This window comes from Tachysurus fulvidraco, chromosome 10, assembly GCF_022655615.1.
Source record: "Tachysurus fulvidraco isolate hzauxx_2018 chromosome 10, HZAU_PFXX_2.0, whole genome shotgun sequence".
In the NCBI taxonomy this organism is placed as follows: Eukaryota; Metazoa; Chordata; class Actinopteri; order Siluriformes; family Bagridae; genus Tachysurus; species Tachysurus fulvidraco.
In genome coordinates this window covers 5,701,504-5,949,310 of record NC_062527.1, presented here as the reverse complement: position 1 = coordinate 5,949,310, position 247,807 = coordinate 5,701,504, and the positions used below count along the sequence as shown (strand labels likewise).

The 247,807-nt window shown below is 38.5% G+C and overlaps 13 protein-coding genes, 1 long non-coding RNA gene and 38 other non-coding genes across 81 annotated transcripts; 11 read left to right on the top strand and 41 right to left on the bottom strand.

Annotated features, from left to right (window-relative positions):
* Positions 1-29,641: 29,641 nt before the first annotated feature.
* Positions 29,642-37,761, top strand: pthlha (parathyroid hormone-like hormone a). Its single transcript, XM_027163985.2, has 4 exons — positions 29,642-30,083; positions 30,576-30,691; positions 35,311-35,841; positions 37,012-37,761. The coding sequence occupies exons 2-3, from the start codon at positions 30,585-30,587 to the stop codon at positions 35,816-35,818; spliced, it is 615 nt and encodes a 204-aa protein (XP_027019786.1). The 5' UTR covers positions 29,642-30,083; positions 30,576-30,584; the 3' UTR covers positions 35,819-35,841; positions 37,012-37,761.
* A 6,308-nt stretch (positions 37,762-44,069) lies between these two features.
* xpot (exportin, tRNA (nuclear export receptor for tRNAs)) lies at positions 44,070-60,151 on the top strand. 4 transcript variants are annotated; one of them, XM_027163944.2, is made up of 26 exons: positions 45,017-45,148; positions 45,671-45,799; positions 48,092-48,248; positions 49,432-49,514; positions 50,775-50,831; positions 50,971-51,040; positions 51,730-51,948; positions 52,292-52,500; positions 52,644-52,812; positions 52,926-53,162; positions 53,549-53,587; positions 53,671-53,733; positions 53,829-53,953; positions 54,042-54,186; positions 54,681-54,800; positions 54,898-54,992; positions 55,396-55,465; positions 55,552-55,790; positions 56,288-56,573; positions 57,140-57,329; positions 57,432-57,548; positions 57,828-57,943; positions 58,028-58,075; positions 58,177-58,248; positions 58,359-58,415; positions 59,500-60,151. In XM_027163944.2, the coding sequence occupies exons 3-26, from the start codon at positions 48,159-48,161 to the stop codon at positions 59,524-59,526; spliced, it is 2,943 nt and encodes a 980-aa protein (XP_027019745.1). In that variant the 5' UTR covers positions 45,017-45,148; positions 45,671-45,799; positions 48,092-48,158; the 3' UTR covers positions 59,527-60,151. The 4 variants fall into 4 exon arrangements, with proteins under 4 accessions (XP_027019747.1, XP_027019748.1, XP_027019744.1 ...); XM_027163946.2 differs by lacking the exons at positions 45,017-45,148; positions 45,671-45,799 and adding an exon at positions 44,070-44,158; XM_027163947.2 differs by lacking the exon at positions 45,671-45,799 and having other exon boundaries at positions 44,998-45,148; positions 52,316-52,500.
* Positions 60,152-63,095: 2,944 nt separating this feature from the next.
* LOC113653900 (F-box only protein 7-like) lies at positions 63,096-69,667 on the top strand. Of its 15 annotated transcripts, XR_007144043.1 has the most exons (9): positions 63,286-63,832; positions 63,970-64,012; positions 64,213-64,291; positions 66,033-66,144; positions 66,434-66,608; positions 67,115-67,258; positions 68,774-68,899; positions 69,000-69,033; positions 69,345-69,667. XR_007144043.1 is itself a non-coding variant. In XM_047819202.1 (6 exons), the coding sequence occupies exons 2-5, from the start codon at positions 64,284-64,286 to the stop codon at positions 69,006-69,008; spliced, it is 318 nt and encodes a 105-aa protein (XP_047675158.1). In that variant the 5' UTR covers positions 63,286-64,012; positions 64,213-64,283; the 3' UTR covers positions 69,009-69,033; positions 69,345-69,667. The 15 variants fall into 15 exon arrangements, 4 of the variants coding, with proteins under 4 accessions (XP_047675158.1, XP_047675157.1, XP_047675156.1 ...); XR_007144041.1 differs by having other exon boundaries at positions 63,286-64,012; positions 64,174-64,291; XR_007144042.1 differs by having other exon boundaries at positions 63,288-64,012.
* A 4,858-nt stretch (positions 69,668-74,525) lies between these two features.
* Positions 74,526-74,607, bottom strand: trnas-gcu. The gene has a single exon. It is a non-coding gene; the product is annotated as a tRNA-Ser (tRNA).
* Positions 74,608-74,880: 273 nt separating this feature from the next.
* trnaf-gaa lies at positions 74,881-74,953 on the bottom strand. Its single transcript has one exon. It is a non-coding gene; the product is annotated as a tRNA-Phe (tRNA).
* A 1,634-nt stretch (positions 74,954-76,587) lies between these two features.
* trnal-aag lies at positions 76,588-76,669 on the bottom strand. The gene has a single exon. It is a non-coding gene; the product is annotated as a tRNA-Leu (tRNA).
* Positions 76,670-76,773: 104 nt separating this feature from the next.
* trnas-gcu lies at positions 76,774-76,855 on the bottom strand. Its single transcript has one exon. It is a non-coding gene; the product is annotated as a tRNA-Ser (tRNA).
* A 273-nt stretch (positions 76,856-77,128) lies between these two features.
* On the bottom strand, positions 77,129-77,201 carry trnaf-gaa. Its single transcript has one exon. It is a non-coding gene; the product is annotated as a tRNA-Phe (tRNA).
* A 1,633-nt stretch (positions 77,202-78,834) lies between these two features.
* trnal-aag lies at positions 78,835-78,916 on the bottom strand. The gene has a single exon. It is a non-coding gene; the product is annotated as a tRNA-Leu (tRNA).
* Positions 78,917-79,020: 104 nt separating this feature from the next.
* On the bottom strand, positions 79,021-79,102 carry trnas-gcu. Its single transcript has one exon. It is a non-coding gene; the product is annotated as a tRNA-Ser (tRNA).
* Positions 79,103-80,288: 1,186 nt separating this feature from the next.
* Positions 80,289-80,370, bottom strand: trnal-aag. Its single transcript has one exon. It is a non-coding gene; the product is annotated as a tRNA-Leu (tRNA).
* A 104-nt stretch (positions 80,371-80,474) lies between these two features.
* On the bottom strand, positions 80,475-80,556 carry trnas-gcu. Its single transcript has one exon. It is a non-coding gene; the product is annotated as a tRNA-Ser (tRNA).
* A 273-nt stretch (positions 80,557-80,829) lies between these two features.
* trnaf-gaa lies at positions 80,830-80,902 on the bottom strand. The gene has a single exon. It is a non-coding gene; the product is annotated as a tRNA-Phe (tRNA).
* A 255-nt stretch (positions 80,903-81,157) lies between these two features.
* Positions 81,158-81,239, bottom strand: trnal-uaa. Its single transcript has one exon. It is a non-coding gene; the product is annotated as a tRNA-Leu (tRNA).
* Positions 81,240-81,343: 104 nt separating this feature from the next.
* On the bottom strand, positions 81,344-81,425 carry trnas-gcu. Its single transcript has one exon. It is a non-coding gene; the product is annotated as a tRNA-Ser (tRNA).
* Positions 81,426-81,698: 273 nt separating this feature from the next.
* On the bottom strand, positions 81,699-81,771 carry trnaf-gaa. The gene has a single exon. It is a non-coding gene; the product is annotated as a tRNA-Phe (tRNA).
* A 1,633-nt stretch (positions 81,772-83,404) lies between these two features.
* trnal-aag lies at positions 83,405-83,486 on the bottom strand. Its single transcript has one exon. It is a non-coding gene; the product is annotated as a tRNA-Leu (tRNA).
* A 104-nt stretch (positions 83,487-83,590) lies between these two features.
* Positions 83,591-83,672, bottom strand: trnas-gcu. The gene has a single exon. It is a non-coding gene; the product is annotated as a tRNA-Ser (tRNA).
* Positions 83,673-83,945: 273 nt separating this feature from the next.
* Positions 83,946-84,018, bottom strand: trnaf-gaa. Its single transcript has one exon. It is a non-coding gene; the product is annotated as a tRNA-Phe (tRNA).
* A 2,862-nt stretch (positions 84,019-86,880) lies between these two features.
* trnal-aag lies at positions 86,881-86,962 on the bottom strand. Its single transcript has one exon. It is a non-coding gene; the product is annotated as a tRNA-Leu (tRNA).
* A 104-nt stretch (positions 86,963-87,066) lies between these two features.
* On the bottom strand, positions 87,067-87,148 carry trnas-gcu. The gene has a single exon. It is a non-coding gene; the product is annotated as a tRNA-Ser (tRNA).
* Positions 87,149-87,421: 273 nt separating this feature from the next.
* Positions 87,422-87,494, bottom strand: trnaf-gaa. Its single transcript has one exon. It is a non-coding gene; the product is annotated as a tRNA-Phe (tRNA).
* Positions 87,495-89,120: 1,626 nt separating this feature from the next.
* Positions 89,121-89,202, bottom strand: trnal-aag. Its single transcript has one exon. It is a non-coding gene; the product is annotated as a tRNA-Leu (tRNA).
* Positions 89,203-89,306: 104 nt separating this feature from the next.
* On the bottom strand, positions 89,307-89,388 carry trnas-gcu. The gene has a single exon. It is a non-coding gene; the product is annotated as a tRNA-Ser (tRNA).
* Positions 89,389-89,661: 273 nt separating this feature from the next.
* On the bottom strand, positions 89,662-89,734 carry trnaf-gaa. The gene has a single exon. It is a non-coding gene; the product is annotated as a tRNA-Phe (tRNA).
* Positions 89,735-91,328: 1,594 nt separating this feature from the next.
* On the bottom strand, positions 91,329-91,410 carry trnal-aag. The gene has a single exon. It is a non-coding gene; the product is annotated as a tRNA-Leu (tRNA).
* Positions 91,411-91,514: 104 nt separating this feature from the next.
* trnas-gcu lies at positions 91,515-91,596 on the bottom strand. The gene has a single exon. It is a non-coding gene; the product is annotated as a tRNA-Ser (tRNA).
* A 273-nt stretch (positions 91,597-91,869) lies between these two features.
* Positions 91,870-91,942, bottom strand: trnaf-gaa. Its single transcript has one exon. It is a non-coding gene; the product is annotated as a tRNA-Phe (tRNA).
* Positions 91,943-93,575: 1,633 nt separating this feature from the next.
* On the bottom strand, positions 93,576-93,657 carry trnal-aag. Its single transcript has one exon. It is a non-coding gene; the product is annotated as a tRNA-Leu (tRNA).
* A 104-nt stretch (positions 93,658-93,761) lies between these two features.
* trnas-gcu lies at positions 93,762-93,843 on the bottom strand. Its single transcript has one exon. It is a non-coding gene; the product is annotated as a tRNA-Ser (tRNA).
* Positions 93,844-94,116: 273 nt separating this feature from the next.
* trnaf-gaa lies at positions 94,117-94,189 on the bottom strand. Its single transcript has one exon. It is a non-coding gene; the product is annotated as a tRNA-Phe (tRNA).
* Positions 94,190-95,822: 1,633 nt separating this feature from the next.
* trnal-aag lies at positions 95,823-95,904 on the bottom strand. The gene has a single exon. It is a non-coding gene; the product is annotated as a tRNA-Leu (tRNA).
* A 104-nt stretch (positions 95,905-96,008) lies between these two features.
* trnas-gcu lies at positions 96,009-96,090 on the bottom strand. Its single transcript has one exon. It is a non-coding gene; the product is annotated as a tRNA-Ser (tRNA).
* Positions 96,091-96,363: 273 nt separating this feature from the next.
* On the bottom strand, positions 96,364-96,436 carry trnaf-gaa. Its single transcript has one exon. It is a non-coding gene; the product is annotated as a tRNA-Phe (tRNA).
* A 1,632-nt stretch (positions 96,437-98,068) lies between these two features.
* On the bottom strand, positions 98,069-98,150 carry trnal-aag. Its single transcript has one exon. It is a non-coding gene; the product is annotated as a tRNA-Leu (tRNA).
* Positions 98,151-98,254: 104 nt separating this feature from the next.
* Positions 98,255-98,336, bottom strand: trnas-gcu. Its single transcript has one exon. It is a non-coding gene; the product is annotated as a tRNA-Ser (tRNA).
* A 273-nt stretch (positions 98,337-98,609) lies between these two features.
* trnaf-gaa lies at positions 98,610-98,682 on the bottom strand. Its single transcript has one exon. It is a non-coding gene; the product is annotated as a tRNA-Phe (tRNA).
* A 1,633-nt stretch (positions 98,683-100,315) lies between these two features.
* trnal-uaa lies at positions 100,316-100,397 on the bottom strand. The gene has a single exon. It is a non-coding gene; the product is annotated as a tRNA-Leu (tRNA).
* Positions 100,398-100,501: 104 nt separating this feature from the next.
* On the bottom strand, positions 100,502-100,583 carry trnas-gcu. The gene has a single exon. It is a non-coding gene; the product is annotated as a tRNA-Ser (tRNA).
* Positions 100,584-100,856: 273 nt separating this feature from the next.
* trnaf-gaa lies at positions 100,857-100,929 on the bottom strand. Its single transcript has one exon. It is a non-coding gene; the product is annotated as a tRNA-Phe (tRNA).
* A 1,633-nt stretch (positions 100,930-102,562) lies between these two features.
* Positions 102,563-102,644, bottom strand: trnal-aag. Its single transcript has one exon. It is a non-coding gene; the product is annotated as a tRNA-Leu (tRNA).
* Positions 102,645-115,509: 12,865 nt separating this feature from the next.
* Positions 115,510-122,968, bottom strand: fbxo7 (F-box protein 7). The gene is made up of 10 exons (XM_027163922.2): positions 122,723-122,968; positions 122,166-122,291; positions 121,383-121,608; positions 120,549-120,809; positions 119,722-119,866; positions 119,543-119,626; positions 117,219-117,314; positions 116,918-117,094; positions 116,113-116,147; positions 115,510-116,024 (listed from the first exon to the last, which is right to left on the bottom strand). Exons 2-10 carry the CDS (start codon positions 122,285-122,287, stop codon positions 115,710-115,712), a joined length of 1,461 nt encoding a protein of 486 aa, XP_027019723.1. The 5' UTR covers positions 122,288-122,291; positions 122,723-122,968; the 3' UTR covers positions 115,510-115,709.
* A 1,771-nt stretch (positions 122,969-124,739) lies between these two features.
* Positions 124,740-132,943, top strand: rtcb (RNA 2',3'-cyclic phosphate and 5'-OH ligase). The gene is made up of 12 exons (XM_027163921.2): positions 124,740-124,945; positions 126,639-126,717; positions 126,789-126,856; positions 127,264-127,363; positions 127,843-127,999; positions 128,736-128,892; positions 128,979-129,138; positions 131,149-131,324; positions 131,412-131,600; positions 131,839-131,949; positions 132,079-132,198; positions 132,528-132,943. Exons 1-12 carry the CDS (start codon positions 124,853-124,855, stop codon positions 132,633-132,635), a joined length of 1,518 nt encoding a protein of 505 aa, XP_027019722.1. The 5' UTR covers positions 124,740-124,852; the 3' UTR covers positions 132,636-132,943.
* Positions 132,944-139,170: 6,227 nt separating this feature from the next.
* Positions 139,171-149,478, top strand: LOC113653944 (F-box only protein 7-like). 3 transcript variants are annotated; one of them, XM_047820058.1, is made up of 12 exons: positions 139,171-139,455; positions 139,730-139,855; positions 140,478-140,706; positions 141,352-141,612; positions 142,488-142,632; positions 142,728-142,811; positions 143,925-144,020; positions 144,132-144,308; positions 145,108-145,142; positions 145,241-146,845; positions 147,028-147,204; positions 149,269-149,478. In XM_047820058.1, the coding sequence occupies exons 1-10, from the start codon at positions 139,283-139,285 to the stop codon at positions 145,571-145,573; spliced, it is 1,659 nt and encodes a 552-aa protein (XP_047676014.1). In that variant the 5' UTR covers positions 139,171-139,282; the 3' UTR covers positions 145,574-146,845; positions 147,028-147,204; positions 149,269-149,478. The 3 variants fall into 3 exon arrangements, with proteins under 3 accessions (XP_047676014.1, XP_047676013.1, XP_027019645.2); XM_047820057.1 differs by having other exon boundaries at positions 147,028-147,937; XM_027163844.2 differs by lacking the exon at positions 147,028-147,204.
* Positions 149,479-152,056: 2,578 nt separating this feature from the next.
* On the top strand, positions 152,057-157,356 carry LOC113653945 (F-box only protein 7-like). 2 transcript variants are annotated; one of them, XM_047819246.1, is made up of 10 exons: positions 152,057-152,332; positions 152,640-152,765; positions 153,022-153,085; positions 153,295-153,537; positions 153,759-153,903; positions 153,999-154,082; positions 154,507-154,602; positions 154,727-154,903; positions 155,785-155,819; positions 155,918-157,356. In XM_047819246.1, exons 1-10 carry the CDS (start codon positions 152,160-152,162, stop codon positions 156,323-156,325), a joined length of 1,551 nt encoding a protein of 516 aa, XP_047675202.1. In that variant the 5' UTR covers positions 152,057-152,159; the 3' UTR covers positions 156,326-157,356. The 2 variants fall into 2 exon arrangements, with proteins under 2 accessions (XP_047675202.1, XP_027019647.2); XM_027163846.2 differs by having other exon boundaries at positions 152,058-152,332; positions 153,019-153,085.
* A 3,413-nt stretch (positions 157,357-160,769) lies between these two features.
* On the top strand, positions 160,770-166,929 carry LOC113653946 (F-box only protein 7-like). The gene is made up of 10 exons (XM_027163847.2): positions 160,770-161,075; positions 161,455-161,580; positions 162,951-163,014; positions 163,656-163,919; positions 164,159-164,303; positions 164,399-164,482; positions 165,097-165,192; positions 165,322-165,498; positions 166,357-166,391; positions 166,474-166,929. The coding sequence occupies exons 1-10, from the start codon at positions 160,891-160,893 to the stop codon at positions 166,750-166,752; spliced, it is 1,455 nt and encodes a 484-aa protein (XP_027019648.1). The 5' UTR covers positions 160,770-160,890; the 3' UTR covers positions 166,753-166,929.
* A 7,286-nt stretch (positions 166,930-174,215) lies between these two features.
* On the top strand, positions 174,216-182,457 carry LOC113653948 (F-box only protein 7-like). The gene is made up of 13 exons (XM_047819395.1): positions 174,216-174,401; positions 175,691-175,816; positions 176,420-176,483; positions 176,986-177,249; positions 177,430-177,574; positions 177,670-177,753; positions 178,047-178,142; positions 178,250-178,426; positions 179,167-179,195; positions 179,296-179,586; positions 181,398-181,455; positions 182,157-182,215; positions 182,316-182,457. The coding sequence occupies exons 1-10, from the start codon at positions 174,283-174,285 to the stop codon at positions 179,536-179,538; spliced, it is 1,347 nt and encodes a 448-aa protein (XP_047675351.1). The 5' UTR covers positions 174,216-174,282; the 3' UTR covers positions 179,539-179,586; positions 181,398-181,455; positions 182,157-182,215; positions 182,316-182,457.
* Positions 182,458-182,535: 78 nt separating this feature from the next.
* LOC113653950 (F-box only protein 7-like) lies at positions 182,536-205,344 on the top strand. Of its 3 annotated transcripts, none has more exons than XM_047819396.1 (9): positions 183,855-184,139; positions 185,574-185,637; positions 202,946-203,209; positions 203,425-203,569; positions 203,663-203,746; positions 204,262-204,357; positions 204,487-204,663; positions 205,043-205,077; positions 205,178-205,344. In XM_047819396.1, exons 1-9 carry the CDS (start codon positions 183,967-183,969, stop codon positions 205,328-205,330), a joined length of 1,191 nt encoding a protein of 396 aa, XP_047675352.1. In that variant the 5' UTR covers positions 183,855-183,966; the 3' UTR covers positions 205,331-205,344. The 3 variants fall into 3 exon arrangements, 2 of the variants coding, with proteins under 2 accessions (XP_047675352.1, XP_027019654.2); XM_027163853.2 differs by lacking the exons at positions 183,855-184,139; positions 185,574-185,637 and adding exons at positions 198,625-198,870; positions 202,289-202,352; XR_003443233.2 differs by lacking the exons at positions 202,946-203,209; positions 203,425-203,569; positions 203,663-203,746; ... (2 more) ...; positions 205,043-205,077; positions 205,178-205,344 and adding exons at positions 182,536-182,552; positions 186,066-186,094; positions 186,204-186,639 and having other exon boundaries at positions 184,081-184,139.
* A 13-nt stretch (positions 205,345-205,357) lies between these two features.
* On the bottom strand, positions 205,358-209,943 carry LOC113653953. Of its 4 annotated transcripts, none has more exons than XR_007144081.1 (4): positions 209,647-209,943; positions 209,485-209,543; positions 207,378-207,636; positions 205,358-206,923 (listed from the first exon to the last, which is right to left on the bottom strand). It is a non-coding gene; the product is annotated as an uncharacterized LOC113653953 (long non-coding RNA). The 4 variants fall into 4 exon arrangements; XR_007144079.1 differs by having other exon boundaries at positions 205,496-206,517; positions 206,601-207,636; XR_007144080.1 differs by having other exon boundaries at positions 205,496-206,737; positions 206,860-207,636.
* Positions 209,944-220,926: 10,983 nt separating this feature from the next.
* LOC113653949 (F-box only protein 7-like) lies at positions 220,927-226,057 on the top strand. Of its 3 annotated transcripts, XM_047819397.1 has the most exons (10): positions 220,927-221,146; positions 221,305-221,368; positions 222,033-222,296; positions 222,503-222,647; positions 222,741-222,824; positions 223,278-223,373; positions 223,510-223,686; positions 225,250-225,300; positions 225,759-225,793; positions 225,894-226,057. In XM_047819397.1, exons 1-10 carry the CDS (start codon positions 221,031-221,033, stop codon positions 225,966-225,968), a joined length of 1,107 nt encoding a protein of 368 aa, XP_047675353.1. In that variant the 5' UTR covers positions 220,927-221,030; the 3' UTR covers positions 225,969-226,057. The 3 variants fall into 3 exon arrangements, with proteins under 3 accessions (XP_047675353.1, XP_047675354.1, XP_047675355.1); XM_047819398.1 differs by lacking the exon at positions 225,250-225,300; XM_047819399.1 differs by lacking the exons at positions 225,250-225,300; positions 225,759-225,793; positions 225,894-226,057 and adding an exon at positions 225,129-225,151.
* Positions 226,058-231,873: 5,816 nt separating this feature from the next.
* LOC113653947 (F-box only protein 7-like) lies at positions 231,874-239,137 on the top strand. Of its 2 annotated transcripts, XM_027163848.2 has the most exons (11): positions 231,874-232,103; positions 232,262-232,325; positions 232,441-232,485; positions 234,737-234,997; positions 235,204-235,348; positions 235,442-235,525; positions 235,983-236,078; positions 236,205-236,381; positions 238,172-238,222; positions 238,650-238,684; positions 238,780-239,137. In XM_027163848.2, exons 1-11 carry the CDS (start codon positions 231,988-231,990, stop codon positions 238,858-238,860), a joined length of 1,155 nt encoding a protein of 384 aa, XP_027019649.2. In that variant the 5' UTR covers positions 231,874-231,987; the 3' UTR covers positions 238,861-239,137. The 2 variants fall into 2 exon arrangements, with proteins under 2 accessions (XP_027019649.2, XP_027019650.2); XM_027163849.2 differs by lacking the exon at positions 232,441-232,485 and having other exon boundaries at positions 231,876-232,103; positions 238,780-239,129.
* Positions 239,138-240,077: 940 nt separating this feature from the next.
* echdc3 (enoyl CoA hydratase domain containing 3) lies at positions 240,078-242,643 on the bottom strand. 2 transcript variants are annotated; one of them, XM_027163854.2, is made up of 6 exons: positions 242,332-242,643; positions 242,041-242,177; positions 241,402-241,523; positions 241,215-241,312; positions 240,673-240,873; positions 240,078-240,602 (listed from the first exon to the last, which is right to left on the bottom strand). In XM_027163854.2, exons 2-6 carry the CDS (start codon positions 242,148-242,150, stop codon positions 240,270-240,272), a joined length of 864 nt encoding a protein of 287 aa, XP_027019655.1. In that variant the 5' UTR covers positions 242,151-242,177; positions 242,332-242,643; the 3' UTR covers positions 240,078-240,269. The 2 variants fall into 2 exon arrangements, with proteins under 2 accessions (XP_027019655.1, XP_027019656.1); XM_027163855.2 differs by having other exon boundaries at positions 242,041-242,141.
* Positions 242,644-247,807: the final 5,164 nt, after the last annotated feature.

Here is a 247,807-nt window from a genome sequence, read left to right as displayed (position 1 = left end):
TTGATGAAATCCCTGGCAGGCTGATTTGGGTAAACAGTTGTGTCTGGAGTGTGTGAGGCAAAGCTCACATGGCCTGCACTCATTTAGCTAATTGCAGCAGCACCATATTTGCCAACAGGGCAAACAGAGCTTGCCTATACTGGTCTACAGAACATGGGCAGGGGCAAGGACTTCAGCGACTTTGACAAGGACCAAATTGTGATGCTAGACAACTGGGTCAGAATATCTCCAAGAAAGCAGGCCTTGTGGGTGTTAATGTTATGCAGTGGATCATACCTACCAAAAGTGACTCAAAGAAGGACAATTGGCGAACCAGCACCAGGGTCATGAGTGCATCAGTCATTGATGTGTGTACGCAGGCTAGCCCATCTGGTTCAAGCTTCTCTAGCACAAATTGCTAAAAAGCATTCAAACCCAGAACATCACAGCTTGCCGTGTATGGAGATGTGTAGACGTAGACCAATCAAAGTGTCATTGCTGACTCCTGTCTACCACCAAAAGCACCTACAATGGGCAGGCTAACATCAGAACGCCACCAAGGAGCAATGAACAAAGGTCACCTGGTCTGATGAATCTTTTCTTTTATGTCATGTGGACGGACAGGTGTGTGTGGTGTGTTTCACACCTGAGAGTTGTGTGGAAGAATAGATGGCACCAGTATGCACTATGGAAAGAAGGCAAGCTGGCAGAAGAAGTGTGATGCTCTTGACAGTGTTCTATTGGGAAACTCTTCAGTCCTATGAATGTTACATAACACCAAAACATTGTTGCAGACACATGAAGTATACCAACAGCAGTATAAGGTATTATACTGCTGAAAGAGAAATATATATACTGCCATTAGGGAATACTGTTAATTATACTGCTAAGCTTTGTTCAGGAATGTTTTGAGAACATGGCAAAAGCAAATTCATTATATCATAATCTGCTGCACAAACAAGTCTGATCTATGAAGGCCCCATGCAACTTGCCATTTATAATGCAACATGCTTCTGATGATGATGTCTACAAATAATTTGAATGTTAAAAGTGCATGTTAGAAATTTAGAATAGCATTTCCTGACAGCTTAACATACTGTATATGTACATGTCTGTGTGTATATGTAGGGAGTATGTGTGTGTATATATAATTTGCATTTATAGATACTTGATTGTCATTTGTGCTTGGCTTGGACCTGGCTACAAATTAAGTATTTATACTAATCTGGGGGATAATCCCAGATGATGAACCTATGACTTTTACTCATACATTTGCCATAGTGGGATACATCGCAATAAAATGATGGCCTTGCTTAAAAAGCTTTCCACAGCATATCATGTCATCTTGTGTGTGATATTCCCTTCTGACAGCTTTTGCAGAGAGTCTCCCTACAGACCTTTCATCTCGAATCCCAAAAAGCTGCATCCAATTACTTTCTTGCACACCAATATTTAAATTTCCTTGCAATTAATCATGGGCGGAGCTGCATTAGAGTTGGTGTTTTTAAAGGGTCTATTTAAAACCACAAAATTTTGCAATGTCAACACTTTCTGGAAAAATTCAATGTATATACACAAACCAGAGGAAAACAAAACAATCAAACTGCTCCTTCAAAAGTGATGGATGATTAAAGTAAAATAGACAGACTTGGTATATGTTGGAATCAGTCTATCACATGGTGACTGATTGAGAAGAAGTAAGTAATTTCTCCCTCTGATGTGAACCAAAATGTTCATTTGGGGATTTTCACGGAAAGTTGGAATTTTGTTCTGTGTAATGGACAAATCTTTCCTGAAAAAGAGTTTGTATCCTGTTTTATGAAGTGTTAGAATTCTGTAAAGGTCTTAAATGTATTTAACATCTGGGACATTCAGAAACCTGTCAACTGTGGCGCCTAAGTAGCAAGAAAAATGAATATGTATAACTGTTTGTTATTATTATTATTATTATTATTATTATTATTATTATTATTATTATTATTATTATTATTATTATTACTATTATTATTTACCTTTTAATGTAATAGTCCTCATCTAAGATTGATAATTACAGTATAATTACACAAAAGAGAAGATTGTTGTAGCAGACAAGGAAGTAATATTATTTAAGATGCATGAAGTGTTGAAATTTGGAAATAAGAGCTTTTTTGGGCTGCTGCTTTGGATAAGCATTTTCAACCTCGATAATAAGGCTACAGAGTCATTACCGTGTCAGTTCAGGAATGTTGACGGTGTGAAACAGCAAATCTTGCACGGACTGTTGTGAACACTCAATCAATGCTTACTTTCAAGCCAAACGGTAACCTTGAGCTTCCTTCCAGAACTCTGGAAAGCATTATCAGGTTGGATAGGATCAAGGTGGCTTTAATAGAACGTGACTTTTTACCAAGCTGTTAGTTAACAGAAACCCCAAGAACCCAGCAATCACCAAGATGAATAAATTATTTCAAGCCCTTTGATCACAACATATGATGCTTTTAAATTTGGCTAACCACATACATTTTGCAAACAATGAAATATCACTGAAAATGACAGAAACTTATGAGTATTGTTGCAACCTATTCTAGGTCAGGCAGCACATTTGAAAGAATCATTGTGCAGAGACAAAGATAACGGTTGAGTTTTCTCTCTTTTTATAATAGTGGTTTAAGCTTTTAAAGCCAAAAAGTCCAAAATAATACACAACATCTGTCCTAACTATACACAAAGTGAGCTATATAATCTAAGACAATAAAAAATTATAAAATAAGAAAAGTTTATTTAATTAACTTGAATTCTAACCCTCATAAAATGGATTCAACATAAACAGTAATGAATTCCTACTACCCACTGAAGGATGTAAATTCTGAAAATATATTAAATATACAAAATATATTACATATTATTCATATACACTTAATTTATTCATTTACTGAAAAAGATGCTGACGTATGGTCTCCTTTTTAAAAACAGGGGCCATCATCCCATATTTCCAGTCTTTTTCCCAGATCACCATGCAACCCTGGAGATGTGTTAACCACATAACCCAAATCTTGCCCAGTGCCTTTAACCTTATAAACCACATCTCATCACCCCCTGCAGTCTTGCCGCTTTGAAGGTTTCTACCCTACATAGTAAGCTCAGTCACTCCAAAACACCAAAGATTTCTGGCACTGTACCATGAATGTTAATAAATTGCTCAAAGTGCTCCTTCAATTACTCAACAATATGCACAGGAGAGGCCAGTCTCCAAAGCTTTTCCATGAACTCCTCCAGTGCCTGAAATTTCACTTCTGCAACTGATTCTTTTCCTGCCTTCTTGTAGCTGCCTTTATGATTGAGGAAGTGGACATGGTCCATTCAAACTCGATGAACCCAAATGCATTTTGTAGAAAAGAGAAGCTCTTTTAGAAATGGGAGTTAAATTCCTCTTTCACTAAGGTGCCACATGCTTCATACAACCTGGAAGGTTCTTCTGGGTTTACCAGGTAAATCTACCTGAAATCCTGTGTAACAAAATTGACTCATCTTGAATAGATTAGCTGTGTCTCACTCTTTATCTAATTGTCCAAAACACATGGCTTCAAGTTGATCTGTTGTTTTGCTTTGACCAAAGGTGCTCTTTTACCAAATACACTTATAAGCAACCTTGTGTTTGTTGTTAACAATCCAAGCTTGCACAAAAGCTTAATAACATTTCACAGCTCAAGTTCAGATTTGGTACATCCTACCCAAAGGTATTGGCTCCAAGGTTTCAGTACTGAGACTCTATTGAGTAAACCATTTAAAAGCAATATTACTGTTCACCAGAGCAACAAGAATAGCCTGTCTCAGCCACTGTTCCATGTGACTGAGGTGCTTCATCTGCTGTGGGTTTGTGACAACTCAGCCATTTTCCTGCGATAACCTTAAAGGATTCTTGGTAGTTGCTGAGTAATTTGATGCTAGAAGTGATGAGAATGGAGATTATTGTGACTTTATCAGTATCTCAGTACAAATTGTCTCAGGATGTGTCTATCACTGATCCGTTGTTAACTTTCCTGAGACTGGGGCAAAATTCTTCTCCCGTAAGTGTTCAGTGTTTTGATAGATTTAGATTTGGGTGTTGGACATCTAAAAACATTTCAACTGTACCTAGCACAGCCACTGGCTTCTTCATACTAACCTTTTCAAAGTGGATCTCAGCTTGTAAGTGTAAACTTTAAAGACTTGACCAATACAAATGGGCTATTAAATAGTGTAATATTGCATCTACCTCTAGGTGTCTTGGAGTTATAAATTGTAATGTGTCATGTGAAAGAGCATACTCTTGCAGGTTTTTGGAACCAACCACTGTGTCACAGAAAGAGGGAAAAGATTTGTATGATTCCAACTCAAACATTTCAACCATTAATCACAGTGACCAGGATGAAAGTGTTCTTTGCTGTTGATGTTCCTTTACAGAAAAATTATATCTGTGCAGGGGGTTAAAAATAGTAATAAGTCACATGACAGATGAGAAAAGAGAAGGGCAATCATCAAATGACAAGAGAACGGCGATAATGACAAAAGACTAACACTCACTCACTCTCACTCATTTTTTACCACTTATCCGAACTACCTCGGGTCACGGGGAGCCTGTGTCAATCTCAGGCATCATCGGGCATCAATGCAGGATACACCCTGGACGGAGTGCCAAACCATCTCAGGGCACACACTCTCATTCACTCATGCAATCACACAATACGGACAATTTTCCAGAGATGCCAATCAACCATGCATGTCTTTGGACCGGGGGAGAAAACTGGAGTACCTGGAGGAAACCCCCGAGGCACGGGGAGAACATGCAAACTCCACACACACAAGGCGGAGGTGGGAATCGAACCTCCAACCCTGGAGGCCGCTTCAACTACTAAGCCACCGTGCCCCCCCTAAAGGTGATAATGAAACAACAGTGTGATTCAGGTGCTTATGTGGACATGTGACATGCAATAACTTATGGGTGCTACAGTACACACACCGCTAACACCGCTATCATGTCAAACCTGATAATAGGGCCAGTGACAAATAAAGGAAAAAAGGAATTAAATGGAAAGTCAAAACAGACTAGCATAGGTGTACCTAATAAAAAAGATACATTTATTAAGAATGCTGTAGTTTTCTAAAAATAAGTAAAGAAAAATAAACAAAGAAAGAAAATACATTTTCGTATTTTTATACCTGCCCTCCGATGGTATTATTGTTCACTTTTCACAGTGTCTATTAGTAAATGACTCTGGGGTACCAATTTAACCCATGTGTCTTGATGCTACACTATATTTTGCGATTTGTGTGTATAAATGTGAGTTTGTACTGAATATGTGCTTCTGTATGTGGTGTTTACAGGAACTGGAAATTAAGCTATGGACTCTGTGGTAATCACATTAAAAACCAAAGTGTCTAGAGGGTGGTTAAGTGTCTGACAACATCATAACAAAACTGTACAAATAAAATGACAGTGAAGTTTAATTGAAGTTTAATTGCATTACTTTCTGTTTTATTAGGTGTGGGGGTGTTCTTTCTTTTGCACAGGACTAGGCAGAGCAGTAGCTCGAACGGAGGTGGCAGATAATGAGTACAACTCCACAATGACAGTTTAACACTAAAGGGGGAAAATGAACACAATTAGGTTAATTAAGCTCTGTGGAGAAATGTGGCTCAAGCAAAGAGGAGTCTGATTTCCTCTATTAAAGCCTGCAGAGGAAATCCTTTACTGGGCTGAATGCTCCACATGAATAAGATTGACGTCAAAATGCTAGCCCTGTAGTCTGTATTTTTAACAAGCTGATTAAAATGAAGGAGCCATTACTAGATTTTTTTTTTCCAAATACAAAAAAAAATAATTTGGCACTGAATTAAAAAAAAAGAATGAACTCAGTATCCTTTCTGTTTCACTATTTGAAATAAAAAGGAAAGAAAAATGAAACTATTCAAAAGGAAAAACAGAAAGATCAAAGATAAGGAGACCCTTAAGAATAAAATCACACATTTGACAATCTGTGAAAACATGTCAGATGTTGATACTTTGACTCTACTTTCCAAAAGCATAAAACCATTGGACCAAAACAATACGGACGTGATTTTATTTCTGTTATTTTTCTAACTGCATTGGTCACCTTCTTGAAAAATTCATAATGAGTCTGTACATTCATAAAGCTGTAGATGCAGCCTAAACATTTGGCATCACAATGTGGGGTCAAAATCATAACCCTTCAGAGCAAGGGTTCGAAAAAGCCGTGTTAACTCCGCTTCTAAATAACAAGCATGAAATGTTCCTCTACCCAGGGTTATAAGCAGGGTTTACTTACCCCCGGGTTAAAAGCCCTGAGGTGAAAGAAGCACACTGGCATATCTGGCCATTGATTCAACCCCTCAAATACCTTGATTGTAGCAAAAGACAAGGAACCCTACTTGATGCTTGTTGGATCACTTCCTTGAATGACAAGAAGATCAGAGCTTCATCCAGATTGAGATACGAGTATAGCATGCTGAAATGTTTGCTTAGACTCATGAAAAGGACAAGTCAGTGAAGTGAGATCGCACAGTACCTGGTGTCAACTAGTATCGCTTCAACTACTTGCACCTACATGAGAGAAACTTCTGTATGGCAAAAATCATGTTTCATTAATGTTGAAGACAAAGAGCTCAATGAAATGCTGCAGATTATTCCAGCATTATGAGAACTTGTCTTGTTGACTTCCACAACAGGGCAGTTCTGGTAGAGGAGCCTTGGTGGGGAATGTGGAAGAGGAACCATAGTTTTGTTAAAGACTGTACATTCATGAAATGAAATAAGAAACACTGATCTCTGTTACTTGTCTTGTGTTAAATACTTCGGTTATTTGTATGGCGCTTCTAACAATGGCCATTGTCTCAAAGCAGCTTTACAGAAGCATAGAAAATTAAATGACTATTACTAAAATCTATGCTTAAGAGCAAGGCTATGGCAGCATCTTGAGAGGAAACAGGTTTAGAAGCAAGCTCATCATCAATTGTGACACTAGACTGTTTTTTTTTTGGTTACCTCAACAGATCACACAGCCTACATATTAGATGTTACTCAGGGTTTATGCTGAATGCCCATCCAGGTAACTCTTCAGCTGCAACTTAACACCCTGCCCAGGAATCGAACCCAGGCCATGTCGATGAGAGCACAGGATTCTGCCACTGGACCACCTGGGGGCCTTGTGACACTGGACTGTAAATAATGCAAATGTACATGATGTCATTTCTATAATGGTTTATAGTCGAGCGGAATCGAGCTCCTAAGGAACTAAAAAGTCAGGGTCATTTCCGAGTTCATCACAGACCCAACTCTAATTCCATTCTTGCCGAAGTCTTCAAATGTTCGCTGCTGAAGACCCAAGCACAAAGCTTGTATAGAATATTTAATTGAATAGATGTTATGCTTACATATAATGATTGTATATTCCTATGGAACAAGTGACAACCACTTAAAGCAACATCCTTGAAAAATTAACTTCTTAGTCAATATGGAATCAGTATCTTTTTTTAGTGTTTAGGAACATTACACAAAATTGTACAAGTGATAAAACTGTTTCTGTATTTCTTTATTGTGTCTAAAATACCAATAACCAAAAGTTATTTTGGTTATTGGTAGGAGTTTTCCTATTTACAGTACTTTATGTTTTGACTGGTGTCTCTGTAGAAAAGGCTCTCAAACTCTTGATACTATACTCTTGAGTTCAACAGCATGAACATTTTTTCCTTTAAACTTTGTGGGGTCTTGTTTTGTCTTTTTTTTTTCCTTCCCTGAGCTGCAATTGAAGCCAGCTGCATTTATGCTGCTGTCTCGGGGGGTCTCTAAAAGAGAAGGGGAAAAAAATGACACTCTCTCATAAGGCAGCCTTGGATTCTAATTCGGATAATAACACAAAGTGAGTCCTGAGTTTTATAACTATTTATATCAGATGTATTCCCAATACAGAAAAGAAAAGTTTGTTTCACGTTTTCTATGTTGTTTATCCTAAACAGGATCACAGAACCTGGAGCGAACCCCCAACTCTGGAGATGCGGGGCAAATGTGTTAACCATTAAGCCAGCATGGCCCCACAAGGTGTAACATGTTATTAATAAATATGAAGTAACTCCCTTTAGTCAGCTTTAGTTATAAGACTTAAAACAATAAAGTAAAATGGAATGAATGTGTATCTGTAAAGAGTTACAGCAAACTGCAGCATTTACAGTAACAGCATGTTGTATGCATAAAACATTCACTGAATTCATAAATCCAAGCATATAGCGTTTTCATATAGTCCATGTATATAACCTTGCAGTGAAGTAGCTCTCCATCAGTTCAGTCTATATACTTTAGAAATATTAACTAACATGTTTGTAAATAGGAGTCATCAGAATTTATTACTATTAATTCCACTATCAGATGCTACACTGCCATAAACCTAAAAAAAAAAAAAAAACGAGAGAAAAAGGCAGCACTAAGAAAACCAGTGCCAAGACTAATGAGTCATATGTGATTTTTTTTTCTTCTCTCTTTGGTCTAGTAACAAGTGAAAACTACTGGTTTCAGACCGCCACCACATATACCAAACATACACACTGAGGAACAAGAGTGCCCACTACTGCTAATAATAGAGCAGACAATTGTATAGTCTCTCTCTCTCTCTCTCTCTCTCTCTCTCTCTCACACACACACACACACACACACACACACACACACACACACACACACACACACACACACACAAATACAGAAGCAAGAAAAAAGTGCAGTCTCTACAGCACACTGCATGTTTGTCGTGCAGAGAGTGAATCACAGGCCGTCACTGCGTTTTGTCTGAAATGTCCGGTTTTTGAACACAGACCTGTCATAAGCCTCCGCTTCCTCCCACTATCCTATTGGAGGCTTTATCCCTAGATGACAGAATGGTTGTGACATCAGCATCACCTCAAAAACACCACAAGTGTAACCAGTTTTAGCAGCACGTGGAATCCCGCCCTCGTCGGGCGGAGTGTCACCCCCACAGAGTTTGCAGAAATAAGGAGCAGACTGTGAGTTATGCCCTGTGTGTATTGGCACAGCGGAGACTATTTGTGGTGATGGCTGAGGTTTAGAGCACTGGAGAGTCAGAGAGAGAGAGAGAGAGAGAGAGAGAGAGAGAGAGAGAGAGAGAGAGAGAGAGAGAGAGAGAGAGAGAGGGAGCGAGAGAGAGAGAGAGAGGGAGAGAGAGAGAGGGAGAGAGAGGGAGAGAGAGAGTGTGGTCAGGGCAGTAGACTGTTGACCCCAAAAGCCTCCAGACTCACTAATATATAGTGGCATCCACAAAAAAAAACAACACACACACACAGGGTCACACACATCAGTCCTTCCTGTGGCGTCTTTAAACAACAACTTCGCCTCACTTTTGTGTGTGGATATAGACGTAATGGTTGTTACCAAGTTTTCAAATTACAATGCACCAGAATGTTTTGTTTAGATTTGATCTTACTGTCTCGCCTGTGGAGGAGCAGCATAGCAATGATTCATTCATTTAAACAGCAAGTGGAACTAGATTCCAGGTGTCCCGTGTATCCAAAAAAGCACACAATGCAGGTTAGGATGGACCAATTCATCAAAACAAACGTAATAGGTGAAAGTCTGAACAAGAGCTGTTAATGCTCTGTGTATTTATTGCCATATTTACTACACAAACAAGTGGAAATCATTCAAAACGTACAGATAAACGGAAAACTAAAGCACATATAGGTAGAAGAAAAGAAGGCTTCTAACACAGAGACACAAAACACTGTTTAATTCTTTGAGATATTTTAATGCTTTATTGCATATTATATTATAATATAATATGATATTATAATGCTATCTTATTTACTGTATAACTTTCATCTTCTGGAAGCCTGGATGGAGATGATATCAGTGTGTCTGAATCTGATCTTCTTAAAAGGAATAAATAAATGACGTTTAATGTGGAAGGGGGCACGATGGCTTAGTGGTTAGCACGTTTGCCTCACACCTACAGGGTTGGGGGTTCGATTCCCGCCTCCGCCTTGTGTGTGTGGAGTTTGCATGTTCTCCCCGTGCCTCGGGGGTTTCCTCTGGGTACTCCGGTTTCCTCCCCCGGTCCAAAGACATGCATGGAAGATTGATTGGCATCTTTGGAAAATTGTCCATAGTGTGTGAGTGTGTGAATGAATGAGAGTGTGTGCCCTGTGATGGGTTGGCACTCCGTCCAGGGTGTATCCTACCTTGATGCCCGATGACGCCTGAAATAGGCACAGGCTCCCCGTGACCCAAGGTAGTTCAGATAAGCAGTAGTGAATGAATGAATGAATAATGTGGGTGGAGTTTCATACACAACAGAAAAGTTAGCTGGAGGTTTACACACCGGAAGACAGCTTCAGACCACCGGTTAAAAACTATTTCTTCTGCCAAGAACCTTGGACGAGCAGACACTGCACTGAAGGAATCCGGTCATCTGGACCTTTTATTCTGAGGCTAACAAACACACAGATAAGAAATGTTCTCCAATTTCCAGGCTTGTTTAAAGAGTAAAGACATAACTTTAGGAATCAAATGACAAAAAAGTATTTAGTGAAAATCACATTTAATACATATGTTAATAAAAAAATAAATACATAAGTGATAAAGAATTTAAAGATGAAATACGATTATGAGCAGAAAATTAAACTTACCTCTCCCATACAATCACACGACAGAAAGGGAAAAGGTGGAGCCAAAACAGGAAATTACATAGAGCCATAACAAGTAAAGGCAAAGCAATCATTCAGACACGAGTTAAGTTCACAGGTTCAGTTAATTTTGTGTGGATTATATACATATTTATCAATATATTTTATATACCGGTTACATGCTCAGGTTACTGCACACCGCCATATTGTTGTGAGATCACGTTTGTTTATATCAGAGAGCAAGGTGGATGTTGCTCCAGTCCCTGACCTGGAATTTGGCTTTTAAATGACTGCAGGTTGATGTTGCATGTACATAAGTAGGTAAGAGTGCATATGTTAAGACAGTGATCTCGAGTCATACTGGGGATTGATATGTAATATAGCTCTGCTCTGGATGGTCAGGAACCTTCTGCAGTGCTGATGTGATAGAGACTACTGCTATTGTCTGTTGAAGCACATACTGTATGTTGGCTTGGATAGGGGGGGGGGTGTTAAAAGAGATTGGGTGGGTAAAAGATATTTCTCTTCCTTTACTGCAAACTTGCTATTTATGAGAACAATATAAGGGGGGGGGGGGATTTCATGTATAAACTTCGACCTGGATATGCTTTTTTTTCTTATTAAAAATTGGTTCCGTTTAATGGGGACAAAATGCCACTAAGATCGTTTAACTTCAGATTGAAGTTGGATGGTGAGAATTTTCATGAATGTGCCCTCATGAGCCCAGAGTGATGAGACTCTGAGGTATTACAGCATGTTTCAGCCGCCTTCGTTAAAGCGTGTTATAATCTCCAAGGGAAAATTCTGTCAAATCGATCACTTTATTCTTATCAATTCAAGGTCTCATTGTCATCAGATAAACCCACCACCCGTTAACAAACATCTTAGTGCAGATTATTTTGTATTGTATTTTGGTATTCAGTTAAACAGCCAACTAATTGCTACTCTCTGGGGAAAAAATATACAAGGTGAATGCACAATACTGTGAAGTACAGCAAAAACAATATAAAAAGTTATATAAAAAGAAAAAATTATGTTAGTTATACATATAGTAGGTTATATATGTTATATTATCTAAGTTTATAGCCTTTAATGTAAATTCATAGAAATGTATGCATTTTGATTGAGGGGGGAGCTTTAGAGCTTTTGTCTTAAAAATTTATGACATATGTCTTAATTTAAAATTATAATAAAAATTATTTTGTTGTGATGTTATTCTCTTTCACTATTAAAGGAACCAGGGCAATTTCATGACTCGGTACATCTAGTTCCTTCTCTCTAATCTGCATTCATCTGGACACTGAGAAACCTTAATGTCTACCTTTTAGCCATGTCAAACAAGCTAGTGTGGGGTTTACAAAAAAATCCAAGCTGTAGAACTAAATTTAAACTTATCTAACAGTCCGTTTTAGGAGTTGCCAGTTAAATTTGGGTGTGTGAATCATCTACTCCAGAATTTCAGCAGGGTTGACATTTACAGTAGAGAAAGTCCTCCTACAGCACTGCAGTTAAGGAGTAATCGGAGTGCTTGAGCCAGGAGGAAGGAGTTTGTGTGCGTCAGTGAGGGGGCACGCTGCCTTACTGTGGAAACACATAGCAGTGAAAAACACGACGAGCTGCGAAACATCAGCCACAACACACACAAACACATACGTGTAGATAGTGGCTGGTCTGGGCTTGGCATTTGTGGTGTTTTCTTGGCTTCATGGAGAGCTTACTCTGTCATTATGGTATTATCCAATACAGTCTGTCTGGCCCTCAGGGAATCCCCTCTTTTCTTACACGCATCATCTAAATCTCATCAGACATGCACCAGATACAGTGAAAAGATTCTCTCTCTCATTCTTGCTCACACACACACACACACACACACACACACACACACACACACACACACACACACACACACACACACACACACACACAGAGCCAGCATTAATAACTTCTTCTACACACACTGATAACCACACCCTTACCACTGTCTGCACGCCCCAACTACATTGCTCCCTTCCACACAAATAACTTCTGCACAAATTGCCATTAGCATTTCATCGACGTCACTATCGGTGCAAATCAGACAACGGCGGTTGTCCTGCATAGCAATACGATGTTGATTGTTCTTACATTGAGTTCCTTAGTTACATTGAGTTCCTTAGTTAGATACTTAGTTTGCTGTAGAGACATGCTGTATTGTGCTTATATTAGATTTTAAGATTAAGGTTAGCAATGGTGATCTATTCGTTAAATATATAACATAACATGCATTTCCTGTGCTGTTGATACAAAGTGTCACACTTGTGGTGTTTAGATGAGGATGAGGACAACAACCTCCTCATCAATACGCAATTGTCAGACTGAATATTTATAATCACACCCTCCAGTGTCACCCAAATGAGGATGAGGTTCACTTTTGAGACTGGTTCCTCTCAAGGTTTCTTCCTTTACCATCTAGGGAAGTTTTTCCTTGCCACAGTCACTTCAGTCACCTCAGGCTTGTTCATTAGGGATAAATACAAACTCATTTAAGTATATCTAATATTAATCTTGAATTTTTGTATTATATTCATCTTTGTATAATATCAATGTTTTTGTATTATGTTTCTTATGTTCTGTAAAGCTGCTGTTAGTGTGATGTCCACTGTTAAAAGCTCTATACAAATCAATTTGAATTGAATTGAAATTAAATGAATCTATTAGACTGAAAGTCTAACATTCTATACATGATTTCAATGCAGGGAATTTTTTGGGAGCAGAAAGTAAAGCTTGTGACAGGAATATGTTGATGTTGTGTGACATCCTGGGAAAACTGGGCATAAGGCAAGAGTGTGCACACACACACACACACACACACACACACACACACACACACACACACACACACACACACACACACACACACACACACACACACACACACTCACACACACACTTGCACACACACATGTTAGCAAAACACCTCATTCATAACTAGGGGTAATACAGCATAGAGAGTACGGACACAAGAAGAACGTGCAAAACTCTGTAAACATCCTTCTATCACATACGTTTAAATCTACATCGTTCAGCACATGGCTTATTAACTCCATAGTCACATGTACACTGTTTTATTTTTAATCTAGTGTTCATGTGTAGCACAACAGAAACATGTTGCTGATCATCTAAAGATTGCAAGGTCAAATCCTTTTATAGCACAGCTCTGGAAGAAAACACACACAACCTAACACACAGTATAAGCACACACATATACTCAAACACAAAACCAAGTACACACCCAAACACACATAAGAAGCACATACATTCAGACACACAACCAAACACACACCCAAACACTCACATATACTCAATACACACCCAAATACTCACATATACTCAAACACACACCCAAACACTCACATACTGTATACTCAATACACACCCATATACTCAAACACACACCCAAACACTCACATATACTCAAACACACACCCAAACACACACATATACTCAAACACACACCCAAACACACCCAAGTGCAGACTTTTATTTACAACTAACACCAGAGTGAGGCACAAACTACAGACTGTGAACGAGGCTATGGGAATGAAGCAGCTAACAAAACACAACAACCACAGAAGCTAGACAAAGAAACACTAAAATACCAAGACATACAGTAAATGAGGGTCATGTTCATGAGGGCATGTTGGAGGGATGATGTTTAATGTACAAAAATGATAATTCTGCACAACCATGGCAGCTGATTTGTGTATATTTAGATCCAAGCTCAGGATCGAAACCTTTGATCAGGTTGAAACTGAAATAATATAGAAGTAATAAAACATAACTCATGTGAAATGACATGCAATATTAAAACGTCACTGCTCAACTTGCTTTAAAGCTTGAGAAGTTGTCACAAACTGTTTAGGATTAAAAACGAAGCCAAACTCAATGGGATTAGGGTCCATACACAAGCCTCATTATTAAAGTTTGTCGTGCTTTACAGTGTAAGGTGCTGTTTTTCTTGCACTAGTTTACAGTAGTTTCCATGCATGGAGGTGTCCTAGGAGATTAGGCTCCGGCAGCGTGCTGTAATTCCAGCCTCTTTGTTCCACTCTTCGGGGGACAGCCAAGCAGGAGCTGGGCCACAGAGGAAGGCGCCAGGCACACACTGAGTTTTCCAGTCAAAACTTAAGGGGCCACTAAGAAAGCTGTGCTGCTCTGAAAAGTGAACAAGGAGAGTGTCAAAGTACAAAGCACCATACAACAGTGGGCACAACACAAAGTGGGCCAAGGGACGCATCATTTTTACCAGGGAAATCACATTTAAATAAAGAGAGGGAGAAAAGACAAGAGCGGCACAAACCGCATCTGTTTCTAATGCTTTTTCCAAAACAACAGCATGTCAAGTTGCATGTAAAACAGCTGTTGTTTTATGTTCTTGAGATTGCTATATGAGTAAAGCAATGCAGACAGACAGAAAGAGAAAGACAGAGAGAGCGATAGAGAGAGCGACAGAGAGAGTGACAGAGAGAGACAGAGAGACAGAGAGAGAGAGAGAGAGAGAGAGAGAGAGAGAGAGAGAGAGAGAGAGAGAGAGAGAGAGAGAGAGAGAGAGAGAGAGAGAACCCAATGAAATGTCTAATTTAAAGTCTGGTTTAACATGAAAAAGCTTCTTTTGGACCTCAGCTCCAAAGCCACACATAACTACTAATAGCAGAAGTTAAACCACAACTTAATTTAAGATTCATTTCCCTTTATCTTTATGTAACTGAATAGAGATGTACCTGAATAGAGATATGTGATTACTGAACAGTTAATGCATTCGAAACAGACAAAATATTTTAAATATAGATCTGAATACAACGTCTTTCTCTCAAAAACTCTTGGGAGTTTTTGCAGTGTTTTTTTTTCAAGGATTTGCCAGGACATTTTGGTAGGATCCATATAATAATAATAATAATAATAATAATAATACAGGGATAGGGGTTTCCTCCAGGTATTGTGGTTAACTCCCCAAGAACATGCATACACTGATTGCTGTCGGTAAATTGTCTATAGTATGTGAATGTGTGTGCTTCCAGGGTGTCTACCACCTTGTGACCACCATCACTCCCTGTGACCCTGTGTTAGATAAACAGTACAGATATTGGAAATCGTTTTTAAAGCCCATTCTATGTAGGCCACACCCACTCCGAATACAGCGACAGACAGATGTCTGTCTCTATCAGTGTAGGTTGTGACATTCGTGCAGTGATCATTTTAGTCCAATCTTCAAAACTGAATCTGGCATTTCAACGGTCTCCAAACTTGAAGAATACACTAAATATAGAGCGGAATTCACACACTGTGTCCAGCATTACACACTTTTCCAAAAGTGCTATGAGACTTGACAGAGAAGGATCAACTGTAAGGTTTCTCTTAATTCCACTGGCTCAGAAGGGATATAGGATACCAGGAATCAGCAAAAAACTAGGAATATTTATTTAAAAAAAACATAAAAATAAGCACACACACACACACACACACACACACACACACACACACACACACACACACACACACACACACACACACACACACACACACACACACAAGTTATACAAATTAGTCTGAGGGATTACTGAGGTATCCATGAAATGGAATATAGACGTGTTCGACTCACCAGAAAAAGAGTAAACGTACAATGTTTACTTAATGAATCACAACAGTTGGAACCTGACAAGTTTAAATGTATAAAATTAGTTCGAAACCACATGATGGCATTCTTGAATCTGATTGGTCAGAAAGCGTGCACAGTTTGTGTATAACTGCAGCTCGGACAGTAATCTCGGCTGTAACTTGGAAGACATGAACATAATATTAACATGACTTAATATCAATGCTTTTGTTACTAATGTTTAGTGTTTCTTTCTGTTGTAACAGCCCACACCCAGGGACATGTACGGCAATTTTTCCACATTACCTAAAAAGAGTGATGATAAAAATTGAATTTATTATTCATTAAATTGTTGACTGGAGATTTATTTCAAACATTTATTGAAGGAGTCTCCAGGGTCTTTGTAGCAGTCAGTATGTAAATTTACCTGCTAAGAGAGGATAAAGAACATCCTAAAGCATTCCCTGTAGGGAAAATTGCGGAGAAATTAAGAATACTCTCCTCATACACAATACATAAATACAAAGTCATTTTGAACAGATTGTAAAATAAATGTATCTTTAAGGAATAAAGTGCCAAAGCATCGCTCTTTGTGCCACACACCGAGCAGTAACTAGTTCAAAAAGGTTTTTTTTTCCTACTACACTGTAATTTGCATTTCACAGGGATTTAAACACACATGAAGTGACAACTTCCTGTTTGAAGTGGGCAGGAATAATTAGGAACATCTTGGATTTTAATTCGATTAGCAAAACCAGAATTAATTCTTGCCTTCAAACAGTCTGTTTAAAAGACCCTTATTGTATATTCGCTCAAATCTTTTCCATATCTGTCAAGTTCAACTCTAAGTCTTCCCAACAAACTATGCACACATGTGGAAGCGCTTTTTTACAGTACAATTCAGCTTTTATGATTCCTTAATAAAGGCAGGATCCTTCAAATAAAGAACAGATTGCATCTTCGCTCAGTCGTTTGTACGGCTTTGATGAGCGGCACCGGCTCTAGCTAACAACCTCCGACGTTTCGTGTCTGTCCTTGTTCGCTTGGACATGGATGCTCTTTATCTCTCACGATTTCCTTGGAGTGTGGATAGAGTTACACGTGTAGTTCTTTTATTGAATATGATCTGGAACAATTCTCTGCAGCAGGAAATGATTCATAACAATTAAAACACACACACAAAAAAATCATGGCTAGATAAAATGCACGTGAAGACACAATATGGAGTCCATTGAGTACGCTTGCAGGAAGCATGATTTTGGATGCAGCGTCCAAGAGAGTTGTTTCTGGGCTTCCTCTCCAGAACTAGGTCAATATGTTTTTATTATTGCTGTAGTTTCCCTGTCATACTCATAGATTGGCAGAGGGAGTAGACCCACCCAGCGCCTCAGCGTCGACTGAACAAGGGAACCTCAGTAACATGGAGTCTAACATTAATCTGTAGAAAAGGAAACTGGAACAACACACAGCTGCTGGCCAGCCTGAGGGGAGTCACATCCAATCGGCCCACACCAGGTGGTCTCTGCGACCCCTCCCTGCCACATGCATACGCAAAAGAATCTTCTACAATGATATCTTCATTACTTTTTTCTATACAGTCTCTTGTAAACAACTCGAGGTTACTGTGCTCACGGCACAGCAAACATCTCTCACGTCTCTGATTAATGATCTCTTCATATTATTCTGTCACTCACTCAGTCTTTCAACATGATTATGTAACGTAACGGGTCTGCTTTGTGTCTGACGGAATAGGTTACAACACTGCTGAATGCCACCGACCAAAACTCCTTAGACTTACAGGTCTCCATGGTAACCTGCACACATTTGAGATGTTGTATTTGAGTGATGGTGTTAAATTATTACAAGTGTTAAAACGAAAAAAGAAAAAAAACAAGAGGGTGCAAATAGTGCCAGATAATCCCTAAAGAAAGCTTAAATTGGGTTTCGTATGTTGGCAGCCAAGCAATCCCACAACACACACACTTTTCCTGTTACTAGATGATTTATACGGACGAGTGCAGAGTGTCCAGCGTTTCTGTTGGACAGCCAAGAAGCGGAATATGTGAGGCCAGGCACCAGGCTGACCTCATGCCATCCATCTTCTTTTTTAAGCCCTTCAAAGAGGCACAACGTGTTTGAGGTACGACGACTGGTATGAGTAGAAAAATACCTGCGCACTAGAGAAACCGCAGTCATTTACCACCGAGTAGGAAAAAAGTTCTCAGACATTCAAATGACCTGCAGGTCAAAATCGCTCTCAGGTCTTCATCTTTAACACAAACAGGTGAGTGTAGAGCACTGTATATGCCTTGGCTGCAAAAGCCATGGTCTTTTGCCAGGTGAATTTATTTACAGCAAGACTGCAAAATCATCATGAAGCAAGACTGCAAAATCATCTCTTTTTTTATAGTAGGAAACGGATGCCAGGAAGTGAAAGAAGTCGTCAAAACTTCAGATCAAAGTAGGAAGTTTTTAGAGATGGGCAGCTCCAAGCTAAAGGGAAAGCTGATGGGAAAGCAGAGGTGGAGAATGCTTGGCACAGCATGAGGACCACACAGCACTGAGCTCAAGCAGCTCTGAGCTCACACTGAGAGAGTCGCTGGCTCATGGGTACCAGAAACTTATTATCTTATATCCATTCCAGTTTTTGGTACTGACTAATAGAAAACCAGAAATATGCGAATTATTGCTTGCCAACTGATTTGCGTTCAGACTTAAGATACAAATGTTAGAGAAACATTTCCCACTTGGAGCTCTCTACTCAAATCTTGGAAATGCATCAAATATCTTAACAAATTCCAAATACTGAGAGAACCATTTGCATTTAAGCTCTTCCTTGAATAGCCTTAGGACTGTAACTGCAACAGTTCTGTTACTCGAGTCTTCACCCATGAATAGATGATAACAAATCGAACTTCGTGTTCAAACTGGATAGCTACTGTAGAGAAGCACTACACAAAATGAATGGATGGAAAGATGAACCTACAGTACAATAGAGGTTCATTGGTGGCTATATGTAGGTGATGGAGCTGCAGATTTAAATGTGCTTGAAGAAGAGGAAGAGGAAGAAGAAGAAGAAGAAGAAGAAGAAGAAGAAGAAGAAGAAGAAGAAGAAGAAGAAGAAGAAGAAGAGAGTTAGGACAAGAGAGATGAAAGTCTATTTACGTTTAATACATTTGCCTTCAGAGCAACACACTTGCTCAATTGCCCAGTGGAGGCATCTGGGATTTGAACTCACAACCATTTCAAGGAATTCCGGAAGCTAATTTGAATATTCTTTAAGCTCCTCCTGCTCCTGTTCTCCATCAGCCTGCACACAACATGCCATATTCAGGTTCTTTGTGAATCTTAAGGTGGCAAAACGTTGTGTATAAAACTCAGCATGGAAGCACAATATATTATCTGACAGAAAGTAAGAAAGTCCTATATGTAAGAAAGCTTTGATGGTATTTTTCTAGAAAATTACCTTAACTGCTAAAAAGAATGAATGATCCTTACTTCTGTTGTTTTCTGTCTGAGAGGAAGACCCTCAGTCTAACCTAAGGACACCAATTAGCCTTTTTATATTGTTTAGTAGGTTCAGTTTTTCCCCTTTGAATCAGAGCTAATCAGAAACTTACTGAAAAACGTCTGGCAACAGTTTGCATTTGCTTGTTTTTTATGTAAATGTAACATGTAATTTAATGTCTAGTTCAATCTGCTTCATTTAAATAGTTAGTCATTACAAATCAAGCATAGGTTTGCTTGTTTCTTTTAAGTTGTTTATTACAATACTGTTATGAAGACTGTAAAAAGTGTCCTTTCTCGTTCCCATGTCTCATTCTGCAAATCATTTATCATCATTAATTATAATCACTTCATGGCAATAACATCAGTACGACAGTACTGAACCCACTGGCTCTCATTCAGTGTATTTCATTCAGATGAATCCATCGGTTGAAAGAGTTACAGTAACGCTGTTTGTTTTGTTTTGTCCTGGTTACACAACTCCGCTTGACTACACAACTGCAGAAAGGACGATATTTATAATTACTCTCTCTGGTGTCACCCAGATTAGAATGAGGTTCTCTTTTGAATCCGGATCCTCTCAAGGTTACATCTTCATGTCATCTCAAGGAGTTTTTTTCTCGTTATCTTCACCTCTGCTCATTAGGGATAAATATAAATTACAGCTTTTTAGATTTTTAAAAAATCAATAAAGCTGCTTTGGGATATTGTTAAAAGCACTGTACAAATCAAATAAAACTGAACTGGTTTCTCTACGTCCAACATAAATTAAACCCTTCACATTGAGTATTAAAGCCCCAGGTGGGGCGCTGACATAGTGAGTCAGCGACGTTTAATAATGGAAATTGATTAATATCAATTAGAAACTTCTTTGAAGTGATTAAATCACGTTTTGAGGAGAAATTTAATATTTTATGTAAACTACACAAAATATGTTCTCATAACTAAATGAAGGCACATTTCTTTCTCCCTTTTATTCAGTGTATACAGGAGTTCTCAGATGATTTCTCTTTTATTACATTACTATAAAATATTATTGTGATATTGGTGGAAATCACAATCAGCATACACATCAACAGATGATTATATCTGTAGAGTTCCAAGCACAAACATCAACTCAGACCTGTGGAAAGTTCAGGAATAGAACCTTTTGATTTAACAAATCATAATTGTTGATGGAGCAAATACGAACGTTAAGGTTGATATGTTAATACTGCCATGAAGTCTGGGATTGTAATCATTTACTTTTTTTTATGGAGTAAAAAAATATTTTCTGAACTACTGATTTGTTTTTAACAGTGATATTTTTAGTCTCTGTCTTTTTCTTCTTTTTTTTTCTTTGTTTATAATTGGCCAAAACAATGGTTAATCCAGGAGATGCACATGCAGAAGGACAGAACGGTCACGGTAAAGGTCTTCGTACACACTGAGGTGGCGCTTCTGTGCACCAGTGCTGCAGCTGAGCGTAGAGCCCAAACCACTAGTATTGTCCACAGCTAAACATAGAGCAAACTCCAGGCCAGACAAATAGGAAGCCAATTTCAACTAGGAACCAGCGTGCACTCTTTCTACAAATGTAACACAGCCCCCCAGTCCTTTTACTTCAGCCTGGCAAATGTAAAAAAGAAAGAAGAATCTTTCCCATGTGGGCTTGTCTCTTAATTACCAGCAAGGCAGCACAACTGTTTCTCGTCTCCGACAGACAAAACAGAAGAACTCAGCGCTGTCTCATAGGCCTGTTTTCATATTTGGCTTTTAAATGATGATATTAATGTCCCTGAAATAGTTGTGTCTAGTATTCAAGCCCGCATAATAACAGTCATTTGTCGTGTAGAATATCAAGTCTGAGCCGCAGGGGTTCACACTATAGCACTGGAGGTGATGTGGTGGAGCTGGCATGTGTGAAAAAATGTGTGTGTGTGTGTGTGTGTGTGTGTGTGTGTGTGTGTGTGTGTGTGTGTGTGTGTGTGTGTGTGTGTGTGTGTGTGTGTGTGTGTGTGTGTATGTGTCTGTCTGTCTGTTTAAAAATAGAAAAGAGACATTTGCAAAACATCTGTCATTTAATCATATGGATATAGAATTTTCTAATATTGTTACTGAGTAATCATTTATGTCCAGAAAGCAAAAAAAGCAAACATGATTAAAATCCAAAAAGAAATTGTGATGTTTGAAATGAGGAACAGCAACAAAAACATTTTACTATTCAGAATTTTCACAATGTATTTGACAAATCATTAGATACAACTTACACTGGAAAAGTGCATTTTTTTTTTAATTATTATGCAAACAGACAATTACAATATTTACAGAAGAGAAATTAAATGCAAAATACAAATACAAAGACCAACCAAAGTGCATTTTTGCTTTTGTGTGCGCGTGTATAATATACATTGGTGTGTATGTGTGTGTGTGTGTGGGGGGGTGGGTGGGTGTCTCTATGCGTGTGGTATGAAACACATTAAAATATACCGATGCAGTTTCTGTCTGTCTGTTTTAAAAATGGGAAAAAGACACAATTTTTACAGGAAACAAGTTATCTTTGCACATGAACATATCTTGAATATCATTTACAGTATTTGCTTTTTATATGCTTATTACTATAATATTACAAACCAAGCACCAAAATTTTTTTCAATTCAATTCAATTAAAGTTTATTTGTATAGCGCTGTTTACAATAGACATTGTCTCAAAGCAGCTTTACAGAGCATAAATTTTTATATATTTATATATACAGTATATGTGTGTGTGTGTGTGTGTGTGTGTGTGTGTGTGTGTGTGTGTGTGTGTGTGTGTGTGTGTGTGTGTGTGTGTGTCTTGAGGCAAAGTAGTGTGCGTGAGTAAGAGCATCCTCTAATTGTAGTATGGCTTTTTTTTAGTATTCCTGTGACTCAGTGATTTCATAATGATGTCAGCAGTGGGGCTTAACCCTGTATATATATTCCTATATTGAAAATTCATCTTGGAAGTTCTCAGAGGAAGAATCCTCTATAGAACTTAAAACTGTCACATCTTCCTCATCTTTGAGAAGGCAACTGCGAGAAACAAGAAAATAAAAAAACTCCATCGGGGCATTTTCCCCTCTAACAAACACAGAAACTATCCGTCTGGATTGCTAAGCCATTTTTCGAGGAGAAGCATCTGTTCTTCATCACTACAGTGAGTATAAGAATCTTCCTATAATCTAGGAATCTTCCTTGAGGCTGTGAATCTTTAATATTAGATACAGTATCAGTTATGTGATGAAGGAGGAGATACAGTACCTGTGTTTATGACTGGTGTTTTGTGACTGCTGTTGTGTTTAAGGTGTGTGCAGGGTTCACAGGACTTATCTGTTTGCTTCCCAAACAAACAAAAGTTTTCAGATGTTAGATGTATTTGTTTTTCCTTTTACCATGAAAGTGAGTGTTAATACTAAATTCTTTGAACATTACAATGATTCCATCTGTGATTTTGTCTAAGAGAATCTTGTTAATCAGTGAGCTGAGGAAAGATTCTCTCTCTCTCTCTCTCTCTCTCTCTCTCTCTCTCTCTCTCTCTCTCTCTCTCTCTGCCAATTTCAATTGTTTCAGAAGATTTTGTTGTTCAGTGTTTGAACGCAGTTGCGATAGTGATGATCCTAAATCAACAGGTTTCCATGTCTGATCTGTCAGTGATGAGGCCAAGCAGGGGCTTCATATCATGTCAGTGAGCAGCAAAAAGTCATTATTCATGCTCCAGTCCAGACTGAATTCCTCTCTTATGTAGAGTGTGCTGAAAGGCAGCTCTGGTCCTCTCTAATTGAGTGCAGAGTGTGTCTACTCGCTTCAGATCCTATGTGCTGCTCTAGTCTGTTACTCAAACCACACTCAGCGAGACATTAGAAATTGAATGTAGATATTTCTTGTAGATTTTCTTTTCTACTCTTTCCCCCTTTCTTTCTCTGTCACATATAGCTATGTTAGACTAGTTCAATATGAGATTTTTTTTCTTTGTTGGGGTGAAATCTTAGCGTTGTTGTTAAGATAAACAAATGCAACCACATAAATGATAACATGATGTATCATGCGGTCATGTATCATCTACTGAAGTTCCCTGAAGGTAGACACAGCTGATCTACAGGGTTGAGATTCAGACTGGTGCTGGATTTCATATCATTTCAATTGTGGATAAATATCTTTCTGTGGTGTTGTAATGTTGTGTCATGCTTCTGGGGTTGGGGGTTCGATTACTTTGTGCATGCATTGTGGGCTGATGGGCATCACTAAATTGTCCATAGTGTTTTCACCACCTTGTGCCCCGTGTCTCCTTGGACTGACTAGAATGAATAATACAGCAAGGATACAAAACATACACCAGGGATACCAAAAAATGAATAATAAGATAATATACATAAAACTGAGTAATAGAAAAGTGCAGAGTGGAGTGGGGATTCAATACAGTACAATACAATGGGACAAACATACTGAGGTAGACATATGTGCAAGAATAAACAGATATACTAGATGGACCGCTAGACAAGATAAACGTGCTTATACTCCAGTTGTATGAAAATTCAGTGAGAATAAAGTAGCCACAAAAAAAAAAACAATAACAATAGCAAAAGCACTGGCAACATCAACAATAACAACTACAACAGCAGCAATAACAAAAACAACAGCAACTGTAACAATATCAACATCAACAATAACATACAGCAATAACAATAACAACAGCAATGGTTACAATAAAAACAATAACAACAGCAACAATAATAATTACATCAACATTAACAACTACATCAGCAACTAGAACAATAATAAAAGCAACATAAAACCAACAACAATTATAACAGCGGTAATAACAATAACAACAGAAACCACTACAACAGCAAAAAGAACAGCTACAACAGCATTAATAACACTAACAGCAATAACAAAAATAACAACAGAAACAACAATTACAACAGCGGTAATAACAATAACAACAGCAACAATAAAGACAACAGCAAAATGAACAAATATCTTGATAAAAAGCACATTTTAAATATTAAATGTAAACTAAATAATTAAAATCTTCTCTTCATTAGCAGGACACAGTGCAGCACAGTAACAATGTTTTCAAGAGAAAATATGTTGACTATAATCAGATCTACCTAGTTTTTCCAGGCTAGTTTTTTTTTCTTCTTTCTAGAAATAAAAATGCAAAATAGTCTGAATGTGACCATTTCAAGCATAAATAATAAAAAAAATATATAATTACTAAAAATATGCTTAATAATCTTATTTTTGATTAATATAAATCTTACAAAGAAATAACAAATACATTTGACTATATTTAAGAGATTTTCCAGCAGCCATGATGTTTTTGTTTTTGCTCATTTATTTTTCTTAGAAATGGATTAAAAATAGAAAATGTTGATGTGGATTAAAAGGTTTGTGGATTAAAAGCAGATCTTTAGAAACAGATTTCCTGGCTTTGTTCTAGTTTGTTGTTTTTTCCCCCCTTTTTTAATCTGTTTATTTGAAGGTAATGGAGTCTTTCGAGTGACCTCGAGTTAGTATTTTTTTTTCCTTCTAGCAAATGTGAAAAGTGTGGAACAGGTTGGAAGTAACACGATGAGTTTAAGAAGATCAAGTAGGTCAACACAAAAATATCATAAAGGAAACCTGCTACAGGAGGAAAGAGGTCATAAAATGCCAGAGACACACTAATTTGCACTCTGCTGCTTTCCTTAGGGGCAAATAGTTTATCAAGAAAACAAGAGTCTTTAATTAAAAGAGCTTCTTGGTTAGGAAGGCAGTCTGTTTGCTATTAAGCACTAATGAGTGAGTGTGTAAAAAAAAATTAGGTTGGTGCATTGAAAACTACATAAATAGATAGATAGATAGATAGATAGATAGATAGATAGATAGATAGATAGATAGATAGATAGATAGATAGATAGATAGACAGATAGATAAACAAACAAACAAACAAACAAACAAACAAATAAATAAATAAATAAATAAATAAATAAATAAATAAATAAATAAATAAATAAATAAATAAATAAACAGTGCACATGTTGTCCAGAAGCTAGTGGCTGTAATTTCGTAAAATGCATTTGTAAGGAGCTAAAAAGTGACTCCACATGGACCAGTGCACGTGAATCATAATCTTAAAAGCTGGAGCTCACAACATATTTTAACGCCTGAAGCAAGGACTTGATTAGGGAGTGTGCAATTACAAATACATCTCTTACAGCAGTAAACAAACAAAGTGTAGAGTAGAGTTTGATTAAATTACAACAGAGTAGCATAAAGTATTATAGAGCACATTAAAGTAGATTAGATGAAAATAGAGAAGATTAGAATATTTTAGAGTAAAGAAGTGTACATTAAAAGTAGAGCAGATTAGAGTATAGTGTAAAAATTAGATTTGGATGAAGTAGAGAAGATTATATTAAAAATGAATAGAATAAAAAAGATTAGAGTAAATTATTGTAGAGTACATTAAAGGAAATTAGAGTAGTAGAATTAGAATTGAATAGAAAAAATATAATTGAGTAGAGTTGATTAGAATAAATTATAGTAGAGTACGGTGAGGTGAAGTATTAGATTACATTGGATTACAGTAAAGCAGATTATATTAGATAGAGTGAATTAGATTATGGTAGATTAAAGTGAGGTACAGTGGATAAGATTAGAGTGGAGTATAATATTGTACATGAGATTGATTAGAGTACTTTGTAAATCTTGAAATTTGATGTCACAGCCATAAACAAGAGAAACAGGGAGCACAGAGAGACTTAACACAAGAGCAGCACAAGACATACGTGTACAATAAGCTCACCAAATACCACAGAGAAGAGAAATTATAAATTAAATATTTGTTATTTGGTATTACTTAAAAAAATCGACTGGCAATGACAAAGCTAAGAGTGACTGTTGGGAAGTAGATGTGGACGTGACCAACAATGTGACAAAGTTGTATGCAAATACGGAGCGTCTTGGTGCAGAGACTACCGATGAGAATGAAGACAAAAGAGCGCACCGATCGGTGACAAGGGGTGCGGGAGAACACTGCTGGATTTTATACTGTACACAAACACCAAATTTCCATCCAGAAAGTTTTATTTTAGCGACATAACCCACTGATAAACAATGTTACTATGGCAACCAGTTACCAGTAAACCAGTACTAAAATCACTGTATGTATGAACGTAGCATCAGATCTTTGCTAAAAAACAAACATCACTTCTCCCAGCACTGTAAGTGTGTGACTGAAGCCTCTCTAATGGTTTAAAGGCGCCTATGGCAGTGCTGAATGAGCATGTCTGCTGTGTGCGCTGACAAGTCCAGCTTAGAGGAATTCCTAGAATTCCCTTGATGTGTCTGTGGGTGGGATGCTCACACAAATGTGCTCCATGAAAAATCAATGGACACGGGTTTAACAATCTGTAGATCATCAAACAGTGTCTCACGTTTCTGGAAAAAATAGGACAGGACTGAATAACAGTTAGATGGGCTTAACTCAGCGACATGCAATTATCACGGAATTCATTGATTATGATAGCATTATAACAAAGTTTACATCTCGAGAAGTGTAATGAACTGGAAAGTCTTTTAAATTAAATCATTTTTTTTTAGATGTAAAAAAGGTTTGCATTGGCACAAGGGTATTGGTGCTACCCGACAATCATGAAAATCCCTGAGCAAAGGCTTTTACACTGCAGTCATGGACTTTTTTCATGGCACATCAGAGCTGTTTTGAGGACTATTTTGCTTTTGGAGAGTCCTGGATGCGCTCCAGAACATGCGCCAAACATTCATAAGGAGGCAATGCTCTAATCCTGGATGAGCGCTGAGCACTGCTGGATGATGGGCGGGTAAGATCGGTTATTTCTACCCTTCTGAGCAGAAGAGGGAAAAGAGGGAATAGAACGAAATAGAAGGATGCTGGGTATAGCCCCAGTTTTTATTTCTTTTGGGGAGTTTTTCTACGAAATGCAGGAAATGGGTGCAATCATGGGAAGAATGATTGTTGGTACCGTGAAGTACAGAAACATTTCCCTCATGCATAGCAGCATTTAGGGGCTTTGAAATGTCCCTTTTTGTATTAAAGACAGTTCAAGAGCCAGATTTCCTCAAGAGAGCACTTAGGTATCTCTCCAGCAGAGTTACAGTGAGAGGCAGGAATGTTTCCTATAAACAGGCTCCAAATTCAAAGTTGCGTGTCCAGCTCACTGTAACAATTTACTACGTGGGGGTTCAAGCCAAATGTATGAAGCTGTGTGGGTCGCTATAAATGAAGCTATCCACGGATGACTGCTCTGATGACACATTTTTTGTCTCTGCTGATTTTTACATCACAGTCCTGTAGGAAGAGGTTGTGGATTTGGGTTGTCATTTCTGACCTCTGACTAAAAAGCAAAACTCATGTTTGCTTGTTTAACATCAGAAAATGTCACCAGAATTAGTTACAAAAGACAAAAAGAGGTTTGAGATTAAAGTCTGCATAATTGAGCAGGCTAATACTCGCTGCTTATGCTAGTGGAAAGACATACTGGTTCGAAGATATCTCTAACTGCTGGGAAAGAGGCACACATGTACAAGACTTTTCTGCTACCGAAACTGAGAAAAAGATGTAAGAAGAAGGAAAAAATTGAATCTTAGCAAATGAAATGATGTTAAATGTAGTCCGTATTACATGACTGAAATAAACGCAATACGAGATTATTAAACTAATTTCTAGTTTAAGTCTTTACTCATTTCAAGTTAGTTTGGGTTCATTGTGTGTGATAGATAGATAGATAGATAGATAGATAGATAGATAGATAGATAGATAGATAGATAGATAGATAGATAGATAGATAGATAGATGGATGGATGGATGGATGGATGGATGGATGGATGGATGGATGGATGGATGGATAGATAGATAGATAGATAGATAGATAGATAGATAGATAGATAGATAGATAGATAGATAGATAGATAGATAGATAGATAGATAGATAGATAGATAGATGTTGAACATTCAAGCAGCCTCTATGTCCCGTGTCCCAGTCGAAGATTTTAAACTATAAATAATGGTAGAAAATGTTCATCTGTGTGTCTCTGGGATCCACTGTACACTGTAACAGTTCCTCCTCCAGGTCGCTAATTCATACCTCATCCTGAAATGAGGCACAAAAACGGCTTGAACATATGTGCCAAAGAAATATCACATGGTTAATAGCTCTCTGGTCCGTCGTATAAGTCACTGGCTTGCATAAAGAAATACAACCCAACAAGCCCAACACGCTAGTTTCTAATGAGCTCTGCCATGTCTCTGGGCTGCTTCCACCGTTTATCACATGCTCTTAATTGGCTCTTTGGGGTGTAAAGAATGCTGTGAATTTCCTTTGTGTGTCTTCAGAAATCCAGTGAGCACGTCTGGCTGATATGTCAGCATCTCACGCCTTCCTATTTAATCATTATTCACACACGCACTCATGTACAGATAGGGCTCTTCATCTAGCTGAAACGTTCCTTGGGCGCCACCTTCTTGCCACATCTGGCCTCTCTTTCTTCTTGTTCTGCTTCTTCTTCTTCCTACAACACACACACACACACACACACACACACACACACACACACACACACACACACACACACACACACACACACACACATATATTCATACTCACTACTACACAAGGATTGACTCTTTGTGAGGGCTCCCCGAGTCATAACCTCCCCTCCCACTCCTCCTCTCTTCCTTTCCACCCCCCCTTTTCTCTCTGTCTTTCCTCCCTCCCTCACTCTCTCTCTCTCTCTCTCCCTCTCTCTCTCTCTCTCTCTCTCTCTCTCTCTCTCTCTCTCTCTCTCTCTCTCTCTCTCCCCTCCTTCACTCCCTCAACCTGCACTCAGACAGTTGTGCTTAAACTTTCCCATCACTGCGCTGGTCCACAGCCTCCTCTATAACAGGCTGAAGCACAGCCTCAGGCAGCATAAGAAGAAGAGACGCTGCCTTGCTCAGATCACCTGGAGAACAAATACACACACCTTACATGAAGTAGAACTTTCTGGATTGCTTTTGCCTCAGTTCTGATTGATTCAGAAACTTTAAATGAGTTCGGTGGAGATCAGAAGAGAGAAGACGAATTTTTTTTATTTTTTTGTAGGGAAGAGAAACATGTTGAAGAGCTGATTTGGTGAAAGATTTAAACGAAAGGAAATCTGCATCTTGGGGGCACTGATTGTTTGGTGCTTGGTTGTTGTTTGGTTTTGTTTCATAGCAGTTTGGACACTAAAACTTTGTCAGTCTATAAGTACTGAGAGGACAGAAGCCAGTCTGAGAAAAAGACATCGTTGTTGGAGAGTAAGTTCTATGTGTATGTGTATATGTGTATATGTGTGTGTGTGTGTGTGTGTGTGTGTGTGTGTGTGTGTGTGTGTGTGTGTGTGTGTGTGTGTGTGTGTGTATTGTCTCTCAGCTGAGGGTTTTACTGTTTTGTTGTGGCCTAGAGGACTTGCTGGAATTTTTTTTCTGAAGCATGATGAACTGGTTTGAGTTAAAACACGTCCTGTAGCCTTTCAGCATTTTCTACTCAACTCATTCTCAGGAAAAGAGGACAGACATTTATTTTGTGGTTTAAAATAAATTCTTCCATTGTCTGTTTGCATTTATACACCCAATATAGCTACACAATGAACAACCATCGCCAGAACTTACATTTCCGTTTACCGTGCCAAGTTTACAGATGATTCAGATACTGAGAAATGATGTGTCTTCCAGCACGTGGACTCCAAACTTTATCTCATGTGTTTGTGTGTGTGTGTGTGTGTTTGTTTTGTGGGGTTTTTTTTGTAGATTACAACGATGTTGTGTTCACGGAGGATACTGCAGCGGTGGTGTTTGGCGGTGTTTTTATTGTGCTCTCCTGTGCCGCACTACGGCAGGCCCATGGACGCCCTCTGCAACAGAATGTAAGTCAATGCACTTTTAAAACTCGATGCAGTGTGTGCATGTGTGTGTGTATATAAAAGCTAGAGAGAGAGATAGAGAGAGAGAATCTTCCATCCATCTTTAGGTGTCCATGTGAAAGCATTTATAAATAATAAATTAGTAAAAAAAAAGTTGTTAATGCAACTTGTGCTACTTTTACTTATATCACCTGTCAAACAGTAGGAGAGTGAGGTGGGTGGCTGTACAAGGATGGAAAATGTGTTCATTTGGAGATCGTGCTAGGAAATGTTTTCATTGCTAGCGCCCACCTGTGTGTTTACTTAGAGGGGGGTGAACACTCGCTCCGATGGAGCGCTCTGACACCCTCCACCTCTCCACCTTTCCCGCCTTCTCAGATCACTCCCTTCTCAGCTTGTTGGGCCATGACTTAATTTCTTACCATGTCAGTCGCCTACTGCCATCCGTTTCTCCGGCAGGCCTACCCTCCTCTAGCCTGCGCCACAAGGGGCCCGCTGTCTGATAGAGAGGGGGCTTACAGAGAGGAAGGAGCAGCAGAGGTGAGGAGTAAAAGAGAGAGAGAGAGAGAGTTGAGAGTGCTGATGGTGGACTAGGCTGCGACCCAAGCTAAACGCACTCTCCTGCTGGAGTACATTATACCGAGCCGAAGAAATGTGCTTTCATGTCCGGCGCAACCCTGACCAGAGCCCAGGATGCAAAACATAGTTCTGGAGAGCCATTTGCTTTGGAAGGCTAATCTCCCATAATGCTTGTGCACTCCTTGGCCCTGCCTATGGTGGCTTAACCTTCCAATCAGCTTTTAATGAAGCGTTTGAGAGAAACAGAATGAGGGTGTGTGTGTGTGTGTGTGTGTGAGAGAGAGAGAGAGAGAGAGAGACAGTGTGTATAGGTCATGATTCATGTATTTGGTCGAAAATCAAATGTGTGTGCTTAACGAGTGAGAGAGCAAGAGAGAGAGAGAGAGATGTTTGTCTTTGCGTGAGTTCATCACTCATCCTGTTTTCCTGAGTTTTGCTTATACTGAAAGTATTTTAATATTAATGTAACAAACTCATTTTATAAATGATGTTACAAGACAAATACACAGACAAATTTCCTTTTTGATACGGAGTGTATTTGTTGGGATGGTACAGTCGAGTTTCTGCATGAAGGAGCATAGACTCTCAAGCAAACTGTGCAACTGCTGCTGTCTAAAATCCGCTTCGCGTACTGACTGAGCTCGTTTTCATAGTTTTAGCATTACAGGGAGGATCTGTTGGAGCTGTCGTGTTGATGCAGGATCGAGCTCTGGGCTGATTCATATGTCTGTGTGTGTGTGGTCTCTACTCTCATACAAGCAAGTTCCAAGTGTGTTTGTTTGTTACTTGTGGAAGGTGGTGACTGCTTGCTGGATAAGACGGGCTTGGCCATTCACGGCTCTCTTTAATGATGCATGTCTCGTTGCCAAAGACCACGATGCGTCATTTCACCTTTGACCTGGTAGACTAATAGTCAGACTATTCTCGTTACTCCGCCACCTACACAGACTGAAAACACACCATATACAGTTCCTGCTCTGATTCATTAATCAGCAATAATCACAGCCAGGACAATCTTTTTTTAGCAAAATGTCAGATCTTGTACCAATGCAGACTTATCCAATTTTCGTCCTGATAACAATCTCTAATAGACTAAACTCTGGCCAGAATGGAGGATATTAAAGTATCATGTAGAGGCAGCTGAATGAGAACAGAGAAGTCTTTCATCAGGATCCACTCAAGATCTTTTATCATTGTAGGGTCTCAAAAAAAACATCCAAAAGGGCGTTTACTGTATATAACAAGCTTATGCTGACAAGCAGGCAGAGTTGACAATCTGCCATTGAGCACAATGCCTCCTACTGGAGTTTAAACTGGCCTCGTCCCAAGTCAAGTCAGCCAAAGAAGATCAAACACACATGCGGCAGAAAGACTTTCGTTACAGAGCACTCCCACAAGTGCTCAATTTAAAAAAAAAAAAAACACACACAGATAAACATCGTCATATCTTAATGTGGAGCAAAAAATAAATAAATAAAATTTTGACAGCTTACAAGTGAAGACTTTTTACCCTACTGATTTTGCTGAGGCACATGATGTGAGACTCCTGTTCAAGTTTTTAAAAAATGGTAGATTAAATAGAAAAATATGTTGTGCTTAGAATATTTATTGTAACAAAGTCTATTTATTTCAATTAGCACAGCTACCCGAGTCTAAAGCTTCACAAAGCTGAACAAAGCGAAGCTCTGAGCAATTACTTTCAGACAATCAGAATGTCTCTGAATAAGGTCTGTCTGCCACATGCTGAAAATGTAAATTCGAGTGTAAAATGATGTTAGAACAGATTGTTTGTTTAAAAGCACATTTCTAATGCACTAAAGAAATAAGTGGAGCTCATTTATTTGACGTTTTCTCCTCTGAGCTCACTCACATACAGATTCACAATATCCATGGGCTAAGGGATGGCATGATAACAGTGCATGGAGAGCTGACTCTGTGCTTTTATACATTACATCCACACACACTTTCTCTCTGCACGGTCTTTAGTGCAGCCCTCAGTCTTGTCTGCTCTCGTTCCTGTTCAATATCGAGTATCCAAAATTGTGATGGATATTTTATGGTAGAGAAGAAAACGTGTCATTTCATTCATGTATCTTCATGTGTTTGTGTGTGTGTGTGTGTGTGTGTGTGTGTAGTGTGTGTGTGTATGTATGTGTGTGTGTGTGTGTGTGTGTGTGTGTGTGTGTGTGTGTGTGTGTGTGTGTGTGTGTGTGTGTGTGTGTGTGGTGTGTGCGTGTGTGGTGTGTGTGTTGTGTAGTGCTTAATGATTTCAGGAAAGTTCTCTCTCATAAACTATTTAGGACACGTGTTGAGGATGATAAACTGTTTTTTTCCAAAGAAGGGGAAACTCAGCTAAAAGACGCCTGGCGAATAATTCGCTACAAGATCCGTTTAACAGATTAGTGTGGAAATAAGCCATATTTACGCCTCTGTAATTTCTAATACATACTTCACATTTGCACTTTATTCAAAATCCTCATACTGTTTCTACCACCGATATGCATTCGTATATAATATTTTTCTATATATGTTCTAAATATTTTCCCTTTTCTGCCTGTATAGTTAAATAGCTATTTTAATTTTTAATCTGTTGTATTCTATTTTTTATGAAAAAAGCATTGTGTATGGTTGTGTATGTATGTGACAAGCCATCATTTCACAGCGGGTTTGTTGAATACACTATGTAGTGTGACCGTGTGATGGAATAAGGAGCCACTTAGGATTCATTGGCCAACTGATGGTCCGAAGTGTTAGATGTTTATGGGATAAGACCAAATAAAAAAGGCTGAACAGGTATAAAAGAGGAATGTTCCTACAGTGTTTGTTTCTTTTGGACTGTGCTAAGACATGACTGAAATTGTCCTGATATGACCAGTCCGTTTTTCCGTGTATTAGTTGAGTTGTTACTTTACCGCCACCTGCTGGTGACTCTGCTCCATGCCTGCCGCCTACAGCTGCAGGAGAGCTGCGGGTGTCAGACCCACCGCCGCTCTCTCTCTCAAACGAAAAAGTGAATATTTTGAAATAGCCCCGAATTATGCTTTACTTTGGCACATTGAAAGCACCAGCTCTGTGATATGTGTAATTGTTTCAAGACATTTGGACCGTGTGCCTAGTATCCAAAAGTGCAGACGATAGCAGAGATCTTTTTCAACTGCAAAAGCAAATGTCAAAGGTACAGGCACCTGGACTTGGGAACTGTTTTAAGTGAGACGCAATTAGAGCGTAAATTAGAATTAATGCTAAACAAGAAATTTCAGTGTGATTATTGGCTTTTGCCATTGCGCAGGAATGTGCAGCTCGAGACAGCTCTGATGTACTATGTTTAAAATTCTGAGTTTACTATGTTCATGGTGCCTCAAAACAGTTAAAAACCTCCAAACCCCCAGCAGGTCCTTATACGGGACAGCGCGTTATATGAAGGTGTTTCACATCATCACTTAGTGATTTATTATGGTTAGATGAAGGGATCTGGAACTGTTGAGTCTTTTGGGGAAAGACCGAACAAGGCCCAAGGCCAAGGACCGAGTTTCACAAGGGCCGGAACGAAGAGAGAGCCGATTTGGCACAGTGTTAGTACTCAGTGTGGGATTCGAGTTAAAATGCACCATGTTGTGGGTTGGATTTGGGGTTTGGATTATGATTATAATGATTAAAACCAGACACACACACAGACACACACATTTCATTTGCTTACATGTCATGGATCACTGCAAAATAAATCCATGTAGAATTGCAAACAAAACCACGTCGAGTCAAAATGACTCTTTAAAGCTGGATAGTAAAATGACTCTCCAACGAAATGACGTTATGAACTGCTTGGCTCAGTTTCTGTAGTGAACAGGATTGTAACATGTTTTATATATAATATATTGCATATTCTACAGAGCTGAGTGTAACAAGGTGGCATGGTATTTCCATCCTTTCATTTAAAATGCCCTCAAGAGGACGTTTATATACTGTAGTTATTACTTGAGGTGAAAGTAAGAAGTTATTTCATTTTCGCTCCTTTTCTCTCTATTTTTTCTCCTTCTCTCTCTCAGGAAACGGTCAGTGACACATGCCCAGCTGATGCACGACAAAGGCCGAACGCTGCAGGACTTTAAGCGGCGCATGTGGCTGCAGGAGTTACTGCATGAAGTGCACACAGCCGAGCTCCGTGAAGTGCAGCAGCGTGGCGGAGTCAGTGGTGGAGGTGGAACAATCAGTGTCGGAGTTCCCATAGGAGTGGGCATGGGCATCAGTCTGAGCCCAGGCACAGCTAACCCTAAGCCTGCTGGTGGCACCAAGAACCTGCCAATCAGCTTCAGCCCAGAAGACGAGGAGGGCACGAACCTACCACAGGAGACCAACAAGTCACAGATATACAAAGATGGAGCTCCCAAAGTCGGGATGAAGAAGAAGAAGAAAGGAAAAGCAGGCAAGCGAAGAGAAGGAGAGAAGAGGAAACGGAGAACCCGTTCGCTGAAAAGGCCAACGACAATCGAACCAGACAATGGCTTCCACCTTGAGCAGCGAATACACATGGTCCAGCGAGCAACGGTGCACTAGAACACTGTCAGTCTCTGACAACGGTAAGACTGAGTGTACTGTATATAGTGCCCTGTGTGTGTGTGTGTGTGTGTGTGTGTGTGTGTGTGTGTGTGTGTGTGTGTGTGTGTGTGTGTGTGTAGGTGTAAGAACTTACATCATAGTAAGTCAAAACCTCTTGAATAAAGTCAACAGCGTCTAGTATTTCCTATTACTAGATTACAGTCAACTGAATATATTACTATTTATTTCTAGAACTTTCTTATTCTTTTCACAGGTCATTTTGCTTCTCACTTAATAATAAAATTAAAACGAGCAAAATGATCTGAAACCTTGAATTCTATTTCAAGCTTGACATGAGTGCACGTGGCTAGAACTAAGTTAACTAACTCTATAAATAAATGTAAAATATATTATGATGTTTTAATTAAATGTCACAATAGTCAAGGTGTTTGACCTCACTCAGGGATCAAATAAGAGATGAGGATTACAAGGACTAAATTCATCATTTTGCTTCAGTTTCCCAAAATCATTCATATAAAAAGACAATGACAAATGTTTTGTTTCAATGCCAAGGATGTAAATGCATACATTTAATTTTATTTAGTTAATTGAATTCATTAATGGTGATAATTATAGTATAAACTGAAAATGGGTCATTTGAGTATGAATACCGCTGGTGTTTGGTTGAGGTCTACAGCTTTGGCCTCCAAGTCTATACACACACACACACACACACACACACACACACACACACACACACACACACACACACACACACAGAGAGAGAGAGAGAGAGAGAGAGAGAGAGAGAGAGAGAGAGAGAGAGAGAGAGAGAGAGAGAGAGAGAGAGAGAGAGAGAGAGAGAGAGAGAGAGAGAGAGTTTGGCAATAGTTCTACACTTTCATTTCCATGCTTCCGCATGGAGGAACTGCACACTGTTTGATGTTGACTGGAAGGTTCGGGATCACTCAGACTTTTCACGCCTCCTTTGCATAATTGCAAACACCTGTACAGATGTTGACACCCTGAGAAATCTACACAGGCTGCTTAGAAAACTTAGAACTTGTCAATATACCAATCACATATAGACATAAAACAACAAAAGACCTGCTCAAAACTGTTTGTGATCTGTATCTAGCTGAAGACTTCAATGTCTCTGAAACTCTGAAGCTCTGACACTGACCTCATTCTCTTTCTGCTCTGTCTTTCAGATTCCTAAGGACATTGTACATTATACGTGGACACCAAAATGCTCATGTTGCAGTACTCACTGTAATGGTGAGAGTCGGAAGAGTGGCTAGCAAAAAATATATATATATTTATTGTATGTAAATATTTTCAATTAGTGATAAATGAGTAATAAAGATAATGATGAACATTATCCCATTGCTCTGTGGGGCTATAGATTTTCATCTTTGTGAATACTTTGCTTTATTCTTTTTTTCTATGACTATACCAATTATCAATGTCAGATTTGCAGTAATTTATTTTGTTTGAATGGTGTATTTATTTTGTAAAGGTATCAAGGTGCTGCTGACCTTTTATATTTTTGTACCATATTGCACTTTAGATATATAAATATAAATCTAGATACAAGTAATGCCATTAATTGACTTATTTTGTGGTTATTTGAATGAAGAAAACAACAGCCTTCCTCTTTTTTAAATATTTTTTAAACAATTCTCTCTTTTTTTTAGTTGTTTTTCTTCTTGCTTTGGCATTCTGTTGTTGTTGTTTTTGTTTGTTTGTTTTTTTTTCTTTGCTGCTGACCTGGATGTCCCAACATGTCATCCACATATTCAGTCCTAAAGAACACTAATGTATATGATTTATTTTCATTTACACAGAACATGTAAAAGTTGTACATAAACAGCACACATGCTCTTCACTGAACTCATGTTCCTTGGCACTTGCACTGACTAAACAATCCTGTATTGAATGGATTAAACATCTGACAGTCACCACGCATTGCTCTGAGTCCTGTCCTCTGTTTGTGTGTGTGTGTGTGTGTGTGTGTGTGTGTGTGTGTGTGTGTGTGTGTGTGTGTGTGTGTGTGTGTGTGTAAAACCATAAAAGTTACAGGGCAATTTACAATTCTCGCCTTCAAATTTGATCATTTATCCACATAAAGCTTGGAACCAAAGACCTATTTATGTGAGAGAACTTGAAGTGTACACAAGTGGTTAAGAAATGTATACATGTGGTTAATTGACATTTAGTGCCAAAGCTAAAAATGCATAGTTTACATAATTTAATGAACATAAAGAGCTGTTATCCTACAAAACACAAAGTTTATGGGGTAAGAATTAAACAGAGATAAGAGATAAGTGACCCGAATTGAAGACCCGAGCTTGGGTTACAGTTCTTCTTCCATCCACCCTATCGCCAGACTGCTTGTCTCTACCGCTGTCTCGAGCTGCATGAAAATATGCGCTTGAGGAAGCAAAGTGGGTGTGTGTGAGAAGTGAAGTGGAAAGAAAAGTTTGTGTGAGGTGAATGGACCCCACGACCTGATAAAAACAGCGGAGGTGTATTAAGTACCATGTACGATCAACACAGAGCAGCGTTATACTGTTTTTTCTTCTGGCAGTGCTCACTCATACACACACACACACACAGACACACAGACACAGACACACACACACACACACACACACACACACACACACACACACACACACACACACACACACACACACACACACACACACACATTCCTGCAGGATTGCACAAACTATCAATATATTTACAATAACAAGGCCAAAAGTATGTGTACCCCTGATTATCATACTTAACCATATGTGCTTGTTGAATGTCTTTACACATGAATTCCCTCTTTCCGCTAGATGTTGGAGTGTGGTTGTGGGGATTAGTGATTATTCAGCTACAAGAGCATTAGTGATATCAGACTCTGATGTTGTAAGTGTTAGGAAGCCTGGGGCTCAGTTGGTGTTCCAGTTCATGTTCAAGGCTTTGTTAACAGAGGCATTGTCATGTTAGAACAGGGGTTGAGGTTGAGCCTCTTAGTTCCAGTGAAGCATAAAGTGGCCATAACATGTAGTGTAAATGCAACAACTTTATTCCTTTGACCTTCAATAGATTATTATTGGCTTTTGTTAGAACTTTGACCTTTTGATATCTGCGATATCCAAAGAAGCTTGAAATTTTTAAAAATTACAGAAGATTTTCGAGAGATCCAGACCAAGACGCATCATATGATGTCCTCACAACACATATTCAGCCTCTTCTGTTCACGTGTGTGGAATATGAGTAAAAAAACAGAGACATAGAAAGTCATAACGAATTATGTGTTTTCACTAGTATCACGTATTTGGAAAGAATCCACTGCAAAATCAAGCATTTTAATGTCTGCAACAATCAAAAAACAAAATGCGAAGCACTGAAAACCAATGATCCTGACTAATTTTATATCAGGCTTGTGGACAGAAAATAATTCATTTGTTTAAATTGATTGTAAATGCCCCATAAATTCTGTTTCCCAATGCTGGCGTTCTGGGAAAACCTGCATAACAAGGCTATCGACTCATAAGGTCTGCGCTTGGGTGATGCAACATAGCTGACTGTTTCCTCTGACCACAGATTGAAGAGAAAATATTATTAATATTAATTGAAGAGAATTAATTACAGTATATGTGGTTAACGTATACATATTTAGTTTCACATCAAAAGCAAAAGTGATTTCATTGTGTATACCAGAAGTGTCTGTGGTGTGAGACGGCATCCTCGTCGGAGGGCCTGTGGAGATCGAGGGAGATCTGTGAGACGTGGGAAATATAGTGTACACACAAAAGATAGAACAAGTCGTGTCAAAGACGTCAAAAATGATGTAAGTTGTAAATAAATCTCCTGCTAGTGCTTTACACAAGAGCCTGATATTAGCTGGCTATTAGTTTTTTTTAGCCTATGAGAATAAAGTTGACCAGAATGTTGAGTTATTATTATTATTATTATTATTATTATTATTATTATTATTATTATTATTACATCTGTATGAGCAGACACCTCCTGATGAGAAACAAGAATGATACCCAAATTTGAAGTAGATAGATTTAGAATTTGGATAACTTTTAAATAATATTAGATTATTTATTTATTTCAGATTTTTGTTTCGAAAATTGCTAAATATATAGAGACATGCTGCACTGATAATAGCAAATAATCTAGAAGATAGATAGATAGATAGATAGATAGATAGATAGATAGATAGATAGATAGATAGATAGATAGATAGATAGATAGATAGATAGATAGATAGATAGATAGGTTTTTGTCCAATAGAAAATAGGCAGACAGATAAGCAGAAAACAGTAAGCAAAGAGATCCATTGTAGACATTCAGTAAGCCCACTTCTCTTCCTTGTAGAACAAAGATTAAATTAATATCTACCAGTAAATTATTAGGAGCTACATATAACTAAAATCAGACACAGATAATGGAAATATAATTTAAAAAAAATTCATGCCACTTGACATTGACACTCAGCATGCCTAAACACACATAACACTTATTACGCACTATCCACTTCAGTAGGAACACCTGCTCATTTATCTAATCAGCCAGTCATGTAGCTGCAGCATGAATACAGTCATGTCAAAAAAAAAAAGATCAAGCATTTCATATAACGTTCACATCGATCATCAGAACAAAGAAAAGTCTGATCTCTGTGACTGTAACTGTGCCATGGTTGTTTAAAGTATTTTCAGATCTCCTGATGATCTCCTTACACACAAAAACATCTAGAGTGGTGTGAAAAACAAAAAACATTGAGTGACTGACACTTCTGTATGTGAAGATGAGAGAGATCAGAGGACGTCTATAGGAACTCAAAGAATCAGAGAAACATCTCATAACACACAAAACATCAAATCACACAGCAGGATCATATTTTATATATAAACGTGAATCACAACACAAAGGGACTCTATACAACAATGGTCGATGTATACTAATTCTATTAATCATAATATATAGAAATTGTGACAGACAAAACCATGGGAGGAAGAGAAAGAATATAAAGAGTGTAATCTTTATCTATTTATTAAGAAAGTGATAACAGATATGAAGTAATTATTGGATTGGATGAATCCAGTGTGAGATCTCTTAAATAACAGTCTCTCGCTTTTGCATCTGTGAGAAAATATTGACAGATCTGTCGTTCTGCACTCGAGCAGGTATCGTACATATTTCTCAATTTACTTTTGGTCTTTTTACATTTTAACCAGCCGTTCATTGATATCCAAATATTTTTCAGTGTGCGATATTTCCATCATGTTCACGACCGAGCCGTTTTTGTTAAGTATTGCTACGTTCTGGTTTTCAAGTGATAGGAAGCGCTTGCTGCTTGTGTTGCATCATTACGGCTGCATGCTTAACAGACGTCAACTACTGACTGTTTGTCTGTTGTTATGCATCCAGCCGTAACGTTGTAACACAATGCCGTTTTACACTGTATACCACAGTCTTGGCATCACAACACTGCAAGTGTGAAAGGTTCCTCTAACTGGGATGTTAGCAGGGTTTAGTGTGAAAAGCCATTAAGTGTATACAAATCAAATGTTTGAAGTGAATTGAAATCTAAATCTGTAGATTTACTGTAGCAATGAATAAAGAAGATAAAGCAGCACTAGTGACTAATCTTATAAGTGCTGCTGTAGTTTCTCTGCAGAGGGACTGATTCATGACTCACAGTATTAAAGAGAAATCTACTGAGAGAGATCTGTACAGGAGAGCTGGAGCAGACAATTACCTTCTCAGCAGGGAAATCGATCAGGCCACAGGCGTGGGAAACCTCTGCTCGATTTCGATGGGCGGCTACCCCCCGAGCCATGAAAATTACTGGGATTATTATTGATTCGTTGGATATTCTGCCAAGGCAGCTACTCCGCTCGCTTCTACCTGGCCCCCTGATCTCTTTAACACCCTGTGAAGCAGCACTCGCCTGCTCTGTGGGAAGTGCGGCGGTTTGGACAAAAAAATATGAGGCCGTGTGGGCAGTTTGGTTTTCAACAAGGTTCCATGGATTGTGATGAAAAAGCCAGCCATTTAAATAAACACTAACAAGCTTATACCCACAGAGGCAGGAAAGAAAAAGAAAGAAAAAAAAAACACACATGAGGTTCTGGCTTTCAGGGCAACATTTTCAAGTCCAGCTTCAAATCCTTTACAAACAAAGAGGGGCTGAGTTTGATTTTCAGCCTGGTTAAAATCACTCCAAACAGAGCAGGCACACAGCTCACCTCAGTCTGATGATTACTCTAATTACGATTAACCCTTAGAACCCGATGAACGTAATTTGCAGGCATTTCTGCACCCAGGCTTCTCGGTTTCATAACACAGGAACCATTTATTGCTCAGAAATAAGGCGCACATCATTAGAAATAGGAGGACTCACACTTTCCAATCATAGACCTGTGCTACATGATAAAGTATCGGTGAGTAAGCAGGCATTGGAAAATCTTACACGTTCAGCATTGTCTTTATATGACTCTTTATTTTACTTCATTATATGTTTCAGTTTTTCTTCACAAGCAACTGAAAATAGACAGTGTGTTTCGACGTGATTCAGTTTTGGCAAAAGATCCAGAAAAAACAGGCTCATTCATTCATCTCTTAAAATTGCTTTATTTTCACTGACATTGTTTATTTCCAGGGTTTTGATAATACATTGTCAAAACTGTGAATCAAAATGCAATTAGGGTCAGCAGGACCCTTAACAATGTAAGTTGCTCTGGATAAGGGCATCTGCTAAATGCCTTAAATGTAAGCAGGAGAAACATGCCAACTGCTGAAGAAGACCGATGTTTGTAAGCAGATGTTCAAGTTTTTCTTTATATACTGGAATTATACTAACATTTTCTATGTTTTAATACTTAGTTTCATGATTTAATTTTATCCTATATTACATTTTCTAAACAGGTGATTAGTAAATCACCTGTAACACTGAATCACGTTGAAACACACTCTCTATTTTCAGTTGTTTGTGAAGAAAAACTGAAACATATAATGAAGTAATATAAAGAGTCATATAAAGACACAATGCTGAACGTGTATGATTTTCCAATGCCAGCTTACTCACCGATACTTTATCATGAAGGTCGGGTTCAAGCCTACAAGCTGCAGAGACATCTACGTTGGTCCTTGAGCAAGGCCCTTAACCTCACCTGCTCCAGGGGCGCCGCACGATGGCTGACCCTGCGCTCTGACCCCAGGCTCATAATAGCCTGGGATATGTGACTTCCCTGGAGAAGTCGTGGCCTAATGGTTAGATCAAATCATCTAATCAAATCATCTAATCAAAATGAAGAAAATAATTATGTTTCCTTGATTTAAATTTCTTTTCACATTTGATAACAGGTTTTAATTGTTCTGCCTTCCTTTTTGTTTCCATTTGTTTCCGTTAGAGAGTCTGACTCGTAACACTAAGGTTGTGGGTTCGAGTCTCGGGCCACGACTGAGGTGCCTTTGAGCAAGGCACTGAAACCCACCCACCCACCCCCATCTGCGGGCACCGCAGCATAAATGGCTGCCCACTGCTCCGGGTGTGTGTTCACAGTGTGCGTGTTCACTGCTGTGTGTGTGCACTTTGGATGGGTTAAATGCAGGGAACAAATTCTGAGTATGGGTCACCATACTTAGCCATATGTCACGTCACTGTAACCTTAAAAAAAACCAAGAATACTGATACATGTCTAAATGAATATGATGTGAGTTCTCTCACACACACACACACACACACACACACACACACACACACACACACACACACACACACACACAGAGTTGTATGCCTGAGGCACTGATTATGCCAAACATATGCCTGAGGCACAAATGCTCACTCAGTGTTCCTCCTAAAAACAAGTGTTAAGGAATTTTGGCATGATGATGAAAACTTCTGTCTTGGTCCAGTAGAGGGCACACAAGACCAAATGCACAACTAAAAGTCTGGCACGTGCTTTGTTACACATTTCTCTATAATTCAGCTCCTCGTTTCAGCTAATTGTCATTAATCTGTTAACTGATCTAGGTCGAAACAGTATAACACGAGCATTTACGTTTAGTGTTCAAATTCAATTCAATTGTATGTATATAACACTTTTAACAATGCAGAAAATGGAGCTTTAAAAAATATGTAAATTCAGTAAGTACATTTTTAGATAGATAGATAGATATTTAATTGTCATTGCATAGTACAGGTACACATTTCTAATATATAAATGTATCAAATTATCCCTTTTGAGCAAGCTAGTGGTGACGGTGGTGAGTAAATCTCGCTGAGATCATGTGAGGAAGAAACCGTGAAAGGATTCAGACTCAAAAGGGAACCTCATCTTCATCTGGGTAACACATTTCCTACATCATTTCCTGTGAAAATGAAATAATCAAAATGAAGAAAATAATTATGTTTCCTTGATTTAAATTTCTTTTCACATTTGATAACAGGTTTTAATTGTTCTGCCTTCCTTTTTGTTTCCATTTGTCCCACTAAGCCAGTAGCTTTAGTCACAGCACAGGACTTAGACCTGAACCCCAATCTATTGCAGGGCATCAAACAGTACTTAACCTGCAAAAACATAAAGTAGGGAAAAGATCCTGGTACAAACAGACACAACAATGGTTTAAGAGAATAGAGAAATGCTCTTTCTGTTGGTGACGTGTGTTTAACCTCACAGTGTTTCACTAAGATCCTTCAGGCAATAGTCCAATTTTTTTTTCAGACAGGCTCGTTTACAAATTAAATTAATTTAGATGTCCATTTATTTATATTTGATCATTTATATGGATGGACTTTAAAGCGAAAATGTCTCTTGTGCCCTCTAGTGGCTGGCTGTGGTATTGTTTTAAACAATTTTTTTTAACCATTAAATCAATTACTGATTAAAAATCAAAACAGATGCTCTATGTATATATGATTGATTAATGATGCATCCGAACATCATGAAAAAAATGTGATCTTTAGTTATTACAAAAAAAAGATATCACAAAAACGTTTGTTGTGCTCTTCAGATAAAATAAATAAATAATCAGGGCATTAATCCATTTGTTCATATTTGTTGTTGAATGCAGCAATTCTATTAAAAAAAAAAAAAAACAGACCCGAGTTCACGTTAAAGCGTTGGAGTCAAGTAGTCTGTTTGAAACGAACCGTCACGTGGCGCTCGAGACTACTTCCTGTTGACCCGAGTGCATAGTGATGACGCAAGCAGCAATTCCGCTTCTGCTGTTTCGACACGCTGTTGCCGCACGAGCTGTAGACGTCGCGTTTGTCACTATTGCCAATTCATTCTAAATCGGCAGTTACAAAAACACAATGGAGCCCTGAAGTCGAGGGTAAGGTCAAAACTTTTTGTTTATTAAATCGGAGTTTGTGAAATGTATATCCTCTGTAATCCATTCAGAACTTTGTGGCTTTTGTTGTTTTTTTTTGTATAGAGCCACAGCCCGCGCGCGTGCGTGCGTCCGTTGACGTAACGTTTTACTAACTATTATCTAACTTATACATTTTACATTAGGTGTAAATATAAACAATAGTAGGGAGTGTGTCTGTGTCGGCGGATATGGAGCGCTCTGAGACGCCACGTTAGTGAGAGACGAGTCGCGTGTGATGTGCAGTGCTAATCGGCTAAAACCGTGGCCTCGAGCTACCACAATATAACACAATAACAATACACACTTATATAACGGTAAGGTACCGCTCCCTGTAGTGCTGTAACGTTTACACACGATGTAGGCTTGATAAACTATTGTTCGTGACCTGCTAGCTAGATGGCTGACTACTAACTTGGTGAATGTTATCATAGCGAGCTGCCATTTTGACAACCGACGTTTTAGAACTTTTTCTCCCCTGGTTAGATATCTGCAGCTAGTAAACACGAGACTGGTCGGTTATGTTGTAGCTGTGTTGCATCATGCTACAGAACGTACAGAGTCAGCTGAGCTTGCTTTCTCCGGGACCGTGACGGATCAGAGGTGTTTATTCAGGTATTTATTTATTCATAGGAATTTCTCGCATTTTACTCTGTTCGTTGGAGCAAGTCATTATTTTGTAGGTCACAAGTAAGATCTAAGTCAAGACTGAGATTATGCCAAGTCAAGTTCTGTTAAAGTCAAGACACTAACTTCAAGTTTGGAGACTTAAACAAGTCCATAATGTGCTGTCATTATTAGCATTGTAATTTTTATACAAATCTCCCATCTTTACTCATACACATTGTGTGTGTGTATCTCTCTCTCTCTCTCTCTTATTTTTTTTTTTTATTTTTTTTTTATAAAAACAGTGAAGTGACATACAGCTAAGTACGGTGACCCATACTCAGAATTTAACCCATCAAAAGTGCACACACACAGCAATGAACACACACACTGTGAACACACACCCGGAGCAGTGGGCAGCCATTTATGCTGCGGCGCCCGGGGAGCAGTTGGGGGGGTTCGGTGCCTTGCTCACGGGCACCTCAGTTGTGGCCGGCCCGAGACTCGAACCCACAACCTTCGGGTTACAAGTCAGACTATCAAACCATTAGGCCACTACTGTATGTATATATGTATACATGTGTGTGTGTGTGTGTGTGTGTGTGTGTGTATGTGTATATATATGTATGTATATGTATATATATATATATAATGTATGTATGTATGTATGTATGTATGTATGTTACACATACACACGCAGAGATGTGTGTGTGTGTGTGTATATATATATATATATACATATATATATATATATATATATATGTATATATATATATATATACACACACGCAGAGATGTGTGTGTGTGTATGTATATATATATATATATATATATATATATATATATATATATACATATATATATATATATATATATATATATATATATATATATATATATATATATATATATATATATATATATATATGTATATATGTGTGTGTGTGTGTGTGTGCTTATATGTATATTGTGTGTATGAGAGAAAGAGAAGGACATGTTAGTCATTTTGAATAAGAGCAAAATTTTCATTGAATACAGATGTTATAGTTATTTGAAGGACCGCTATAACAATTTTCATATTTCAGTTCAATTCACACAAAATACGAGGCATGGACTTTACAAAAAAGTAGGTTTTTTTTTTGTTCATCTAGCTCTGTCCAGCTTGGCACTGATTTGAGGTTTGCTTTAAGCAGCCTCCAACACGGTCTCTTTTGTGCTTGATATTCTTTGACCCCTGGTTTGACATTTAGTTTTTCTAATAGAAAGATACTACTGCAAGTTGATTGGCTCTTACATTTACTGCATTTAGCAGACACCCTTATCCAGAGTGACTTACAACTGAGCAACTGAGGGTTAAGGGCCTTGCTCAGGGGCCCAGCAGTGGCAGAGAATTGTAGTATAACTGTGATTTACATTGGGTTGGTTCCATCATTTGGGGGCTCATGATCACCTCAGATTTTTGTTCTCCTGCTATTGCAGTGATGCTTTTCTGCTCCCCGCAGTTGTGCCGAGTGATTTAGACCTCCTGTCAGCTCAGATGGATTTCTTTTTTTTTATCTCTGTTCTCTCAGCAACAAGGTGTTTCAGCCTGCAGTTCCTCTGCTCACAGGATGTTTTCTTTGCATTATTCTTTGTAAACTGAAGAGACTGTGTGTGAAATTTTCAGGAGATCAGCAGTTTCTGAAATACTCAGAATCTGGCACCAACAAGCACTCCATAGTTAGTTACAGAGATCAAGTGATCATTTTTGTGAACATCAACATACTTGTTTACTTGTGCTGCTCTAAAAGGTGCACATGTTGCTAATATAGTGGTTCCTTTAAATTGTGAATGGTTTTTGATCACACAGACACCTTCATTTCTAGAAAAGCAAACGTTCTCAATCTTCATGCCTCCAATTTTCTCTAGAAATGTAAGATAAATGTGAAAACCTTCCTCTGCCTGTGAGTACACTGCTGGGCCCCTGAACAGGGACCTTCAATTGCTCAGGTGAATAAAATTGTAAGTCGCTCTGCCAAATGCCTTAAAATGTAAATGAACATAATCCAAATATCCATAGTCATTACTGAAATATTGTATATGTATAGCAGTATATGTTATTCACTCTCATGTTTTTCTTCTTGAAGGTTTGGATTGAAAAAAACTGTTCAAGTGATCAGACAAATATGCTAATAACTCTGTTGAATAATTATAATCTTAAGTTCTTCGGGTACATCTACCACTGCAACAAAATAAAACAACACATCGCTGATCTTCCTGGCCACATTATTCTAAACCTCTGTTCTTTTGTGTGTTTGGCAGATGTGTGAAGCCTGTGCTTGCCTAGAAGACTGGAGAGATCCTCTAGTGGAAGCAAGCTAACCCACACATGGCCTGCGAGTCGGCTTTCCCCGCCATCATGGACGAGCAGGCCCTCATGGGACTGAACCCCAACGCTGATGCCTGCTACCGGCAGAGAGTAAGACCTCTATCAAGAATTATAGCCCCTGACGTGGGATACTGGCTTGTTTTCCTTACATTTTAATGTAATGCTCACTACAGTAGCATATAACTGGATAATTTGTTGTCTGGGATTATCTCCTTGTAGCTAAAGTGTTTTACTAAACTACCTTCTGTCAGTTAGGATTCATAATATAACAGCTAACAAAAAATGTACGGTGTTGAGTCTTAGCAAGTAAATACGTGTTGCAGTTCTGAAAATGTTATTACTGGGCCTTATATCAAACGATACAATCCAAGAAGTAAGTAATCAGTAAGCCTTTTGTCACTGAACCTCTTTCAACTTGGAGACAATCAAATTGTTGTGGCTTTATTCTCTACAAGTGAATGTTGTGTTTCAAGAACTCAATTGTTATCAATAACAAGCTGAAAAGATGAGGATGCTAGATTTTAAAGATGAATTAAAATGGGAAATTGATTCATAAAACACTGTCTTTAATTAACACTGTCTTTAACACTGTCCCCAATACAAAGAGCGATGCTTCTGTGTGATTGTTTTGTGTTGGTTGTGCTTCTGTGATGGCATAACAACACAGGGCTCTCTTGCTTGTGTTTGCAGTGGAAATAAGAGAATCCAGTTAATCTGCAACATCCTTCCTGATTGTCGAGTTCAGTCAACATTTCCTGGTGGCAAAGTAGCTTAGCAAATCTTAAAAAATAATAATAATAATCTACGTTTAAATACAAGGCAGACAGCAGAATTTATAAATATGTATAAAATCAGTGTCTCAAATCACAAGACAAGATTTGCTGCTCAGGGGTATCACCTGTAATATTTGTTTAATATTCAGTGTAAGCTTTTATACACTCAGAGGGCGGAGCTTACAGAGCACAGTTTGCAAGTGGGATCTTAACTGGCTCGACGTACGCTTACTAAATAGTCCAAAAACATGAAGGAAGCATCGTCATTAGGTTTCATTCGACCTACTGGAAAAACATTGTTTAATGACGGACAGCAGCATGAATTGTGATGACACTAATTTTAACTAAGGCACAAACTCCTGTCAGATAATTTTCCCACATTAGTAACTTTGCCATGAAAACACATGAACCACAAAAGAAAAATATCGCATTGGAACATCATACCTAGTAAATTAGCAACGTTAAGGCTACACACTACTCTTCTGTTTCTCTTTCTTTAGGCACTGGCGTATTTTGAGCAGCTGAAAGAATCTCAGGATGGATGGGAGGTTTGTGCTGGAGCTTTGGCTAAAGGCATCTACAGGTGAGACCCACTCAATTTCTTTTATCACATGAATCAATCATTAAATCTTATTATACAGTGCTGTTAGGAGAGGGTTGCTCTCCTAACAGCACTGTATAATACGATTTAATGATTGATTTAGTTTCAGATTTAAACATGATCTGTCCCATGCCTGTCCTCAGTCATGCAATTTTTTGCTATGGAGGAATTGATTCAGCTGTTCATCGTCCGTTTCTTGGTCTCAAAATAGTTTTGAGAAGGGACAGGGAGTGGGTGAGTTGGAAAGGAGAGCGGGGGTGAGTAAAGGAGGGAAAGTAAGAGGGTAAAGGAGGGAGAGATGAAAGGGGGTCGAGAAGAGGGAGGGTGGGATGAGGGAAGGGTAGAGTGGAGGGTGGGGAGAGGTACAAGGGAGAGGGTAGAGTGGAGTGTGGGGAGAGGTACAGTGGGGGGGGTGGAGGGGAGGGTGGGGAGAGGTAAAAGAAAAGTCAAAACACCATAGAGGCTCTCTTTCTGTCTGAAATTAGTGGAAAATAATCTCTAGACCGCATCATCCTGAGGCGCATCAGATTGACTGACTATTTTGTTAATATTTGAAATCACAAAATTAAGATGATAACTAAAATAACTTAGTATGTCTCTCTGTGATTCTTTTAATAGAATAGATAAGTTTCCTGAAAAGCTTTTGCTTTCTTTAAGGAATCTCATCACTTTCCTCTCATTAATTAGCCCCGCCAGGATTTTGCATGTTTTGTGATCACAGAAACTAACACAAAATTAAGGAAACTCCATGATATATTTTAAAAAATTTCAAAATTGATTTGAAAATCTGCAGATTTTCTGCAGATTTGGACCAGGAGATGTCATGACATAACTACAATTCACATGTGAAGAGCATGAGTACAGTAATTATTTTAAGACCTTCTATATGTCTTTTCACTTTTCATAAGTTAAAAGAAGGTCCTGTGCTTGAATTTTAACCATTCAAGTAGTTTAATGCAAATTTGGAAAGAAAAAAAAAGCTGCAGCAGCTTCAAGCATTTTTGGCTGCAACAATTGATTTCTGGTACTGATTTGTGTGCAGCAGTTAAGAATGCTGAGTCCTCCTTGTCATTATAGCATTAAAGATAATGGACTCATCAGGACTCCTTTTTCTGTAGCTTTCAGACATAAGATGTAATGTTTCTGCGAGTAATCCAGGTTTGATGGCTGAACCCTTTTTCACATCACTGTCGTTGCTTTGTCAGAATGGTGTAACATTAAAGATGTTTTTTATTCCATCAGTGATGACCATGTGAAGTTCTTCTGTTTTCAAGTGCTGGAGCATCAGATCAAATACAGGTAAGGCTGCAACTGTTTTTAATGTGTCTCAACTCAAGTGCTCAAACAAGTGCTTGAGTGCTGGTATAGCCTAGGAGCAGCACAAATAAGCTCTTTATGTGTGTGTGTGTGTGTGTGTGTGTGTGTGTGTGTGTTACAGACATGCAAGACTCACCGGCGCTCAGCAGCAGCTTATTAGAGAGACTTTGATGAAATGGCTCCAGTTGCAGGTGTGAAAGACTTTTCATATCGCTTTCTTCCAAACAAAAAATGCATTAAAATTTAGATAATACATCTTTTAGATAAAGATGTATTGAGTTGTGGTTTTTTTTGTGTATTTTAACCATAAAAAGTGCTGCTGTGTTTTACTGTTCATGGTGGTGGATTGACCTAATTTGCTGAACATTGGCTTCATTGCCATTGACGAAATTGTCCTGAGATCATAAGTCTGGAGTTTATTTTCCTAATCAAATCCTTGACGTTGGGGAAGTTGTTAGTAATGTTACGCAGCTAGTTGCTGGTACAGCGATTATTTGCATGTCACGTTGACATCCTTTCCCATTACCTTGTGACGTCATGTGCAAAGTGGGGAGGAAAAAATAAACTTGTCTACAGATGCTTGTTTTGTTTGCTCAGTCAGAGCACATCAAGCACAGGAGCTACTTTTATGCACTTTTACAGTCGGCTACTATTGTGGGTGAAAACCAATGTTGATGACTCTCAGAACAGTGATTAGTGTGGTCACTGTTCTAGATGTAACCAAGTACTGCATCTGTGTCTAACAGTGCTAATGCCAATACTGCTAAACAACTATGTTAAAGCCATGTATATTTAATGTCACTTTGTAAGTAGAGAAGAAATTGGTAGCTGAGCAGACTACCGGTTTTTCAGTGGTTTATAATCTTGTTTTTGAACACAGTTGATGAGCACACAGCCCGAGAAGGCGTTCATCAAAAACAAGGCTGCGCAGGTGTTTGCGCTCACCTTTGTCATGGAGTACCTGACGCTGTGGCCCAAGTTCTTTTTTGATGTGCTGTCACTGGTGGGCCTGAACCCCCACGGCCTGGACATCTATCTGCGCACACTCATGGCCATTGACGCCGAGGTGGTGGACAGGGACATCCTGCACACCCCAGAGGTACAGCTCATTATCAGCACTCTGCTGCGTGCTGTCCGCTTTCTTAAATTACAGTACCCTCTGCTTATGGATATTACGCTAAGTCTCATTTAACAACCACATACAGAAATTTCAGAAGCACTGATTTTCTGTGTGTGTACATGGATGAATTTGCATTTGGTGATGCCCACAATCTCCATAAAGCATTAAAGTCTAAAATGACTAGTAAACAATAAATAAATAAGTGGTAGAAGCTTTTTGCTTTTTTGAAATTAAAGATATGAAATTTGTGGTTCTTCTCTTCATATATGTGAAAATGTGAATTTGTCTCAAACTCAGTTCTTTGAATCTTTAACCTCCATAGATCATCAGTGGTTTATTTCTGCAGGAGACCCGCAGGAACACACTGATTAAGGACAGCATGAGAGAGACCTGTATCCCAGCTTTGGTAGAGTCGTGGTACCAGATCCTACAGACGTATCAGCAAAGTCACTGTGAACTCACATGCCAGTGCCTGGAGGTAGTGGGAGCGTACGTGTCCTGGATCGATCTCAACCTCATCGCCAACGACAGGTCAGAACTCCTACATGTTACCCTCTGACTGCTTTTGTGCTCGCCTCTGATTGTGTATTCAATACTTTCATTTCATTTCTCAATGTTTGTGTCTCTGTGATCTCGGAAATAAATTGAATTGATTTTAACTGCATTAAATGCAGGTTTGTGAATCTATTGCTGAGTCATATGTCAGTGGAGGAGCTGAGAGAAGAGGCATGTGATTGTCTGTTTGAGATCGTTAACAAGGGCATGGACCCGGTGGATAAAACAAAGCTAGTGGAGTCTCTCTCACAAGTCCTGCAAAATGCCGGCTTCTTCAACGTGAAGCAGGTGTGTATTGTATAATGGGAACAAAAAAATACAACACCTTTATATTGGAAGAAGACACAAGCAGCTAAGAGTAGTAATGGTGTGTAAACAAATTGTGGTGCCATGTGTCTCAGGAGGAGGACGTGGACTTCCTGGCAAAGTTCTCACGTCTGATAAATGGAATGGGTCAGGCTCTGGTGTTAAGCTGGACCAAGCTAACTAAAACTGGAGATATGAAGGTTGCATCAGAAACCCTGCAGGCTCTGGAGGTCAAAATCCCTCTGATGCTGCAGCTCCTTATGCATGAGGATGATGACATTTCAGCGAATACTGTGGGCTTCTGTTACGACTACTTACATGTACTCAAACAGGTATGTGCTCACACACACATACAGAACCTTTGTTCTGACTGCCTGCACTAAATGGAGTCTGTTTATACTAGATATATTTGAAAAGCATATAAGAGATAAATTATAGTATTGTGGGGTGCTGGGTGTTTTTTGTTTTTTTGGATATTGTGTTTTATTTAAATACATTGTTATAGTATATTGTAGTTTATTTTAAGTGAAATTAAATTGGGATATGTTTATATTTATGGTGGTGTACATACTTCTGTCACATTAGATTCAGTAGATGTCGAAAGTTTAAAAAAAAGGTACAACAATGATATACAATTCCCTATACACATAGTCGATCAGAGTTACAGTCGCATCTTATACCTCATGCATTTAAGTGCTGTTTCTTGTCTCTATCACAGCTTCCTGTCCTCACTGATCAGCAGAAGAGTAATATTGAGGTAAGAAATCACAGTTCAGTCACTTGTCTCGGCTCCCATGATAGAACGCGGTGCCATTGACCTTTCTCTTTGCTTTGGCACAGGCCATCATGATGGCTGTTATGAAAAAACTGACCTATGACGACGAGTACAACTTTGAAAACGAGGTACCGTTCTCGTCATCCATAAGAATCAACATAAAACATTAACAGGAAGGTTTATGAACCACTCTTTTATTTTAAACTAAAATTTTGTCTTCAAGGGTGAAGATGAGGCGATGTTTGTGGAGTACAGGAAGCAGATGAAGATGCTGCTGGACCGTCTGGCTCAGGTCTCACCTGAGCTCTTACTGGAATCTGTGCATAGAATTTTCACCAGCACCATGCAGTAAGACCTGAATTCAACCCCACACACTCACACAGCCATCCTAAAAGCCATGCTAACTCATTGCTGCATATGTGACGTGTGTGTGTAGGAGCTGGCAAACGGCCCGGTTCATGGAGGTGGAGGTGGCGATTCGTTTGTTCTTCATGTTGGGTGAAGCTTTACCTGCATCTCACGGAGCTCATTTCAGTGGCGATGCTGCGAAAGCCAGCACTCTACAGGATATGATGAGGACGGTAAGATGAAGCCTCATTGCTCCAGCTATATGAGAACTGATTAGTTTAAAGAGCTCTGATGTCATGAAGCTCTACTCTAGTTGTTCTCAAACCTTTTGGAGCCCTTTACCTGCCAAATTAACTTTGCAGACCCTCTAAACTGATGTTATTTCCTCAACACTGTTCACATACAAATTATTTAGAATTACACAATATCAGAACCCAGACCTAATTATTTGTCATATTTTGTGTTAATCTCCTGTCGTTTCTGTAATAATTATGAATTTAAGGCCTTAATTTGAGCCAAAGCTCATAACGACAGTCGCAATGACAGTGAAAAGTTCCGCCATTGTGGTGAATGACAATTTTATTATGTTGCATTATGAGTCTGGAATTTTCTGGAAGTCAAAAGATGCATTAAAGGTTTGGGGTCGGAAGAAATTTATCTCCATTTGGGGATGTTTTGACTTGGGGTTTTTTTTTTTAAATCTCTGCCCATTTCTGTGTCTCTGTAGCTTCTCTCTAGTGGCGTAAGCGAGTACCAGCACACGTCGGTCACCCTGGAGTTCTTCGAGACTGTTGTTCGTTATGACAAGTTCTTTATCGTGGAGCCTCAGCACATTCCAGTTGTCCTGGTAAGCTTTAACTCCACTTGCCCTTCATCTGCCTAATAAAGTTTAAATGAAAGTTGTTTTCATCCTTGTGTGTGTGTGTGTGTGTGTTTATGTGCAGATGGCGTTTTTAGATCATCGTGGCCTGAGGCACAGCAGTCCGAAGGTGCGCAGCAGAGTGGCTTACCTTTTCTCCAGGTTCATAAAAACATTACAGTAAGTCTGTTAGCTGGACGCACACACACATGCTGTTAGCACTGCCATAATCCTCTCAAGTGTTAAGAGTTCACATCAGTAAAAGACGAAGCTATAGACTGTTCTAGTTATTTATACATGCCTGTAGACACACACTGTTGTCATTATCTGTGTTATTTTTGTTGCTAAATAAAAGGGAAGTGGATTTTTTTATTTTCTAACCTACATTTTCATCTGAATTGGGGAATGAATCTTGAAAAGTTTGGAGTCTCCAGGCAACCGCAGCCTCTAGGGCATGAGGAACGTTTCATGTTGCCATCTAAAGTGAAAAAACTAATTTCAGAAGCATCACTTGAGTGAACAAATATATGCATTGTTTTTGTTACTTTTTTTCCTTTGGTTTATTCCTTTTTTTTCTCAACAGTAAACACATGAATTCCTATATCGAAGATATTCTAAACCGAATACAGGACCTTCTGGCATTAACTCCTCCTGTAAGTGTCTTTCTCAAACACACACACACACACACACACACACACACACAAGCAAAACTATATGCTTATCTCTTGCTCTCTTCCAGGAAAACGGATTCCCTGCGCTCCTGACCAGCGACGATCAGCTGTTCATGTTCGAGACGGCTGGCGTTCTGATCGTAAACAGCGATAGCTCTGCTGACAGCAAACGGGTTCTCATGCGGAGTCTGCTCGCACCGCTCATGGAGGCCTTCCGCCTGTTGCTGGCCAAACTCACACAGGAGAGTGATGAGGAGAGACAGACTGTGCTGGGCGACTGCCTCGGTCACGCTGTGGGCTTTGCCAGGTATATCCCACACCGTTTACTCAAAATTACACCCCACACACGTCCGACATCACACATGATGCTGAAATCAAATTAATTATACAATGATATGTATTTTTTAGAATTCAAACATGTAGTATGGTAACCTCACGAGTTAAAAAAACCCAAACACATCAGTTACTCATGAGTCAGATCATATGATGAGACATTAATGTTGGCACTTTGATTCATTCTTTGTGGCTAAAAAAAAAATCATCATTGTCACAAGATGGCATCTGTAAAAGAAACTAAGAAAGAACTTCCAGGCCCAAATCCGACAACAAAAAAGTTCTAAAGTGGGAAGTGTTGTCTCATTAATGTGCTTAGACAAAACCCCTGCCCAAGTGTGTGTTAGATCCAGTGTGTGGTGGTTTAAAAACATTTTTTTTTTTAAAATCTAACAAAACTTGGAATCGTACCACAATTCTTCAACCCATAAAGAGTCTCTCTCTATCTCTATCTCTCTCTCACACTCTCAGCCGCACCAGCAAGGCGTTCAATAATAAGCAGACGGTGAAGCTGTGTGGCTGCTCTGAGGTCTATCTGGAATGCCTGCAGACGTTCCTGCCTGCACTGAGCTGTCCTGTCCAGCGGGGCACATTACGCAGTGCCGTGCGCTCCTTCCTCCACCGCATGATCATCTGCCTTGAGGAGGAGGTCCTGCCTTTCATCCCCAGTGCCAGCGAACACATGCTAAAGGATTGTGAGCCCAAGGACCTGCAGGAGTTCATCCCCCTGATCAGCCAGATCACAGCCAAGTTCAAGGTGTGCTGTTTATAGAACTCTTTTTGTTGGATGTTTTATCATTTTGGGCTCAAATTGTTCTGCAGTATTCCTGAATAGACCAGAATTTAAACAAACAGGATATTGAAAAATATAAAAAATCTTAGCATAATCCAGAGCAGGACACTTGTTTAGGGCTGATGGAAGAAAGCCCAGCTAAGTTAGGATTGATTTGTGGGACTAACAGTAGCACTAAACTTATTTCTTTTAAAATAAAGCTTATGAAAATTTAACAGGAAGAAAACATCAGACTCGAGTGTCAGTTGCCTGAAGCACTTGCGTTGTTTATGGTAGAATAATGGCAAGAAGGCTTCCTAACAAAATAAGCTGTGGAAAAAGTCCAGTATCATTTTTATAATAATTTATAACACACATTTATTTAGAGGTCTTTTTTTTTATAGAAACCCCAAAAGGTTTGAGTCAGTAGATTTGTGTTTGAAGACTAAAAGTAGATCAAGCCATCTTTTGTGTTAAATAAAAAAACAAAATCTCATAACATTTTGAATCATAAATCTGACGTCCAGTTTAATGTGTGTTTGCCTTTGCAGAGCCAGGTGTCTCCGTTCTTGCAGCAGGTCTTCATGCCATTGGTTCTGGCCATTTTTGAAGTATTATCTCGACCAGCAGAAGAGAACGACCAGACTGCAGCGCTGGAAAAGCAGATGTTGAGGAGGAGCTACTTCAGCTTCATCCAGACCATTGCCAGCAGTGGTATGAACGAGGTCATGGCAAACCAGGGTGAGTCTTTTAAATACCCCAAACATACAATTCATTACATAAGCAAAGCTTTCATTTCACACTTGAATAAATTTTTTTGTTTGTTTGTGTTTTTTTTCCCAGGTGCTGAAAATATAGAGCGTGTTCTATTCACCATTATTCAGGGAGCAGTGGACTTCCCTGACCCTGTTGCCCAGAAGACCTGTTTCATAATACTGTCCAGACTGGTGGAGCTCTGGGGTAAGCTAAACTCGAGAGGCGCTGCAGGCCGGGGCAGCTAAACCAACTTTTTTGTTATGTGCTCTATTTCTACACGCATGTGGCCTTTTCACTACAAACATCCAAGCAGTTTATTCTTAAAGTAACAGATGATGCACTGCTGCCATGTGATTGGCTGTTTAAATAATTGCATGACCGTGTAGGCCTACAGGTGTTCCTAATAAAGTGCTCAGTAAGTATTTTAAGCTTATGGTGCTTTAAACCATCACGATTGTCTGTCTTTATTTTTATTATACACAGGAGGTAAAGACGGTTTAGTAGGGTTTCCAGACTTCATTTACAAGCACATTGTCCCAGCGTGCTTCCTGGCTCCTCTCAAACCAACCTTCGACCTGTCAGATGCACAGACTGTACTGGTAAGTCTCGGCGATCGAAAAAAGCCGATGAGAGACAGAATCGGATGAAACTTTGAGTGATCGTTGCAAACCTGTGCTTTTCAGACCATGTCCGAGTGTACGCTGACGCTGAAAATGATTCATCTCAAGAGGGTGAGTCATGGAGCTATTTATGAAAACTTTTAATCTCACTCATGGTAGAAATTGGGCGATTCTCATCGCTTCTGTACTTAACCGTTTGTGTCTCGCTCCAGGGGCCAGAGTTTATTCAATTTCTGCAGCAGGAATACCTGCCCTCTCTGCAAGTCTCACCTGAGATCACACAGGTATCCTGTCACTCGAGTGTTGTCATTTGTGTATGGCTTAATTTTATTGCTCAGAAACCTTTGGTTTATTGCAATCTTGACTTTTTTTTTTTTTTTTAAATATATTACAGGAGGCCTGTCAAGTGCTTCAACAGCCTGATACCAAGGTTCTGAAAAATTACATGAAGGTATCTCATGCATTTTAATTTCTTCCTCTTTGTCTTTACAAGCTAATTAAGTTAGTCACGTTGTTAGTTTTTTGGTTAGTTGGTTGAGAGTCACATAAATGTATTGTATAATGATACTTGACATGTATACATGCATGATGTGTGTACAAACCTTTAACCCCTAATTATTGACATTTAATTCAGGGTTAATGGATTTAACACATTGTTCATGAGAGATTTTGCATTGTGCCAATAACTTCTGAATTACCACCAGGGCCTGAAATGGACAATGGACTTTGTTCCATTCTGTCTTAAGTCTTAATGTCAATTGTCCCAGTCTAACTCTGTCACTCCAAAAAGGTACATGGAGGTTATTCACTGCCACCGAGTTGAACACAGGGATCACAATTTTCTTATTCTGCCTTCAGGGCCTACAGGGCCATTAAATTCTCAAATCTGATTGATTGGTAGGTGTGCAAACATTTCGCACAGGGTTGATTAATGCACCCATTCTAATACTCTATTTTCAAAGTAACTGCTCAAACACAGACACTGCGTGATCTAAGACGAACGTAGGTGATATTTGAAATCCTGTTTAACAAAGTAAAAGGTGATGACGTGTTTTACCAAGCGATTATTATGTCATAATTGCTTCAGAGTTCAAATAAAGTTCCTTGTATGGGAAAGTGTTCAGGACAGAGGACTTTACACTCTCTCTGGTTTATAAGTAAAATCACAGGTTGTGTTTTGAGAGCAAGAAACGGAGACCAGAGAAAATAAATCTTACTTTTAAACATTAAAACGGTGTGATGTATAATTCATGAGTAAATAAAACACTAATCACTGGTAACTTACTGTGGTATAAGTGGAATAATGCTGCAGACCATGTGGTTCTGTGAAACCGGTTCACTCACGGAGATTTTTGCCTCTCTGTTTACGCGTTGTACTACATACTGAACCTGAAAGGTTCCCCCAAGGAGGTTGTTTAAAAAAATAAATAAATAACACTCACTACAGTGTAAAACATTACACAAGGTTAGGAAATTGACTGCTGCTACATACTTATGCCGAATAACCGTCTGCAAATTTCTTTCTTTCCTCTCAGGCCTTTTTTCAGCAAGCCAAGCTGTAACACCACGACAATTTCAAGACGTACAACAAAAGGGCCGAGCTTAGAATAGAAGCTGCTTTTGCACTTAAAGGAGAAGTTTATCTGTGGCCGTCTCCGCTCCAAGGGGGAAATGAGATGCAGATTACAGGGGACTCTGGTGAGGACGCGCTCCCACCAGACCGATCACTAGCACTCTCCATTTGGAGACGGACATCTGTGATTGGCCAACCAGACAAGGCAGGGAGCTAAGAGTTCACAGCAGAATGGGATTTGGAAGAGACAAATTTTGTTCAAAACAAGGAAAAAATATATTTTGGCGCTTAAAACTATATGAACTATGATTATAGCAATGTTTTGTATTTGTGAGCGCTCTTTCATGTAGGTGTTTAAAAAAAATTTAAAGAGATGTTTGAGCGTTACAACGAGGTTTCTGTAATGAAGCTGTTCCAAGATGATTTTATTTAATGACTTAGAATTTGCTTTCTTTTTTTGTCATGAAATAGTTTTGTTTTTATTTTGAAGTGAATGGGAATATGAAAGTGCTCTTCTAGAAATGAAACAATCTGATGTGAACAATTAAATTTTGTTTTTGTTTTTTTCCCCCATTCATGGCATATTAAATGCAGAGTACCCCGTTTAAACTGTACAGTGCATCACTGATCTGTGTTAATGCAGTTTTGTCATTTGTACTGAATGCACAAACACTCACAAAAAAGCATGTTCAGGTTAATTAATCAGTTCCTGTAACATTGTCCATTTACTGCTCTCACTCTGAGGAATTATGCAATGTCTATTTTCAGTGTTTCAAGTGTCCCATCGACAGCTGAGCTGGTGACTGACGTTACTTTAAAGCAGCTGGAATAACCAGTATTTTTTTTCTTTGTTGCGAATTCAATAACCAAGAGTCTGTGGCTAACAAGTTACAGTCTGCATACTGTAGAATACATGTTAAAATTAACCAAAGTTAAAATATAAAAATTCCTATCATTAATGTTTGAGTTCTTGCAAAAAAAAAAATAGTGCTTCCATTAGAGTGTTTTACACCATCACAACAGTTTGAAAACCTCACATGTCTCTGAAGAAGCACTTGTTGACCTGCACCTCCCTGGTTGGTAGCTTCTGTGCTGATTGAGAGCTTGCTGCTGGATATAATTTGGCCAGAAGTTGAAATAATAGAGGATTAACCTTATTTTATATAGATAGCGATTTATTTCAGTAATAGGAGTAACAATCTGAAGGGGAAAAAACATGCAATTCACAAAATGCTAATCGGGGTGGTTTGTGTTTTAATTAGTTCACTGTAATTACTAACTTTTTTCAAATCCAGAATGAATTTATAAGTTCATATAAGCCACTTAAAAATAGAAGGAAGAAATAAAACTCAAACCCTAATTGGTTCTTTCAGGAAGTGGATATAATCCCCAAGGGGAAGTTCCAGTTTGGAGGTGTAGCTCTGTAGCGATCTAACATTTGTACACAGAACATACTCTGTTTAAACTACTAGTAAATACTTCATGGTTTGGAATTTGGTTTCTTGCTGCTTGGCAAGATCGACCTGAGTGCTGCAAAACAGCCTGGAATCATTAATTGCTCATTTGCTGGTGTAAATTATGAAGTGATTATTTTTAATTACTTACAGATCAAACACTACAAATGTATCTCAATGCTTTTATAAACCTGTGCATGAGACAGAATTTCATCTTCCAGTAGTATTTTAGAATCTTTCATCTAAACACTTCAAAAAAAAAAAATACTGTCATTTTACCAACTCCTAAATCTAGAGTTATGCCAAATGAATGCAAAGCTATGCATTTCATTATGTTTCAGACATTTTTCTGCCTATACTTATTTTTGATATCCCTTTATGGTCCTTAAATTTGTCACTCCAATAAACTGTATCTTATAATGTAATCCAGTGTTTTTGATGAATATATATTTTCTTATTCTTCATCGCCTTCTCCATGTCCACCAAGGCATCTACCCAAAACAACAGTGCGGAAAATCTCAGACAGCATCCACTACTTCAATAAAAACAATTATGTTCACATTCCATTTTCTACAATATGTAAAGCAAACCATTGCAAATATCAGTCATATGAATGCCATGATATGCATGCAGTTGTGGTTCTTTGACTGCATGTGCATAGACATGTATAGACCTTGAAGGGATAGAGATCATACATTTTACCCTGTAAGGAAAGGAAATCTTGCCAGAATAAATTTCAGCCCTCCAAGTGGGCCAGGGGAGGTGAATATGAAATGGGGGCACAATGCTGCTATGTCATGTGGAACCTACCACCCATAGGTCTAAGATGGTTTAATAACCATCACATCTCATTCCACAGAAGTAGTGTAAAACCTGCAGTAAGGTCATGTTGATGTCTAGGAAGCAGCAGTGCATACTTTTTAGTAAATCCCTTGAGGAGGAGACACTGCTTTAAGAATAGCATGTAGCATTAAGCATCAGTAGCTTTATGTAGTGTAGTGGTTATAAGAAGGAACATGCTGCATTGGTTAATTTTATATAGACATGGCCATAGGACATGCCAGACTCATCTGGCCACAAATGCATTCAATGTGAATTTATTGCCAAAGCATGCAGTTTTCCTTTCTGGACTTTCTGAAAGGAAACTTTCTGCTCAGGCAACCGTTAGCAAAAAGGCAGTTTTTAGAGAAATCCATTTTAGTTTGGCAAGAGATCTAAAGGGACTCCGTGACAAGAGGGAAATCCCACACCAGGCTGGCTCTTCAGAAAATGTAGTGGACAAAGATGCCTTGCACCTTTTAGAGTGAGTTAACATCCATGGTGTACATTCACTGTAATGAATGTCACCGTTATTCTAGATCAGGAATTTTCACTGCTAGCTTTCCCTGTGGGAAGGCTTGTACTCTAAGAACTGTGATTAGAAGCATTCCCGGGACAAGGTTGCAGTTCTTGATATACACACACACAAGCAAATAATGCGGCCAAACATGCCAAATCTTTATATCCATTTGTGACAACGGAAATGTGTATAAGAGACAAAGAGGCCAGTTGTGGACCAGTGTGTCTTGTCTTAGTGGGCTAGCTGTCTCCACTGAAGAGAACAGTAGTCACCAATTAACTAATTTGGGATGATGTCGTCTACCTCCGCCTTGACAAACTGCTTCTGGGACGACACTCTAACAGGCATATGCATTGCCTCAATAACACATCCACGACATACTGTACTTGTCAGATTTGGAAGATGTACTAGGCTTTAGGAATCCCAAATAGATTCTGACTACTGTGACGGCTATTGAAGTCAGACATTGTCAGAAAATGCAGTTTCTGTAGTCTTCCATCTTGTAATGTTTGATTCATTTAAACTATTTCTATCCTAGCTTAAATCGTGGTGCAACAAAATATATTTCTCCGATACCTCTTAGTTTCCTTAGTCTTTTAGGTTCATCTACATTGATTTTTATAGTGTTGGTTTTTGTTGTTCTCTCAGCTGATTAATCAGGAGTAGTTTCAGTCTCCCTTAAGGTGTGAATTGGGGGCAGGGCTTACCTATTTAAATTGAAGGTGAACCAGCCTACTCTTCAGTGTGCTTTAACTCTCTACATTTGATTATATTGTCTTCTGGTAAAGTAGGTTCCTGTCTTTTGTATACTATCTGCTTAACTCACTTTGTTCTAGAGTAGTGTGATTTGAATCGTGTTATATTCTATAGCATTGTTGATTTTTATAGTGTTGGTTTTTGTTGTTCTCTCAGCTGATTAATCAGGAGTAGTTTCAGTCTCCCTTAAGGTGTGAATTGGGGGCAGGGCTTACCTATTTAAATTGAAGGTGAACCAGCCTACTCTTCAGTGTGCTTTAACTCTCTACATTTGATTATATTGTCTTCTGGTAAAGTAGGTTCCTGTACATTGTCCTCACATAGACTGACCAGGTAAACCTGGAAGTTTTCAGCTTGTAGAAAGCAAACCATTTAATTTCAAACTTCATGAGATGAATGTTATAAAAATTTTATGTTTAAAAAAAATCCAATCTGCTTAGTCTCATTCTCTTCTTGGCTGATGTAACGTTTATATAACTAGGGAAGCACTTGGTAACAATAACTCATGCGTCATCTACTGTTTTATTGCAGTATGACGTGGCTACGTGGGTTAGGGACGATAATAAAGCACTCAATTGATAATTACTCTCTTACAAACTTGCTGGTTCATCTTCACATTATTTTACTAACATATTAACTGGACTGGGCGAATGACTCCCAGTTAGACTCAATTATTCCAAAAGACTGACACATGGAGCTGGAAGTGATTCGGGATCGATTCAGAATCGGCACAGCACATTTGTAGAGTTAAGAGTTCTTTTTTTTTAAATAAATTATTTATTTAGTATTAATTTGTTCACAAAAACATTGTTTTGTTTTGTATCTTATTTTCGACATTTTTGAAAAAGTTGTATATATATCTTGCGTGGTGATTCCTGTTCAGCCCGCGCTGCGTCCTCAGACCGCGTTGAGAGCGCTGAGGAGAGGTAAGCAGTTAGCGGTGCTCTCTCAATATAGGCCTGTAAAAGTTTTGAAAAGTTTAAGTTAATAATATGCATTAATATTATTGTTCACAGTGTTATAAATGTATTAGGAAGTGTTTTATGAATGGATGGATTGGATTCAATGGTTTTATTACCGAGTACAGCTGTTTGGTGTGCGTGTGTGCGTGCGTGAGCGCCGACAGACTGAGGTGATCTAACGAATTAAAAACTGCCATTTGGAAAACCATAGAGAGTTTACGCTGTACTCATAAATATGTCCAGGTATGATTTACATTTGTTCTATCTTTAAATGTTTTATCAATTTTGTATCAGTCTGTTTATTTCCTAATTCATGGTTGATTTAAAACTAGCTGCAGGAGATTATTCTGTGCGTCTGACAAATGTAACGATTAATTAATGTTATTTATAAAGTGTTTCATGCATATTGTTTGTATGTTATCATTGTGATGTTTACTGAGACCGCGATGAGAGCGCTGAGGAGAGGTGGAAAATCACACAGACTGTTTTCTTATTAGTGATGGCGGTGAAGGAATCGTTCTTTTGAACCGATTCTTTTTAGTGAACCTTTTAGTGATTCTTTTCACCAAATCGGACTGATTCGTTCTAAACAATTCGCGTCTTGAGTCAGCGCTGATCCACAAGTTACTAAAGTTACTCACTTTCGGTCATGCCTGACAGCCCCTCTGATTCTAAATAAACTAATATCCCGGAGTATATGTAACTCCTGTACACTGAACTGAGACATTTATTTATTTATTTTTATTAATGCCATAAACCAACAATACAATGAGATATATTCTTTAAAGTACAAATATACAGCAACTAAAATAAAAGAAATAACAACAATGCCATAGGACAAGAACAACATTATAACAAACAAAAGGAAAAGGTGCTACCCTATACATCATATCTGCTTACAATATTATAAGCTCGAATTGCCTTTTTACTTCGACAATTACACAAAACAGAACCATAAAGCTTGAAATCATTTATAAAGCAAAACAATTTGGCTTAAAGTCAGACCAGTTCATTTTATGAATGTGAAATGTTCCTATTAATATTAACAATTGTATGAAATATGCCTTCTCTTTTTCAATCTCATGATCATTAAAGTGTATCATTATATCGAGTTCACTCAACTGCAGTTCAATGTTCAATTTTTTCTTAGTTAAATTCTCCACCTCAATCCAAAATATTTTTGTATGTATGCAATGGAAAAACAAATGGAAAAATAGTTTCCTTTTCACCTTTACAGAAATGACAGGAGTAATCAATATCACATTCAAAACATTCCAGCATATGTTTTATGCATTATTTTAAAAGAGACTTCTTTTACTTTATTATTAACATAGAATTAATCCACTGTTCACCAAGCTTTACGCCAATTCACATCCTCAAACACAGAAGACCAGGAAAAAAGAGCTGGAGGATAAACAATATTAAGTATATTCCTAATATAGTTATTTCAGACACTATTTTGTAAAATATTTGTATTAACAATAAATATATTTTACCGTTGATATCTGTAAAATTTAGATCTTCCTCCGGTAAAACATTCCTCAGAAGGATCAATACTTTTTGGGGAATTGCATCCATTACAACAGCAAATACTTTAGGTCTACCTGGTATTTTAAATTTATTCAGAAATTCTCCATGTCAATAAATTTCCATCATTATTTAAAAGCTAACTAACTAATATAATATTGTTTTCAATATTGTTAGTTGCAAAACTTAAATGTAAGAAACGTATTCAACTAAAGTTATGATTACAACAAACTTTTCGGATGTGTTAAATTGATTGTATTAATATCTGCTGGCAGCGGATGAAGGAATTTGTCATTACGTCAATGTGAATGACGTCATTACGTCTGGACGTAAAAGAACTGGTGAACTGGATTTTTGAACTGGTTCATTAAAACGAACTGTCCAAAAGAACCAGTTTGTGGAAAAGAACTGTACTTCCCATCACTATTTCTTATGCTGTACTCATTAATCTGTCCAGAATAAACTCCCCAGTTCCAGTTCTCCCAGTTCCAGTTCAAGTCTTCTGTTACACAACGCAGAGTACTAACAGTAGCCAGAGATAGGCCGGTTACATTGGCGTTCGACTAGATGTAACTCTCATAATTCCAAACCTCTTTTATTATTTTTATTATTATTATTATTTATTTATTTATTTTTATTTGTTTTGTTTTTTTGTTCTCAATAACAAATGTTATTATTGAAAAATTGAAAAATAAATAAATTGTATGTATAGTTTGGACAAAAAAAAATATATTTAAATTTTAAAAAAATTGTAATTACATAAGTATTTCCTTCATACCAATAAACATATGGACGTATTTTATATGCTTTTTTAATTATTATTTTATTTTTTCTATGCGACTATACTGATCTGGACAGAGGTGAGGCTGAAGAGGAAGCACTGTTCATCCCTGAGCTGTGCAGTGAGGCTGAGAAAGGTAAAGTTCCTCAGTCTCTAGCCTCACTATACAGTACTGCGCAGTGCAACAGCGCCTCGGACTGCCTGGTGTTAGCGGCCCACGTGTTGCTGTTGGAGACCGGATTCCTGCCACAGGTCAGCGGTCACACAAAACACTACTAACCCATTAATGCTTGTCATACATACATCTAATTCTAAGACAATATTATTATTAATAACAATTGTGTTAGACTTTTACACAGTGCATTACATAGCTTCATTCCATTTTCAAAGCTTGGTGATTGAGTGGTTAAACCACTCCCACTACAAGCGCAGTAGGCATTTAATTGTTATTGAATGATTATTTGACTGATCACTGATCAAGGGTTTGAACTCACGACCTTCTGATCAGTAGTCCAACACCTTAACCACGGAGCTACCACTTCACACTAAGCACATATTGGTAGTCGTAGTAAATTAGCACATCTTAATTTTGTGTAAAAACCAACTACACTTAGCAGCTTTAAGTCCCCTAGCAAAGCAAGATCAAATCTTTTTATTTAATTTTTGTTTATATTCCTTTGATTTAAGTTCATTTTATAAGCTGGATTGTATAATTTACCCAGAATGTGTCATTTGGTGGGATTATGTGATGAGTGCAGGATTGTGATGTCAGAGCAGGGGAGATGCCCAGCGGCTGGCGTCCAGCGGGTGCTTATACAGACTAGAGTATACGCACCCTCTCCTTCTGAACAGCCTGGTTCAGGTGCTTGCTGTTCTGGTTATTAAAACACTCAATATACATGGTACGCATGTTTTTACCATTACATAGGTGTTATTATTGTATGAATATTCTTTGTACATGCTGCAAATGGTGGTGTTCTTGTGCACCCTCTAACAGCCATTCTGACCATAAACGGTGCAGGCATCAAATCATGGAGGATGGAAATAAGCCTCGATGCTTACGTGACTGAGGAGTGGGCAGGTGTAGAATATGACACAATGTTCATTAAATGAAAAATAGATTTAGCAAAAATCATTTGTTTTAGCCCCAGCCCTTAAGCAATGCCCTTAACCATCTCTGCATTTGTGTCTGACCCTGTGTTCTGAACCAAACCTCCTAACATTCTCAGATATACAAAGAAAATAATTTGCTGTAACTAACTGTACAGCATTTGCTGTAATGTATACAGTTGGGGGAAATAATAAATTGATCCCCTTGCTGATTTTGTAAATTTACCTCCTTAAAAAGAAATTAATGGTCGAGAACTGTATGGTAAGAATGATTTATTTTAACAGAGAGAGACAAAATATCAACCAAAAATCCAGAAAAAGAAATGAAAGAGAGGTTATAAATTAATTTGAATTTGATCAAGTGAAATAAGTATTTGAACCAGCATGATTTCTGACCCCAAAGACCGGTTTTGTTCCCATGAGGCACACAAATTAGTCGTGTCACTTTAGGAAAGTACTCCTAATCTTAACTTAAGCATATAACAGACACTTGACACAGAATCAGTCTCTTCTATTTAAACTTCCCCACCATTATAGGCAGGACCAAATAGTCAAAGGACATCAGGGGCAAGATTATAGACTTATACAAGGCTGGAATGGGCTACAAGACCATCAGCCAAAAAGCTTGGAGAGAGACACCACTGTTGGTAATTAGAAAATGGAAGAAATACAAGATGGCATTCAAATCGGCCTCTCTCTGGAGCTCCCTGCAAGAGCTCACTTCGTGGTGTAAGAATGATTCTGAGAAAGGTTGGGGATCAGCGCTGGAACCACAGTCACCACGAAAACCATTGGTTGTACACTTTGTCATAATGAATTAAGATACTGCAGTGCCTGCAAGATCAAATACTACTTTCACTCAATCAAAAGCAACTTATTTCATAATCTTTACTTAAAGTTTCTTTTCTGGATTTTTGTTGATATTTTGTCTCTCTAAATAAACCTACCATCAAATTCATCAGGGGATCAAATAATTGTTTCTCTCACTGTATGTGATTAAAGTTTGCTTCTTTCTTTCTTATATGTAACCGCAGTACACGGTCAAGTCAAGAAGCTATTATAGAAGCTACTATATAAAGTTGATGCAGTACATAGTGAAATAAACCAATGTTTTTCAAGTCTATGGTGCTACAACAAAACGACAGAGGGCTAAATAAATAAAAAAAAATGTGTTAGCTATCGCATAGTGTGCAAGACATACGGTGCAAATAATACAATATGCTACAGGACAGATTGTGTGTGTGGGGTCACCCACAATTCTGTTGGCTTTGCGGATGCAGCATGTGGTGTAAATGTCTATGATACAGGGGAGAGAAACGCCAGTGATCATCTCAGTTGTCCTCACAATCTATGGACCAGTGTTTCAGAAGAATAGATCTGCTACTGAGAAAGATGCAACAACAACATTGTATTTGTATGACAGCATTCAAAAGGTAAGTTGAATCAATGTGAAATAATGAAAACAAAGTAAAAATATTTTCAAAAATGAAATTCTTATTTCTAAATTTTGCTATCACTCTTGTGTTTTAACAGGTTTCGTGAACCCTTTCCTTTGGTCTTCAACAAGGTAAGTTTGTTCGTTCACCTTTACTTGATGTTCGATTCACCAAAAATGAGTGTTCAAGTATCAAAAACCAAAACAATATATCACACTTGCCAACACAAAAAAAACTGACACTTCTCAATGAAATAAAATGTCCTTTGATCTCTAAACCCTCAATTTCTTTCAAGGAAAACAGTCCTTCAAATAGTTTGTGTAGAGATATAAATGTCTTTCTCTGTCGAAGAGGGGAAAAGTACATCTCCATCCGAAACGAGAAAAAGAATTATTCGATTTCCTACCATTCGCAGAGTTCAGGAAGACTTGTGTTTCCACAGAAAATCCAAGAACCAACTCAAGGGAGGCTCGCCAGCCCAAACCCTCCACAAAACCACTGGAAGGCCGGGACAAATCCAGAATACAGGCATCGGAACATCTCGTCACCTCAGACAGAACAGCAATCGAATTTGGAAAAGGACAAAACAAGAAAAACAAAAAAACCTGACCTTGAACAAACAAGGTCATAAAAATATCATGAATATCTTCATTGTAACAACATACAATAAAGTTAGCAATCACTATACATCATTCAAATTTCACAGAACTCTAGTATTCTGAATACATGTACATGTATCTTTTCAAATAAAGAATATTTTCTTTATATGCAATGTCTGTGACAATTTTTCCAACATAGTACATTAATTATTATATATGGCTGACAACTTTTCATCACATACTTGAGCACACAATTAGCTGTTATGTACCAAATACAGCATTTCACTTTTTTATATATATAAATCACTCACGAATTCAATTTATCTTGCTTCCACTTCAACAATAATAACGATTTGATTTGTGATAATTAACAAGGAAAATTGACTTACCAAGGAGCTCGTTAAACTCGGTTACAGCACATCCGATTTAAATCATTTTCTTTACCATCAATCCGTCGATAAAACACATCAAGGAGATTGTCTTTGTTTCTGTCCCCCGGAGAGTCAGCAAACACCGCACTCCTCAGCATCTATACACGATAGAGAGAGCTGCCCCTGACACAAAACTCGTGCAAAATCCGGAAACCAATCTCTCCACTGCGCCACATTCTGCGCTCTCATTGGCTCATGTTCAGTTCAAAACTACTCGCTATTTGTCACATTAATAACCAAGTGAAAATATACGTTTGTATAAAATGAATATTTTCTTTATATAAATATACTTATGGTGTGCTCTCTATAGTAATCCATCGCATCTATTAAAAATCACCATAGAGGCAATGCTGTAAATTAATTAATGACATTGCACATGTTAAAGAACATATATTAGCGATTATTTGTTTAAAAAAAAAGGCGATGTTTTATAAGCTGCTAAAAACGGTTGTTTACCATCGTGTTCAAGCTTTAGCGATGCTAATAGCTAATAGTAGTTTGTGTTAGTCATTTATAATAGTGATGGCCGTTCGGACTGATTCGTTCTAAACAATTCGCGTCTTCAGTCAGCGCTGATCCACAAGTTACTAAAGTTACTCACTTTCGGACATGCCTGACACCCCCTCCGATTCTAAATAAACTAATATCCCGGAGTATATGTAACTCCTGTACACTGAACTGAGACATGTGCTAAGAGAACTGTGAGCTCGAGCTGTTGGTACTGCGCATGCGTGAATCACTGAACTGATAAAGCGAATCGTCAGTACACTGAATTGAGAACTGTTTCTTTCGGACGCGACCGACATACTAAGAACCGGTGAGCTGTTGTTACTGCGCATGCGTAAATCACTGAACTGATACAGCAACAAATGGAAATGGTTATGATTTAATCTCTTATCAACGTATGAGTGTTTGACTCAGTTGCATTAGTTTTTGAAACAACTGATGGAGTGAAAGAAACATTTTAAAATTATGCTATTTTTGTAAGTTGATGAAGATTAGTTTATTAACTTTATATCTTTAAGACACGTAAAACACCCACGTTTGCACATCAATGCCTGTACTTTGTGTTTTAGTTGCAAAACTTAAATGTAAGAAACATATTCAACTAAAGTTATGATTACAAAGAACTGTGTTAAATTGATTAATATCTGCTGGCAGCGGCAGGATAAAGGAATTTACGTCATTACGTCAAGACATAAAAGATCTGGTGAACTGGATTATTGAACTGGTTCATTAAAACAAACTGTCTGAAAGAACCGCTTTCCCTTGCCCACCATAGAAGGTGTCCTTCCTGATCTGACCAAAGCGAGAGTCTTTACCGTTTGTGACAAGGGCATCAATTTGGGTAGGGACATGTCCCTACCAATATCCAGGGAACACTCAATTGTCCCCAGAAATAATTCGACCAAGCCTATATATATTTATACATAACCACTGATATCCGTCTGTGTCTTGTGCTTTTTTACTTATTTCATTTAACATTTATCCGGGAATCATTAAATAAGATGAAAATATTTTACAACGGGGTTCTGTAAAAAATAGCGCAACTAGTGGAACACAAACGGTTAACAGATTAACCCCCTGCAATGAATCCTGCCTCTGTAACTCAACTCTCTAAAAGGATGGGCCTTTGCCTTTTTTGAGTCCTGCCTCTCTAATCCACATCGCTGTTTGATTGGCTTTGTCTTTCTTGCTAATGTGTTGAGGGCGGCTGCAGCTATATTCCATTGTATGAAGCAATATGCAACGGGATTATGCAGGCTACCGGTATGTGAGGAAGAAAGTATTCTTATAACAACAGTTTTATGCACAAAATATGGGGAATGTTGTCCCCACCAATGTCAAATAAATTATGTCCCCACCAATGTCAAAAAAATTATGTCCCCACCAATGTCAAAAAAATTATGTCTTCACCAATGTCAAAATCAAACTTTCACCATTGGTTTGTGATGTGAAGGACGGGTGCTGGCACATTAGGCTTTCAGAAGAGTCAAGTCTCTCACTACCTTCGCAACGCCATGTGGCAGGTATAGATGGATTAGAATACACATGGGGATCAGCCCTGCTCCTGAAGTGTTCCAACACAGGTTGACTCAGGCATTGGAGGGGCTCCCAGGAATCCGGATAATAGCAGATGACATCCTTATCTGTGGAGAAGGTGACAATGATGACGCAGCTGAGAGAGATCATGACGCAAAACTAAGACAGCTGCTGGACCGTTGTAGAAACAGAAACATCAAACTAAACTTCAACAAACTCAAGCTGAGACAGAAAGGTGGTGGAATGAACTTCCCCTAGAGATCCGGACAGCTGAGTCACTGGTTATTTTCAAGCGGCGGTTGAAGACCTACTTATTCAGAAAACACTTCAACTAGCACTTCTTTCCTTATCTTTTGCATTTAAAAAATTGTAACTTCATTGTAACTTTGAACAAATGTTTTAAACTCATGGTATCTTAAGTATGTAACCTAGTGAACCAGCATTAATGTATTCAATGTGAGAGATTTAAGCACTTATGTACGTTGCTCTGGAAAAGGGCGTCTGCCAAATGCTGTAAATGTAAATGTAGAGGTGCCATACATTGGTCACAGACTGACTTCTGAAGGACTAAAGATTGATCCAGAGAATTTGAGAGCCATAGTGGAGATGCCCAGACCATCAGATGTGAAGGGACTCCAGAAACTATTATGTATGGTGAACTATTTGTCCAAATTTTGCCCACACTTATCAGACAGCTGCGACACGATGAGACAACTGACACATAAAGACACTGTTTTTGGAGTGGACTGATGTTCAGGAAGTAGCATTCAACAAATTGAAACAAATGATTGCCTCAGCAACCGTTTTGAAGTAACCCAGATGACAACCTTGTTCTTCGGTCTGACTCCTCAGAGTCAGGACCAGAGGTGGCAAAAGTACACACATCCTTTACTCAAGTAGAAGTACAGATACTAATTTTTCAAAAGACTACAGTAAAAGTAGAAGTAGTGACTACACTCTTTTACTCAAGTTAAAGTAAAGAAGTATGGGCTCTGACATGTACTTAAGTAAAAAGTCGCTGTTACTACTACCTGTTTAGTGTCATGCTGGTAACTGGACATCATGTTTTATATATATATATATATATATATATATATATATATATATATATATAGATATATATATATATATATATATGTGTGTGTGTGTGTGTGTGTGTGTGTGTGTGTGTATGTATATGTATATGAATATATAATTTTGGAGTGTGCTGATGGATATTTGTGTTCATCAGCCACAAGAGTGTTACGAAAGGCAGGCACTGATGTAGGTAAGGTAGGGTGGAGTCAGCGTTCACATTCATCTCAAAGGTGCTCAGTAGGACTTTGACTTGACTTGACTTCAGAAAACAACCACATATAGCAGGAAAGGTCAGGTGACCCAATACTTTTGGAAATATAATGTATACCAAGTGTATCACTAAGGCCATATCCCAAACTGTAGGGACATTCCAGCTCTGTCCTTGAAAACAACTCAAAATTATTGTGATGTTTTAGAAATGACAAAATTAATGTTAATTAAATTAAGCACTTCGTGTTTTTTGGGTTGACACCAGGGGCGGTTCTAGGATTTCATCTTTAGGGGGGTTTAGCCATCAGTGAGAATGACAACTCTGGTAATAAGAATAGTGAAATTTCACTGCTTTTGGTTGCCGTCTTTGCGTCTTTCCTCCGATTAACGTTATAGATAACCGCCTCCAGCTCTGACTGCGCGTGCACGCTGCGCGTACTTGTGCTTTTCTGTTCAAATAAAGCAGACAGCTGAAAACACACTTTTGAAAGACTACAACACACACGTGTAAAAGTATGGAATAAAAGCAAAGTAAAAAAAATCGCTCTTTGATTGAACTGATAAATTATTTTCTTTCCCATCTATGACATGTCCTGCATTTTAACGTAATTTTTATTGTTTATTTATGAAAGTAAAAATTAAACTTATAGTTTTAGGGTGGCTGAGATTACAGACAGGGGGCTGAAGCAACCCTAAAAAAGGTCTAGAACCGCCCCTGGTTGACATATTTCGCAACGCATTTGCCAGGAATCTTTTTTGACGCCGATTATTTCAAACATCTCCCTCATATTGTCCATGTTCCACATGTGCTGTTGGGAACCCTCTAGGGTTTGGCAGTGAAGGCTTTGCCACACTGATCTACTGGGGAAGCTCCACACCTTGCAGCAAAATGTCCCATTCACATGAAAATGACATTCACATACTAAATTTTTTATTTTTGTTTTCACAAACGTGCAAAGTTTGCCAATTTTCAAATAAAAATTCAGTTAAGATATAATAATATAAAGGTGCGATTGTAGTTACATCCTGTCATATTGATATAATTACACTTATACACCGTCTCGTACAGAGCAACCCCCTGCTTTGGCCAATGACTGTTTTGCTCCGTTCAGAACTGTTAGTTCTTGCCGTTCAGAATTGTTAGGACCTAGCTTAGGAATTAGATATTCACATGGCTAGATATTCACAACGCATTCTATCACAGACCAAGCAGAACGCATACAGCCAGCAACAATGAAGGTGTTGAGGTAAAGAGGAGGTCAGCGACGAGGATGGGATTTGAACCCATGCGTGCAGAGCACAATGGATTAGCAATCCATCGCCTTAACCTCTCGGCCACCTCGTCATGCCGAAAATGTAGCCCAACCATGCTAAGAAAATCCTAGGTTTTTTAAAATGTAGCTCTGCAGCATACTTACCTTAACAAATGAGCTTAAGAAGTGGGTCTTGTTCAGAACAGCAAGATCCAAAGGCACTGCAAAAACATGGCATAACATTGCTGAAGCTGCAGACCTAGGGCTAGCTTATCACACCCCACTCTAGCACAGATTGAGTGAAATTTCTTGGGGTCCGGTAACTCTTACCCCGAAGGGGTAGCCGGACATCCAAAGGAACCAATTGCCGAAACCCGGGATCGAACCAGGGACCTTTAGATCTTCAGTCTAACGCTCTCCCAGCTGAGCTATTTCGGCACACTAGCCTGTGCGTGCGAGTTTCTTGTGGTCCGCTAACTCTTTTTCCTAAGCTTCATACCTCCAAGGCATGGCTGCCACAACCTTTTGTAAAGCCTTTGTCTTGCCAAGACCCCACAATGCATTGCAAAGTTCAGTGGCGCTCCATAGCCTTATGTTGTGAAAGCTGCAGACTCAGGGCTAGCTTATCACACCTCACTGTAGCACGGATTGAGGGAACAGGTAAAAAGCTTAATCAGTGCCTTGAAAAGATTTGCTGGGACTGCAGGACTGGAGCTGTTGGCTGGGGACCTGGCAAAACCCATAGACTGGCATAACCCAGAGACTGTGATGTTGGAGCTGATGGGCGATGACCAGGTGGAGCAAATGACCATCCCTTCGATGAAGGTGCTGGTGCTGATGGGTGTTGACCCTGCTGATTTGAATATCCAGGCCACCTGGAACTCAGTAACAGCTTGTGCATGTTCCACATGTGCTGTTGGGAACCCTCTAGGGTTTGGCAGTGAAGGCTTTGCCACACTGATCTACTGGGGAAGCTCCACACCTTGCAGCAAAATGTCCCAGTCAATTCTCTTTTGCCGGGCAATCAGCCTGGCAAAACAAATCCATTGTACAATAAAACAATTGCATACAATTTATTTATTTATTTTTTAAAAAAAGTAAATAACTATATGATTTTCTCAGTACAATAAACTTGTAGTTCAGTTGCAAATTCAGAAAATGACATTCACATACTAAATTTTTTATTTTTGTTTTCACAAACATGCAAAGTTTGCCAATTTTCAAATAAAAATTCAGTTAAGATATAATAATATAAAGGTGCGATTGTAGTTACATCCTGTCATATTGATATAATTACACTTATACACCGTCTCGTACAGAGCAACCCCCTGCTTCGGCCAATGACTGTTTTGTCCCGCCCCAACCCCCTGCTTTGGCCAATGACTGTTTTGCTCCGTTCAGAACTGTTAGTTCTTGCCGTTCAGAATTGTTAGGACCTAGCTTAGGAATTGTTTGAAATGTGTTAGGACTTGTTAGGACCTATGTTAGGAATTGTTTGAAATCTCGACCACCTCATCGTGCAGACAATGCACGCTACGAAAATCATAGGGTTTTTTTAAACGTAGCTCTGCGGCATACTTACTTTACCAAATGGGCTTTAGAAAGGTCTTGTTCAGAGCATCCAAAATCCAAAGCCACAGTGCATTGCAAAGTTCATTGGTGCTCCATAGCCTTATGTTGGTGGAGATCATGCAAACTAACAGGCATCTGTGTCCAACCAGCAGGGAAATACTGCCTAAAGTTGCGAAAGCTGCAGACCCAAAGCTAGCTTTATCACACCCCACTCTAGCACGGATTGAGGGAACAGGTAGGAAGCTTAATCGGTGCCATGAAAAGTTTCTTATGGTCCGGTAACTCTTTTTCCTAAGCTTCATACCTCCAAGGCATGGCTGCCACAAGCTTTTGTAAAGCCTTTGTCTTGCCAAGACCCCACAATGCATTGCAAAGTTCAGTGGCGCTCCATAGCCTAATGTTGTGAAAGCTGCAGACTCAGGGCCAGCTTATCACACCCCACTGTAGCACGGATTGAGGGAACAGGTAGGAAGCTTAAACGGGGCCATGAAAAGGTTTGCTGGCAGCAGTGGGATTTGAACCCACGCCCCCGAAGAGACTGGAGCCTTAATCCAGCGCCTTAGACCGCTCGGCCATGCTACCTGCACCACAGACGTGGCTAGATATTCACAACGCATTCTATCACAGACCAAGCAGAACGCATACAGCCAGCAACAATGAAGGTGTTGAGGTAAAGAGGAGGTCAGCGACGAGGATGGGATTTGAACCCATGCGTGCAGAGCACAATGGATTAGCAATCCATCGCCTTAACCTCTCGGCCACCTCGTCATGCCGAAAATGCAGCCCAACCATGCTAAGAAAATCCTAGGTTTTTTAAAATGTAGCTCTGCAGCATACTTACTTTAACAAATGGGCTTAAGAAGTGGGTCTTGTTCAGAACAGCAAGATCCAAAGGCACTGCAAAAACATGGCATAACATTGCTGAAGCTGCAGACCTAGGGCTAGCTTATCACACCCCACTCTAGCACAGATTGAGTGAAATTTCTTGGGGTCCGGTAACTCTTACCCCGAAGGGGTAGCCGGACATCCAAAGGAACCAATTGCCGAAACCCGGGATCGAACCAGGGACCTTTAGATCTTCAGTCTAACACTCTCCCAGCTGAGCTATTTCGGCACACTAGCCTGTGCGTGCGAGTTTCTTGTGGTCCGCTAACTCTTTTTCCTAAGCTTCATACCTCCAAGGCATGGCTGCCACAACCTTTTGTAAAGCCTTTGTCTTGCCAAGACCCCACAATGCATTGCAAAGTTCAGTGGCGCTCCATAGCCTTATGTTGTGAAAGCTGCAGACTCAGGGCTAGCTTATCACACCTCACTGTAGCACGGATTGAGGGAACAGGTAAAAAGCTTAATCAGTGCCTTGAAAAGATTTGCTGGGACTGCAGGACTGGAGCTGTTGGCTGGGGACCTGGCAAAACCCATAGACTGGCATAACCCAGAGACTGTGATGTTGGAGCTGATGGGCGATGACCAGGTGGAGCAAATGACCATCCCTTCGATGAAGGTGCTGGTGCTGATGGGTGTTGACCCTGCTGATTTGAATATCCAGGCCACCTGGAACTCAGTAACAGCTTGTGCATGTTCCACATGTGCTGTTGGGAACCCTCTAGGGTTTGGCAGTGAAGGCTTTGCCACACTGATCTACTGGGGAAGCTCCACACCTTGCAGCAAAATGTCCCAGTCAATTCTCTTTTGCCGGGCAATCAGCCTGGCAAAACAAATCCATTGTACAATAAAACAATTGCATACAATTTATTTATTTATTTTTTAAAAAAAGTAAATAACTATATGATTTTCTCAGTACAATAAACTTGTAGTTCAGTTGCAAATTCAGAAAATGACATTCACATACTAAATTTTTTATTTTTGTTTTCACAAACATGCAAAGTTTGCCAATTTTCAAATAAAAATTCAGTTAAGATATAATAATATAAAGGTGCGATTGTAGTTACATCCTGTCATATTGATATAATTACACTTATACACCGTCTCGTACAGAGCAACCCCCTGCTTCGGCCAATGACTGTTTTGTCCCGCCCCAACCCCCTGCTTTGGCCAATGACTGTTTTGCTCCGTTCAGAACTGTTAGTTCTTGCCGTTCAGAATTGTTAGGACCTAGCTTAGGAATTGTTTGAAATGTGTTAGGACTTGTTAGGACCTATGTTAGGAATTGTTTGAAATCTCGACCACCTCATCGTGCAGACAATGCACGCTACGAAAATCATAGGGTTTTTTTAAACGTAGCTCTGCGGCATACTTACTTTACCAAATGGGCTTTAGAAAGGTCTTGTTCAGAGCACCAAAATCCAAAGCCACAGTGCATTGCAAAGTTCATTGGTGCTCCATAGCCTTATGTTGGTGGAGATCATGCAAACTAACAGGCATCTGTGTCCAACCAGCAGGGAAATACTGCCTAAAGTTGCGAAAGCTGCAGACCCAAAGCTAGCTTTATCACACCCCACTCTAGCACGGATTGAGGGAACAGGTAGGAAGCTTAATCGGTGCCATGAAAAGTTTCTTATGGTCCGGTAACTCTTTTTCCTAAGCTTCATACCTCCAAGGCATGGCTGCCACAAGCTTTTGTAAAGCCTTTGTCTTGCCAAGACCCCACAATGCAATGCAAAGTTCAGTGGCGCTCCATAGCCTTATGTTGTGAAAGCTGCAGACTCAGGGCCAGCTTATCACACCCCACTGTAACACGGATTGAGGTAACAGGTAGGAAGCTTAAACGGGGCCATGAAAAGGTTTGCTGGCAGCAGTGGGATTTGAACCCACGCCCCCGAAGAGACTGGAGCCTTAATCCAGCGCCTTAGACCGCTCGGCCATGCTACCTGCACAACAGACGTGGCTAGATATTCACAACGCATTCTATCACAGACCAAGCAGAACGCATATAGCCAGCAACAATGAAGGTGTTGAGGTAAAGAGGCGGTCAGCGACGAGGATGGGATTTGAACCCATGCGTGCAGAGCACAATGGATTAGCAATCCATCGTCTTAACCTCTCGGCCACCTCGTCATGCCGAAAATGCAGCCCAACCATGCTAAGAAAATCCTAGGTTTTTTAAAATGTAGCTCTGCAGCATACTTACTTTAACAAATGGGCTTAAGAAGTGGGTCTAAGAAGTGGGTCCAGTCAATTCTCTTTTGCCGGGCAATCAGCCTGGCAAAACAAATCCATTGTTCAATAAAACAATTGCATACAATTTATTTATTTATTTTTTAAAAAAAGTAAATAACTATATGATTTTCTCAGTACAATAAACTTGTAGTTCAGTTGCAAATACAGAAAATGACATTCACATACTAAATTTTTTATTTTTGTTTTCACAAACGTGCAAAGTTTGCCAATTTTCAAATAAAAATTCAGTTAAGATATAATAATATAAAGGTGCGATTGTAGTTATATCCTGTCATATTGATATAATTACACTTATACACCGTCTCGTACAGAGCAACCCCCTGCTTCGGCCAATGACTTTTTTGTCCCGCCCCAACCCCCTGCTTTGGCCAATGACTGTTTTGCTCCGTTCAGAACTGTTAGTTCTTGCCGTTCAGAATTGTTAGGACCTAGCTTAGGAATTGTTTGAAATGTGTTAGGACTTGTTAGGACCTATGTTAGGAATTGTTTGAAATCTCGACCACCTCATCGTGCAGACAATGCACGCTACGAAAATCATAGGGTTTTTTTAAACGTAGCTCTGCGGCATACTTACTTTACCAAATGGGCTTTAGAAAGGTCTTGTTCAGAGCACCAAAATCCAAAGCCACAGTGCATTGCAAAGTTCATTGGTGCTCCATAGCCTTATGTTGGTGGAGATCATGCAAACTAACAGGCATCTGTGTCCAACCAGCAGGGAAATACTGCCTAAAGTTGCGAAAGCTGCAGACCCAAAGCTAGCTTTATCACACCCCACTCTAGCACGGATTGAGGGAACAGGTAGGAAGCTTAATCGGTGCCATGAAAAGTTTCTTATGGTCCGGTAACTCTTTTTCCTAAGCTTCATACCTCCAAGGCATGGCTGCCACAAGCTTTTGTAAAGCCTTTGTCTTGCCAAGACCCCACAATGCATTGCAAAGTTCAGTGGCGCTCCATAGCCTAATGTTGTGAAAGCTGCAGACTCAGGGCCAGCTTATCACACCCCACTGTAGCACAGATTGAGGGAACAGGTAGGAAGCTTAAACGGGGCCATGAAAAGGTTTGCTGGCAGCAGTGGGATTTGAACCCACGCCCCCGAAGAGACTGGAGCCTTAATCCAGCGCCTTAGACCGCTCGGCCATGCTACCTGCACCACAGACGTGGCTAGATATTCACAACGCATTCTATCACAGACCAAGCAGAACGCATACAGCCAGCAACAATGAAGGTGTTGAGGTAAAGAGGAGGTCAGCGACGAGGATGGGATTTGAACCCATGCGTGCAGAGCACAATGGATTAGCAATCCATCGCCTTAACCTCTCGGCCACCTCGTCATGCCGAAAATGCAGCCCAACCATGCTAAGAAAATCCTAGGTTTTTTAAAATGTAGCTCTGCAGCATACTTACCTTAACAAATGGGCTTAAGAAGTGGGTCTTGTTCAGAACAGCAAGATCCAAAGGCACTGCAAAAACATGGCATAACATTGCTGAAGCTGCAGACCTAGGGCTAGCTTATCACACCCCACTCTAGCACAGATTGAGTGAAATTTCTTGGGGTCCGGTAACTCTTACCCCGAAGGGGTAGCCGGACATCCAAAGGAACCAATCGCCGAAACCCGGGATCGAACCAGGGACCTTTAGATCTTCAGTCTAACGCTCTCCCAGCTGAGCTATTTCGGCACACTAGCCTGTGCGTGCGAGTTTCTTGTGGTCCGCTAACTCTTTTTCCTAATTCATACCTCCAAGGCATGGCTGCCACAACCTTTTGTAAAGCCTTTGTCTTGCCAAGACCCCACAATGCATTGCAAAGTTCAGTGGCGCTCCATAGCCTAATGTTGTGAAAGCTGCAGACTCAGGGCCAGCTTATCACACCCCACTGTAGCACGGATTGAGGGAACAGGTAGGAAGCTTAAACGGGGCCATGAAAAGGTTTGCTGGCAGCAGTGGGATTTGAACCCACGCCCCCGAAGAGACTGGAGCCTTAATCCAGCACCTTAGACCGCTCGGCCATGCTACCTGCACCACAGACGTGGCTAGATATTCACAACGCATTCTATCACAGACCAAGCAGAACGCATACAGCCAGCAACAATGAAGGTGTTGAGGTAAAGAGGAGGTCAGCGACGAGGATGGGATTTGAACCCATGCGTGCAGAGCACAATGGATTAGCAATCCATCGCCTTAACCTCTCGGCCACCTCGTCATGCCGAAAATGTAGCCCAACCATGCTAAGAAAATCCTAGGTTTTTTAAAATGTAGCTCTGCAGCATACTTACTTTAACAAATGGGCTTAAGAAGTGGGTCTTGTTCAGAACAGCAAGATCCAAAGGCACTGCAAAAACATGGCATAACATTGCTGAAGCTGCAGACCTAGGGCTAGCTTATCACACCCCACTCTAGCACAGATTGAGTGAAATTTCTTGGGGTCCGGTAACTCTTACCCCGAAGGCATGGCCGGACATCCAAAGGAACCAATTGCCGAAACCCGGGATCGAACCAGGGACCTTTAGATCTTCAGTCTAACGCTCTCCCAACTGAGCTATTTCGGCACACTAGCCTGTGCGTGCGAGTTTCTTGTGGTCCGCTAACTCTTTTTCCTAAGCTTCATACCTCCAAGGCATGGCTGCCACAAGCTTTTGTAAAGCCTTTGTCTTGCCAAGACCCCACAATACATTGCAAAGTTCAGTGGCGCTCCATAGCCTTATGTTGTGAAAGCTGCAGACTCAGGGCTATCTTATCACACCTCACTGTAGCATGGATTGAGGGAACGGGTAAAAAGCTTAATCAGTGCCTTGAAAAGATTTGCTGGGACTGCAGGACTGGAGCTGTTGGCTGGGGACCTGGCAAAACCCATAGACTGGCATAACCCAGAGACTGTGATGTTGGAGCTGATGGGCGATGACCAGGTGGAGCAAATGACCATCCCTTCGATGAAGGTGCTGGTGCTGATGGGTGTTGACCCTGCTGATTTGAATATCCAGGCCACCTGGAACTCAGTAACAGCTTGTGCATGTTCCACATGTGCTGTTGGGAACCCTCTAGGGTTTGGCAGTGAAGGCTTTGCCACACTGATCTACTGGGGAAGCTCCACACCTTGCAGCAAAATGTCCCAGTCAATTCTCTTTTGCCGGGCAATCAGCCTGGCAAAACAAATCCATTGTACAATAAAACAATTGCATACAATTTATTTATTTATTTTTTAAAAAAAGTAAATAACTATATGATTTTCTCAGTACAATAAACTTGTAGTTCAGTTGCAAATTCAGAAAATGACATTCACATACTAAATTTTTTATTTTTGTTTTCACAAACATGCAAAGTTTGCCAATTTTCAAATAAAAATTCAGTTAAGATATAATAATATAAAGGTGCGATTGTAGTTACATCCTGTCATATTGATATAATTACACTTATACACCGTCTCGTACAGAGCAACCCCCTGCTTCGGCCAATGACTGTTTTGTCCCGCCCCAACCCCCTGCTTTGGCCAATGACTGTTTTGCTCCGTTCAGAACTGTTAGTTCTTGCCGTTCAGAATTGTTAGGACCTAGCTTAGGAATTGTTTGAAATGTGTTAGGACTTGTTAGGACCTATGTTAGGAATTGTTTGAAATCTCGACCACCTCATCGTGCAGACAATGCACGCTACGAAAATCATAGGGTTTTTTTAAACGTAGCTCTGCGGCATACTTACTTTACCAAATGGGCTTTAGAAAGGTCTTGTTCAGAGCACCAAAATCCAAAGCCACAGTGCATTGCAAAGTTCATTGGTGCTCCATAGCCTTATGTTGGTGGAGATCATGCAAACTAACAGGCATCTGTGTCCAACCAGCAGGGAAATACTGCCTAAAGTTGCGAAAGCTGCAGACCCAAAGCTAGCTTTATCACACCCCACTCTAGCACGGATTGAGGGAACAGGTAGGAAGCTTAATCGGTGCCATGAAAAGTTTCTTATGGTCCGGTAACTCTTTTTCCTAAGCTTCATACCTCCAAGGCATGGCTGCCACAAGCTTTTGTAAAGCCTTTGTCTTGCCAAGACCCCACAATGCATTGCAAAGTTCAGTGGCGCTCCATAGCCTAATGTTGTGAAAGCTGCAGACTCAGGGCCAGCTTATCACACCCCACTGTAGCACAGATTGAGGGAACAGGTAGGAAGCTTAAACGGGGCCATGAAAAGGTTTGCTGGCAGCAGTGGGATTTGAACCCACGCCCCCGAAGAGACTGGAGCCTTAATCCAGCGCCTTAGACCGCTCGGCCATGCTACCTGCACCACAGACGTGGCTAGATATTCACAACGCATTCTATCACAGACCAAGCAGAACGCATACAGCCAGCAACAATGAAGGTGTTGAGGTAAAGAGGAGGTCAGCGACGAGGATGGGATTTGAACCCATGCGTGCAGAGCACGATGGATTAGCAATCCATCGCCTTAACCTCTCGGCCACCTCGTCATGCCGAAAATGTAGCCCAACCATGCTAAGAAAATCCTAGGTTTTTTAAAATGTAGCTCTGCAGCATACTTACCTTAACAAATGGGCTTAAGAAGTGGGTCTTGTTCAGAACAGCAAGATACAAAGGCACTGCAAAAACATGGCATAACATTGCTGAAGCTGCAGACCTAGGGCTAGCTTATCACACCCCACTCTAGCACAGATTGAGTGAAATTTCTTGGGGTCCGGTAACTCTTACCCCGAAGGCATGGCCGGACATCCAAAGGAACCAATTGCCGAAACCCGGGATCGAACCAGGGACCTTTAGATCTTCAGTCTAACGCTCTCCCAACTGAGCTATTTCGGCACACTAGCCTGTGCGTGCGAGTTTCTTGTGGTCCGCTAACTCTTTTTCCTAAGCTTCATACCTCCAAGGCATGGCTGCCACAAGCTTTTGTAAAGCCTTTGTCTTGCCAAGACCCCACAATACATTGCAAAGTTCAGTGGCGCTCCATAGCCTTATGTTGTGAAAGCTGCAGACTCAGGGCTAGCTTATCACACCTCACTGTAGCATGGATTGAGGGAACAGGTAAAAAGCTTAATCAGTGCCTTGAAAAGATTTGCTGGGACTGCAGGACTGGAGCTGTTGGCTGGGGACCTGGCAAAACCCATAGACTGGCATAACCCAGAGACTGTGATGTTGGAGCTGATGGGCGATGACCAGGTGGAGCAAATGACCATCCCTTCGATGAAGGTGCTGGTGCTGATGGGTGTTGACCCTGCTGATTTGAATATCCAGGCCACCTGGAACTCAGTAACAGCTTGTGCATGTTCCACATGTGCTGTTGGGAACCCTCTAGGGTTTGGCAGTGAAGGCTTTGCCACACTGATCTACTGGGGAAGCTCCACACCTTGCAGCAAAATGTCCCATTCACATGAAAATGACATTCACATACTAAATTTTTTATTTTTGTTTTCACAAACATGCAAAGTTTGCCAATTTTCAAATAAAAATTCAGTTAAGATATAATAATATAAAGGTGCGATTGTAGTTATATCCTGTCATATTGATATAATTACACTTATACACCGTCTCGTACAGAGCAACCCCCTGCTTCGGCCAATGACTTTTTTGTCCCGCCCCAACCCCCTGCTTTGGCCAATGACTGTTTTGCTCCGTTCAGAACTGTTAGTTCTTGCCGTTCAGAATTGTTAGGACCTAGCTTAGGAATTGTTTGAAATGTGTTAGGACTTGTTAGGACCTATGTTAGGAATTGTTTGAAATCTCGACCACCTCATCGTGCAGACAATGCACGCTACGAAAATCATAGGGTTTTTTTAAACGTAGCTCTGCGGCATACTTACTTTACCAAATGGGCTTTAGAAAGGTCTTGTTCAGAGCATCAAAATCCAAAGCCACAGTGCATTGCAAAGTTCATTGGTGCTCCATAGCCTTATGTTGGTGGAGATCATGCAAACTAACAGGCATCTGTGTCCAACCAGCAGGGAAATACTGCCTAAAGTTGCGAAAGCTGCAGACCCAAAGCTAGCTTTATCACACCCCACTCTAGCACGGATTGAGGGAACAGGTAGGAAGCTTAATCGGTGCCATGAAAAGTTTCTTATGGTCCGGTAACTCTTTTTCCTAAGCTTCATACCTCCAAGGCATGGCTGCCACAAGCTTTTGTAAAGCCTTTGTCTTGCCAAGACCCCACAATACATTGCAAAGTTCAGTGGCGCTCCATAGCCTTATGTTGTGAAAGCTGCAGACTCAGGGCTATCTTATCACACCTCACTGTAGCATGGATTGAGGGAACAGGTAAAAAGCTTAATCAGTGCCTTGAAAAGATTTGCTGGGACTGCAGGACTGGAGCTGTTGGCTGGGGACCTGGCAAAACCCATAGACTGGCATAACCCAGAGACTGTGATGTTGGAGCTGATGGGCGATGACCAGGTGGAGCAAATGACCATCCCTTCGATGAAGGTGCTGGTGCTGATGGGTGTTGACCCTGCTGATTTGAATATCCAGGCCACCTGGAACTCAGTAACAGCTTGTGCATGTTCCACATGTGCTGTTGGGAACCCTCTAGGGTTTGGCAGTGAAGGCTTTGCCACACTGATCTACTGGGGAAGCTCCACACCTTGCAGCAAAATGTCCCAGTCAATTCTCTTTTGCCGGGCAATCAGCCTGGCAAAACAAATCCATTGTACAATAAAACAATTGCATACAATTTATTTATTTATTTTTAAAAAAAGTAAATAACTATATGATTTTCTCAGTACAATAAACTTGTAGTTCAGTTGCAAATTCAGAAAATGACATTCACATACTAAATTTTTTATTTTTGTTTTCACAAACATGCAAAGTTTGCCAATTTTCAAATAAAAATTCAGTTAAGATATAATAATATAAAGGTGCGATTGTAGTTACATCCTGTCATATTGATATAATTACACTTATACACCGTCTCGTACAGAGCAACCCCCTGCTTCGGCCAATGACTGTTTTGTCCCGCCCCAACCCCCTGCTTTGGCCAATGACTGTTTTGCTCCGTTCAGAACTGTTAGTTCTTGCCGTTCAGAATTGTTAGGACCTAGCTTAGGAATTGTTTGAAATGTGTTAGGACTTGTTAGGACCTATGTTAGGAATTGTTTGAAATCTCGACCACCTCATCGTGCAGACAATGCACGCTACGAAAATCATAGGGTTTTTTTAAACGTAGCTCTGCGGCATACTTACTTTACCAAATGGGCTTTAGAAAGGTCTTGTTCAGAGCACCAAAATCCAAAGCCACAGTGCATTGCAAAGTTCATTGGTGCTCCATAGCCTTATGTTGGTGGAGATCATGCAAACTAACAGGCATCTGTGTCCAACCAGCAGGGAAATACTGCCTAAAGTTGCGAAAGCTGCAGACCCAAAGCTAGCTTTATCACACCCCACTCTAGCACGGATTGAGGGAACAGGTAGGAAGCTTAATCGGTGCCATGAAAAGTTTCTTATGGTCCGGTAACTCTTTTTCCTAAGCTTCATACCTCCAAGGCATGGCTGCCACAAGCTTTTGTAAAGCCTTTGTCTTGCCAAGACCCCACAATGCATTGCAAAGTTCAGTGGCGCTCCATAGCCTTATGTTGTGAAAGCTGCAGACTCAGGGCCAGCTTATCACACCCCACTGTAGCACGGATTGAGGGAACAGGTAGGAAGCTTAAACGGGGCCATGAAAAGGTTTGCTGGCAGCAGTGGGATTTGAACCCACGCCCCCGAAGAGACTGGAGCCTTAATCCAGCGCCTTAGACCGCTCGGCCATGCTACCTGCACCACAGACGTGGCTAGATATTCACAACGCATTCTATCACAGACCAAGCAGAACGCATACAGCCAGCAACAATGAAGGTGTTGAGGTAAAGAGGAGGTCAGCGACGAGGATGGGATTTGAACCCATGCGTGCAGAGCACAATGGATTAGCAATCCATCGCCTTAACCTCTCGGCCACCTCGTCATGCCGAAAATGCAGCCCAACCATGCTAAGAAAATCCTAGGTTTTTTAAAATGTAGCTCTGCAGCATACTTACCTTAACAAATGGGCTTAAGAAGTGGGTCTTGTTCAGAACAGCAAGATCCAAAGGCACTGCAAAAACATGGCATAACATTGCTGAAGCTGCAGACCTAGGGCTAGCTTATCACACCCCACTCTAGCACAGATTGAGTGAAATTTCTTGGGGTCCGGTAACTCTTACCCCGAAGGCATGGCCGGACATCCAAAGGAACCAATTGCCGAAACCCGGGATCGAACCAGGGACCTTTAGATCTTCAGTCTAACGCTCTCCCAACTGAGCTATTTCGGCACACTAGCCTGTGCGTGCGAGTTTCTTGTGGTCCGCTAACTCTTTTTCCTAAGCTTCATACCTCCAAGGCATGGCTGCCACAAGCTTTTGTAAAGCCTTTGTCTTGCCAAGACCCCACAATACATTGCAAAGTTCAGTGGCGCTCCATAGCCTTATGTTGTGAAAGCTGCAGACTCAGGGCTAGCTTATCACACCTCACTGTAGCACGGATTGAGGGAACAGGTAAAAAGCTTAATCAGTGCCTTGAAAAGATTTGCTGGGACTGCAGCTGTTGGCTGGGGACCTGGCAAAACCCATAGACTGGCATAACCCAGAGACTGTGATGTTGGAGCTGATGGGCGATGACCAGGTGGAGCAAATGACCATCCCTTCGATGAAGGTGCTGGTGCTGATGGGTGTTGACCCTGCTGATTTGAATATCCAGGCCACCTGGAACTCAGTAACAGCTTGTGCATGTTCCACATGTGCTGTTGGGAACCCTCTAGGGTTTGGCAGTGAAGGCTTTGCCACACTGATCTACTGGGGAAGCTCCACACCTTGCAGCAAAATGTCCCAGTCAATTCTCTTTTGCCGGGCAATCAGCCTGGCAAAACAAATCCATTGTACAATAAAACAATTGCATACAATTTATTTATTTATTTTTTAAAAAAAGTAAATAACTATATGATTTTCTCAGTACAATAAACTTGTAGTTCAGTTGCAAATTCAGAAAATGACATTCACATACTAAATTTTTTATTTTTGTTTTCACAAACATGCAAAGTTTGCCAATTTTCAAATAAAAATTCAGTTAAGATATAATAATATAAAGGTGCGATTGTAGTTACATCCTGTCATATTGATATAATTACACTTATACACCGTCTCGTACAGAGCAACCCCCTGCTTCGGCCAATGACTGTTTTGTCCCGCCCCAACCCCCTGCTTTGGCCAATGACTGTTTTGCTCCGTTCAGAACTGTTAGTTCTTGCCGTTCAGAATTGTTAGGACCTAGCTTAGGAATTGTTTGAAATGTGTTAGGACTTGTTAGGACCTATGTTAGGAATTGTTTGAAATCTCGACCACCTCATCGTGCAGACAATGCACGCTACGAAAATCATAGGGTTTTTTTAAACGTAGCTCTGCGGCATACTTACTTTACCAAATGGGCTTTAGAAAGGTCTTGTTCAGAGCACCAAAATCCAAAGCCACAGTGCATTGCAAAGTTCATTGGTGCTCCATAGCCTTATGTTGGTGGAGATCATGCAAACTAACAGGCATCTGTGTCCAACCAGCAGGGAAATACTGCCTAAAGTTGCGAAAGCTGCAGACCCAAAGCTAGCTTTATCACACCCCACTCTAGCACGGATTGAGGGAACAGGTAGGAAGCTTAATCGGTGCCATGAAAAGTTTCTTATGGTCCGGTAACTCTTTTTCCTAAGCTTCATACCTCCAAGGCATGGCTGCCACAAGCTTTTGTAAAGCCTTTGTCTTGCCAAGACCCCACAATGCATTGCAAAGTTCAGTGGCGCTCCATAGCCTAATGTTGTGAAAGCTGCAGACTCAGGGCCAGCTTATCACACCCCACTGTAGCACAGGATTGAGGGAACAGGTAGGAAGCTTAAACGGGGCCATGAAAAGGTTTGCTGGCAGCAGTGGGATTTGAACCCACGCCCCCGAAGAGACTGGAGCCTTAATCCAGCGCCTTAGACCGCTCGGCCATGCTACCTGCACCACAGACGTGGCTAGATATTCACAACGCATTCTATCACAGACCAAGCAGAACGCATACAGCCAGCAACAATGAAGGTGTTGAGGTAAAGAGGAGGTCAGCGACGAGGATGGGATTTGAACCCATGCGTGCAGAGCACAATGGATTAGCAATCCATCGCCTTAACCTCTCGGCCACCTCGTCATGCCGAAAATGTAGCCCAACCATGCTAAGAAAATCCTAGGTTTTTTAAAATGTAGCTCTGCAGCATACTTACCTTAACAAATGGGCTTAAGAAGTGGGTCTTGTTCAGAACAGCAAGATCCAAAGGCACTGCAAAAACATGGCATAACATTGCTGAAGCTGCAGACCTAGGGCTAGCTTATCACACCCCACTCTAGCACAGATTGAGTGAAATTTCTTGGGGTCCGGTAACTCTTACCCCGAAGGGGTAGCCGGACATCCAAAGGAACCAATTGCCGAAACCCGGGATCGAACCAGGGACCTTTAGATCTTCAGTCTAACGCTCTCCCAGCTGAGCTATTTCGGCACACTAGCCTGTGCGTGCGAGTTTCTTGTGGTCCGCTAACTCTTTTTCCTAAGCTTCATACCTCCAAGGCATGGCTGCCACAACCTTTTGTAAAGCCTTTGTCTTGCCAAGACCCCACAATGCATTGCAAAGTTCAGTGGCGCTCCATAGCCTTATGTTGTGAAAGCTGCAGACTCAGGGCTAGCTTATCACACCTCACTGTAGCACGGATTGAGGGAACAGGTAAAAAGCTTAATCAGTGCCTTGAAAAGATTTGCTGGGACTGCAGGACTGGAGCTGTTGGCTGGGGACCTGGCAAAACCCATAGACTGGCATAACCCAGAGACTGTGATGTTGGAGCTGATGGGCGATGACCAGGTGGAGCAAATGACCATCCCTTCGATGAAGGTGCTGGTGCTGATGGGTGTTGACCCTGCTGATTTGAATATCCAGGCCACCTGGAACTCAGTAACAGCTTGTGCATGTTCCACATGTGCTGTTGGGAACCCTCTAGGGTTTGGCAGTGAAGGCTTTGCCACACTGATCTACTGGGGAAGCTCCACACCTTGCAGCAAAATGTCCCAGTCAATTCTCTTTTGCCGGGCAATCAGCCTGGCAAAACAAATCCATTGTACAATAAAACAATTGCATACAATTTATTTATTTATTTTAAAAAAAAGTAAATAACTATATGATTTTCTCAGTACAATAAACTTGTAGTTCAGTTGCAAATTCAGAAAATGACATTCACATACTAAATTTTTTATTTTTGTTTTCACAAACATGCAAAGTTTGCCAATTTTCAAATAAAAATTCAGTTAAGATATAATAATATAAAGGTGCGATTGTAGTTACATCCTGTCATATTGATATAATTACACTTATACACCGTCTCGTACAGAGCAACCCCCTGCTTCGGCCAATGACTGTTTTGTCCCGCCCCAACCCCCTGCTTTGGCCAATGACTGTTTTGCTCCGTTCAGAACTGTTAGTTCTTGCCGTTCAGAATTGTTAGGACCTAGCTTAGGAATTGTTTGAAATGTGTTAGGACTTGTTAGGACCTATGTTAGGAATTGTTTGAAATCTCGACCACCTCATCGTGCAGACAATGCACGCTACGAAAATCATAGGGTTTTTTTAAACGTAGCTCTGCGGCATACTTACTTTACCAAATGGGCTTTAGAAAGGTCTTGTTCAGAGCACCAAAATCCAAAGCCACAGTGCATTGCAAAGTTCATTGGTGCTCCATAGCCTTATGTTGGTGGAGATCATGCAAACTAACAGGCATCTGTGTCCAACCAGCAGGGAAATACTGCCTAAAGTTGCGAAAGCTGCAGACCCAAAGCTAGCTTTATCACACCCCACTCTAGCACGAAAAGTTTCTTATGGTCCGGTAACTCTTTTTCCTAAGCTTCATACCTCCAAGGCATGGCTGCCACAAGCTTTTGTAAAGCCTTTGTCTTGCCAAGACCCCACAATGCATTGCAAAGTTCAGTGGCGCTCCATAGCCTAATGTTGTGAAAGCTGCAGACTCAGGGCCAGCTTATCACACCCCACTGTAGCACGGATTGAGGGAACAGGTAGGAAGCTTAAACGGGGCCATGAAAAGGTTTGCTGGCAGCAGTGGGATTTGAACCCACGCCCCCGAAGAGACTGGAGCCTTAATCCAGCGCCTTAGACCGCTCGGCCATGCTACCTGCACCACAGACGTGGCTAGATATTCACAACGCATTCTATCACAGACCAAGCAGAACGCATACAGCCAGCAACAATGAAGGTGTTGAGGTAAAGAGGAGGTCAGCGACGAGGATGGGATTTGAACCCATGCGTGCAGAGCACAATGGATTAGCAATCCATCGCCTTAACCTCTCGGCCACCTCGTCATGCCGAAAATGTAGCCCAACCATGCTAAGAAAATCCTAGGTTTTTTAAAATGTAGCTCTGCAGCATACTTACCTTAACAAATGGGCTTAAGAAGTGGGTCTTGTTCAGAACAGCAAGATCCAAAGGCACTGCAAAAACATGGCATAACATTGCTGAAGCTGCAGACCTAGGGCTAGCTTATCACACCCCACTCTAGCACAGATTGAGTGAAATTTCTTGGGGTCCGGTAACTCTTACCCCGAAGGGGTAGCCGGACATCCAAAGGAACCAATTGCCGAAACCCGGGATCGAACCAGGGACCTTTAGATCTTCAGTCTAACGCTCTCCCAGCTGAGCTATTTCGGCACACTAGCCTGTGCGTGCGAGTTTCTTGTGGTCCGCTAACTCTTTTTCCTAAGCTTCATACCTCCAAGGCATGGCTGCCACAAGCTTTTGTAAAGCCTTTGTCTTGCCAAGACCCCACAATGCATTGCAAAGTTCAGTGGCGCTCCATAGCCTTATGTTGTGAAAGCTGCAGACTCAGGGCTAGCTTATCACACCTCACTGTAGCACGGATTGAGGGAACAGGTAAAAAGCTTAATCAGTGCCTTGAAAAGATTTGCTGGGACTGCAGGACTGGAGCTGTTGGCTGGGGACCTGGCAAAACCCATAGACTGGCATAACCCAGAGACTGTGATGTTGGAGCTGATGGGCGATGACCAGGTGGAGCAAATGACCATCCCTTCGATGAAGGTGCTGGTGCTGATGGGTGTTGACCCTGCTGATTTGAATATCCAGGCCACCTGGAACTCAGTAACAGCTTGTGCATGTTCCACATGTGCTGTTGGGAACCCTCTAGGGTTTGGCAGTGAAGGCTTTGCCACACTGATCTACTGGGGAAGCTCCACACCTTGCAGCAAAATGTCCCAGTCAATTCTCTTTTGCCGGGCAATCAGCCTGGCAAAACAAATCCATTGTACAATAAAACAATTGCATACAATTTATTTATTTATTTTAAAAAAAAAGTAAATAACTATATGATTTTCTCAGTACAATAAACTTGTAGTTCAGTTGCAAATTCAGAAAATGACATTCACATACTAAATTTTTTATTTTTGTTTTCACAAACATGCAAAGTTTGCCAATTTTCAAATAAAAATTCAGTTAAGATATAATAATATAAAGGTGCGATTGTAGTTACATCCTGTCATATTGATATAATTACACTTATACACCGTCTCGTACAGAGCAACCCCCTGCTTCGGCCAATGACTGTTTTGTCCCGCCCCAACCCCCTGCTTTGGCCAATGACTGTTTTGCTCCGTTCAGAACTGTTAGTTCTTGCCGTTCAGAATTGTTAGGACCTAGCTTAGGAATTGTTTGAAATGTGTTAGGACTTGTTAGGACCTATGTTAGGAATTGTTTGAAATCTCGACCACCTCATCGTGCAGACAATGCACGCTACGAAAATCATAGGGTTTTTTTAAACGTAGCTCTGCGGCATACTTACTTTACCAAATGGGCTTTAGAAAGGTCTTGTTCAGAGCATCAAAATCCAAAGCCACAGTGCATTGCAAAGTTCATTGGTGCTCCATAGCCTTATGTTGGTGGAGATCATGCAAACTAACAGGCATCTGTGTCCAACCAGCAGGGAAATACTGCCTAAAGTTGCGAAAGCTGCAGACCCAAAGCTAGCTTTATCACACCCCACTCTAGCACGGATTGAGGGAACAGGTAGGAAGCTTAATCGGTGCCATGAAAAGTTTCTTATGGTCCGGTAACTCTTTTTCCTAAGCTTCATACCTCCAAGGCATGGCTGCCACAAGCTTTTGTAAAGCCTTTGTCTTGCCAAGACCCCACAATGCATTGCAAAGTTCAGTGGCGCTCCATAGCCTTAATTTGAGAAAGCTGCAGACTCAGGGCCAGCTTATCACACCCCACTGTAGCACGGATTGAGGGAACAGGTAGGAAGCTTAAACGGGGCCATGAAAAGGTTTGCTGGCAGCAGTGGGATTTGAACCCACGCCCCCGAAGAGACTGGAGCCTTAATCCAGCGCCTTAGACCGCTCGGCCATGCTACCTGCACCACAGACGTGGCTAGATATTCACAACGCATTCTATCACAGACCAAGCAGAACGCATACAGCCAGCAACAATGAAGGTGTTGAGGTAAAGAGGAGGTCAGCGACGAGGATGGGATTTGAACCCATGCGTGCAGAGCACAATGGATTAGCAATCCATCGCCTTAACCTCTCGGCCACCTCGTCATGCCGAAAATGTAGCCCAACCATGCTAAGAAAATCCTAGGTTTTTTAAAATGTAGCTCTGCAGCATACTTACCTTAACAAATGGGCTTAAGAAGTGGGTCTTGTTCAGAACAGCAAGATCCAAAGGCACTGCAAAAACATGGCATAACATTGCTGAAGCTGCAGACCTAGGGCTAGCTTATCACACCCCACTCTAGCACAGATTGAGTGAAATTTCTTGGGGTCCGGTAACTCTTACCCCGAAGGGGTAGCCGGACATCCAAAGGAACCAATTGCCGAAACCCGGGATCGAACCAGGGACCTTTAGATCTTCAGTCTAACGCTCTCCCAGCTGAGCTATTTCGGCACACTAGCCTGTGCGTGCGAGTTTCTTGTGGTCCGCTAACTCTTTTTCCTAAGCTTCATACCTCCAAGGCATGGCTGCCACAACCTTTTGTAAAGCCTTTGTCTTGCCAAGACCCCACAATGCATTGCAAAGTTCAGTGGCGCTCCATAGCCTTATGTTGTGAAAGCTGCAGACTCAGGGCTAGCTTATCACACCTCACTGTAGCACGGATTGAGGGAACAGGTAAAAAGCTTAATCAGTGCCTTGAAAAGATTTGCTGGGACTGCAGGACTGGAGCTGTTGGCTGGGGACCTGGCAAAACCCATAGACTGGCATAACCCAGAGACTGTGATGTTGGAGCTGATGGGCGATGACCAGGTGGAGCAAATGACCATCCCTTCGATGAAGGTGCTGGTGCTGATGGGTGTTGACCCTGCTGATTTGAATATCCAGGCCACCTGGAACTCAGTAACAGCTTGTGCATGTTCCACATGTGCTGTTGGGAACCCTCTAGGGTTTGGCAGTGAAGGCTTTGCCACACTGATCTACTGGGGAAGCTCCACACCTTGCAGCAAAATGTCCCAGTCAATTCTCTTTTGCCGGGCAATCAGCCTGGCAAAACAAATCCATTGTACAATAAAACAATTGCATACAATTTATTTATTTATTTTTTAAAAAAAGTAAATAACTATATGATTTTCTCAGTACAATAAACTTGTAGTTCAGTTGCAAATTCAGAAAATGACATTCACATACTAAATTTTTTATTTTTGTTTTCACAAACATGCAAAGTTTGCCAATTTTCAAATAAAAATTCAGTTAAGATATAATAATATAAAGGTGCGATTGTAGTTACATCCTGTCATATTGATATAATTACACTTATACACCGTCTCGTACAGAGCAACCCCCTGCTTCGGCCAATGACTGTTTTGTCCCGCCCCAACCCCCTGCTTTGGCCAATGACTGTTTTGCTCCGTTCAGAACTGTTAGTTCTTGCCGTTCAGAATTGTTAGGACCTAGCTTAGGAATTGTTTGAAATGTGTTAGGACTTGTTAGGACCTATGTTAGGAATTGTTTGAAATCTCGACCACCTCATCGTGCAGACAATGCACGCTACGAAAATCATAGGGTTTTTTTAAACGTAGCTCTGCGGCATACTTACTTTACCAAATGGGCTTTAGAAAGGTCTTGTTCAGAGCACCAAAATCCAAAGCCACAGTGCATTGCAAAGTTCATTGGTGCTCCATAGCCTTATGTTGGTGGAGATCATGCAAACTAACAGGCATCTGTGTCCAACCAGCAGGGAAATACTGCCTAAAGTTGCGAAAGCTGCAGACCCAAAGCTAGCTTTATCACACCCCACTCTAGCACGGATTGAGGGAACAGGTAGGAAGCTTAATCGGTGCCATGAAAAGTTTCTTATGGTCCGGTAACTCTTTTTCCTAAGCTTCATACCTCCAAGGCATGGCTGCCACAAGCTTTTGTAAAGCCTTTGTCTTGCCAAGACCCCACAATGCATTGCAAAGTTCAGTGGCGCTCCATAGCCTAATGTTGTGAAAGCTGCAGACTCAGGGCCAGCTTATCACACCCCACTGTAGCACGGATTGAGGGAACAGGTAGGAAGCTTAAACGGGGCCATGAAAAGGTTTGCTGGCAGCAGTGGGATTTGAACCCACGCCCCCGAAGAGACTGGAGCCTTAATCCAGCGCCTTAGACCGCTCGGCCATGCTACCTGCACCACAGACGTGGCTAGATATTCACAACGCATTCTATCACAGACCAAGCAGAACGCATACAGCCAGCAACAATGAAGGTGTTGAGGTAAAGAGGAGGTCAGCGACGAGGATGGGATTTGAACCCATGCGTGCAGAGCACAATGGATTAGCAATCCATCGCCTTAACCTCTCGGCCACCTCGTCATGCCGAAAATGCAGCCCAACCATGCTAAGAAAATCCTAGGTTTTTTAAAATGTAGCTCTGCAGCATACTTACCTTAACAAATGGGCTTAAGAAGTGGGTCTTGTTCAGAACAGCAAGATCCAAAGGCACTGCAAAAACATGGCATAACATTGCTGAAGCTGCAGACCTAGGGCTAGCTTATCACACCCCACTCTAGCACAGATTGAGTGAAATTTCTTGGGGTCCGGTAACTCTTACCCCGAAGGGGTAGCCGGACATCCAAAGGAACCAATTGCCGAAACCCGGGATCGAACCAGGGACCTTTAGATCTTCAGTCTAACGCTCTCCCAGCTGAGCTATTTCGGCACACTAGCCTGTGCGTGCGAGTTTCTTGTGGTCCGCTAACTCTTTTTCCTAAGCTTCATACCTCCAAGGCATGGCTGCCACAACCTTTTGTAAAGCCTTTGTCTTGCCAAGACCCCACAATGCATTGCAAAGTTCAGTGGCGCTCCATAGCCTTATGTTGTGAAAGCTGCAGACTCAGGGCTAGCTTATCACACCTCACTGTAGCACGGATTGAGGGAACAGGTAAAAAGCTTAATCAGTGCCTTGAAAAGATTTGCTGGGACTGCAGGACTGGAGCTGTTGGCTGGGGACCTGGCAAAACCCATAGACTGGCATAACCCAGAGACTGTGATGTTGGAGCTGATGGGCGATGACCAGGTGGAGCAAATGACCATCCCTTCGATGAAGGTGCTGGTGCTGATGGGTGTTGACCCTGCTGATTTGAATATCCAGGCCACCTGGAACTCAGTAACAGCTTGTGCATGTTCCACATGTGCTGTTGGGAACCCTCTAGGGTTTGGCAGTGAAGGCTTTGCCACACTGATCTACTGGGGAAGCTCCACACCTTGCAGCAAAATGTCCCAGTCAATTCTCTTTTGCCGGGCAATCAGCCTGGCAAAACAAATCCATTGTACAATAAAACAATTGCATACAATTTATTTATTTATTTTTAAAAAAAGTAAATAACTATATGATTTTCTCAGTACAATAAACTTGTAGTTCAGTTGCAAATTCAGAAAATGACATTCACATACTAAATTTTTTATTTTTGTTTTCACAAACATGCAAAGTTTGCCAATTTTCAAATAAAAATTCAGTTAAGATATAATAATATAAAGGTGCGATTGTAGTTACATCCTGTCATATTGATATAATTACACTTATACACCGTCTCGTACAGAGCAACCCCCTGCTTCGGCCAATGACTGTTTTGTCCCGCCCCAACCCCCTGCTTTGGCCAATGACTGTTTTGCTCCGTTCAGAACTGTTAGTTCTTGCCGTTCAGAATTGTTAGGACCTAGCTTAGGAATTGTTTGAAATGTGTTAGGACTTGTTAGGACCTATGTTAGGAATTGTTTGAAATCTCGACCACCTCATCGTGCAGACAATGCACGCTACGAAAATCATAGGGTTTTTTTAAACGTAGCTCTGCGGCATACTTACTTTACCAAATGGGCTTTAGAAAGGTCTTGTTCAGAGCACCAAAATCCAAAGCCACAGTGCATTGCAAAGTTCATTGGTGCTCCATAGCCTTATGTTGGTGGAGATCATGCAAACTAACAGGCATCTGTGTCCAACCAGCAGGGAAATACTGCCTAAAGTTGCGAAAGCTGCAGACCCAAAGCTAGCTTTATCACACCCCACTCTAGCACGGATTGAGGGAACAGGTAGGAAGCTTAATCGGTGCCATGAAAAGTTTCTTATGGTCCGGTAACTCTTTTTCCTAAGCTTCATACCTCCAAGGCATGGCTGCCACAAGCTTTTGTAAAGCCTTTGTCTTGCCAAGACCCCACAATGCATTGCAAAGTTCAGTGGCGCTCCATAGCCTAATGTTGTGAAAGCTGCAGACTCAGGGCCAGCTTATCACACCCCACTGTAGCACGGATTGAGGGAACAGGTAGGAAGCTTAAACGGGGCCATGAAAAGGTTTGCTGGCAGCAGTGGGATTTGAACCCACGCCCCCGAAGAGACTGGAGCCTTAATCCAGCGCCTTAGACCGCTCGGCCATGCTACCTGCACCACAGACGTGGCTAGATATTCACAACGCATTCTATCACAGACCAAGCAGAACGCATACAGCCAGCAACAATGAAGGTGTTGAGGTAAAGAGGAGGTCAGCGACGAGGATGGGATTTGAACCCATGCGTGCAGAGCACAATGGATTAGCAATCCATCGCCTTAACCTCTCGGCCACCTCGTCATGCCGAAAATGTAGCCCAACCATGCTAAGAAAATCCTAGGTTTTTTAAAATGTAGCTCTGCAGCATACTTACCTTAACAAATGGGCTTAAGAAGTGGGTCTTGTTCAGAACAGCAAGATCCAAAGGCACTGCAAAAACATGGCATAACATTGCTGAAGCTGCAGACCTAGGGCTAGCTTATCACACCCCACTCTAGCACAGATTGAGTGAAATTTCTTGGGGTCCGGTAACTCTTACCCCGAAGGGGTAGCCGGACATCCAAAGGAACCAATTGCCGAAACCCGGGATCGAACCAGGGACCTTTAGATCTTCAGTCTAACGCTCTCCCAGCTGAGCTATTTCGGCACACTAGCCTGTGCGTGCGAGTTTCTTGTGGTCCGCTAACTCTTTTTCCTAAGCTTCATACCTCCAAGGCATGGCTGCCACAACCTTTTGTAAAGCCTTTGTCTTGCCAAGACCCCACAATGCATTGCAAAGTTCAGTGGCGCTCCATAGCCTTATGTTGTGAAAGCTGCAGACTCAGGGCTAGCTTATCACACCTCACTGTAGCACGGATTGAGGGAACAGGTAAAAAGCTTAATCAGTGCCTTGAAAAGATTTGCTGGGACTGCAGGACTGGAGCTGTTGGCTGGGGACCTGGCAAAACCCATAGACTGGCATAACCCAGAGACTGTGATGTTGGAGCTGATGGGCGATGACCAGGTGGAGCAAATGACCATCCCTTCGATGAAGGTGCTGGTGCTGATGGGTGTTGACCCTGCTGATTTGAATATCCAGGCCACCTGGAACTCAGTAACAGCTTGTGCATGTTCCACATGTGCTGTTGGGAACCCTCTAGGGTTTGGCAGTGAAGGCTTTGCCACACTGATCTACTGGGGAAGCTCCACACCTTGCAGCAAAATGTCCCAGTCAATTCTCTTTTGCCGGGCAATCAGCCTGGCAAAACAAATCCATTGTACAATAAAACAATTGCATACAATTTATTTATTTATTTTTAAAAAAAAGTAAATAACTATATGATTTTCTCAGTACAATAAACTTGTAGTTCAGTTGCAAATTCAGAAAATGACATTCACATACTAAATTTTTTATTTTTGTTTTCACAAACATGCAAAGTTTGCCAATTTTCAAATAAAAATTCAGTTAAGATATAATAATATAAAGGTGCGATTGTAGTTACATCCTGTCATATTGATATAATTACACTTATACACCGTCTCGTACAGAGCAACCCCCTGCTTCGGCCAATGACTGTTTTGTCCCGCCCCAACCCCCTGCTTTGGCCAATGACTGTTTTGCTCCGTTCAGAACTGTTAGTTCTTGCCGTTCAGAATTGTTAGGACCTAGCTTAGGAATTGTTTGAAATGTGTTAGGACTTGTTAGGACCTATGTTAGGAATTGTTTGAAATCTCGACCACCTCATCGTGCAGACAATGCACGCTACGAAAATCATAGGGTTTTTTTAAACGTAGCTCTGCGGCATACTTACTTTACCAAATGGGCTTTAGAAAGGTCTTGTTCAGAGCACCAAAATCCAAAGCCACAGTGCATTGCAAAGTTCATTGGTGCTCCATAGCCTTATGTTGGTGGAGATCATGCAAACTAACAGGCATCTGTGTCCAACCAGCAGGGAAATACTGCCTAAAGTTGCGAAAGCTGCAGACCCAAAGCTAGCTTTATCACACCCCACTCTAGCACGGATTGAGGGAACAGGTAGGAAGCTTAATCGGTGCCATGAAAAGTTTCTTATGGTCCGGTAACTCTTTTTCCTAAGCTTCATACCTCCAAGGCATGGCTGCCACAAGCTTTTGTAAAGCCTTTGTCTTGCCAAGACCCCACAATGCATTGCAAAGTTCAGTGGCGCTCCATAGCCTAATGTTGTGAAAGCTGCAGACTCAGGGCCAGCTTATCACACCCCACTGTAGCACGGATTGAGGGAACAGGTAGGAAGCTTAAACGGGGCCATGAAAAGGTTTGCTGGCAGCAGTGGGATTTGAACCCACGCCCCCGAAGAGACTGGAGCCTTAATCCAGCGCCTTAGACCGCTCGGCCATGCTACCTGCACCACAGACGTGGCTAGATATTCACAACGCATTCTATCACAGACCAAGCAGAACGCATACAGCCAGCAACAATGAAGGTGTTGAGGTAAAGAGGAGGTCAGCGACGAGGATGGGATTTGAACCCATGCGTGCAGAGCACAATGGATTAGCAATCCATCGCCTTAACCTCTCGGCCACCTCGTCATGCCGAAAATGTAGCCCAACCATGCTAAGAAAATCCTAGGTTTTTTAAAATGTAGCTCTGCAGCATACTTACCTTAACAAATGGGCTTAAGAAGTGGGTCTTGTTCAGAACAGCAAGATCCAAAGGCACTGCAAAAACATGGCATAACATTGCTGAAGCTGCAGACCTAGGGCTAGCTTATCACACCCCACTCTAGCACAGATTGAGTGAAATTTCTTGGGGTCCGGTAACTCTTACCCCGAAGGGGTAGCCGGACATCCAAAGGAACCAATTGCCGAAACCCGGGATCGAACCAGGGACCTTTAGATCTTCAGTCTAACGCTCTCCCAGCTGAGCTATTTCGGCACACTAGCCTGTGCGTGCGAGTTTCTTGTGGTCCGCTAACTCTTTTTCCTAAGCTTCATACCTCCAAGGCATGGCTGCCACAACCTTTTGTAAAGCCTTTGTCTTGCCAAGACCCCACAATGCATTGCAAAGTTCAGTGGCGCTCCATAGCCTTATGTTGTGAAAGCTGCAGACTCAGGGCTAGCTTATCACACCTCACTGTAGCACGGATTGAGGGAACAGGTAAAAAGCTTAATCAGTGCCTTGAAAAGATTTGCTGGGACTGCAGGACTGGAGCTGTTGGCTGGGGACCTGGCAAAACCCATAGACTGGCATAACCCAGAGACTGTGATGTTGGAGCTGATGGGCGATGACCAGGTGGAGCAAATGACCATCCCTTCGATGAAGGTGCTGGTGCTGATGGGTGTTGACCCTGCTGATTTGAATATCCAGGCCACCTGGAACTCAGTAACAGCTTGTGCATGTTCCACATGTGCTGTTGGGAACCCTCTAGGGTTTGGCAGTGAAGGCTTTGCCACACTGATCTACTGGGGAAGCTCCACACCTTGCAGCAAAATGTCCCAGTCAATTCTCTTTTGCCGGGCAATCAGCCTGGCAAAACAAATCCATTGTACAATAAAACAATTGCATACAATTTATTTATTTATTTTTAAAAAAAAGTAAATAACTATATGATTTTCTCAGTACAATAAACTTGTAGTTCAGTTGCAAATTCAGAAAATGACATTCACATACTAAATTTTTTATTTTTGTTTTCACAAACATGCAAAGTTTGCCAATTTTCAAATAAAAATTCAGTTAAGATATAATAATATAAAGGTGCGATTGTAGTTACATCCTGTCATATTGATATAATTACACTTATACACCGTCTCGTACAGAGCAACCCCCTGCTTCGGCCAATGACTGTTTTGTCCCGCCCCAACCCCCTGCTTTGGCCAATGACTGTTTTGCTCCGTTCAGAACTGTTAGTTCTTGCCGTTCAGAATTGTTAGGACCTAGCTTAGGAATTGTTTGAAATGTGTTAGGACTTGTTAGGACCTATGTTAGGAATTGTTTGAAATCTCGACCACCTCATCGTGCAGACAATGCACGCTACGAAAATCATAGGGTTTTTTTAAACGTAGCTCTGCGGCATACTTACTTTACCAAATGGGCTTTAGAAAGGTCTTGTTCAGAGCACCAAAATCCAAAGCCACAGTGCATTGCAAAGTTCATTGGTGCTCCATAGCCTTATGTTGGTGGAGATCATGCAAACTAACAGGCATCTGTGTCCAACCAGCAGGGAAATACTGCCTAAAGTTGCGAAAGCTGCAGACCCAAAGCTAGCTTTATCACACCCCACTCTAGCACGGATTGAGGGAACAGGTAGGAAGCTTAATCGGTGCCATGAAAAGTTTCTTATGGTCCGGTAACTCTTTTTCCTAAGCTTCATACCTCCAAGGCATGGCTGCCACAAGCTTTTGTAAAGCCTTTGTCTTGCCAAGACCCCACAATGCATTGCAAAGTTCAGTGGCGCTCCATAGCCTTATGTTGTGAAAGCTGCAGACTCAGGGCCAGCTTATCACACCCCACTGTAGCACGGATTGAGGGAACAGGTAGGAAGCTTAAACGGGGCCATGAAAAGGTTTGCTGGCAGCAGTGGGATTTGAACCCACGCCCCCGAAGAGACTGGAGCCTTAATCCAGCGCCTTAGACCGCTCGGCCATGCTACCTGCACCACAGACGTGGCTAGATATTCACAACGCATTCTATCACAGACCAAGCAGAACGCATACAGCCAGCAACAATGAAGGTGTTGAGGTAAAGAGGAGGTCAGCGACGAGGATGGGATCTGAACCTGTTAAATCTGTAATATTCTGGTGTTGTACAGACACCAAACTGATAACAAGTGAATCTCAAGATGTAATTTTACTATTACATGTGAAGTTAATTCTCACAAGTGTTCACAGCATTTGGGTCAAATAATTCATTTACAGATGAGACCTTGGAGCTACCATGGAGCAACACACCATGAGGAAGTAATTTCTATGGTCTTCTATGTTTCATGCTAAGTTCTTTATCAGCTCTGAATATAGAAGAAATGCTATCAGATGGATGCTGTGGTCAGACAGAAAGAAGGGTTTTACAGTATGTACCAGGTATATACCAGGTTTAATAATTAACCACAACACATTTTGCATGTGTAGTACCCTCACCGCCTGATGAGGGAAGATAAATGTTAATAAAATAAGCGACACAGAGCTGCTGCTGCTTCACTGTCATTGTGTATTGTTTGAGCAGCGCGTCCTCTTCCCACTCAGGTGAACGCTTCAGTATAAAGTAAAATGTAAAAAGAGAAATGTGGAAAGAAAATGAAATAAGCACAAAAATTAATTACAATAAAGAAAATTAATTTCAGCACTATGTTTAATTGGCTATTGATTGTAAATACTTTGCAACCTATTCCCTTAGCTCTCTTCTTAACTCATTCCTTTCCAGATAATACTTGGGGCAGAAAAACAGCACATGTTCAACTGTTTCCTTTACTTGGCATAATTCGCATAATCCCGTACCATGTTTCCCTATAATATAAAGTGTAGAATTGAGTTTAGTATGTCCCATCCTTAGTCTTGATAAAATAACCTGATCCTCTCTACTTAAATTTAGTGTCATACAAGCTTGTGGTTACAAGCTTCTTTAATGATACTTTTCCCTTCCATTCTACTTAATGCAACAGTAATATTGGGGAAGTTCAGTTTAAGTGACTCTTTAGCCATTCTATCCGATCTTTCATTTCCTGGTATATCTGCGTGAGCTGGTACCCAAACACATTTAATTATTATTCCAATTTGCCTTAATCTATACAAAATATTTAATATTTCTACAGAAATATCATATCTAACTGTTTGATAGTTTAGTAGGCTTATAAGTGATACCATAGAATCTGAACAAATCACAACTTTGTTTGGCATCTCCTCTTCCACCCAACTAAGTGCCTTCTGCATTGCCACCAGTTCAGCATTATATACTGAGGTCCCATCAGTAGGACCTATCTCTGGGTTTCTTGATTCATCTGTGTATATTGGGAGAAATGAAAAATAGACTGTTCTAATATATTTAATTGTGTAGTTCTTAATGTCAATATTTCCTTTTTAACACTCTCATGAATTAGTCAATCAACTTCACGGTGGCTAAAACACCACGGGGGTATTGGGGAAATAGTTGCCGTTAATGAAAATGATATGTTATCTAGCGACATTCCTGAAGCCCACTCCATTGCTTTCCAAGCTAAACCATTTCCTGTTAAGTTTATACTCTCCCAACTGCCCTCAATAATTGCTTTAGTACAATGTTCATGTTTATGCCCTTGTAAACTGATCCAGTAAGCAACAGCTAATTTTTGGCGTCTTAATTCTAATGGGTACTCTCCTGTTTCCACTTGCATTTCTGAGATTGGAGTTGTTTTAATTGCTCCTGTAATATATCAACACTCGTGCCTGAATCAAGTCTAAGTTTTTAAGCATACTATCTGATGCAGATCCATATATAATGCATCCATAATGCAAAACGGATCTTAAGAGAGTACAATATATGTTGATCATAGATTGTTTATCAGTTCCCCATTCTTGTTCCATTTTCTACCTTCACCATCTTGGAAATTGTATTTCCTACCTTGACTTGTATTGATTGTCCGAATAAGAAACTTAAAACCCAAATATAAAATCTTCCTTCAATTCCCATTCTTTGCAACTTTAACAGCAATCCTTCTCTCCACATCGTATCGTATGCTTTTTTGATGTCAAAGTACAGTATACTGCCACTAACACCTCTTTCATTGCTAGCGCCTTTTTAACATCAGTTTCTAATCTGATTAGTGCATCTAGAGTGGATCTACCTGGTCGAAAACCATACTGATAAGGAGCCATTTTTTGCTTTCCAATACATAATATAGTCGATTAACGATCATTGTTTTCCATTACTTTAGACGTCAGAGCTATTGGCCTATAATTTCCTGCTATAGTAGCATCTTTCCCTGGTTTGTGAATTGGGATTACAATTACTTGTTTCCATGATAGCGGTAATTGTCCTTCCCTCCAAATTTTGTTAAAAAGACCTAATATTACTTTAAGTATTACGTCATCCATCTGTTTAATCATAATATAGCAGATTCTATCTTTCCCAGAAGCAGTACTTCTAACCCTCATTAAAACTCTAAGTTCTCACAAATTAAAGTCAGTATCCAAAGCTGTTTTACTATCCGTTTTTTTTTTTATTAAAAATATCTCGATGCTTTAATATTTCTTCTCTCTGTCTCTTATAATTTATTCCTAGGTTATCTGAGCTGTGTGCCTTTTGAAAGATGGAAGCAAACATTTCCGCTTTATCTTCTTGCGTCACTGCTGTTTTCCCTTCATCTACTAGTACTGGTATATTCTGAGTTCTGTAAACCCCAAACATTTTTTTGAGGACACTCCATACCACTCCTATTTGGGTTTTCCTTCCTATTGTGGAGCAGAATGATTGTCAATGCTTCCTTTTAGCTTGCTTTATTATCTTCCTTGCCTGAGGCAGTTTCTTCTGATAACTAATTAAAGTTATAGGTATTAACGTTTTCTTAAGCTCTCCAAAAGCCTTATTACTATCTTTAACAGCGTTAGTGCATTCATCATTCCACCATGGAACAATTTTCAATCTTACTTTACCTTCTGATTTAGGAATGGATTCTTCAGCTGCATTTATAATAATTGTAATTAATCGATCAGAACACAAAACTATATCATCATCTAAGCTATAATTCACCATTCCATCAATACATAATCTGTTAAATTTATCCCAGTCAGTTCCATCAAATCTCCATCTTTTTGGCATTGTTTTATTTTGTTGATAAATTTCCAATCCCACATTGCATAAAATTGGAAAATGATCACTTCCCAATGTAGATTGCTCTAGTACTTCCCATTTACATTCTAAAGCTATAGCTCCAGAGACTATTGTTAGATCAAGACATGACAGCGAAGAATCCCTTATATTGAATCTAGTACCCTTCCTGTTATTTAAACACACTAAAGCATATTCCTCCATAAACTCTTCTACTACCCTACCATTATTATCTGGGCAAGTACTACCCCAAAGTGAATTATGTGCATTAAAATCCGCAAACCATTTCAAATTTTCCCCAGCTTCGATTCTTATCAATTTTAGATCATATAGAGTTAACTAATTACAAGGAATATAAAAGTTTACCACCTTTGATCCCCCTCCCTGAGTCCACACCTCTACAACAACACATTCCCCTAAGACATCTATTATTACTTCTCTATACTGTAAGTCACCCCATCTTGAACAAATGTGCCACATCCTCCTCCATTTGTACCAACTCTATCCTTTCTAACCAATTTGTAGCCAGGAATACAAAAGTTTAACTGCGGACAAAGCCAAGTCTCCTGAATACATATAATGTCTGGTAAAACTGCCAGCTGGTAAACAAATATTTTACGTTCTTGCCCATTCGCAATCAAACTTCTAGCATTCCACTGCAATATTTTCATATCTTACTTTAACTTCTCTGACTACCCAAAGGATCATCCTTCACTACTGTTCCTTCAGTTTGTCAATCTGTTCCACTGACACTTCAGTAATACCAAGATGTCGAGTCGCTGCAGATATAATAATTTTCAGCTTTTCAGTTCTTTTTTCTGTTTGAGCTGAACAATTAAAGACTTCAGCTATAAATGCTACAAAATTAATTTTGTTTACCACAAGTAAGTTTCCATCCTCAAGACATTTATGACTGCAGGTGTCTTTAGACTGAGTTACGATATTTTCCCTCAGATTTCCATTTGTTGCTTGTACTTGCTTGCCTACTTGTGCATACGATATATTCTGTACTGTTTTGAGTTTCATTGCTTCCATTGCTTGCTTTTGGGCTTTACAACCTATACACGCTGCACTGTGTGGCCCTCCACAATTACAACATTTTGGTCCAACCCCCTCTCTACATTTTCCATAATTATGTTCTCTGCCACACATGCACTTTTTTTCCCCTAACAGGCAGAAGCAACCTGCCCCAATCTTTTGCAATTAAAACATCTCAATGCTGGTCTAACAAATGGCCATACCATATAACACATATATCCAATTTTAACATGTTCGGGTAAGTTTTTACAATTGAAAGTTAGTACAACAATACTCTTTTAAACCATTTCTACTAGAAAGCAGACGCTTCACTTCTGTCACCATTTCGTTTGCCTTTAAAACCTCATCAGATAAGGATACAGGTACCCCCATAATCACTCCTTTAAGATTATCAAGTTCTCACAGTACATAACATTTGACTGCTTTACCTCCAAGTTCTTTGATCGTCAATGCAATCTCTTGCTGCTTTTTGTCAACACAAAAAAGGAGGACTTGGTTGTTTGACAGATACCTTGCTGATTTAATATTTCCGATTGATTTTTTGATTATTTCTGTAAGTTTCATTGGATTATTGATGCTTTTAAATGTTCCACAAAATGCAACCATTACTTTGTATTCTACCTCAAAAATCACATATCTTTAGCTCTCTTAGCTGACCAGGTGGCTAAGCCTAAATCTACAGTCCAGAATTTCCAGTCTTTCGTTCAGAGTGTGTGCAGTAGTCTCAGCACATTGAGCACGGGAAAGGTTATTCTGATAATGTAGCCCACGTTCCAGCTGCCTATCAGACAGCCTCATCGCAGCATGTGCTTATAGACCTTCCCCTCAAATGAAATGTTCTATTACACCCTGTAAAGAGGTGGAGGGTCCCATTTTTGCCTCTGGTCACCCGCACATCCTTCTAATACATATACCCTGCAAGGATAAAAGCTCCATTACTCCCTGCCATTGATGACCCAGTGTCTGTGAGGGGCCATGTTTCAGGCCCTCAGTTACAACAGTGGAAGTTTATTACAAACAAGTGGTCTTATCAGTTCCATATTGGACTATCTACAACACTTGTTGGACACAGGGCACACTCCAGCCACACTGAAGGTCTTAAAGGCAGCCCACAGGGATTCGCAGGTGGGCAGTTGTCAATCAGCAAATATAGGCTTATTGTGCTGTTTCTTAGAAGAGCTGTGCACCATAAACTGCCGGTACCAGTACCACACACAGTGAGAGCTGCAAGTGGTATTTGATAGCTTGTGCCTAGCCCCTAGATCAGACATGGGCAAACTACAGCCCGCGGGTCACATACGGCCCATTGGGCTTTTTAATCCGGCCCGCCGAACCCGTCCAAGTTATAATATTATATTAAATTTTATTATAAAGACACCACAATAATTTTACCTAGCTGTAATTCCAGTCTTTCCCCAGGAGATGGTGCACCCTGAAGACATTGACCCTTGAGTATGATGCATTACAGTTACTCTCTACTTAACTTTGTAGCTTTGCACTTTCAGCCCTTCAGTAAAAATGAGCGGACCGAAGAAAAGAAAAGTAGACAGTGAGTGCCGAGTGTTCAATAAAGAATGGACAACAAAATATTTTTTCACTGAAGTCCGATCAAAAGCTGTATGTCTGATATGCCAAGAAACTGTAGCGGTTTTTAAAGAATACAACATCAGCCGTCATTTTGCCACAAAACATGCTAACTATGCTAGTAAACAGTCTCCACAAGGACGGTCGGCTACAGCTAAGAGATTGACGGCTAATTTACAGACTCAGCAAAATCTTTTTCACAGACAAACTGCGATAAAAGAGTCGAGTACTAAGGCAAGTTTTTTGCTGGTATTGAAATTAGCAAAGGCCAGTAAGCCTTTCTCTGAAGGTGAATTTTTAAAAGAATGCATGGTTGAGACAGCAGGTCTCTTGTGTCCGGAGAGCAAAGGCAAATTTGAACAAATCAGTTTATCACGCAGAACTATGACTCGCCGTGTGGAATTGATTGACGAAGATATAGCTATCAAATTAACCAAAAAGGCGGAGTCATTTAAGTTTCATTCACTAGCACTGGATGAAAGTAACGACATAAAAAACACTGCTCAGCTCCTAATTTTTATCCGAGGGATTAGCGACAGTTTTGATATCACAGAGGAATTTTTGACAATGGAGTCCATTAAAGGAAAAACAAGGGGAGAGGACTTGTATAGCCAGGTGTCTGCTGTCATCGAGAGAATGAAGAGAATGTCACCACGGATGGATCGCCAAATTTAACTGGGAAAAACGTTGGGTTGCTAAAAGACTGCAGGAAAAAGTAAAAGAGGAAAATCCTGATCAGGATGTTATTTTCCTTCACTGCATCATTCATCAGGAAGTTCTGTGTAAGTTTATATTGCAGCTAAATCATGTCATGAATCCAGTCGTAAAACTTGTTAACTTTATATGAGCAAGGGGACTTCAGCATCGTCAGTTTATTGCGTTCCTGGAAGAAACCGATCACTCTCGTGTGCGCTGGCTAAGTTTGGGCAAAGTCTTTCAAAGAGTGTGGGAGCTGAAGGAGGAGATCACTGCATTTTTGGAGTTAATGGGGAGATCCAACGAATTTGCCGAGCTAAGCGACAAGAACTGGCGTTGTGACTTTGCGTTTGCTATGGACATACTTTCGCACATGAATGAGCTGAACACCAAGCTACAGGCAAAAGATCAATTTGTGCACGACATGTACACAAATGTTAGGGCCTTCAAATCCAAGCTGACTCTTTTCTCCAGACAAATTTCAAACAAATCTTTCACTCACTTCCCCACACTAGCCATGCAGAAAGAGGCGACCCAAAATGCTCATAAATACAGCAAATCACTGGACGACCTGCACGGAGAATTCTGCCGTCGTTTCTGTGACTTTGAAAAAATTGAAAAGTCACTTCAGCTGGTGTCCTGTCCCCTGTCACAAGACCCTGAAACAGCACCACAGGAGCTGCAGCTGGAACTGATAGATCTTCAGTCTGACTCTGTATTGAAGGAGAAGTTCAACTCTCTTAAACTGAAAGACTTTTATGCTTCACTTAACAAAGCCACGTTTCCAAACCTCCGGAGGATGGCACAGAAGATGCTGACGTTGGTTGTCTCAACCTATGTGTGTGAACAGACATTCAGCGTCATGAACATCAACAAAGCCCGTCACAGATCCAAGTTAACTGACCAACACCTCGGATCTATCTTGAGAATTGCCACAACAAATATAACGCCAGACATTGATGCACTTGCAAAAAAAGGAAACCAACAACACTGTTCCCACTGAAACTGAATGGGAGTTTATTACTACATTATTAAAGTAATAAATTTGTAAAACAATTTTTACAATAAACTAAGCACAATGGTGTTTTTCTGCCTGTTAAATCTTTTAATGTAATGGTTTTTACATTTAATTTATATTAGTTCACACAAACACACCAATCTCCTATTCTGACCCGGCCCCGCGATCAAATTTTAGAAACCATTGTGGCCCGCGGGTCAAAAAGTTTGCCAACCCCTGCCCTAGATCAAGCTCATAATTAAGTATCTTAATTAAGTATCTCAACAGACTCAGTAATTTGCAGGCCCCTCTCAGTGAGACCAAATGCATCAGATGGGCCATCAAACCTTCCGTTACAAACACCCTTCACTAACTATTCACTCCAGCTCGCAGCATTTTGCCCTATTGATTAAGTCCCTAACCCAGCAGTGTCCAGTACAAATGCTGAGGCAGTAAGTGTCAACAGGGATTCTGTGGGCCATCACCGGCCAGTTGTTCATCTGTTTCGGGCCTTGTTGTTGAGACTCCTTTCCCTTTCCCACACCATTTACAATGCTTCCCACTCAGGAGATCGCCCTATTCCAGCGTCTCTGAAGGACCATAAAGCAGATTACTAAGAGGCCCTAAAACAGAATCTCTGAGGCTCCAACCCAGAATGCAGACATACTGATGACCTGTTGGTTAGGTTTTATAATACAGTTTCCGAGCCAGGTGAGGAGTTCCTTAGCCCTCCCTTAGTATTAGTGTTGATAACACCATTTCTGATTGTGTTGTCCTTTAAGGACTTTAATGTTCAAATATCTGATTTAAATATTTTTGATAAATATTCTTAGATAAAAATGTAAAGTTTATAATTACTTAATACTTATTTATAATTACTCAATAACTTATTAATTATTACTTCTATCTACCTCATTTGTAAAAATATATTGTTTGTTTTATGTGACTTTAAGTCACTTCCTGTTTCGTCACGTCCTTGCAATGAGACCGGCATGGTGTGCTCTCTATAATAATCCATTGCATCCATCAAAAAGCATCATAGAGGTAATGCCGTAAATTAATTAATATGACATTGCACATGTTAAAGAATTTATATAAGCGATTATTTGTTAAAAAAGGCGGTTTTATAAGCTGCTAAAAATGGTTGTTTACCATCGTGTTCAAGCTTTAGCGATGCCAATACTGTAGCTAATAGTAGTTTGTGTTAGTTGTAGTGTTAAGGGATTTTATGGGACACATGATGTGATGTTACCCCCTTGTGGTTAGGCGGGGGGTGTGGAAAAGCAAGCAGAATAATAAAGCCATGCTTAGAGAGCACACGCTGGACATACATATCTGTGATTATTTGTTATTAGTTAAGTTAGAACCACTTAACTCTACATGGTGTCAGAAGACTTCAGTTTCTCCAGTCGGGTAAACATGAGATATGGTTTTGCCGAGTTAACTGGAGAGAACTCACGTTAACTTTAGTCTGAAGTTTAGCTAGCTTGCAAGGCTAATGCGACTCGTAGTTACCGTTCGCCGTGGGCGAGAAAGAAAGAAAATGGAGCAATTCCAGTTTCCCCCAACAACAAAGTTTGACTTCACAAAGCCAGAAGAGTGGCCCAAGTGGATTTGAAGGTTTGAGAGATTCCAGACTGCATCGGGTCTAGAGCTACAGCCATGTTACGTCCTTTTCTATTTGTTTTCTGTTTTTGGGGAGGTGTTTGTGTTTCTGTGCAGGATAAACCCTGATTGGTTCCTGAGGTTTACCTGGTGCCACGCCCTGCTGGTCAGCTGACTCCCTCTGGCCTATAAAAGCCTCCACCACCACTTCCTGTTTAGCTTCTTTGGCTCATTTGCTGTCATCACTTGCTTTTTGCTAACTAGTTGTGTGAAATTGCTCTGTGTATTTATATTCTTAGCATTTCCTGTTAATACTGACTCCTGCCTGTTCTTTTGACTTTGATTCTGGATTGCCCTTGTTTGGACCTGTTTGCTAATTTGTATATAGTGGTATATAGTATTTGTGGGGAAGTAGGGAGACCGATACCATTTTGTTTGTACCTTTTCTTGATTGTGTTTATTCTTAGGGAGATAGGGAAGTGATTTGTCTCTTTTCTTTTTCTTTTGTTTAGTAGGGAAGTTAAAGGTTGCAATAAATAGCCATTTTGTTTGTTATTTTGGCCTTGTCGGCTCCTGAAGACATACCCCATTTGTACACTTGTACATATTGTAAAATATTGTTCTTTCAGTTACCCCTGGTGTCTTGTTCTCGTTCATGTTTCGCCCTCACCCCTAGACGGGGCGTAAAAAGCCAGATGAAAACCAGGTGAACACTTTAATCTATACTATGGTGGACGAGGTGGAAGATAATCTTGAATTTTTTATTCTGTTAATTATTTTTCTTTTATTATTCGTTATTTCTTTTATTATCCCTTATGTTTACCTTCTGCTCTATGTTTATGTTCTGTAAAGCTGCTTTGAGACAATGTCTATTGTAAAAAGCGCTATACAAATAAACTTGAATTGAATTAAAGACATCATGACTTCACTTCGTATGACGGAGGAAGAGGCGGGCGTGTACAACACTGTCAAAGAGAAACAAGAGAGACATTTCGTGGTGAGGAGAAATATTATTTTTGAGCAAGCCAAAATCAACCAGAGACAGCAGGAACAAAGAGAGACAGAGTGGACAGCTTTATCACTGCACTCCACTGCTTGTCAGAGCACTGTGGCTCTGGACAGCTGCACGACGAAATGGTCCGTGACAGACTGGTTGTAGGCTTGTGCGATAAAAAGCTGTCGGAGCAACTGCAGCTTGACTCGGAGCTAACACTGGAGAGGGCGGTGACGCACGCTTCAAAGCGAAAGGGTGAAAAAACAACAGGATCTGTTGAAGAATAACTTCAAGGCAAAGGTCACAGATGTGGACAGCATTCAAACAAAACGCAGGTTTGACAAAGGCAAAGGAAGACAGCAGAAAATGCAGGCTGGAACAAATGAAAAAAGCAGTTATCAGTCACAGCCAGGTAACCAGACACAATGCATGTAGTGTGGTAGAACGCCAGCACACAGCGAGAGAAGTAGCATGTAACCATTGTCAGGTCCAGGTCTGACACCCATCATAGCAAAGGGGAAGTTCACAGCCACTATAGGAACAGACAGTAAAAGCACCACACAGAAAGTGTACGTAGTCCCGGGTCTGAAGTTTAGCCTACTGGGACGTCCAGCTACTCAGGCACTAAGGCTAGTGGCTAGAGTAGATACGGTGGCACTGATTCAGTCGAGAGAGTCAAAGAGCAGTTTCCCACACTGTTCAAAGGGCTAGGCAAGATGGAGGGTGAATACAAAATAGAGCTTAAAGCAGAGGCCAAACCATTCTCCATATCAACCCCACGCCAGTTCCCGCTGCCTCTCATGTCTAAAGTAAATGAAGAACTCACACGCATGGAAGAGATGGGATGTGATCTCAAGGGTTCAACAACCCACAGACTGGTGCGCCGGTATGGTCACTGTCCCAAAGCCAGGCAAATATGAGGTGCGCATCTGCGTGGATCTGACCAAATTGAATGAGTCAGTCAAGAGAGAAAGACATACTGTATGCTCCCGTCAGTCGAACACACACTTGGACAGCTAGAGGGTACCAAAGTATTCTCAAAAATCTATACAAACTCAGGGTTTTGGCAAAATCCCCTTGCCAAGGAGTCCGCTCTCCTCACAATGTTCCTCACTCCCTTTTTGTCAGGTTTTGCTTTAACTGTCTCTGCTTCAGCATATCCTTAGCACCCGAACACTACCAGAAGAGAATGTCTCAGATGCTGGAGGGACTCGATGATGTGCTCGAGTACGGGGACACACAGACCCAGCACGACACACGACTGCTTGGAGTGCTGGGGAGGCGGCAGGAGGCTGGCATCACGCTGAGAGGTGAGAAATGTGAATTCTTAAAAGGCCGTGTCAAATTTCTCGGACAGATCATAGATGCAGCCGGCATGAGAGCAGATCCTAACAAAGTGAGGGCAGCGACCAACATGGAGGAGCCTGAGGACGCGAGTGGAGTGAGAGGATTCCTCGGGATGGTGAATCACCTGGGAAAGTACTTACCTCATCTGGCAGAAAAGACACAGCCACTCCGGGACCTGAGCAATACGTGTTTCTGTGGGGGCGCGATCAACAAATTGCATTTAATAGCATCAAAGAGGATCTGTACATGCTACCTGGGCTGTCGCTCTACAACACAAAAGCGGGGGGCGTGGAAAAGTGAGCAGAATAATAAAGCCATGCTTAGAGAGCACACGCTGGACATACGTCTCTTTGATTATTTGTTATTAGTTAAGTTAGAACCACTTAACTCTACATTAGTCATTTATAATTTAATGTTAGTCAAGACACTGAATATTGCTGTATTGTTTTATTACACTTTTCACCGCACAATGTTAATGAGAAAGAGTGACAGTAAATGATCAACCCTGTCTTCATTGGTTTACGGTTTAACTTGGTATTTAGTCAGAGTTTCAACACACTGCACGAGACCACTACACTGATGCTTACCTCTCGATAGGTCACCTGGTTCCAGCGTGTTCACTGTGAAGGCATGTAACTGCACTCTAGTTGGGGAAGCTCTGCATTTGCACATGTTTCTGACCCTTATTGGTAATTCAAACTTTCCATGCTTTTGTGGCAGGTGTATATAAATGCTTTAGGTGACATTCCTAGGGTGGTGTAGCCAGATGGCTTGAATACTGTTATTCAAGGTAGTGCTGGTAAGATTTAAAGATTGTCCATTTCACTTGCTGACAAATATACTGAAGTGTTTTTTTTTTAATGTTTTGCATTTCTCAATAAGCAAAAATCCTTTTCGCTTATTACAATGCAGAGAAGAGGTTCATTGCTATCTTATTTTAATTCTATATACAGTGACACATGATTTCACTCAAATTGTGGAAGTTGCCAATATAAATGACATTAAGCAAATGTCAGATCAACATTAGCTTTACAGCATGAGAAGCATCGGACTGTCACTTAGCATTTCTGTTCAATAAAATTTGGGGAAAACTGTTGGCTTAAATTAAAAGGCAGATCAGCTTCATCTAGTGCAAAATAACACTGGACTAAAATGAATGAAAATTATTAAAGTGATGCAATGTGAAGAGATTCTCTGACAAGGTCTTGAAGGCCATGAAAGATTTCTACAGAGGCTGATATTAAGAGAGACGAGACCTCTGAGAGGTACATTAATTCTATTCCCTATCATCTGTAATTGGGGTTTCCTTCATTTCTTCACTGTGCTTTGACATTTATGCTTTGATTAAAAAAAATTAGACAATGCATTTTTGGTCTAATTTATTATTATTTTTTTTTTTTACTGAAAATTTGGTTTTTATAATCATAAAAAATAAAATAAAATAAATTCTGTTGACACCTGACAGCAAAATCATTTATTTATTCATGATAAATCATGACTTCTTTCTAGTTAAGTAAAATGCCCCTGTCTTTTTGCAATATATTTAATTGATTCTGGAATGTTGAATATGGAGATAATAAAACATGTGCCAGTCTTTGGAGCATGCATACTACTCTGAGAGTTTGCCTGTTTTTAAGATTTTTTTAATTCCTGTGGGTTTCAGATGAAGCCTCTCCTGGTGTCTGGTGCTCGGCTTCCTCCTGGCCTCAGCAAACGGCGTCCAAATGGAAGTCCAATAGGTGGTTCGTGACCTAGAAATGGGGCAATAGGGTCATAACGTGGGCGTGGCAGGATGGCCTGTGGAAAAGGAGGTCTCTGATCATGCTCTCCTCCAATGATGCCGGGGGGAAGTGGTAGAGGAAGGATGGGCACTTGGGGATGAGGATAAATTTGGGGAATTCGGAAAGGGTTACACGTCATGCTGTATGGGTGCCGTGTCTTCTTTTTGTAAATCTGAAATTTCTTTTTGTAAATCTGTGAATTAAAGTAAGAGAGTTAATTACACTAAAAATTAGTTTATTAAAAATTTCTTTTTACAATTTAGTACTTTCAATTTCTGTACCTTGTTCCAGTCTGTGTCTCTCTGCTCAGTATCAGCTTGAAAATTTATTGAACACACAAAAAAAAAAACATTTTCAGACATTATGAATTTATGAGATCACAAAAATGCAGAGAAAACAAACAAAAAAGACAAAAATAAAAAATAACAGGTAAAAAGCCAATATTGAATTGTCTACAGAGTTAAAATATAGAGAGGGTGCATTAAATCAGTTGACTGCTATACGGTCTGTGGTGTTCTGAAATACAAAATAATATGCCAGTATACTGCCATCACAATTCAATTCTTGTCAAAGTCACTTAGATCAACTTTAAGTACTAATACATTGACTGTCTAATAATAAAATGTTATTCACTTCACCTGTCTGTGGTTTTAATATTATAGCGGATATGTTTACATTTGTTGACAATATGCACTTCAATCGAGCACTAGTAGCATTAGCTAAAGCTGATTAATGGTCCATAATAATTTGTTTACAATGAATGGGAGGAAAGAGTGGTCCATGGTCCGGTTCTATAAAAATCTGATTGAATTAACGTCAATGATATCTGGACTTTGGACAGTGAATGAGGTGTTATTTAAGCTACAAATAGAGCTCCAAAGTTGGCTAAAATGCCAAAGTCTACTTAACAGTTATAATGTGGAGATAATGTTGGCAATCCAATGTTGTGATCTACATCTATCAGGTCACTTCAAGTGCAGAAGATTACTAGTATGGTAATAGCTCAGACTCTCCACAAAAAGTGACCACATGACCAGTGTGCTCTATCTGCAGTTTAACTCTATAGACTGTGTAATGTGCTGATACCTCCGAAGTCACGGTATACAAAGTGTTTCCAGAGTGAGGCATCTTGTGTAGCAGAGTGCAGGCTTCTGCATACTGCAGACAGCCTTAAGATGGAGGGAACATCCAGCAGCCGCATTATCCTTAAAAGCAGCTCAGGAGGAAGCACAGGCAGACCAAACAGTGCAGGCAGACCCAGTGCTGTAGAGCAAGTAAGAGACAAACATAAGGCCAAATTGTGTATAAGTGGGTACATATCTACTGAAACTAATGTGCAAAAGGGTATAACAGTAAAGAGAGTGCTGGTTCTGAGATAAGGATATACCTTCTCTAGCTGTTGCAATGAGTGGGTAAGACAACTGGTCCTTAAAAACACGAGACAGTTTCTGCAACTCTTTGTACACCAGTCCAGCATTTCCACCTACAAAATCAAAACTTCTTTAATTCACCAGACATAATTAAAAGCAAAAATTTCAGACTCCATGGTTATGTGTACAACAAACACACTTTAGTGCAGCATGAGGGCGGGTGTCCGTGCTAGGCAAACAACAAACCCTAGCCACCCGGCTCTCCTGTCCATTCTACTTTCAAACGTTTGCTCCCTGGACAATAAATTGGACTACATCTGACTTCCAAACACACGATGAGAATTTAGAGACTGCTGTGTCTTTGTTTTCTCTGAGAGGTGGCTCAGCAACAGAGTTCTAGATGCCGCCATTCAGCTAAACCTTGCTTTGTGCCGACTAAAATGCAGCTCTATGCGGTAAGGCTTTCAGTAGCGGCGTGTGTGTTTACATCAACACAGAATGGTGCAAGACCTATGTGTAGCAATGCACAGCTCGAACTACATCAAGTTCACAGATGACACGAGTCAGCATACATAGAGGAGGTGCAACAGCTAACTGCCTGGTGTAGAGCCAACCACCTGTCTTTGAACATTAAAAACAAAAGAGGAAAGCTTATCTCCCACCATCATACTTTTACAGAGGGACCATTGAGAGCATCCTGAGCAGCTGCATCACGGTCTGGTTTTGGAAAACCCCGCAGCAGATTGTGAGGACAGTGAGATGATCATTGGATCATGATCATGTTTCTCTCCCCTGTATCATAGACATTTACACAACATGCTGCATCCGCAAAGCCAACAGAATTGTGGGTGACCCCACACACAATCTGTCCTGTAGCATATTGTATTGTTTGCACCGTATGTCTTGCACATTTTTTTTTGTTTTATGTAGCTCTGTGTTGTCTTATGTAGCCCTCTGTTGTTTTGTTGTAGCACCATGGACTTGAAAAACATTGTTTTATTTCACGATGTACTGCATCAGCTTTATATAGTAGCTTCTTTAATAGCTTCTTGACTTGACAGTGTACTGCAGTTACATATAAGAAAGAAAGAAGCAAACTTTAATCACATACAGTGAGAGAGACAATTATTTGATCCCCTGATGCATTTTTATGGTAGGTTTATTTAAACTGAGAGAGACAAAATATCAACAAAAAAATCCAGAAAAGAAACATTAAATAAAGGTTATAAAATAAGTTGCTTTTGATTGAGTGAAATAAGTATTTGATCCTAAAGCAAAATGTGACTTATTACTTGGTGGAGAAACCCTTGTTGGCAAGCTCAGAGGTTTCTTGTAGTTGGTCACCAGGTTTGTGCACATCTCAAGAGACAGATACTCTCCAAACCCTGAAGGTTCTGAGGCTTTTGCTGGGCAAATCAAAGTTTCAGCTGTCTGATTTTCTGAAAGTAAGGTCTGGAGACTGGCTAAGCACTCCAGGATCTTAATGTGCTGCTTCTTGAGCCACTCCTTTGCAGACTCATTGTTATGCTGGAAGACCCATCCACGACCAGTGTTCAGTGGTCTGGCCGAGGCAAAGGAGTTCTCATCCAAGATCTCTTAGCAGAGAAACAGCCTCAAAGCAGAAAAGTCCACCTCAATGTTTGACAGTGGGGATGCTTTTCTTGGGGTCATTTTCAGCAGTTCTCTGCCTTCAAACATTGCAAGTTGATTTGATGTCAAAGAGCTAGATTTTGGTCTCATCGGACCACATCACATTCTACCAAGCCTTCTCTAAATCATTCAGGTGATCACTGGCAAACTTCAGATGGGCCTGTGCATGTGCCTTCTTGAGCATGGGGACCTTGCAGGCACTGCAGTATCTTAATTCATTATGACAAAGTGTGCATCCAATGGTTTTCTTGGTAACTGTGGTTCCAGCGCTGATCTTGGGGGTCAAAAATCATGCTGGTTCAAATACTTATTTCACTTCACATCAAATTCAAATTAATTCATAACCTTTCTTTAATTTCTTTTTAATTTTTGGTTGATATCTTGTCTCTCTCTGTTAAAATAAACCTACCATACAGTTCTCGACCGTTAATTTCTTTTTAAGGAGGTAAATTTACAAAATGAGCAAGGGGACCAATTAATTATTTCCCCCAAGTGTATACATTACAGCACAGTGAAATTCTTTTCTTTGTATATCTGAGAATGTTAGGAGGTTGGGGTTAGAACACAGGGTCAGACACAAATGCAGAGATGATTAAGGGCATTGCTTAAGGGCTAGGCCAAAACAAATGAGCTAAATCGATTTTTCATTTAATATATTTTCATTTAATGAACATTGTGTCATATTCTGTACCTGCCCACTCCTTAGTCACGTATGCATCAGGTTTCAGTGCCAGTTTCCATGAAATCTCCTTTGCACCAGTTGGCTTCAGAGTGGCTGTTAGAGGAAGCACAATGATAACACCATCAGCAGCAGGTACAAAGAATATTCATTCAATAACAGCACCTATGTAATGGTAACAACATGCGTACCATTTATAACAAGTGTTTGGCCCATCAACACAGCAACCACCTGAACCAGGCTGTTCTCACAGAGAGGGTGAGAGTACTGCAGCCTGTAGAGACCACCCGTTGCACGCCAGCCACTGGGCATCTCTCCGGCTCTGACGTCACAACCCTGCACTCATCACATAATCCAACGAAATGACACATTCTGGGTAAATTATACAATCCTCCACATCTGGGTGATTTACTGTGGTATAAAATACACCAGCATAAAATGAACTTAATCAAAGGAATATAAAAAAAAAATAAATAAAAAGATTTGATCTTGCTTTGCTAGGGGACTTGAAGCTGCTAAGTGTAGTTATATGTTAATATTTACTATGACTACCAATATGTGCTTAGTGTGAAGTGGTAGCTCAGTGGTTAAGGTATTGGACCACTGATCAGAAGGTCGTGAGTTCAAACCCCCAGGCCACTAAGCTGCCACTCCTGGGCCCCTGAGCAAGGCCCTTAAACCTCATTTGCTCAGCTGTATAAAAGTAAGTCACTCTGCATAACTGCATCTGACAAATGCTGAAATTTAATGTAAATGAAGCAGATTTACAGCACTAATCCTCAATTTTAGGAATATGTTGGAGAGATGATCGGTTAATTAATCATTCAATAACACAATTAAATTCTGACCGCATTTGTACTGGGAGTGGTTTAAACACTCAATCACCAAGCTTTCAAAATGCAATGAAGCTATATAATGCACTGTGTAAAAGTCTAACACAATTTTTTAATACTAATATTTTCTTAGAATTAGATGTATGTATGACTTAAGAATTAATGGGTCAGTAGTGTTCTCTGACCTGTGGCAGGAAGCCGGTCTCCAGCAATAAGACGTGGGCCGCTAACAGCAGGCAGTCCGAGGTGCTGTTGCACTGCGCAGTCTGGTACAGTGTCTCAAGAGAGTGAGGAACCTTACCTTCCTCAGCCTCACAGCACAGCATGGGCTCAGGGATGAAGATCCCCATTGCTTCCTCTTCAGCCTCACCTCTGTCCAGATCAGTCTCCTCAGTCTCAGGGGCACATGTTCTCTCTGGGCTCTCGTGGCTGCTGCTGGCACCTGACTGAAGAAATCATGTCAGAGGGTTTATAAAAATGTTAAAAATATCTTCTCGTATTCATTACTACATAGAACGTTTCACTGTCTGAAACAAAAAAGAAAGAAGTAAAAGGCGGAGACCTTAACTGGCTTCTCAGAAAGAGAAACCCATACAGAAGCCGAGGTAGGTTTGTAATTTCACTTTCATTTCAGGACCTTTCATTTCACATTCCTGGTACTGCATGTTAACTTTTCCTATCAATAACTCTACTGAGGGATGTAGCAAACACTGTGAAAGACTAATCAACAACATAGATTCACAACTGTGTAACAGGTGTGTTTAATCAAATAATAAAAAACCTAAAAGATTTCTGATATCCAAAATCCAAAAGCTTTGTAAGGATTGTACATACATAAATCAATCCACTACCGACTAGTAGGGATGGGATATATGACCAAAAAAAGTTTTATACAATAAAAAGATTCATACGATAAATTTCTACATTGTCCTACAATATGTAGTGAAACAGTAGGAATAAATATATATTTTTTATTCATTTTTAAATGGCTTGTTAACTGCACACATCTCAGCACTCACCTGGTATGTACATAATCCAGAGGCACTCTGCGGTTTGTTCTGTGGAACAGCTAAAATGTTGTGTGTCTGGCGAGAGGAAGGTGATGCAGAGGAATATGAAGAGTAAGAATGAGGCAAAATTAAACTTATCATGTCCCCTGATACCACACCACACGAGGCCAGAGTCTGTCCTGTGTCCACCAGAGGCTCTTTCCCATTCAGAGACAGAGTAAATTCTGTATCAGTGCTAGGGTAATGAAAGAGGAAAACACACACACAGACACAGGACAAGTGATTAAGAAAATAGGTCATACTGAAAAACTCAGTGACTGTAAACATTCATTGGATGGCACAAAATTTCTTCCCTACTTGATATGTCTTAGACAACTTTAAGTGCTGTTACTTTGAAACGGAAGCATCTAGGACCAACATCAGCTCAAGCTGAAGAGTGCTGAATCACACAATCTGTATAGATCATCTATCCTGGGTTGCAATACAGAGTTCTAAACTGCCTCAAAAATCATACCAGCACAAAAAACTGCATGTTAAATAGCTTTTGAAGCTGAGCAGCTGCATATAAACATAATGCAAAGTGCTGGATGGAGTGGGGTAACGTGTAGAGTAGTGTAAAATGGTATAAAGAAAAGAATAGGGGGTTAAAGCAGTATAAAGTAGAAGGTGGTATAAATTGTAGAGTGGTGTAAATTGTAGAGAGTTTTAAGTGGTATAAAGTGTAGTGTAAATTTCAACCAGCTTTGTGATGGTCAGATGTAAACACACCATTAGATCTATATGAGAACTCACCTGAGTCCAGCTGAAGGCAGCACGACCTCTTTGACCTGGGTGCTGAGTTGGGTCAGAGTCGGTTCTGGTCCCTCAAGCTCCACTCGGCTCGTCTGCTTGTTCACTCTAACCCTTAACTTCATTTTACTGCACAGGGGGAAACAGTTATCACACCTCGGTCCAGGAGAACAGACACGCTTCTATATGTGACGTGTTTGTTGTGGATTGTTGCTACAACTTTTAACATAAACCTTTAGCATACTGAACACTGGGTCAAACCTCCACTCCCACTTTAACATATGACTATTACCGCGACTGTATATTATCATGATGTGAAACGCTGACAGTTAGTTAGTTAGTTAGTTAGTTAGTTAGTTAGTTAACTAATAACCGAGCTAAGGATTCATGCTGCTAGCTAGTGCGCATTAGCTGCATGTTTTAATTACTTATGTTATTAAGCTGCACTAGCTTTCCAAAGTCTACTGTTTTGCACGAAATGCTGCATAAATTAAAAACACCTGACTTCAGCGAACACTTTAAGATTTCTAAGCAAGCAAATGATAGCAATCTTGACTTACCTGAAGTTTGTTCGTTTGTATGTTTATACCTAAAGTGACGTACTGAATTTTACCCAGTGTGTGAACGCAGAAACGTTAAGAGAGCGTCTAGCGTTTCGTTTTTCTTTGGCTGTTGATTTAAAATAAAAGTTTAAGAACAAAGCGCAAAAACAAAGTCCCCTACTTTAGATTTGGCGTTACTTTAAATGGCGTTAAATTGGAAAAGAGCAAACAAATCACTTCACACTCTGACTGCCACCAGAGACTACACAGTGTGACTTGTTCTGACAGAAATGCAGCTTTCGAGTTATTCGGAAATATTACAAAAAAACATGAACGAAGAGTTCGGAGAATTGATGTATATTTTACTCCTTAAAACAGCGAACTGTATGGTCGCATATAAAATAATAATAATAATAATAATAATAATAGTAATAATAATAATAATAATAATAATAATAATAATAATAATAAAGCATATAATAAAATACGTCTGTATGTTTATTGGTATGAGGAAAATACTTATATATAATTACAATTTTAAAAAATTGTAATACATTTTTTTTTGGTCCAAACTGTACATACTATTTTTATTTATTTATTTATTTATTTATTTATTTATTTATTTATGTCCATTTGTGATTACATGGGGTTTTTTTTGTTTGTTTTTTATTGCCATCTTAATTTTATTTTCTGTGTGTTGTTGTCTCTGTGTCCTGGAAGCGTATGAAACAAATTCCAATAAAGCTCCTCCTGATTTTGATGTATGCAGCATGATTCATTTACATTGGACTTTGTTTATTGTTGCTTCCGTGATCCGCCATGTTGAAATGACGTCACTCGGAAATTTAAGCTGTTTTTATGGCTTTTATTTGGTTTTTCTTTTTCTCTTGTACTCTTCTTATCTAAAAACATAATTTTTCTCGCATTTAATCTAGAATAATCATTACTTGAAATACAAAAATAAATCAACATTTTACAATAACAGGGTTAAAAATAATATATTGTTTATTTTACAGCTGATAAATGATAAAGGTTAATTACTTACATATTCTGAGTTTCTTATAAAATTTAATATCCCAGTTTCTCCACGAGAATATAGCATTGTATTTGATGCAATTCCTGCAGGTTTTCTGAGATTATTGCAGAGTAAAATGTAATCTGATAAGAAACTAATATTTAAAAAGAAATCATTATGAATGGTATCAATATTAAAGACAATAAATGTAATTATACACTTTTTAGGGAGTTAACAATAAAATTAATGAAGTATATTTTAAAATTATACACCTAATTTATCCAACAAACCAATTTCTACAAAAATTTAAAAATGATACATCAGATACTTGCGCATTCTGTAATATAAAAACAGAATCTGCTGTATATCTTGTTTATTTTTTTATTATTGTATGTACACTAGATTTTTTTCTTTGATGTCGAACATTTATTTGAATCATTATTTGGGACAAAAATTAATATGCAGAAAATTTATATTAATATATGTCATATTTTTTGTTTTAAATCTGCTTATTTTATTTGGGCAGTTTCATATCCATAAATGTAAGTGGTCTGAAAAGAAACCAAACATTTTCCATTTTAAGATGGAAATGAAAACTTAAAAGAAATTCTTCTTTTCTAAATGAATTATATTGCTAATACCCCTTATTTGTATTTTTATTTGTATTTTTTTCTTTCTCTCCTTTATGTTATGTTACTATTCTAAGATTTGAATAATACGCCATTGTATTTTGTTATCTGTTATCATTTGTTATTGAGAAAAAATATATACATATAATAATAACAATAAATAATAATAATTATAATTATTATTACTACTATTATTGTTATAATAATAATAATAATAATAATAATAATAATAATAATAATAATAATAATAATAATAATAATAATAATAATAATGCTTTTCTTTGTCCAGAGGTTAGGAATTACGACTTACATCTTCTAGTCGAACGCCAACAAAGAGCTATCCTCAGTAAGGCACTGATGTAACCAGCTGGTTGCAGTATTGAGCTTCAGAAAAAGATACCAAGCAGCTATTAAAGCAGAAGAAGAAGAGTCTGCGCGTTTGACACACGACACACGAATTGACTACATCTTTCCAATAATTGTTTTGAGACGTTACATTTTATAATGAGTCGCTCTTACAACGATGAGTTACAGTTTTTGGACAAGATCGACAACACATGTTGGAGAATCAAAAAGGGATTCGTCCCAAACATGCAGGTAATTCAATCTCTAACTCTACAAACGTGTTGTGCCGATTCTGAATCGATCCCGAATCACTTCCAGCTCCATGTGTCAGTCTTTTGGAATAATTGAGTCTAACTGGGAGTCATTCGCCCAGTCCAGTGAATATGTTAGTAAAATAATGTGAAGATGAACCAGCAAGTTTGTAAGAGTGTGTTAATCAATTGAGTGCTTTATTATCATCCCTAACCCACGTAGTCATGAAACTGCAATAAAACAGTTGATGACGCATGAGTTATTGTTACCAAGTGCTTCCCTAGTTATATAAACGTTACATCAGCCAAGGAGAGAATGACTAAGGCATGTCAACACACACTGGCAGGTACCTTGTGTACATTGTCCTGATATAGACTGACCAGGTAAACCTGGAAGTTTTCCAGCTTGTAGAAAGCAAACCATTTAATTCCAAACTCCATGAGATGCCTGTTATAAAAATTTGTATGTTTAAAAAAAAATACATCATTTTAGTCAAATGGAAATGAATTTATCAGCTGGCAGAAAATGTTGTAACTGTACAAACTTGGGAATAAACTTATTTCTTTGTCCTGACAACTGGGTGCTCTGGATGTCCAAACAGCTGACTCACTTGTTGTCTTCAAACAATGTGTAAAGACCTACTACTAAGACATAACTGCTAGTCCTTAATTACTTTAACTAGTAAATAAATAAAACAGTCTGCTTGCACTTCTTATTGTATTTCCTACAAGTTTCTAGACTGAAGGTTTAAACCTGTGACCTGGTCAACCAGTATGGATGTATTTATTAGTAGAGATTTAATAATCACTTCACTCTGGATAAAGCCGTCTACCAAATGCTGTAACTTAATTTTCTCTTTCAGTAATTTAAGAATATTAAAAATAATTAAGACAGAGACATTCAAGAGTTCTTTTTTTTACGTATTTAAATTTCACATGTTTCACATTATGGGGGACACGGTGGGTTAATGGTTAGCACGTTCGCCTCACACCTCCAGGTTGGGGGTTCGCTTCCCGCCTCCGCCTTGTGTGTGTGGAGTTTGCATGTTCTCCCCGTGCCTCGGGGGTTTCCTCCAGGTACACTGGTTTCCTCCCCGGTCCAAAGACATGCATGGTAGGTTGATTGGCATCTCTGGAAAATTGTCCGTAGTGTGTGATTGCATGAGTGTGTGTGCCCTGCAATGGGTTGGCACTCCGTCCAGGGTGTATCCTGCCTTGATGCCCAATGACGCCTGAGATAGGCACAGGCTCCCCGTGACCGAGAAGTTCGGATAAGCGGTAGAAAATGAATGAATGAATTTCACATTAAAAAATAATCCAACAAAAACTAATAATAAATTTGAAATAATAAATGTTTAAATCGAATAAGAATTGATACCTTTTTGTTAGGATTAATGCAAATGATTGTAGTTTAAAAAAAAAGAAATTGTTGAATAAGTATAAATGTTGGCTGCAATTACACGTCTAATTGATATTCGTAAAGTAGCTTGAGATCCCATTGCATCGCATAACACCGCAGATGTTTGTCCACACATCTGTATAACCAACCCACCAATTCTTTATTGATATGTTGATGTACGCATACCGAATGTATATATACTGAATAGAGTATATATACAGAATATGGAGAAATTAAAGGAAAAAAGCTCTGGTGTCCTCTTTATTAAGTGTAACTTGTTGAAATCTGTCTGTAGGTGGAGGGAGTCTTCTACGTCAATGAAGCACTGGAGAAGCTAATATTTGAAGAGCTGAGAAACGCATGTCGTGGTGGAGGTATGATCAGTTCCTCTAGAAATAATTTGTTTAAAATCATCTGATAATTGACTCTGTATTTGTTCCATCAGGATTTGGTGGATTTCTGCCTGCCATGAAGCAGATTGGCAATGTGGCGGCTCTGCCGGGAATCGTGCATGTGAGTGTGTGATTTGTTGCTTGTTTATTTGTTGTTTTTGATTTTGGAGACCTGAATAGATGGTTAGTTAACTAGATGCTGAATGACAGAGAAATGTGAATGTCTGTACATGTAGCAAACAATAGTAGTATATTTGATGAATACTTTTAGAGGAAAAAATCCAACCAAAATCACATAATGCAATTAAGATTTTTTTTACCTTTATTGTTTTACACCTGCCATTATATAATAGTACAAATTGAAGATATGGGGGAAAAAATAGAAAAGAAATTGACTGATTAGTTTTTATTGAAATATATTCAGCACATGTTAATCAAGTTTGCATGGTTATTCTATGAGCTCCTCCTTCTGAGATTTAAAGATGTGGTGAGGCTCAGCTTTCTTACTCAAGCTTATTTACCTCACAGAAATCTATAGGCCTGCCCGATGTTCACTCCGGATATGGTTTTGCGATTGGAAACATGGCTGCTTTCGACATGAGTGACCCTACATCAGTCGTCTCCCCAGGTATGCAGGGAAAAAGGCAAGAATTCCCAGGGAGATGAAAACAACAGAAGCATGCTGATCAATGTTAGTATCAGTTGTGATGGATGGGATCCTCAGGTGGTTTTTACACTGGACATGTTTGCTGTGGTCTGAATTTGAGGTGGACCAGGGGTTGCTTCTGTTCATGTGCGGCATTGGTCTGATTTCAAATTCACTTGATTCTGTCAAATCCCTGTGCATTTCTGTTCATCTTACCTAAACACAAACACTTTCTGTGTCCCACAAACAGCTTGCAGGTTATTTTACTTTGGGAATTTGCAACAAAACCCACAACACCCTCCTACAAGTAGCCTTTAAAGTAAAGGCTACTTGCCTTACTACTTAAAGTAAACTGTGCTCTGTTTCATACTAAACTAAAGTGTGAAAGCTTCCTGAAAATCCTATCCTTAGTAATTCATATTAGGTTGCTGTGTGAGCTTGTGAACATAAAATCTGTGCAGGTGGTGTTGGTTTTGATATTAATTGTGGCGTACGTCTGCTGAGAACCAACCTGGATGAAGGAGATGTGCAGCCAGTGAAGGAACAGCTGGCACAGGCTCTCTTTGACCACATCCCTGTAGGAGTGGGGTCCAAGGGAGTCATTCCCATGAGCGCCAAGTAAAAACCAGCAACATCATATACACACTATAAAATAGTGTTTCTCAATCCTGACCCTGGAGTAAAACTGATCTTCTGTCTTGTCAAGTTGAATTAATTACCAAACACACCATGTTCAGGCTGGTGGTATGGCACAGCCAGGATTGAGAATCACTGCTATAAAAGTATCAGTTTGAATATATTTTTGGGATATTTTGCAGTCTGAGTAAAAGAGGACAAAAAGATCTTAAAAACCTTGATGTAAACAGTTCACTTAAAGCATTCAATTGTAGGTCTATTTAAATAAAACTTTAAATAACTTCTGATTATTCTGGAGAGGATCACATTTAAAGAGTATATTTCTTGCTGTATTGTGGCTTGGATATTTTTGTATTATAATTAGATGAAATTAAATGATAGTGTGAGTAGTTGTTACTTAATATGCTTTACGTAGCTTTGAGGAATGAGACCCTGCCATATGTATAAACCAGATGTGTCCAATCTTATCCTGTAAGGGTGCAGGTTTTCACACCAAGCAGAAGCCAGACCTGAGTCTAATAAAAGCTAAGATCAACTGATTAAACAGGTGGAATCAAGTGTGGCCCCTTGTGTATAAAAAATTGCACCCACACCAGCTCTTTACTGGACACCCATGGTATAAATTCTTAGGCATTAAAAACAAGGTAGGAAAAATGTAGGTGTATTTGTGTTAAGGACATAACTGAGTGTGTGTGTGTGTGTACGTGCGTGTGCGTAGAGACTTGGAGGAGGCCCTGGAGATGGGGATGGACTGGTCTCTGCGGGAGGGCTATGCCTGGGCCGAGGACAAGGAGCATTGTGAAGAGTACGGCAGAATGCTGCAGGCTGACCCAAACAAGGTTTCCTCCAAGGCCAAAAAGAGGGGACTGCCACAGGTACACATGTTTACACACACAATGCCTTGGTTCACAGAGTTGTCTTCACTAAATCCTTGATACGAGCTTAAACTGTTTTGCTACAGCTTGGGACGCTGGGAGCAGGGAATCACTACGCTGAGATCCAGGTGGTGGATGAGATCTATGATGACTATGCAGCCAAAAAGATGGGCATCGACCACAAGGGCCAGGTGTGTGTGATGATACACAGTGGAAGCCGTGGGCTGGGACATCAGGTGGCCACAGGTAGGTGCTCTCCTCTGTCATTGTTTAAAAATAAATAAATGAAACTGGGATTATGGTAAGGTCATTTGTTTCTTTCAAAGTTAAAATATGACCTGTGAATCTGACTAAAACTTGGTTTTTGTTGCTTTGTGTGAGCATGTGACAGAAGCAAGGTTTTCTCTATTTCACTCCTCCTTACTGCCAGAGGTGGAGATGTTCTCTTGGTTATGCATACTGAGATCACAGATAAATCACATGACCTCATTGTGCTTTCCTTTTCCTTCTCACCTTGTACACATCAGACCTCATGTAACACCTCAAGATGCTACATGCATAACAGCTTAAAGAATATATGTACCCTGTAATCCTGTGAAATTGCATGCAATTTGCCATCATTGTATCATTAACAAGGTTAGGAACACAAAACTGTAGTCGGATCTGTAGATGAACCTAAAGGACTACGGAAACTAAGAGGTATCGGAGAAAGATATTTTGTTGCACCACAATTTTAAGCTAGGATAGAAAAAGTTTAAACGAATCAAACATTACAAGATGGAAAACTACAGAAACTGCATTTTCTGACAATGTCTGACTTGAATAGCTGTCACAAAAGTCAGAATCTATTTGGGATTCCTAAAGCCTAGTACATGGTCTGACAAGTCTGACAAGTACAGTATGTCGTGCATGTGTTATTGAGGCAATGCATATGCCTGTTAGAGTGTCGTCCCAGAAGCAGTTTGTCAAGGCGGAGGTAGACATCATCATCCCAAATTTGTTCATTGGTGACTATGGTTCTCTTCAGTGGAGACAGCTAGCCCACTAAGACAAGACACACTTGTCCATAACTGGCCTCTTTGTCTCTTATACACATTTCAGCTGTACTTCTGATTCTGATATTGCAAATAACTCTGTGGTTCTGTCCTGCTTGTGGGCCCAGTGAGGCCCAGTGGTCAGTGAGGCCTAAGTTTCTACAGCTGAAGTGTCAAGTTTCCATAGTGTTCAGAATGTAGACCTATATCTGTTGTCACAAATGGATATAAAGATTTGGCATGTTTGGCCGCGTTATTTGCTTATGTGTGTGTATATCAAGAACTGCAACCTAGTCCCGGGAATGCTTCTAATCCCATTTCTTAGATTACAAGCCTTCCCTCAGGGAAAGGTAGCAGTGACATTCTTTATAGTGAATGTACACCATGGATGTTAACTCACTCTAAAAGGTGCAAGGCATCTTTGTCCACTACATTAACTGAAGAGCCAGCCTGGTGTGGGATTTCCCTCTTGTCATGGAGTCCCTTTAGATCTCTTGCCAAACTAAAATGGATTTCTCTAAAAACTGCCTTTTTGCTAACGGTTGCCTGAGCAGAAAGTTTCCTTTCAGAATGTCCAGAAAGGAAAACTGCATGCTTTGGCAATAAATTCACATTGAATGCATTTGTGGCCAGATGAGTCTGGCATGTCCTATGGCCATGTCTATGGTCATGTTGATATAAAATTAACCAATGCAGCATGTTCCTTCTTATAACCACTACACTACATAATTCTACTGATGCCCAGTGCTACGTGCCATTCTTTAAGCAGTGTCTCCTCCTCATTGGATTTACTAAAAAGTATGCACTGCTGCTTCCTAGACATCAACATGACCTTACTACAGGTTTTACACTACTTCTGTGGCATGAGATGAGATGGTCCTTAAACCATCTTAGACCTATGGGTGGTAGGTTCCACATGACATTGTAGCATTGTGCCCCCATCTGATATTCACCTCCCCTGGCCCACTTGGAGGGGTGAAATTAAATTAGGCAAGAGCTTGTAGGGCTCTAGGGAAAAATGTATGATCTTTATCCCTTCAAGGTCTATACATGTCTATGGACATGCAGTCAAAGAACCACAACTGCATGCATATCATGGCATTCATATGAATGATATTTGTGATGGTTTGCTTTACATAGAAAATGGAATGTGAACATAATTGTTTTTATTGAAGTAGTGGATGCTGTCTGAGTTTTTTCCCCACACTTCTGTTTTGGGTAGATGCCTTGGTGGCCATGGAGAAGGCGATGAAGCGTGACAACATTGTGGTAAATGACCGACAACTTGCTTGTGCCCGCATCAGTTCACCTGAAGGTCAAGACTACCTGAAGGGCATGGCGGCAGCAGGCAACTATGCCTGGGTCAACCGCTCTTCTATGACCTTCCTTACACGCCAGGTGAGCGCGCACACAGTTCATACCAATCACCACAGACACCAGTTGGTCCTGCTTGAAAGAGCCCACTAATATTAGCTTGCCGTTTAGGCCTTCTCCAAAGTGTTCAACACAACACCTGATGATTTGGACATGCATGTGATCTATGACGTGTCACATAACATTGCTAAAGTGGAGGAGCACATGGTGGATGGTAAACAGAAAACATTGCTGGTGCACCGTAAGGGGTCAACAAGGGCTTTTCCACCACATCACCCCCTAATCGCCGTCGACTACCAGGTAAACACAACCCTGAACATGAGCGTGTGTGTGTGTGTGTCAGAACCACATTTTCAAACTTGTCGTTATTTTGAGTGAATGCTGCTTTTTGGTTGAGTCCGAGTTTAGGTGTCGCATCCAATAATAGTTTACATTGATGAAAGATAACACTCATGTAGTATAAAATGCTTGTGTGTAACAGTATGAAACATTTGGCAGTTTGTTTAGTTGGGTTTATGGGTCTCTTCTTGTTCTCTAGCTGACTGGTCAGCCTGTACTGATTGGTGGCACAATGGGAACCTGCAGTTATGTGTTAACAGGCACCGAAAAGGGCATGACCGAAACTTTTGGCACCACCTGCCATGGCGCAGTGAGTAGAAGGACAAATTGTCACCTATGGCTTATTTCGTTTGCTAGACTGGACAAGATCATAAACATCAAGTGGGTAATGTTTTATTTAAAATATTTTTAATGTTTGTGTTATGTTTTGCTTTTGCAGGGCCGAGCACTGTCCCGAGCTAAATCCCGCAGGAATCTAGACTTTCAAGATGTTTTGGACAAACTGGCTGACATGGGTATTGCCATCAGAGTTGCTTCACCTAAATTGGTCATGGAGGAGGTGAGGAATGCCATGAAGCAAAAATATTCTTCTTTATATATTTACATTTTGCTAGAACAGATCATTTTACTTCTATTCAGTTGCAAGTATTTTTATTCTATTCTACATCTCATGTCACAAACAGTTGAAGAGAATTCACTACATGTGTTGTGCACGTGACAAATAGAATTTGAAATGAAAGAGGGAACATTCTAGGAAGGCATCATACTAGGACAGCGTGAAATACTATCAAGATAAACAACAAAAATGCATGATGTCATCTCCACATACCGTTACGTGTAGTTGTGTCGGCTTATGAATATGACCTGAAGTGTTTGTTTACTTCTCAGGCCCCTGAATCCTACAAAAATGTAACAGATGTGGTGAACACGTGCCATGATGCTGGCATCAGCAAGAAGGCCATCAAGCTTAGACCCATCGCCGTGATTAAGGGTTAAATGTGAGCCACCAGTAAATGGTTTAACTGAGAGATCACGCCCTTGGGCAAATGAACAGAACAGATGTTTTGGGAACAGGGATAGAGTGGCTGCCGTGGTAGTTGATGCACATACTTTATAGAGGCAAGATGCTTGCATACATGTGCATCAGGTATGGACCGAAACCTGTTGAACGGATTAGGAAATGTTGATTTGATTTTTTTTTTCCTAATATCTTTGTTATAAAAGCATACTTCAAAAATTTATTTTGGATTTTTTTTTGTTTGAGATGAAATGAAAAAAGGAATAAAAGCACTGATGTGACCGTAGCATTGCAAAAGTATGTTTGTGTCTCATTGTGTCTGTATGTGTGTGTGAGATTTTCCCATATTCATCACTCTAAGAACTCTAGCTCTGTTTCTTGTGTGTTCCCAATGCAAGAATTTTTCTCCCGAATCAACCAGGATTGCTAGCGTATCTATAGATACTGAATCTGTAGTGTTGATCTTAATTACATTAAAGACTTCCCTGGAGGTTTCCTTTTGTGACCAGTAGAGTTTTATGAGTGGCCTTGTATCAGCAGAGCATTTTTAAATGTGTGAGAATTAACATGAATTGCTTAAACACATTTGGCATGTTTTGTCATGTATATCAGAGATTGGTACTCCTCCAGCAACCAGATAGTGTATTTAGTGAATAAGAAAATATATATTCAGCAAAAACACTGGATTACATTATAGGATACAGTTTATTGGAGTGACAAATTTAAGGACTACAAAGGGATATCAAAAATAAGTATAGGCAGAAAAATGTCTGAAACATAATGAAATGCATAGCTTTGCATTCATTTGGCATAATTCTAGATTTAGGAGTTGGTAAAATGTCAGTATTTTTTTTTAAGTGTTTAGATGACAGATTCTGAAATACTACTTACTGGACGATAAAATTCTCACACTGTCGCATGCACAGGGTTAAAAAAAGCGCTGAGATACACTTGTAGTGTTTGATCTGTAAGTAATTAAAAGTAATCACTTCATAATTTACTATTGTTTTGCAGCATGAAACCAAATTCCAAACCATGAAGTATTTACTAGTAGTTTAAACAGAGTATGTTCTGTGTTCAGATGTTAGATCGCTACAGAGCTACACCTCCAAACTGGAACTCTAACTTCCTCTTGGGGATTATATCCACTTCCTGAAAGAACCAATTAGGGTTTGAGTTTTATTTCTTCCTTCTCTTTTTAAGTGGCTTATATGAACTTATAAATTCATTATGGATTTGAAAAAAGTTAGTAATTACAGTGAACTAATTAAAATAGAAACAATTAGCATTAGCATCTTGTCAGATTGTTACTCCTATTATTGAAATAAATCGCTATCTATAAAAAATAAGGTTAATCCTCTATTATTTCACCTTCTGGCCAAATTATATCCAGCAGCAAGCTCTCAGTCAGCACAGAAGCTACCAACCAGGGAGGTGCAGGTCAACAAGTGCTTCTTCAGAGACACGTGAGGTTTTCAAACTGCTTTGATGGTGTAAAACACTCTAATGGAAGCACTATTTTTTTTTTTTTTGCAAGAACTCAAACATTAATGATAGGATTTTTTTTATATTTTAACTTTGGTTGATTTTAACATGCAATCTACAGTATGCAGACTGTAACTTGTTAGCCACAGACTCTTGGTTATTGAATTTGCAACATAGAAAAAAATACTGGTTATTCCAGCTGCTTTAAAGTAACGTCAGTCACCAGCTCAGATGTCGATGGAACACTTGAAACACTGAAAATAGACATTGCATAATTCCTCAGAGTGAGAGCAGTAAATGGACAATGTTACAGGAACTGATTAATTAACCTGAACATGCTTTTTTTTTAACACAGATCGGTGATGCACTGTACAGTTTAAACGGGGTACTCTGCATTTAATATGCCATGAATGGGGGGATGTGAACTGATTTTTCACAAAAGTACACATCTCTTTAATTTTTTTTTAACACCTACATGAAAGAGCACTCACAAATACAAAACATTGCTATAATCATAGTACATATAGTTTTGAGTGCCAAAATATATTTTTTCCTTGTTCTGACCAAAATTTGTTGTACTCGTCGTCATAGGTCAGTTTTTTCATAACAGCCATGATGATGTCCTGTGCCAAAGCAAAGAGAAAGGTCAATGGCACCGTGTTGTGAGTTTAGAGCACTGGACAAGATAGCTTTAAGAACAGCAAGTGCCAAATTGTCACTATCCATCAGACAAGTAAAGTATGCACACGTGCCCAGAGTATACACAGCACATATAGACAGCGGAGACAGACAGTGCATGTGGTAGGGCAACATTTCTGGCATACTGCAGCTTGCGTATCATCCAAAATGATCCATAGCCGATGCCATTGCCACAATCCTCCATCTGGCCCTCACCCACCAGGACAATAATAACATAGACCTACGAATGAGACATACCCCTCAGTGCTATGTGCTCAGCACATTTCTGTTAACTATGTTGACTCACAACTGCGTAGCAATGCACAGCTCGAACCACATCACCAAGTTCACAGATGACACTACTGTGGTTGGTGTCATCAGAAAAAACAAAGAGTCAGCACACAGAGAGGAGGTGCAACAGCTAACTGCCTGGTGTAGAGCCTACCACCTGTCTTTAAACATTAAAAACAAAAGAGATTGTTGTTGACTTCAAGAGAGCACAGCGCAACCATTCTTCACTGAACATCAACGGATCCTCCGTGGAGATCGTCTAGAGAACCAAATTAATTGGTGTTCATCTGGCGGAGAACACCTGGTCACTAAACACCAGCTCCATCAGTAAGAAAGCCAAACAGTGTCTCTACTTCCTACTAAGTGTAACCAAGGTTACCAGAGTAATATAGAAATAATGTTAATAATATAATAACATACTAATGTATAAAAAAAACTATTGAAAACTACTTGACCATGCCGGTCTCATTGCATTCATGGAGAACTGAGCTCTAACAGGGCGTGACGAAACAGGAAGTGACTTATTGCTATCCACCTGCATGTGCTGTAAGTCCTCCTAATTGCTTAAGTACATCTGTCAACTACACAGTTAGAAGAACCCGTATGTGTAGAAGGACATTTATATCTAACTGCAAGTCAGCAACAGTTTAGAATTTGGTATAGCAACAGATGATTGAAACAAAGTTTTTGAGACATGGAAGCAAACAGAAAGCTCCAGCCACGCAGGTTTTACTGTGTAAAATATTGACAAGCTTTTGATCTCATCACTAAAAATGACATGCAGACTCAGGGCACGTAGGATGAGACTGAACATACAGTACTTGATCCTAATATCTAAATTAGTTCCCTGAACCCAACCTAAAGAGTTACTGTAGCTTTGGATTTTGACTCCAAACCGTATTGTTCACTGTCCTCTCGGTACTTTATTCTGTTTTACATGTTCAAAGAGCAAATCAATAGATTATGTATTTTCAACCTCATGTGCACATCTCAATCTTATACAACAGAAAGTCATCCAGGGTGCCTATAACACAAAATGTAGACTTCTACCCCAACTTTGATGATGCATGTAATCAATGTAAAGGCAACAAAGTAGACTTTCTTCATAGGTTTTGGGTTTGTCTAAAGGTGAGTGACTATTGGACATTCATATTTAAAAACTCTAAATGATATCTTTAACTCATATAAAGCCAGTATCGAAATTGTTATTTTTGGAGCATCAGAACATGGAATATCACTAAAAATAAGGTAAAAAAAAAAAAGTTATTGCTTTTGACACTTTAGAAGCAAGAAGAAGAATATTATTTGAGTGTAAATAAACAAAAAGACTCAAAATATGTGACCTGGTATTATAGTTAAAACTGGAAAAAAATGTAGTATTTAATGTAAGGATCTCTCCAAATCTTTTATAAGACGTGACAACCTACGTTCACATATTTTTAAGAGATAAAGGCTCTCCCATCTACAGTAATTGATCATTATAACTAATTTGGTGGAAATTAAATGGTTTAAATATGACCACCAGCACTGTTTGGTTTTATATAAGTTCACACCAAGAATATGTCATAATATCACATTGTTATAACTTATACGTTTTTATTTAATTATCAATTGTTTTTCCTACAATGATGAATGTAAAATTTATTTACCATTGTATATATTTATTTATTTATTTATTTATTGCTATTGTTAATAGTATTATTGTTGTAGTAATAGTCTTTTGTATCTTTAATTATTTGGGCAGAAAGTTATTTTGGGAGAAAGATTTATGAATTAAATTGTATGAAACTTTTTAATGCATTGAAGTTTATAAAAATATATTTTTAAAACAGATCAATTGTATATTTAATATTTTTTTTATTATTAAATGTCATTAATTGAAATCAAATTTAAATGTTTTATATTATAAATGTGCAAAATTTTATTTATCATTTCATTTATCATCACCATTTCAATGTACTTCTTTCATAATTTGCCAACCCTATGAGAATGTTGAGAAGAACAACCTCTTAATCAATACACAAAATAACATTCTGCATATGCTGGATCTCCATCATTGAGTATTTGAACGCTTCGGCATGGAGGAGTTGGTGTTAAATCTTTAATGAACTTAGATGATGAGTTAATTTATGAGTTGCTCAGGAGCTCCTGGTTACACAACTCCAACTGCCTGTATATGATTTTAGAAAGGACATTTATGATTTATAATCACACTCTCCAGTGCATACTATAGTTGTAATATTTTTGATTCAATCAATTCAATCAATCAATTATTGATTTATATAGCACTTTACAGAAACCTAATTTGAACCAAACTGCTTCACAGCATTCAAAAATTCAGAATAATAATCAAATCAAATCAAATCAAATTGTATTTGTCACATACGCATACACACGCCATGCAATGAAATGCTTTTTACATCTGTGCTGTATTCTAGCATAAAAAGGAATGGAATTAAAGATAAAAATAAAACCAAAAGGAGGTTGATAAATACAAAGTATATACATAAATGCGTTGTATTGGCAGTATAAATTTAAAAATTATTTTGTGATTATCCTTAAAGTGTCCATGTGCAGTTTGGTGTGCAGTATGGTGGTATAAAGTGGCACTGTGCTATGCAAGTCCAGAGTTAAAGTGACAGTCCAGAGTTAGTGCAATAGTGCAAAAAAATGGTTATGCAGAAAAAAAAGATAATAACAACAGTAATAAATTAATAAAATAAATATACAATAACTGTTACAATAAAATGGCAATAAAATAGCAAAGCCAAGACAATTATTATTAACCAAAAGCCATTATAAATGAGTGAGTTTTAAGTTGTTAAAGATTTATAGAAACTTAATTTTAAACTTAAAATTTTTAGTATTAGTTTATTATTAAATTTACATAAATATTTTATGTTGTGTAAAGCTGCTTTGAGCATTGTTAAAAACGCTATACAAGTAAAACTGGATTGAATGATTTCAAGTGAATGTAAAAATGTCTGTGAAATAATTAAAATAAAATTATGAGTCAATTCATTTCAGCTTCATGAAGCTGAAATTAATTGACTCATAATTTTATTTTAAATTTTAAATGCATGAAGCTTGTAATCACTCTGGTTCTCAATATGTGAATAATTTATTAACTTTACAAGACTCTTTTCTGTTCTGGGACCAAGGTGTTGGAATGAACTTCCCCAAGAGGTCCAGACAGCTGAGTCACTGGCTATTTTCAAACGAAGGTTGAAGACCTACTTATTCCTGAAACACTTCAACTAGCACTTTCTTCAATGTTTGTTGTATGTGTGTGATTCAGGCTCATGGTATCTTACTGTAAGTCTGTATGTAACCGTTTCACCAAGAGGCTCATTATAGCAAGGGAATAACTATTTTATATAATGTAGAACCCCTTCAATTCCTAATTAACACAGTGGAAAAAAAGACTTTGTCTAGGGTCAAGTATGACTCTCACCTTTAAAACAATTCATTAGAGGCTTCCCAGAAATCATAATAATCAAATAACAAAAAAGTATGTACCTTAAGTTACCAGTTCACTTGTAATTATTCTTTCTAAAGTATTGTTTACAATGGAGAAATGATACACAAATCATGGGATAATAAAAAATTAAATATTCTTGGGTTTTTCCATCTTATAAATAAACTATGAATTTCTTTTGTATATATAAATCAGTTTTAACCCTATGCAAAATGTATATTTTAACTTTATAGAAAAAAAACATGAAATTATCTAATTATTTATAATGTAATAAAATACATTAATGACAACTCATTCATATAGTGAAATAAAACACATTCTCGTGAATAAAAGACAAAGACAGAATATCCTGATTTGCTGGAGAATCAGGTTATTACATGTAGCCTAGTGAACCAGAGCTCATGCATTCAATGATAGAGACTAAAGCACTTTTGTACGTCTGATGATGTCTGTCAAATGCTGTAAATGTTAATGTGTGTTCTTATTTATTTATTTATTTATTTATTTATTTATTTATTTATTTACTTACTTACTTACTTACTTATTTATTTATTTATTTTAGGTTGCGTCACCGAACGTGTGACGTCATAGAAAAATAGAAGTAGAACGGATCTAACAGTAAATAGTGAAAAAGAAGCGTTGAACTTTGTGTTTATTCAAGTTTCTTTGAGTACGAGAGATTAAAAAAAGTTTATGAGTGCAGTTTGGGCGGCTGTAGAGAGTCTTTCTTTGGGACCCCTACTGGTGGCGATCGTAGCTGCATCCGCGGCAGTAATTATTTATTATTATGTTAATCGGGACGATGAGGAGGAAACGACAGAGAACACAGAGGACACCGCCGGCTCCGTAGTGTTCGCTGATAACAAGTAATTTTATTTGTACAACAGTGAGAATAAAACAACATGAACCATCAAATTGCTTATTAACTAACTAACTAACAGCGGGTCACATAATGATAATATTATTATACAGTCGCGGTAATAGTCATATGTTAAAGTGGGAGTGGAGGTTTGACCCAGTGTTCAGTATGCTAATGGTTTATGTTAAAAGTTGTAGCAACAATCCACAACAAACACGTCACATATAGAAGCGTGTCTGTTCTCCTGGACCGAGGTGTGATAACTGTTTCCTCCTGTGCAGTAAAATGAAGTTAAGGGTTAGAGTGAACAAGCAGACGAGCCGAGTGGAGCTTGAGGGACCAGAACCGACTCTGACCCAACTCAGCACCCAGGTCAAAGAGGTCGTGCTGCCTTCAGCTGGACTCAGGTGAGTTCTCATATAAATCTAATGGTGTGTTTACATCTGAAATGTACAGTACACTTTAAACCACCTTACACTTTATACCACTTAAAACTCTCTACAATTTACACCACTCTACAATTGATACCACCTTCTACTTTATACTGCTTTAACCCCTCTATTCTTTATACCACTTTACACTACTCTACACGTTACCCCACTCCATCCAACACTTTGCATTATGTTTAGCTTCAAAAGCTCAGCTTCAAAAGCTATTTAACGAGCAAAACAGTTTTTTTGTGCTGGTATGATTTTTGAGGCAGTTTAGAACTCTGTATTGCAACCCAGGATAGATGATCTTTACAGATTGTGTGATTCAGCACTCTTCAGCTTGAGCTGATGTTAGTCCTAGATGCTTCCGTTTCAAAGTAACAGCACTTAAAGTTGTCTAAGACATATCAAGTAGGGCAGAAATTTTGTGATATCCTATGAATGTTTACAGTCACTGAGTTTTTCATGACCTATTTTCTATTGTTCTAGTGTTTGTCTGTTAAATTGCATGGGTATGCACTCAGTGTAAATCACTTGTGCTTTGTGTGTGTGTGTGTGTGTGTGTGTGTGTGTGTGTTTTCCTCTTTCATTACCCTAGCAAGGATACAGAATTTACTATGTCTCTGAATGGGAAAGAGCCTCTGGTGGACACAGGACAGACTCTGGCCTCGTGTGGTGTGGTATCAGGGGACATGATTAGTTTAAACTTGCCTCATTCTTTCTCTTCATATTCCTCTGCATCACCTTCCTCTCACCAGACACACAACATTTTAGCTGTTCCACAGAACAAACTGCAGAGTGCCTCTGGATTATTTACATACCAGGAGGTGAGTGCTGACGTGTGCAGTTAAGAAGCCATTTAAAATTAATAAGAAAAATATATTTATTCCTACATATTGTAGGGCAATGTAGAAATTTATTGTATAGACATTTGTATTGTATAAAGCTTGGGTCATATATCCCATCCCTACTTAAAAGTCGGTAGAGGATTGATTTATGTATGTACAATCCTTACAAAGATTTTGGATTTTGGATATCAGAAATCTTTTAGGTTAGGTTTTTTTATTATTTGATTAAACATACACCTGTTACACAGCTATGAATCTATGTTGTTGATCAGTCTTTCAGAGTGTTTGCTACGTCCCTCAGTAGAGTTATTGATAGGAAGAGTTAACATGCAGTACCAGGAATGTGAAATGAAAGGTCCTGAAATGAAAGTGAAATTACAAACCTACCTCGGCTTCTGTATGGGTTTCTCTTTCTGAGAAACCATTTAAAGTCTGAAATGAAAGTGAAATTACAAACCTACCTCGGCTTCTGTATGGGTTTCTCTTTCTGAGAAACCATTTAAAGTCTCCAGCCTTTTAATTTTTTCTTTTTTTAAGTTTCTTACAGTGAAACGTTCTATGTAATAATGAATACGAGAAGATATTTTTAACATTTTTATAAACCCTCTGAGTTGATTTCTTCAGTCAGGTGCCAGCAGCAGCCATGAGAGCCCAGAGAGAACATGTGCTCCTGAGACTGAGGAGACTGATATGGACAGAGATGAGGCTGAAGAGGAAACAATGGGGATCTTCATCCCTGAGCCCATGCTGTGCTGTGAGGCTGAAGAAGGTGAGGTTCCTCACTCTCTAGAGACACTGTACCGTACTGCGCAGTGCAACAATGCCTCGGACTGCCTGCTGTTAGCGGCCCACGTGTTACTACTGGAGACCGGCTTCCTGCCACAGGTCAGAAGTCAAACAAAACACTACTGACCCATTAATGCTTAAGTCATAAATAAATCTAATTCTAAGATAATATTATCATTAAAATTTTTGTGTTAGACTTGTACTGTGTGCTATTTTTTGTTTACAACAGTCACATTTACCCATCAAACAAAAAAGCTTGATGACTCCCTCTACAAGTGCAGTCTGCAGCAGCATTTAATTGTGTTATTGATTCATCAATTGACTGATCACCTCTCCAACATATTCCTCTTTATATTTCATGCTAAAATTGAGTATTTAGTGCTGTAAATCTCCTTCATTTACATTATTTTGTAGATGGTGTTATCCAGAGTGACTTACACAGCTGAGCAAATGAGGTTTAAGGGCCTTGCTCAGGGGCCCAGGAGTGGCAGCTTGGTGGCCTAAGGGTTTGAACTCACGACCTTCTGATCAGTGGTCCAACACCTTAACCACTGAGCTACCACTTCACGCTAAGCACATATTGGTAGTCATAGTAAATATTAACACATCCTTATTTTGTGTAGAAACTAACTACACCTAGCAGCTTTAAGTCACCTAGCAAAACAAGATCAAATGATCTTTTTTATTTAAATATTCCTTTGATTAAATTAATTTTATAAGCTGGTGTATTTTATACCACTTCACACTAAGCACATATTGGTAGTCATAGTAAATATTAACATATAACTACACTTAGCAGCTTCAAGTCCCCTAACAAAGCAAGATCAAATCTTTTTATTTATTTTTTTTTATATTCCTTTGATTAAGTTCATTTTATGCTGGTGTATTTTATACCAGAGTAAATCACCCAGATGTGGAGGATTGTATAATTTACCCAGAATGTGTCATTTGGTTGGATTATGTGATGAGTGCAGGGTTGTGACGTCAGAGCCGGAGAGATGCCCAGTGGCTGGCGTGCAACGGGTGGACTCTACAGGCTGCAGTATTCTCACCCTCTCTGTGAGAACAGCCTGGTTCAGGTGGTTGCTGTGCTGATGGGCCAAACACTTGTTATAAATGGTACGCATGTTGTTACCATTACATAGGTGCTGTTATTGAATGAATATTCTTTGTACCTGCTGCTGATGCTGTTATCATTGTGCACCCTCTAACAGCCACTCTGAAGACAACCGGTGCAGTACAGATTTCACAGAAGCTGGCACTGAAACCTGATGCTTACGTGACTAAGGAGTGGGCAGGTGCAGAATATGACACTATAAATGAAAATAAATTAAATGAAAAATAATTTTAGCTCCATTCGTTTTAGCCCCAGTCCTTAAGCAATGCCCTTAACCATTTTTGCATTTGTGGCTGACCCAAACCTCCTAACATTCTCAGATATACAAAAAAAAAAAAAAGAATTTCACTGTGCTTTAATGTATACAGTGGGGGAAATAATTATTCTTGTTCAGACTAATTAGACTAATTATTATAAAAAAATATAAAATTCAGCAGCGCACACACCTTTGCAGTCATCCACGGCTTCTGACTGAAGCATGTAATGGTGTTGGAGATGTTCATGTCATTGTTGCACTTGCCAATGTAGTTGGTCACTGATGCTGTGTACTACTGCAAGTTGATGGAATCATAGTTGATTGCAGCTTCCCTGAACATGTGCCAGTAATCAAACAATCACAATGTCCACAATAGCAATGAGCAGTAACTAAAAAATCAAGCATATAGTTTTTGCACCATTCTGTGATGATATAAACACACTTGCCACCACTGAAAGAAGAACCACACAGAGCTACATTTTAATGGAAACAAAGCAAGGTGAGCCCCTTTAGCTGAATAGCGGCATCCTGAACTCTGCCGCTGAGCCACCTCTCAGTAAAAACAAAGACACAGCAGTCTCTAAACTCTCGTAGTGTGTTCGGCTCAAGTCGGATGTAGTCCAGTTTATTGTCCAGGGAGCAAACGTTTGAAAGTAGAATGGACAAGAGAGCCGGCTGGCCAGGGGTTGTTTTTTGCCTAGCACAGACACCCGCCCGCCCGCATGCTGCACTTCCACTTCCTCATGTACCGGTTCCTTAAGTACCGGAGTTGAAAGAGCTGTTAAATTTAAACAAGCAAAACCCGAATGTGGAGCACTGTAAAGAATTTTTAATTATAATTAGGAAAATAAAAGCACTCGTTACATTCATATGTCAGAATCGATAGATAACTTTTTGCTTAGGTTTATACTGTTTGTCTGTTATGTACACCTATATAAAGATGTAAAGTGTGTTTATTTTACACCTAACCATGGAGCCTGAAAATATTTTTGCTTTTAATTATTTGTCTAGTGAATTAAAGAGGTTTTGATTTTGTAGGTGGCAACGCTGAGGTGGCCTACAGAGAGTTGCAGAAACTGTCTCGTGTTTTTAAGGACCAGTTGGCTTACCCACTTATTACAACAGCTAGAGAAGGTATATCCTTAAATCTGAGCCAGCTCTTCCTTTAATGCACACTAATTACAGTAGATTTGTACCTACTTATACACCATATGGTCTTATGTTTGCCTCTTACTTGCTCTACAGCACTGGGTCTGCCTGCACTGTTTGGTCTGCCTGTTCTGCCCCCTGAGCTGCTTTTAAGGATAATGCGGCTGCTGGATGTTCCTTCGATCCTAAAGCTGTCTGAAGTATGCATACGCCTGCACTCTGTTTCTCAAGATGCCTCACTCTGGAAACACTTTGTGTACCGTGACTTCGGAGGTATCAGCACATCACACAGGCCGTCTATAGAGTTAGACTGCAGATAGAGGGCACTGGTCATGTGATCACTTTTTGTGGAGAGTCTGAGCCGTTAGCAAACTAGGAATCTTCTGCTCTTGTCATAACTGTTAAGTAGATTTTGGCATTTTAGCCAATTTTGGAGCTCTATTTGTAGCTTATATAATATGTTATGCCCCTTTTCTATTAAGGCAGTTTGAGGACTAGTTCAGAGCCAGAGCCTAATTTAAAATCAGTTCTTACTTTTTCGACACCCAAAGCACCAGCTCTGAACCAGGAAAAGTGGTTCTTAAGTAGCACCAAAACATTGCTTTGTATACGGTGATGTAACACTTGGCTCTGTGATGGCTCTCTAGCCCATGGAAAGGCAAACCATTTCTTAGAAGCCTCGCCAGTGGAACCAACGTTGAACCAGCACTCTGAACCCGGTTCTTTCTGGTGGAAGGGGGCATTATTCACTGTCCAAAGTCCAGAATCATCAAAAAGCTCCTGTGATGGCCACATAAGCTGATTGTTGTGTGTGTAAATAAAAGTTTTGTCTACACTGTCATGCAGATGCCTAAGCATACTGGCATATTGTTTTGCGTTTCAAAACACCACAACACAACTGTTTGTACACTCTCTCTATATTTTAACTATGTGGACAATTCAATACTGACCTTACACCTGTCACTTTTGTTTTTGTCTTTTTTGTTTGTTTTGTCTGCATTTTTGTGATCTCATAAATTCCTAATGTCTGAAAAGTTTTTTTTTGTTTGTTTGTATTCAATGAATTTTCAAGCTGGCACTGAGCAGAGAGACACAGACTGGAAAGAGGTACATAAATTAGAAAAGTACTAAACTGTAAAATAATTTTTAACTAAAACATTTAGTGTTAACTTTTCTGATGCTTCTCTCTTACCTCAAATTCACAGCTTTACAAAAAGAAATTTCAGCAAAAGAAGACACGGCACGCATACAGAATGAGGCGTTACCCTTTCCAAATTCCCCCAATTTATCCCCATCACCCAGTGCCCATCCCTCCTCTACCACTTCCTCTTTTTCCGCCCGGCATCATTGGAGGAGAGCATGATCTGAGACCTGCTTTTCCACAGGCCATCCTGCCACGCCCACGCTATGACCCTATTGACCCTTTTCTAGTTCACGAACCACCTATTGGACTTCCATTTGGACGCCGTTTGCTGAGGCCAGGAGGAAGCCGAGCACCAGACACCAGGGGAGGCTTCACTGAAACCCACAGGAATTAAAAAATCTTACAAACATTAAAAACAGGCAAACTCTCAGAGTAGCATGCATGCTCCAAAGACTGGCACATGTTTTATTATCTCCATATTCAACATTCCAGAATCAATTAAATATATTGCAAAAAGATATACATCTGGGTACATTATAAATAACTAGAAAGAAGTCATGATTTATCATGAATTAATACTGTAAAAGACTTGGCTGTTAGGTCCAATTTCTTCTATTTTATTTATATGATTATAAAAAGCTAGTTTCCAATAAAAAAATAAATTAGACCAAAAATGCATTGTCTATTTTTTAAATCAAAGCATAAATGTCAAAGCACAGTGAAGAAATGAAGGAATCCCCAATTACAGATGATAGGGAATAGAATTAATGTACCTGTCAGATGTCTCGTCTCTCTTAATATCAGCCTCTGTAGAAATCTTTCATGGACTTCAACTTGGGTTAGAATCTCTTCATATTGCATCACTTTAATAATTTTCATTTATTTCAGTCCAGTGTTATTTTGCACTAGATGAAGCTGATCTGCCTTTTAATTTAAGCCAACAGTTTTTCCAAAATTTTATTGAACAGAAATGCTAATTGACTATCCGATGCTTCTCATGCTATAAAGCTACTGTTGATCTGACATTTGCTTAATGTCATTTATATTGACACCTTTCACAATTTGAAATCAGTGAAATCATGTGTCACTGTATAAAGCATTAAAATAAGATAGCAATGAACCTCTTCGTTTAAAGTGTAATGGTACTGCATTGTAAAAAATTTTTTGGAACGTATATAAGTATTTTGGAACGTGGCAAATGCAACTCATGCAAAACATAAAAAAAAATGATGGAAATATTTGGTGGAAGTAATGCTATTTCAGTTGCAGTATATTCATCAATAGACAATACTCTTTAAATCTTACCACTACTAACCTTAATAACAGTATTCATGCTTTCCGGCTACACCACCTTAGGAATTTCACCTAAAGCGTTTAAAGCATTTGCATGCCACAAAAGCATGCAAAGTTTGAATTACCAATAAGGGTCAGAAACTGGCCAACTTACCAAAACAGATACTTTATTCACAATTTTTAAATAAAAACTATTAAAATTGAAAAAGTTTTAAACATTTACTCCTTTTCCAGCAGACCCGTGAAAAGACATGGTGGAAGAAAAAGAATTAACTGAAGCCCTAAATTTGGAAACAGAACGGAGCTCCCCCAAATAGAGTGCAGTTACATGCCTTCACAATGAACATGCTGGAACTGGGTGACCTATCGGGAGGTAAGCATCAGAAATGGCGTTATCAACACTAATACTAAGGGAGGGCTAAGGAACTCCCCACCCGGCTCAGAAACTGTATTATAATACCTAACCAACAGGTCATCAGTATGTCTGCATTCTGGGTTGGAGCATCAGAGATTCTGTTTTAGGGGTTCTTAGGAATCTGCTTTATGGCATTTTAGAGACACTGGATCAGGGAGATCTCAAGAGTGTTAAGAACTGGAAATGGGGTCTACCACCCAGTGAGATAGTTGCTGTTAGTCAGAGATTCATCTCACCGACAAGGACCAAAACAGATGAACAACTGGTCGGTGACTCTGCTGTCCCCTCACAGACACTGGGCCATTAATGGCAGCGAGGTATGGAGCTTTTATCCTTGTGTGGACCAATGATACAGTATGTATTAGAAGGACGTGCGGGTGACCAGAGGCAAGAACGGGATCCTCCACCTCCACATCTGATGGGAAGGTCTGTAAGGACGTGCTACCATGAGGCTGTCTGAAAGGCAGCCAAAACGTGGAATACATTATCAGAATAACCGACTCTTTTCTCAAGGTTCTGAGACTCTACTGCACACACTCTAAAGAAAGACTGGAAGTTCTGGACTGTAGTTGTAAGCTTAGCCACCTGGTTAGCTAAGAGAGCTTCCTGCTGATCGCTTGATACTGTACAGTCAAGCTGGGAAGGCAGTCTACAAGGAAACTGCTTGAAACTTGGGTTCTATATTTACAAGACATTGTCTCACTTCCACATTGGCATACCGCTATACTCAGGACAAGGGTCTATTAGAGCCTGCCTGATTGGTCAGTACCCAAACAGGTAGGCCATTGGGAATGAGCATCCATCAAATTCATAACAATATAAACTGTAATGCAACATGTTCTGTTATTATAAAGTGAGACAGTGCAAACAACAGTACCTTATACAACAACTATTGCACCTGTAACATTATCTGGCTCACAAGCAAATGCTGATTCTTTTCTTTTTTCAAAGTGTAGACTTTCAAAAATCTACCCTAATGTAGATGATGTGTGTAATCAATGTAAAGGCAACAAAGCAGAGTTTCTTCATGAGTTTCGGGTTTGTCTAAAGGTGAGTGAATATTGGGCATTCATATTTAAAACTCTAAGTGAGGTCTTTAACTTAGCAAACTTCAATTCTGGGTTTTATATCTATTTTTTGAGCATCAGAACATGGAATATCACTGAAAATAATGTAAAAAGTAAAAAAAAAAAAAAGAACTTATTGCTTTTGACACGTTTGTAGCAAGAAGAAAAATATTATTTGAGTGGAAATAAACAAAAAGGCTCAAAATGTTTGACCTGGTATTATAGTTAAAACTGAAAAAAAAATTATTTAATGAAAGGATCTCTCCAAAGCTTTTATAAGATGTGACAACCCATGATCACATATTTTTAAGAGATGAAATAATGATAAATTTTTATTTTTATTTCCTACCATGATGATTGTAAAATTTATTTACCATTGTATATTTTTCATTTATTTATTGCTATTGTTAATAGTATTATTGTTGTTGTAATAGTCTTTTGAGAGTTAGAAACTTTTTTAATGCATTGAAGAAGTTTATAAATACATATTTTAAATAGAGGTCAATTGTATATTTAATAAGAAGTTATTTGTTTATCCGTGTTGAGTTAAATCTGTTTTGTGCACTTAAAACATCTCCATCGACATACACTTGAATAAGGTAGCTACATTCTTCCAACTCCAATAAAAGTAAGCCATCAGTTTCAATCCATTGTCATGCTTTAAGCATGAAATGGGATGGACACAAAAGGCCAATGGCAATAGAAACAAAAGTTTCCCACCAAGAAGCCAGTTCAAACACTGGCAAACCACAAACTCTCATGGAAGCCATACCTCTTTCCTTCTACTAGCCTAATACCTTATACACACTCTCCACACTCAAGGTTGCCCTCTACAGGAATGGAACTATATCTAGTAGCAGGGTAGACCTGTTAGTCTTATTTTTAATTAAGATTGGATTAAAGGTTTTAATTGTATTTCTCTTTGGGAATTGTTTTGACTCAGATGTGGATAGATGCTCAAACATTGACTGTTATATCTGTTATCTGCCAAAGAAAGTAAATGTATTTCATATTTTAATTAAAGAAAAATGAGTGTGCAGTTGGTAACCGTGGTTTTAAATGTTTAGTGTTTTTTTTGTAATGTTTCAGAAGTGCATAAATGCTGAAATGCTCACTGGTTGCTATTGTGGGTAGCATGGTGGCAGCACATGTATTTTGTTGATTGTTTGTTTGTGTACGAGTCTGGTTGGCTGGGGTTTTGTTTTTGTATTTCTTTTTTTAACACCTTAAAAAAAGGTGTTACCTGGTTGCGTGAAGTTTTATGTTTTGAATTGTGTTAGTTTTATTTGAACTGTGCTGTTTTTTTCTTTTCAGATTATATCAGGTGGATGTCTCCTACGCTTTGGGTCTGCCACACGACAGGAAACTAGATAATATAGTAAGAGTGTGAGCTGGGACCCAGCTCTTGGAGAGCTGGGACCAATTTTTGATGAGTTATTTACATAAATCATTTCATGTCTGTGTTTGATTGTTGTGTATATCATTTGCTGTCCTATTTTTTGTAGTAAATTGTTGTACCTTGAATGATTTGAAGTGTTTTGTTTATGGCCCTGTGCTCTATAGAAGTGTTTGTATTTAAAACTAATTTTGACAGAGTGGCATAGTGTTAAATTTTTTTTAATATTATGTCTAACAAAGGGCTATGATATGAATGCACTGTGCATTCATATCTAAATAAACATTCAAATAACTAATTTATCATGAAATTCCACAGGAACATTAATTTATTTAAATAACCCCCAAAATATGTGGACTCACAAAACAAAATAAAAAATTAATAAAGTCAGTGTAATCCTAAATGTCAATGTAATGAATAAATGAAAAAGAAAATATAATTATTTTGTTTAAAAATTATTACAATTCAAGTATTACAATTTACTCCTTTTCCAGCAGACCACTGAAAAGACATGGTGGAAGAAAAAGAATTAACTGAAGCCCTAAATTTGGAAACAGAATGGAGCTCCCCCAAATAGAGTGCAGTTACATGCCTTCACAAATGGATATACAGTAAAAAAAAAAAAGGGAAATTTATTGTTTGGTGCCAAACATTAAAATTTAAATGCAAAGCCCAATTTGACTTTTCTTTACTTATGTGTCTCCCACTTGTTGCTATCCACCTGCTTGTGATGTAAGTCCATCCCAATCTGTCTACTACACATATTTAGGATGCATGTGTGTAGAAGGACATGTACTGTATATCTAACTGCAAGTCAGCAAAAGTTTTGAATTTGGTATAGCAACAGATGGTTGAAACAATTTTATGAGACCTGGAAGCAAATAGAAAACTTCAGCCTCGCAGGTATTACTGTGTAAAATATTGACTAGCTTTTGATCTCATCACAAAAAATGACAGAAAAGCAGTGAAAGTGGTTCACTGAGGCCCATGACATATAAGGAGATTCACTTTATCACAAAACTTTTAGAGTTAAAGAGTTTGCTTGGGAATTTTACTCTAAACCACATTGTTCACTTTCATTTTGGTCCTTTATTCTGTTTTAATTGTCAATATATAAATGATGTATTTTCAACCTCTTGTGTACTTATACAACAGAAAGTCATCCAGTGTGCCTACTACACAAAGTGTAGTACTTTCAAAAATCTACCCTAATTTTGATGATGTGTGTGATTGATGTAAATGCAACAAAGCACACTTTCTAATTAGGTGAGTGACTATCGGACATTTATATTTAAAACACTAAATGAGGTCCTTAACTCAGATATAAAACCCAATGTCGAAGTTGCTGTTTTTCGATCACCAGAACACGGAATATCACTGAAAATCAGGTACAAAAAAAAGTTATTGCTTTTGCCTTCTTAGTAGCAAGAAGAAATATATTTTCTGAGTGAAAAAAACAAAAAGCCTAAAAGTGGATGTGTGACCTGGTATTATAGTTAAAACTGGAAAAAAGTATTTAAAGGATCTTTCTAAAGCGTTTATAAGACGTGACAACCCATGATTACATATTTTTAAGACATAAAGGCTCTTCATCTAATGATCATTGTAACTAATTTTGTGGAAACTAAATGGTTTAAATATGACCACCAGCACTGTTTGGTTTTATGTAAGTTCACACCATGAATACATCAGAGTATAAAATTGTTATTACTTACACGTTTTTATTTATTTTTTTCCCCTACAATTATTATTGTAAAATTTATTTACCATTGTATATTTTTTTATGTATTTATTACAATTGTTAATAGTATTATTGTTGTTGTAATAGTCTTTTGTATCTTTTATTATTTCTGCAGAATGTGTTATTTTGGGAGAAAGATTTATGACATAAATTGTATGAAACTTTTTTTAATGTATTGAAGAAGTTTATAAATAAATATTTAAAAAGAGGTTAATTGTATACTTAATATATTTTCTGATTATTAAATGCCATTAATTGAAATCATGTCTGTTGTTCAATTATTCAAAAATAGGATAATTTTTATAAATAAATTATAATAAACAGCAAAAAAGAAAACAAAACAAACTTTAATAGCATCAGTCTTTAATATCATCAGTTCATTCAACATTCAAATGTACTTATTCATTTAAATTGCCAACCCTATGAGAACTTTGAGAAGAACAATCTCTTAAACAATACACAAAATAATATTATACATATGCTGGATCTCAATCATTGAGTGTTTGAAGGCTTCGGCATGGAGGAGTTGGTGTTGAATCTTAATGAACTCAGATGATGAGTTAATTTATGAGTTGCTCAGGTTACACAACTCCAACTCACTGTTATGACTGTAAGGACATTACTCTCCAGTGTTTATAATAATTTATATTCACACTCTCTGGTGCCAAATGAAGGTGGGTTCCCCAAGGTTTCTTGCTTATAACATCTCATGACAGTTTTTTAGACGTTAGAGATATATAGTAACGTAATTTTATTTTATTTTAATTTTTTGTTAATTTTTTTTAATTATTAAATTTACATTAACATTTTATGTTTTGTAAAACTGCCTAGAGCATTATTAAAAACGTTATACAAGTTAAACTGAATTAACTTGAATGATTTCGAATGAATGAATTCATTTCAGCTTCATGAAGCTTAATCCGTTTGGTGCCATTTGCGTGTGACGTCATAGAACAATAGAAGTAGAACAGATCTAACAGTAAATAGTAAAAGAACGCGGAACTTTCAGAAAAGCGTCGAACTTTGTGTTTATTGACGTTACTTTGATTACGAGAGATAGTAAATTTTATGAGTGCAGTTTGGGCGGCTGTAAAGAGTCTTTCTTTGGGACCCCTACTGGTGGCGATCGTAGCTGCAACCGCGGCAGTAATTATTTATTATTATGTCAATCGGGACAATGGCGAGGAAATGACAGAGACCACAGAGGACACCACCGCCCCCGTAGTGTTCGCTGATATCAGGTAATTTTATTTGTACAACAGTGAGAATAAAACAACACGAACCATCAAATTGCTTATTAGTGAAGTAACTAACTAACTAACTAACTAACTAATTAACTAACTAACTGTCAGCGGTTCGCATCATGATAATATTATTATACAGTCGCGGTAATAGTATGTTAAAGTGGGAGTGGAGGTTTGACCCAGTGTTCAGTATGCTAAAGGTTTATGTTAAAAGTTGTAGCAACTATCCACAACAAACACGTCACATATAGAAGCGTGTCTGTTCTCCTGGACTGAGGTGTGATAACTATTTCCCCCTGTGCAGTAAATTACAGTTAAGAGTGAGAGTAAACGAGCAGACAAGCCGAGTGGAGCTTGAAGGACCAGAACCGACCCTGACCCAACTCAGCACCCAGGTCAAAGAGGTTGTGCTGCCTTCAGCTGGACTTAGGTAAGTTCTTTCTTATATAAAGCTAAAGGTGTGTTTACACATGGCCATCACAAAGCTGGTTAAACACCCTCATTCAGGATTTAGTTCTCCTTTCTGTTATGATACCACTTTACACCACTAAACTCTACAAGTTAAACCATGCTACACTTTACATCACTCTTCACTATTTCATGAGCACACAGTTTAGTAAGTTTGTGTGTTCTGACACTTTGTGGCTTAGCTGTTGTTGATCTGAGATGCTTCCATTTCACAGTAGCAGCAACGTTTTAGCTTATAAGCAGAACACACCACAGCGTCCCACTGGATTATCTACACACCAGGTGAGTGCTGAGATCTGTGTGATATAAATTGAGGGAATTTATTTGTATAACAGTGTTATACAGTGTTTAACAGTAGATATTATCATGAAGCGGCTTATAGGAATTTCAGAATTCAGGTTTAAAATTAAAAAATTATATTTTACTTGTAATAATAAATAAGTAAATAGATTTATTACATTTTAATAAAACCTCTGATTGTATTCCTTTAGTCAGGCACCAGCAGCAGCCATGCTACATGTGAGACTGAGGAGATTGATATGAACAGAGGTGAGGCTGAACAGGAGGAAATGGGGCTCTTCATCCCTGAGCCCATGCTGTGCTGTGAACCTGAGAAAGATAAGGTTCCTCGCTCTATACAGACACTGTTCCAGACTGTGCAGTGCAACAGCACCTCAGACTGCCTGCTGTTAGCAGCCCACATGTTTCTGCTGGAGACCGGCTTTCTGCCACAGGTCAGAGGTCACACAATACAGAACCACCCCATTAATACATAATTCAAATACAACAAATTCTAAAACAATATTAGTATTAAAAATTTAGTGTCTTTTGCAAAGTACTTACATTGTGTAGCTTTGTTACATTTTATGTTGTCACTTTTACCAATCAAACAAAGCTTGGTGATTGTTTGGTTGTTTAAAACGTGTCATTTGGTTTGATTATGTGATGAGTGCAGGGTTGTGATGTCAGAGCCGGAGAAATGCCCAGTGGCTGGAAGGCAACAGAGGGCCTCTGCAGGCTGCGGTACTTTTACCCGTTCTGTGAGAACAGCCCAGTTCAGATGGTTAGCATGCTGATGGGCCAAACACTTATTATAAAGAGTATGTATGTTGTTTTCATTACATAAGTGTTGTTATTGCATGACTAATCATTGTAACTGCAGCTGATGGTGTTTTCATTGTGTCACCTCTCACAGTCACTATACAGACAACCGGTGCAGTAGAGTTTTCACAGAAGCTGGCACTGAATCCTAAAGATTACGTAAATAAGGAGTGGGCAGGTATGGTATATGACGCTAACTACATTAAATGAAATATCTTCACTTCATTAGTTTTTTATCTTTTTGGGTGGTAGATCAGGGGTTCAGACCCAGCACTTGAGCATTGAGCTTGACCCTCTCTATTATCATGCGAGAGCTGTTACTTTTAAACACGTGTAACTCCACTGTTTAGCTCTGTAAAGAATTTTGTATGACATTTCAGAACTTAAGATTATAATAATGAGGAACATAATATAATTTACAGTCATATGCTAGAATCCTCTGTTACCTAATCACTTAGACTTATAGAAGACATTGGAAATACTTTTTTGTACTTATGGTCTGTTATGTACAGTTGTATGAAGATGTGAAGTGTTTGTTGTACACGTTTCCATTGACCCTGCTTTTAATTATTTGCTGAATTAAAGAGTTTTTGTCTTTGTAGGTGGAAACGCTGGACTGGTCTACAGAGATATGCAGAAACTGTCTCGTGTTTTTAAGGACCATTTGGTTTACCCACTCATTGCAAGAGCTAGAGAAGGTATATCAATAAATCAGAGCCAGCTCGCCCTTTAATATTCTACCTCTTTGCACACTAATTACAATAGATATGTACCCACTTATACACAAAATGTCTATGTTTTTGTTTCCTGCTCACTCTGCAGCACTGGGTCTGCCTGCACTGTTTGGTCTCACTGTGCTGCCCCCTGAGCTGCTTTTAAGGATAATGCGGCTGCTGGATGTTCCCTCGATCTTAAGGCTGTCTGAAGTATGCAGACACCTGAACTCTTTTACTCACGATGCCTCACTTTGGAAACATTTTGTGTACCGTGATTTCGGAGGTACCAGCACATCACACAGGCAGAGTAAAACTGCAGATAGAGCTGGTAATTTTTTTGTTAGAGTTTGTGCTGTTACCAAGCTAGGAATCTTCTACTTTTGTGAAGTGACCTGATAAATCTAGGTCACAACATTGGATCATTAGCATTATCACCACATTGTAACTGTTAAGAAGAATTTGCCATTTTAGCCGACTTTGAAGCTCTATTTGTAGCTTATATGATACCTCATGCACTGTCCAAAGTCTAGAAGTCATAGATGCTGTTTATTCAGTCCATCTTGCCCTCTCTCCTCCTATTCATTTTAAGCAAATTATTATAATACTCAGCTGTAGCTAACACTACTAGTGCTAGATCGAAGTGTATATTGTTAAAATATGTGCACCGATCAGCTATAGCATTAAAACCACCTACAGGTGAAGTGAAGAACGTTGATTATTTCTATAACTTATTATTTATATAACAATGGCATCTGTCCAGGACCGCGATGTATTAGTCAATTCTCAACGTCGATCTAAGTGAGTTTGACAAGAACCGAATTGAGATGGCTATACAACAGGGCTGAAATAACATTGTCAAAAGCTACGTCAATGGCCCCGTGAGCTGATTGTGTCTGATCATTGTGTTTCTAAGTTTAAGTTTTGCATATGTTGCCATGCAAATGTCTAAGTAAACTGGCATAAGTTATTGTTTTGCATTTCAGTACACCACAACAGCACAGACTGTATAACAGACAACCGCTCTAATGCACTCTCTCTATATTTTAACTCTGTACACATTCCAGTGCTTTTTGACCTTTTGCATTTGACACTGTCTGCATTTTTGTGATTTCATAAATGAATAATGTCTTTAATGTTTTTTTGTGTGTGCAATGAATTATCAAGCTGACACTGAGCACAGAGACGCAGATTGGAATGAGGTACAGACATCGAAAATGCTAAATTAGAAAAAATTTTAAACTCAAACATCATTTAGTGTGAACTTCACTGATGCTTCTCTCTTACTTAAAATTCACAGCTTTACAAAAAGAAATATCAGCAAAAGAAGGCATGGTACAAATACAGATCGAGGTTTTACGCTTCCCATGCTACTCCTTATCTCCGAGTGCCTGTCTGTCCTATACCACCCATTCTTCCGCATAGCATCATCAGACAGGGGTTCAATCGGAGACCTGCTATTCTACGGGGTATTGTGCTACGCCCAAGCTATGATCCTATTGGCCCATTTCTAGGTTACGAACTGCCAATGGGACCTCCCTTTGGACGCCAGCTACTGCGACCTACTATTCTGCGGGCCATCCTGCCACGCTCACCCGATGACCTTATTGACCCGTTTTTAGTTTATGAACCGCCAACAAGACCTCTCTTGGGACGCCAGCTGAGGCCAGGCGGGCGAGTACCACGCACCAGGAGAAGCTTCATCTGAAACCAACAGGACATTTCAGAATCATATTACAAAAACATTTATGTGGACTGTTTTAATAATGCAAATTTTACAAGATTTTTATAAAATAATACTAGAAAAAAAATAAAATAAAATAATACTGTCAAAGCACAGTGAACAAATGAAGGAAACCCCAATAATAGTGAATAGAATTACTCCCGGGGGGCACGGTAGCTTAGTGGTTAGCACGTTCGCCTCACACCTCCAGGGTCGGGGTTGTGTGTGTGTGTGTGTGTGTGTGTGTGTGTGTGTGTGTGTGTGTGTGTGTGTGTGTGTGTGTGTGTGTGTGTGTGTGTGTGTGCGCGTGTGCGTGTGCGTGTGCGTGTGCGCCCTGCGATGGGTTGGCACTGTGTCCGGGGTGTATCCTGCCTCGTTGCCCGATGACGCGAGGTAGTTCGGATAAGCGGTAGAAAATGAGTGAGTTAGAGAGAATTACTCCTTGGCCTGTTTGTGTACATCTTAGACGTCTTGACTCTCTTAACCCTGTAACGCCAAAGGTATTATATTTGATAACTGAGATTCTGAGACCCCTGTAATACCCGCAGTAAAATATACTTTCCTCAAAAACCTGTTGTATACAATACAATCTCATACCTGTGTCCTGCCCCCTAGTGGTTTTTCTCATGCTCTGCAGACAATAGCAGGCTTTAGGCTGTGATTTCCAGTATGGCTGCCTTCATGGACTGACTAGAGTGTTTTTTGCAGGGATACCTTTGCTCATTTTGAAAATGCTATGGTACAAATAGCATATATGCTGGTACTGATTTTTTAATATGAATATATACTTTATTGGAGCAAATAATAATAAATGTATATTTTATACAGAATTTTATAGTACAATGGTGTTGAATATGTGTATCAATACTTAATCCTTAGTCAGCACTGTATTGCAATTCATAATGTAATCTGTATTACTCATGCAACAGTGCCAAGTTCAAGTTTTTATGTTTTATTACTGATTAAACTAATTAAAAATTAAAATGTCATCTTCATATAATCTAATGGAACTGAAACATTTACAGTGTTGCTTGTAAGTTTCTGAAACATTTAGTAATTTCTATATTTCTGCATAAATATGACAAAAAAACATCAGATTTTGTAGAAGTCCTAAAAATAAACAAAGTGAATGCAATCAATGAAATGAGCCAAAAATATTGTTCATTTAATTATTGAAAAAAATTATCCAGCATTACAGATATGTGACTTGCAAAGTACTGTATGTGAACCTTTGCTTTCAGTATCTGTTGTGAGCCCTTGTGCAGCAATAACTAAATAACTACGGTCCTGCACAACAGCTTAGAGGGATACTGGGAATTTGAGAGGTTCATTTATCACAGGTATATAATATTACATATACATATAACATTATCCTGAATAAAAAATACTAAGTATAATATATTTGATCTGTTTGATGGGTTCACTTTATCTGCTTTTGGAAAATCTTAGGATGTTTTAGGTCATGTTTATGCAGAAATATAGGAATTTTTAAAGGGTTCATAAACTTTCAAGTGACATTGTATATGAGGTTTTTGATGCAACCTAATGTATCTTGCTAATAATTGTCTTTTGTCAATATCAAATTTCAGTAACAATTAACTGATTACAATAGTCTATATGTTATATTTACCAAGTCAGAGAAAAAATTCAAAATACATAAATATTAGTGTTTCGTATGGATATTCAGATGTCACAAAAGTACAGTGTTATGAAATGTAAAGGTTATGAAATGAAAAAGCTATAAAAAGGTTCCTGTTTGGAAAAGAAAAAAAAAGAAAGAAAAGAAATGTTTGAAACATTCCAAATGCAATAATCAGTCTTTGTTTTTGTTAGGAAAAAACATTGTGTGGTCAGTAAATTGCCATAAATCCCTGATTTATCAAATATGATACAAAAATAATCACATTTGTATATGGTAATCAAAAAATGTTTCTTTGGATTTTGTTTAAAGACTCTTTTTGTTTAAAGATTTGCAGAAATCTCATGGCCTTCAAGATCTTGTCAGTGCATCTCTTTATATTGCATCACTTTAATAATTTTCATTAATTTCAGTTCAATGTTACTTTGCACTTTGGATGACATTGATCTGCTTTTTGATTTAAGCCAACTTTGCTAATTTTCCCAGCAAGTGACAGTCTGATTCTTGCATTTTTGTTTTGTTTGTACAGTATTTTTGCACATGTACTGTAGAATATACAGTATGTACACTGGTTGGTGCTGCTTTTGTGTATTGTCTTTTGTGTGTTGTTTTGTAGTTTTTTGTAGCGTTTAGACTAGGTTGTGCAGATGCACTTTATGTTGCATGCCTTCAGTAATCTATGGGAATTTACTTAAAATTCAAAGAGGTCCAGTTACTAAAATTTACTCCCAGCAAAGGTCCGACTCTTATATTGTCACCTAAAACATTGTACCGTCATGTTAATAAAATCAGTAACGCACATGCATTTCTATATAATTTATTGTTAAATTTCAAGTGTTTTCAAAGTCTGAACTTGTATGGCACTTGAATGGAAAACAATACTGTAGTTGTCTTTACTACATGTCAAGTAACAGACAACAGACACTGAATTTCTTCTGAATAAAATAAATAAAAAGTGCAAACACAGCTTTCAGCAGCCTGAACTTAGGGCCTATATTTCAAGCAATGTAAAATTCAGAATCTTTTGAATAAAATAAAAGTGCTTTTAATCTTTAAGAAAAAAATTAAACAAAAGTCTTTTTAGCTGCCCCTTTTTAAAACATTAACTACATTAATAACACAGGAACCTTAGGCAAAAGAACATTTCAAGTAAAATTGAACAGGGCAGAATTTACTGAATAAAAGAAAAGTGCAGAGCTTTGAGCAGCTCCCTTTTTCCTCTCTCCTTTCCACCTCTCCTTACTCCCTTTCCATCCTCCGTTCCTAGTGAGAGAAATGGGCATGTAACTGTCCTGCCAGCAGTTTGAATCTTAATTGTCCTGCCAGCTTCTGCTCTGGAGTATGGAACAGAAACAATCTGTTTTTGGCTTGGCTTTTGATGACGCTCCTGTCGTAATAACTAGATTAACTGCGCATGAATGAAAGATTTATCTTTTTATTATTATCAAAGAGCTTATATAATCTTATAATATTAGATTATAATAAGGCCATGCTTAATATGATAATATTACAATTTTAACGGGTCCGGGCAGACCCGTCACTCGGTCCGGATCCGGACCGAGTGACGGCCTTTTGGTGATGCCTGATCTAGACTGTTCTAGCCATATTTGATGTCTGGCCTGTGTCAGTAGCCCATCTGCTTTCCCTGTAGAATATGTGATTTATCCTAAAGCCTGCATGGCTCAGGTCATCCAAGGACCTTAGCCATAGAAGTGCCAGCATCTGTTTTACGACCTCATCAGGGAGGCATGTTACCCATACCCATATCTTGTGTGTCATTGTACATGCCACCAGGTCAGGTCTACATTGGAGCTGATGATACATGTTTTTTCTTTAGAGGTCCCTTCTTGCTGATTGCTTGTTATCGCATGGTCAAGCTGGGAGGGCAGTCTGCAAGAAAGTGGCTCAAAACTCTGGTTAGAATCTTGAAAGCTGTTGTTGTCTCACTTCAATTTCCATACCGTTACGCATAAGGAGAGCCTCCCTGAGGTGTTCAATGCCCAAACAGGTAGGACACTGGATGTGAGTTTCCATCAAATCCATAGGATCAGAGCCAGCAAAGCACACAGCCATAGTCATAAGAATAATCAACTGAGATCCCCTGCTTACTCCCTGGCCAGCCAATGGGGTACAATGTGTTGTGCACAAAAAAAAAAAAAAAAAAAAAAAAAAAAACACAACAAAAACACCTTACCGTCCTAGATATCCACATCTGGTTCCTGAAAACTGGGTTTAAGTTGCTGGTTACAATAACAATCACAGGAATTTCACATTTAAAAAAATGGCAGTTGGGGTTTGCAGCACATAACTATGTATGTTTAGGCATGCTTGGTTAGACATGTGCATTTGGGTTTAATTTAATCTCACTTTATCACAAAACTTCCAGAGTTAGAGACAGTTTTGGATTTTGACTCCAAACCATATTGTTCACTGTCCTTTGTTCTGTTTTACTTGTTCAAAGAGCAAATCAAAAGATAAATTATGTATTTTCGAGCTGTGCACAAGAGGTAGAAAATACATAATTTATCTCCTCATTAGGGATCAATGCATATGAATTTGTTTAAACATTTTAAAAGCGCTATACAAATAAAATTGAATGATTTTTAAGTGAGTGTAAAAAAATCTATGGAATAATTAAGGTAAAATTATGAGTCAAATAATGTTAGCTTCGTGCGTCTTGTAATCTCTTCGGTGCCCATGATATGAATTATTTATGTGTTTTGGTTTTAAACTTGAACGTGTTTTTTTTTCAGTCACCAATCGATGTCCGTGACGTCATAGAGAATAGAAGCAGAACAGACGTAAAAGTAAATATTGCAAAAGAACGCGGAGCTTTCAGAAAAACATCGAACTTTGTGCGATTACGAGAGATAATAATGAAGAAGTTAACTTTATTAACGAGAAGTTAATAATGAAGAGGTTTATGAGTGCAGTTAGGGCGGCTGTAGAGAATCTTCCTTGGCGCTCCCTGCTGGTGGCGATAGGAACTGCAACCCCTGTAGTAATTATTTATTATTATGTTAATCGAGACGATGAGGAGGAAACGACAGGGAACACGGAGGACACCACCGGCCCCGTAGTGTTCACTGAAAACAGGTAATTTTATTTGTACAACAATGAGAATAAAACAGAAAACAGTGCCGCTTAATGTTTGTCAACTTTGGAAATCTAGTGCCGCTTAATAACTTAGGTAATTAAACCATGCAGCTAATGCGCGCTAGGCAGCAGCATGAATCATCAACTCGGTTATTAGTTAACTAACTAACTAACTAACAGCGGTTCACATCATGATAATATTAGTATACAGTCGCGGTAATAGTCATATGTTAAAGTGGGAGTGGAGGTTTGACCCAGTGTGCAGTATGCTAAAGGTTTATGTTAAAAGTTGTAGCAACAATCCACAACAAACACGTCACATATAGAAGCGTGTCTGTTCTCCTGGACTGAGGTGTGATAACTGTTTCCCCCTGTGCAGTAACATACAGATAAGAGTGAGAGTAATCGAACAGACGAGCCGAGTGGAGCTTGAGGGACCAGAACCGACACTGACCCAACTCAGCACCCAGGTCAAAGAGGTCGTGCTGCCTTCAGCTGGACTCTGGTAAGTTCTCTCTTAGATAAAGGTGTGTTTACACATGACCATCACACAGCTGGTTAAACACCCTCATTCAGGATTTAGTTCCCCTTTCTGTTATGATACCACTTTACACTCAACCCAGTCTCACGGCAGTTCGTGACATAGGTCACGAAATGTAATGTATTTGATTCTTGTTCGTGGACACGAATTTCCCTTTCTTTCGTGTCACTTAGCTCGACTTTTGATCTAATGTATCTAGGAAGCATCTTTCGTGTCTGCAGCACATTTTCTTTCTGCCTTTCGGAAGCATTGTTTTTGCTCGTTTGTTATTAATTTTTAAACTTTAAGCACTACATTACTCAACATTTAACCAGGAGATTTTATCCTTGTTTTTATTGCTTTATATTCTGTAGGGTACTAACCATTGTGCTATGGTTTCTTTTCTGAGAAAAGCCGTTTATCCATCTATTTGGTGTGTCAAATCACACAGTAAACTAAATACTAAAGCACCCATGAGCCATATCTACTTGTTGAAGACGTCAGCTAAAACTACATGATGACCCACCGCCGATTCTCTTTTAATGATATCCTCATCTTTCTTTCAACACATAAACACGAAAGTGTGCTTGATACGATGTCATGACCATCCGTTTTATTTGATTCTCCTGATTTCTGCAGGCAGCGAATTCTTCTTCATTGCTCTCAAACCACTTCCCAGGTAATGTTACTTGAATGTAATGATCAAATTTGTACACTTAGAATTCGCAATACCCTGAAAGCCTACAGAAATCACCCAATCGCAAAGCGGACTGGCTCGGTCTCCATAGCAACGGATGCTGAGGCTCACGGGTAATGCAGGTGAAAAAAAGGAATTTCGTGTCCACGAATACGAATCAAATACATTACATTTCTTGACCTATGTCATGAACTGCCATGAGACTGGGTTGTTACACTTTACACCACTCTAAACTCTACACTTTTACCACAGTTTACACAACTCTACACTTTATACCACTCTACACTTTTTCAGTTAACAAATTAGACTCTACATTTTACACTGATCTACATTTTACACCACTAAACTCTACACTTTACATTATTCAACACTTTACACCAATTTAAACTCTACAATTTACATCACTTGAAACTCCACAGCACTAAACTCTATGCTTTACACCACTCTAAATAAAAAAAATTATGCCACATTACACAACTTTACACAGCTTTACACAATTTACACAACTCTACACTTTACACAACATTACACTTTACACCACTCTAAACTCTACAAGATAAACCATGCTACACTTTACACCACTATTTCATGAGCACACAGTGTGGTCTGACGCTTTGTGGCTGAGCTGTTGTTGATCTTAGATGCTTCCATTTCACAGTAACAGCAACATTTCTGCTGATCAGAACACACCTCAGAGTCCCACTGGATTAGTTACACACCAGGTGAGTGTTGAGATGTGTGTGATATGACAATATAATATTAGTATTGTGTTAATGATGTCATAATACACTTTTCTGAAGTGGTGTGATGTCACATTTTCAGATTTTTTTATACACTATTCCATGCAGGGTAAATTGTATAGCGCTTTTTACAGTGGACTTTGTCACAAACAGCTTATACGAATTCAAAAATTCAGATTAAAAATGATAAACAATTATTATGTATTCCTACTACTACTAACTACTGTTGCATTACATATTTAAGACAACAAATATGTAAAGAGTTGATGTGGAAGTTTTTACAACAAATATGTAGAGTTTTTACAACAAATATGTAGAGTTGATGTGGAAGTTTTTACAATAGGTTTCTCTCAACTATTGTAATATTCTTTTTGGCATATTTCTCTATTTCTCGTCTCTGCTTATAAGATAGTATTTTCTATATTTTCTATTATATATATATATATATATATATATATATATATACCAGCTTTTAATGAGTCAGAAATCTGTTTTTTGTTTTCTGAGAAGCCATTTATATTATTATTATTAGCCAACGTTTCAGACTGTGACTTGTTCCTTGTAATAATTAATAAGCAAATATATGTATAACATTTTCATCAAGTCTGAGTTGATTCCTTCAGTCAGGCACCACCAGCAACCATGAGAGCCCAGACAGTACATATGCTACATGTGAGACTGAGGAGACTGATATGGACAGAGGTGAGGCTGAGCAGGAGGCAATGGGGCTCTTCATCCCTGGTCCCATGCTGTGCTGTGAAGCTGAGAAAGATAAGGTTCCTCCCTCTCTAGAGACACTGTACCAGACTGTGCAGTGTAACAGCACCTCGGACTGCCTGCTGTTAGCAGCCCACGTGTTACTGCTGGAGACCGGCTTCCTGCCACAGGTCAGAGGTCACACAAATCACTACCAACCAATTAATGCATGTCATACATACTGTAAGTCTAATTCTAAGACAATATTAGTATTAAAATTTTTAGTGTATTAGACTTTTGCACAGTACTTACATTGAATTGCATTATTGCATTTTTTTGTTGTCACTTTTACCAATCAAACCCAGAAAGCTTGGTGGTTTATTTGGGTGTTTAAAATGTGTCATTTGGTTTGATTATGTGATGAGTGCAGGGTTGTGACATCAGATCTGGAGAAATGCCCAGTGGCTGGCATGCAATAGAGTGTCTCTGCAGGCTGCAGTACTTTCACCCATTCTGTGAGAACAGCCCAGTTCAGATGGTTGGTGTGCTGAAGGGCCAAACACTTGTCGTAAAGAGTATGCGTGCTGTTTCCATTACATAGGTGTTCTTATTGCATGAATATTTATTGTAGCTGCAGTTGATGGTGTTTTCATTGTGTCACCTCTCACAGCCATCATGAAGACAAATGGTACAGAAGAGTTTTCACAGAAGCTGGCACTAAATCCTGATGATTATGTGACTAAGGAGTGGGCAGGTGTGGTTTATGACACAATGTACATCAAATGAAAATATCTTCATGTCATTAGTCTTTATCTTCATGGATAGTAGGCCAGGGGTTCAGCCCCAGCCCTTGAGCAATGTCTTTAACCCTCTCTGATATCATGGCTGACTCTGTGCTGACCCCAACCTCCTAACAAACTCAGTTATACTGAACAAAGTAAAGTATTTCACTGTGCTGAAATGTATATGTGAAAAATAAAGGTTGCTTTTGTTATATGTAACTGCAGTACATCATAAACGAGCTTTTATATTTAAACAAGTATATCACCACTGTCTAGCTCTGTAAAGAATTTTGTATGATATTTCACAACTGAACATTATAATTACGAGGAACATAAAAGAACTTGTTATATTCATATGCTATATTGCATGTATCAGTTGTATAAAAAAAGACATATTGTAAGTTGCATCTGCCAAATGCTGTAAATGTACTTAGGCTTATAGAAGACTTTGTAACTATTTTTTTTTTTTCGTATTATCTGTTATGTACAGTTGTATGATGATGTAAAGTGTGTTTGTTGTACACGTTTCCATGGACACTGCTTTTAATAATTTGTCTGGTGAATTAAAGAGGTTTTGTCCTCGTAGGTGGAAATGCTGGACTGGTCTACAGAGATATACAGAAACTGTCTCATGTTTTTAAGGACCAGTTGGTTTACCCACTCATTGCAAGAGCTAGAGAAGGTACAGTATATCCTTAAATCAGAGCCAGCTCTGACTTTACTGTTCTACCTCTTTGCACACTAGTTACAGTAGATTTGTCCCCACTTATACACAAAATGTCTATGTTTTTGTTTCCTGCTCACTCTGCAGCACTGGGTCTGCCTGCACTGTTTGGTCTCACTGTGCTGCCCCCTGAGCTGCTTTTAAGTATAATGTTGCTGCTGGATGTTCCATCGATCCTAAAGCTGTCTGAAGTATGCAGATACCTGCACTCTGTAACTCAAGATGTGTCACTTTGGAAACATTTTGTGTACCGCGACTTTGGAGGTATCGGCACATCACACATACACTCTATAGAGTTAAACTGCAGATAGTGTGCACTGGTCATGTGATCGCTTTGCTCTGTGAGAGTCTGTGCTGTTAGCAAACTTGGAAGCTTCTGCACTTGTCAAGTGACCTGCTTGATATAGATCACAAAGTTATTGCCACGTTATAACTGTTATGTAGCCATTTTAGCTGACTTTGGAGCTCTATCTGTAGATTAAATGACACCTCATGCACTGTTCAAAGTCCAGACATTATAGATATTGTTTATTCAGTCTATCAAATTTGTTGTAGAACTGGACCATGGACCACTAGGCTTTTCCTCTCTCCTCCCAATCATTGTAAACAAATTATTATGGACCAGTACTCAGCTGTAGCTAACACTACTAGTGCTAGATTGAAGTGTATATTGTCAAAAAATGTACACCATTCAGCTATAACAAAAAATCACCTACAGGTGAAGTGAACAACATTGATTACTCATTATATTCTGCATCTGTCAAGGGGTGTGATGTATTAGTCAATTCTCAAAGTTGTTCTAAGTGAGTTTGACAAGAAACAAATTGTGATCACTTGGGGTGATCGTGGCTGATCGGTGTGTATGTAAATAAAAGTTTTGCATACACTGTCATGAAAATGTCTAAGCGTATTGGCATAGGTTATTGTTTTGCCTTTCAGGAGACCACAACAGCATAGACTGTATAACAGACACAGGCACTCTTATTTCAACTCTGTGGACAGTTCAATACTAGCCTAAGACATGACACTTTTTTTTCTACACATCTGCATTTTTGTGATTTCATAAATGCCTAATGTCTCTGTTATTTTTTTTATTTTTTGTGTGTGCAATGGATTTTTAAGCTGACACTGAGCAGGGAGACACAGACTGGAAAGAGGTACAGAAATAGTAAATTAATTTTTAAACTAAATTGCCATTTAGTGTGAACTTCACTGATGCTTCACTCTTAAAATTCACAGGTTTACAAAAAGAAATTTAAGCAAATGAGGCATAACCATTTCGGCATTCCCCCATATTATTACTACATCAATGATCCCTTCCCTGATCTACCAAATCCTTCCAATTTCCCTCACGGCGTCATCAGAGCAGAGGACTATCAGAGACTTGCTCTTTTTCAGGCCATCCTGCCCCGCCATCATTATGACCTTATTGGCCGGTTTCTAGGTTACGATCCGACAGTGGGACACCATTTGTCAAGGCCAGGGAGGAGACAAGTGGCACACTTCAGAAACCCATAGGACATTATGGAATAAACTAAATATGTTATAAAAAGATGTTTTATGTGAAAACAGCAACTAAATTAAACTTATATTAATCTGATTATATATTATATATATACATTGGCTTTTATGTATTGTTAGTTACCACATTTTTTCACTGCATGTCCATGAAATAAAAAAAAAAAACATTGTTAATGGTTTTCTGGGAAGGTAAAATTTGCCAATTTGACTGTTTACCAAAAGGTGGCGCTATTTCCCCATTACACAGGTCTGTGCAAAAAAAGCTTATTTTCAGGCTTTTTACAGTTACAGGTATATCTCAATAAATTTCATTGTCGTGGAAAAGTTCATTTATTTCAGAAATTCAATTCAAATAGTGAATCTTGTGTATTATATAAATTCAGTACACACAGACTGAAGTAGTTCAAGGCTCACATTTAACAAACACCCACCAATTCACTATCTCAAAAAATTAGAATATGGTGACATGCCAAACAGCTAATCGACTCAGAACACATGCAGTTTTAATGAGCCATCAAAATGGTCTCTCAATTTGGTTCACTAAGCTACACAATCATGGGGAAGACAATCATTGACACCCTCCACAATGAGGGTAAACGACAAATGTTTGCCCAGTGGTCCAAAATACTCTTTTAAGATGAGAGCAAGTTTTGTATTTCATTTGGAAACCAAGGACTTAGAGTCTGGAGGAAGGGTGGAGAAGCTGATAGCCCAAGTTGCTTGAAGTCCAGTGTTAAGTTTCCACAGTCTGGGATGATTTGGAATGCAATGTCATCTGCTGGTTTTGGTCAACTGTGTTGTTTTTTTAAAATCAAAGTCACTACACCCGTTTACCAAGAAATTTTGAGAGCACTTCATGCATCCTTCTGCTGACCAGCTTTTTAAAGATGCTGATTTCATTTTCCAGCAGGATTTGGCATCTGCCAACACTGGCCAAAGCACCAAAAGCTGTTTAAATTACCATGGTGTTGGTGTGCTTGACTGGCCAGCAAAGTCACCAGACCTAATAAGAAACAAGAGACCAAAAAATGCAGATGAGCTGAAGGCTTTAAAAATAATAAATGTTTGTTTAGGTCTATGGGACCTTTGTTTATTCTAAGTTATTTTTCAAATTTAATGTTGCATTAATTTAATGCTGCATTTGTAATTTTCAAATAAAATTTCAGAAACCAATGAACAAAACCCCAAAGTATATTCAAATTATTATAAGGCAGAGAGAAGACTATTCATATTCAATTTCATATTGTGATCATCTGGTCTACTTCCCTTGTGTTCCTTGCTGTCAGTAGAGGGTCTTCAGTGGGGGACACTACACTTGTACGTTTGATCTGATTGTGGCTGTCGTTCCTTCTTCAATGGTCACACTGTCTCTGCATTAAACTGTATCGGGATTCTGAAAAAATTGTGCACTTTTAATAAGTGCTGTGAAATGCACAACAGGAAGGAATGGAATGTTCTTGGTGCTGTACATGGGCTGTGTAGTGGTGCAAGAAAGATAAAGGTTGTGAGACTTTTTTATCAACAGTGTCACATTTTATACTGAACAGTCAGTCTGTCCACATTGTCGTTGTTAAAAGAGCTATACAAACAACAACAACTTACTACTTGTTGCCATGATGGCCGACATCTTGAATCCATCAAGTCAGAGTTCATCCAGGAGACTGTGACATCCTGAGATTCTTGTGGTGGCCAGAAGGTAACATAAACAGCAAACATAAACAATCGAGTGGAATACAGAATGGTGGTCCATTTGTATGGTGCAACATCCCCATCAAGTGTAGCATTGTGTAGGATTGATTTGATTTCAAGACACTGGATGTTGTTTTTTTATAACCTCTACATGGATGACTGCCTTGTTTCTGTTCCTTCTGAAGTAGATGCTGTACAAGGATCTCACTAGTATGTGTTATGAAGGAGGATAAAAATAGTTGAGTAACAGCCATGCTGTATTGGCTGAGATACCTGAGAAGGATGGAGAGACAAAGTAAAGGCTATGGATTTGGATCATGATACTTTGCCACTGGAACGAGTGTTGGGAGTGCAATGGTGTGCTGAATCAGACGCCTTTCAGTTCAAGGTAATAGATAAGGATAGACCTCTTACTAGGAGAGGAATTCTCTCAGTAGTTAGTTCCATTTACTGTATGATCCTTTGGGATTTTTGTCACCTAAACATGTAAAATTTGCGCAGAGAAATAATTGGATTGGACAATGTTATTCCAACTGTGTATGTTCACCGTTTGATGAACTGGCTGGATGATCATCACTTAGAGAGTTTTGAGATCAGAAGACGTATGAAGCCTGATAGGCATTTGAGAAGTAAGTTCTGCTCAATTGCATAATTTTTCAGATGCAATTGAGCAGGGATACAGTGTGGTATTGTATCTGCCGCATCATAATAAGCAACTGCTGGCATATTCTACTCTTCTCGTAAGCAAAGTAAAAGTTACACCATTAAAAACCCAGAACAATTCCTGAGTGTCTGAAAGCAGTGGTCAAAGGAACCGATGATCAAAACAAAGGATTCTGAGGACAAAAGAGATCTGGTTAATATGGTTGAAGCTAAAGAGGTCTTTGATTGTCACATCGCATCAATTAATTTCCATGTGCACTCGATTAAAGAAGCATGGATCCTTCATGTGAGAAAAATCTTGATCTACCTTGGCAAGGAAAGGAAACAACTGCAGCTATCTCTTGTTTGTTCTGGTGTAAATCCATATCAACAGAGGATGAAAGTTAAAAAGGAAATGCATAAGTTTAAATTCACAGTGTATATGGATTTGCTTTCAATGGAAAAGGCTGAAATGGAAATTAAATTCTGTCAAATGAAGAAATTTGCTGAGAAGTTGACAAGTCTATGAAAAGAGGGAGTTGTTAAGCGAAATAGTCCTCTCTATAGCCTTAATCCAATGCTTCAGTCTAATATTGTCAAGGTTGGTAGACGTCTTGGTAAGGCACTGATATTTATTCTATTCATCCGATAATATTGGCTAAAGACTGGCATATAGCTAAGTTACCAAATACCAAATTCATGAGGAGGTGGGACATAATGAACAGAATTACATGCTGGCTGCCCTTAGACAGCGATATTTGATCCCATTGTTTTCTTAAGAAGGATTCGAGATTGAGTTTCACCCAAAAAAAAAACTACATATGCTGGCATAGATTGTTTTGGCCCTTTTGAGATCAAGCGAGAAAGAACCATCATAAAGCTTTACGAAGTTATCCTAATGAGGTTGGCCATAAGAGTTGTTTATACTGAAACAATTGCATCATTAGACACTGATTCATTCATTCACACATTAAGAGCAATAAAAGTTTTATTGCTCAACGAGGTAAAGTGGCCGAAATGCGTTCAGATAATGGAACAATCTTTGTCGGAGCTGAACGAGATCAACAATGTTGTTCTTAAAAAGAAGATCAAATGGACCTTTTATCCTCCAACCTGTTCCCACCATGGAGGGATCTGGGAAAGGCTCATCAGATCCATAAAGAAAATCTTAATTTACATTCTTCGAGGGCAAAGTGTGGATGAAGAGGGTCTTCGAACACTCTTTTGTGAGGTAGAATTTGTACTTAATAATTGATCCATAACTAGAACATTATTGGATCCCAATCGATTTGGAGGCTTTAACACCTACAGTAATAATCTCCTTCTTCTAAAAACAAAGCCTTCATTACCACCTGCAAAAGTGAAAGGTAAAGACACGCAACTTTCAGTTGGAAGATGTCGTACTTGTAGTGGACAATATTGCACCTAGAAATTCAAGGATCATAGGCAAGGTCATTCAAACAAAGAGTGAGTACCTGTTTGACAAGGCCAATTATGAAGATTTGTCATCTTCTTGAAACAGGAATCTACAGACTAATTATGACTAATTCTGATGTAAACTTGACTTGAATATTAACTTTTACTCAGCTACAAGGATGAACTATATGAACATTTGAACACTTGCACCTGCATATACACAAGCATAGACATTTCCTAAATACTTTGGGATAATACTTTAATATTGTCTTTATTACAGGTTTAATGTGTAATAACCAGGGGCTGGAATGTAAGTGCTGAAAATGTTTGTCTTCTATTTTGTTTTGTGATTTTTGTATAGCTGGGTTTGGTCACATGAGTGGTGTAGGTGGGTGTATATATATTTGGTTATATTTCCTGTTTAATTACTGAGTAGAGAGGGGGTGAGTAGCGGGAGCTACTAGTTTGTGCTTTTTCATGTATACATTAGCCTTTTTCTTGGATGGATCAGTGATTCATAGATTTTCTGCAAGAACAGCGAGAGTTGGATCAGGCCATCAGCTCCATGTTTGTGAATGAGAAGGTAAGGTTTAACAGACTAAAAGCATAAAAAATATTTTGTTTTTAAACTCTTGTAGTGACCTTTTTATATTACTCTTCCAAATACTTGACATTATGAATGGACAGTTATGATGCTTTGTGTAGACTTATTTATTATTCATTGAATTATATTTATAATTGAGGATTTGAAATAATATCCCTTTATTTATTATATCATGTTAACAAGAGTAAAGTACTCCAACTGCAACAAATTGTCTATGCACCATAAATCATTCTGCCCCATTGTCTTTCCTACAGGTCCACTTTCTAATTGTAAGACATGGTATTATTGTAAGTCTGAAAAACACTGAAGCGATTTCTGAAGCGATTTCTCTTTCTGGAGAGCTCAGGGGCTCTGCATGGCTACTGTTGGATGTGTAAAGAAAAGGGAATACATGTTCAAAAAGATGATGTTTGTTTAATTTGTTCAAGTCTGGTTCCAGTAGGCACTGGAGAAGGCATATGAGACTCAACAGAAGAGCTTTTTAAAGTTTGTTTTGCATGTTGATTCATATGACAGATTAATACCTTTTGGCATATGTATAAATGGGGCCATGGATGGATTCTCAAGGAAGATTTTGTGGCTTAATGCATACAACACAAACAGTGACCCCAAAGATAATTTTTTAAGACAGTAAGAGAAACTGATGGTTGTCCTTGCAATTTAAGAGCAGACACAGATAATAGCTCGATCCAAGACATTCAGCAGTCCTTGCATCAACATGATGATTACTTACAAAGTGGTGAAAGGAGCTTCATCGATGGGTGAAGCACAAGTAACCAAAAAAAAAAAAGCTGGTGGGAAATTCTTCACAAAGACTGTGTAGAATTTTGGCTGGAGCAACTGCATTGCCTCAAAAATGAAGGTGATTTAGATGGGGAATTACTGGAATCTCATTATTTTCTGCTTCCTTGGTATCATACAAGTGATTCTCACACAAAATAATCTCTATTATAATATAGTATAATAAACTATGATTCTACTTCTCGGTATCATGACATATTGTATTGACTTGTATATTTTTGTCTTTATGTAATTCTAATCCCATTACAAACATTTCTCTTTTTTTTTGTTAGGGGAGGTCAAAAGGTTGTATGGCTTTATGCACATCCAACCTCTCAAGGATCCTGCATTTAGAGGTTCTTGGGACTCCAGAGACGCCAGCAGCTTCAAATACCTGTTTGCTACTCAACAGCGGCTTTTTTTTTTTTTAGCTGCCCTTTTAATAACATTAATCTCTCTGACAGAAACTTTTCTTAAAAAACACTTTTGTTACTTATTTCTAATTAACAATAATTATATAAAATAAATACAATAATTGTAAAACTTTAATTTACCATTACACAAGGTTTGATCATTTTCTAACTCGGGCATCATCTCACTCTCTACAGTTTGTGCATCACTATGTCATACGTAACTTCATCACACTTGCATATATTACCATGCATTGCTTCTGCATTTTATTTATTTTCCTTAATCTTAAACAGTTATATATCATTTATAATACATATACTTGAATTATAATAATTTTTTAACTAAATAATTATATTCTCTTTTTCATTCATTCATTCTTTCATTGCTTTGGCATTTATGGTTCAGGTGTTTAAAGCTCAGTGTCTTTTAACCTGAGTTACACAAGCAAACACTGACTTTATTCATTTTTTATTTTGTTTTGTCCACTTATTTATATACAGGGGTTATTTAAATAAATGAATGTTTCTGTGGTATTTCATGATAAATTAGTTATTTGAATGTTTCTTTAGATATTAAAGATATTAGATATTACTCATTATTCATAGATATTTAGATATTACTGCACAGTGCAGTATTTTGAAGATTGTACAGCTCTTTTATAATTTATCACTGTGCATTTGTACAAATGGATTTACAGTAAATTATGGGATTTTTTTCATGTGTTAAACATTAAAATGTCCCACCAACAAGTGGGAGACACACATAAATAAAGAAAAGGGTTGGCATTTTAATTTTAATGTTTAACACATGAAAAACTCCCATAATTTACTGTAAATCCATTTTACTGTGCTGTACTGTAAGTCCCTCCTACCTGCTGCTTAAGGAGAAAATTTGTAGTGCTTAAGTACATCTGTCTAATACACATAGCTTGGAGGACATGTGTGTGCAGAAGGACATGTATATCTAACTGCAAGTCAGCAACAGTTTTGAATTTGGTATAGCAACAAATGATTGAAACAAAGTTTATGAGAGCAAACAGAAAGCTCCAGCCTCACAGGTACTTTTCATTGACAAAATGTTTGATCTCAACACTAAAAATTACATGTAGAATGAGGCATGCAGGATGAGACGGTAAATAATTGATCCTAATATCTGACTTTGTATCCTGAACCTGATTATGGCTAAAAGAAGCCAGAAAAGTGGTTAACTGAGGCCAACAACAAACAGTGAGCATCAATTTAATCACAACTTCCATAGTTAGAGTCAGCTTTGGATTTTGACTCCAAACCAAATTGTTCACTGTCCTCTTGGTCCTTTAATTTTTTTTACTTGTTCAAAGAGCAAATCAATAGATAAATTATGTATTTTCAACCTCTTGTGCACAATTCGGTCTTATACAACAGCAAGTCATCCAGTGTGCCTACATGATGTGTGATCAACATAAAGGCAACAAATCAGACTTTCGTGAGGTGAGTGACTATAGGACATTTTTTAAAATTATTATTCTTTATTATTATTTTTATTTTTTTTAGCAGAAAAAAATTATTATAAACAAAACAATATTTAATAAAAGGATCTGTTTAAAGCTTTAATAAGACGTGGCAACAAATGATCACATACTTTGAGGAGCTCATTAGGGATAAATGCAAAAAATCTACATAAACATTTTCTCTAATTCTGCGGTGAGACAATGTTCATTGTCCAGTGCTATACAAATAAAATTGCATTGAATGGTTTCAAGTGAAGGTAAAAAAAAAATCTGTGGAATAATTAAGATAAAATTATGAGTCAAATAATTTCAGCTTCATGCATTTTTGTAATCACTTTGGTACCCATGATATGAATTATTTATGTGTTATGTTTTCTTCGATGTCTGTGACGTCATAGAATAGAAGTAGAACCGATTTCAAATTAAATAGTGAAAAGAACGCGGTGCGTTCAGTAAGGTGTTTGTTTACGTTACTTCGATTAAGGAGAGGTTAATAATGAAGAAGTTTATTAGTACAGTTAGGGCGGCTGTAGAGAGTCTTCTTAGCCGCGATGAGGATGAAACGACAGAGAACACAGAGGACACCACCGGCCCCGTAGTGTTCGCTGAAAACAGGTCATTTTATTTGTACAACAATGAGAGTAAAACAGAAAACAGTAGACTTTGGAAATCTAGTGCCGCTTAATAACATAAGTAATTAAACCACGAAACTAATGCGCACTAGCTAGCAGCATGAATCCTTAGCTCGGTTATTAGTTAACTAACTAACTAACTAACTAACTAACTAACTAACTGTCAGCGGTGCACATCATGATAATATTAGTGTACAGTCGCGGTAATAGTCATATGTTAAAGTGGTAGTGGAGGTTTGACCCAGTGTTCAGTGTTGCCAGATTGGGCTAAAGATTTCCAGCCCAACTACAGCTTAAAACCCGCCCATTTAAAAAAAAATACCAGCCCAAAATACATACTGTTATTAAAACTGTTATAGAATAAAACACACAATTGTTTTTTTTTTCTTATTAAACAACCAGACTAACAAATCGCACATTGGAGAGCACCAGGCTCGCCCCAAGTATATCCAGTGCATCTTTTTTTTTTTTTTTTTTTTTTAAATATAAATGATCATTTTAATAAAACACAAGGTCTACATCGGAAACCTCAGAAGGGACAACATTTTTTATTCTTGTGCTACTATTGTCAGAACTACAGTTCTTTTCTAATAGGGCAATTCTCAAATCATTTCATTATTTTTGTATTAGCATGCTCTTTCAAATCATTTAAATGTGCTCTGATTTTTGATTGACAGTATTTACAAAATGTCTTTGGATCATCGCCTACCACAGGTGTATCCATGTTTTTATAGACGGGTCGCTCTCCCATTCCTTTCTGTAGGACTTTTTATATTTACCCCACTTTGGCATGATGATGATGATGAATGATGATCACTGATGATGATGCAGTTTTGACGATATAACGAATTAGCCTACAACAACCCGCCAATCAAGCTTGAAGTCTGATTAGACAGGATTCCCCCGAACCTTATTGGCTAACCTGAACCATACCTAATTTAAACGTCATCCTATATTATATAATTTATTTTATAGTTAGTTTTCATTAAAAAATAATAAAGAATACTGTTCATAGTCAAAAATAAAAACCCGCCTGTTGCATCAAAAACCAGACTAAATTTTAAAGACCCGCCTAATGCTTTTTTCCGGTCGGACGTGACCAAAATGAGCCCAATTGGGCGGGTACCCGCCCAATCTGGCAACACTGCCAGTGTTCAGTATGCTAAAGGTTTATGTTAAAAGTTATAGCAACAATCCACAACAAACAGGTCACATGTAGAAGCGTGTCTGTTCTCCTGGACCGAGGTGTGATAACTATTTCCCCCTGTGCAGTAACATACAGTTAAGAGTGAGAGTAAACGAGCAGACGAGCCGAGTGGAGCTTGAGGGACCAGAACCGAGCCTGACCCAACTCAGCACCCAGGTCAAAGAGGTCGTGCTGCCTTCAGCTGGACTCAGGTGAGTTCTCTCTTATATAAAGCTAAAGGTGTGTTTACACATGACCACACAGTTGGTTAAACACCCTCATTCAGGATTTAGTTACCCTTTCTGTTATGTTTACACTTTACACCACTCTACACTTCTACAATTAACAAATTAAACTCTACATTTTACACTGATATACATTTTACACCACTGAACGCTACAATTTACATTATTCAACACTTTACACCAATTTAAACTCTACAATTTACATCACTCTAAACACCACAACACTAAACTCTATGCTTCTCACCACTCTAAGTTTTAAAATGTATGCCACATTACACTTTACACAACTCTACACTTTACACAACTCTACACTTTACATTACACTTTACACCACTCTAAACTCTACACTTTACACCATGTTACACTTCACACCACTCTAAACTCTACACTTTACACCACGTTACACTTTACACCATGTTACACTTTACACCACTCTAATCTGTACGAGTTAAACCATGCTACACTTTACGCCACTTTTCACTATTTCATGAGCACACAGTTTAGTAAGTTTGTGTGGTCTGACGCTTTGTGGCTGAGCTGTTGTTGACCTTAGATGCTTCCGTTTCACAGTAACAGCAACGTCTCAACTGATCAGAAGACACCTCAGAGTACCGCTGGATTATCTACACACCAGGTGAGTGTTGAGATGTGTGTAATATGACAATATAATATTAGTATTGTGTTAATGATGTCATAGTACACTTTTCTGTGTCTGTGTCATGATATATTGTAAATATATGTACAGTAATAATTACAAATGCCTTTTATTTCATTTTAACTTAATATAAATACTGTATATAATTGAATATATATTTTAAAGATTATTTGTTTTTAAGAAATTTTTACACTATTCCCTTTGATGCAGGGTTATTTTGTATAGCTTATTTACAGTGGACATTGTTGCAAACAGCTTAAAGGAATTCAAAAATTCAGATTAAAAATGATGACAAATTTATATTTATTCCTACTACTACTGACTGGTATATTTCCCATCTTTGCTAGTAAGGTGTTAGTAAAAATGTATTCTCAGAAGCCATTTTTATTATTATTAGCCCAAGTTTCAGACTGTGACTTGTAATAATAAATAAGCAAATATATGTATAACATTTTCATCAACTCTGAGTTAATTCCTTCAGTCAGACACCAGCAGCAGCCATGAGAGACCAGACAGTGCATGTGCTACATGTGAGACTGAGGAGACTGATATGGACAGAGGTGAGGCTGAGCAGGAGGCAATGGGGCGCTTCATCCCTGAGCCCATGCTGTGCTGTGAAGGTGAGAAAGATAAGGTTCCTCCCTCTCTAGAGACACTGTACCAGACTGCGCAGTGCAACAGCATCTTGGATTGCCTACTGTTAGCAGCCCACGTGTTACTGCTGGAGACCGGCTTCCTGCCACAGGTCAGAGATTACACAATACACAACCGACCAATTAATGTAAATGTCATACATAAGTCTAATTCTAAAACAATATTAGTATAAAAAAATGCATAGTACTTACATTGTGTATCTTTATTGCATTTTTGTTGTCACATTTACATTTAAAATGTGTCATTTGGTTTGATTATGTGATGAGTGCAGGGTTGTGACGTCAGATCTGGAGAAATGCCCAGTGGCTGGAATGCAACAGAGGGCCTCTGCAGACTGCGGTACTTTTACCCGTTCTGTGAGAACAGCCCAGTTCAGATGGTTGGCATGCCGAAGGGCCAAGCACTTATTATAAAGAGTATGCATGTTGTTTCTATCACATAGGTGTTGTTATTGCATGAAAATTCATTGTAGCTGCAGCTGATGGTGTTTTCATTGTGTCTCACCTCACAGCCACTATAAAGACAACCGTTGAAGAAGAATTTTCACAGAAGCTGGCACTGAATCCTGAAGATTACGTGACTAAGGAGTGGGCAGGTGTGGTACAGTATATGACACTATGAACATTAAATGAAAATATTTTCATCTCATTTTTCTTTATCTTCATGGGGTAGTAGGTCAGGGGTTTAGCTCCAGCCCTTAAGCGATTTGCTTAACCCTCTCTGCTATCATGGCTGACCCTGTGCTGACCCCAACCTAAACTTTTTTTTGTATTTATTATCTGTTATGTACAGTTGTATGATGATGTAAAGTGTGTTTGTTGGAGACGTTTCCATGGACACTGCTTTTAATTATTTGTCTGGTGAATTAAAGAGGTTTTGTCCTCGTAGGTGGAAATGCTGGACTGGTCTACAGAGATATGCAGAAACTGTCTCGTGTTTTTAAGGACAAGTTGGTTTACCCACTCATTGCAAGAGCTAGAGAAGGTATATCCATAAATCAGATCACTGTTCTACCTCTTTGCACACTAGTTACAGTAGATATTTACCCATTTATACAAAATGTCTGTTTTTGTTTCCTGCTCACTCTGCAGCACTGGGTCTGCCTGCACTGTTTGGTCTCACTGTGCTGCCCCCTGAGCTGCTTTTAAGTATAATGTTGCTGCTGGATGTTCCCTCACTCCTAAAGCTGTCTGAAGTATGCAGATACCTGCACTCTGTAACTCAAGATGCGTCACTCTGGAAACACTTTTTGTACCGTGACTTTAGAGGTATCAACACATCACACATGCACTTTATAGAGTTAATCTGCAGATAGAGCGCACTGGTCATGTGATCGCTTTGCTCTGTGAGAGTCTGTGCCGTTACCAACCTAGGAAGCTTCGTGAAGTGACCTGATAGATACAGATCACATAGATTTTGCCAGGTTACAACTGATAAATAGACTTTGCCATTTGGCCACTTAGACTTTGAAGCCCTATACAGGTATGTAGCTTATGACACCTCATGCACTGTCCAAAGTCAAGACATCCTAGACGGTGTTTATTCAATCCATCTTGCCCTCTCTCCTCCCATTCATTGTAAACAAATGATTATAGACCAGTACTCAGCTGTAGCTAACACTAATGATAGATTGGAATGTATATTGTCAAAACATGTACACAGATCATCTATAACAATAAAACCACCTACAGGTGAAGTGAAAAACGTGTCAATTAGATCTTTGACAGGAACCGAATTGTGGTCACGTGAGCTGATGTTGGCTGATCGCTGTGTATGAAAATCAAAGTTCTAAGTTTTGCTTATGCTGACATGCAAATGTCTAATCATACTGGCATAGGTTATTGTTTTGCATTTCAGAACACCACAACAGTACAGACTGTATAACAGACAACAGACAATCTCTCTATATTTAAACTCTGTGGACAGTTTAATACTAGCCTTACACCTGATTTCATAAATGCCTTTAATATTTTTTGTTTTTTTTGTGTGTGTGCAATTAATTTTCAAGCTGACACTGAGCACCGAGACTGGAAAAAGGTACAGAAATTTAAAATGCTAAATTGTAAATTAATTTTTAAACTAAAATGCCATTTAGTGTGAATTTCACCAATGCTTCTTTCTTACTTAAAATGCTCAGCTTTACAAAAAGAAATATCAGCAAAAGAAGGCACAGCAAAAATGCATAATGAGGCGTTACGCTCAGATTTCTCCAGTTCATCTTCACATCCAAGATCCCTTCCCTCATCTACCAATTCCTCTTTTCCCCCCCGGTGTCATCAGAGATGAAGACTATCAAAGACATGCTCTTCTTCAGGCCATCCTGCCACGCCAACACCATGACCTTATTGGCCGGATTCTAGATTACGAACCACCAGTGTGACGCCAAGGCCAGGGAGAGGCCATTATTTCTGGGACATTACAGAATGAAGTAAATATATTACAAAAATATTTATATGGACTTTTTAAAGAACAAGAATTAAGTCATGATTTTTTTCATAACAGGCTTTAAACTGAAAATGTATGGAAGAGAAAAATAATCAGATCTAATTTCCTTTTTTTATCAGATCCAACAGTTTGACTTTGCTCATTTTTCTTGCTTCCAAGAATGCAATACAAATCTTAATTGAGCTAAAATGCTAACTGACAGTCTGATGCTTCTCATGCTGTAAACGCTTGATGTCATTTATATATGACTTGACTTGAGTCTTGACTTGCCTTGATTGGCACCCTTCACGTAGAGCAAAAATGAATGAGTGGTGATTTGAGTTTAATCATATGGGTCACTGTATAACGCATTAAAACAAGATGGCACTGAACCTCTTCCTTTAAAGTGTAACCATTTTGCATATTCATGTTTGTGCTCATCGTTAATTCAGACAACAGTGTTTCAGTTTCGGTTCCTTTCTCTGTTGAATTGAAAATCCATCAAATGTGATGTAACCTTTTGGCAGAGGCAGTAATGTCTTAAGCTTAAATATAGCATGTTGCTTGGTGAAATTCAAGGTAACATAAGTTCAAAAAAGTGAGGGAGGGATTCTTCATGGTTAGAAAACTTGTAATTGTATAATATTCTACATGAGTCATGTCATGTGCCTACATTGAATCACAAAAACGTGTGTACTGCCATTTTGATTTGTAACAATATCATTTCTGGGCAAAGATCACACTGTGTAGTAAATATAACATTTTATAAAGTCATTAGATTATTTTCCATAGCAATTGCTGCAGTCTTATGTATACATGACGAGACCTGCCTGATATGATAATGACTCTCAGTTCCTTGTTGTCTATACCAGTCAGGATGTTCTCTTGTAGAGAGGTTAACATGGTGAGAGACAGAGAATTCCTCTTCTTGGGCTTATTCAAAATGAGTCTCCTAGAATAACAATATAATCTTACTAATGTTATCAGTGCTCTTACAAAGTTAGAAAAAATGAAGCTTAGAGCCAAATCAAACGGTGACAATTATCTCGTATAGTTACATATTAAGCATTTTCATGTTAATAAATGAATGAATGTTAATGACATTTATCAGCTTACAGGGGGAAATCTGACATTACCAAAAGGCTCTTTTCTTACGTGGAAATTCAGACTTAATTAAAACGACTTTTGCGTTATTTTTTGGCCACTTCTTTATTATAGTAGCTTCACGTGTTTGTCACTTGCAGTACGTGTTGTTGTTGTTGTTTTGTAAATGGCACTGATCAGGTGTATTTGAACCTTATCCTCTTGCTTGTGATTTAATAATGGAAAAGTCATCTGATTGCAGAACATCCGTGTCGATAAACGATAGAAGCTGGAGAACCTTCCTGAGACATGATTCTAACTGAGACTCTGCTGAGACACTATGCAGTGACTCTGCTGAGACACTATGCAGATTAAAGTAATCATAATAAAAGTCAGTGTTAATAACAGCGTGTTAATAGTTCTACAAGTAGTAAAAAAAACAAAAACAAAACATCAACAATAGAATACAGTAAAAGTCCTTCGAATTTACGGCAACTACAGTACCACTTCCTTCAATGTTTACAAAGTGATGTCAAACCAACATGACCACAATCAGGGGGATAAACTTTTTCCGTAGGAATTACAATTTGGAGATTTAATAGCAGATTAAACTGGTGGTGAGACAATTTGGAGATTTAATAGCAGATTAAACTGGTGGTGTAACAATGACCACGATTCTATTTATTTATTTATTTATTTATTTATTTATTTATTTATTCATATTTTTTTTAGGCTGCTCCCTGTTTGGCATCACCACAGCGGATCAAGGCCACAACTGGGTCATCAACAGGTAATGATCCAAACCACTAAAGCCTATGGATTTTTGTCCAGCAGGGGGCATAGTTTGGCCATTTTGTGTTTTAGCTAGAGAAATGATTTTTGTACTTTTGAATGTTTTACCAGGTCTATAATTTGTACACCCTTAAGTGTAGTTGTATCATATTTTGTCTGAACCTGCTAATCAACCTCTAATCAAAACTAATAAATACTTAAAAACTGTTACTTTTTATCACTAATTTAATTAGTGACATCATTAATTTGAATAAAAATACACACAATACCATTATTCTATTGCACACGCACACACTTGTATAGTATGTATTTTTATGCAAATTAGTGACCACTTTTTTTTTTAGAACTGAGGTTGATTAACCAAAATAAATGTGATATAATTTTATATAACATTAATTGAGTGAATGCTTTCCACCACAGAGGTACACATAAGGGTGGTGTTGATTAAGTGTCCAGAAGGGTCTTAAAACAACAACAAAGTGACACAATTAGAGTGACCTTCTGTGGACTGAGAAAGGGAGGGTTAATGTGAGGAGTGAAAAGCATGCACAGGTTTGAATCACCAATAAGGGTCATAAAGCTTGGCCACCATAGAAAAAGAGATTTATTGACAATTTTCTAATAAAAACAAAATTAATTTTAAAATTATAATTATAAAAAAATAATTATAAAATTAAAAAACATTTCTTCCTTTTCCAGCAGACCGGTAAGGGTCAAAGTCAAGGAAGGGAACTGGAGCCTGCAAACAGAGGCAGAGTGTCAGTCTAAACCAACCAAGCATACCTACCAAATAAATAAATATTTGTAAATAAATAAATATTATAGCATAAATACCAAAATGAGAATACCTGCCTACAGGACCAGTCCTCTACCTCCTGTGGCCAAACGAAACAACAACAATACCAACAAATTACAAAAAGAAATACAAGGGATAACAAAAGAATAAATTGAAGCCCCAAATTTAGAAACAAATAACCAAAGCTCTCTAGAGCAAACGTGGAGCACCCCCAACTAGATTGTAGCTAGATGCCTTCACAATAAAGATTTAGCCACTCCAAGGGTGAAATGGCACTTCAGAGACACTGGAACACAGTGGTAAGCATAAATGGTGTTATCAACACACTTCATAGAATATGAAGGTCTACATTTACATTTAGAATAATCTGTAAATATAGCAGAGCTTACTGAGTGTACGGAGGCAACATTCAGTCTCTAAAACACGTTATTGCATATATAAACGTATATAAACGTAATTTTTCTTTTGACAAATTCTGAAACTCCTCTCCCAGACATTGCTGAAAAATATGTAGGTAGAATCTGCTACAATTCACTATGTTTTTCTTAATGATTCTATATCCATTCCTTATGTTGCTACAAAATAGAATAGTTTAGTGGATAATATCTTGCAAAAAAAGGGCTGGAGACTTCCTAATAGATATCTATTGTTAAATAAGATGAAAGAGATTTCCTTTAAGCTTATTCATCTGTATTACAAACCTTCATTGTGTCTAAATTGAGTATAGACATAAATTGTACCTTCTTTGATTTGAAATCTTTTTTGGCATTGTGATAATACATGAAAAATATTGGAAGACATTTCCCAGATATTTGTAGACTATATATATATATATATATGAAGACTTTATTTCAAGGATGTTTTGTTTGTTTTTTTCGGTCTTGAGAAGCAATAGCTTTGCATTTGTTTTCTATTTTATTCATAAAGTTCTCCGCAATTTTTTTCACTTTCAACAAAATTTTAAGATTTGTTTTAAATCTTACCTCATGTAAAAAAAAAAACTTTGATTGTATGCTCACTTTTTTGTGTTTTTGTATGAATTGTATTTATTTTAGTAATTTTAGATTATTTTATTTTATTTTTCTCTTTCCTTCTTTTGAATTTGAATGTTATGTAATGTTTGGCTAGTCCTGAACCCGTTTTTTTCTTTCTTCTGTTTTAAGGTGTTTCATTTTTGTATTCTTTAAGCAAATGTTTGATAATAAAAAAGAAAAAAGTTCAGAAATCGTTTTTGTAATCGTAGATGCAATGTCATATTCCAAAATTGAAAGAAATAAAGTGCACTTATCGTATTCACAAGTCGCGTCCGGTCATAGCTATGGTTATGCATGTTATACTCGAGGGTGGCTTTGAGTTGACTTTGAGTTTTTCAATCCAGATCACAGACCTGACTTGACCCAAACAAAACATCCTTGAAAGAAAGTGTTCATATATATTCCATATATATTCTGTACAATAAACTGGGAAATATATTGCAATAGTTTCCTTGTATGATCACAATGCCAAAAAAAGATGTAAAACAGACTCAAGTTGTGAATCAAAGAAGGTTCAATATGTTTTTTTTTTTTTTGGATATCAATATCAATCGATGTCCGACGTCATAAAGAATAGAAGTAGAACAGATTTAAAAGTCGTAAAAAAAGAACGCGGAGCTTTCAGAAAAACATTGAACTTTGTGCGAGTAATGTGTTTGTTGAACTACTTTGATTAATAATGGAGACGTTTATGAATGCAGTTTGGGCGGCTGTATTGAGTCTTTCTTTGGTACTCCTGCTGGTTTCGGTCGTAGCTGCAACCGCGGCACTTATTTATTATTATGTTTATCAGGACGATGAGGGGGAAACGACAGAGAACACCACCGGTCCCGTAGTGTTTGCTGAAAACAGGTAATTATATCTGAACATCAATGAGAGTAAAACAGAAAACAGTAGACTTTGGAAAGCTAGTGCAGTTTAACAACATAAGTAATTAAACCATGCAGCTAATGCGCGCTAGCTAGCAGCATGAATCATCAGCTCGGTTATTAGTTAACTTAACTAACTGTCAGCGTTTCACATCATGATAATATTATTATACAGTCGCGGTAATAGTCTTATGTTAAAGTGAGAGTGGAGGTTTGACATAGTGTTCAGTATGCTAAAGGTTTATGTTAAAAGTTGTAGCAACAATCCACAACAAACATGTCACAGCGTGTCTGTTCTCCTGAACTGAGGTGTGATAACTGTTTCTAGTGATGGGAAGTTCGGTTCCTTTACGCGAACCGGTTCTTCCCCCCAGTTCAATAATCTAGTTCACCAGTTCTTTTACGTCCTGACGTAATGACATAATTCACAATGACGCCATGACGTAAATTCCTTCATCCCGCCGCTGCCGGCAGACAATACAATCAATTTAACACATTTGAAAAGTTCACGTTAAGTTCACGTTAAGAACTTTAGTTGAATACGTTTCTTACATTTAAGTTTTGCAACTAAAACGCACAGTACAGGCTTTGATGTGCAAACGTGGGTGTTTTACGTGTTAAAATAAATATATTAAATATATAAATTTAATAAACCAATCTTCATCAACCTGCAAAAACGTACAAAAAAAGCATAATTTTGAAATGTTTCTTTCGCTCCATCAGTTGTTTCAAATACTAATGCAACTGAGATAAACACTCATACGTTGATAAGACATTAAATCATAACCATTTCCATTTGTTGCTGTATCAGTTCAGTGATTTACGCATGCGCAGTAACAACAGGTCATCGGTTCTCAGTATGTCAGACGCATCCGAAAGAAACAGTTCTCAGTTCAGTGTACTGACAATTCGCTGTATCAGTTCAGTGATTCACGCATTCGCAGTATCAACAGCTCGAGCTCACAGTTCTCTCAGCACATCATGTCTCAGTTCAGTGTACAGGAGTTACATATACTCCGGGATATTAGTTTATTTAGAATCGGAGGGGCTGTCAGGCATGTCCGAAAGTGAGTAACTTTAGTAACTTGTGGATCAGCGCTGACTCAAGACGCGAACTGTTTAGAATGAATCAGTCCGATTTCTTGAACTGCTTCATCCAGTTCACTAAAAAGAATCGGTTCAAAAGAACGTTTTGTTCACAAACCGGCCATCACTAACTGTTTCCCCTGTGCAGTTAACTCTGCACTTTACAGCACTCTAAACTTTACACTTTACACAACTCTAAACTCTACAAGTTAAACCATGCTACACTTTACGCCACTTTTCACTATTTTATGAGCACACAGTTTAGTAAGTTTGTGTGGTCTGACGCTTTGTGGCTGAGCTGTTGTTGACTTTAGATGCTTCCATTTCACAGTAACAGCAACGTTTCAGCTGATCAGAACACACCTCAGAGTCCCGCTGGATTATCTACACACCAGGTGAGTGTTGAGATGTGTGTGTGTTATGACAATATAATATTAGTATTGTGGTAATGATGTCATGATACACTTGAATGTGTCTGTCGTGATATATTGTAAATAAATAATAATTAGAAATGCCTTTTATTTAATTTTAACTCAGTATTTAAAATGTCACATTTTAACTTTGTTAGAAATTTTTACACTATGCCTTTCGATACAGGGTTAATTGTATAGCGCTGTTTACAGTGGACATTGTCGCAATCATACTGGCATAGGTTATTGTTTTGCATTTCAGGACAGCACAACAGCACATACTGTATAACAGACAGCAGACATTCTCTCTATATTTGAACTCCGTGGACGGTTCATTACTAGCCTTACACCTGATTTCATAAATACCTTTAATGTTTTTGTGTGTGTGTGTGCGCGTGCAATGGATCTTCAAGATGACACTGAGGCCCAAGACTGGAACGAGGTACAGAAATTGAAAATGCAAAATTCTAAATGAAATTTTAAACTGAAATGCCATTTAGTGTGAACTTCACTGATGATTCTGTCTTACTTAAAATTCACGGATATTTCAGCAACAGAAGGCACAGCAAAACAGAATAATGAGGCATTCCGCTCAAATTTCTACACTTCATCTTCACCTCCAAGATCCCATCCCTCCTCTACACATTCCTCTTTTTCCCCTGGCATCATCAGTGGAGAGGACTATCAGAGACATGCTCTTCTTCAGGCCATCCTGCCACGCCAACACCATGACCTTATTGGCCGGTATCTAGGTTATGAACCACCAGTGTGACACCATTTGCAGAGGCCAGGGAGAGGCCATTATTTCTGAGACATTACAGAATGATGTAAATATATTACAAAAAGATTTATGTGGACTTTTTAAAGCACAAGAATGAAGTCATGATTTATTTATAATAGTCTTGAAACTGAAAGATGTAAGGAAGAGAAAAATCACTCAGCTGTCAGATCCAATTTCTTTTTTCTTGATTAAAGCCAACAGTTTTACTTTGCTCATTTTCCTTGCTTCCCAAAATGCAATACAATTAAAAAAATATATAATTTTTTACCAAAACGGTTGAGCAGAAATGTTAACTGACCGATGCGTCTCATGCTATAAAGCTACCGTTGCTTTGACATACGCTTGATGTCATTTATATATGACTTGAGTCTTGACTTGATTTGTTTGGCAACCTTCACAAATAGCAAAAAATGAATGAGGAGCAATTTGAGTGAAATCATATGGGTCACTGTATAACGCATTAAAACAAGATGGCACTGAACCTCTTCCTTTAAACTGTAACTACTAGAAGATTTAAAACCGCTTTGCATATTCATTTGTGCTCATCATTAATTCAGACAACAGTGTTTCAGTTAGCTTCCTTTCTCTGTTGAATTGAATATCCGTCAAATGTGATGTAACCTCTTTGCAGAGGCAATAATCTCTTAAGCTTAAATATAGATTTACGAGTCATGGCATGTGCCTCCATTGACTCCTAAATGGTCACAAATACAGGTCCTTCTCAAAAATTTTGCATATTGTGATAAAAGTTCATTATTTTCCATAATGTAATGATAAAAATTTAACTTTCATATATTTTAGATTCATTGCACACCAACTGAAATATTTCAGGTCTTTTATTGTTTTAATACTGATGATTTTGGCATACAGCTCATGAAAACCCAAAATTCCTATCTCAAAAAATTAGAATATCGTGAAAAGGTTCTCTAAACGAGCTATTAACCTAATCATCTGAATCAAGTAATTAACTCTAAACACTTGCAAAAGATTCCTGAGGCTTTTAAAAACTCCCAGCCTGGTTCATTACTCAAAACCGCAATTATGGGTAAGACTGTCGACCTGACTGCTGTCCAGAAGGCCATCATTGACACCCTCAAGGGAGAGGGTAAGACACAGAAAGAAATTTCTGAACGAATAGGCTGTTCCCAGCTAGCTATCAGGAGATTTTGGAGCACTTCATGCTTCCATCTGCTGAAAAGCTTTATGGAGATGAAGATTTAGTTTTTCAGCACGACCTGGCACCTGCTCACAGTGCCAAAACCACTGGTAAATGGTTTACTGACCATGGTATTACTGTGCTCAATTGGCTTGCCAACTCTCCTCACCTGAACCCCATAGAGAATCTGTGGGATATTGTGAAGGGAAAGTTGAGAGACGCAAGACTCAACACTCTGGATGAGCTTAAGGCCGCTTTCGAAGCATCCTGGGCCTCCATAACACCTCAGCAGTGCCACAGGCTGATTGCCTCCATGCCATGCCGCATTGAAGCAGTCATTTCTGCAAAAGGATTCCCAACCAAGTATTGAGTGCATAACTGAACATAATTATTTGAAGGTTGACTTTTTTTGTATTAAAAACACTTTTCTTTTATTGGTCGGCTGAAATATGCTAATTTTTTGAGATAGGAATTTTGGGTTTTCATGAGCTGTATGCCAAAATCATCAGTATTAAAACAATAAAAGACCTGAAATATTTCAGTTGGTGTGCAATGAATCTAAAATATATGAAAGTTATATATTTAACATTACATTATGGAAAATAATAAACTTGTATCACAATATGCTATTTTTTTGAGAAGGACCCGTATAACCAGTATGTGAAAATTTTCTGCACCTAGGTTTCAGCAACTGATAATTTAATTTTTTTATTAAAACATATGATTGGAGCATAATAAAATGTTTGTGAGAGAGTAGGGTGTTTTTTTTTGCCTGTTTTTAATATAATAATAGGATCTTAACGTGAAATCAAAATGTCACCACACAATACAGAGTCTGGCTCTTTGTTTATGAATACACACTGTTCAATCTCAAATACATTCTAATGCTGAAATGATGCTTTTACTAAAAAGTAGCAGTAAAAAGTTTAGTGCTTTTACTAAACAGTCATTTGTGTAGTAAAATGAAGCTTAGAGACATATCTCCTTTAAGCATGTTAAGCATTTTCATGTTAATGAAAAAAATCTTCCAAGCTTCCAAGGGAAAAAAATCTGGATTACAAAAAGGCTCTTTTCTTACATGGAATGTCTGCCAGACTTAATTAAAATTACTCAAATGTGTTATTTGTTTTGACTTGATATAGTAGCTCCACATGTTTGTCACTAGCAGCACATGTGTTGTTATGTTAATGCCACTAGTCAGCTGTATTTGAACCATATCCTCTTTCTTGCGATTTAATAACGTCCCACAGAGCAGTGTACAATCCATCATCTGGAAATGGAAAGAGTATGGCACAACTGCAAGCCTACCGAGACATGGCCGACCACCTAAACTGAGAGGCTGTGCAAGGAGAGCATTAATCAGAGAAGCAGTCAAGAGGCCCAAGGTAACTCTGGATGAGCCGTTGAGGCCGTGAAGCCTCATCTCTCTTTGTTAACCTTTTGCAGAGCTCAGGTGGGAGAATCTGTCCACAGGACAACTATTAGTCGTTTGAGAACCACTAGACTACTTGTTCTGAGCAGGTGTTGTCAGTGAACAGGCTGTAAAACTGTTGGCTAAGCTACAGACACATGAAAAACTGATGCTGATTATCTGGGAAACATCACATCTCTAACAGCAGTCAAAATGTCATTATTTGTGTCAAACAAGTTGTGAATTTGTTGTAACATTAAAACAGGAGATGATGACTTACTCTACTCAAAGTGATGCTCACAGCTCCAGTGGTTTTCCTTGTGGGTGAATGACAATGATGGTGAACAATTCCAGAATATGCTTTTTTTTCCATTAGTTGTTGTTAAATCTTACCTAGATGCAATAGTGCTATTTTATGATTGGCTATTGTGTAGCCTTTTTTTGATTGGCTGATAAGTGGCAGACTCGAGTAAGAACTCCAGGGGAGACGCACTTGATTCATGCCCGGTTCCATAGAGACAGCGGTGCGGACAGATACATTTTGGGACTCTGGCATATTAAATATATGTATAGTAAGTTTTTCCATAAATATATAAATAGTAAGTTTTTCTGCGTTACAAATACAATGTGTGGTTGGGAAAGCGTGACAAAAGACCGAAATGAGTGACACTTGAGAGCCCTGCAACCTCCTAACAATCTCAGATATACAAAGTAAAGTATCTCACTGTGCTGTAATATATATGTGATAAATAAAGGTTACTTTTTCTCTTATATGCAACTGTAGTACATCATGGAAGAGCTGTTAAACAGGTGTAACTCCACTGTCTAGCTCTGTAAAGAATTTTGTATGACATTTCAGAACTGAACATTATAATTATGAGGAACATAAAAGAACTTACATTCATATGCTAGAATCGTCAATTACTTATCACATAGTCTTATATAAGGGTCGTGCGAATATGGACTGCAGAGCACCGACTAAGGGCAATGAAAGGCTTTAATATAAGTAGTTCAAATTGCAGAGGTAGGAATAATGAGAAAGAACAGTCAAAATTGCCAGGCACAACAGAAAAATAATCCGGCCAGGGGTCCGGATAACATAAATTATTTGCTAACATAAATTAGCAAATGACACAGGGAGAACAGAGCAAAAGTCAAAACTGAGGAACACTCCCAACAGAGGGGCAATAGTCCAAGAGAAAATAAAAAGATCAAACTGTATAAAAATGAACCTGTAATCCTCAAACCAAAACAGCAGTCAACTGAAATAGTTCTGAGTATCAAGCCATGATCAAGATGGCTGCCAACCTGGACATGGCCGTAGAAATACTGAAGCAGAAAGTTGAAACCTGGCCACAACAGGGAGTTCAGTAGGATAATGGTCACTTTAAGGTGGGGTGTACGTTGTTTGAGAAATGCTTCAGAAAACTTAGTTGGGCCGACAAACAAAACAAACGTGTAGCCAATGAGCATAAAGGGGTGTGTCTTGTCAATATGCGGCGGAGAGAGTGTTCAGTGCGCATGTCTGACATTAGCAGAAAGCGATTGAAACATTTACAAGGCGGATAAAAGCGAAAAAAGGCTTACGATAAGGCAAGAAGCAGGACCCATGTTAATATAGGATCAGCTTTCCAGTGCTGAAGAGAACTGAATGTCTTCCTCGTGAAACGGAGCTTAACCTTTCACGGTACAACACACAGTACTACAAAAACACATTTGACCAGTATTACCATAATATTACTCATTGAGTTCATTTATTGATAAAAATATCCCCTCGGCCAGCTGCCCCAGATGGTTCTGCCATAATATGTGCCTGGGTTATGTATGTATGTGTGGGGCAGAGATATCAAAACGGGGTGACACCCATTTGGGTTAGGGGCATAAATCAATTCTAATCAAAACTACAAAATTTGAATTACCAATTTAATTAGTGACATCACAAATTTGAATAAAAATCCACTACTTTGGCTAAGGAGCAACCCCACATGAATGGGGTTGCTCCTTAGCCAAAGTAGTGGATTTTTATTCAAATTAGTGACATCACAAATTTGAATAAAAATACTCCCAATACCATTACCCCATTACACAGGCCTGTGTTGAAAAAAAATGCGAACACACACACACACACACACACACACACACACACACACACACACACACACACACACACACACACAAACTATTGTTTAGTGTATATTTTTATGCAAATTTGTGACATCACTAAAAAGTATTTTTTATATAAATTTTAATATTTAGTAGTTTTGTTTAGAACTAAGGATGATAAAGAAAAAAAACTGAAAAATATTAATCTGATATAATTTTATATAACATTAATTTAGTGAATGTTTTCAGCCACAGAGGTACACATAAGGGTAGTGTTTGTGAATTGTCAAGTAGGCATGACTAGAAAACTTGTGGACTGAGAAAGGGAGGGTTAAAGTGAGGACTGAGGGACTAGATACGCTGTATTTTATGCATAAGGTCTTCTAAAGTGGTTCTGATGATGGTTTACTCGCATTAAAATAAGACGACACTTTACCTCTGCTTTTAAAGTGTGACAGTATTGCAATGAAAAAATTAATAAAAATAAAAAAATAAATACATACATTTTAGAGTGGTAAAATTGCAACTCATGCAAATCATTTAAAAATCACTTCAGAAATTCATTAGCAACTGAGATATACAGCAATCTGTAAATCCTTCCAGCTCTACCTGGACTAACAGCATTCACACACATGTATTATCATGTATATACACCTCCCACAAAAGCATGCACAGGTTTGAATCACCAATAAGGTTCAGAAACATTGGCCACATTAGAAAAACATACTGACAATTCTCTAATAAAAGCAAAAATAAAATAGCCACAGAAACATTTGTTACTTTTCCAGCAGACCAATAAGGGTAAAAGTCAATGAAGGGAACTGGAAGAGCCCTGCTGTCAGGCTGAGGGTGACCAGAAGTGGGTGAATGATCTAAATCTATTCTTTAACAGATTTGATCAGCCACCCTCCCCTGCCCCCATCCAGTCCCCTCTGCTGCAACCCCCTCCTCTGCTTCCACAGCAAGCTGCTCCAGCCCCACCCCTCTCTGCAATGCTATCAGCTCACAGCCTACATACAACACAGCTAACCCCCCCTGCCAATTCCCTCCAGTCCCCACTCCAACCAATACACACTGCCCCTTACAGAAGCCCAGATGAGAATGGAGCTCAGGAAGATCAAAGCGAGGAAGGCTGCGGGTCCAGACGGCATCAGTTCCAGGCAACCAAAGCACATAGCCATAGTCATGATAATAATCAGCTAAGATTCCCTGCACACTCCCTGCCCAGCCAAACAGCACTTAGCTAACAAGCTCGTGACATACGGTAGATACCAATCACTGCAAACCAATGAGTGTTAGTAAACTTAAACACAACAATACTGATAAGCAGCAAGAAGATATTGATTATGATCAGAGCCATGGTCAATTACTGAGCTCTATAACACTCACCTGAATGTCACCGGAAATCCTAATGACCCATCAACTAATGAGCCCTGAACTCAAACCTCCACTGCCACACCCGAAAATATACAAGCCTCCTGTGAGGTGACCCACCTGACCGCCACCAGCCGCACTCACCACAGCATTAACACACTGGCACATCAAAACTAAAAACGGTGTACTACAGACAATACACATGTTTACATGCTCGTGTTGCACATTGCATCTTGCAGTAGTCCGCTACCAGCTGCTTGACTTTGAATGCCTCGTGTTGCACGTGTACAATATCAAGGGAAGCATTGTATATTTTACATACTTATTTTTATATTTATTTCTTGGGTGTATTTTTTGTACTGATGGCATAGTCCGTACCTGCCCCCTGCTTTGTTTTATGTTTAATGTCTGTATGGATGTTGCACTGTTTGACCTGTGAGACGCGACATCTCGTCCCACTGCATGTCTCAACATGTAGCGAAATGTCAATAAAGAAACTTGAAAATAAGTATTTAATGAAAGTATCTGTCCGAACCTTTTAGAACACCTGGCAACCCATGATCACATATTTTGAGACGCTCATCAAGTATAAATGAATAATTATAAATTTACATAAACATTTTTTCTGTAAAGCTGCGTTGAGACAATGTCCATCGCAATGTCCATGATTTGACTCATAATTTTATCATCATTATTCCAGAGATTAATGATGATAAAATTATGAGTCAAATCATTTCAGCTTCATGTATCTTGTAATCTCTTTGGTGCCCATGATATGAATTATTTATATTTTGCTTTTAAAATGATTCTTTTTGGCTATCAGTCACCAATCGATGCCCGACGTCATAGAGAATAGAAGTAGAACAGATTTAAAAGTAAAATGTGAAAAAGAACGCGGAGCTTTCAGAAAAACACTGAACTTTGTGCGAGTAATGTGTTTGTTGAACTCTGATTACGAGAAGTTAATAATGGAGAAGATTATGAGTGCAGTTTGGGCGGCTGTAGAGAGCTTTTCTTTGGGACTCCTGCTGGTTTCGGTCGTAGCTGCAAACGTGGCAGTTATTTATTATTATGTTAATCAGGACGATGGGGAGGAAACGACAGAGAACACCGAGGACACCACCGGCCCCGTAATGTTCGCTGAAAGTTGGTGAAGTTTATTATCTCATTACAATGACATCTGTCAAGGAGGGCGATGTATTAGTCAATTCTCAAAGTTGATCTTTGACAAGAACCAAATTGTGGTCACGTGAGCTGACTGTGGCTGATCGGTGTTTATGTAAATCAAAGTTTTGCATATGCTGACATGCAAATGTCTAATGATACTGGCATAGGATATTGTTTCATTTAAGGACAGCACAACAGCACAGACTGTATAACAGACAGCAGACATTCTCTCTTTATTTAAACTTTGTGGACAGTTCAGAATCAGAATCAGAATCAAAATCAGAATCAGATTTATTGGCCAAGTGTGTTGACACACACAAGGAATTTGGTTCCAGCAGTTTGTGATTCTCAAAGGTACAGACATAAATAACACTTTACTATACAAGAAAACAATGCAGACGATGAGATACAATATAGACAGAATGAGTATGAAATATGAATATAGAATGAATAAAATATAGAAAATATGAATAAAGAATATGAACGATCAGTTATGTACATAAAGTGTGGGAGTGCAAATAACAATATTGTGCAATGTTATTCTTTGACAAGAACCTATACTAGCCTGATTTCATAAATGCCTTTTTTTGTTTTTGTTTTTGTGTGTGCTCACTGAATTTTCAAGCAGACACTGAGCCCCAGGACTGGCACGAGGTACATAAATTGAAAATGCTAAATTGTAAATAACATTTTTAACTAAAATGGCATTTAGTGTGAACTTCACTGATGCTTCTTTCTTACTTAAAATTCACAGCTTTACAAAAGGTTATATCAGCAAAGAAAAATAAATAATGAGGCATTACACTCAAATTTTTCCTCTACAAATTCCTCTTTTTTTCCCCCAGTGTCATCAGAGATGATGACTATCAGAGACATGCACTTCTTCAGGCCATCCTGCCACGCCAACACCATGACCTTATTGGCTGGTTTCTAGGTTACGAACCACCAGTGTGACACCAGGGAAAGGCCATTATTTCTGGGACATTACAGAATAAACTAAATATATTACAAAAAGATGTATGTGGACTTTTTAAAGAACCAGAATGAAGTCATGATTTTTTCATAACAGTCTTGAAACTGAAAGATGTAAGGATGAGAAAAATAACTCAGCTGTCTGTTTTACAACCACAAACAAAAATGTATTTTATTAGGATTTTATGTGATAGACCAACACAAAGTGGCACATAATTGTGAAGTACAATAGGAATTGTTAAAAGCATTATACAAATAAATTGAATTTGAATTTGAAATACTCAAGGGTGGCTCGCTTTCTCACTTCTCAGAGTTTGTGAAATTGCTTCCACTTTGTTTTTCAATCCACCTGACCTGTTTTTTTTTCATTCCATAAGACCGTGTCATTAACATCTATCCAGTCAAATCACATTTAAACAACATATTACTCTTATAGTTATCTTTAAATGTATATATCCATAACTGTTAGCACACGTGAAGTTAGAACGTGACGTTAACATGACATTTTCTACCGATTTACTCAAGTAATCAATCAAACTTCATGTAAACATCACACACAAATATAAACAACAAAAATAATGTACATATTCTTGCAAAATATTTTAAATATATCCAATATTAATCGAATTTTGTACTCTATTAATCTTTATATTATTCTTTATATTAACCTTTTGTTCTATGTTTATGTTCTTTAAAGCTGCTTTGAGACAATGTCAATTGTAAAAAGCGCTTTACAAATAAACTTGAATTAAAAATTGAATTGAATTGAAAAATAGAAAAGTGCATAAAACCCACCAAGTCAGTTTACATTGTAATAGACACATATTCACGGTCATCAAAGGTTCCACAATCGGCTTGTATCCATTTCAATATTAACAAACATCACACTGCAAATTAGTTAAATTCAATATTAATGCTCAAAAGTTCTGTCACACTTTTTTTATTTATTTGTAATTAACAATAATTATATAACAATAATTGTAAAACTTTAACTTACCATTTCACACTCAGGCATCATCTCACTCTCTAAGGTTTCTGCATGACTGTCATAAGAAATTTCATCACACTTGCATGTATTACCATGCATTATTTCTGCATTTTATTTATTTTCCTTATTCTTAAACAATGTATCAATTGTAATATATATTTGAACTGTAATAATTTTTAAACAAAATAATTATATTTTCTTTTTCATTTATTCATTACTTTGACATTTAGGATACACTGATTAAATAAATTAATTAAATTAATTAATTTATTATTAAATAAATTAAATAAATTAATGTTCCTGTGGTATTTCATGAATAAATTAGTTATTTGAATCTTTCTTTAGATATGAATGCACAGTGCAGTATTTTGAGGATTGTACAGCCCTTTGTTAGACATAATATTAAACAAATTGTAACACTACGCCACTCCTTCAAAATTAGTTTTAAAGAGAAACACTTTTAGAGAGCACAGCCCAAAAACAAAACACTACAAATCATTCAAGGTACCAGGGGCGGATCTAGACCTTTTTTAGGGTGGCTCCAGTCCCCCGTCTGTGATCTCAGCCACCCTAAAACTATAGGTAAATATATAAGTATAATTTTTAATTTCAAAAATAAAAAATAAAAATTACGTTAAAATGCAGGACATGTCATCGATGGGGAAGAAAATTATTAATCAGTTTGATCCTAGAGCGTATATTTTTACTTTGCAGTTACGCGCATGAGTTGTAGTCTTTCAAAAGTGCGTTATCAGCTGTCTGCTTTATTTCAATAGAGAAGCACAGTCAGAGCTGGAGGCATTTTTCTATAACGTTAATTTCACTATTCTTATTACCAGAGTTGATAGCACAAACAAAACATTAATGCAAACAATGCATTCAATACTAAATAAAAAATAACATTTATTGATTTGATCGATAAATGTCGGCGTCGGGGTTCGATTCCCGCCTCCGCCTTGTGTGAGCGGAGTTTGCATCTCTGGAAAAATTGTCCGTAGTGTGTGATTGCCTGAGTGAATGGGAGAGTGTGTGCCCTGCGATGGGTTGGCACTCTGTCCAGGGTGTATACTTGCCTTGATGCCCGATGACACCTGAGATAGGCACAGGCTCAACGTGACCTGAGGTAGTTCGGATAAGCGGTAGAAAATGAGTGAGTGAGTGAGTGAGTGAGTGAGTGAGAGAAAGAGTGAGAGAGTGATTTGGTCTTTATCTTGTGAATATTTTTTATTACTGACTGCATTCATTGGACACACCGAGAATGCACATGAACTGATTTGATTCAAGACTGGCATCATTACATCATGCATAAAATGTTGGTGTCCATGTTTGCCATTTTAAATAATACCATAACATTTGGCTTACTATGTAGTCATATAATATATAATATAAAACTTTTCTTGTTTTAAATTCTCACTGAGGGCTAAGACCCCCTAAAGATGAAATCCTAGAATCGCCCCTGCAAGGTAAGATTTATTAAAACATAGGACAGAAAATGATATACACAACAATTAAACACAGACATGAAATAATTAAATAAATAACTCATCAAAATTTGGTCACAGCTCTCCAAGATGTTAACAGCCAGCTCACACTCTTATATTAGCTAGTTTCCTGGCGTGTGGCAGACCCTTGAAGCGTAGGGAGACATCCAACGGATATCAACTGAAAAGAAAAAAACAGCACAATTCAAATAAAACTAACACAACTCAAAACATAAACCTTCACTCAACCACTTCAAGAAAACACAGCAAACATGGATCCCATACACAGAAAGGCCCACACACAGAGAAAGCAAGCACAAGGAATCAAGCTGGCGACATAAGGCTGGGAGGGTGTTTAAAAAGAAATACAAAAACAAAACCACAGCCAACCGGACTCATGCACAAACAAACAATCAACAAAATACACGTGTTCCACCATGCAGCACACACTGAGACCGGCCAGCCAGGGAACCAAACAAAAAACAGGAGAAACAACAATTGACTTAAATCTAAAACAGAAGAAAACAAAAGTAACAATACATCATATGTTTTATTACAACACTAAACATTTTCATAAACACAATGATCAACTTCCCCATTTCATTTTTATTAGATTACCAATAGTAACCCCCCCCCCCCCCCACACACACACACACACAAACACACATTTACCTTCATCGGCTACCCAAAATAGCAGCCAGTGAGCATTTCAGCATTTATCCACATCTAAAACATTACAAAAAACACTAAACATTTAAAACCATGGTTACCAACTGCACACTCATTTTTTTCAAATATGAAATACATTTACTTTGGCAGATAACAGATATAACAGTCAATGTTTGAGCATCTATCCACATCTGAGCCAAAACAATTCCCAGAGAGAAATACAATTATTAAACCTTTTACAGGGCTCTCAGGTTATGAAGACAGGCAAGCGTGACATCAAACACCTGTGTGTAGCTCTGGAAGCATGTGGGGCTGAGTGTAGGAGCACATTTTTTTTGGTTGAACGTATAATCACGGTATGAGAATAATATATGCATTGAGAAGCAGTATTGTTGAACTTGAGCAAATCACTGTTATACATTGCTATATAGAAACAAGCTTTCAAACGGATGGAGAATAAACAGCAAATTGCAAGGATGATTAACGTGTCACGACTTTATTGCTCCCCACTCAGCTCCTCGGCGGCTTTAAGATCATTGTGCCGCTACAATTATTATTATTATTATTATTATTATTATTATTATTATTATTATTATTATTATTATTATTAATAACAAAAAGGATCAATGTGGATGTGTGACTTGGTATCATAGCTACAACTAGAAAAAATAAGTATTTAATGAAAAATCTGTCCAAAGCTTTTATAAGACCTGGCAATGAATGTTAAAAAAATTCTGTGGAATAATTAAGATAAAATTATGAGTCAATTAATTTCAGCTTCAAGCATCTTTAATCACTTTGGGGAACATGATATGAATTATTTATATTTTGCTTTAAAAATTTAACGTCACCAAATCACCAATCGATGTCCGACGTCATAGAGAATAGAAGTAGAACACATTCAAAAGTAAACAACGCGGAGCTTTCAGTAAGACATTGAACTTTGTGCGAGTGATGCGTTTGTTGAAGTTACTTTGATTACGAGAAGTAATAAATAATGAAGAAGATTATTACTACAGTTAGGGCGGCTGTAGAGAATCTTCTCCGGCGCGATGAGGAGGAAACGACAGAGAACACAGAGGACACCACCGGCCCCGTAGTGTTCGCTGAAAAAAGGTCATTTTATTTGTACAACAATGAGAGTTAAACAGAAAACAGTAGACTTTGGAAATCTAGTGCCGCTAAATAACATAAGTAACAAGCCCGTAGGCGGGAGGTGGGGGCGTGGGGGGGGGGCATGTGTATAAGGCAGTAGGCTATTAGAAGGAAAGAGGTTTGCCAGTGTTTGTACTGGCTTCTTGATGGGAAACTTTTGTTTCTATTGCCATTGGCCTTTTGTGTCCATCCCATTTCATTCTTAAAGCATAATACGGACAATGGATTGAAACTGATGGCTTACGTTTATTGGAGTTGGAAGAATGTAGCTACCTTATTCAAGTGTATGTTGATGGAGATGTTTTAAGAACACAAAGCTGATTTAACTCAACACGGAGAACTTCTTTGCAAGAACATTGTTTGCTTTTGTCATCAGCGTTTCTGGTCTTCTCAAAACTGCACATCTACACAGATAATAGATATTGTCAACATTTTAAATTCATCAAAAAAATATGTTGCTCAAAGATTTGTGTATGATTGTAAAGCTGAGTAACCCTGTGTTATTATATTTAATGAGGGTAATGAGGTTGATGAGAGTTCATAAATAATACTAAGCAAGGAAATTGTTTTTCTGGCTGCCTTACTTCACTTAGTGGTCTTTATCATAATTTATGTGAAAGTCTTGGATAATTAGAAAACCACGCCCCCTACTGGTAGGCGCTTGCCTGGCTTCAATATGTACATATGAAAAAGATATGCGCGCATTTATCATTGTGCGTTTGTACACAAAGATATACACAGTATTGGGCAGTAACGCGTTTCTTGTAACGCCGTTACTTTTGACAGTAACTAATACTCTAACGCGTTACTTTTTTAAATATAGTAACTCCGTTACCGTTACTATATGATGCGTTACCCCGTTACTTTTTTAAATGAATTAATTTTGGTTGAAGTCTTCGAACGAACCCCCCTCACTGCCAAAGGTCCAGAATTTAAGTCGTTTTTTTGTGAACACAGTACTGTATATATACTATAGCCACACACAAATGTCTGTGCATTAAGTTCACTACTATAGCAGAAACATGCTTTAGTAGTAGTACAACTTTTTATAACTGTACCTCCAACAACCTTTTAATTGTGGGATGACATAATATACATCCATGGGCGTAAATCCCGGGGGGACGGATGGGACATGACCCCCCCATCCGAGAGTTGTCCCCCCCAAAAAAATTATTTAAAAAATATCGCACTCTCTATTGTGAAAAATATATGTATGTATACGTAAATAATTGTGAAAGTAGAACCCCCCCCCCCCAAAAATGCATTTAGAAACAGTTGAGTTCCCCCTCCCCTTCCTAACAGTGGTTTGACCCACTGCCTGCTTTCATAGTTCATCTCACCTACTCTGCACACACGAGTCAGGTGTGTGGCTGCGGCTCAATTAATGTTCAACTCTATTAAGTAGGGGATTTTATTCACTTTAAATAAAGCGATTCTCTTTAATGGAGTTGATGCAGACTCATTCATAAATTAGTTGCGGCAAAAATGCTGATTACCGATGTAATTTTCCATGAATCTGCTATATTAGCGATTAAAATATTACTTATCTGGTTATCGTTAGCTTGTTTACAATAGCTTGTTGCGTAGTGCACTGTAACTACCACGCTAAAGCCGTTTCCCATGCATTGTTTAGCTGTGCATTTACTAAATGAGCACTTGTTCTACGTCCGAACTGACCCCACTGTGTTTTTTGTAAAATCGATTTCTATTGTTATTAAGTGTCTTGATTAATTTTAAATACAATTTTAAACCTTTTTTTCTTTACAATAATTGAAGCAATTCCTTGTTTTTATTGTTGTGATTATTTTTTTAATAGTTTTACTTTCTTTGAAGAAAACCTTTGAAAATAACCATAATGACGCAGTCTCCATGCTACAATAATAATGATAAAAAAGATTTTTCACAGTGGGGACATGTATCTATTCTCAAATTGCTTTATTCTCAAATTGCTCATGAGAAATTTTATATTTATTGTCGTCCCCCCACTGTTAAATGAAATTTACGCCCATCATGAATACATCCTCACAATACATACATTTTAAAAGAAATGTAGTTAAATTAGTTAAACAATGGTGGGCTTATAGAAAAATGTTTTTTATTTGAAAAACATGCTTTTGTGGGAGAAACAGACACAAAACACAATCATGCAAACAATTTGAACACAAATAGCATAACATTGTACAACCTCTTGAGTGCCAAATTCCCTGGATTTGTGAAAATTCTTTTCAGTTAATTTTTATAAAATACCTTCTATAACCGTCTTTGCGGATTTCCGCCGATTAACGTTATAGATAAACGCCTCCAGCTCTGGCTGCGCGTGCCTGTGCTTCTCCGTTCAAATAAAGCAGACAGCTGATGACGCACGTTTGAAAAAAATCGCTCTTGGATCAAACTGATAAATAATTTTCTTTCCCATCAACGACACGTCCTGCATTTCCTGCATTTTATTTTTTATTTTTGAAAGTAAAAATTAAACTTATAGTTATAGGGTGGCTGAGATCACAGACAGGGGGGCTGGAGCCACCCTTAAAAAAGCCTAGAACCGCCCCTGCAAAGAAGCATTGACAGAGAGTCAAGAAATGATGATGAAAATAATTATTATTAATACTTCAGTAAAGGTCATTAAATCTATTCTGTTGTTAGTGTGGTCTTTAAACTTATGAACTGTGTATGGACTGACAAAGGGGGTACACGAGGAAGCAATTTGACAACAATGCAGTAAATAATTTAGGTGCATCAAAAAGCATGCTTGTTAAGATACTAGCAGACAAGGTAATCCAGCACAAATCAGTGCATAAAAGGTCACCAAAATCAAGAAGTATTTGAACCTCATAATTAAATACAAAAGGAGGAGAAAAACTGCAAACTTTTTGAAAAAAGAACCCCCACCCCCTTTCAATAGGCTGGCTACGGCCCTGAGTAATTAAACCATGCAGCTAATGCGCGCTAGCTAGCAGCATGAATCATCAGCTTGGTAATTAGTTAACTAACTAACTAACTAACTAACTAACTAACTGCCAGCGGTGCACATCGTAATAAAATACCATCACATTAGTGTACAGTCGCGGTAATAGTCATATGTTAAAGTGGGAGTGGAGGTTTGACCCTGTGTTCAGTATGTTACTCTTTACTCCATTCTATACTTTACAACACTTTAAACTACAATTTACATCACTCTAAACTCCACACCACTAAACTATACGCTTTACACTGTTCTACACTTTACACTATTCTACACTTTACACACTCTAAACTCTACAAGTTAAACCATGCTACACTACATCATTCCACTATTTCCTGAGTATACAGTTAGTAAGTTTGTGTGGTCTGACGCTTTGTGGCTGAGCTGTTGTTGACCTTATATACTTCCATTTCACAGTAACAGCAACGTTTCAGCTGATCAGAACACACCTCAGAGTCCGGCTGGATTATCTACACATCAGGTGAGTGCTAAGATGTGTGTGATATCACAATATAATATTAGTATTGTGTTAAAGATGTCATAATACACTTTTCTGTGTATGTGTCATGATATATTGTAAATATATGTAATAATTTCAAATGCCTTTTTTTTCTTAATATATAAAATGTTACACAGATTTATTTTTTATTTCTATTCTATTCACTTTGATGCAGAGTTAATTGTATAGCGCTTTTTACATTGGACATTGTCGCAAAGCATCTTACAGTAATTAAAAAATTTAGATTAAAAATTATTAATATTTTATATTAATGTAGATATGTAGATTAATATTTCTTCTAACTACTACTAACTACTGCATTACATATTTTAAGACATCAGAGTTTATGCTACAATAATTTTCTATCATCGTAATATTTTTGTTTGGCATATTTCCTGTCTGTGCTTGTAAGATGGTAGAGGAATGTCAGAAATCTGTGTCTTTTTTCTGAGAAGCCATTTTTATTATTTTTAACCATTTTTAGTCAAAGTTTCAGACTGTGACTTGTTCCTTGTAATAATAAATAATCAGATATATGTATAACATTTTCATCAACTCTGAGTTGATTCCTTCAGTCAGGCACCAGCAGCAGCCATGAGAGCCCAGACAGTGCATGTGCTACATGTGAGACTGAGGAGACTGATATGGACAGAGGTGAGGCTGAGCAGGAGGCAATGGGGTTCTTCATCCCTGGGCCCATGCTGTGCTGTGAAGCTGAGGAAGATAAGGTTCCTCACTCTCTAGAGACACTGTACCAGACTGCGCAGTGCAACAGCACCTCGGACTGCCTGCTGTTAGCAGCCCATGTGTTACTGCTGGAGACCGGCTTCCTGCCACAGGTCAGAGGTCACACAATACAGAACCGCCCCATTAATGCATGTCATACATAAATCTAATTCTAAGACAATATCAATATGAAATATTTTAGTGTGTCTTACATTGTGTAGCTTTATTGCATTCTCTGTTGTCACTTTTACCAATCAAACAAAGAAAGCTTGGTGGTTGTTTGGGTGTTTAAAATGTGTCATTTGTTTTGATTATGTGATGAGTGCAGGGTTGTGATGTCAGAGCCGGAGAAATGCCCAGCGGCTGGAAGGCAACAGAGGGCCTCTGCAGGCTGCGGTACTTTCACCCGTTTTGTGATTACAGCCCAGTTCAGATGGTCGGTGTGCTGAAGGGCCGAACACTTGTCATAAAAGGTTCACATGTTGTTTCTGTTACATAGGTGTTGTTATTGCATTCATTCTTTGTAGCTGCAGCTGATGGTGTAGTCATTGTGTCCCCCCTCACAGCCACTATGACGACAACCGGTGCAGTAGAGTTTTCACAGATACTGGCACTGAATCCTGACGATTACGTGACTAAGCAGTGGGCAGGTGCGGTATATGATACTATGTACATTAAATGAAAATATCTTCGTCATTAGTCTTTATTTTCATGGCTAGCAGGTCAGTTGTTCAGCTCCAGCCCATGAGCAATGACCTTAACCCTCTCTGATATAGTCTGACCCTGTGCTGACAATCTCAGATATACAAAATAAGGAATTTCACTGTGCTGTAATGTATATGTAACAAACAATGGTTGCTTTTTCTCTTATGTGCAACTGCAGTACATCATGGAAGAGCTGTTAAATTTAAACAAGTGTAACACCACTGTCTAGCTCTGTAAAGAATTTTGTATTTCAGAACTGGACATTATAATTATGAGGAACATAAACTAACTTGTTATATTTATATTCTAGAATCTTCTATTTTATCACTTAGGCTTTTTTTTTTGTATTGTCTTGTATGTACAGTTGTATGAAGATGTGAAGTGTGTTTGTTGTACACGTTTCCATGGACCCTGCTTTTAATTATTTGTCTGGTGAATTAAAGAGGTTTTGTCCTCATAGGTGGAAATGCTGGACTGGTCTACAGAGATATGCAGAAACTGTCTCATGTTTTTAAGGACCAGTTGGTTTACCCACTCATTGCAAGAGCTAGAGAAGGTACAGTCTATCCTTAAATCAGAGCCAGCTCTGACTTTACTGTTCTATCCCTTTGCACACTAGTTACAGTAGATATTTACCCACTTATACACAAAATGTCTGTGTTTTTGTTTCCTGCTCACTCTGCAGCACTGGGTCTGCCTGCACTGTTTGGTCTGACTGTGCTGCCCTCTGAGCTGCTTTTAAGTATAATGCAGCTGCTGGATGTTCCCTCGATCCTAAGGCTGTCTGAAGTATGCAGACACCTGCACTCGGTTTCTCAAGATGCCTTACTCTGGAAACACTTTGTGAACCGTGACTTCAGAGGTACCAGCACATCACACATGCACTCTATAGAGTTAAACTGAAGATAGAGCTGATAATTTTTTTGATAGAGTTTGTGCTGTTACCAAGCTAGGAATCTTCTGCATTTGTGAAGTGACCTGATAGATCTAGCTGATTGTGGCTGATTGGTGTGTATGTAAATAAAAGTTTTAAGTTTTGCGTACACTGCCATGCATATGTCTAATCATACTGGCATAGGATATTATTTGCATTTCAGGACAGCACAACATTAAAGACTGTATAACAGACAACAATCTCTCTATATTTGAACTCTATGGGCAGTTCAGTAATAGCCTTGAACCTGATTTCATAAATGCCTTTAATGATTTTTTTTTTGTGTGTGTGTGCAATTATTTTCAAGGTGGAGTTAGGCGCAGATACAAAGACTGGAACAAGGTACAGAAATTGAAAATGCTAAATTGTAAATTAATTTTTCAACTAAAATGCCATTTAGTGTGAACTTTACTGATGCTTTACTCTCACTTAAACTCCACAGCTTTACAAAAAGAAGTATAAGCAAAGGAAGGCACTGGAAGAATACAGAGTGTATTGTAGCATTTTTCCAATTCTAAATTTCCAACCCCCAGTCCTATACCGTTTTTCTGAGGCTGGGAGGACATTATTTCTGGAACATTACAGAATAAACTAAATATATTACAAAAAGATTTATGTGGACTTTTTATATAACCAGAATGATGTCATGATTTTTTCATAACATGCTTGAAACTAAAATATGTAAGGAAGAGAAAAATTACTCAGTTGTCAGATCCAATTTCTTCTTTTGATTAAAGCCAACAGTTTGACTTTGCTAATTTTTCTTGCTTCCCAGAATGTAATACAATTAAAAAACTATATCATTTTACCCCAAATGCTAACTGCCCTTTGCTTCTCATGCTATAAAGCTAGTGTTGATTTGACATACACTTGATGTCATTTATATGACTTGACTTGGGTTTTGACTTGATTTGATTAGCAACCTTCACGAAAAGCAAAAATGAATGAAGAGCAATTTGAGTGAAATCATATGGGTCACTGTATAATGCATTAAAACAAGATGGCACCGAACCTTTCATTTAAAGTGTAACTGTACTAGATGATTTAAATCCACTTTGCATATTCTGATGTTTGTGCTCATCATTAATTCAGACAAGTGTTTCACTTAGGTTCCTTTCTCTGTTAAATTGAAAATCCATCTAAGGTGACGTAACCTTGACAGAGGCAATAATCTCTTAAACTTGATGCTTGGAGAAATCCAAGAAAAAAAGTCTTAAAAAGTAAGGGATTCTTCATGGTTAGGAAATTGTAATTCTATAATATTTTACATGAGTCATGCCATGTGCCTTCACTGACAACTACACAGTCACATTTAATTTAAATAAAACTCATGATTGGATCTAGGATCTTAAAGTAAAATCAGAAATCTGTCATCACACAATACAGAGTCTGGCTCTTTGTTTATGAATACACACTGTTCAATCTCAAATACATTCTAATGCTGAAATGATGCTTTTTTTTTACACAGTCACTTGTGTGGTTTGTTAGTTGATTTAGTCATGTGCTTTCTCAGTGCTGTTGGTCTACAGAGGTTAGCATTTTTCTACAAAAGCTTGAATTCCCTCCTGCCCATCATGCAGTGCCAGATTGTCCACCATGACAGCATCTCGGCTTCGTGCCTTTGTGCCATCTGCCTCGTGCCATCTGCCTCTGAAAGGCTGCTTTTCCGAGAGCCGACTCTGGGTGACTGGACTTACAGATTCTGTGTGCGATGGCCAGTGCTTCTTCCTCCAAATATTCCTCATGCACCACCATACTGACTAATCCATGTAGCAAAGCCTCCTGTAAACATCATTTGGGTAAAACACAACATGGTTTAGGATGCTTGATGGAAAAAAATAAAAAGGTTACAAGTTCCTAGTTACCTCTTTAGGAACAGCTCTTCCAATAGCCACTCCTGGAGTAGAGCAGAACAGGCTGACATTCACACTGGGAGTCGCAAAGCTCGATTTGTCTGTCGCTACAGCAATATCACAACTGGCAACTAGCTGGCATCCTGCTGCTTTGGAAATTAAATTATTAACCATTGCGATCACAGGAACTGGAAGGTCCTGAATCAGGGTCATGAACTTCAACAACAATAATGGCCAAAAAGAACTGAAAAAGAATTTGAACATCACCTACTTCACCATACTATGCTGTGTGTTCATGTGACATCACAAAAACATGTGCACTGCCATTTTGATTCCTAACAAGAACATTTATGTGCAAAGATCATCACACTGTATAGTAAATATGAAACAATGTTGTTTTAACAAATTTGGATTTGATTTTCTTTAAAATAAATTACGCTGAACAAATGCAACACTTTTGTTTTTGCCCCCATTTTTCATGAGCTGAACTTTTTCACAAAAGGCCTATTTCTCTCAAATATCGTTCACAGATCTGTCTAAATCTGTGTCAGTGAGCACTTCTGAGATAATCCAGCCACCTCACAGGTGTGGCATATCAAGATGCTGATTAGACAGCATGATTATTGCCCAGGTGTGCTTTAGGCTGGCCGCAATAAAAGGCCATTTTAAAATATGTAATTTTACTGTGTTGGGGGGTCAGAAAACCAGTCAGTATCTGGTGTGACCACCATTTGGTTCATGCAGTGCAACACATCTTCACATAGAGTTGATCAATTTGTTGATTATGACCTGTGGAATGTTGTTCCACTCCTCTTCAATGGCTGGGCGAATTTGCTGGATATTGGCAGGAACTGGAATACGCTGTTGTATACACCAATCCAGAGCATCCCAATCATGTTCAGTGGGTGACATTGTCCAGTGAGTATGCTGGCCATGCAAGAACTGGGATGTTTTCAGCTTCCAGGAATTGTGTACAGATCCTTACAACATGTGGCCGTGCATTATCATGGTGCAACAGGAGGTGATGGTCGTGGATGAATGGCCGTTTCTGAAAGAGATGTAACATACTCAGAGTCAGTTACCATAGTAACTTACTCTGTAAACCTAACCTGGTCGGGAGCAGGTTTTCTTCAGTAAACCCAGACTTTCTTTCGGTCTCCTCCCCTTTGTTTAAAGAGGAAGCAATGTTTAAACACCTCATTTATTGCACACATTTCAGTTACGCAGAGATCAAATGGAATGAAATGGCATGTCCTGTTATGGATGATCCTGTTGATGAAGAGGCTGTATTAATTCGTAGAGAGTTACATTTACATTAGGAGAGGACTTCGAGGCCCAGAGTGAATTTTTTGTCATATCCCCATGTATTTTTATCTGAGCGATACCTCAAGATACATCCATACTAAGATACATCCATAATCTCATCCATCCTTACATCAGAATCATCAGCCATCAGATTAAAGCCGAGCAGGTGCTTTGTGTTGCCTTATGTTTTTTTGCAAATGGTAGTTTTCTGTATAACATCAGGGATGCAGAACATATTAGTAAGGCTAATTAATCATGATACAGTATCCACCACCACCACCACAAAAAAAAAAAAAAATGAAAATGAATAAACACAAAATCTCAGCAATTTATATGTTGTTCTTTATTTCCCAAAAAAAGGTTATATTTTAATAGTTTCAATACTTCCTAGAATTCACCTCTGACCATACACTCACCTTTAGCTTTTGTTTCAGAATCTCGATTTCCAGATCTGCCTTCCGTGATAGATAAGAATGACCATTTACAGATATAAAGATCCTATAAATTCTATACTGTAGGCTACTCCACATAAAAATGTGAAGAAATGTGAATGTGCAGATTGTTTGATGTGTAGACACATAATATCAACATTACCACTGTAGTGGTAATGTTAAGTATCTACTTCCTACGAAGGCTGAGAAAGGCACATCTCCATCCCGCATCCTGACCATGTTCTACAGAGGGACCATTGAGAGCATCCTGAGCAGCTGCATCACTGTCTGGTTCTGGAACTGTACGATCTCGGATCACTATTCCCCTGCAGCGAATAGTGAGGACAGCGTTGCCAACAGCATTGTGGATGACCCCACACCTCCCCACACCAACTCTTCACCCTCCTGCCGTCTGGAAAAAGGTACTGAGCACAACATACTGTACACACACATCATATGTACTGAACTGTACTGAGCACAACATACTGTACACACACATCATATGGACTGCACAGACCTACACAAAACACACAATGATACATCAAACCGTTTACATGCTGCTTACAATCCATCAAACTGTTTACATGCTGTTTTGCACAAACTGTCCAACATTTCAGCTGCTTTTGCACATATTGTACAATATCTCAGCCATTTTGCACATACTATATAATATTTTATTTGCTGATTTTGCACAATTCTATATATTATCCCAAGGACCTGCTGCTAAGAAACTGTGTTCATTCTAATGTTACTGCATGGAATAATGTTAGAACATTCAGTATTCACACACAGTATATACAATGGTAGGTTGGCACTGTTTCTGTTTATTGTCTTTTGTGTATTGTAGTTTTTGTATTTTTTATATTGTCTTGTAACTTTTTGTCTACACTGTCCTTTGTCCTGCACTGTCTTGTTTGTCTTGTCCTGCACTGTTTGCACCAGGTTGCACAGTTGCACTTTATGTGGCTAAGGCTACTTACAAGTCCTTAGCCCTGTCTTTGTTTTATGTAGCACCATGATCCTGGAGAAACGTTGTCTCATTTCACTATGTACTGCAATAGCTATATATGGTTGAAATGACAATAAAAGCTTCTTGACTTGACTTTTTTAAAAAGTACACATTATAATACTATTTATGGTGTATTGAGTAGGCTACTTACAACTGCCTGGGGTTCTGTTGGGACAGGAGGCTCCAAGAGACAGATATTACCATACAAATCTGTTGGGACCAATGAAAAACCCAATCCAAAGTAATATAAATGGAAATATCACAAAAAGTCTATATAATAAAAAATATATAAAATATATAAAATAACACATACTGTAGGTAGATCTCTACATTTTATGAAGGCACTTAAATCTGGAGTGACTGGCTCTGATGAAGTCCCTCCAGGAATTCCCTCAGCAATTGGCCTTCCAGCATTCAGGCTCAGGGCCATCTCCTCTGCACTGCTACCCATTTTGATAAAAATGCTTCTGCATTGCTAGACACGAATGCTATTTAGTTATTTAATATGTCAAATGGGGCACGGTGGCTTAGTGGGTAGCACGTTGGCCTCACACCTCCAGGGGTGGGGATTCGATTCCCGACTCCACCTTGTGTGTGTGTAGTTTACATGTTCCCCCCCGTGCCTCAGGGTTTCCTCTGGGTACTCAGGTTTCCTCCGCGGTCCAAAGACATGCATGGTAGGTTGATTGGTATCTCTGGAAAAATTGTCCGTAGTGTGTGATTGCGTGAGTGAATGAGAGTGTGTGTGTGCCCTGCGATGGGTTGGCACTCCGTCCTGGTTGTATCCTGCCTTGATGCCCGATGACGCCTGAGATAGGCACAGGCTCCCCGTGACACGAGGTAGTTCGGATAAGCGGTAGAAAATGAATGAGAGAGTGAGAATATGTCAAACGTTTGTAAAGCCATGTACCCTACACCTATGATATGCTGAAGGCTTATCTGATTGAATTATGTTTTTATATTTCATTTTAAGCTGCTGCCACGTTCTTTTAATGCCTGCAGGACTGCACCTATACATGAAAATTAAATTAATAGGTTTAATAAAATACTTTTCTTCCAGTTTCAACTCTGATATTATAACATTTGGGAATTTACTCTAAAATCGTTCTTAATTACTAACTACAAATTACATCTTTAACCAGTCTAATTAGATTAATGTGATAATTACTATCTCTAGAAAGTATTGGTCTACTTATTAATTTGGTCTACTTACTTATTAATTACTTTCTAAATCCCAAATCAACCTCAACCACTTGAACCATAAGGAAAGACAAGAAACTGCACTTTTAATGCTTTCAAATAAACAATATACAATTGCATGAAATATCCTTGAATTGACCAATGTGTGTAACTAGAGGGAGAAGGTCCCATTAAAAATATACCTTTTAAAATTTTATGTTAAATCCACTATTGTTTTATACAGAATTGTTTTATAGTCTTTAATTAAATGACAGTATTTAGATTACTTAGTAATTAATTACACCCAACAATGTATAAAAGTAATTAAAATGTAAACTTACGCATTTCTGCATTTTCATAAACAGTTCTGCTGGTGAGAAATACGCAGACCTATTTTTGTCTGACGCTGTTACCATGGTGACTCATTATATCTGCGCTCCATTGATAATGGCTCCATTGATAATAATTAAACTCATTTCAGCTGTTCTGTAACCGAAAACTAAGAGTTTGCCATCTCAGGGTTTGTCAACTCAGAGTTCAAGTTTAAACTTAGAGTTGGTTTAAAATCCTTTCTGAAACATCTCCCTGGTATCATATTTACAACTAGAAAAAATAAGTATTTAATGAAAATATCAGTCCAATATCTGTCCAAGACCTGGCAACAAATGTACACATATTTTGACTATCTCATTAGGGATACATGCAAAACATTTTCTGTAAATCTGCGGTGAGACAATGGCCATTGTCCAGTGCTATACAAATACAATTTCATTGAATGGTTTCAGGTGAATGTAAAAAAAAATCTGTGGAATAATTTATATAAAATTATGAGTCAATTAATTTCAGTTTCATGCACTTTTGTAATCACTTTTCTGTCCATGATATGAATTATTTATGTTTTTCCTTTAAAAATTGAACATAGATTTTTTTTGCTATCAGTCATCAATCGATGCCCGACGTCATAGAGAATAGAAGTAGAACAGATTTAAAAGTAAAACGTGAAAAAGAACGCAGAGCTTTTAGAAAAACACTGAACTTTGTGCGAGTAATGTGTTTGTTTAAGTTACTTTGATTACGAGAAGTTAATAATGGAGAAGTTTATGAGTGCAGTTTGGGCGGCTGCAGAGAGCTTTTCTTTGGGACTCCTACTGGTTTCGGTCGTAGCTGCAAACGTGGCAGCTATTATTTATTATTATTATGTTAATCGGGACGATGAGGAGGAAACGACAGAGAACACAGAGGACAGCACCGACCCCGTAGTGTTCGCTGAAAACAGGTAATTTTATTTGTACAAAAATGAGAATAGAACAGAAAACAGTAGACTTTGGAAATCTAGTGCCGCTTATAACATAAGTAATTAAACCATGCAGCTAATGCGCACTAGCTAGCAGAATGAATCAATATCTGTCCAAGAACTCGGTTATTAGTTAACTAACTAACTAACTAACTGTCAGCGGTTCACATCATGATAATATTGTTCAGTATGCTAAAGGTTTGTTTACAGGGCTCTTGCCAAGTTTTGAAGACAGACAAGAGTGACATATTTTAAATATGTCTACCCCCGAAAATGTATTACATAAAACATTCCAGAACTTAACATTTGAATTAAACAAAACATATTAAATTATACAATGTAGTGATGGTGGTTAGTAGACTTATTTTTCTGAGATTTAATTTAAGATAAAAGACTACTTGTTCTGAGCAGGTGTTGTGAGTGAACCGGGGCCCCCTGGCACCATCTCAGGGCCCCCAGTTTGAAGTCCACTGGCCTAGACTACTTGTTCTGAGCAGATGTGGTCTGTGAACAGGGTGTAAAACTGTTGGCTAAGTTACAGACACTCATGAAAAACTGATGCTGATTATCTGGGAAACATCTCTAACAGCTGTCAAAATGTCATTGTTTGTGTCAAACAAGTTGTGAATTTGTTGTAACATTACAACAGGAGATCATGACTTACTCTCTGTGCAGGGTATTCTTACCCAGATGCAGGGGCGGTTCTAGGATTTCATTTTTAGGGATTTTAGTCATCAGTTAGAATTTAAAACAAGAAGAGTTTTATATTATATATTATATGACTACACAGTAAGCCAAAAGTTATGGTATTGTTTAAAATCGCAAAAGTGGACACCGAAATTTTATGTATGATGTAATGATGCCAGTCTCGAATCAAATCAGTTCATGTATGTGTGCATTCTCTACAAACAGTGTGTCCAATGAATGCAGTCATTAATAAACAAATATCCACAAGATAAAGACCAAATCAATAAATGTTATTTTTATTTAGTATTGAAAGAATTGTTTGCATTAATATTTTGTTTGTGCTATCAATTTTGGTAATAAGAATAGTGAAATTTTACTGCTTTGCCGTCTTTCAGCCGATTAAAGTTATACTGTAGATAAACGCCTCCAGCTCTGACTGCGTGTTCAAATAAAGCAGACAGCTGATGAGGCACTTTTGAAAGACTACAAAGCAAGCGCGTAAAAGCAAAATAAAAAAATCGCTCTTGGATCAAACTAATAAACGATTTTCTTTCCCAGACATGTCCTGCATTTTAACGTAATTTTTATTTTTTAAAGTAAAGATTATACTTATAGTTTTAGGGTGGCTGAGATCACAGACAGGGGGGCTGAAGCCACCCTAAAAAGGGCTAGAACCGCCCCTGCCCAGATGCAATAATGCTATTTTCTGATTGTCTATTGTGTAACTTCTTTTGATTGGCTGATAAGTGGCAGACTTGATTAAGAACTCCAGGGGAGACGCGCTTGATTCCTGCTCGGTTCCACAGAGAGAGCTGTGCAAACTGATACATTTTGGGCACTGCAGTGTATTAAATATATGATAAATAGTAAGTTTTTCTGCTTATGAAATACAATGTGTGGCGGAAGTGCATGACAAAAGACCGATATGGGTGACTGTCACGCTCAATGTGTGATACTTGAGAGCCCTGGGTTTATGTTAAAAGTTAAAAGTCCACAACAAACACGTCACATATAGAAGTGTGTCTGTTCTCCTGGACTGAGGTGTGATAACTATTTCCCTCTGTGCAGTAACATACAGTTAACTCTACACTTTACAGCACTCTAAAATCTACAATTTACACTAATCTACATTCAAAACAATTCTACACTTTATGCCACTCTAAATTTTACAATTTATGCCACATTACACTTTACACAACTCTACACTTTACACCACTCTAAACTCTACAAGTTAAACCATGCTACACTTTACATCACTCTTCACTATTTTATGAGCACACAGTTTAGTAAGTTTGTGTGGTCTGACTCTTTGTGGCTGAGCTGTTGTTGACCTTAGATGCTTCCATTTCACAGTTTCAACGTTTCAGCTGATCAGAACACACCTCAGAGTCCCGCTGGATCAGTTACACACCAGGTGAGTGCTGAGATGTGTGTGATATGACAATATGATGTCATAATACATTGTCACAATACTTTTCTGTGTCTGTTATGATATAATTTAAATAAATATAGTAATTACAAATTTCTTTTATTTCAATTTAAGGTCATATATAAAAGGTCACATTTTGCATATTTTTTGTTAGAAATCTTTACACTCTTCTCTTCAATGCAGGGTTAATTGTATAGCCCGCTTTACAGTGGACATTGTCGCAATCATACTTGCATAGGTTATTGTTTTGCATTTCAGGACAGCACAACAGCACATACTGTATAACAGACAGCAGACATTCTCTCTATATTTGAACTCTGTGAACAGGTCATTGCTAGCCTTACACCTGATTTCATAAATACCTTTAATGTTTGTGTGTGTGTGTGTGTGTGTGTGTGTGTGTGTGTGTGTGTGTGTGTGTGTGTGTGTGTGTGTGTGTGTGTGTGTGTGTGTGTGTGTGTGTGTGTGTGTGTGTGTGTGTGCATGCAATGAATTTTCAAGATGACACTGAGGCCCAAGACTGGAACGAGGTACAGAAATTTAAAATGCTAAATTGTAAATAATTATAATTGTAAATTTTAACTAAAATGCCATTCAGAGTGAACTTAACTGATGCTTCTTTCTTACTTAAAATTTCAGCAAAAGAAGTCACAGCAAAAATTAATAATGGGGCGTTACGCTCAAATTTCTCCACTTCATCTTCCCTCCAAGATCCCATCTTTTGTCTAAAAATGTGGACTTTTTAAAGAACCAGAATGAAGTCATGATTTTTCATAACAGTCTTGAAAATGACCGATGTAAGGAAGAGAAAAATAACTCAGCTGTCAGATCCAATTTCTTTTTTTGATTAACGCCAACAGTTTGACGGTTCACATTTACTTGTTTCCCAGAATGCAATACAATTAAAAAATATGTAATTTTTCTCAAAACTTAATTGAGCAGAAATGTTAACTGACAGTCCGATGCGTATCATGCTATAAAGCTACCGTTGCTTTGACATAAATGTAATTTATATATGACTTGATTTGATTGGCAACCTTCACAAAAAGCAAAAATGAATGAGTGGTGATTTGAGTGAAATCATATGGGTCACAGTATAACTCATTACAACAAGATGGCACTAAACCTCTTCATTTGTGTAACAGTACTAGAAGATTTAAAACCGCTTTGCATATTCATGTTTGTGCTCATCATTAATTCAGACAACAGTGTTTCACTTAGGTTCCTTTCTCTGTTGAATTGAATATCCATCAAATGTGATGTAACTTCTTGGCAGAGGCAATAATCTCTTAAACTGAAATATAATATATATATATATATGTTTTATTAAAACATGATTAGAGCATAAAACGTCTGTGAGAGAGTAAGGGTTTTTTTGTCTGTTTTTATTACAGTTACAGTAAATCCGAAATCTGTCATCACACAATACAGAGTCAGAATACACACTGTTCAATCTCAAATACATTCTAATGCTGAAATGATGCTTTTTCTACATACAGAGGTTGGAATTTTTCTAAAAAGGCAGAATTCTGTCCTTCCCATCATGCAACGCCAGATGGTGGTGGCGGTGCCATACGCAGCATCTCGGATTTGCACCCTGTGCCTCTGAAAGACTGCTTGCTGAAAGCCACCACAGGGTGACTAGACTGGCAGATTCTCCTCTTGCACCACCTTACTGACTAGTCCATGTAGCAAAGCCTCTTGTTTGGTGATAGGCCATCCAGTAAACATACAACACGGTTTAGGATGCTTGATGGAAAAATAAAAGTTTTAAGTTCCTCGGAACAGCTCTTCCAATAGCCACTCATAGAGTAGAGCAGAACAGGCTGACATTCACACCAGGAGTTTGTCCATCGCCACAGCGATAACTGGCAACAAGCTGTCGTCTATACCAGTCAGGATGTTAACATGGTGAGAGACAGAGCATTCCTCCTTTTGGGGTTATTCAAAATGAGTCTCCTAGAATAACAACATAATCTTACTAATGTAATCAGTGCTCTTACAAAGTTAGAAAAAATTAAGCTTAGAGCCAAATCTCCCTTAACATAATCTCATATAGTTACATGTTAAGCATTTTCATGTTAATGACATTTATAAGCTTACAGGGGGGAAAAACCTGACATTACCAAAAGATAAGATAGACCTTTATTCGTCCCACAACGGGGAAATTTCTCTGTTATAACAGCAAATATATGTATACACATACACAAACACAGACAGTATTAATCACTTCTGAGCTCCCAGTGTTCCGAGTTCCTAGCCTGATCGTCTCTTCTTAAGGAGCTACTTTGTCAATCCTGATGTTCTACCCCTGGTTGGAGTCTTGTTGCCCAGTGATCACATTGACAGTGATCAATCTGCATGGTCAGTCAGTGACTCATGGGATTGTTGTGGATGGAGCCACCAGAAGACTGTCATGCCTTCTTTGAATCAATGTTGTCAGTCAGCTGTTTGGTCTGGTTTATATCAGCAATCAGGTCTGTGCTGAACTCAGTTTGCGATGATCCATTAGTTCCTCAGGAGCTCTTGGTTGCACAATTATAATTTGTTTTAGAAAGGACATTATTTAAATTTACATTACTGTTCAGTGTCACCCAAATGAGGATGGGTTCCCTTCTGAGACTGGTTCCTCTTCATCTTTCTTCCTCTTGTCATCTCAGTGAGTTTTTCCCTTTCCACCATCACCTCCTAGTGATAGGGATAGATATATAGTATTTTAAATTTTAAGTTAATATTTTTTAAATGAATTTTAAAATTTAATTTTATACAGTATATTCATTTATTTATTTTTATCCTTATTTCCTCCTTATTATTCTATCTATCTATCTATCTATCTATCTATCTATCTATCTATCTATCTATCTATCTATCTATCTATCTATCTATCTATCTATCTATCTATCTATCTATCTATTTATTTCTCTCTCTTCTGTTTCCATACTACTGTAAAGCTGCTTTGAGACAATGGGAATTGTTAAAAGCTTTATACAAATTGAATTTGAATTTGGAATACTCAAGGGTGGCTCGCCATCTCACTTTCACAGAGTTTGTGAAATTGCTTCCACTGTGTTTTTCAATCCAGGTCACAGACCTGATTTTCTTCGATAAAGCCGTGTCATGAACATCTATCCATTCAAAACACATTTAAACCAGACAGCTGAGTCTCTGGCTATCATCACGTCATGTTCTAACGGATATGAATATAAAGAGACATTTTAATCTATCTATTTATAATCTATTTATATTCATATCCGTTAGCACACGTGACGTTAGAACGTGACGTTAGCATGACATTTTCTACCAATTTACACACTTAAGTAATCAATCAAACTTCATGTAAACATCACATACAAACATAAATAACAAAAATAATGTACATATTCTTGCAAAATAGAAAAGTGCATAAAACTCACCGAGTCAGATGATTTTACATTGTAATAGACACCTTTTCATGGTCATCAAAGGTTCCACAATCGGCTTGTATCCCTTTCAATATTAACAAACATCACATTGCAAATCATTCAATATTAATGCTCAAAGGTTCTGTACACTTTTGTTAGTTATATGTAACTACCAATAATTATAGCATAATTAGGTCACACTTGCTTATATTACCATGCATAATTTCTGCATTTTATTTATTTTCCTTATTCTTAAACTGTTATGTATCAATTGTTATACATATACTTGAATTGTAATGATTTTTAAACAAAATAATTCTATTTTATTTTTCATTCATTACTTTGACATTTAGGATTACACTGACTTTATTAATTTTTTTATTTTGTTTTGTGAGTCCACATATTTTGGGGGTTATTTATATAAATTAATGTTCCTGTGGTATTTCATGATAAATTAGTTATTTGAATGTTGCTTTAAATATGAATGCACAGTGCAGTATTTTGAAGATTGTACAGCCCTTTGTTAGACATAATATTAAACAAATTGTAACACTATGCACCTCCTTCAAAATTAGTTTTAAAGAGAAACACTTCTAGAGAGCACAGGCCCAAAAACACTACAAATCATTCAAGGTACAAAGATTTATTACAAAAATAGAACAGCAAATGATATACACAACAATCAAACACAGACATGAAATGATTTATGTAAATAACTCATCAAAAATTGGTCACAGCTCTCCAAGATGTTAACAGCCAGCTCACACTCTTATATTAGCTAGTTTCCTGGCGTGTGGCAGACCCTTGAAGCGTAGGGAGACATCCAACTGATATCAACTGAAAAGAAAATAACAGCACAATTCAAATAAAACTAACACAACTCAAAACATAAACCTTCACTCAGCCACTTCAAGAAAACACAGCAAACATGGATCCTATACACAGAAAGGCCCACACACAGAAAGCAAGCACTAGGAATCAAGCTGGGGACATAAGGCTGGGAAGGTGTTAAAAAAAGAAATACAAAAACAAAACCCCAGCCAACCGGACTCATGCACAAACAATCAACAAAATACACATGTTGCCACCATGCAGCACACACTGAGACCGGCCAACCAGAGAACCAAACAAAAAAACACAGGAGAAACAGTAATTGACTTAAATCTAATACAGAAGAAAACAAAATTAACAATACATCATATGTTTTATTACAACACTAAACATTTTCATAAACACAATGATCAACTTCCCCATTTCATTTTTATTAGATTAACAATAGTAACCCCCCCCCCCCCCACACACACACACATTTACCTTCATCAGCTACCCAAAATAGCAGTCAGTGAGCATTTCAGCATTTATCCACATCTAAAACATTACAAAAAACACTAAACAGTTAAAACCATGGTTACCAACTGCACACTCATTTTTCTTTATTTAAAATATGAAATACATTTATTTTGGCAGATAACAGATATAACAGTCAATGTTTGAACATCTATCCACATCTGAGTCAAAACAATTCCCAAAGAGAAATACAATTAAAACCTTTCATCCCATCTTAATTAAGAATAATACTAACAGGTCTACCCTGCTATAGATATAGTTCCATTCCTTACCTGTAGGGGGCAGCATACCTTACTTGAGTGGGGCGAGTGTGTAGAAGGTAGTGAGGTATGCCTTCCACGAGAGTTTGTGGTTTGTCAGTGTTTGTACTGGCTTCTTGATGGGAAACTTTTGTTTCTATTGCCATTGGCCTTTTGTGTCCATCCCATTTCATGCTTAAAGCATAATACGGACAATGGATTGAAACTGATGGCTTACTTTTATTGGAGTTAATACTAATGAGAATAATACTAAAAGTAACGAGTCCGTTTTGAAAATGTAAGAAGTAAAAAGTACAGATATTTGTGTAAAAATGTAATGAGTAAAAGTAAGAAGTTGTCCGAATAATAAATAGTGGAGTAAAGTACTGATACCAAAAAAAATTACTTAAGTACAGTAACGAAGTATTTTTACTCCGTTACTTCCCACCTCTGCCGATGACGCCTGAGATAGGCACAGCATGGGCGAGGCTAGCCCCTTTTTAGAGGTGCTTCAGCACCCCTTAAATTTAGTCCAGCGGGTCGCCGCTGCTGTGGAGTAGCACAGGACCTGAGTGAGAATAAACGCCATATCACTATATACCACCACCAGTATGTGTGAAAACACTCAATGTGGCTTTTAAATGAATTGTTATTCATTCCTAGATCTGTTATTTTTCAGTTGTGGCTGACTATCAAACTAGACAATAAAAGAAAGTTTAATGTTATTCTTTTGCTGTATTTATTCATTCCTCACACACAGAGGATTTAACCTGAACCAGGCTTAACTCCTGAACTCCTAGCATTAGTGTGTGTGTGTGTGTGTGTGTGTGTGTGTGTGTGTGTGTGTGTGTGTGTGTGTGTGTGTGTGTGTGTGTGTGTGTGTGTGTGTGTGTGTGTGTGTGTGTAGGTGTGCGTGTGGCCTGCCAGTGAGCAATGGACATACGACAGTTCTTTAAAAGAAAAAAGACAGATTCAGGTGAGAGACTAGGGACAGTCCATAATGATCTTGTGAAAGGAATTTGTCATTTAATAAAAAGTTAAAAGCCCAATAATAATAATAAAACTAAAGACATTTAAAATGACACGCCTCTGTGTGCCTTTTGATCATATCCTTAGCTTCAGCACCCCTAAAAATGAGCTCAGCACCCCTAAAGCTCTGACCCTAGAATCACCCCTGAGGCAGAGGCTCCCCGTGACCCGAGGTAGTTCGGATAAGCGGTAGAAAATGAATGAATGAATGTTCAAAGAGCCAATCAATAGATAAACTATGTATTTTGAATCTCAGTCTTATACAACAGAAAGTCATCCAGTGTGCCTACTACACGATGTGTGATCAACATAAAGGCAACAAATCAGACTTTCTTCATAGGTGAGTGTATAAGACATTTATATTTAAAACATTAAATGAGGTCCTTAATTCAGATATAAAACCGTCGAAAAAGTTACTGGAATGAAATATCACTGAAAGTAAGTGTTTTTTTTGTTGCAGCTCTAGCAGGAAAAATTATTATTATTATTATTATTATTATTATTATTATTATTATTATTATTATTATTATTATTATTATAAAAAGGCTCAACGTGGATGTGTGACTTGGTATCATAATTACAACTAAAAAAAAATAAGTATTTAATGAAAATATCTGTCCAAAGCTTTTAGAACACGTGTCAACAAATGAACACATATTTTTAGGATCTCATTAGGGATAAATGAAAATAACTTTACATAAACATTTTGTTTTCTGTAAAGCTGCGTCAAGACCATGTCCATTGTTAAAAGAGCTATACAAATAAAATTACATTGAATGGTTTCAGGTGAATGTAAAAAAAAAAATCTGTGGAATCATTATGAAAAACTAATGAGTTAAATAATTTCAGCTTCATGCATCTTTAATCACTTTGGTGAACATGATATGATTTGTTTATATTTTGATTTAAAAATCTAACGTGTTTTTTTTTTTGTTGTTTTCGGCTATCAGTCATCAATCGATGTCCGACGTCATAGAGAATAGAAGTAGAACATATTTAAAAGTAAAGAACGCGGAGCTTTCAGTAAGACATTGAACTTTGTGCGAGTGATGCGTTTGTTGAAGTTACTTTGATTACGAGAAGTAATAAATAATGGTGAAGATTTTTATTGTTAGTTCGGCTGTAGAGAATCTTCTCCGGCGCGATGAGGATGAAACGACAGAGAACACAGAGGACACCACCGGCCCCGTAGTGGTCGCTGAAAACAGGTCATTTTATTTGTACAACAATGAGAGTAAAACAGTAAACACTAAACATTGGAAAGCTAGTGCCGCTTAATAACATAAGTAATTTAGTTTAGTAAGTTTGTGTGGTCTGACGCTTTGTGGCTGAGCTGTTGTTGACATTAGATGCTTCCATTTCACAGTAACAGCAACGTTTCAGCTGATCAGAACACACCTCAGAGTCCCGCTGGATTATCTACACACCAGGTGAGTGTTGAGATCTGTGTGATATGACAATATAATATTAGTATTGTGTTAATTATGTCATAATATATTGTCACAATAATTTTCTGTGTCTGTGTCATGATGTATTGTAAATATATGTAATAATTACAAATGCCTTTTATTTATTTATTTTTTATTCTTTTATTCTTTTCTAAAATGTTACACAGATTTATTTTTTATTTTTACACTATTCCCTTTGATGCAGAGTTACTTGTATAGCGCTTTTAACAGTGGACATTGTCACAAAGCAGCTTACAGGAATTAAAAAAAATAGATTAAAAATGATAAATTAATATTTATTTCTACTACTACTAACTTGTGTTGCATTACATATTTTAAGACAACAGAGTTGATGCTACAATAAGTTTATATCTATTGTAACGTTTTTGTTTGTATATACAGTACAAATATTTTTCTTTTGTTTTATATATATATATATATATATATATATATATATATATATATATATATATATATATATATATATATATATATATATAATGAATGTCAGAAATCTGTGTGTCTTTTTTCCAAGAAGCTATTTTTATTATTTAGCCAGAGTTTCAGACCCTGTCTTGTTCCTTGTAATTATAAATAAGCAAATATACGTATAACACTTTCATCAACTCTGAGTTAATTCCTTCAGTCAGACACCAGCAGCAGCCATGAGAGCCCAGACAGTGCATGTGCAACATGTGAGACTGAGGAGACTGATATGGACAGAGGTGAGGCTGAGCAGGAGGCAGTAGGGCTCTTCATCCCTGAACCCATGCTGTGCTGTGAAGCTGAGAAAGTTAAGGTTCCTCCGTCTCTAGAGACACTGTACCAGACTGAGCAGTGCAACAGCACCTCGGACTGCCTGCTGTTGGCAGCCCACATGTTACTGCTGGAGACCGGTTTCCTGCCACAGGTCAGAGGTCACACAATACACAACCGATCAATTAATGCATATGTCTATTTCAAAGACAATATTTGTATTAAAACCCTTAAAGTGTCTTACATTGTGTACATTTATTGCATTTTTTGTTGTCACTTTTACCCATCAAACAAAGAAAGCTTGGTGGTTGTTTGAGTGTTTAAAACGTGTCATTTGGTTTGATTATGTGATGAGTGCAGGGTTGTGGCTTCAGAGCCAGAGAAATGGCCAGCAGCTGGCTTGCAACAGAGTATCTCTGCAGGCTGCGGTACTTTCACCCGTTCTGTGATTACAGCCCAGTTCAGATGGTGGGTGTGCTGAAGGGCCGAACACTTGTCATAAAGGGTACGCATGTTGTTTCTGTTACATAGGTGTTGTTATTGCATTCATTCATTGTAGCTGCAGCTGATGGTGTAGTCATTGTTTCCCCCCTCACAGCCACTATGACGACAACCGGTGCAGTAGAGTTTTCACAGATACTGGCACTGAAGCCTGATGATTACGTGACTAAGGAGTGGGCAGGTGCGGCATATGACACTATGTGTAGTAGGTCAGTTGTTCAGCCCCAGCCCTTGAGCAATGTCCTTGACCCTCTCTGATATCATGGCTGACCCTGTGCTGACAAAAACCTCCTAAAAATCTCAGATATACAAAATAAGGACTTTCACTGTGCTGTAATGTATATGTGACAAATAAAGGTTGTTTTCTCTCTTATATGAAACTGCAGTACATCATGGAAGAGCTGTTAAAATTAAACAAGCGTAACTCCACTGTCTAGCTCTGTAAAGAATTTGGTATAGATGTTCTAGAATCTTAGAATCACTTAGGCTTACAGAAGACTTTGTAACAATTTATTTGTATTTATTGTCTTTTATGTACAGTTATATTTATGTATGAAGATCTAATGTGTGTTTATTGTACACATTTCCATGGATGATGCTTTTAATTGTTTGTCTGGTGGTTTTGCCTTCGTAGGTGGAAATGCTGGACTGGTCTACAGAGATATGCAGAAATTGTCTCGTGTTTTTAAGGACTATTTGGTTTACCCACTAATTGCAAGTGCTAGAGAAGGTACAGTATATCCTTAAATCAGAGCCAGCTCTGACTTTACTGTTCTACCCCTTTGTACACTAGTTACAGTATTTTACAGATATTTACCCACTTATACACAAAATGTCTGTGTTTTTGTTTCCTGCTCACTCTGCAGCACTGGGTCTGCCTGCACTGTTTGGTCTCACTGTGCTGCCCTCTGAGCTGCTTTTAAGTATAATGCAGCTGCTGGATGTTCCCTCACTCCTCAGTCTGTCTGAAGTATGCAGACGCCTGCACTCGGTTTCTCAAGATGCCTTACTCTGGAAACACTTTGTGTACCGTGACTTCGGAGGTACCAGCACATCACGCATACACTCTATAGAGTTAAACTGCAGACAGAGCTGGTCTTTTTTGCTAGAGATTGTGCTATTACCAAGATAGGAGTCTTCTATATTTGTGAAGTGACCTGATAGATCTCGATCAAAACGTTGGATCTTCAACATTATCACCACCTTGTAACTATTAAGTAGAATTTTTCATTTTAGCTGACTTTGGAGCTCTATTTCTAGCTTATATGACACCTCATGCACTCTCCAGACATTGTTTATTCTGTCAAGATGTGCAACGTATTAGTCAGTATTAGTCAGTTCTCAAAGTTGATCTAAGTGACTTTGACAAGAATCGAAGTATGATAGTACAGATATAGTACATAGTATAATACAGATTTTCAAAGTTTTATAGAATCAATATAAAGTTCCATTTTTTTTTTAAATGGTATGCAACAGGGTTTTTTCCAGAAAACTTACATTTGTGAATGTGAAGCTTTGCTAACAAAAGGATCAGACTTATTATGTAAATACTATTGGTAGTATGATAGTCTCTTTGATGCTTCAAAACACCAAAAAGCACATTTTTCCAAATAAAGCAAAATTAACATAAATATTCTTAACAATAAAATCACAAACATTTTCCCAAAATGGTTTTACAATTAGCCAGTACCCAGAGCCAATCCTGACCTCCCTGGTGCTCTAAGCAAAATTGTCATTTAGGAGTGCTATCACGCTACTTTTTGTACTTGTCCCCACACGATTGCACACACATATGAACGCATGTTCACACGCGGTGCGGTTATCGAGCTGCTGTTCATAATCACTGTTGCCCTTGTGCATTTATTCATGCGAATGTTCAAGCAATAAATTGTTGTGTGACAGACATTCCAAGAGATGCACTGGCAGCACTGGCAGCTAATGTAGCTATAGTCAGATAGAGACTAGAGACAGAATCACATCAACTTTACTGTTATTTGCTCTTGCTGACATCAAACTTGAAAAGAACACAAGTTTACCTGATTGCTGTTCTTGCATTTCACTCTCATTTTGTTTCCTTTTTTCTCTTTTCATGGCCAGATGGATAGCTCCGCTTCATATTGTCATCTACACAGTAAACATTAACATGTGCTGTAAAATGAGGCAGGGCCTTGCGTAATTTGCGGGGCCCTACACAACGTACACAATGTACAATTTGTGTCTATATCGCTTGTAAATTTCACAAGAAAATGTTTTGTTGGGTAGATCCTATCAATAAGTTTAAATGAGACTTCCTTTATTTTATGTGTAATTAAATACTGATGTGGAAGTAGCCAAATATTTTTTCCAAACAATATCATCTGTAAACTAGCACCAAAACGTTGCTGCTCTAGACTTAAGAACCGCTTGCGTCAGGGGCTGGGGGTGGTGTTACTGTTAGATAAAGTATCTTATGTATACTAATGTTTAATACACTTTAACTTTACAGCAATATGATCAATTATCAGCACACATGATAGTAGGTAGCTACATGCTAAGGCTAAATTTTTTCTGTGTTAATGATAAAATAATGTTATATACTTTCTCGATTACAACCTCCATTTTTACAGATTACAGGGAGCTGCATATACACGGTGGATCCTCCGCATTTGGATGCCAATGTAGGTTCACAAAGCCATGAGCATTAACAGTAAAGCAACATTCACCATTGTTGATGTGTTTGTGTTTGGCGCTGCTGCTCTAAATTCGCCCGAGAAACGTGACACGTATACAGTGACGTCAGACTCTCTAACTGATGGAAAGGCAAACCGGTTCTTAGAAGGTTCGCCAGTGGAACCAACTTTGAACCAGCACCGTCATTAGCTCTGAACCAGCACCCGGTTCTTTTTGGTGGAAAAGGGGCATTAGTGGTCTTTATCATAATTTATGTGAAAGTCTTAGAATAATTAGAAAACCACGCCATTACCGGTAGGCCCTTGCCTGGCTTCAATATGTACATATGACAACAGACAATCTCTCAATATTTGAACTCTGTGGGCAGTTCAGTACTAGCCTTACACTTGATTTCATAAATGCCTAATGATTTTTGTGTGTGTGTGTGTGTGCAATTATTTTCAAGGTGGAGTTAGGCGCAGACCCAAAGACTGGAATAAGGTACAGAAATTGAAAATGCTAAATTGTAAAATAATTTTTCATCTAAAATCCCATTTATTGTGAACTTCACTGATGTTTCTCTCTTACTTAAAATCCACAGCTTTACAAAAAGGAATATAAGATAAGGAAGTCACAGAAAGGATGCAGATTTTCTAGTTTTATAGCATATTTCTAGTTCTGAGTTTCCAACCACCAGCGAAATTCCGCCAGGAGGAGGCCATTTTCTCTGGAACATTACAGAATAAACTAAATATATTACAAAAAGATTCATGTGGACTTTTTATATAACCAGAATGAAGTCAGATTTTTTCATAACAGGCTTGAAACTGTAAGGAAGAGAAAAATCACTCAGCTGTCAGATCCAATTACTTCTTTTGATTAAAGCCAGCAGTTTGACTTTGCTCATTTTCCTTGCTTCCCAGAATGCAATACAATTAAAAATATATATAATTTCTCCAAATTTAATTAAACAGAAATGCTAACTGACTGTCCGATGCTTCTCATGCTATAAAGCTACCATTCATCTGGCATTCGCTTGATGTCATTTATATGGCTTGACTTCAGTTGTGACTTGACTTGATTTGATTAGCAACCTTCAAAATCAAAAATGAATGAGGAGCGATGTGAGTGAAATCATATGGGTCACTGTATAACGCATTAAAACAAGATGGCACTGAACCTCTTCCTTTAAAGTGTAACTGTACTAGAAGATTTAAATCCACTTTGCATATTCTGATGTTTGTGCTCATTATTAATTCAGACAACAGTGTTTCACTTAGGTTCCTTTGTAAATTGAAAATCCATCAAATGTGACGTAACCTCTTGACAGAGGTAATAATCTGTTAAGCTTAAACATAACTTGGTGCTTGGTGAAATCCAAGAAGGCATAAGTCTTAAAAGTAAGGGATTCCTCATGGTTAGAAAATTGTAATTCTATAATATTTTACGAGTCACGCCATGTGCCTCCATTGACTCCTACACGGTCACAAATATAACCAGGATGTGAGGATTTTCTGCACCTAGCTTTTAGCAACTGATCATTTAATTTAATAATTAAATGATTGTAGCATAATAAATAGTTTGGGAGAGAGTAAGATATTTTTTGCCTGCTTTTATTACAATTAAGATCTTAATAGGATCTTAAAGTAAAATCAGAAATCTGTCATCACACAATATAGAGTCTGGCTCTTTGTATATGAATACACCCTGTTCAACCTCAAATACATTCTACTGCCCAAATGATGCTTTTCTTACACAGTCACTTGTGTGGTTTGTTAGTTGAGTTAGTCATGTGCTTTCTCAGTGCTGTTGGTCTACAGAGGTTGGCAGCTGTGACAGTGGCATACGCAGCATCTCGGCTTTGTGCCATCTGCCTCTGAAAGGCTGCTTTTCTGAGAGCCGACTCCGGGCGACTAGACTTGCAGATTCTGTGTGCGAGGGCCAGTGTTTCTTCCTCCAAATATTCCTCATGCACCACCTTACTGACATTCACACCAGGAGTTGCAAAGCTCGATTTGTCCGTCGCAACAGCAATATCACAACTGGCAACTAGCTGGCATCCTGCTGCTTTGGAAGTGAAATTAACCATTGCGATCACGGGAACTGGAAGGTCCTGAATTAGGGTCATGAACTTCAACAACAATAATGGCAAAAAAGGACTAAAATGAACATCACCATCTTTACCATACTATGCTTTGTGTTCATGTGACATCACAAAAACATGTGCACTGCCATTTTGATTCCTAACAAGAACATTTATGTGCAATGATCATCACACTGTATAGTAAATATGAAACAATGTTGTGTTTTAACAAATTTGAATTTGATTTTCTTTCAAATAAATTACACTGAACAAAATTATAAATGCAACACTTTTGTTTTTGCCCCCATTTTTCATGAGCTGAACTCAAAGATCTGAACTCTCTGGGTGAAGTTATTTCATCACATGGGTTCTCTTACTACTGCTATGCTGATGATACACAACTTATCTTCTCTTTCCCACCCTCAGATGCCACAGCTTCTGACCGGATCTCAGCATGTCTGGCAGAAATGTCATCATGGATGACTGCTCATCAGTTAAAGCTCAATCCTAGCAAAACTGAACTGCTGTTCATCCCAGGTGATTCATCCCCAGGTCATGATCTTGCTATATCCTTGCACAACGATCTGATCTCCCCTTCAGCCACAGCTCGCAACCTTGGGGTAACCATGGACAATCAACTGTCCTTTTCCTCTCATGTTGCTACTGTGACTTGCTCATGTCGGTTTCTTCTCTACAACATTAGAAGGATTCGCCAATTTTTGTCCACACAGGCTGCTCAGGTACTTGTTCAGTCTCTTGTCATTTCTAGACTGGATTACTGCAATGCACTGCTGGCAGGTCTACCTATGAACGCAATCTGTCCTCTGCAAATGATCCAAAATGCAGCTGCCCGGCTTGTTTTCAACCTGCCAAAATTCTTGCATACCACCCCGCTGCTGCGATCCGTCCACTGGCTTCCGGTAGCTGCACGCATCAGATTCTAAACACTGATGCTAGCCTACAAAGCCAAAAATGGACCAGCTCCCTCTTACCTCAAAGCCCTCATCATTCCTCGCACTGCACCCCACAACCTCCGATCTACCAGCACTGCTCAACTGGTTAAACCATCTCTCTGGGTAAGAGGCAAGTATACTACAAGACTCTTCTCTGTTCTGGCACCAAGGTGGTGGAACGAACTTCCCCTAGAGGTCCGGACAGCTGAGTCACTGGCTATTTTCAAGCGGTGGTGGAAGACCTACTTATTCAGGAAACACTTCAACTATTATTAGAAGTAGCAAAAGTTTCAGACTGTGACTTGTTCCTTGTAATAATAAATAATTAAATATATGTATAACATTTTGATTCCTTCAGTCAGACACCAGCAGCAGCCATGAGAGCCCATACAGTACATGTGCTACATGTGAGACTGAGGAGACTGATATGGACAGAGGTGAGGCTGAGCAGGAGGCAATGGGGCTCTTCATCCCTGAGCCCATGCTGTACTGTGAAGCTGAGAAAGATAAGGTTCCTCACTCTCTAGAGACACTGTACCAGACTGTGCAGTGTAACAGCACCTCGGACTGCCTGCTGAGTGTCTTACATTGTGTACATTTATTGCATTTTTTGTTGTCACTTTTACCAATCAAACAAAGAAAGCTTGGTAGTTGTTTGCATGTTTAAAATGTGTCATTTGGTTCGATTATGTGATGAGTGCAGGGTTGTGACATCAGAGCCAGAGAAATGCCCAGTGGCTGGCATGCAACAGAGCATCTCTGCAGGCTGCAGTACTTTCACCCGTTCTGTGATTACAGCCCAGTTCAGATGGTCGGTGTGCTGAAGGGCCAAACACTTGTCATAAAAGGTACGCATGTTGTTTCTGTTACATAGGTGTTGTTATTGCATTCATTCATTGTAGCTGCAGCTGATGGTGTAGTCATTGTGTCCCCCCTCACAGCCACTATGATGACAATCGGTGCAGAGTTTTCACAGATACTGGCACTGAATCCTGATGATTACATGACTAAGGAGTGGGCAGGTGCGGTATATGACACTATGTACATTAAATGAAAATATATTTAAAATATATTCATGTCATTAGTCTTTATCTTCATGGGTAGTAGGATAGGGGTTCAGCCCCAGCCCTTGAGCAATGTCCTTAACCCTTTCTGATACAGTCTGACCCTGTGCTGACCCCAACCTCCTAACAATCTCAGATATATAAAATAAGGAATTTCACTGTGCTGTAATGTATATGTGAGAAATAAAGGTTGTTTTCTCTCTTATATGCAACTGCAGTACATGAAAGAGCTGTTAAATTTAAACAAGCGTAACTCCACTGTTTAGCTCTGTAAAGAATTTGGTATAGAATCCCAGAATCCTAGAATCACTTAGGCTTATAGAAGACTTTGTAACTATTTTTTTGTATTTACTGTCTTTTATGTATAGTTATATTTATGTATGGAGATCTAATGTGTGTTTATTGTTCATGTTTCCATGAAAGCTGCTTTTAATTGTTTGGTGAATTAAAGAGGTTTTGTCTTCATCGGTTGAAACGCTGGACTGGTCTACAGAGATATACAAAAACTATCTTGTGTTTTTAAGGACCAGTTGGTTTACCCACTCATTCCAAGAGCTAGAGAAGGTACAGTATATCCTTCAATCAGAGCCAGCTCTGACTTTACTGTTCTACCCCTTTGCACACTATAGTTACAGTAGATATGTACCCACTTATACACCAAATGTCTGTGTGTTTGTGTCTTGCTCTTTCTTGTTTGTTTCTTGGTGTGTATGTAAATACAAGTTCTAAGTTTTGCATACACTGCCATGCATATGTCTAATCATACTGGCATAGGTTATTGTTTTGCATTTCAGTACACCACAACAGTACAGACTGTATAACAGTCAACAGACATTCTCTCTATATTTGAACTCTGTGGACAGTTCAATACTAGCCTTACACCTCATTTCATAAATGTTTTTTTTTTCTTTTTTCTTTTTTTTGTGTGTGTGCAATGAATTTTCAAGCAGACACTAAGCACAGAAGACACATTGAAAAAGGTACAGAAATTGAAAATGCTAAATTGTAAATTCATTTCTAAACTAAAATGCCATTTAGTGTGAACTTCACTGATGCTTCTCTCTCACTTAATATCCACAGCTTTACAAAAAGAAATATCAGCAAAAGATGAAACGGCAAACATGCAGAATGGTTATTGTAGTCTTGCTGTAGTCCTGATTTATGTACCACCAGGGTGACCATTTGCTGAGGCCAGGGAGGCAAAATTATTTCTGGCACATTACAGAATAAACTAAAAATATTACATAAAGATTATGTGGACTTTTTAAAGAACCAGAATATTTTGATCAGATCCAACAGTTTGACTTTGCTCATTTTCAAGCCTGGTTCAAGCCTGGTTCTTTAAAAGAAAAAAGACAGATTCAGGTGAGAGACTAAGGACAGTCCATAATGATCTTGTGAAAGGAATTTGCCATTTAATAAAAAGTTAAAAGCCCAATAATAATAATAATAATAATAATAATAATAATAATAATAATAATAATAATAATAATAATAATAATAATAATAACGAAAATCAGAATGTTGGCTTCTACAAAGCCAACATAATAATAAAGACATTTAAAATGACACGCCTCTGTGTGCCTTTTGATCATATCCTTAGCTTTAGCACCCCTAAAGCTCTGACCCTAAAATCGCCCCTGAGGCACAGGCTCCGCGTGACCCGAGGTAGTTCGGATAAGCGGTAGAAAATGAATGAATGAATCAATGAATGAATGAATGAATGAATGAATGAATGAATGTTCAAAGGCCAATCAATAGATAAATTATGTATTTTCAATCTCAGTCTTTTACAACAGAAAGTTATCCAGTGTGCCTAATATACGATGTGTGATCAACATAAAATCAGACTTTCTTCATAGGTGAGTGACTATAGGACATTTATATTTAAAACATTAAATGAGGTCCTTAATTCTGATATAAAACCAAAGTGTCGAAGTTACTGGAATGAAATGTGTTTTTTGTTGCAGCTCTAGTAGGAAAAATTAAAATGATTATTAATATTATTATTATTATTATTATTATTATTATTATTATTAGTAGTAGTAGTAGTAGTAGTAGTAGTAGTAGTAGTAGTAGTAGTATTAACAAAAAGGCTCAACGTGGATGTGTGACCTGGAATCATAGTTACAGCTAAAAAAAATATCTGTCCAAAGCTTTTAGAAGACGTGTCAACAAATGAACACATATTTTGGATCTCATTAGGGATAAATGAAAATAAATTTACATAAACATTTTGTTTTCTGTAAAGCTGCGTCAAGACCATGTCCATTGTTAAAAGCGCTATACAAATAAAATTACATTGAATGGTTTCAGGTGAATGTAAAAAAATCTGTGGAATAATTATGATAAAATTATGAGTCAAATAATTTTAGCTTCATGCATCTTTAATCACTTTGGTGAACAGGATATGATTTGTTTATATTTTGTTTTTTTGTTTTTTTCGGCTATCAGTCATCGATCGATGTCCGACGTCAAGAGAATAGAATTAGAACAGATTTGAAAGTAAAGAACGCGAAGCTTTCAGTAAAACATTGAACTTTGTGCGAGTGATGTGTTTGTTGAAGTTACTTTGATTACGAGAAGTAATAAATAATGGTGAAGATTTTTATTGTTAGGACGGTTGTAGAGAATCTTCTCCGGCGCGATGAGGAGGAAACGACAGAGAACACAGAGGACACCACCGGCCCCGTAGTGGTCGCTGAAAACAGGTCATTTTATTTGTACAACAATGAGAGTAAAACAGTAAACACTAAACATTGGAAAGCTAGTGCCGCTTAATAACATAAGTAATTTAGTTTAGTAAGTTTGTGTGGTCTGACGCTTTGTGGCTGAGCTGTTGTTGACCTTAGATGCTTCCATTTCACAGTAACAGCAACGTTTCAGCTGATGAGAACACACCTCAGAGTCCCGCTGGATTATCTACACACCAGGTGTGTTGAGATGTGTGTGATATGACAATATAATATTAGTATTGTGTTAATGATGTCATAGTACACTTTCACAATACATTGTCACAATACTTTTCTGTGTCTGTGTCATTTTCAGGGATCAGCGCAAATCCGTCATGGATCCGCGCAGACCTATGGCCATGTGCGTTTGTGTTTGTTTGTGTCACGTGATTGCCCCGCCTTCGTCTGCTCCTCCCGGTCATCACACCTGTTCCCCATTATGTGTGATTGTCCCTGTCTGTATCACATGATATATTGTAATAATTACAAATGCCTTTTTTTTTCTAAATATATAAAATGTTACACAGATTTATCTTTTATTTTTACACTATTCCCTTTGATGCAGGGTTAATTGTGTAGCGCTTTTAACAGTGGACAGTGTCGCAAAGCAGCTTACAGGAATAAAAAAAATAGATTAAAAATGATAAATTAATATTTATTCCTATTACTACTACTACTAACTACTGTTGCATTACATATTTTTAGTCAACAGAGTTGATGCTACAATAATTTTCTATCAAGTATTGCAAGTATTGTAATATTTTTGTTTGGCATATTTCCTGTCTCTGCTTGTAAGATGGTAGAGGATGGATGGATATACAGTAAACATATATGTATATACAGTATGTGTATATATACAGTCCCTGACAAAAGTCTTGTCGCTTTTGTAGAAACACCAGCTATTAAACTGACTTTTAATTAACCAATTGATGTTAGAAATAGCTCATATGAAAAGCTAAAACCCTCCCAAATGATGTTTAATGCACAGAAATAAATTAGTTTCACTGAAAAAAGATTTATCATTTAATCAATACAGAAAGGTCAAATTTTGGCAAGACAAAAGTTTTGTCGCCTATACAGAAATTGAACAAATTTACTGCAAATATGTAAGTATGTACAAAAAAATATGTCAGCAAATTAAGTAGTGGTGCTGTGAGATCCAAATTTAATATCTTGTATGACTTCCATGAGCTTGAAGGACTGCATCCATGTGGTTTGGCAAGGATTCATACCATTTATTGATGAAGTCATCAGGAATATCAAAGAAAGCAGTCTTGCATGCGTCCCAGAGTTCATCAATATTCTTTGGTTTCGTTTTCCATGCTTCCTCTTATGGAAAAAAATATGTACCCCACATATGCTCAATGATGTTCATGTCTGGTGACTGGGCTGGCCAATCCTGGAGCATCTTGATCTTCTTCGCCTTGAGGAACTTTGATGTGGAGATGGAAGTATGCAATGGAGCACCATCCTGCTGCAGAATTTGGCCTCTTTTATGGTTGGGAATATAAGAGGTAGCTAAGATTTCTTGGTATTTTAGACTATTGATGTTGCCTTCCACCCTGCAGATCTCTCACACACCCCCATACTGGATGTAACCCCAGACCATGATTTTTCCACCACCAAACTTTACTGTTTTCTGGGTGAATCTCGGATCCATGTGGGCTCCAGTAGGTCTCCTGCAATATTTCCGGCGACTGTGGTGTTATTCAACAGAAGATTCTTCTGAAAAATCCACCTTCTGCCACTTTTCCAGCATCCATCCTTTTAGCAGGCTGTGGGCTTTGGCAAATGCCACACTGTTTTTCAATTGTCTTTTGTTTAGTGCTGGCTTCTGGGCACTGATTCGACCATGGAGGCCATTTCGAGACAGAATCCGACAATCTGTTCTGGTTGACACAGGGACTTCAGGTGACCAGGTCTCGTGGAGATCTGCTGCAGTGGGAAATGGGCTGGCCTTGGATTTTTGAGCCAACAAACGGTCCTCTCGAGCAGTTGTCTTGCGGGGTCTGCCTGACCTGGGCTTGTCCAAAACGTCTCCAGTCTCTTCAAATCTTTTTTTTAATTCTCTGTACTTGATGCTGAGACACATTGAATGTGTCTGCCACAACAGCAGTGGATCTGGTCTTCAGCCTCTTGATAATCAAAACTTTAGTCTCAGGGTGAATCTTAGGCATGTTTGCAGAGGTCTAGTTGCAGTTGATGTGAAGGTCTAGTGTACTGGGGTTCTTTTTATACACACCTGAGACCTAATTGATACATTATTAGTCACAAGTGAAGCTCATATGACAATGTCTTTGCCAAAATTGACTTAATGGGCTTTACCAAGCTGTGAATATTAGAATACTTTTTGACAGTTTCGTTTTGCACTGAAACATTATTACAAAAGCTGTTGGGATTAAAATGAGCCATTTCTTGTAAAAAAAAAAATCTTGATTAGAAATATATTCCAGCGACACTTCAGGTCAATTTGTACACAAGCGACAAGACTTTTGTCAGTGACTATATATATTATTTTTAGCCAAAGTTTCAGACTGTGTCTTGTTCCTTGTAATAATAAATAAGCAAATATATGTATAACATTTTCATCAACTCTGAGTTCATTCTTTCAGTCAGGCACAGGCAGCAGCCATGAGAGCCCAGACAGTGCATGTTCTACATGTGAGCCTGAGGAGACTGATATGGACAGATGTGAGGCTGAGCAGGAGGCAGTGGGGCTCTTCATCCCTGGGCCCATGCTGTACTGTGAAGAGAAAGATAAGGTTCCTCCGTCTCTAGAGACACTGTACCACACTGCACACTGCAGCAGCACCTCAGACTGCCTGCTGTTGGCAGCCCACATGTTACTGCTGGAGACCGGCTTCCTGCCACAGGTCAGAGGTCACACAATACACAACCGATCAATTAATGCATATGTCTATTTCAAAGACAATATTTGTATTAAAACCCTTAAAGTGTCTTACATTGTGTACATTTATTGCATTTTTTGTTGTCACTTTTACCCATCAAACAAAGAAAGCTTGGTGGTTGTTTGAGTGTTTAAAACGTGTCATTTGGTTTGATTATGTGATGAGTGCAGGGTTGTGACATCAGAGCCAGAGAAATGGCCAGCAGCTGGCTTGCAAAAGAGTATCTCTGCAGGCTGCGGTACTTTCACCCGTTCTGTGATTACAGCCCAGTTCAGATGTTTGGTGTGCTGAATGGCCGAACACTTGTCATAAAAGGTACGCATGTTGTTTCTGTTACATAGGTGTCGTTATTGCATTCATTCATTGTAGCTGCAGCTGATGGTGTAGTCATTGTTTCCCCCCTCACAGCCACTATGAAGACAACCGGTGCAGTAGAGTTTTCACAGATACTGGCACTGAAGCCTGACGATTACGTGACTAAGGAGTGGGCAGGTGCGGCATATGACAGACACTATGTGTAGTAGGTCAGTTGTTCAGCCCCAGCCCTTGAGCAATGTCCTTGACCCTCTCTGATATCATGGCTGACCCTGTGCTGACAAAAACCTCCTAACAATCTCAGATATACAAAATAAGGAATTTCACTGTGCTGTAATGTATATGTGACAAATAAAGGTTGCTTCTTCTCTTATATGAAACTGCAGTACATCATGGAAGAGTTGTTAAATTTAAACAAGCGTAACTCCACTGTCTAGCTCTGTAAAGAATTTGGAATAGATGTTCTAGAATCTTAGAATCACTTAGGCTTACAGAAGACTTTGTAACAATTTATTTGTATTTATTGTCTTTTATGTACAGTTATATTTATGTATGAAGATCTAATGTGTGTTTATTGTACACATTTCCATGGACGATGCTTTTAATTGTTTGTCTGGTGGTTTTATCTTCGTAGGTGGAAATGCTGGACTGGTCTACAGAGATATGCAGAAACTGTCTCGTGTTTTTAAGGACCAGTTGGTTTACCCACTAATTGCAAGAGCTAGAGAAGGTACAGTATCCTTAAATCAGAGCCAGCTCTGACTTTATTGTTCTACCCTTTGCACACTAGTTACAGTAGATATTTACCCACTTATACACAAAATGTCTGTGTTTTTGTTTCCTGCTCACTCTGCAGCACTGGGTCTGCCTGCACTGTTTGGTCTCACTGTGCTGCCCTCTGAGCTGCTTTTAAGTATAATGCAGCTGCTGGATGTTCCCTCGATCCTAAGGCTGTCTGAAGTATGCATATACCTGCACTCGGTTTCTCAAGATGCCTTACTCTGGAAACACTTTGTGTACCGTGACTTCGGAGGTACCAGCACATCACACATGCACTCTATAGAGTTGAACTGCAGACAGAGCTGGTCATTTTTTTTGCTAGAGATTGTGCTATTATCAAGCTAGGAGTCTTCTATATTTGTGAAGTGACCTGATAGATCTCGATCAAAACGTTGGATCTTCAACATTATCACCACGTTGTAACTATTAAGTAGAATTTTTCATTTTATCTGATTTTGGAGCTCTATTTCTAGCTTATATGACATCTCATGCACTCTCCAGACATTGTTTATTCTGTCAAGAGGTGTATTAGTATTAGTCAGTATTAGTCAGTTCTCAAAGTTTATCTAAGTGACTTTGACAAGAACCGAATTGATTTTCAAAGTTTTATAGAAACAATATAAAGTTCCATTTCTTAAATGGTATGCAACAGGGTTTTTTCCAGAAAACTTACATTTGTGAAATGGGAAGCTTTGCTAACAAAAGGATCAGACTTATTATGTAAATACTATTGGTAGTATGATAGTCTCTTTGATGCTTCAAAACACCAAAAAGCACATTTTTCCAAAATAAAGCAAAATTAACATAAATATTCTTAACAATAAAATCACAAACATTTTCCCAAAATGGTTTTACAAGTAGCCAGTACCCAGAGCCAATCCTGACCTCCCTGGAGCAAATTTCTGCTAAGGGGCCCTTGATCCCTGATGGTTATTATTTACTGAGGGATTTGTATTCATATTGACCTGGCATTATGCCCATTCCAATGTAAATCCATTGTTTTCTGTATTGCATTAACGTTGTTTTTACCTTAATTGAGAGACAATAAACATTGTCATTTAGGAGTGCTATCACGCTATTTTTTGTACTGGTCCCCACACAGATGTTGCTGCTGGATAACCGCGCCGCACTTGAACATGTGTTCATATGCGCGTGCAATCACGCACGAACTGACACGCGCGCCGCGGTTATCGAGCTGCTGTTTTATAAACACTGTTGCCCTTGGGCATTTATTCATGTGAATGTTCACGCAATAAATTGTTGTGTGACAGACAGGCCAAGAGATGCACTGGCAGCACTGTACAGCTAATTTAGCTATAGTCAGATAGAGACTAGAGACAGAATCACATCAACTTAACTTTACTGTTATTTGCTCTTGCTGACATCAAACTTGAAGTTTACCTGATTGCTGTTCTTGCATTTCACTCTCATTTTGTTTTCTTTTTTCTCTTTTCATGGCCAGATGGATAGCTCCGCTTCATATTGTCATCTACACAGTAAACATTAACATGCGCTCTAAAATGAGGCAAGGGAGGTAGGGCCTTGCATAATTTGCGGGGCCCTACACAACTTGCGTATAGGGCTGATCGGGTCTGGCAGTACCAGTATAAGTGAACCACGTTTTTTAAGCTGTTATTACAAAATGTACAATTTGTGTCTATATCGCTTTTAAATTTCACAAGAAAATGTTTTGTTGGGTAGATCCTATGAATAAGTTTAAATGAGACTTCCTTTATTTTATGTGTAATTAAATACTGATGTGGAAGTAGCCAAACCTTTTTCCAAACAATATCATCTGTAAACTAGCACCAAAACGTTGCTGGTCTAGACTTAAGAACCGCTTGCCTCAGGGGCTGGGGGTGGGGTTACTGTTAGATAACCTACATTAAGTATACTAATGTTTAATACACTTTTACTTTACAGCAATATGATAAAGTATCAGCACACATGATAGTAGGTAGCTACATGCTAAGGCTAACTTTTTTCATGTTAATGATAAAATAATGTTATATACTTTCTGGATTACAACCTCCGTTTTTGCAGGTTACAAGGAGCTGCACATACACGGTGGATCCGCCGCATTTGGATGCCAATGTAGGTTCACAAAGCCATGAGCATTAACAGTAAAGCAACATCCAACATTGTTGATGTGTTTGTGTTTGGCGCTGCTGTGCTAAAGTTGCTGGGAAACGTGACACGTATACAGTGACGTCAGACTCTGCATTGTGATGACTCTCTAACCGATGGAAAGGCAAACCGGTTCTTAGAAGGTTCGCCAGTGGAACCAACTTTGAACCAGCACCGTCACTAGCTCTGAACCAGCACCTGGTTCTTTTTGGTGGAAAAGGGGCATAACAGACAACAGACAATCTCTGTATATTTGAACTCTGTGGGCAGTTCAGTACTAGACTTACACCTGATTTCATAAATGCCTAATGATTTTTGTGTGTGTGTGTGTGTGTGTGTGTGTGTGTGTGTGTGTGTGTGTGTGTGTGTGTGTGTGTGTGCAATTATTTTCAAGGTGGAGTTAGTCGCAGATACAAAGACTGGAACGAGGTACAGAAAAATGCTAAATTGTAAATTAATTTTTCAACTAAGATGCCATTTATTGTGAACTTCACTGATGTTTCTCTCTTACTTAAAACCCACAGCTTTACAAAAATGAATATGAGATAAGGAATTCACAGAAAGGATGCAGATTTTCTAGTTTTATAGCAGTTTTCCAGTTCTGAGTTTCCAACCACCAGCGAAATTCCGCCAGGAGGAGGCCATTTTCTCTGGAACATTACAGAATAAACTAAATATATTAAAAAAAAGATTCATGTGGACTTTTTATATAACCAGAATGAAGTCAGATTTTTTCATAAAAGGCTTGAAACTGAAATGAAGAGAAAAATCACTCAGTTGTCAGATCCAATTACTTCTTTTGATTAAAGCCAACAGTTTGACTTTGCTCATTTTCCTTGCTTCCCAGAATGCAATACAATTAAAAATATATATAATTTCCCCAAATTTAATTAAACAGAAATGCTAACTGACTGTCCGATGCTTCTCATGCTATAAAGCTACCATTCATCTGGCATTCGCTTGATGTCATTTATATGGCTTGACTTCAGTTGTGACTTGACTTGACTTGATTAGCAACCTTCAAAATCAAAAATGAATGAGGAGCGATGTGAGTGAAATCATATGGGTCACTGTATAACGCATTAAAACAAGATGGCACTGAACCTCTTCCTTTAAAGTGTGACTGTACTAGAAGATTTAAATCCACTTTGCATATTCTGATGTTTGTGCTCATTATTAATTTAGACAACAGTGTTTCACTTAGGTTCCTTACTCTGTAAATTGAAAATCCATCAAATGTGGCGTAACCTTTTGACAAGGTAATAATCTCTTAAGCTTAAATATAACTTGGTGAAATCCAAGAAGGCACAATTATTTTTTATTACAATTAAGATCTTAATAGGATCTTAAAGTAAAATCAGAAATCTGTCATCACACAATATAGAGTCTGGCTCTTTGTATATGAATACGCCCTGTTCAACCTCAAATACATTCTACTGCCCAAATGATGCTTTTTTTACACAGTCACTTGTGTGGTTTGTTAGTTGAGTTAGTCATGTGCTTTCTCAGTGATCTAGAAAGCAGTTGGTCTACAGAGGTTGGCAGCTGTGACAGTGGCATACGCAGCATCTCGGCTTTGTGCCATCTGTGCCATCAATAAACTAATTCTTCATTAGGAAGTTTATTCCCACGTAGCAGTGACAAAATTCATGAAGTACTTTGGGTTCATCGGCGTCAAAAACACAGGACGATGACCTTGATGTCCTGCTGCCGCTCCCATACTAACAATTTAATCAAGTTTATTTAGCCTTTCTGCTACTGATTGTTTTTTTTTTTTCAGTAGTTTTATTAAAACACATAATTAGAGCATAATAAATAGAGATTAAGAGTTTTGTCTGGATTTATTACAGTTAAGATCCTAATAGGATCTTAAAGTGAAATCCGAAATCTGTCATCACACAATACAGAGTCTGGCTTTTTGTTTATGAATACACACTGTTCAATCTCAAATACATTCTAATGCTAAAACGATGCTTTTTTTGTACACAGTCACTTGTGTGGTTTGTTATTTGAGTTAGTCATGTGCTTTCTCAGTGCTGTTGGTCCACAGAGGTTGGCGTTTTTCTATAAAAGCCCTAATTCCCTCCTGCCCATCATGCAGCGCCAGATTGTCCACCATGACAGCTGTGGCAGTGGCATATGCAGCATCTCGGCTTTGCGCCATCTGCCTCTGAAAGGCTGCTTTTCCGAGAGCCACCACCGGGCGACTAGACTCGCAGATTCTGCGTGCGATTGCCAGCGTTTCTTCCTCCAAACATTCCTCACGCACCACCTTACTGACTAATCCATGTAGCAAAGCCTTCTGTGCTGTGATAGGCCGGCCTGTAAACAACATCTCCATTGCAACCTGGGTAAAATACATCACGGTTTAGGATGCTTGATGGAAAAAATTTAAAAGGTTCCATGTTCCTAATTACCTTTCTAGGAACAGCTCTTCCAATAGCCACTCCTGGAGTAGAGCAGAAGAGGCCGACATTCACACCGGGAGTTGCAAAGCTCGACTTGTCCGTCGCTACAGCAATATCACAACTGGCAACTAGCTGGCATCCTGCTGCTGTGGCAATGCCATTAACCATCGCAATCACAGGAACTGGAAGGTCCTGAATCAGGGTCATGACCTACAACAACAATGGCCAAAGAGGACTAAAATGAACATCACCTACTCTACATCACCATTTTACGCTTTGTTTTCATGTAACATTAAAAAACGTGAGTACTGTAATTTTGTTTCCTAACAAGAACATTTCTGTGCAAAGAGCATTACACTGTATAGTAAATATGAAACCATGTTGTGTTTTAACAAATTGGAATTTGATTTGAAGTTCTTATCTAGGGAAGCAAAATGAACAAATATTGTATTGTGCCTAATTGTTTAGATCGCAGTGACTTCATTGAAAACAAAATATTGTTACAAAGGATGGTGTATTTTCGGGGAAATATTTAGTAATTATGGCCTGACCTCTGTGCAAACCCTGAACACTTTTGTATGATAATCTCTGCCTTGTTCCGAGGTCAGCTCCTTCAGATCATGCCCAGAGGAGAACACTGGACCCTGCGCTAATCAGTAAAAGAGAGTGATCCAAAAAGTCATTAGATTACTTTCCATAGCAATTGCAGCAGTCTTATTTATACATGACGAGACCTGCCTGATATGATAATGACTCTCAGGTCCTTGTCGTCTATACCAGTCAGGATGTTCTCTTGTAGAGAGGTTAACATGGCAAGAGACAGAGCATTCCTCTTCTTGGGGTTATTCAAAATGAGTCTCCTAGAATAACAACATAATCTTACTAATTTAATCAGTAATCTTACAAAGTTAGGAAAAAAATAAGCACAGAGAAATATTACTTAATAATATAATCCATAATATACAGTAATTAACAGTGACAAAATTACATATTAGTGTATGTGGTAGCTCAGTGGTTAAGGTGTTGGGCTACTGATTGGAAGGTCATGGGTTCGAACCCCAAGGTTATTAAACCCTCAATTGTAAGTCACTCTGGAGAAGGGTGTCTGCTAAATGCCGTAAATGTATTAAAAATGTATTTTCACCTTAATGACATTTATCAGCTTACAGGGGGAAAAAATCTGACATTCCTAAAAGGATTTCTTACAAAGAAAACCAGACTATATCTTAATTAAAATGTATTTTCCAGAGGTATGTGTTTTGTTTTGGCCCACTGATTTATTATTGTAGCTTCACGTATTTTTTCTTCCTGAACTTGCAGTACATGTTGTGGTGGTGTTGTTGTTGTGTAAATGGCACTGATCAGATGAATTTGAACCTTATCCCGTCCTTTTGCTCCCGATTTATTAATGGTGAAGTCATCTGAGTGCAGAACATCCGTGTCGATAAGCGATAGAAGCTGGAGAACCTTCCGAACACCTGAGACATGTTTATAACTGAGACTCTGCTGAGACACTATGCAGTGGGGTTAAAGTCATCAGTTCATAATAAAAGTCCGTGTTAATAACGCTGCGTTCAGAGTGTTAACGATTAATGTTAACACGTAGTATATATAAATAAATAAGCAAACAAACAAGCAAATAAAAAATAAATAATTAAACAGTAATACCTCGAACAAAATTCGCAAGGTTAGGTTCCAGAACTTGTCTCGGATCAGGAGGAATCGTGAATGTTTGGTACGAGCCACTAAAAACGCTTATCTCTAGAGTTTAACACCCTAAACACGACCAAATCATTCTCCCAAAGCACTTTTACTTCAATTAAAAGGTAAAATTTGATGTAAAAATACCGCACAATTACAGTACGGTGTACTAATGTTACCCCTACACTATACTAATTCATTAGCCTTCAATACGAACTTTTAACTCGTCAATTTACAGCGATGTTCTCAACTAGTTTCTTCCGTGTTTACGAAGTGACGTCAAACCAACCGCACTCAAGGGGAGAAACGATTTGGAGAATAGGTTAAACTGGGGGAGTAACGATACATTCTGTTCACGATTCGATTCTTCGATTTGTTTATTTATTTACTTATTTAAATAAATAATTATTATTATTGATAATTATAAATTAATCACTAATTATTATTATTTTTTTTATTATTATTATTTTTTTTTAATTCTCCACATTTTGTCTGCTCTATGTCCGGGGTCACCACAGGATTAGCTCTTCAGCTCTTCAATAATTAACAGCCAAATGGCCAAATTATATTTTACTTTGTTTTAAATTGTAAACTAAATATTTGTTTGTTTGTTATCAGTGTTGTTTATAGATGAAAAGAGGGTGAGGTTTGTAATTCAAAGAACAGCATCCTAAGAGCATCCTTAAAGTAACAATACCAAAGTAGAAAAAAAAGTGGCCTTCACAAAGTCCTGGATAGAAAATATTGTCTGAGAGAGGAAGGGTTAAAGTGACGAGTGAGGGAGGAGATATACTGTTTTTGCATAAGCTCTTCTACAGTCATTCTGGTGTTAATGCAGGCCCAGTAGAACCGGGTCAGAAAGGATGTCAGCGCCTTGTATATGTTTCCATGTACTTATGTCTTGTGGGCTCTTTGTCGCATTTATATATCATCACTGAATAGCTGAAAAGATCAGCAGAGTCCAGGGCTCTCATGACAGTCACTCATTTCATTTGTCATGCTCTCCCACCACACATTGTATTTCTCCCACAGAAAAACGATTTATCATATATTTAATATGCCGCAGCGCCCAAAATGTATCTGTCCACACCGCTGTCTCTATGGAACCGGGCAGGAATCAAGCGCGTCTCCGCTGGAGTTCTTAGTCGACCCTGACACTTATCAGCCAATCAAAAAAGAGCCTACACAATAGCCAATCTGAAAATAGCACTATTGCATCTGGGTAAGATTTAACGCTATAACCAATGAAAAAAAAATCATATCCTGGAATTGTTCACCATCATTGTTGTTCACCCACAGAGAAAACCACTGGAGCTGCAAGCATCACTTTGAGCACAGAGTAAGTCATGATCTCCTGTTGTAATGTTACAACAAATTCAGCACTTGTTTGACACAGACAATGACATTTTGACTGCTGTTACAAATGTTTCCCAGATAATCAGCATCAGTTTTTCATGAGTGTCTGTAACTTAGCCAACAGTTTTACAGCCTGTTCACTGACAACATCTGCTCAGAACAAGTAGTCTAGGCCAGTGGTTCTCAAACTGGGGGCCCTGATGGTGCCAGGGGGCTTTGAGATGGTTTGAGATGGGGCCCTGGTTTTATAAAATACATTTTATAAAATAATGAATCTATCATAAATTCTGTGTAATTAAATCTCAGAGATAAAGCTACTAACCAACAGCACTACATTGTATAATTTAATATGTTTTGTTTAATTCAAATATTAAGTTTTGGAATGTTTTATGTCATAAATTTTCTTTTGGGGGGAGGGCAAATAGGGATGCACTGTATACATTATCACACGATGACTGACATTTTGTCACATTAAACATCTCTCTCCAAATAGACTTAATAATTTTATTAGCACTAATAAATTAAAGTGCATTGCATCATCAATGTTATAGGTCACTTTTAAAATCATGCCCTATTTGACATCCTGTCCATTGATGCATTAATCATTGCATCTGTCTTTCAAAGATGTCCACTAAAAGGCAACTAAGCATTCTCTCATACGCTATTAGAGGAAAGCCCCCTAAAAAGGCCAGTTTGCAGGATGCTGGCCCAGATAAGGTGGTGGAAAAGGCTGACCAATTTTTGTGCTTGCATGGGGGTTGGAGATGTCACTCTTGCGTGTCATCAAAACTTGAGAGCCCTGAGCGTCTCTCTTCCCTCTATCATGGATATCTTTGGAATGCTGATGATTCCAAGTACCCATCACACACACTCTTAACCTCTCTGCCATCTGGAGAAAGGTACCGGAGCATTCAAGCCCTCATAACCAGAGTGTGTAACCATTTCTTTCCTCAAGCCATCAGTCTCCTTAACACCCCAGAACTGAAGTGAACTCTCTCTCGCTCTCTCACACTCTCTCTCACACAAACATACACACTCATTTAATATACATCTATTTTTACAGCACCACTCATATAAACAGTGGCTGTTTTTCACATTACATCGCATTTTTTTAAATTACAGTTTAATATTGCCACCAACTGTTGCTATTGTCAGTTTACATGTTGCCAATTGGTAAGTACAGACTGTATTCTGGTCGGGCTATTTTGTATATCTATCCTGTAGTGTATTGTACTGTCTGTCTGCACTGTCTTTATGTGGCTAGGATAACTTACTGTACTTTTTAGTCCTTAGCTCTGGTTGTTTTATTTTACTATGTACAGTGCCAGCTATAAATATTGTTAAAATGACAATAAAAGCTTCTTGACTGTTTGCTCTTGACATCAACAATTACAAAATCTGCCTAGTAGGCAAATTTTAGGATTTAATTATGTACTGTGACCATTGGTGTTAGCCTTTTCAGGATTATACTCTCAAAGGATTTCATGCAGTGAAGCTAATCCTTAAGAGTACTGACTGGATGTATGAGTATACAGGAAGTCTTCCAGAGGCATTGCACTTTTTGTAATATTAGGCAGAAAACAAATTCTCTGGTATGCTACATGACTGACTGGCACAGATCTACAGTACAATGGGGCCATGACTGGCAGAATTTTCCCATTTATTTTCTCATTTTGCCAACTGTAATAGTCAGGTGTTGGAAAGGAAATATGCAATGGTGGTGTCTTTAGTAGGGAGTCATTAATACACAAGATCTTAATGCAAGGGTTTTCAATTTTATCCACAAAGGGCTGGCATGGCTGCTGGCTTTCAGAATCACGTTTTATAGCTGAGACAAGGACAAAAACCTGCACGCTCATACACTCTTTGTGAATAAGATTAAAGAAAATCCCCTGGCACCTGTAAGTCAATTAAAAAAACAGATTTGACTCATTAGCACTCTTCAGACTCCCCTCCACCATTTGCATCAAAACTATGTATTTGATGATTGTCCTATGAACTAACATTGGAGTAAATATTCTAAGGCATATTGTAGGTTCCAAAACCTGACCCTGGTCTGCCCCCTGTACTGCACATTTTTAGTTTTCTACACAGCTAATTAACAGCCCTTCCTCCACTGATGTGGGTGTGTTGAAGAAGGGGAAGCAGGAGAACATATCAGAAGATCTTAAACTCTGGTAAGGAAGCTAAGTTAAGATAAGGTATGATTAGTGGGATTTGGATTTCAGATCCTGAATTACACACTTTTAAAAAAAAATAAACTTTTCAAATAGAGAAATGAGCAGATTATGTGACTGAAGTGAATGAAAGGACGAAAGCACTTTTTCTGTGAAAGCTTCATGAATGTTCCTACAAAACATTAAATTATAGTATCTGATCTCTGAATGCTATTCACGTAAAACCAAAACTGGATACACTCCATTCATCTGCACTACTCTGCAATTTAATCTTTAATTATAGACTGTTGATGACAAGGATGAATATCTTTCATATGTTTCATTTGTGAATGATCTCATTTAAATTTTGCGTTGGCTACACATAAAAAAGCGTCCCAAAAAACACTGCTGTGATGGGAAGATTACAACATTATGTATATTACTACTGTTGGAACACCAGACTATACTAGAATTATACTTACAGCATTGGACTGAATGCGCTTTTATTTATTTACTTATTTATTTATTTATTATATTTTTTGCTGTTACTAATTAAAAGGGTTTATAACACCTTAAGGAACACAGGCCTGATCGTGGTTGTGACAGGGTAATAAAAAAAAAGTCTACTAAAAGAATAGTCTCACATCAGGAAGCAGGTAAATATGTCATGTTTCCATTTTCCAAACTTCAGAATTCCTGCTTAGCTTCTAGTCCTGGGGATTACCCTGGACACTGTATAGAAGTTGCGAGAAAGGAGGATGGTAGTATGATGACGAATGACTCTCACCCCCTGTATGAAGCAGTTTTATTTTTGAGCAGCTCCTTCAGTGACAGACTGTTACTGTATATCCTAAGTGTCTGAAGTAGAGATACCGTCGGTCTTTTCTCCCTGCTTTATAATCCAAGCTGCTCCCAGTAAACCAGTCACCATAATGCACAGTTATTACGTTTTTTTTTTTTTTTTTTTCAAACAATAGCAACTCTGCAATAACACAATTTTTAAAACTGTGCAATATTACCTAATGCAATTTGCTTGAAATCTTTTGGGAAGCTTTTTTAGTATCTGTACTTTCTTTGCTGCTGTATAGAAAATTCCACACTGTGTGACGAATAAAGGTATATCTTATCTTATCTTATGTTACCTTATCTTTAAGAAAATTACATAAGGATAATCCTCAGGAGGAGGAGTTTGCCTCTATATAAAACCTGTGAGGAACATTTTCAACTGAGAGGATTCCCAACTGAACCATTTTATGAATTGCAAAAAACCTTAACTGTCCCTATAACCTGTGAACAGACTTTTGTTTCTGTACTGGTGCAATGCTTTGTCCTTTCACCATTCTTAATCACAAAATCCACAAGAGGGAGACACACACCAAATATGCTATGTTTCACTCTTGGTTTAAATTTATGACACCGCAATGCCACTTACACAAATGTGTGCAAATGTAAAAGGTCAAACTGATAATACTGTAGGTAAGCTGCTATACAGTAAAAATGTCCTGAAAAATGTCACTTTCTTCCTTTTTAGCTTAATTAAAAATATTGTTGATCATATTTTACAGACAGAGAAACACATCTGTACTGTATGTAAGTCATATCAGGATCCTAACAGAGTCTGCCTCATCTCAGTGGAAGCCGAAAAGCTTCATGGCACGCAACACAGTCAGAGCTGGTACAATTTCTGGATGGCTCAGGATTTGTAGAAAAAAGAAGCAGTGGATTAACATAGCTGCTGTTCATAATATTAGCAAGCACTAGCGTTTAGTCGGATGTATTAGAGCATAAGATTATGGGAATTGTGTGTACACCTGACTAAAGACAAGTTTTTAATCTACATTTTAACTTGGAAAGTGTGTCTGACAAATAATAAACAGACTGTAGCTGATTTATGATCTACACTGAACAAGGACTCCATTATATTCTGCTGG

Excerpts from the sequence above, each read along its gene's own strand:
- pthlha (XM_027163985.2), top strand. The coding sequence starts at position 30,585 with ATGTTGTGTTCACGGAGGATACTGCAGCGGTGGTGTTTGGCGGTGTTT. Across the intron at positions 30,692-35,310 it reads GACGCCCTCTGCAACAGAAT|GAAACGGTCAGTGACACATG; the intron begins GTAAGTCAATGC and ends TCTCTCTCTCAG.
- xpot (XM_027163946.2), top strand. The coding sequence starts at position 48,159 with ATGGCCTGCGAGTCGGCTTTCCCCGCCATCATGGACGAGCAGGCCCTC. Across the intron at positions 53,954-54,041 it reads ATTTTCACCAGCACCATGCA|GAGCTGGCAAACGGCCCGGT; the intron begins GTAAGACCTGAA and ends GTGTGTGTGTAG. Across the intron at positions 55,791-56,287 it reads CACGCTGTGGGCTTTGCCAG|CCGCACCAGCAAGGCGTTCA; the intron begins GTATATCCCACA and ends TCACACTCTCAG.
- LOC113653900 (XM_047819202.1), top strand. Across the intron at positions 66,609-68,773 it reads AGACCGGATTCCTGCCACAG|GGGAGAGAAACGCCAGTGAT; the intron begins GTCAGCGGTCAC and ends TCTATGATACAG.
- fbxo7 (XM_027163922.2), bottom strand. The coding sequence starts at position 122,287 with ATGAAGTTAAGGGTTAGAGTGAACAAGCAGACGAGCCGAGTGGAGCTT. Across the intron at positions 119,867-120,548 it reads AGACCGGCTTCCTGCCACAG|GGTTGTGACGTCAGAGCCGG; the intron begins GTCAGAGAACAC and ends TGATGAGTGCAG. Across the intron at positions 116,025-116,112 it reads GAGACACAGACTGGAACAAG|ATTTACAAAAAGAAATTTCA; the intron begins GTACAGAAATTG and ends TTTAATTCACAG.
- rtcb (XM_027163921.2), top strand. The coding sequence starts at position 124,853 with ATGAGTCGCTCTTACAACGATGAGTTACAGTTTTTGGACAAGATCGAC. Across the intron at positions 128,893-128,978 it reads AAAAGAGGGGACTGCCACAG|CTTGGGACGCTGGGAGCAGG; the intron begins GTACACATGTTT and ends GTTTTGCTACAG. Across the intron at positions 129,139-131,148 it reads GGGACATCAGGTGGCCACAG|ATGCCTTGGTGGCCATGGAG; the intron begins GTAGGTGCTCTC and ends TGTTTTGGGTAG.
- LOC113653944 (XM_027163844.2), top strand. The coding sequence starts at position 139,283 with ATGAGTGCAGTTTGGGCGGCTGTAGAGAGTCTTTCTTTGGGACCCCTA. Across the intron at positions 139,856-140,477 it reads CTGCCTTCAGCTGGACTCAG|CAAGGATACAGAATTTACTA; the intron begins GTGAGTTCTCAT and ends TCATTACCCTAG. Across the intron at positions 140,707-141,351 it reads GATTATTTACATACCAGGAG|TCAGGTGCCAGCAGCAGCCA; the intron begins GTGAGTGCTGAC and ends TGATTTCTTCAG.
- LOC113653945 (XM_027163846.2), top strand. The coding sequence starts at position 152,160 with ATGAGTGCAGTTTGGGCGGCTGTAAAGAGTCTTTCTTTGGGACCCCTA. Across the intron at positions 152,333-152,639 it reads GTAGTGTTCGCTGATATCAG|TAAATTACAGTTAAGAGTGA; the intron begins GTAATTTTATTT and ends CCCCCTGTGCAG. Across the intron at positions 154,083-154,506 it reads CGTAAATAAGGAGTGGGCAG|GTGGAAACGCTGGACTGGTC; the intron begins GTATGGTATATG and ends TTGTCTTTGTAG.
- LOC113653946 (XM_027163847.2), top strand. The coding sequence starts at position 160,891 with ATGAAGAGGTTTATGAGTGCAGTTAGGGCGGCTGTAGAGAATCTTCCT. Across the intron at positions 164,483-165,096 it reads TGTGACTAAGGAGTGGGCAG|GTGGAAATGCTGGACTGGTC; the intron begins GTGTGGTTTATG and ends TTGTCCTCGTAG. Across the intron at positions 165,193-165,321 it reads CATTGCAAGAGCTAGAGAAG|CACTGGGTCTGCCTGCACTG; the intron begins GTACAGTATATC and ends CTCACTCTGCAG.
- LOC113653948 (XM_047819395.1), top strand. The coding sequence starts at position 174,283 with ATGAAGAAGTTTATTAGTACAGTTAGGGCGGCTGTAGAGAGTCTTCTT. Across the intron at positions 177,575-177,669 it reads CCAAGCACTTATTATAAAGA|CCACTATAAAGACAACCGTT; the intron begins GTATGCATGTTG and ends CTCACCTCACAG. Across the intron at positions 177,754-178,046 it reads CGTGACTAAGGAGTGGGCAG|GTGGAAATGCTGGACTGGTC; the intron begins GTGTGGTACAGT and ends TTGTCCTCGTAG.
- LOC113653950 (XM_047819396.1), top strand. The coding sequence starts at position 183,967 with ATGGAGACGTTTATGAATGCAGTTTGGGCGGCTGTATTGAGTCTTTCT. Across the intron at positions 184,140-185,573 it reads GTAGTGTTTGCTGAAAACAG|TAACAGCAACGTTTCAGCTG; the intron begins GTAATTATATCT and ends TCCATTTCACAG. Across the intron at positions 185,638-202,945 it reads CTGGATTATCTACACACCAG|TCAGGCACCAGCAGCAGCCA; the intron begins GTGAGTGTTGAG and ends TGATTCCTTCAG.
- LOC113653949 (XM_047819397.1), top strand. The coding sequence starts at position 221,031 with ATGGTGAAGATTTTTATTGTTAGTTCGGCTGTAGAGAATCTTCTCCGG. Across the intron at positions 221,369-222,032 it reads CTGGATTATCTACACACCAG|TCAGACACCAGCAGCAGCCA; the intron begins GTGAGTGTTGAG and ends TAATTCCTTCAG. Across the intron at positions 225,301-225,758 it reads CTCCGCATTTGGATGCCAAT|GTGGAGTTAGGCGCAGACCC; the intron begins GTAGGTTCACAA and ends ATTATTTTCAAG.
- LOC113653947 (XM_027163848.2), top strand. The coding sequence starts at position 231,988 with ATGGTGAAGATTTTTATTGTTAGGACGGTTGTAGAGAATCTTCTCCGG. Across the intron at positions 235,526-235,982 it reads CGTGACTAAGGAGTGGGCAG|GTGGAAATGCTGGACTGGTC; the intron begins GTGCGGCATATG and ends TTATCTTCGTAG. Across the intron at positions 238,223-238,649 it reads CGCCGCATTTGGATGCCAAT|GTGGAGTTAGTCGCAGATAC; the intron begins GTAGGTTCACAA and ends ATTATTTTCAAG.
- echdc3 (XM_027163854.2), bottom strand. The coding sequence starts at position 242,150 with ATGTCTCAGGTGTTCGGAAGGTTCTCCAGCTTCTATCGCTTATCGACA. Across the intron at positions 241,313-241,401 it reads GAGAGTCATTATCATATCAG|CGCAGGGTCCAGTGTTCTCC; the intron begins GCAGGTCTCGTC and ends TTTACTGATTAG. Across the intron at positions 240,874-241,214 it reads TGTTCAGGGTTTGCACAGAG|GTCATGACCCTGATTCAGGA; the intron begins GTCAGGCCATAA and ends TTGTTGTTGTAG.